This window comes from Podarcis cretensis (assembly GCF_951804945.1).
Source record: "Podarcis cretensis genome assembly, chromosome: 10".
NCBI lineage: Eukaryota > Metazoa > Chordata > Lepidosauria > Squamata > Lacertidae > Podarcis > Podarcis cretensis.
Window position 1 is genome coordinate 29966136 of NC_137179.1, and position 248967 is coordinate 30215102.

At 44.1% G+C, this 248967-nt stretch overlaps 7 protein-coding genes and 1 long non-coding RNA gene across 16 annotated transcripts; 3 read left to right on the top strand and 5 right to left on the bottom strand.

Annotated features, from left to right (window-relative positions):
- Window positions 1-6648: 6648 nt before the first annotated feature.
- On the bottom strand, window positions 6649-31599 carry SOX10 (SRY-box transcription factor 10). Its single transcript, XM_079993345.1, has 4 exons — window positions 31411-31599; window positions 30017-30469; window positions 10087-10352; window positions 6649-9284 (listed from the first exon to the last, which is right to left on the bottom strand). The coding sequence occupies exons 2-4, from the start codon at window positions 30424-30426 to the stop codon at window positions 8575-8577; spliced, it is 1386 nt and encodes a 461-aa protein (XP_079849471.1). The 5' UTR covers window positions 30427-30469; window positions 31411-31599; the 3' UTR covers window positions 6649-8574.
- Window positions 31600-40753: 9154 nt separating this feature from the next.
- On the top strand, window positions 40754-62775 carry LOC307225395. The gene is made up of 2 exons (XR_013842968.1): window positions 40754-41164; window positions 60375-62775. It is a non-coding gene; the product is annotated as an uncharacterized lncRNA (long non-coding RNA).
- A 29696-nt stretch (window positions 62776-92471) lies between these two features.
- Window positions 92472-104267, top strand: PICK1 (protein interacting with PRKCA 1). 3 transcript variants are annotated; one of them, XM_079992887.1, is made up of 13 exons: window positions 92472-92713; window positions 93638-93731; window positions 94280-94391; window positions 95260-95388; window positions 95503-95569; window positions 95781-95870; window positions 96706-96759; window positions 97456-97518; window positions 98353-98486; window positions 99359-99451; window positions 100555-100605; window positions 101072-101216; window positions 102511-104267. In XM_079992887.1, the coding sequence occupies exons 2-13, from the start codon at window positions 93691-93693 to the stop codon at window positions 102762-102764; spliced, it is 1233 nt and encodes a 410-aa protein (XP_079849013.1). In that variant the 5' UTR covers window positions 92472-92713; window positions 93638-93690; the 3' UTR covers window positions 102765-104267. The 3 variants fall into 3 exon arrangements, with proteins under 3 accessions (XP_079849013.1, XP_079849014.1, XP_079849015.1); XM_079992888.1 differs by having other exon boundaries at window positions 93642-93731; XM_079992889.1 differs by having other exon boundaries at window positions 92473-92648.
- Window positions 104268-110077: 5810 nt separating this feature from the next.
- Window positions 110078-119853, bottom strand: SLC16A8 (solute carrier family 16 member 8). The gene is made up of 5 exons (XM_079993514.1): window positions 119352-119853; window positions 115292-115566; window positions 114551-114694; window positions 112948-113817; window positions 110078-111007 (listed from the first exon to the last, which is right to left on the bottom strand). Exons 2-5 carry the CDS (start codon window positions 115518-115520, stop codon window positions 110622-110624), a joined length of 1629 nt encoding a protein of 542 aa, XP_079849640.1. The 5' UTR covers window positions 115521-115566; window positions 119352-119853; the 3' UTR covers window positions 110078-110621.
- Window positions 119854-127389: 7536 nt separating this feature from the next.
- Window positions 127390-147512, bottom strand: BAIAP2L2 (BAR/IMD domain containing adaptor protein 2 like 2). Of its 2 annotated transcripts, none has more exons than XM_079994582.1 (14): window positions 145807-147512; window positions 144440-144515; window positions 143364-143450; window positions 141544-141605; window positions 140212-140283; window positions 139363-139479; window positions 138476-138622; window positions 137297-137446; window positions 136226-136364; window positions 135258-135498; window positions 134756-134827; window positions 134043-134226; window positions 130776-130816; window positions 127390-128445 (listed from the first exon to the last, which is right to left on the bottom strand). In XM_079994582.1, exons 1-14 carry the CDS (start codon window positions 145843-145845, stop codon window positions 128370-128372), a joined length of 1503 nt encoding a protein of 500 aa, XP_079850708.1. In that variant the 5' UTR covers window positions 145846-147512; the 3' UTR covers window positions 127390-128369. The 2 variants fall into 2 exon arrangements, with proteins under 2 accessions (XP_079850708.1, XP_079850709.1); XM_079994583.1 differs by having other exon boundaries at window positions 144409-144515; window positions 145807-145824.
- Window positions 147513-148005: 493 nt separating this feature from the next.
- Window positions 148006-172065, bottom strand: PLA2G6 (phospholipase A2 group VI). 3 transcript variants are annotated; one of them, XM_079994561.1, is made up of 17 exons: window positions 171769-172064; window positions 167249-167494; window positions 165916-166131; window positions 164562-164745; window positions 163349-163536; window positions 162283-162379; window positions 160276-160458; window positions 159410-159518; window positions 158797-158934; window positions 157936-158026; window positions 156992-157155; window positions 155842-155992; window positions 154389-154525; window positions 152983-153137; window positions 152475-152642; window positions 151654-151727; window positions 148006-149536 (listed from the first exon to the last, which is right to left on the bottom strand). In XM_079994561.1, exons 2-17 carry the CDS (start codon window positions 167455-167457, stop codon window positions 149392-149394), a joined length of 2409 nt encoding a protein of 802 aa, XP_079850687.1. In that variant the 5' UTR covers window positions 167458-167494; window positions 171769-172064; the 3' UTR covers window positions 148006-149391. The 3 variants fall into 3 exon arrangements, with proteins under 3 accessions (XP_079850687.1, XP_079850686.1, XP_079850688.1); XM_079994560.1 differs by having other exon boundaries at window positions 171797-172063; XM_079994562.1 differs by lacking the exon at window positions 158797-158934 and having other exon boundaries at window positions 171797-172065.
- A 4668-nt stretch (window positions 172066-176733) lies between these two features.
- Window positions 176734-200937, top strand: MAFF (MAF bZIP transcription factor F). 3 transcript variants are annotated; one of them, XM_079993347.1, is made up of 3 exons: window positions 176734-176985; window positions 194666-194738; window positions 197080-200937. In XM_079993347.1, the coding sequence occupies exons 2-3, from the start codon at window positions 194703-194705 to the stop codon at window positions 197491-197493; spliced, it is 450 nt and encodes a 149-aa protein (XP_079849473.1). In that variant the 5' UTR covers window positions 176734-176985; window positions 194666-194702; the 3' UTR covers window positions 197494-200937. The 3 variants fall into 3 exon arrangements, with proteins under 3 accessions (XP_079849473.1, XP_079849472.1, XP_079849474.1); XM_079993346.1 differs by lacking the exon at window positions 176734-176985 and adding an exon at window positions 177076-177409; XM_079993348.1 differs by lacking the exon at window positions 176734-176985 and adding an exon at window positions 177512-178169.
- Window positions 200938-205751: 4814 nt separating this feature from the next.
- Window positions 205752-238718, bottom strand: TMEM184B (transmembrane protein 184B). Of its 2 annotated transcripts, XM_079993873.1 has the most exons (10): window positions 238392-238718; window positions 226675-226905; window positions 223150-223315; window positions 218873-218963; window positions 217839-217914; window positions 213507-213598; window positions 212690-212859; window positions 211963-212157; window positions 211053-211076; window positions 205752-209987 (listed from the first exon to the last, which is right to left on the bottom strand). In XM_079993873.1, exons 2-10 carry the CDS (start codon window positions 226876-226878, stop codon window positions 209746-209748), a joined length of 1260 nt encoding a protein of 419 aa, XP_079849999.1. In that variant the 5' UTR covers window positions 226879-226905; window positions 238392-238718; the 3' UTR covers window positions 205752-209745. The 2 variants fall into 2 exon arrangements, with proteins under 2 accessions (XP_079849999.1, XP_079850000.1); XM_079993874.1 differs by lacking the exon at window positions 211053-211076 and having other exon boundaries at window positions 238392-238716.
- Between the last annotated feature and the right edge of the window lie 10249 nt (window positions 238719-248967).

Below are 248967 nucleotides of genomic sequence, written 5' to 3' on the forward strand. Positions count from 1 at the left end.
ATTGTTCCCTTCTTCTGCCCCAGCTTCTTATCAATCAACAGGATCCCCTTACAGTGGCAGTTCTGCAGCAGAAAGCACAGTTGCCTCTATGAATCCCAACCCAGTGAGGCTCTGTTTTACATCTTTAGGTATAAACTATGATTTACGGTATGTATCAGTGCACCTCTTTCCCACAGATCCCATTATAGCCTTAATGTAAGTACATCTGGTCCTCCTATTGTAAGGAAGTGAGGTTCTTAAATTTTAGTGAATCAACCACTATTGAGGCAGGGATCTGTTTGAGGCACTCTATTGGTAACAAATGGAAATATTCACTTTTGAAAAAAACAAAATAGAAAAGAGCAGCTATTTGGATGCTTCTGGATGGGTTTCTGTGTTAGTCTGTTCTGGAAAAAAATAACAGTGTCTTTTGGCATCTTAAAGACTGACAAATTAATTGTGTCTCTTCATTGTTTTTGCTGTGTATCTTAGATGATCTAAAGATCTGCATATAGCACTAATTCCAGATTTTAGGTACTGAAAGCAGATTTTAAAGCAACAACCATCCTTTAAAAACCACCCTTTAAAAACAGCACCACCTTTAAATTGCTGCACTGCAAGTTTTAAAAAGCAGTTGGTGGTAACTTGTAAAAGTGTCAGAAACAAAACATCTTAAGCGGATGACAAAGCTACATAGTGGGTGGACAACTGAAGTTCCCTGGGCAAAGAATTCCAGAAGAGAAATGTTAATAATTTGGGGTGGGGGAAAGAACCACCCCTAACTATACTATGCTCTTACAGACTCCACCAAATGTAAGCCGCTCTGTGATCATCAAAGGAAAGGTGGTATATAAATGTAATAAATCAAAATAAATACATGACGAGTTACAGAGCAGAGCTTAATTTGCTGATCTCAATGTGAATGGAAGTACCTACATGAGGCAGCAGGCACTCCCTAAGCCTTTAAAGTGGTTTTAAAGGTCAACGGCAGCACCTTGAATTGGGGCCGAAAAAGAAGTGGGCAGCATCAGAATAATATGATCTGTCCTAGACAAAGCTGCCAGTAGGTGGAAAGCGCATTCTGTATTACCTTTCCAAACAGTCCAGGGCAGCACGTTACAACAGTTTAAACCAGACCTTGCCATCGCAGAGACGATAAGAGCAAAATTCTGGTCTAAAAGAATGTCTTAGATGGTTTGCCAACAAAAGGTGATGGAAAACATTACTGGACACTTTCTCCACCTGAGAATTAATCAGCCATACACAGTCAAGGAGCACTTCCAGACAGCATGAATCAGGAGTGAAGAATCTGTAGGACTCAAGAGGTTAATCCCACCATCCCTGGTTATTGGCCATGCTGTCTGGGCAGATGGTAGTTGTAGCCCAACAGCATCTAAAGAGCCACAGGTTTCCTACCTCTGATCTATAATGGTGAAAGTCACTGAGGTCAAGTAGCACTGTTACACTCTGTCTGCTGAATTCTAATAATCTAGATCTGTGGTAGCCAATGTCCCCTCCAGATGCGAATACAACTTGCATCAGCCCCAGCCAGCATAACTATTAGCCAGAAATAATTGGAGTCCAACAATATTAGGAAAGCACCAAGGTGGCTACTCCAGATCTAGAGTAAGTGTAAACTTTAGTTAAATTCTGCACAAATCTACCATCACTTGTACTCAAGTTGCTACTTCCTTGCAATTTCATTGCCAAGAACTCCAAGTAGAAATCCTTCTTGTTAGCAACATGAGAGATCATGGCAAAATACTTTTTGATTTCAATAATCAACTTGGCTACAAACCAAAACACTAGTGGGAGCAGCTGGCAACATCCCCAGAATGTTTAGAAACCAATTAGATTCATCAGTCCTAAGAAGAAGACATATCTGAATTGATCTCATAGGAGACAACTCCTAGGGGCTGAGGGGTCCTCAGCCCCTCCTCATAAAATATGTGAGGGAGCCAGGCCCCACTCCCAAAATTGATGGGCATTGCCATTCAAATGGTGTGATTGCACCGCATCATGTGATTGATTATTGTGGGGCAGGGCTCACCTGCCCCCCTCCCCCAATATTTTTTTTCACGTTGGCACCCCTGATTGATCTACCAACGCTGTGTAAGTGAAGGACTTTCACGACCTGCGCCCTGACCAGGTTTAAGTTTGCGCATGACAGCTGCAAAACGGAAATGTTGCCTTAAAACCCAGCAGTAGAGCATGTGCTTTGTGTCAGGAGCTGGAGCCCAGTGGAGGTCAGCAATTCAAATAAAGCAAAACAGTGCAGGCCTAGTCACCTCAGTAGGTCTTGCCCCCATGTAGGACTTGCCTAAGTCCCCTCCTCTCCAGGGTTTCCCCCAAGCAATTGGAATTGTGTCTGCATGCAATCTCTATCCTGCTCTTTTCATTTCTCTGTGTGTTCTGGCAGACCAGTGGCGAGGGGAGCTGGTCGCATCAGGATGGGGAGACTTCCTGGATTCTTCAGCAGCCAGCCTCCTCTCTGTCTCCTATTCCCCCTCCTCTACCTCCTCTGAATAAGGACTGCTCTCTGCCCCAGCCTCTTCCTGCTCACTAAACCCTGCTGCCCCTTCAGCTTCTTCCTCCTCCTCCCAGACTGTCCCATCATCGTCGTCATCCCACCACCGATCCCCTAGCTCTGAACCTTCTTTTCTTGGTTCCTGCCACTCTTCTGCATCTAGCCAGTCCATGACACTTTGCATGCAAAACATCCCAGGCTCTGTCCCAGGTATCTGCAGGAAGGGTTATGGAAAATACTCCTGCCTGAAACCTTGCAGAGCCAATGCCAGCCAGTGGGGATGGTATTGAGCTAAATGGATCAGTAGCCTTGATTTCGGTCTAAAGCAGCTTCCTGTTACTCCTCATCCATGTGACCAGTGTAGGGTATATGTGCCTTGCCAGTGACCAACAGTTGCCGTGGGTGCCATGAAATCCTGAGCTACATCTGACAAGGCAGATTTGATATGGCTGTATCCCCCCACTCCAGCCGCAGACCTCAAATACCAACAGCCTTCATCCTCTGTTGTGTGTTGCTTCAGGCAACCCATCAATAATGTCTTCCCATGTGAAAATGGAATGCAGAGATGCGAACGGCGATTTAATCAAGGGAGCGGTTTAAGAGGCAGTTTTGAGAAATGACCGCTTTAAAGGGATATGATAAGCAGCTGTCAGCTGGAGCAGGGCACTGAAGCCACAAGGAATGTGCTGTGTGCTCGCAGCAACCTGGCCAGGAAAAGGTTAATCCGTGGAGTTAAAGCTTACAGGCCTCCTTGTCCTCCCCGCTCCCCCTGGCGTTTAATCACGTTGGCGTGATGAAATTTCAGTAATGAAATGTGCCTTTGTGCGATCATTTTGGCATCTGCAATGGAGCGCGGGAGTAGTTTTCTTGGTCCTCTTTTTTAAAAAAAGCTTCTTTGTTTTAATGCTCCCCCCTTCCCCCAGCCCAAGCCTTGCATCTATATCAGATACAATTAAAGGGATAGCGAGGGACTCTAGGCCAGCTCCCACCAGACTGCGAAAGGGAACGTGCAGCCCCTTTGTGTCCAGTGTGGAAGCTGGTGGGTGCTGGATCCTGCTTTTGCTGGGAAGACAGAAGTGGAATCGTTGGCACTAACTCCTGCCAGTCAGTGACCAAGAGAGCCTGCCACCGCTCTCTTAAGCAGTCTTCTTCATAGGGAAGTCTGGGGACCACTTGAATTAGGCTGGGTGTTTGGTCTCATGTGCATCACTTTTTTGCACGTTCCCCTAATCCAAATCCCAGCTGTGCTTCTACAAAGGCAGGATTTGAACTTGCACTTTATTCTTAGCTATCTTTCTTAACTTTTAAAAATGGCTTTTCTCCATCGCTCTATTTAAAATATTTTCTCTGCCTCAGATTTTCCAAGGGCACGTCTTCATGTGCACTTAACCACAAGGCAATTTGCTCTGCTGTTGCTTTTGCCTTCATATCCAGGGAGCAACTTCTAGAGGGGTAGCCATGATAGTGTGTTGCTGCAAAAACAGTCTTTGGGATCTTAAAAGACTAATATTTATGTTGGCATAAGCTTGGGATGCATCAGATGAAGTGGGCTCTGGCTCACCACAGTTTATGCCACAATATATCTGTTATGAAGGATCAAGTGCCCTCTAGAATTAAGCAGTATCCTAATTTCTGTCTCATTTGCCATCTGAAGGCATCTGAATGTGTAGCCATGTCTGGTACAGACTCTGATTAGATTCCAGTGCCAGCCAGAGGCCACATTTGCCCAGGTGTTTGCTTTGCATTAGCACTTGAGCCGTATTTGATTACAGTGGTACCTCGGGTTAAGTAGTTAATTCGTTCCGGAGGTCCGTTCTTAACCTGAAACTGTTCTTAACCTGAAGCACCACTTTAGCTAATGGGGCCTCCTGCTGCTGCTGCGCCATTGGATCATGATTTCTGTTCTCATCCTGAAGCAAAGTTCTTAACCCGAGGTAATATTTCTGAGTTAGCGAAGTCTGTAACCTGAAGCGTATGTAACCGGAAGCATACGTAACCCGAGGTACCACTGTATTAGATTTTACTGGGTGTTTTAAGTTTGTGAATAATATTATTTTCTTAGTGGTTTATTACACGTGTTGCGTTTTTTTAAATGGTGAAGGAACTCTACCCTGGGCTTGTTTTTACAAAGAGAGATGGGGTAATGCATACATTAAGAGCAGTTCTTCATGTTTCCGCTTGCTGACCTATCCCTTCATAATCCTCTTTCTCCTCTTCACTTTAATCCATGGGTGCAATGGTGGCTACATGGGCACTTAACTGAGGCAGAGAACCTCCCCTCACTTCTGGCACCATGATGGAGGCATGGTCCAAATTGCTTAATTTGGCTGGGCATTTAAAGCATTTGAACTGGAAAGACCCTCTGTAGGCGTGGAGCCAAAGATTCCCATTAAAGCCAGTCGGGATAATGCCAGGCCAAATGCATAACCCACTCGCCTACTGCATTTTTGCATGTGCCCACGCGCAGAAAACGGGCAAAATGTCTGCTCTGTCATTCAAAAACGTGGCATTTCCTAACTCTTTGAAGTGACCTCTGGCTGCGTATCCCCCCCTTCTTACCTTTTGCTATCCTTGGCCTTGCAAAAAAATATTTCAGAGTGAAGAAAGGATGTGTCGTCTGTTCGTCATCTTGAAAGGCTGGCTGTGGAACCATTTTATCTGATGGATTGGAAAAGCCGGGGGAAGCTTCTTTAAATGGTGTTTCTTTCTCCTCCTGACTACTGTGCAGTATGACAGCTCCGAGATCAGAGGGTATCAGTTGCCTTCAAGGGTAGTGCAGAGGCTTGAAACAAAGGAATCATGGTTTGGAGTGGAAATGCCAGTGGTGTGGAGCAAAGGATGGGTTGTTGCTGCCATAAGCAATCTGCTGGAGGTGTGCAGGCAGCGATGGGGTGGAGGAGGCAGAACATCCTCTTTTACTTGACCTTTGGCTTTAACTGAGCTATGCATGATAAAGGCAGGTTCTCTGAGTTCTCTCTCTTTCTGTATGTGTTTCAGTACTACTAGAATGTGATGCTACCCAGTGGAATAGATTAGAAGGAGGCTTACAAAACCAAGTCATACTTAATGCAGTGTGTAACTTACAAATGCATTGAATCAGTTGCAGGTATGGATGGGGGAGATATTCTGCTTAGATCACAATTAAAGATGAGCCTACCTAATTTGTACTTCCCAAAGATATAGTCAAACTGAAACACAGCCTGCCTTTGAAATTTGCATTTATCTGAATTTTGCAATGCCATGTGCACAAAAATGCATATATTCATGGAAGCAACATACAGAAATGCTTTAACTTAGAGGACATTGCTTTGCAAAAAAGTGTGTATTAGGTAAAGCTGTATACAAAAATGTTCTTATTCAGGGACAAATTCACACTAAAATACTGGTGAGGACTTTAAAACGAACAGTTTGGAGGTCTGATGTGGAAATGTGAAGAACTGAACTTAAGTCAGGAAAAATGAGAAACTGAAATGAATAGTTTTGCCCATGCCTAGCTGAGAGGGACCTCAGCGTTTGCTTAGTCCAGTCCCCTGTCACTACATTCCCACAGAAGGTGGGAATGGGTGCTTCTGCCAAAAGATTAGATGCAGACCAGGGCGTGGATCTCATTTGGGATTATCCCTGAAAACTAAATGGGTGGAACTTAGGTCACCCAGCAAAGACAGTTCTTAGTTACCATTTGTGCCCTTTCAACAATGTTTAGGGAAGAAATATGAAACACCATTTTCATATTGCATATGTACTACTTGAGCACTACAGTCGTAACTTGGAAGTCAAACGGAATCCATTCCGGAAGTCCGTTCGACTTTCAAAACGTTCGGAAACCAAAGCACGGCTTCTGATTGGCTGCAGGAAGCTCTTGAAACCAATCGGAAGCCACTGAAGCCTTGTCGGACGTTTGGCTTCCAAAAATAGTTCGCAAACCGGAACAATCACTTCCGTTCAAGAACTAAGCTGTTCGAAAACCAAGGTACGACTGTACTTGGAGGAAAGGCGAGATTCAGATTTAACATATAAATAAGAAGAAAAAAATGTGTGAGCCAGAAGGGTGTGTGTAGGTAGAAATAGTTTCCTTCCATCCCTTTTGGGCGGTGGGGATTGAGATTGAGATAGAGAAAAGAAGAAACAGAAATTGACACGCATAGCTGAAACCTCTTAAGTTTATTATTCCATACATTTGATGCAAAGTTAATGGTGCTAGAGGGTTGTGGTGCTGGGAACAGGGGAGGATGTGCTACTTCCATAAATAAGGGTATAGAGCAGTTAATAGATTGCATGCATACAAGGATTACAGGCATACTACATGTTCTTTTCAAACACCATGGAGAAGAGATAATCATCCATAGCAGAAAAATGGAGTCAAGCATATATAAAGCTCATAACTTTTGGGGAGGTTAGCCTCAGTCATCTCAATCCAAAGGGGTTAGGAACAACAGCAAGTACCACAATGTACATGGTGGCCAGTTGTGGGTCTATCCTCATGCAACTGCACAGTTTTGGATACCGTCTTAAGTCACGGCAGCCATCAAAGTGACATGCTCATTCTTTTTTGAAGCTGTGGAATGGGCATGCATCAGGGCCACAGAGAAGAGGAAAATAAAGGCAAAGTTTGATTTAGCTGAGGAGGCTGCCTCCATTTGAAAAACTCAAAAATGAACATGGGTTCATCTGAATTCTGCACAGCCCTACTTCTTCTTTAAATGCCCATTCCATATCACTTACACCAGCAAGGTCCTCCTTGTTGTGGCAAAGACAGAACTTAGCTGTTAACAATTTTGAACATGTGACAGGGATTGGCCCTGCCAGGAGGCAGGGTGAGGCAGCCTCTGGCACACAGCAGATTTTGGGAAGCGGGAGCAAATGATTGGTGATTTAGTTTATAATGTTTTTGGCAAGCCATGTGCATGCTCTGCCTCGGGCACCAAAACGCCTTGAGCTGTCTCTCGTGGGGGAATGAGGATATGTCTGTTCTAGCATTGTGTTCATGTAGAAGTTCTCCCTGCACATTTGGTCTGTGTTTAAGAAAATAGGAGAACCACACTGACCGTTCCAGGCACTGATATTTTTCTGCTTTCCCTCACCCACTCTGCACACACATGTGCACACACGCATATAGACACACAGTCACTCTTGTAAGCCGGAAGGAAAAGTATTGGCTTTGGTAGGGTATCTTCTGGCATGTTAGAAAGGTAGCTGGGGGAGTTTAGAAGGGAGCCACAAAGTGTTGGAAACAAACTAGGAATACAAAATGTTCATAACAACAAAGTTGGATTCAGTCCCATTTGCTTTTTTTACGGTCCAAGGGACCAGCATGTATGCACATGCTTACATGCTGCGATGCAAAGGCGGCCAGAGCATATAATGCAGTTCCTGAGTCCAAAGTACTGTGTAGTTAAGTCTTAAGAGAGCCAGGCAGCAGAGAGGCGATGGAATGGATGAGGGAAAGTGGGCGCAGGTGCCAAATATCAACAGGAAAAGCAAGCATAGGTTGGTCTTCCAATGGGGAGCAACATTTCATGCACGTGCGACTCTGAAGCAGGAATGTCCTAGAGCATGGTCCATATCGGACGGCTGCACCATTCTACTTCTCCACCTGTAACATTACCCCACCAGGGTGCCCACCTAGCCTTCACCCACAGCGAGTGGCAGAATTGCGTCCATTGTGTTTCTTTCTAAACCATCAGGATGATGGGTCTGGACAACTTCAGGGAGGGGGAGAGAAGGGAAGGGATTATCTCTCAATTTTATTTTGTTTTAAACCCTTGATCTTCTGAACAAAAACAAAAAAACCCGCCATGACTAGTTGCTCCGTGCCTAGAATCGTCCTCATCTAGAAGGCCTATGGGACCTCGGAAGCCAATCAAGGACTGGGATTGTGGGGGGTGGCTGGGAACCTTCCTCCAGCCAGGTGAGCCATCGATAACTGCGGTCAAGATAGACACGCCCGGATATTCTGTGGGTTCTGGCGACTGGATTACACCGAATGACCTCGGGACCCGGAGGCTCGTCTTCTGGGGCTGATTCTCCGGAGCCTTTCCGCTGCTGCTTTGGTCACTGCTCCCCGTTCCCTAGGGTCTCGAGAGGGTCGTATATACAGGCTGCTCCCAGTGTGTGGGGCTATGAGACTGTGGCACTGAAGGTGCCGGGTCAGAGATGGCAGTGTATAGGGGCCGTTGGGAGGGCCCCATATAGGAGAAGGCCGAGTAGAGGCCGGAAGCCTGACTGGAGTGGCCGTAGTAGGGTCCTGAGGGCTGGTGGTCAGGGTAGTCAAACTGAGGCCTGGATATAGAGGGGAAAGCTGAGCCATAGTGGGGCAAACTGAGAGAGGTGTATGCTATCTGTGAAGTGGAGGGCTGGTCAGTGTAATGGGCCCCCGGAGCAGAGCCCTCTGTTTTCACTTGTGCCTTGGAGTCTACCACCGATGATGTGGCAGCAGACAAGGAGACTCCATGCTGCTTGGAGATCCAGGCCGAGTGTCCACTGGCTGCAGCCAGGGCACTCCCAAGGCCATAACCAGCAGCTGTGGCATAGCCTCCGACATGACCTGGGTGAGCAGCATGTCCATTCGGCGGCAGGTACTGGTCAAACTCGTTGACGTCGAAGGGCTCCATGTTGGACATCACTTCGTGGCTGATCTCCCCAATATCCACATTGCCAAAGTCGATGTGTGGCTTTCCTCCTTCCCCAAGGGAACGCCCCTCCCTCTTGGAGTCAGCCTTACCGGACTGCAGTTCTGTCTTTGGAGTGGTCGGCGGTGTGGGAGGTCCATGGCTCTGACCTGTGATATGAAAACCACATAGGAGGAAGCCAAGAGAAGATGTCAGTTACCACCTTGCCACGGATAAAGTAGAGAGAACAACTTCACAGCAGAAGAAGAGAGCAGCTGATCTGTCTCCCTTCGCTGCACAGACCTGCTAGAGCAGCTCCCTATCTTGAAGCCTTACAAATGTTGTTGAGTTGCAGCTCACATCACCTTTAATCATTGGCCGTGCTGGCTGGTGTCAATGGGAGCCAGAGCCCAAAGCATCTGGAAGGCACTAGATCAGCCTTTCTCAACCTGTGGGTCCAGAGCTCAGGGATGATGGGAGTTGTAGTCCAACAACATCTGTAGACCCACAGGTTGAGAACCTTTGCACTAGATGTAGGAAAGCTGTGCTAGCATCGTTCCTCAGAGACGAGGCAAAAATAAATTGGACAGCAGCTAATGAAATACAAAATGACAGCTGGGTTAAATATAGCCCTTAGACTTTGGCAATGATGAACCATGAGGGTTTGTTTTTTAAAAAATAAAAAGTTGCCAAACTCACTTGTGCCTATGCCAGGTCAGAAAAATAGGAACAAAATCAACCACTTGTTTTCACAATGGTACTCTACAGTTAGACAAGGGGTAGCCAAGTGATGCCCCTCAGATGAAGGTGAGACTACAACTCCCATCATCCCTGACCATTGGCCATGCTGGTTGGGGGAAATGGGAGTGGGAGTAAAAAAAAAAAAAATAACACCATGTTGCCTACCCCTGATATTCCCAGCTGCTGATCTTCAGGCTATGTCTGTGGATTAAACTATATTATGGGACTAACCTGAGGGGTGTTCAGGGTGCCCGTCAGACAGGGGAGAGCCTTCCCCAGGGTGCCTGTGGTCCAAATGGGCGTTCTTGTAATGTGCCTGTATTGCAGCTGCTCCACCAGCTTCTCCCTCGGCCTGGCTGTCATTTTCACCCTGGGCGGCCTTGCCATTTTTCCGCCGGCGCGGCTGGTACTTGTAATCAGGGTGGTCCTTCTTGTGCTGCATTCGCAGCCGCTCCGCCTCCTCAATGAAGGGACGCTTGTCACTTTCATTCAACAATCTTAAAGGAAGCAGAGGAAGGGGGGTGTTGGGGGAGGACACGCGGAACGAGTTTGTTAAAAGCGGAACCACAAACCCACCAGAAGCCATAGCATTGCCGTAGAATTGGAGGAAAGAGGGGCAAATATGTTCTGAAAGTGGATTGCTCCATTGTGACCCCTGTCAACCATACACTCCCTTTCAGAGGTTTTGAAGTGGCAGGGTAAGGCTCTTCGGGCCACTTTATGAACAGCCTGCATATGTGATCGGCTCCCCATTTTTGATACATTTCTAGTCTCAACCAATGAGCCATCTGATCCATTTATTAGTAGTAGATTGCAATTCAATCACACCAGCAAAGTTGTTGACCTTAAGCACAGTTTTATTTAGATTTACTAACACGGGCAAAATGTGTTAATTCTCTTTATTTTTTTCTGTGTAGTTTTGAAAGCTGTGCAATTGGGAATGTCCCATTTAATTATCCCAGATATTGTTGCATTAAAAAACCCCACAAAATTCTAGGGTCCTTGTGCTCTGATCTCATTTTCCACTCTCTTTAACAGGCGCTGCTTTATAAGATGCTGTTTTGGGGTGACTAATTAAATACACAGCACAGAGCCTTGAAAACACAGGATGAAAGACACTATAGAACGGTACGGTCACTCCTGTAGCACTTTGAGTTTTCTCCAGTTAGAGCAGAATCTCACTGCTCTTCATCATATTAGTCATGGACTAGACAAAATCCTATACCTCTTTTGCAGGTGCTATCAAGCTTTGACCACAACCTTTTTTCATACTACATCAGGGATGACTAAATGGTGACCCTGGAGTAATTTTTTTCTGGACCCTGGCAACTCTTACCAGATTTTAATCAAGGTGTCGTGTACATGCTTGTTGTCAGTTTCCCTCATAAGAAACAGCATCGAGTGGACCACGTTTCTTATCTTTGTTCCCAAATATGCTTATTTAGCCCATCTAATTTGCTCAAACATAATTTACACAACTTTTGTAGATTCCAGAATTCCAGTTTTGGAGTTGTCTTCTGTTCTGAATATGGTTCCATGGTCATTCTATCTTGCAACACAGATTGACTGTCATTCCCCACCAACCCAAATGCCGTTCTGTGTTCTATAGGAAACTGAAAAGTTCCAGGGTGTGAAAGCTTCTTGGGTGACATTTCCAGTCAAGACAGACCTAGCTGTAATATCTCACATGCAATTTTTTTCATTTATATGCAAGATCTCTAGTTGAAAATTTGAATTAACTTCTGGAGAAAGTATAAACTGAAGAAGCTTCTGAGGGCGTATGCAAATGCAGAACCAAACTTTCTGCAGAGTCTATTGCTAGAAAGTAAATAAACTCAGGACAAAGAAATAAAAAGGGGGAAAGAGCTAATGGCAGGAATAATGAACACAAAGCAGCCCATAGCAAAAGTAGTGGCAGACTTAAGACTGATTTAGTCAGGCCCTAACAACAACAACAACAACAACAACAACAACAACAACAACATTTCTCACCCGCCCTTCACCATCTTATCTCGGGGCTAGTTACAACAATTTAAAAATACAGTATTAAAAACTGTTAAGGCCATTGGGCAGACTGAGGACGCTGTCTCAGGCAGCAGATGCTGAGGGGTGAGGAGTGGCAGCAAGGTGTTGGGGGAACCTGCCCTGCCTCCCTCAAATGCCTCTGCTATCCAATGAAGCCATAGAGGGTGCTGCCTCGTTCACCAAGGTTGAATTATGACCCAACTGCCAGTCCAGTCCGCTTCTGTACACAATGGTAGGGACACCATTTTGCATTTCACTTCAGCAAGCAAAAGGCCTGGGGCAGCCCCGGATTGAGCTTCTCCTTTTCCCTCTTGGGCAGGATGTCCTGCAGTGGTACCTCTAGTGGAGCTGACCTAACTTCACACCAGGCTGAGAGGGTCTCCGCCACATAACTGCATTCCAACCATGGCTTTAATCCAGGAGATTAAAACGATTGAGTCACCCTGAGTTCAACACCAGCTTTCCTGTGTCTCCTTCCCGCCCCTTTTTATCACACACAAATGTCCCCAAGGATCCTAATTCTCTCATCCTGAATTGCTCCCAGCACGGTTATTCAATGAGTCCAAGACTCAATTCCTGATGGTTTCTAAGAAGCAGGAGACTTGGGAATCAAACCCATTTTGAAACCTATTCTGGGTGCTTTAGGTGGATCCACACCATATTTATTTACTTTATTTATTTATTTATTTTAAATTAAATTTCTATACCATACTTCCTCTGAGGATCACAGGGCAGTTTTCAATGTAAAAATACATTAACACATAACATAGTAACAAACAAAACAATACTTCCCCCAAACAGTTTAAAAGGTTATAGATCATTTAATTAGCCAAAGGCCTGAGGGAAGAAGGATGTTTTTGCCTGGCACCTTTATATTTAAAGCACAGCCAATACACAGTGAAAGCACATGACTTCCCCCAAAGAATCTGGGGAACTGTAGTTCATTAAGGGTTCTGCAAATTGTAGCTCTGTGAGTAGGAAACCTACAGTTCCCAGGATTCTTTCAGGGAAGTCATAATTTTTAAATGTACACTGGATGTGCTTTAAATGTATGATTTGGATCTGCCCAAAGCCCTCAAACAGGTTTCCAGATAGTTTTAATTCTTGGGTCTCCTGCTTTTTGGAGACAATGAGGAGCTGGGCTTAGACTCGTTGAATAATCGTGCTTGGAACAATTTAGGATGGCATAATTAGGTTTTTTCTGACACTGGAGGAAGCAAAAACTCATTCCAGCAAAGGATCCAGCCTTTTTTTTAAACCTGGGAGGTACTAAGTACAACATATACTCCAACATTTCTCCAATGAAAATAGGGATGTCCCATTTCATAATGATAATTACCCTACACATCTTGCTAGGTTGCCCCAGACACTCTGGGAAGCTTCCAACCTATATAAAAGCATGATAAAACAATAAACATTTTAAAAAACCTTCCCTATACAGGATTTTCTTCAGACGGCTTGGGGGTCAGATAATTCCATACCCTCCAACATTTCTCCAGTGAAAATAGGGACATCCTAAGGAAAAGTGGGACATTTTGGCATCAAATCAGAAACCTGGACGGCTTCTCTAAATCAGGGACGTCCCTGGAAAATAGGGACACTTGGGGGGTCTGAGTACAAGCCGGTGGGGAACTGGGTTTCTGCAAGCTTTCCAGAGCTTCCAGCCCTTGCTTATGCTAGTGGACATAGGACGTTGCCTTATAGTCAGTCAGAGTATTGGGCTATCTAGTTCAGTACTGTCTACACTGACAGACAGCTGCTCTCTGGGGTTTCAGCTAGAAGGCTTTACCCAGCCTTACCTAGGGATACTGGGAATGGAAACTGGGATCTTCTGCATGATGTTCTACCCTGAGCTACAACCCCCAATGCATGCACAGGGATGGATTTTTCAGTTATGGCACCCACGTGTGCCTAACCATATTGCTTCTTCTGAGTTTAGGATGTCATTTCCTTTTACTGTGAAAAATGTGTCATGTGCAGTATTACAGATACATGTTTGTCAGGAGGAAACAAGCCACAGAAACAGTAAACTCCAGATTTGAACTGCAGTGCTCGATAGCAGCCTTGCTCTTGAGATTCCCTGACTGCATTGTGCAACCAAGTCCTCTTTCCGTTCCTCCCACCCCACCCCATGGCCCAACCCTGCCCTTGTCTTCTCCTGCTATGTCACCTGGCTTCCCTTTGTTCTTCCTGGGGATCAGAACTTCAAATCAGCTTTAGCAAAGGGAAACCGGTATGAGCAGGCAGAGAGGCCAGGAGATTTGCGGGATTTGGATTTCACTCATTTCCTGCCTTGGCGTCCCCCCTACTTCATGACCTTTCGTGCAATGGAATTTTTGCAGGCACCGAGGAAAGAAAGAAAGAAAGATTGGCATGTAAATGCAATTGGTATTAAGGCAGCTTTAACTGGACCTTCTCCTCCTTCCTCCCCATAGGCAGAATACTTTTTGATGCAGCCAGAGTGGCATCTACACTCCAGTTTTGTGATCACGGAGGGGGTCCATTGCCGTGGCTTCTACATTTGTAGTCGTAGCACATGCAGCTAGTCTAAATCACTGAGCCTCTTGGACTTGCCAATCAGAAGGTCGGTGGTTCAATTCCCTGCGACGGGGTGAGCTCCCATTGCTCAGTCCCTGCTCCTGCCAACCTAGCAGTTCAAAAGCACACCAGTGCAAGTAGATAAATAGGTACCGCACCGGCGGGAAGGTAAAGGATGTTTCCATGCGCTCTGGCTTCTGTCACGGAGTTTCCATTGCACCAGAAGCGGTTTAGTCATGCTGGTCACATGACCTGGAAAGCTGTCTGTGGACAAATGCCAGCTCCCTCAGCCTGAAAGCGAGATGAGCGCCACAACCCCAGAGTTGATTTTGACTGGACTTAACCGTCCAGGGATCCTTTACCTACTCCCCCCTCACATCACCACCATATCCTCCCTAACTGCTACTGGCTGGAGTTGATGGGAGCTGGGGCCTGACAACATACGGCATACCCTCCAACATTACTCAGGTGAAAATAGGGACATAGTCTACATCAATGTCATCATTGCTATCCCCCGTGCCTCCTTCTCCTCAGAGGCTAGGGCATGGACTCAGACACAGTGGCCGAACGAACCAAGCTGGAGCCAAGTGACCATAATGGCTGCTCTTCAGCTCCCACAACACCCCTTGCAGCCATGGCAATGGCCTTGCAGAAGGCCCCACCCCCTTCGCTCCCCCACTCTCCACTTTCTTTATGGGAGTCCGACCGACTGAGGGGCGGGGAAACGGTGAAAAACTTTCTTGGGGGCATTCAGGTGACTTGTTTTCATAAAAACAGGAAGTGACGCCATATTGAGCGCATCTAATAAATGTGTTAGAAGGATGCACAGAACTGAACTTCTAGTAACACATTGAAATGCTGTACTGAAGGGAAGGGCCCTTGGGAATTTGGGACTCTGCATGAGGAAGTGAGATGCTGTAATGGTTTAAGGGTTTTCGTGACAATCCTGGCATTGTGGGGGCAGTGGGAGGGTATGCATATGGAGGGCACCACCTTGGCCATCTGTGCCAAAGTATAGTATTTTTCCGTCTATAAGATGCCCCATGTATAAGACACCCCCTATTTTGGGGGACTCTGATTTAAGAAAATGGGGGGAGATCTATTCTATCTGTGTATAAGATGCCCCCAAATTTTGGACATTATTTTTTAGGGGGGAAAACCTAGTCTTATACATGGAAAAATACAGTATGTCTATAGTGTAGTGGCTCTATTAGTGGGTGAGTGCAAAGGATGCAGCTGATATATTTTGCCAAGCCTCTTTACTCATCGGTGTCTGCTACAGCTGAGTCAGTGCTATAAGAAGGGCTCAGTCATTGGTCCCATAGAGAGCAATGAGGAGAATTAAGGCAGGGAATAGAGTGGGGGAAGAGATCAGTTGTATCTATGCATATGTGTGTACAGACCCAATGCAGATGTTGCAAGCACTGCTCCAAGGGACAATTTGCTCAGAGCGGTGTGTGCCGAGAAAGATTCAGCTGTTATCCACATGCTGAGATCCCATCAACTCATCTGTTATATTTGATAGGCCTTTTGCCTCTAGCATGCAGGCATGGAATAAAAAAACCCAAATCTATGGCAGCCAATGGATTCATTTCATGCTGCTCCGACAGAGGATCCTCCATATTTACACACCCCAAAGACTTTTTACATCCTATTTTGCCATGCACCGAATGCAGAAGAGAGAGACCAAAGGAACTTTAAAGAGACTTGAGCATGAATTTGCTAACTTATAAAAACGTTAGTTGCTATCCACTCAGACTTGAATGGAGACAGTGGTTTCCTGTCTCATTATAGGTGTGAATAATTAACTGTGCTTATTTTGAATACGAACATGTAAGTTTTTAAATGCATTTGTGACAATTCAATTAACGCATATGCAAAACAAGCAGAGCAGCAGGCTATAATTTTTAACCATTTGATGCTACTGTTGACAGTTTTTGCTCTCTACATCAGAGGTGGGGAACTATAAGGCTGGATCAGACCTCCCAGACCCCTCCTGTCACTTCATGCTCATTCGCAGAGAGGAAAACAAAATGATCTGCCCCTGCAGGAAGTTCCCTACATGGCCAGCTTGCTGTTTTCTCTCTTTGAGTGCTGAGAAAGGGCTCCTTTTTCCCAGTGCCCAGAGAAAAAACAACACACATGTATATACACACACTTACAGACATATGCACACTTGCATACACTTTCACACACACACACACACACACACACACAGAGAGAGAGAGAGAGAGAGAGAGAGAGAGAGAGAGAGAGAGATTTGTACACCAACATGCTAACTGAGGATCACGAAGGGGCACCCTAACATATAAAAGCATATGCCACAATAAACATGCAAGTCCTAAGGCATGTATTCTGCCTTAAAGGGGAAGCTATCACTTAAGGGAAATATACTTATTCAAAGGCACCTTTAATATTTTTTCACATGTTCACAGTCTAAGGCCTGGCATGCAAGCCGATTCTGGGAATTTAGGAAGCATCAATTTTATTCAAAGCCATTCGCATCTTCTTTTTTTTTAAAAAAATGTTTTTATTAAGACTTTCTTGGGTTACAAAAGTACATACATCGTTTCTGTTTTCTGATCATAAAGTCCTTTTTTCAGGTCATTTATATTCGATATGAGACTTTGATGCTGCATACAGTAGAAGGTTGGGGAAGAAGAGAGGTAGGGAGAGAAAACTGGGGAGAGAAAAAGGGGGTAGTAAACTTTCATTTTTTTACATAGTGTATGTGTGATATTTCTGTGTCAGGTACACATGTGTAGGTTCTCTTTCTATTCAATAATTAGATTTCATTGGCGTTGAGAGTGGTTGGGGACTCAGGGTATGGTTAGTTGCCTTCAGCCGACTGCTGTGAGTTTTCTTTCTATGGGGGGGGGGAGGGTTGTTGGGTCAAGTTAGCCATATCAGTTTGTATGCTGTTGGTGGGTTCTTGCCAGTCACACCTTTTAAAACTTTATTTTAGCTTAGCGAAATTCATTCAAAAAGCTCTGAACTATGTGCGAAAGTAGTTCCCGTAATTGCAAGGTGAACTGAATGTGGAAGATTTCTACAATTATCTGCCATTTGTGGAGCACAGTCTGTGGGCATGAAGCTCAGGCTGTGCTTTTGTTCTTGCGATGTCACAAGTGTGACAACACTCGGCACTATTTATAGCCCTTGTCAATGTAGCACATGGATTGTTATTGCATGAGGGTCATAGGCACCTGTTGGGCCCAGCCGTCTGTGATGTCATTCCTGGCAGAAAACAGCTCCTCCCTCTCTCCCTCACATTCTATTGGTTGCCAGATCCATTTCGGGGTTTGTCTGGGTTTTGGTTTTTTTAATGCTTCATTTTAGGTTTTGGGTTTGAAAGCTGTGTTCTCCCAAATCATGAAGAGAAGCATGTGCACTGTGGCATTCAGAGAGAGAGAGAGAGAGAGAGAGAGAGAGAGAGAGAGAGAGAGGATGCAATAAACAGTAAAAAATATTCCACTTCCACAACACACTTGTTATGTTTACAACTGGGATGCAGAGATGGGATACTGAGGCACTGCTGCTGGTTGCATCACTTGTGCAAGTACTGCAGAACAGGTGAAATGTGGCCAGGGCACACTTTGAGTTATTGTATGGAAAGGCTCAATCTGAGGGCCTATTATTTACAGGCATAGAATGGGTTAACAAGTAACCCCCCCCTTTCCTGTGAACCATAGTCCTATGAGGATCATAGGAAACTCTAGTGATGGGAGAGGGGTTTGCGGAAGAAGCTCAATTCAGTTTGTACTTCAAGGTGAATCTGCCTTATTCACACTTTCTGAAATAGCACACAAACTGAAACACAACAACCCTTCCGAATTCTCACTTCTCTGAATTTTGCAATGCAGTTCTGCATCCAGGCAATGTTTGCATACTAGGATAAAGTGTGCATACGACTGCATATGTTTGTGAAAACAACGTACAAAAATGCATTATATCAGGGGGAAATTGTTTTGCAAAATTGTGTATATTAGGGGGAAATGGCACAAACATGCAGGCGAATTTTCACAAGAGCTTCTTTAATGAAAAGAAAACAGATGTGAAAATGTGGAGAATTGAACTTAATACTGAGAAACCGGATAGACTTGTCCATGCCTATGGATTTCTAACATAATTATCAGAACCTTCACTAAACTACATCTCCCAAGGACTGTCTGGGAAAACCTTTAAACTGCTATAATATGGATATATGTTTCGTGTGTATATATGCCTCCAAAGTTAAGATCTCTTTGTGACCAGATTGCTTACTGAAATTCTTGGGCACGCTCAACTGAAACGAAGGCGCTTCAGGGAGTATTTCTAATGCGCCTTGGTTCATCTCACTTGTTTCATAAATTCATGTACCAAGAAATTAATTTGTGTTTAATGTGCCTCAGCACTCTCCTCCCTCCCTCTTTTCCTCCTTTGTGGCAACAACAGCTACTCCTCTGCGGCTCGTTCCTGTGACCAATTGTTTGTTATTTGACTTCTTGTCCAGTAGAGGGTGCTGCTGTGGTCACCAGTATCTTGGCGTTGCATTTTTCAAGCAGTGAAACAAGTTTGATCTCCTGCTGCATTATGCCAGATACTGATAATTGTTTTGTCTTGCTTCCAAAAGGGCGAGGCTCCTGTTTACAAGCCTTTTGGGAGAATGTCTCCATGCATGTATGTGTGTATGAAAGCCACAACTTCACTTCCCATAGGTCTGACACCATTGAGTATTGGCAATTGTCCCCGTTTCTCCCTCCATCTCACTGTTTGACTGTCTTCGGTCTACCTCTTCAACTTCTCTTTAAGTTCAACTCATCTAAGTGGACTGACTTCTGAATAGTCACGCCTAGGATCTTCCTTTCAGACTTAAGAGTGCTTCTAGTTCTTACCGGAAAGGTAAATCCATATTAAAGTGGGGAATATGGGATAGAGTCATAAAACTGTAGAGTTGGAAGGGACCCTTGCAATGCAGGGATTTTGCCCCTAGTCACCCCTGAGTGGGCTTGAACCACCAACCTTCTGGCCAACAGCCAGACACACTGACCCCTTGCACCACAGAGACCTCTTGATGCCTATGAAGTTGTGAAAGTGCTGCAAAAAATGTAAGCCTAACAATAACCTGCCCCACAATAGATACCCACCTGGAATCATCCTTAAAGAGTATCATTCTAGGATTTGACTAAGTTAGAAGAATTCAGGTTTCCTTATGGCAGGGTATGGAACTATCAGATTTCATTGGACTCCAACTTCCATCAGCCCCAGCCAGCATGGCCAAATGATGGGAGTTGTGGTCCACAGGTTACACACACACACCCTGCCCTAGGGAAGGCCAAGTGAATTTGGCAGCTATCCTGAGTCCAGCAGTTCCCTGGCATTCAGTCTGAGGCACTGGATACCGATTTTTGTTATTTACAGGAAGATGCTGAAAAGCGTCAGCTAACCAACTAGATTCAATTTCAAAACTACTCTAGGTTGATGCATTTTTTTAAAAAAAAGAAAGAAAAGAAATCAGCTCTATATAATTAGCCTCACCAAAGTTGGCAAAATGGCAGGGTGGGGGCAGCAGTTTAGTTTCCACTGCATTTAAGCTCCCAATGAAGCATTATTGTTAGCGGAAATATCCAGTGATAACCTGCATGTTTGAATCGTCTATGACAGATTAACCCCAGCAGCCTAAATTTCCACATTTTCTGAGAAGGATTACAACCCAAAATAATAATACTGTATAATAGAGACAGATGACACATTCAGCTGGGAAACTGGATCATTAGGTGGCAAGCCGGCAAGTGGAAAGAAACACGTATGCATACACACACACACACACACACACACACACCTTGTAACTTCTTTATTTAAGGGTGCTTCCAAACAGCCTGTTTATTGAGCATTCATTTTGATTTGTTTACAAGGAGGTTAGCTGACACCGAGTCAAAGCAAGTATTATAGCACACTTCCCAGTGCATTCTATGATTCTATTTACTCAGCATTTTCCTTTTTGCAAAGAAGTCAGATTTTGCAGGAGGTGGGGAGTGGATTTGTTGTGAAAGACCTCCCCAAGTCCGAGTCAGTGATAACCGCACAACTTGAACTTCCTTGTATGTGATTGAATCCCGCCCTAAAATAGTGATAATCTGGAAGCACGTAACTAGGGTGGAGGTCTCTAATTCCTTTTTCTCCTTGCTGCATCTAGGGGTTCATTTCTAGAAGTTACAACTGAAGCTGACCCTGAAAGCTGTGCCGTAGGACCTTAACATTTCACATTGTGGCTGCTGTTGGTTGCTGTTGTTATCTCACATTTCAAAATATATTTTTTTCCACAGCAGCTTACAAGCGATTACAAGGATTAAAAATACATCAAGACATACACATTTATAATTCCATATATTCCACAGTTGAGGAGCTCTAAAATTTTGTTACAGGGCTGAGTTCTGGTGACCTTGAGCTTAAGTCAAGCTGTAGCATGTGAAGAGTAGTCTGATGATTTAGGCTGCAACCCATACCATGTCTACTCAGAAGTAAGTTCCACTGAATTCAATGTGGCTTACTCCCAGGTAAACAGGGTTTGGATTTCAGCCTCAGTTACCACCGGAAGAGGCAGCAGTAAAATGGAGCATCATGAGAACACAACATGCTTTTTAGTCTGTAAAATAGCTATTCTTAACAAAGGAGATAAATAACTGGGAATTAATTAGACCAATTAATTACAGCATGAAAATGAAGCCATTAGTGTCACAGATGTTGCCACAGAGTCTGATTCCCTTGTAATTGCCCTTCACATTGTCAACAATAATTGTGATGGGAGGTATTCAAAGCTCGTCCTACTCAGAGTAGACCCATCGAAAGTAATGGACACGACTAAGGTAGGTTCACTAATTCCAATGAATCTACTTCGAGTAGGACTCAGCTGAATACGATTAAAACGCAAGGCACACTGTAAGCCTTATAGCATAGGGGGAAGGCACACAACAAACCAGTGGGAGAGTAATCAGCAAACCACTCAAAGGCCTGTTTATGTCTCCCAGAGGTGTGGTTTTATCATGACTTGCTCACGGGATGGATAGCAGTTGAGTGTGCTTCACTCAGATTTATTCTGCCACACTCACAAGCCTGCCGATGCCCGTGCAACTGTTGATTCCGTCAGTGTACAGCGACCCCAATTACTATACTGCCTGACAGCAACATTTCAAAAGACAAACAGGTTCTCTGCAAAATCACGAGCAAAGAGAAAAAGGCACACGAGAAGGCAAGGATTCCAAATATATGTACATTGCCATGCAAAATAGAGACACAGGCTGCACATATTTTTTCTGAAGCAAATTACATGTAACCCACATGTGCGCTGTAACTTGTAATGAATGCAACATGTCTGCTTTGCTACATGTGTGTTCCTCACTTAAGAAAATGGACTCTTGAGGAATGTGCATGTGATTTCCTAAGTAAAATATACATCTGCGAAGGAAATTAATCGTGGATGAAGTAACTGGCCTTTGCTTTTAAGAACCAGCAGGGCCCAGCAGCTGAGAGATCTATTTAGTTAAAGCTCAGCTCAGCTACAGACCCGGTTTATTTATGCAGCAAGGGAGGGGGTATTGGGTAAGTCACTCCCAGCTCCTCATCAGTAAAATGGGGTGGCTAGTTATGGACTACCAAAAAAGAGGATTTGCATGGACAAAAAGAAAAAGAAAAAAAGATCACTTCGCATAACATTCACATAACGAAATTCATATGTATAGACATGGCTCTAGAAATAATTCCTATAATTTAAAAAGAACGACAATACAATGGGACCTCGGATTAAGAACTTAATTGGTTCTGGAGGTCCGTTCTTAACCTGAAACTGTTCTTAACCTGAGGTACCACCTTAGTTAATGGGGACTCCCGCCACCACCGCGCGATTTCTGTTCTCATCCTGAAGCAAAGTTCTTAACCCGAGGTTAATGGAGTCTGTAACCTGAAGCGTCTGTAACCCGAGGTACCACTGTACATCACACCATAGTGGGAAAGACACCAAGTGACTGGTGTGCCTGCTTTTTTACTGACCAGGGGTGGCTAATTGTGATTAGTGGCTTCTAAGCTCCCTTTCTATAGTTACATATATTTAAACCAGACATGGGGCAGATTTGTTTGTTTCTACATTATGTATTTCCGGTGTTTTCAAATTGTAAACTGCCCTGTGATCCTCGGATGAAGGGTGGTATAGAAATACAACAACAACAACAACAACAACAACAACAACAACAACAACAACTCTTCAAATAGAGGGCTGTCTTCTGACTGCCCTTCCAAACAGAGGTATGTAAGGCAAGACACATGGCTACCCTACCATAAAACAAGACATATAGGCTTATTGTGGGAAAGATGACCTAAAGCACATTGCAAATTTAAAGTGCTGCCTATCTTTACAATTCTAAGTGTATTTGGAAGTACTAACTGCAGGTTTTCCTTCCCCCAAGGAACTCCCAGGTCATGTTGATGTGTAGATATTACCACAATGAATAATGCCCTGCCCCTTGATGTCTATCTCTATTGACAGCGGTTCCCATAGTGCAGTGACTGACTTTGGTGTGGATAGAGGAAGAGAAGCGTGGGCACATTTGAGGCAAACTACAACTCCCTGGCTTTCACCTAGGGAAACATCTTTCATGGCCCACTGGAAAATATGCCCACTGGAAGTCCGCAAGCAGGACATGAGTGCAACAGTATTTGCTATGTTTTGCGGGACTGTAATGTTCTTGGGTGTCCCTTAAAGCAACAGAAATCTGGAAATTCAGTCCATAGTTTTGCATTCCTTGAAGGGGGAAAGAAAGGCTACCGTGGAGCCTAATAAATCTTTAAAATAAAATAAAAATTTGTTTGGAACTCCTGTTTTTACTACAGAATGTAGTCACAGAAAGGGAAGGATGTGAAAACTACTAACAGCACAAGCAGAGCAACAACCACACCACAGGTCAAAATAAGAGGAGCAAGTGGTATTTATACTTATGATTCATCATTTGACTTTAACACATCAGCTTTTGGTGGCACCAAGGCCAGTCACCATTTGATCCCAATTCCCAAACCTGGTGCTGTATTTTTTTTCATATCTGCAGCTTAAATACCTTTACATCTCTCTTGCCTGTTTGTTTGTTCCCAATGCAGAATATAATGCAGAGGAGAGGAAGTTGTCATTCTCGCCAAGTGCAAGTTTTCCACTCACATTTTAAACCTCATGTCATGAGTGAAAACAGCCTGAAACAATGGCTCTAGAATGTCATCCATCCACTTTTCCGGACCTATTACCAACCTGTGCAACTTGGGACTTACTTATATACAATGCCACCATTTCTCTCCCCCACCGCCATCGTTCCTTCCTTCCACCATCTTTCTCATTCCTCTAAAACAAGGGGTGGCAAAGCTGTAGTCCTCCATTCTTTGTTGAATTCCAACTTCCACCAGCTCCAGCCAACATGACCAATGGTCAGCGTTAATAGAAACTGGAGTCCAGTAATACCCAGCAAATACATTTTATCCACCCCCTTCTTTAAAACGTAATTGTAGCACTGCTGCTGTAACATACCAAAGCAGCGTCGGGGGGAGACAGATAAGACCCTTTAGTGGCAAACCAGAGCTCTGGAATTCTTATATTCTGCTTGCTATCTCTCACCCTTCCCAACTCAAGTGGAACAACAACAATGGACTCTTTCTGGGAGCGATCCACCAGACATGGTCCCACTTTGCAGCCCCTATTATTTGAAACTGGCCACTTGTGCGAAAAACCACAAACCTACCCGAGCCACAATGAAAGGAGTGGAAATCGCAGAACTATAGTATTTGGTAAATGGCGTGACCTCTCTGATTTATATATGTGTGTGTAGAATCAAAATAATAATGACAGTAATAGATTAGTAGTAGTATACTGCCTTTCCACACAACAGAGCCCAGGAAGACGAACTTCATTCTAAAGGCTTAAACGCTGCCACATCAGAACTGCAAAGTAAAGTTGCATTTCAGTTTTCCTTCTTAGGAAAGTTATTTTTTTTTAAAAAAAGTGTAAGTGTATTTTGGTGTAGTATTTATTTTAAAATATTTCTGCTGATTTTGAAACGTTGGCGGCAGCAGAGTATTTAAAAAATGAGGAAAGCGTGTAGAGCCATGTTAGTGGCGAGAGACACAAGGAAGTCTCTGTTAGCAAAAGCAAACAAGGCTAAACAAGTAAAGGCGTACATTGGTGGTGTTTCCCCCCTCCCTTTTTTTTTCACAAGGCAGCCATGTTGATTTGGCCCATGGGTTGTCCTCGTGGAAGCCACTGGGACATGTTGTGAATACACTCCTAAAACCAGAACTATGCATGCAGGACAAATACCAAGGGACCCAAGGCTAAAAGGGAGCTGAATATTATCCAGACCTCTGCCTTAAACGATGAGCATTCATAAGCACTTTTTGGAACAAAAAGGAGGCATAAGGTAGCATCCAGCTGCCTTCACTGTAGGGAGTGCATGAGCAGACCCATAAAAATACCAGTATCCACAGTACAGATCTATCCTAAACTCTTTTTTTTTTTTTTTGCTACTCTGAAATAAGTTCCATTACATTCAGTGAGCCTCATCCAGGCCACTAATAAGTAAATTTAGAACTGCAACCTAAATGTGTTAAAGATATCAAATAATCATAGAATTGTAGGGGCTACAAGGGTCATCTAGTCCAACCCCTGGCAATGCACAAATCTTTTGCCCAACATGGGACTCAAACCCACAACCCTGAGACGAAGAGTCTCATGCTCTACTAGTGGAGCTAATAAGACATTAATAAGACAAATATAACAATACAAGAACAATGAAAGTAAATGCCGCCATGAGTTAAAGGATATTGAGATCCAAAGATATCATCATTCTGTTTAGTGATTCACATATCAGACTAACTAGAGAGGGGTTTAAAAGGCAGGGACTGCAACTTCATACAATCACTGAGCTTGTAGCTAGTTAGGGAAGTGGACGGCACTCAAAAAATGTTGTTTTGCCTCCCTCCACCATAATTTATATATTTCAGATATTTGTTTTCTAGTTAAAAGTTACACAGGTTAAAAGATTTTATAATTACTGAATCCTTACATTTGTGGAACAGTTAAACATTCGCAATGCTGAAAAATCACATCAAATAAGGGTTGGGGAGAAAAGAATAGTTTCTGACTGGGACTACATAAGAAAGTACATGCAGACAATTATAACTAACCTTTGTTGACACTCAGTCTTCTCCTCTCAGCCAACAGAGACCAAAGCATTACAGTACACAGATGTATGTGCTACTGTTACCAATGCAATAGAGACACAGGTTTCCCTATTGGTTTATACTGCAACGCACTCTTTAAGCGGCAATCCTCTGTCCACTTTCCCTAGAGAAAGCCCTACTGAATTCAATGGGACACACTTCTGAGCAGACATGATAAGGTTTGGGCTGTTATGGTAAGTCCCGCTGAGATGTAAGTCCCATTGAGCTAAATGAGATGTCTGCCCAGGTAGGTTTACTACAAATCTATTCACAGCAAAAATGAGTCAAAGAATCCCTTGAGCCACCATTTGACAAGCAGCAAGAAAATTAATATATGCAGGTATTCCCGCAAATTTAAAAATAAAAGCTACAGAGAAAAAGGAGAACCTTTAACTGAATGGCTAAATGGAATATTTCAAAGGATTCCCTGCCTAGGACTGAACTACAGTCAACTTGTCTGTATGCCACAACAACAGTCAGTTGGGTTAAATCAGTTAGGTATGGCATTATTATGATGATGACTAGTGGATAAAGTAGGAAATGTGTATAGGAAGAGTCAGGTGAATGGCGTACACATCTTTCCAAAATCTTAATCAGGTTCAGCAAAGCATTTAAGTCCACATACCAGTGAAGCATTATGGGAATGATGTCTAAATATTTAGACTGGGAGAAATTTATATGTAGGCAGGACAATTGCTGGGAATCGCACATGGGGTAAATGTCGTGGCACCCGGGTCCTGTTTGCTGGCTTTTCGGAGGAATCTGGATGGCCACGTTGAGTATAAGATGCTAGAATAAATGGGCTTATGGCCTGATCTAGCAAGATTTTTCTTTTCAGGACAAATCAACTGGTGCCAAGCCTTAGGAATCTAATTTACGGTCTGCCACATTTCTCCATTTTAATTCTTTGAGGAAGCCATTTTGTTTGAGTTGTACTGCAGGCAGAAGACTTAGGAAAAGAGAGGAGGTGGTTTGATAGACAGAGGAAAAGGTTCTGATGGGTGCTATTCTCTGTCACCACAGAGGCAAACTAAAAAATGGATATAACCCAAAGGTCCTGTCTTTAAATGTCTGAATTTAATATTACAGCTTCGCGCCCACTAGACGTAGAAAGAGGGTTATCTGTCAGATATAATATGGCGGAAATAATGGAGATCAAAACCCTTTAACTGAAGCTCAGTCTGAATTCTTATGAATTGCCATAAGGGGGGGGGGGGACCTCAGTGACAGAAAGGGGTGTGTCTCTGACCACTCTAACGTGGCAGTGAAAAAGCATTTCTCCATATAGGAAGTTGCTTTATACTGAGTCAGACTGCTGGTTCATTGAGCTCAGTATTGTCTCTACAACAAGATTTCCCAAACCTCTGAGTTCATTGACTCACTGATGAGCTTATAAAGTCGTCATCAACCCCATCCCAAATTCTTTGTAATGTAAATGAAATAAGATGAAAATAGATCAAGATATTATTGATATTTATTAACAGTCGCTCACCTTTAATCATTGGCAAGGGAAGTGCACTCTGTACATGCCCACAGCCTTTATTTCCGAGGCTTGTAATTCCTAATTAATTTTTTTGTACTGTATCTCAGAAACTTCTTTTCCACGATGACCTTTTGACCCATGGGTCTTTATACATTCCCTGAAGAGTCTCATCAACCTTCAGGGGGTCAGTACTGATTACTTTGAGAAACCCTGGTCTACAATGACTGGCAAGGGCTCTCCAGGGTTTCAGACCAGGAGTCTCTCCCCATCCTACCTAGGGATGCCGGGGACTGAACCCATGACCTTCTGCGTGCAAAGCAGATGCCCTACCACTGAGCTACAGCCCTTCCTATAAACAAGAAGCCTGAAAAGAAGTGGAATTCTTGGCCCTGCAGCAATCACATGGATTCTGCATGGCTTTCCACAGACAAATTGCTCAGCAAAGCTAATCACATGAACTAGGTCCCTGCTTATTTAGATGAAGGAATGGCAGTTAGGGTGTGGATGGGAGAAGAATTTGAAAAAAGAGAGAGGAAAAAACCCACAGGGTGGCCGGATCTTAAGATTTCAGCATGTTGCACATATCTAATCTGTTCACTCAAAACCAAGAGTCATGTGATAATTATTATTTTTTAAAGAAAAACCCTGCGTCTTCCATTTTGTTTTGTCTTGAAGGTATTTTCTAATAATCAGATTTTCAGATAAAAGCTGAAATCCTTACCATAACCTCAAGGATTCAACTCAAACAGAAAATAATTTAAGCTTTGCTCAAGCCTAACTCGAGTGGTTTTTTTTTTGTGGGTTTTGAATATTTAAGCTGTCAGAGTACTGCAAGCTGAAGTAGAAGGGATATCCTGCCTTGGTAGAATTCGTTCTTAAAGGTTTACGTGGATGAACAGCCCCACTGCATTTCAAATCTCACAGGAGAGCTTTACAAGTCCCTGTGTCAATGCAATAATGCAGTGCCCATCCCCACAAAATGCACAACCAGCCTTTGTGCCAAGGGAAGTACCAATTAAAAAAAGAAAAAAAAGTCTGATGTATGTTCCGGAGAAGGAACATTTTGCCTGCAAAGTCAGGATTCACTTGGGAATGAAACCAGCTAAAATTAAGCGTTCAGGAGCTTCTTATCAAATCTACCAAAGCAATAAGTCCAGATAAAGCCTCAAGGCAAGGCATGTGGAGACTGGCTGCCATGGGCATAAAACTAACAAGGTTCTTCTCTGCCCCAAGGATTGCTGTTTTCAGCTCCAACTTGCTAGCCCTCTCTTTGCAGGTTAGCATTTGGAGAACGTGAGTTGGAGGCAGAGTTGCGCCTGCCATAATGCATGAGGGCATGGACACTGTCCAATAGGTGCCCATGACATTCTCACAACTGCATGATTCTAGACACTGCTCCAAACAACAACAGTCCTCTTAGGTGCGGTAAATAATCACATTTCCCCACCTGCAACATAGTGTTACTTGAATGCCAGGGAAATGTGATGTCTCTGAAACAGTCTTGCTTCCTTAATGTAAGATGCTTAGATTCCATGTAAATGGCGAGCAAGAGCCGCACAACAAATGCACAATAAACAGATAATCTGGAAAGTATTGAACAGTACAATCCTATGCATGTTTACTTAGAAGTGAGTTCCGGTATGTTCAAATGGGATTACTCCCAAGTAAGTTTGCAAAGGAATGTTGTCTTCAAAGATTTACTATATGAACATATGTGCACCTGAATAAGGAACATAACGTGCCTTCTCGCTACCTGAGTGGACACTGGCTTGTTTCTACTATGGTTGGAGTAACATGTTGTTCCATAAACAGGAACAACCCCAAATTCTCAGAGTCCAATTAGCCAGAAGCAGTGCATTGGCATAGATTGCTCAGTGGTAATATAAGGGAATCTTATATTCTGATTGTATTTCCTTATCTCTTCATCAGCCTTTTATTACAAGCCTTGTTCATCGCTCCATTAGCCTCCCCCCACCCTACGACTCTTCATTGTTCATATATTTCACAGTTGCCAAATTCCAAATCCAAATCACCTTCAGGCAATCACCAATTATTGATATCTGTGACTAAACAACAATGGGATGGACTGTAACAGGGGGCTGAGTTTCTGTCCTTTGCCATACCTGCTCCTTCCTTCCCGCCATGCCAACAGCAGCTCACTCTGTCTTCAAGACAGGTACAAATACATTTAAGGAAGTTTTTAAAAACAAAAAAACACAAATACAAACAAATGCCAGGCTAGAAAACTCAACAGACACAGAATGTTAAATTCCAAACACTCCAAGTTGAACTTTCACAAATCAAAGATTGGCTCAAAATCATGAAATGAAAACCAGCTTGCGTACAGGGGAGCACAATTTTGTCATTTTGCTGCTCAGCCTTTGTTCCATGAAAATCAAGTTTCTTTTCTCTCAGCCATGAAAGCTGTCAACTTTACATTTTCGAATTAATCTTTCCCTTAATTTCACCACCATGACACTGCTTGTTTTGGACTTCAGAACTGTTGGATAAACAGCATGTAGCAGATGAGAGACTCGTGATTTCACGAGGGGATAAAACTGAAGAAGAACCCCAAAAGTGTAGTAGAAAGAAGGAACGCAACAGGTCAAGAGGAGAAGGTGAAGTATGCAGTTTCTGAAAACCCAACTGCTGGGACTGTGGCTTAGCGGCCAGATTAACTGGGCCTTGCAATGGAATAGGATTACAGGTCAAATCAAAACGTGGACCGAGTTTTATACTGGTAGCACATAATCAAGAAAGAAAGTGCCTTCTATTAATCTGTGCCTTATTTCCTGGATCACCCCACCTGCTCTCCCCTTATCACCACATCAAAGCAAAAGTTAAACCCAATCAACCGATGCCTGTCTTTCTCCCAGCCATTCTTACCTCCAGAGCTTCCCAAGCGTCTTACTGAGCTCTGCATTGTGGAGGTGAGGATACTGATCTGCCAGCTTCCTCCGGGCCGCTTGCGCCCACACCATGAAGGCATTCATGGGCCGCTTGACATGGGGCTTGCTCTTGCTGCTTCCATTGACCCGCACAGGCATGGGCACCAGGGTCCAGTCGTAGCCACTCAGCACCTGGCTCACTGCCTCCCTGATGCACACTGGGAACTTGTCGTCGTCCGCTTCTGAGTCCTGCTGTTCCTTCTTCACCTTCCCCATCTCACCGCTGCTGGGGTTGCTAAGGTGAGAGCTAGCATCTGATGCCATGGAAGGTCCTGGAGAGAGGCAGTGGTGGTCTTCAGAACCCACAGGACTCATCTCCACCTCAGAAAGGTCTTGATCGTCTGTCATTGTTTCCTCTTTGTTTTACTCCTCAGGTACCAACGTCTTCCAACTGGAACCACATACACAAAAAAAGGTCTAAATGAACACTAAAGCTAAAAAAGTTCAAAATATCCAAATAATCTGGAAAGGATTTGGTACATACTTAATAAAAATCTGTGGACCCTACCGCATTAACATGTTGCTTTATGGGACCTGCAAAAGCCGTGATCAAATGTGAGTGGAGAACATTCTAATTAGCTGGAAACTTCTGACATGTGCCATAAAGTTTCTCTAACATGAGAATCCGCTTTTTTTTTTGGTGTACATGTTATCTACAAACAAAGATTGGGGAGGTCTTCAAGAGGGTGAAGACCAAAAAACAAGACCTATTTCTTAATTTCTCCTTCCAAATCCCAAATATGCCTGCAGTTTCTTAACTTGCTTTGATATTGGAGTCAAGAATATCAGCAGTTGGGGGGAAATGGGTGGTTATAAGTATTAAAGGATCAAGACAAAACGTCTCATGATTGTGTAAGAATTAGTGTATTCGGAGTGCGTCTCAAACACACTGCGCCATTTGAAGCAGACCAGGTAAAAGGCATCATAGAGTGGGCTGGGAATATTTTGGCTTCATATTCCCTTCCTGGTTCACTTACGCTCCAGATATTATTATTTTTAAAGTTTGTGTGCATTGCATATATCTAATATATGCACGTATGTTAAAAAACTTCTAGAAAATTTGAAGTTTCTCTCACTTTTCAACCCTGTCAGACATTAACCAACCTCAGGAAAGCAATACCTAAAAATAAAGTTGGCACAGGCACCTAGCTGGTTCCCTAACATAAAAGAAATTAGCCCCCACCCCAAATTGGCTGCCTTTTCAATCTGTAATTCTTCACCCAAAACTCAGTGGAAGGAGAAAACTGTCAGATGTGTTTTAAAAAGGAGAGAGAAAGAGGGGGGGGGAGAGAAAGAGACAGTGAGTTACCAAGCTCAGGTAGAGAAACTTACATCGGCCGCTCTGTCGGGCAAATCCTGAGAGAGCTGTAATTTGTATCCCAATAGCCCCTCTGTTCTCCTTTCACAAGCCTGGTGGCTTTTCAGGAGCTGTGTGCTGAGGAAACTCTCAGACAAGTGCCATTCCTAAAGGGAGGCTTGGTTTTTCCTAATACCCTGGATGAATGTCTCTGTGACTGGCTTGCTGCTTTACACAGGGGGAGGGAAAGACAGAGGGTGGAGCTAAGAGCTCTTTATGGCCCAGATGCATTCATTGTATGCAGGCAGGAGATTCTAAGGCACCCCCCCTCCACAACTGCACATTTCACCCCCATCTCAAACTGACACTTATAGAGGCGTGTTGTTATTTGTTGTTGTTGTTGTTTTTTGGGGGGAAGGTGGTGCAGTCAACGTTTATTTAATTTGTTTTTACATTGGATGGTTATCATTGGGCATTTTTAGGCCCATTTGGCGTGAGAGGGGATGGCGTTTAAGGACTGCGTTGAACAAAATTCCTATATGGAATGGAGTGTGTGTGTGTGTTTGTGTGTCAACAACCACACACAGAGATTTTGTTGTGGCAGCTGTATATGCATTGCAGAGCTGCCATCGGGCAAAGTATTGCAGCATATTCTCCCAGAGAAGACCTACGTTTGTGTAGCCACCACAAAGGGGAAATATGAATGTGTAAGCACAGCTATATAGAAGTTCCTTCAGTGTAGAACTTGTATAACATGTGCGATCTGGAGGCCTTTGTGTCTCTCCTCCTAGGCTTTCCTCAGCACATACACTTATTGGAGCCTATGGGGAAGAGAAAGATGGCAACATCTTCACTTGCAGGTCCTTCAGGGTGGTTGTCTTCATCTTGCACACATGGTACAGAATATTCTAGAAATGGTATGGAACATCCTAGGAATAGCTAGAATCTTAAATATCTGCTTCTGCCATCTCCAGGTTGTGGGATGTATTTCTAGAAGATACCAGGATGGGAAGATATAATTTAAAGTTTGAAAAGGCTATTTGAGGCTAGGGATGAGGGAAAATTTCATTTTGCATTTAAAGGTGAACCTACCTAGCTTGCACATTCCAAAATTATATGTCAACCAAAACACCACAATCCTTTGAAATTTGCAATCTTCTGAATTTTGCAATGAAGTTCTCTAGCCAATCTACTTGTCCAAAAATGGATGTACTAAAGTACAGTGTGTCTAAAAATTGCATATATTAATGACAGCAACATGCCCAATGCATTATATTAGGGGAAATTGCTTTGCAAAAATGTGCGCGTTGGCCAAAATTGCATAGGAAAATGTGCAGATTAGAACAAATCCACACTAAAATGCTGGTGTAGAAATGTGGAGAACTGAACTTAAGACTGAAAAAAATGAGAAACCTGGAGAAACAACAATTGCCCATTCCAATATGAGCATTTGTGCGGAAAGATAGAAGAGTTCTCCCCAAATTATGAACAGATTATTTAACACCTCTCCCTCCAATGAAAACTCTCTAAAACAATATTTTTTGTTCCCTTGTCATAAGTGATATCTTAGGCACTGTGCAACTAGTGCTTGTGACAGTTGCACAAACATTAACACATTCACAACAACAGTATTGCTAATGGATTGAGGGTTGGAACCAGATTTTCACAGTAATGAAGGATGTATATAAAATAAAACATCTCTATCCTCTGAAATAAAGACAGGAAATTTATAAAATAAAAATAAATATATTTGGTGTGTGTGTGTGCATGTGCGTGTAAAATTGATGTCTATCTCATCCTTGGAGAACAAGGTTTCAAGCCACATGTCTCAGTTGGAAAAGTATAATGTCAATTCCATGTGTTCTTCTGCAACTGCACCATAAGAATTTGAGAAGGGCAGATTTGGAAGGATTGTTTTGGGAAATGCAAGTTAGGTTGTTTTGCATTAAAATGTGAACTGAACCAAATTTCTCCCCCATCCCTTGCTATGATCTTTGTTTTCTTATGGCTTGGTCACTAATAATGGGTGATTAATTAATTAAGCGGCAATCAGTGCCACTTTCCGAGGACTCTGTAGCTGATCAGGTTGCCGGATGTTAATCCAGAAATCATAGCTGTAGCATTACAGAGTCAAAAGTGGGAAAGAGTGATGTGGCTGGTTTTATCTCCCATCCAGGCCAGGTGCTCCAGGGGTCATTTCACCTGTCTTCCTCTCCTGCTTGCTACTGGAGGGTGGGACTGAGAGTAAACTTCTGCTTGCTACACCAAGTCCACTCTTGGAATAATGGGCGTGGGAGCTGCTTCTTGCATCTTCTACTGCTGTAGGCATGATCTCTGACAATGGTTTAAGGCAGGAGTATCCATATATTGTTGGACTCCAATTCTCTAGGAATCTGCTTTCACATGAGCATCCAATGTTTTATCAAAATGGAACCCTATTGAGAATGTATATCAATTACCACATGTGTCTTAACATGTGCATTCCTGTACATGCCAGCTCAGAAGAAAGTCCCATTGAATTCCATGAGGCTTCACATGAGTATAGGATTGCACCCTAAATTCTTTTAACTAGTAACTACGTTTAATGGGGGATGCGGGTGGCGCTGTGGGTTAAACCACAGAGCCTAGGACTTGCTGATCAGAAGGTCGGCGGTTCGAATCCCCGTGACGGGGTGAGCGCCCGTTGCTCTGTGCCAGCTCCTGCCAACCTAGCAGTTCGAAAGCACGTCAAAGTGCAAGTAGATAAATAGGTACCGCTCCGGCGGGAAGGTAAACGGCGTTTCCGTGTGCTGCTCTGGTTCACCAGAAGTGGCTTAGTCATGCTGGCCACATGACCCGGAAGCTGTACGCCGGCTCCCACGGCCAATAAAGTGAGATGAGCGCCGTAACCCCAGTCAGCCACGACTGGACCTAATGGTCAGGGGTCCCTTTACCTTTACCTATGTTTAGTGGAGCCCATACCTCTATGAATATAATGTCCTGCTACGTTTGGCACAAATAGTTGTGTATTCATTTCCTTCAGAGAATGTAATGAGCCACACAGAGTTGATTGCCATTTAAAAACAGGACCCTTTGGGATCATGCTATGAACCATGCAGCAACCCATCAATTAACAAACAGAGCTTGGTAACTTCTACCCAAGGGAATAATGAATGATCCCCAGTGCATACTTTTGGACGATGGAATTGTATCGCATAAACTCAGCTTGCAAAGTGCCCACTTCCCCCTTGTTAGAGCTCTTTGAGCCAGTGTGAGAGATGGAAAAGCCTCCAGACCAAGGAGCAGCCTCGGGGAGTGGAAAAGGGGGTTGTCTCCTGGTCCCACAGGGATATCACCATGGCTTGGAAACACTGGCCTGATTGTTCCCGTGTCAGGGTAATATTCAGCTTAGGGTGGAGGGAAGAGCAAGCAGCAAACAATGGGAAAGAGGCATGCAGCCCACCCGCCAAACATAAAACCCCAGAGCCCAGGTGCAGAGTTTCTGCTGGCCTCCAGATGAAAAAGAAAGAGTAAGTGAGACACCGACTTGCCGGCAGAAGACCTAGCAGGAAGAGAGGGAAGGAATCCACCTTGTGCTAGGAGAAGCTAATGCAACAGGTTGGTTGAATATGGACAATAGAATTTTTACGGTTAGGAAGGTGACAGGAACATGCACTAAAAAGAGTCGGGTTAACAAGTGACTAACAGGAAGACATATAAACATCCCACAAGCAAGCAGGATGAACACTCATTGCTGTATAACCTCCCCACAAACAAATCACATTGAATGCTCAATAAATACCAGGCACTGTCTAACCCAGGGGTAGGCAAACTAAGGCCCAGGGGCTGGATGTGTCCCAATTGCCTTCTCAATCCGGCCCGTGGACGGTTCGGGAATCAGCATGTTTTGACATGAGTAGAATGTGTCCTTTTATTTAAAATGCATCTCTGGGATATTTGTGGGGCATAGGAATTCCTTCATTTATTCTTCAAAATATAGTCCGGCCCCCCACAAGCTATGAGGGACAGTGGACCAGCTCCCTGCTGAAAAAGTTTGCTGACCCCTGGTCTAACCTCACCGTAAGTTTTGTGCAAGCAAATCAGGATGGATGCTCAGTAAACAGGTCATATGGGGGAGCCCATATTTCTGCAGTCTCGAAGCAGGGGGAAAATATATTGTTTGTACCTTGCCCATCTAACTGGGTTGCTCAAGCCACTCTGGGAAGCCACCTTTGAATGGATTCTTTTTAAAAAGATGGACATTCTCTCTTCAAGCATAGAAGCTGTGGCCCTCCAGTGCTTCATTTGCTGCTATACATGTCTTCCTCAGCTGCAAACTCAAGACCTGAACAAAATTTGTTATGATCTCTGTTTTTAGATTATGGTCTTTACAATTCTTAACAATTCTGCTTTTATATTACTGTCTGTCTTCCTCCATAATGTTGCATGGCCTGGAGAAAATTCCACCAGATGTGGCTTCTTCCATCAGTGTGGCATAGGAATGGCAGGGGGAAATACAATTCAGTTTGGAACAAAGCTCCTTTCCAAATTTCCATTTCTCCAAATTTTGTGATGCAGATTTTCAGTCAAGCAATATGTTCAAAAAGGAAAATACAAGGATAAAGTTTGCATAAAAATATGTATATTAATGAAACTAACATGCAAATGTATATTAGGGGAAATTGCTTCACAGAAAAATGGTACTGTATATGTTGGGAGAAGTTTGCAGTAAAACACGGGTGAATTTTTGTGAGGATTTTTTTAAAAATTGCAAATCAATGTGGAATGTGGTATACTGAACTTAAGGTTGGAAATATGAAAAATTGAGAGAAACTCATAGTGCTATGGCAGTATGGTGGGGAAACCACATCTGCCTGTTTCTCTTTCCAACAGCCAGGGCCATCCTGAGACATTTTGCTGCTTGGGGTGAAAGACAAGGGCCACATTAACACGGTACATTTAAAGTGATGTGCTGACACTTCAAACCGTCAATTCTTCCCTCAGAGAATTCTTGGAGCTGCAGTTTGTTAAGGGCTCTGAGACCCCTATTCCCCTCAGTTTCCTGTGAAGAGGAATTTATTGTTAAACCACCCTGGGAATTGTAGCTCTGTGAGAGGAATACAGCGGTCTCAGAACAACAAGACCAGGCCCTGCCTGCAACTCTTAATAGTTACATGTATCCCTTCAAGTTCTGAATCCAGCAGCCAGAAAACTTTCCATAACCAATGTGTTCTGGAAACCTGGGGGTGCAAACATGGAGTGATTTATTATGCCACAAGACAAGGGATGCATGCAACTTGTTTACTTCATAAACCCTCTTTTGGCTGGCTAATTACCACCCCCAAAGGATAGCATATTCATAAAACTTATAGAAAGTAACGAATGTGATGAATCGTGCAGAGTCACAAATTAATGTGATATTTATTACAGGAAATAAACAGAGGCAAAAAAGTGGGGAGTGAGAATCTTCCTAGTACTAACTCTATACCGTCACAGGAATCTGGATGTTCAGATGGTAAACAAGTAATTCAGTTAAGCATAAAGAGCTCATTTGCGTTTATCTCTGGCCTAGTTCATTCTTTTCATTTGGAAATGCCTTTGTATGAAGGACTCCCCTCACCCCTTTGCTATTTGAATGGGGAGCACTGGTAAGTGTATGGTAAAAAGGTAAAGGTAAAGGGACCCCTGACTGTTAAGTCCAATCATGAACGACTCTGGGGTTGTGGCACTTATCTCGCTTTACTGGCCGAGGGAGCCGGCGTTTGTCCACAGACACTTTTTTTGGGTCATGTGACCAGCATGACTAAGCCGCTTCTGGTGAAACCAGAGCAGCACATGGAAACGCCATTTACCTTCCTGCCGGAGTGGTACCTATTTATTTACTTGCACTTTGACGTGCTTTCAAACTGCTAGGTTGGCAGGAACTGGGACCGAACAATGGGAGCTCACTCCGTCGCGGGGATTCGAACCGCTGACCTTCCAATCGGCAAGCCCTAGGCACAGTGGTTTAGAACACAGCGCCACCCACATCCCAAAGTGTACGGTGCTTCCTCACATAACATGAAACTTGCACCACCACCATCCCGTTTAGGGGATTTGTAGTGGTACTGGCATGGAGAAGATGCTTCATGAAATGATGTTATAATGACCAGGGGCTGGTTCAGTCTTTGGCATCTTACAGCCTGAAACCCTTGAATGTTCTGGGACAGCCACTCCCATCAACCCTAGTCAACATGTCCAATGGACAAGGATGGTGGGAGTTGTAGTCCAGTCCAGAGGCACCATGTTGCGAATCCCTGGTGTAGACAACCCTGAGCAATGGTACATTTTGGCCCAAGGCAGCCTTCTATGTTTCTGTCAAGCAGAGGCACTTCTGAATTGCAGTCGTCCTGTGTAGACTAGCCCTGTAGCACCACAAATAAGTCCTAATGCCTCAGGGTGTGAAGGATCGTCCATGCTATGGCTAAGAGTTGTTCTCTGGGCTGGTGCTAGCATGGAAACTCCTTACACGATGAAAAAGAAAGGCATTATTACTGGCAGGACATGTTTCAGGGATAACAGGGAGATATTATCACATGGCAGCACATTCACGTGATAGGTGCACCATGGAAACCAGTCCTGTCATTTATCTCAGCCCATGTCCGAAACATAAATTTCTACAGGCTGATTTTTATTTTTATTTTTAAAAAGGATAATGAGCTTCCTCTTATGTCTTGGCTGATTTTGATAGTAACTGACATGTAAACAAAATTCAAAGCACAAGTCTCTCTTTGAAGTGGATGTAATAGATGAGCCTTGATAGCGTTTTCTGAATGGGACACACAATCCCAACAGTCATGGCAAATGTACTAATTGGTGAAAAATGAAATGAAATGAAATGAAATGAAATGAAAATGAAATAAAGATTTGGAGTTACAAATGACTGCTTGGAGAGCCAGGGTTCCTGTCTTTTTCAGCAGGAACCTGCCTGCTGGCTGAGACCATCTTCACAGGCCCTGTTATAGATTCCACCATCAAAAGAGAATTGGTAGGCAGAAACACAAGGCAGAACCTTTTCTGTGGCAGCACCGCAGTTGGGAAATTTTCTCCCAGCGGAGGTGAGACTAAATACCTGCTGGCATTTAGGCAGGCTGTGCAAAAGTTCTTCATGTGGCTTTACTGATTTTAAATTGATGATCAAGGTTTTAATTCTTTTAATTGTTTTGGGGTTTTTTATGGTATTGTTTGTTTTTTTGTGTAAACTGTTTTGAGGGTGCTTGCTAGGGCAGAAAAACAGTATAAATGTGCATAAAATAGAATAGGTTGTTAGAGTGTTGTATCAGGAGACCCAAGTTCAAATCTCCACTCAGGCCACAAAGTTCATTGGGTGGCCTTGGACCAGTCACTCAGTCGAACCTACCTCACAGGGTTGTTGCAAGGGGCTGGGCTTGTATGCTCTGTGCTCCCTAAAGGAAGGGCAGGATAAGAATCTAATAATAAAATATAAAAACGGTGGATGAAATGCAGTTGTTCTGGGAGGAGATAAGAAAGCGTGCAGTGGCTTATAGCAAGATCATGGAGAATGTAGCACCAGCAAAGCAGAATGTGGCATGGAGTTACAAAAGACAGTTTGGAAGATTTTAGGATACAAATGGTAGAAGAGACGTTCAGAATCCTGACAAAGATGAACAAGATCACTGGGAGGTGAAGACTACGAAGAGCATTCAATGTGAGCAAGAGAAGTCTCTGCTGGTTACAAAAGGGAAGGCAAGAGAGAGAAAGCACTCTGATAAACTTCTCAGCATTGCTACTTGCTGCTCAGCTATGTTGGCAATCTTTTCCAACCTTGACAAAGGGCGCTTTCTTCCAGGGTGAATGTTGGAGCCATGAGAAACTCAGTACTGCACTATGGTCAGTGTCAGCCTTAGACATTTTTCCATTGGAAGCTCTGGCCTGGAGCTCCTTTTAAAAAAACCTCAGGGAGAGAGAGAGAGAACTGGAGACAGGAGAATGAAGCCTCTTTTGGCAACCATAGCACCGCCCCATGTTTCTCCACACCAAGAAACTGTAGCAGTGCGCAAAGCAGCAGGAGGAAGAGGAAGAGGAGGCTTCCCTTGCTCAGTTTGTGTCTCTTTGGCTCACCTAAGGGGCAATATTTAACTAAGCTGCTAGCCATATTAACTGTGTTGCCTATGACAGGGATGGAGAACCTGTGGTCACCTGCCAGATGTTGGAGACTCAGACTCCCATCAGCCTCAGCCACCACGGCCAAGACTCAGGAATGATGGGACATCCAAAGGACTACACATTCTCCATCCAGGCCTATGAGCTTGCTCTTGTATTTATGCATTGTACCCATAGCAAAGTTAGTCATCCAACCTACCACTTGGCACAAAGTAAACAGCTGGTATATTTATAGTGGTATGTAAGCTCCAGCATAATGGCGGACCATACTTGACTGGACCATACAGTTGCCCTACCCAAAATGTAGCTCATCAGGAAGAAAATGGTTTCACCAAGGCTCCCTCCCTGATGTCTGCTCAGAAGTAAGTCCTACTGAATTCAAGGGGGCGTACTCCTATATAAATGGTGTCACAATTTCAGCCATAGTAGTTTCCTGCTAATGATTAGAGCAGGTATAGGCAAACTCCAGCCCTCCAGATGTTTGGGACTACAATTCCCACCATCTCTGACCACTGGTCCTGTTAGCTAGGGATGATGGGAATTGTAGTTCCAAACATCTGGAGGGCCGGAGTTTGCCTATGCCTGGATTAGAGGTCTAAACCATGTGGAAGACTGGTCCATCACAAGAGAAACTGGTAAGTGGAATCCATATATGAAAAGACAAACCAATCTCAAGGTGTTCCACATCAAACCCCCAAGCCCCCTTAGCCCTTCATTATCTCATCTAAACATTTGAATGAACTTGCATGCACAGGTATGCATGTGCCGTCACTATCTTCACAGCAGTGCCTAAATAAGAAGGTGGCAGCTGTTTTGTTTGTCTCCTGTCTTAGGGGCACAAAATTAGTGTTGTCCCAAAGCAGCCTGAGGAGAAAAATGGAGGGTCTCACACAATTAAATATTTCTATACAGTAGAGCAGAACTGGGCGGGGGAGGGCAGAAGAAGTTTGACACACAACGGCCGAACAATAACACCAGTGTGCTGACGGAATGGGAGACCCATGAATTGGAAGTTTGATAAGGGCTCTCTCTTTCTCTCAACAACCCCTTCAATTTCCCTCTGCACTCTCTCCCCCCTTCCCTTGCCTGCTTTCTTGTTTGGGCTTTTTAACAGTGCACTGTCTTTGTTCAAGATACAGGTGAACAACAATCATGTGATTAATACACACACAACCACACACATGCACAAAGCTTTTTAAAGGCCCGTCCTGCCTTGCCTCAGAGAACCAAGGAGCAGATAGGGCTTCGAGGAGTTGAGAGACGTCAAGAGACGGGCTGCAGGCCACAACAGGGATGCCTTTGGGTCGTTGTCGTTGCTGTGAACTTTTTCCGACAACCAGAGAACCTGCAAGGGCTTGGGATGCCTCGTCCCCAAATGGAATGCTTCTCCATAGATACAGAAGCAGCATCAAATATTTGGAGGCTGTGAGGAGAAGGTTTTCGTTGTTTCTATGAAACCCTATTTGATGCCATTCTTCTTGGTTTTGAGGTCTGCTCTTTCTCAGGCTCCAGTCACCCAGGCCTTGTTGACAAACAGCAGTAAATTGGCATGGATTTTGCTTGTCTGCTTGCCTCTATCTGTCACTGCTGGTGGTGTCAGGAAGTCTCACTGGAACTAAAGCAGGGGGATGGAAAAGAGAGCTGAAGGTTAGTCATCTTTATTTACGCCACTTTTTAAGTCACACAGAAATTGAAGGGGCTGCCTGCAGTGGCAATCGATTAGCCATTCCTCTTCAAGGTCCGAGGAGTCTTTCATATGCCTTGAAGCCTTGCAGAGGCAGATTCCAGCAAAGAAAGGACCCACAGAGATTCTTCTCATTTCCTTCCTCTGCTGTGCCTCACACAAAAACCACTTTCTTTCACACTCGTGCAAGCTTCTAGAGCCTTCCACCACAGAGTCTGCCTGTCTTGGGTTCTCTCTCTCTCTCTCTCTCTCTCTCTCTCTCTCTCTCTCTCTCTCCCCTCTTTTTCTGTGATTTGAAAGGTGATTGTACACCTCCAGAGTCAATGAGAAAGGAATGTGTGAGGCAGAGGTGAGAGATTGTCACTAATCTTTCCATGCTGGGGCTGTTGGGGGGAGGGTACAAATGTGGAGCCTCCCAAAATATTCCAGACAAAGGAAACAGCTTCTAATCTCTTAGTATAATGGTGGCTCATGTCTGAAGATGACACTTGGCAGCTATGATAGCATCATCACAGAGGCAAGGAGGGCATTGAGGATCCTGAAGAGGCAATGATGCATGTGTGTATCTACAGGTATATAAAGAATTCTCATCCTGACACAGCCCTTCCTTCCTTCCTTCCTTCCTTCCTTCCGTAGCTGGCCAGTTCATAACTTTTATTTTTTCTTATATCCCTTCTCTATTATAGATAACAATTTTTGCTGCAGGGACTTTTTATGGTGCAATTCTAGGCATGTCTACTCAGAAGCAAATTCATTGGGGCTTCCTCACAGGTAAACAGGTACAGGATTGCAGCCTTAATGTCCCCTGAAGCTAAAAGTTTGGGGTGGGAGTTCTTCAACTGCAGGAGGCTGGAGTGGGGGCACACACAGATGTTCTGCTGGGGTGACCAGTGGCGTAGCGTGGGTTGTCAGCACCCGGGGCAAGGCAAGTAATTTGCGCCCCCTAACCCATGGATTTGCGCCCCCTAACCCTAACCCTAACCCCCAGATGTTGCGCCCGGTGCGGCCGGCCCCCCTGCACCCCCCACGCTACGCCACTGGGGGTGACACACAGCTAGCTGAATCGTCATTGAGACTGCAAAGGGGAAATGCCAGTAAACTGCCAGACAAATTTACAGAGGGCCTGCAAAATATTCTCTTTGTGTAAGGTTGCCCCTAGCATGACGCTCAGCAAGGGAGGGGAAACGGAATGCCTTCTTTATGATGCTTGTAAAGTCTCCAGCTTTGATTCTGAACATGAATGTAACTTTGCTGACTAGTTCCATGACTCCTTCTATTCACGTCCCAGGTCCTTGCATTTGTGAGGCATTCAGCTCTATTTTAGAAACATCATTTGACCTAAGAGCTCGCCAGTGCCACCTCCAAAGCTTCTCGTGTCTGAAGTCTAGGGAGCCTATCTACACTTGTAGCCTGGTTTTGTAGCATTTTAACCAACATAGCCACCTGCAAAGATCAGGCGAGGTGCTGACAGTTCTCCATTCTTCACTGCGGCTCTGCTCTCTGTGAGGAGATTCCTGGCTCCTCTCACAGAATGCAATTTCCAGAGTTTTCTGGGGAGAGGCAACGACTGCTCAACCCTGTTTAAATCCATAGAGTACTTCTGCCCTAAATGGTGCTCAGTCCATTTAATCGACTGACATAACTTTTCCCTTATTACAGGATGAGAAACAGCAGCATGAGGCCATAATAATCTGTTTAGGCAAGTGGCAAGGCAAAGGTCATAGTCTGATCAGATCTGCTTCATTCTCAATATTTTCTAGTTCTTGACTCAGTTGAACATCCTTCTCCAACCCAAGGACCTAAGAAGATCCTGCTGGATCAGACCAGTCTTGGTCCCACAACATTCTGCCTACTTGCCATTCCCAACAACTTGTATTCAGAGGCATAGTAGATGGAGAACATACGCATCATGGCTAGGAGTCTTGATAGTCTTCTTGAACTTGTGACCTTCTCTAGGCAAGGCATGTGTTCTTTGGGTCAGGAGCAAGACAAATAGGCCATGTTAGTGCTTCTTTTACTGTTTCACCCATAACACGATTTAGCCCAGTATCTTATCACCATATCATCAGCCTTATTGCAAATCCTGTGATCTTCCTGATGATTTATTCTTATCCTTTTCTCCTTGTTGCTAAGCAGAAAACTGGGAAGTCTATACAAATAAGAAAGCAATGAATAAGCACACTTGTGTTAAAAACAAACATCATGGGTTTTAAGACCGTATGGGGAGAAGGGGGGTTCGTTTTGCTTGCCAACATTTTTGCAGCATGTGGGGAAAGGCCACAGCTCAGTGTTAGACCATCTCCTTGGAATGAAGAAGGTCCCAGGTTCAGAACCTCACGTCTTCAAGTAGAGCTTGGAAAAAATCCTGCCTGAAACCATGGAGAGCTACTGCCAGGGAGCCCAGCACACAGTAGGGCAACTGATTTTCATTTGTCAAAGCAGATACACTCATTTTGGGTGTTCTTGAAGAACTGGCCAAACTCCACATTATGTTAAGTGTGTCTTTGCATTTATGTGGGTGTGTTTTAGCAGGTGTCTTCCTTCCCCCAGCACTACCACTACCATCCAAATCATAACTGTGGTGCTGGTAGAGAGGAAGTTAAGCTTCTCCCACAGTCCTAATGAAAATACCTGCTATGAAATGCTGTTCTATGATTGGCACCAACAGCAACTTCCCTTCTGGGGCAAATAGCAGCTTTGAAGCATTATTCTCATCAGGACCGTGATGGGAGGCAAAGGGTTAAAGCCCCTTTCCTCTTAACACCATGGCCCATATATAGGTCTGGAGAAGTAGCAGCTATTTTTTAAGACACACACACAGAGAATTAACATAATGTGCTGCCAAGGCAGGAAGGGGTGGATAGATATTCTTTTAAGTAAGGCTGATCCCAAATCCTAGTCATGATAACTGAGGTCTCTGGGAATTATGGAAGGGTCTTCAAGAACTGGGGAGGTTTTTCACATCTACTGTAGGTTGTAATTTGCTTTCCAAGCCAGTGGAAATGTGAGCATTTGTACCACTGAGATTGTTCTGTGACATCTTTGAAACTACTCAGAAAAGGGGGACCAGTTTAGTACAGTCCAGTGGGTCTTAAAGTGTGGGGCAGGCCCAACTAAAAAGTGATGTCAGGTATGAAAAATAAAATCTACCTGTTCAGGATCACATCTAGTCTGTGTCCTATTTAGATCAGGTCATTTTTATACTGCACCTGCACTATTAAGCACACCTGGAATCCACAACCAGATATGATGCTGGCTGTGTGTTTGATTTATTTTATGCATCTGGTGTCACTCCTAAATTGGACTACCATTTTCAGGAAAAGATTGAATGTTACCCTAGAGCCAGTGCATTTCTGTCTGTCTTGAACTGGTCTAGTAATCAGCTTTGTTTCTGTTTGATTGCTTCCAGGGGGGTGAATGATGCAACACAATGTACTCCCCACCCCCCAGTATCTTTTGCTTTGGTAACTTGATGAAACTCATGAAACAATACTTCTCCCATTTTCTTTTATCTGTTTGCCCAAAGCCAATGGATATGAGGAAGCTGAACGTTTTCTGCGTTTGTTTCCCACTTAGGGAAGATTGGACAGTTCTTGACTAAAGGAGGTTTAACGGTAGAGCACAAGCTTTGCCTATAAGGGCGTGGCACGTTTAGGTGGAATGGTATTGGGAACACCATTGATAAAGCCAGCAAACACCCTCCAAACCTCCTTGCTCGAACTCCAACTCTCCACAAGTCTCAAAGGTCGGTGCAAGGGCTCCTGGGATTGCACTTGCAAATGCTTGTGGGATGGGATTGCTTGACACTGTTTTTGTGCCAGTGTTTGCAGTTTTCACACTCTTTTAGGGCCATTTTTGTCCCTTTTCCTGCCACTTCCAGGTCTGCAGCAATGCGCGTGGTCGTAGGCGAATTGAATGCTGAAATCAACCTGCCCATTACATTCAATCTTCTGCAGGAACCTTCTCCTTCTGTGGTGGATGGCAATGGGGAGAAGGCCATCTCTGAGAGAGCGCTTAAGTCTTTGGAATACTCTTCCAAGAGCAGTCCCTTGATGGGCTTCTGCCAGCAAGTCAAAACACCATGGTTTCGCCAATCTTCCAGGGGTATCGAATGAACTATCCTTCACTAACCTGGTTCCCTCCAGATAAACCTAGTGTCCACCAGACATTGTTAGACACTGTTTCCTATCATCCCTACTCATTGGCCACAATAGTTGGAGTCCAGCATTTCTGGAGGGCATCAGGGTGCAGAAGTCTAGATTAGACTCTCCACAAAGTTTGGAAATTTGGGGAATACTATGCTACTGATTTCTTTTTACAGAAGGTTAACATGGGATTTTAAAGTACAGTGGGGAGGGGCACCATATAGGATTGAATCTTCCTGCTTACCAGCTAATAAGCAGGAGGATCTGATCCTGGGAGTCCTGCTCTTTTGCAAGTGGCTTTGCACAAAGGATCAGCACCTGTTACCACAGAGGATCCGATTCTGTGTGGTGCTGTTTCACAAGCGCGTTTCCTGCAGGAAAGTTGCTTCTAAAGCAACTGCCACACCCACAGTGCCTTTGATCAACAGCTGTTGAGCAAAGGCATTGATCCTGTGTCAGGCTGGCAAGAAGGAGAATCACAGCACTGGACCTACTTTCTCCTAGAAAGATGCCACTGCTTGTTATGTAGGCCTTGCCCTTTTCATGTGGTTTTCCCACCCTGCCTGCCTCTCATTCTTGCCTGATGCCCTGCCCTCTGGGCTCTCCAACCTAACTTGTAGCCATGACTGTCTGTACCTGATTTGTCTCACACCTGAGTCCCTCCAAATATGCCTGCTTTGGCCTTGGCCTCAAGCCTAGGCTGAATTAGGTGCACAGTCCTAATTATTATTATTATTTGCTGCTGCTTTCTATCCTAATGTTTTAAAATGTTGTCCTATTTGTAGTTTATATTTTTACCTGTATTTTATTTATTTGTTTCTGAAACTGTCCTGGGATTCATTTGAACAAAAGGTAGTTTAGAAGTGCAACGCATAAAATTAATAAATAGCAGAACTGTGGAGACAGTCTGATAAACTGAGAGCCTGGTTTTAATCAGAAGTCCAACACATATATCCACTTATTACAAAACTGTTTAACAGACAGAAAGAGATTTACCATGGCAAAGGAATCCTTTTTCCTGCATAACTAGGGCCTCGGGAGATCAAAGAGGAAATTGGGCACAGACTATCTGTTCGCTACCTGCTCTGGCAGGTGGTACCCCACCTTCCGCTCACTTGCTATTTTAACTCCTTCATGTCCTGATGGAGTGTGTGTGTGTGTGTGTGTGTGAGAGAGAGAGAGAGAGAGAGAGAGAGAGATGGGAGGGTACTTGTGTTTTTCTGTGGGTGTACACACATGTAAGTATGCAGAACCACTGTCCAGCATCACATGCAGTCCTTGGGACCCCCAAAAGTTTGCCCACCCTTGGGGTCAGCTTGTTAAGCATTAATGTAATAAAAGGGTGGGGGCAGGCAGAGCTGTAGCTAGGTGATCTTGTGCCCCTGGCGGAACCATCCAGGTTGTGCCCCCTAGCCACAAAAAATAGGGAAAAACAGGGCTCCTGCATATCATATAATGACCCTCTATTTAAAACCTTTTCTTATGAGGCAATAATCAATATTTTTATTTATAAACATATTTATGGACATATTTTTAAGCTGATTTTGAGGGGAGACCCCGCCTGCACCCCTGGCGGGGGCCTTCTTCACCACCCCCTAGCTACGGCCCTGGGGGCAGGATCCTGTCAGAACCTTGGTTCTGAGCATATTTTTCTGGGAAGAAGCGTGGTTCTCTTGGAGGAGGATTGAGTAGAGTCTATAGGGCAAAGTAACTTCCCTGCTTTTGTCTCTCTGGGTTTCTGGAGTGTCCCAGGAAGTCAGGGGAAGGGTTAAGTCAGGAACTTTTCAGTCTGCTGCTTTGGTCCTTGTAATTCCTCCCAGGGAATAAGAATGGGAGAACAAGGAGCTCTTTCTGTTTTCGAGAATTAATAGCAAAGAGTCATCTGGGGTGTCATTCAAGCCGTGATCGGCTCCCAGAGGAATGTGTGTGTGTGTGTGTGTGTGTGTGTGTGTGTAAGTGTGCACATGTGAGAGAGCACAGGCCTAAGGCTGAGATGCCAAAGCAAGGGCAGACACAGTTCTGTTGGTAACCAGAGGTATAAACGGGCATCCAGTTTCTACTTGTGACTCCTCAAACTCCAACAGCCCTTACTCAGAGCCATTTTAATGAGTCTGTTCTGTCACAAAATTAAGGGTAACCAAATCTCTCCACTTTGCTTTCTTTCAATTTCTCATTTTTCCAGCCTTCAGTTCCCCACGTATCTACACAATACGATTAAAAAAAATACCTTTAAAAAAACTTCTCATGAAAAACCACCAGCATTTTAATGCATTTTTCTTCCAATATGCAGATTTTTGTATGCACGTTTGCCTAATGCACACATATTTGCAATGCAATTTCCCCTAATATAATGCATTTTTCACTAATACAGTGGTACCTCTGGTTACATACTTAATTCGTTCTGGAGGTCTGTTCTGAACCTGAAACTGTTCTTAACCTGAAGTACCACTTTAGCTAATGGGGCCTCCCGCTGCTGCCGCGCGATTTCTGTTCTCATCCTGAAGCAAAGTTCTTAACCCGAGGTACTATTTCTGGGTTAGCGGAGTCTGTAACCTGAAGCGTATGTAACCTGAAGCATATGTAACCCGAGGTACCACTGTATATGTGTTTTAATCCATAGTTTTCCCTAATATGTACATTTTTGTACACATTATTTGGCTGGAGAACTGCATCACAAAAATTATATAAATGTGAATCTCAGAGAATGGCTGTGTATCCACTTGAATATGTATATATTTTCCTGAAAGTGCAAATTAGGTAGGTTTGCCTTTAAATGCAAGCTTAATCAAATTTATGCTCCCTCCATTCCTATGCATAACAGGCAGCTGCTCTTTCCTTACCTGCTGCTGTGGCTTCTGCTTTTCCATATCCCAACAAGGCTGTAGGTACCTCAGTTCTATCTGCTCTATGATAGGTACCTTTACCCTCTTGGGTTGGGGTATTTTTAGGTTTTGTTGTTGTTGTTGCTGCTGCTGCCGCCGCTGGGTTCGGGGTTACTGCTGTTATTTTTTATTATTATTATTATTATTTTGTATATTTGTAGATCTTATTATGACACAATGTGAAAATTGCTGATTTTGTTATATACTTTTTGATGTTTGTTGTTTATGGCTACTTTTGTGATACAGTGGACCCTCCGGATACAAACATAATTCATTCCGGGGGTTCGTACGTACCCCGAAAAGTCCGCAACATGAGGCATCGCTCCTGCGCGCGTGCGTGGTGCACTAGAGCACTTCTGCATGTGCATGCGGTGTGCAGAGCGCTTTTGCGCATGCATACACAGTGAAACCCAGAAGTATACAATTCCAGGTTTGCTGCGTTCGCAACCTGAAAGTTACATTACCTGAAGTTACAGTAACCCTGAGGGTCCACTGTATTTGTAATTATGTAATTTTTCATGTTGTAAGCTGCCTTGAGCATGGTTTTAAAGTATGGAATGGTGGCATACAAATCAATATGTATGTATGCAATGATATCATTCTAGAAAAAGAGGTGCCAGAACTCACCTTCTTTTAGGATGGTTATGGCACCCACCTGAGAGGTGCTGGAACTGAGTTCCTTTGAGTTCCCCCTGATAAAAAGCCCTGCATGTATGTTTGACCCACAAGGAACGAAGGTTCTCAGTGGAGCTGATGCTGGCTACATCTATGGCAGAAGGTCTACACCTATCTTTCTCAGCTTGGTACCCTCCAAATGTTGTTGGCTTACAGCTCTTATTGTCCCTGATGATTGGGCAGGCTGGCTGGAGCTGACAGGAGTTGGAGGCCAACAACATCTGAAAGAATACCAAGTTGGAACACACCTGTGTGGGTTGTCTGCATGGGCTGAAACCTTCCCTTATTATAAAGATGAAAGGCAGGATTCCCATTCCTGACTACAGGGTCATTAACAGCATCAAGCAACCCATGGATTATCTCTGGTATCAATAGAGTGTGCCTCTGAATGCTAGTTGCTGGGATCATTGGCGGGAGACAGCTATTGTACTCATATCCTGACCGTGGGCTTCCTATAGGCATCTAGCAGGCCACTGTGGAAAACAAGATGTTGGAGTAGATAGATCCTTGGGCTGATCTAGCAGGGTTCTTTGTATGTGCTTATGCCATGTTCCCCAACATCTCATCTTCCAGAAGGTTTGGACCATCATCGCTGGCCACTGACCATTCTGGCTGTGGCTAAAATGTTGAAAACATCGGGAAGGCACGAGGTCAGGGAAGGATGATTTGATGGATGATTATTTCCATCAAGTATTACTTATGATCTTCCCACAGCATTCAAGTTGGCTGCTGTTGGCTATCCAGCATGGCTTGTGATCGGGCCACAGAATGGTCTCATCCAGCCCTGGTAGTTCAATATCAGGGAAAAATATGTGTCGGGGAAAAATAGGACTTGACTGCTGCCTTCATTGTGGATTCCCCAGCTGTTAGTCACATGAATGCTGGAAAATGTTAATCTATATGGATTATTTAGGCCAGTGGTCCATTAGTCAAAGTACAGGAAAAAACCTGCTCTGCCAATATCTAGATTTGCAATTATGTAAGTCACAAAACGATAGCTAACCTATGTCGTCCTTCCTCCCCCCCCCCAATATAGCATACAAGTTAGAGGGATGGATTTAATTCCTGTTTTATCTACCACAGCTGTCATACAGGAACCCAAAGATTAATATGTAATGTTGTAGATAGCAGATTTCTCTAGAAATGAAATCTGAACTTAATTAACTACAGTGGTACCCTGGGTTAAGTACTTAATTCGTTCCTGAGGTCTGTTCTTAACCTGAAACTGTTCTTAACCTGAAGCACCACTTTAGCTAATGGGGCCTCCCGCTGCCGCCACTCCGCCACTGCACGAGTTCTGTTCTCATCCTGAAGCAAAGCTCTTAACCCAAGGTACTATTTCTGGATTAGCAGAGTCTGTAACCTGAAGCATCTGTAACCTGAAGCGTATGTAACCCAAGGTACTACGGTACTCTTAAAAAATGCATCTGAAAGGTTTTCTGGGAAAAAATTGATTGTTGGATGGCATAGCTTCATTTCTAGGGTTTCTCCTTTGCTTCTCTCCCCCCCCCCCCATGAACAACACCAGCATATCCAGAATTTCAAAGGATTGTATGTACTGGTCAATCAGTGAAATCTATCACAGATGGCATAAAGTCAGTCAATACAGGTAAGCAGGCTACTGAGTTATAATATTACGTACAAATTCAGGAGAGCTAGCAACGTGTTAACCTTCACAAGATCCTAAAACTATTTTCTTGGAAGCAAGACTAGTTTCAGATGTGCTTAGGACTAGTGGAAAAATAAGTAGTGTGCCTATAAAAGATAGGTAGATTTAGAAGTTACACTTTTTGGTCCTGCAAATTACATTTTGAGACTATTATATTTCTAAGAAGTAGATTTAGCAAGTTGCAACATCATGCTTTTGTCATAATCATCCTCCATCTTAACAATGAATTCCAATGAATATCCAAAATGTTACAAGGGAAATGGTTATCTAATTTGCTTATATGTTGTTTTATGGACACAGCAATGATTCCTAAACTTTAATTAACATGATTCACCAACAGAATTTTGCAGGCATTTGTGAAGTACTCATTGGTTCCAAATTCTGAATGACTGAAAGTGGATGTCCTTGCAGACTGATATGTTTGCAGTTTTGCCTTTCTCTTACTTTCAACAGCCATCAATAAGGCACTTATTGGCTTGTGTGTTTCTTCAAACCCACTAATTTACTTAAAGCAATTGGATATCTCAAAGCAGTATAAGCTCAATCCATTTTCTCATAAACACGCCCAGTCTTACTACCCATAGATTTGTTTCATATTGTAAGGTGAATATAGAGAGTGCAGTGGCCACTGATAATTTGTATGTGCTGATACTTGTAAATGTTTGCAAATTTAAAATTGTTAGGCGTTGAGGCTAATGCACCCATGAATGAATGACTGGAATCCAGGTGATCTTAACTAGCCAACACATTTTAAGCATATTTTAAGATTCTTGTGGTGCCAGTTTTAAGTAGGCTCTGTTAACACCTTATTTATACTTTTAAAAATTATTATTACCTTTACTTCTACTGAAAAACTAGCAGTAGTCTGGTATCAAATGAGTCAAGTCAACTGGCCAGTATGTTGACCTTTTGACCTGTTTTATCATCTCTTTGCTTTTGTTTCCTCCCCTTTCATCTGCAATGTCCACTTGTTCTCACTTCTTAATGTACTCTCTTTGGGGCAGAGACAGTTGCTTTGTTCTGTGTTTGCTATTAATCTGCTTCCTCTTCAGTACCACTGGAATCGAGTAAAATGAGCCACCATTTGGTATCAACCATCAATGGGAGCACAACGATGGAAGAATGCCTACAGTTTAATCCCTGTGCTCCTCTTCCTCAAAGGAAAGACTGTATATACAAACCCATCACCCTACAAATAAGGGCCCATTGTAGAGGAAGGGTTAATAAATGATGTAAAGAAGAGACCATTTAAGACATGGCAAACCTTGACCTTTCATAAATCATACTGGCTCGGTTGCGAGTGTGTGGGGGCTATATGCAGCTGCGCGCGACGTTGACATTGTTCCCACCATCTCTAAGTGCAACAAATCCCTCTATTGTCTTCCCAGTTTATCTGGTTCCTCTTGTTTATTAGCAGAGGTTGTTTGGCACTGGTTCCAGCCCTGGGCGGGTGGAAAGAGTGCTGGCACGCACCAAAGAGGGAGGGGGGAGGGGGGATGAGAAGGCTGTATCAATGGCGTTATTGTCCCACCATTTTTGCTTCTGCTGTAATGATATGTTTGAAAAAAAAGGGATTAAAGAGAGAGAGGGAGTGAGAGAGAGAAATCTGTGCAAAGGACTTGGTAAGAATTGTTGTCTGGGCCCCAAGCGGATGCTGCTGCAGCTGGGAGGATGGCCCAGGACAGAGGCGCGACGGGGCTGCAGTGCCCCTTTATTCTGTTCCTTTGGATTCTGATCTGTTGCTCTAGTGATAAGCACTGGATTCCACAGGTGCCCAGGCATTTGTTTTTGCATGTGGAGGTTGTCCCCCAATTTCACCTCCATCTTCCAGAAGTTGCTGTGATATCATGGCGATTTCAAGAAGATTATTATATTAGCATGGTGGTTTCAAAGACATGACTACCATTACCATAAGCAATATTGACCACCCTAGGGGTTTCGTTGTTAACTGCTACAAAAACTGACACGCTACAGTGGTACCTCAGGTTAAGTACTTAATTCATTCCGGAGGTTTGTTCTTAACCTGAAACTGTTCTTAACCTGAAGCACCACTTTAGCTAATGGGGCCTCCTGCTGCTGCCGCACCACCAGAGCATGATTTCTGTTCCCATCCTGAAGCAAAGTTCTTAACCTGAGGTACTATTTCTGGGTTAGCGGAGCCTGTAATCTGAAGCGTCTGCAACCTGAAGCATATGTAACCCGAGGTACCACTGTATTGTCTATACAGCCCCCACTTTGCTTTATCTTGATTGAATGGGCCTGTTCCTATGTTTGTGCAAGGCTGCACAATCCTCACACGGGGACCTTAACCACCCCAAGTTTCACGTGGGAAGGTATTCATCTGCAGGTGTCCCTCTATTTTTTAACTACCAACACAAACATTTTAACATGTCAGAGAGAGGGAATTCCAGATCAAACCTTCTTTCTGATGTGACATATCACTGATGCAGAGGTTATATTTGAACAGGGCATTTTCAAACTTGAGGGGCTACAGCCCCCCTCCAAAAGACTACATATATAGAAGATGTATATGGGAACAAGCTCTTAGCTTTCTTTTGGCAAAAGAAAGTTCAGGCTGCAGTGCACTGATTGAGTTCGCATTGTGTCCCCTATGGTTCTTTCCCTAGTAGTATCTTTCTAGCTCATTGTGTTTCCCCAATCCTATTTCCCATGCATTGTGTTGTATTGATTTCTATAGTGGAACAGTAAATGAAGAATGGAAGATGGACAAAATAAAGGCCTCAGTTCCAGTAGAGAACAAGAAGAACCCAGGAGGTTGCTCTTTATTAAAAGAGTTGTTGTTGTTGTTTAGTCGTGTCCGACTCTTCATGACCCCATGGACCAGAGCACGCCAGGCACCCCTGTCCTCCACTGCCTCCCGCTGCTTGGTCAAACTCAGTGCTGGTAGCCTTGAGAACACTGTCCAACCATCTCATCCTCTGTCGTCCCCTTCTCCTTGTGCCCTCCATCTTTCCCAACATCAGGGTCTTTTCCAGGGAGTCTTCTCTTCTCATGAGGTGGCCAAAGTACTGGAGCCTCAGCTTCAGGATCACACATTATTTGAACCATGTTGTCTGTTTTTCTTTATATGGATGGAGACCAGAATTCTTAAAGAATTATGGGCCCCAAAGGAAACATGAATTAATACATATACTCCCAGAACCACAGAGTAATTGAGTTGTGAGCCCCACTGAAAATATTCTGACTCTTGTGACAATGCCCCACTTGCCCCGCCCTTGCAGAAGCCCTGAGCTGAGGCTTCTGTTTTACTGCCAATTTGCTCATCATCAGCTTGGCTCCAGCAGGGAGGTCAGAAAGTGATCAGGAGGCACTGGAAACTTCATGTCTTTCTGCTGCTTTCAGAATCAGACCCTGTGGAATCTCTCCACCAGCAACAACCCTCCCACCAATCACATGCACATACATTTCAAGGAACCTTTAAAAGAGTTCAAGCCTATGAAAGTTTTGCATGTTTTTAATTGGATCTATCTTGAAGATTGCAAATGGAGAGATGATCGCCTGGCTGAGAGTCTGAAGAAAGAAAATAGATTGTTTCAGATTAAATGAAAGCAATTTGAAAGAGGGACGGCTGCGCATGATCTGTAGTCTTATCCCACTTTTACCTCTAATAAATAGTCATGCCGCCGAAGAATTGATGCTTTTGAATTATGGTGCTGGAGGAGACTCTTGAGAGTCCCATGGACTGCAAGAAGATCAAACCTCTCCATTCTGAAGGAAATCAGCCCTGAGTGCTCACTGGAAGGACAGATTGTGAAGCTGAGGCTCCAGTACTTTGGCCACCTCATGAGAAGAGAAGACTCTCTGGAGAAGACCCTGATGTTGGGAAAGATGGAGGGCACAAGGAGAAGGGGACGACAGAGGACGAGATGGTTGGATAGTGTTTTTGAGGTTACCAGCATGAGTCTGACCAAGCTGCGGGGGGCAGTGGAGGACAGGAGTGCCTGGCGTTCTCTGGTCCATGGGGTCACGAAGAGTCGGACACGACTAAACGACTAAACAACAACAACAACAAATAGTCATGCAGGTTTCTGTACTGTTTCAAGAGCCTACAAAATGTATTTGACCTCATTGGTGACAGTTATACACAGTGGTGTGAAGAGGTGGCATCCATGTCAAGCCATTGTTGACTATCTTCACCAGCCATACAGGGTTATAAATTGGAGTTCCTCAAAAAACAGAGTTAATGGAGACCAATGGACACTCTGTGTTGCAAGCAGTCAATAATGAAATTAGAATACAGATCCTTTGTTTGGATGAAGAGGCAACCCCTCTGTTGCAAAGGAGGAAGAACACATCTCCATATGGATATATGTATAACAGAGAGACTGAACAAATGCGACAACAGTTAAAACCTTTGAATATGTTTGTGTGTTTAGGCCTCAATCAAGGGCTGTTCATGAAAGAAAATATTATTCTGTTTGATGGTGGTTTGAAATTCCTTAGCTATTTTGTGTACAAAAGCTGTGCTGAAAATCCACTCACCCCATCATTTCTACAGGGCTTTTCAGTCCTCACCAAAATTGAGATTTTCATTATCTTTTGTGGTGGCCACAAAATTCTGAAGACCTTTTGCAGTGACTGCATATCTTATCTTAACTGAAAATGAAGTATGGAATGTCAATGGCTTTTGACTTTCTTTCTTTCTTTCTCTTTCTTTCTTTCTTTCTTTCCCTCCTTTTCGTTTTTAACTAGAAAAAGGCTGAGCTTTCCCTTCCTAAACAGTGTGTCCCATGGGAATGACAACACCACATAAGGTAGTACCATCTTTTCCCATGGGCAAAATTGACCTGATACATTTTGCTGCCTGAAGCGAAGGGCAAGATGGTGCCTCCCTCCCATTGTACTTAGAGAAACTGGGCTGGCAGTTGAATCTTACTTCAACACTGGGGATGGAACAGAGTCCTCCACAACACCTGTGGGCAGCAGACTACCTTAGGGAGCATAAGATAAAAACAGCCCTGCTGAATTATGCCAGTGGCCCATCTAATACCAGCATCCTGTTCTCACAGTGGCCTACCAAGAAAAGCCTCCAAGCAGGACCTGAGTGAAACAGCATCCTCTCCTCCTGCAGTTTCCAGGAACTAGTATCCAGAAGCATATTGCCTCCCAACAGTGGAGGTAGAACACAGTCATTGTAGCTAGCGGCCATTTATAGCATTATCCTCCAAGAACTTGCCTGACCCTTTGTTAAAGCTGCTCAAGCTGGTGCCCATCGCAGCCTCCTGTGGCAGCAAATTCCATAATTTAACTGTGTGCTACGTGAAGAAGTACTTTCTTTTGTCTGTCCTGAGTCTTAAGGACATAAGACAAGCCTGCTGGGTCAAGCCAATGACCCATCTAGTACACCCGCCGTCTTCTCACAGTGGCCAACCAGATGCCCATGGGAAACTCTCAAGCAGGAAATGAGCACAACAGCACTCCGCCCACCTCTGTGATTTCCAGCAACTGCTTTTGTTGTGTATGCAGCATGGCCGTGACCTCTCTTAGGAGCAAGCCTGGGCAGTGTGCATGGAAGTCCTGGGCTGCCCAGACAGCAAGACCCCCCCCCCTCAGCCTCACTGAAGTGGTCCAAAGAACAGCAAACAATACATTTGGCACCAGTTTGGCTGCAGGAGTTGCCAGGAGGAGGTGTACAAGTCGCCCTCCAACTGTCTTAGGGAAAATTGCAATTCATGAATCTTTCAGTTTTAATTTCTTTTCTTTCAATCTGAAGTATTTTGGTTTTTTGTTTCTTTCCCATCAGGAGTTCAGTTTACCTCATTTCTGCTTCAGCTTTTGATTATTATTATTTTTTAAAAGAATAAGTCTGCATGAAAATTTGTAAACTTTTCCAAACACATTTCTTTAATGCTAGACATTTTTGAAACGGTTTTGCCTAATATACATTTTTTCGCAAGCAATTTTCCCAAATATAATGCACCAATGTGGTGTAGTGGTTAAGAGCGGTAGTCTCGTAATCTGGGGAACCGGGTCCGCGTCTCCGCTCCTCCACATGCAGCTGCTGGGTGACCTTGGGCCAGTCACACTTCTCTGAAGTCTCTCAGCCCCACTCACCTCACAGAGTGTTTGTTGTGGGGGAGGAAGGGAAAGGAGAATGTTAGCCGCTTTGAGACTCCTTTGGGTAGTGATAAAGCGGGATATCAAATCCAAACTCTTCTTCATTTTTGTATGCTGTTTTCATTAATATATACTGTTTGTGTGTGTGTGTGCACGTGCGCATTTGGGGACATTTGGAGAACTGCATCACAACATTCAGAGAAGGGCAAATTGTAAAGGATGGCAGCATTTTGGTTTGTACATTGGTTCAGGATGTGCGACTTAGGTAAGTTTGCATTAAAACTTAGGTAAGTTTGCAAACTGAATACATTTCTCCCCATCCCTACCAGGGCTCCTTTGAGAGGAAGGGAAAGAAATGTAATAACATATATAAATAAGTAAAAGCAAAATTCTGCAATGTATTCCCACAACCTAGCAGAAGTACTCCTGGTCAGGAGTACAGCCAGCCAGCCATGCCCTGCTCAAGCAAGCCATTCCATTCCATTTCGTCCCCCTGTACCCCTACGCACACTTTCCTTTTCTTGCTAACATCCAGTAGTCTGTAGCTACCGCTGGTTCAGTCTTCATTGGGCTGTTTTTGAGGTCTGAAGAAGCAGGGATTAAGATTTGTATGTGTGCGCGCTGCCTTCCATTAACCTTGAAAGTCCTTATTTTTCAGTGGCCCTGTTTTGCCTCAGTTTTTGTCAGCACTCACCACCTTAATTCACTATTAGAGGAAGTGATGCTGTCGCACCCAGATATTTAACAATAGACCTGAAAGAGGAATGACCCATGAAGATCTTTACTGCACATGAGTGTATTGTGCTCATTGGAAAGGCACCCCCAATATCTCCATAAAGGGCAAAAAATGGTCAGTGTTTTACCATGGATAGGCAGTGTGACCAGGTATCCTCCTTGACAAAGGGTGGCCCCCCCATCTGAAGGGCGGTCAGAAGCTAGGCCTTAATTTTGAGGCATTATCTGAAGGGCTGCCCAGTCCCAGTCTTAATTTAAGTTTTTTTTAAAAAAACAAACAAACCCTGAAGAAGGGAGAGCAGGGGTGCTGAAATTGCCCATCAACAATTAGCAACTGGACAACTGGACTGCGGACTGAGGAGACACGTAAATCAGTAGGGCACAGTCTTTCCTGTGGTGGTGAATTGCACTGTATCCCTATTTAAATTATAGTAAAAATAAATACCAGAGCAAACTTAGTTGGTCTATAAGGTGCTGCTGGATAATTATTATTATTATTATTATTATTATTATTATTATTATTATTATTGTTATTGTTATTATTATTATTATTATTATATCACTGCATCAGATCAACACAGCTACCTACCAGAATCTAAATTATAGTAATTGGTTCTAAATCTCCCTCTCTGTGTTATGGAGATCTTTGTCCTCATATTCCCCATTTTATGGCACATTACCCCACCCCTCCCAGTTATAAGTGGCCACCCAAGGGAGATGCACCCTAGGGATGAGACCCTGGCAGATTAAGACTGCTGGAGTGGTAGCTGCTGCTAATAGACTGGGTTTGTGGTAAACCTTTTTGAAGCATGCTGTACAGGGAGATCATGCAGACTGATCCCCACAGGGAAAATGACAGAAGTCAAAGGAAGGCTAGGGAACAGTGCAGATTCTCCATGCCCTGCCCTGTGACCTCTAGAAGTCCTGCACAATCTCAACAGGCTTGAAGCTTTCATCAGAAGGCAAAGGCCAGCTCCAAGTTCCTGTAGACTTGCAAGCAAGAGACTGGCTGTGTGTCTAGCACAAATGCATTTATTGGGTTGGGTCCAGACTGTGTCATGCTCAAAGCAGAGAGTTTGTCACATGGACGACCAAGTCTGGAGCCACCCAGTGCAAGCAATAGCATACAACTACAAGATGCGGGTGGCGCTGTGGTCTAAACCACATAGCCTAGGGCTTAAGGATCAGAAGGTTGGCGGTTCGAATCCCTGCTATGGGGTGAGCTCCTGTTGTTTGGTCCCTGCTCCTGCCAACCTAGCAGTTCACAAGCACGTCAAAGTCAAGTAGCTAAATAGGTCCCCCAGCGGGAAGGTAAACGCTGTTTACGTGTGCTGCTCTGGTTTGCCAGAAGCGGCTTAGTCATGCTGGCCACATGACCCGGAAGCTGCCCGCAGACAAATGCCGGCTCCCTCGGCCAGTAAAGCGAGATGAGCTCCTCAACCCCACAGTCATCCGCAACTGGTCTTAACAGTCAGGGGTCCCTTTACCTTTTTACAATACAATAAAAGGTGACCAAGAAATAAATTAAACATAATTTAAATCTAAATATAAAAGTATAAGAGGCTGTGGAAATAAAAAGGCCTTCAACTTGCCACCTGGGGGAAAGCGTTCCATAGCTGGGATGCCAATGTGCAAATGTGCTATATTTTGAATCTTTCTTTCTTTCTTTCTTTCTTTCTTTCTTTCTTTCTTTCTTTCTTTCTTTTATATCCAGCCCTTCCTCCAAATGGAGTCCAGAGTGCCACACAAGAAGAGATCATGAAAACATCTTTAAAAGGTCGGCTTAGGTGCCCGCAATGCTTTTTCCAGGTCAGAGTACAGTGGTACCTCGGGTTACAGACACTTCAGGTTACAGACGCTTCAGGTTACAGACTCCGCTAACCCAGAAATAGTACCTCAGGTTAAGAACTTTGCTTCAGGATGAGAACAGAAATCGTGCAGTGGCAGAGCGGCGGCAGCAGGAGGCCCCATTAGCTAAAGTGGTGCTTCAGGTTAAGAACAGTTTCAGGTTAAGAGCGGATCTCCAGAATGAATTAAGTTCTTAATCTGAGGTACCAAGGTAGACAATATGGAACTAGATAGACCAATGGTCTGACTTAGCACAAGGCAGCGTCATACGTTCCTACCTTCCTGTTCAGAATACGCAGCGAGTTAATGCTCCATTTTGTTTGTCCCTGCCTCTAGCTAGTGATTTATAACCTCACCATCTAGAACCTCACTGAGCAATGTGCAGTTTTTGAACTGACACACAAAATGTCTCAATCTTCCACAGAAGCTGCCTTCTATCCTCCCTCCTTGCCCACCAAGCAAAGTCTCTCCCTTCCACCTCGCTGCCACCCCCCAATCACCAAACCAATCTCTCTCTCTCTCTCTCTCTCTCTCTCTCTCTCTCTCTCTTCCTTGCAGCTGCAGAGCTGGCTAGACAATCGGGTGTTTTAGAGAAATACATTTTTGGGCTAATTTGCCATGCATAAGTGTTTCTCCTACCCTTTAAAGGAAGGGAACAAAGAGCGTATTCTCCCAGCACTCTGCCCTGTTGTGAGGCGGCCCTGCAGCTGTACAGAGCTGTGCTACCCTCCGCTCTCCTGCTCCATTCTCTGCTAGCTTTGTAAAGAGATGGGCCTCTGCTTTTACCAGCGCCACGAAAAGACCATGCCGTCTCCAACCCCCTCCAATGTGCTTATTCTTCTTTGGGGAGGCAGATGGAGCAGGTGGGAAGGCCGAGATGCTGCTGCAGCAACATCACCCTACCTATAGCGCCTTTGTTTGTTTGCTTTTAAGGAAAGCTCCTTATTTTAAGAGACAGCTGTTATTTTAAGGGATATCTCTCACTTGGAACGTTATGTCGCATTTCCAACACCAAATTTAAAAATGGGTCAGATGCAGAAGGAATCAGGCGAAAGAAGCGGTCCTCTGCAGGGAATGAAATTTAGCCGATGTATCAGTACACACTTTCAGTGGTTAAACCAGGGTTGGGGGACTTTTTCAGACCAAGCGATGCATTCCACCACGAGAAACACTCCAGGAGCCATTTTCCAGTGGGATCAAAGGGCAAAGTAAGCAACTGATTCTAGCCATGCAGAGGTCAGAGGTATCTACACACCCACAAGTCACCAACAAGCATTATAATGGTCCGAGGACACATCCCAGCCAGGTAAGAAGATGGAGCTGGGCCAATTATTTAAATAGCAGCTGTGGGAGTGGAGCAATCCCCCTATTTACCTCCCCCCCCATACTGAAGCCATGGCAATAATCTTCCCCAAAACTGATATATATATCATAAGGAAAGTTGATGTTGACACGAAGGGCAACTTCAGGAGCGACGATCAGAAAAAGAATCCATGAACTCTGAGAAGATTGGGTGAAGAGATTTCCTACAGGACAAAGTCCAGAAGTATCACTCTACCAAAACTCTGTGGGTGGGGAGAGAACCAGGAGTTTCCTTGGCCACCAGCCATACAGCTTAAGGTGATTTCTCTACCCTTCCCAGACTCAACTCCTGAGCTCTCCATAGAGTTCCCTGCTCCACCGAAGCCAATACCTGCGGAATCAAGCAGTGACTTTCTAAGAACCAATTTCAGATTTCTCACAGGGGGTAGAAGTAGAATCCCTGGTGCGCCTGCAACTTAGTTAAGCTTTTAGTTGACATAAAGCAGTGATGGCCAAACTTGGCCTGCCATCTGTTTTGGGACTACAACTCCCATCATCCCTTGCTAACAGGACCATTGGTCAGGGATGATGGGAATTGTAGTCCCCAAACAGCGGGAGGGCCAAGTTTGGCCACCACTGACCTAAAGCGTCACTGAAGCAGCAACTTAAACTCGTGGATTCGTGGACCTGCCTGACTCAGCTATGCATGGAGCTCTGCGGGGTTCTGTTTCCTTGCTGAAACTTTTGTGTCACCTTCCAAATAATCTTCACAGATTCTGCCTGGAACAGGAGAATAATGCTGAGCCAATGCTGCGTGGTGAAAAGCCTGGCTTTCTGTTGTAATCAGGCAAAGGGCTGTTTCACACATGCAAAGCTGGGTTTGCCCTAACTTTACACTTAACACAAACAAAACGGAACACTCTCAACCATTGCCAGTCAGTTTCCTGGCACACATAACTGTAGCCACATGTTCCATTTTTAATTATGTGCTTAAAATATTTTACACGCTTGTCTTAAAAATGTAGTGCATGAAGTCGCCCCAAGGAGGATAGTGAATACTTATGGTATTGTGTAGTAGGAAAAGGATTTGCAACCCTGGAATTTGCTGGGATATGATTGGCTCCCAGCTGAAAATAGCAACCATTTGGAAGAATCTAGTTGGTTCTTCTGGAAAGGCTGACAGGTCTGCTGAGATTAAATATCAGCTGGTAATTGGGGGGGGGGTCAGAAAGAGAGTGGTGAGCTATCACAGAATTTTTGAGTAACAAATGAAGAAAAAAATAGAGCAGAAGTGAAAATTCCATTTTAAAACAAACAAACAAACAAACAAAAATTCCATTATCACCATTCAAACAAAGGCAAAACCCATATGGGTAACATAGATTTCTTACCTCACCATTTGAAATTTGGGTGTTTTAGATTTGTTGGCATCTCTTGGTTGTTCCAAAATATGAAATGTCATAAGCTTTTAATTCTCAGTACATGACAGTCTACCCATCAAATACTCTGGGAATTAAATATTGCATGCTATCATCATATAATACCAATACTGAATGCCATTTCATTTCCATTATGAAATTTCAAAATACCAGCGGCTGAATATTAAATACTGAAATCTCATATTGGATGTCAAATACAGGTATTAAATATTTGGTAAAATGCCCAAGAAAATAAAAAAGGTATTTGGCATCAATGACACAGAAGCAATTCTGAAGAGAATTTGGAGAGCAAATTTCAGCTGAAAACAATGTACCGCGAAGAAGCTGTGGAATTAATGCCACTGTACTAGTTGGACATCCCAGAACATTCCAGCTGTGTGGTATAAGATGGAATAAGACTCAAAGCCTTGTGAGCCGTCTAATTCTATACAAAATAGATACCATATATAGATGGATTTCCTTTGCAGAAAAATAGTTATGCATACCTATTCTTCATTTTCACTGAAGACTGGAGCTGAAATTAAGGTCGCTTGCAGATGATCCATTTGTTGAACATTCATCTGGATTTGTTTAGACAAAGTTTGCAGAGAGGCTAGATGATGTTGGCTCTTTATTGTACATTCATTCTTATTATTTTTTTCTGCAGGGAAATTAGATGGCATTGGGCCTCCTCAGATGTCCTTTTTTATTGTGCGTTTGTGATCATTAGCGGTCATGGTGGTGTTTTGGGGTGGACATGCTGCTTCATTTCCAATCAGTGCATGTCCCTTAACTCCCTGATGAAACCACGTAGCTTTTATACCACAAGTGTCCCCTTTTTATGTTTTGTCGTGCTTCTGTTGAATGATATAGTACAAGAGTGCCACTCCAAATGGCAATATGGGATTAACACAGAGGAAGCATCACAGGGCAACTGATAAAATTGAGTGATGTGTGGACAGTCCAGTATAAATCCATAACGAATGCACTATTATTGTATCAACGACATGTTGTAGAATATGCTCACACAAAAACACCAGTCTGGGGGAGCCTGTTTTGCCAAACAATTTTTCTCCCACTCTTTCCATAATACTAGAACCCACCAATTCTAGTATTATGAAAGGGGGAAAGACAACGTTTTCTGTATCCACTTCCTCCATGCCATGTATAATTTTATCCACTTCTGCCATGTCACCATTTGCTTGCCTCTTTCCCAATCTAAAAAGCCCCAAATGCTGTAATATTTCCACATAGGATAGTTTCTCCAGCCACATGCAGATGTGATTGCATCTGAATCTAGGGCAATATCAACAAGCATCTAGCGGGGAGGTATATTTTTGGGCACCGTTCTACAGGCATCTCCCTAACGTATGCGCGTCTTGACTTGTGCACAACCGTGTATACGTACAGTAGAAGCAAGGAAATAATTAAATAAACCGATTTAAACTGCAAAAAGGCGCAAAAGGGACCTGAAAAGAGCAAGAAACTGCAAAAATGGCACAAAAAGAATGGGAAAATTGACAGCAATTCCAGGGGGACTTTACAACCGCAGTCCCATGAGCCTTTGCACCAACCTTTGAGGCCTGTGGAGAGTTGGAATTTGAGAAAGGAGGTTTGGAGGGGGCCATTGTGGTGGAGTTTGGCAGATTTTTGTGGATTTTTTCAAGGGTTTCCAGAGGTATAGAGGGTGTTTACAAGCTTTTCAGATGGTGTTCCCCATTATACGTGATTTCACGTATACATGCGGTACCCGCAAACTTAAGCAGAGAGACACCAGTACTCTATACTGAAGAATTGAGTACAATGAAGAGTTTGGGGTTTCACTGTGAATCTTTTAATGACAGCTAAATGCTCATTATATTAATGGCTCAGCATTGCAGGCATTAGTAGAAGAACTGGGTTTCAGCAAGCTTCCAGTTCTTGCTTATGCTGATGAAATTGCCTTGCACCAAGTCAGAGAATGGGGCCAGTGACCTCAATATTGTTCCCACTGACTGACTGCTGCTCTTCTGGGGCTTTCCTCAGCCCTACCTGGAGAACCTGAGGCCTTCTGCTTGCAACGCACACACCCTACCACTACTGAGAACCAGACCTTCCACTACAGGTGAAATCACCTGAGCTCAAGGATAAAGAAGTCAAAATGGCACAGTGATTTGCATGACGCCCTGGAAGTTTTCTGGCGCAACACCCTCTCTCCCTGCTCCCAGACTCTTGAACTAGATCTGCAGGAGCAGAGATTGCCAATGTTTGTGGTTATAGGAACGTGGGGGGGGGGGAGGAGATCAAGAGGGTGACTGTTATGGGGGGGAGGGGTGTCTATGGATTCGTGCTTCCACATGATTTCCTCAGTTGTTTTCAAAGTGCTGCTGAACCACCCACACCCCCATGTGATCCCTCATTTACGAAAGCAAAGGCGTAATCAGTGCGCAGCCAGCATTTGTTTATCATCCCACCCAACCCACATCTACCCCCAGCCCCCACCCTGTGTACATCCATCGGCATTCTTAATATAAAAGGCACTGGAGACTTGGAGACAGCTGACCCTGGAATGTCACGTGGCTCCTTGAGGGGAATCTCTTTTTCTGGTCACTTCCTGCCTCTGTGCTCCTTTAGGGCTGTTAGGCATTGAGGATACTCCCAGGCAGAGCATTGCTCTACTTCAAATGCTGCCCCACCCCACAGGACACCCGCAAAGGGTTCAGTGGGGAGACCATTGCAATTGATTCTGTGAAATCCCTTTGGATTGCAAGGCTTTCCTCACAAGGAAAATGTGGACAAGCCTGAAATTAGCAAGGAGGCCTTGTTGGGTACAAGATTTGTGGGGTGCTAGGTCTGAATAGGGACGTGGGTGGCGCTGTGGTCTAAACCACTGAGCCTAGGACTTGCCAAACGGAAGGTCGGCAGTTCGAATCTCCGCGACGGGGTGAGCTCCCATTGCTCGGTCCCTGCTCCTGCCAACCTAGCTGTTCAAAAGCACGTCAAAGTGCAAGTAGATCAATAGGTACTGCTCCAGGGGGAAGGTAAATGGTGTTTCTGTGTGCTGCTCTGGTTTTGCCAGAAGCGGCTTAGTGATGCTGGCCACATGACCTGGAAAAACTGTCTGCAGACAAACGTCAGCTCCCTCAGCCAGTAAAGTAAGATGAGTGCCACAACCCCAAAGTTGTTCGTGACTGGACTTAACTATCAGGGGTCCTTTACCTTTTTTTTATGTCTGAATTCCACTCTGTTAAAAAAAATCCTGGGTATTATCAAAAGGCCACAGAACGAAAGACAGTTCAGATTAGTTGCACTTCTGTGTGGAATGGAAACCCTATTACATGGCTTCAATATTGGCCATTTCTAATAAACAGAGGGACAGGGTTGGTTAACAACAATAATACTATATATAACAGGTCAGGTGCATTAGCAAGTTAGTATGGGTGGAAGAGGAGTGGGGAACCTCTACCCCAAATTAGGCACACCAAGCCGCCCCATTTGGCCTACAAAGCCATGTGGGCTAAGCCACGCCCAGTTGCCTTACATATATCATATTGATGTCAGCTACTAGACAGGTAAAGCTATGGTTGGATTGAAAGGGAGGTTTCCACCTGTAAAACTGATTGTCTGGGCTTGCAAAGGGCCATGTGCAACCCTTTGCAAGCTTTGGAGATCCCTTGCATAGCATACCCCTCAACTTTCCCAATTTGAGCAGGACATCGCGGAATTACAGAAGCCATGCCAGCTTCTGACTGGATCCCAGGTGTGTCCCATTTTGGCTCCCACAAGAGCACAACCCCAAAAGACGCCCATTTGGGGGGGGCGTGCTCTTGCACAAGTCACCTGGCTCCCACAAAAGAGTGCAGCCTCTCAGCATGGGGCCCACTGGGGTTGGCCATCAATTCCCACCCTCCCTGCTTGCTCTTCTTCCTCATCCACTGTGATGCTACCTGCTCACCTGTTCTCTCCAAGTGATTGACAAGAAGGAGGACGAGGAGGAACACCCGCTTGCCTTGCCCTCTCCTTCTTGGCAGAATGAGCTCATAAGAAGAAGAATGAATGAGGAGTGGTAACACAAGCAAGGGGAGGAGCCTGCTCAGTGTGGGGGACCTGTTAAGGACATCCTGCTCATTGGCCTTCCAAAATCTGGGGCCCCCTCCTCTTTCCCCAGTGCTTCTCTGCTCCCACTGCCTTCCAGATGACTGTAGTCACCTGGGTTAACCCAGCGTAGACAGAATAGATAACACTTCCTTGGCATGAGTAACAGAGCTATTGCTGTGAAATGGGGGAGGAGGAAATACAGAATTCCCTACAGAATTCCCTGTGTGACTGCCTAGAGGTGGTTGGAGGATGGATGGCAGCTAACAGATTGAGGTTAAATCCTGACAAGACAGAAGTGCTGTTTTTGGGGGGCAAGGGGTGGGCGGGTGTGGGGGATTCCCTGGTCCTGAATGGGGTAACTGTGCCCCTGAAGGACCAGGTGCGCAGCCTGGGAGTCATTTTGGACTCACAGCTATCCATGGAGGGGCAGGTTAATTCTGTGTCCAGGGCAGCTGTCTACCAGCTCCACCTGGTACGCAGGCTAAGACCCTACCTGCCCGCGGACTGTCTCACCAGAGTGGTGCATGCTCTGCTTGGACTACTGCAACGCGCTCTACGTGGGGCTACCTTTGAAGGTGACCCGGAAACTGCAATTAATCCAGAATGCGGCAGCTAGACTGGTGACTGGGAGTGGCCGCCAGGACCACATAACACCAGTTCTGTTTTTTTTAAAAAATAATATTTATTAACATTTTAAAGACTGCAAAAGAAAGACAAAGAATTAAACAAAACAATACAATACAATACAAAAACAAAAACACCACACAACACCAACCCCCAAACATTAAATTAACAAAACCAAACAAACACAATTTAAAACACATCTAATAAGTTCAGTATCTTAACTTTCATTTACTTGTTTCAACGACCTCCTCACACCTCCCTTTTTGTATTCCACTTTAATTAACTGTTTCAGCAATTCCTTTCCATCTTCCTCTGTTTTCTGTCCTGTAATTTATCTTAACATATTCTAACCTTATTTTTCCCTTTAATATATAATTGTCTTAACATATTTTAATTTTATCTTCCCTTTAATACTCTAATAATCTATTTGTACTTAATTCCTTATAACATTTCTACTAAAGCCATATAGCTCCTTTCCAACATTTTTCTAACACTCATTAATTTTACAATATTTTTATAAATAGTCTTTAAACTTTTTCCAATCTTCTTCCACCGACTCTTCTCCCTGGTCCCGGATTCTGCCAGTCATATCCGCCAATTCCCTATAGTCCATCAACCTGGTGATCTTCTGTCCGATGCTCTTAACTCTTCCAAGTCCCTTCTGCGAGTCTTCTTCATATTTATACATGAACTTTACTTTGTCTTCCACTGATCTTATTTTCATTTTCCTTCCTTTGAGGCTAAAGAGTAGATCTCGGGGAAACTCCCACCTAAAGATGATTTTATTCCTTCTCGACAGGGCAACCAAATCTCCGTAGTTAAATCTAAGATCCGAAAGGTATTTCAGGACGTCTTTCAAAATTTCCACTCTTGACTGTTGTTCTTCTAAGTTCCTCTGGTATTTCCAACAGTCTCTTATTTTGTTCTTCTCTCCTCTTCCAAGTCCGAGAGCCCTCACAGTTTTAATCTCTTCTTGACCCAAGTCCCGGTCCCAAAAGTCATCAAATTCCTGTGTAAGGAAATCTATCAAACTTTCTTTCTCCAGTTCAGGTAGGGCTCTGATCCTCGAAATCTGATTTTCTTTAAATTCAATCATAGCAGGCATCAACTTTTGGTCATCAAATTGCATCTGTAAGGCTGGGACTCTCTCTCTCTCCAATTGTGTTACTTTAGGTTCAACGGCAATAACTTTCTCCCTAGCCTTCTCTGCAGTTTGCCATGTCAAAGTAGATTCCTGTGTCAGTTTCTGAATAGTTTCTATATTGGTGTTCACTTTTTGCCCCAAATTGTCAATTTTGGTAGTTACCACATCCACCTTTTTGTGGAGCTGTTCCAGTGAGTCACTTATCTTACATAATACAACCACTAAGACCTCTTCTGTCAACATTCTTAACCGATTCAAGGTCCCCAGAATCTCACAGGTTTTTATCTTGCAGCTGGAAATTCCCCCAGCTCAACTCTTGTGACAGTTTCAAAAAGCTTCCTCTAGAGGGAAACAGTTCCTCTGGAGGGAAACAGTTTCTATTTGTATTAGTCCTTTTAAACTCAATTCAAACAATAAAGTTAGTTTCAATTTTCTGTTACTTTTACTCCTTTTTAAACGCAGACGGAGACCATGGAAACAATGTATTCCTCTTATTTAACTAACTGTCAGTGAACGTTCTAATCACGGTCAGTCCTGTTGGCAGCCCATTTCCAGGATCGGAGTGGTGGTATATTAACTCTGTTCGCTCTCTCCTGCAGGTATACTCAGTCCAAAACTTTCCCCCCTCTTCTCCTGCCACCAAGGGGGGTTTAGTATTTTTTACTGATGGAAATTTAGTCCTTTACAATAGGCTTTCCAAGACTTCAGCTTGCATCCTCATTGCTTCAATCTATTTACAAAAGGGGAAGGTGGACTTCCTGTTTTAGACCTCCCCGCTTCGGCACCAAATTAAGATGTTTAAAAATCCAATTCTCCGCTCTACTCACGGGTAGTTGCTTTAAGATCAAATTGTCCACAGGAAAAAGTCAGCGCTCTCCGGCAACAGCTATGCGGCTTCGCTCCATGGAAGAAGCGGTGTGATGGCCTGGGATTCCGATTCAGAGGCTGAACCAGAGGAATCCCAGCCTGCACAGGAGTCCCCGCCTCCAGGGCCGGCTGAACTGGGGCAAGGCCTAGATTCTGAGGAGCCTGCACCTGTGTCAGATCCTCAAGAGCAGGCACCAGGTGAAACCCTTCTGGCCCCAGAGGTGCTTGAGGACTCAGTGGCTACAGGTGAGCCTCCTCCGGGGCCCAGTAACCCTTCGGCCTCTCCTGAACTACAGAGGCTTAGGGCAGAGAGGCGAAGGGAACTGGTTGCTCCCAGGAGGAGTGCTCGCCTTAAGGCCAGAGGAGGCGGGGCTCCTGGGGGCCGGGACCGCCCCTGGCCTTAGAAGAAGATAAAGGTCAGTCAGCCCGGTCCCAGGTTGCGGGAGCAACGTCGTTGTTGGCTTCAGACCTTCCAGTGTTCCTGTTCCCTGCTCGGCCTCCTGTTCCTGACCTTCCAGCGTTCCTGTTCCCTGCTCGGCCTCCTGTTCCTGACCTTCCAGCGTTCCTGTTCCCTGCCCGGCCTCCTGCTTCTGATCTTCCAGCGCTCCTGTTCCCGCCCGGCTCCCAGCTTCTGACCTTCCAGCGTTCCTGTTCCCTGCCCAGCCTTCTGCTTCTGACCTCCCAGCGTTCCTGTTCCCCGCCCGGCTCCCTGTTTCGGACCTCGCCTCTCATCTCGTGAACTCTGACTACGATCACGGTACCTTTCCCCCGGGACCAGCACAAGCAGTCAATTCGAAGCACCGCGCCGCTCGTCCCATGTCGCTCCGGATCCCCGAAACCGGGTTTCCCCGCGAGTAGGGGAGGCACAAAAGGTGCCAGCCGAATCCCGTGTTCACAGGCTTCACCCACCTGTGATTTCTAGTGGGTCTCTGCCTTCGCCGTGGCGGCCAGACCCGGATTCCTACGAAGCAAATTCCTCCCGATCGGAGGAATTCCGCCATTACCAGAGGCGTTAACCCGGAAGTCTAGATCAGTAGTTTCAACACTGACTCCACATAACACCAGTTCTGAGAGATCTGCATTGGCTCCCAGTACATTTCCAAGCACAATTCAAAGTGTTGGTGCTGACCTTTAAAGCCCTAAACGGCCTCGGTCCTGTATACCTGAAGGAGCGTCTACACCCCCATCGTTCAGCCCGGACACTGAAATCCAGCATCGAGGGCCTTCTGGCGGTTCCCTCATTGCGAGGAGTGAGGTTACAGGGAACCAGACAGAGGGCCTTCTCAGTAGTGGCGCCCACCCTGTGGAACACCCTCCCTTCAGATGTCAAGGAAATAAGCAGCTGTCCTATCTTGAAAAGACATCTGAAGGCAGCCCTGTTCAGGGAAGTTTTTAATATTTAACGCTGTACTGTTTTTAACACTTGATTGGGAGCCTCCCAGAGTGGCTGGGGAAACTCAGCCAGATGGGTGGGGTATAAATAAATTATTATTATTATCATCATCATCATCATCATCATCATTACAGAATGAACTTTTTAAAGAGGAGGAAAAGGCTTTACAGCAGGGCTGGGGAGCCCATGCCCCCCCCCCCAGATGCTGTTAGACTTCAGTTCTCATCAGCCCAAGCTGGAATGGTCAACAGCTAGGGACAATGTAGTCCCGCCACATCTGGAGAGCCACAGGTTCCTCATCCCTCCTCTTCAAACAATTCATAGAGCCAGGATAAAGAGGGACGCTTTTCTTATTTTTAGCTGAGATTGCTCATGAAATATATATCATTTATTATTAGTAATGATCTGATACGATTTACCATGAGTAATGAAAGGTCTGTTGCAGGCTCAATTTGTAACTTGTCAGTCACCACTCAATTAAATGTTTGATGTGGGAAGACCAACCGCAACCAGGCCTGCTAATGAAACCCTCAGATAATCTATTGGCTGGGGACATTTGGTGATCTGGGTTTTAAAAACAACAGCAGAAGTGCCTCAATAGCTTCAGAGTTCATGTACATTTAAGACTTTCTCTAACAGGCCATCATCTTCATCCATGTTGAGATCAGTCTTGGCGAGACGCACCAATACCTGCCTCCCCTCATGCGGAAATAAACTGTGTCAATAACAAAAATGAGGAAAAAGTCTAGGATTGCGGCACCTTCCTCCTACGCCTCGTGTTGCTTCCATGAAGGGTTAATTCAGCCAGGCTCTTTTTGCTCTGAGTTGTTTTTTAAGAAACAGAAAGAATAGTTCTCTTGTTACAAACATGGCTTCTGGGCATTTAGTGATGCTTTCTCCCCCCCAACCCACCCCACCCCACTCTACCACAAAGCCATCTTTTGTTCCCTCTTCCCAGTCTCCTTTGCTCCCTCCCCCCTTCCAGCTCCCGCCTCTTCTCCTCGTTGGCTGCCAACTCACTCCAGAATGGCAAAATAAAATGAAATAAATGACCACAGCGCAGTCATGGCAAATATTTCTTTGGTGATTATGTGAGTGGGACTTCGGGGATTTCTGCACTGGGAGCGTCCCATTAGCAGGCTACAGCGATGGTGGAGACAGGTTGATTCATCCCATGGTTTATATATGTGTATCTCATGCAAATTGTATGTCATGCCATGTTGTTTAGGGAAATCAAGTGGACAGCACCCGTCACGAGTAAGGAAGCATAATAATATTGAGTGTTGTGTAGTACAGAGAATATTGTGCTTGTACACGGAAGACCCGGGTTCAGATTCCTCCTAAGCCACAAGGGTCATAGACTTGAGCAGGTCAATCTTTCTCAAAGTCATTTCACTCAATGAAAACAAGCATCAACAAAATCATTCAGCCCGGACACTGAGATCCAACTCCAAGGGTCTTCTGGTGATTGTCTCATTGTGAGAAGTGAGGTTACAGGGAACCAGGCAGAGGGCCTTCTCTGTAGTGGCGCTCACTCTGTGGAACGCCCTCCCATCAGATGTCAAGGAAATAAACAACTATCTGACTTTTAGAAGACATCTGAAGGCAGCCCTGCTTAGGGAAATTTGTTATGTTTGATGCCTTGCTGTATTTTAATTTGTTGGAAGCTGTCCAGAGTGGCTGGGGTAACCCAGTCTGATGGGAGGCATATAATAATAATAGCTGTTGTTGTTTAAAATGCATTCATTCTATAGCATCCTCTTTCATTATATACTGCCTTTCTTCCAAAGAAGAAGAAAGCATGCTTCTCACCCCAAACCCAATTTCATTTTCACAACATTTTCACAACACAACCCTTTGAAATGAGTTAAGTTGAAAAAGACTATGGTAGCTTCACAGCCGAATGGGGATCTGAGCTACTGTTTCTCTGCCATACTCAGTCTAACACCCAGCCTTGAGGTGGCCCCAAATGGCAACCTCCAACCACACCATTGGCATCTGGTAAGTTGTGGATGATTGTTTTGGTTGGTGCTGCTGCTTTGGGGGCTGAAATTTGACCTGGGGCAGACCCTAGAGCCTAGATATGTTCAGGGATGCAGCCCAGTGATGTGGGACAGGTGTGGAGACAAGCAGTTTGAGTTAGGCCCTGATGGAGTCCAGTGCAGAATGTGTTGACCTAAGCAAAAAAATAATGACTGAAGCGAGATAAAAATGGCCTTCCCCCTTGTTTTTTGGACAACTAGACTAGAAACAAAAGGCTGGAATAGATTTCCCTGTCTTCCCCCTGAAGAGCTGGCAACCCTGATATGGCTGAAAAACATCCAGATAGCCTATACATTTTAATGCAAATTTCCTTCCATACACTAAACATATATGAGGTCATGTCCAATGCTAGTTTTACTGAGAGCAGACCCATTGGAATGAATGGACTTAATTTAGTTTTGGCCATTCATTTTAATCAGCCTACTCTGAGTAGTACTAACACTGGAAAGGTATACTCAGTGCCTGGAATTAGCTTGGTGTTAAACTATGTGGGCTACCTTGACTTTTTGCATCCATAGGTTCTTGTTTTGGTTCTGATCACCTTAATATGATGACCACAATGGGGAAATCACCTTTGATCACCCAGTGGGGAGTTGCCATTGCTGGAAGCAACAGAAATAGCTGGGAAGCAGGTGGATGGCCTTGCTATATAGACACTGGAGATGCTACTTACCTGGGCTATATTCTGCATGTTGGCCTGCCTTCAGTAACTGTGGATGTTGAGTCACTTACCATGCAGCTAAGCTCTGTAAAAACAAGTAAGGCCATTTGCCTTCCATGGGATGAAAACGTCCAGGAAGAAGAAAACCTCCCAAGGTTTTGAACTGCAACTCTATCAACCCAAGCCAGCACTGTTTCTCACATGAAATGATATGTTACTTGCAGAAAATCAGTTCTGGCCAATAGTCCGCAATACATTTTAGGTCAGAAAACAGAGAGGCTAGAATTGGATCTCTCCTTCATTATAATTGTCTGTATGTTCTGGACTGCAAGAGACTTGTGAAAGGTTTACACGCTTGGTTGTGGTGGGTTTAAGGCAACTAATTTCTCTAGGCATTTTCTGACATACGTACAGTGATGTATTTATGCAGGCCAGGAAATAAATGCCTAATGGATAGCACAAGTAAGTATAATAATAATAATAATAATAATAATAATAATAATATCCCACCTTAAAGGTAAAGGGACCCCTGACCATTAGGTCCAGTCACAGCTGACACTGGGGTTGTGGCACTCATCTCGCTTTATTGGCCAAGGGAGCCGGCGTACAGCTTCCGGGTCATGTGGCCAGCATGACTAAGCCACTTCTGGCGAACCAGAGCAGCACACGGAAACGCCGTTTACCTTCCCGCCGGAGCGGTACCTATTTATCTACTTGACTTTGACGTGCTTTCGAACTGCTAGGTTGGCAGGAGCAGGGACCAAGCAACGGGAGCTCACCCCATCGCGGGGATTCGAACCACCAACCTTCTGATCGGCAAGTCCTAGGCTCTGTGATTTAATCCACAGTGCACCCGCGTCCCAATATCCCACCTTACTGGGATGTAAAATAATTTCTGCTTTTTATTCCTTTATTGGCTGCATATTTAACTAAAAGTTTTTAAAGGGTTTCCGAAGAGTCATCAATTAATTTTTCAGAGCAACAGGAGGGCAGATTGTGGATTCTTATTTAGATTACTGTACATGAATAATGAAAGGCGGGGCATGGGGGGCTAAATAAAGCCCATGAGATCACATGTTCCGCCTTTTTTATCTGCGTCTCTCGTTCCCCTTTTGGATAACAAGGCCTCCATTGATACTCCACAAGAAAGGGGTAGGGAGGGCAGAGGAAAAGGGGTGTCACTGTCACCCCAATGGCCCCCGGTCACTTCTCCACGCTCCGTAATGCGATGTTCCCACCGACAGAGAAAGGCAGAAAAACACAGTGATCTCATGATTCCAGAACTGACTCATGCAAACAACACCCAGGGATGGATGGAAATGAGATGGCGGGGGCAGGAGGACAGGAAGGGGAACAAGGTGCAGGAGGATTAAAGGAAAGGGGGTGGGAGCAGTAGGGGAGAAACGGGGGGGGGGAGTCAAGGGACAGGTGCACAGGTGGGAGGGGGAGGGAGCAGAAGTGGTGCCAGGTAAATCACAGGGAGCAGAGTGCCAAGAGAGGCCTTGGAAAGGGTGAGATAAGAAGAGAGAGGATTTAGAGGGCTTGTTGCAGACCACCAGGAAAAGCAAAGTTCAGGTACCTTACCAAACAAATGCAGACATCCAAACCTTCCTGTTAGCAGCTGCAGAGATCCATCCAGCAGCAGTATTTGCAAGATCTTGTGTCTACCACACTGTGCCGGAATTACGTATAAGCTAAACAAGCTATAGCTTAGGGCCCTACTCTCTTGGGGGCCCCAAAAAAATTGAAAGGGAAAAAAATGGACGTACATTTCCAAAATATAAGATAAGTTCAACAATTACTTTGATAAAATACATATTCTGTTATGTGCAAATGGCTTTAGATACAGGTGAAACTCAAAAAAATAGAATATTGTGGAAAAGTTCATTTATTTCAGTAATTCAACTTAAAAGGTGAAACTAATATACGAGATAGACTCATGACATGCAAAGCGAGATATGTCAAGCCTTTATTTGTTATAATTGTGATGTTTATGGCGTACAGCTGATGAAAACCCCAAATTAACAATCTCAGAAAATTAGAATATTAAATGAAATCAGCAAAACAAGGACTGCAAATAGAACAATATTGGACCTCTGAGAAGTAGAAGCATGCACACGTACTCATAACTTGGTTTGGGCCCCTTTTGCATCAATTACTGCCTCAATGTGGCATGGCATGGATGCTATCAGCCTGTGCACTGCTGAGGTGTTATGGAAGACTAGGAAGCTTCAGTAGCAGCCTTCAACTCTTCTGCATTGCTCGGTCTCATGTCTCTCATCTTTCTCTTGGCAATGCCCCATAGATTCTCTATGGGGTTCAGGTCAGGCGGGTTTGCTGGCCAATCAAACACAGTAATCCCATGTCCATTGAACCAGGTTTTGGTACTTTTGGCAGTGTGGGCAGGTGACAAAGTCCTACTGGAAAATGATATCAGCATCCCCGTAAAGCTTGTCTGTGGAAAGAAGCATGAAGTGCTCCAAAATCTCCTGGTAGACGGTTACGTTGACCCTGGACTTAATGAAGCACAGTGGACCAACACCAGCTGATGACATGGCTCCCCAAATCTCTTTTCTGATGAGAGCAGCTTTTGCATCTCATTTGGAAACCAAGGACCCAGAGTCTGGAGGAAGAATGGGGAGGCACACAATGCCAGATACTTGAAGTCCAATGTGAAGTTTCCACAGTCTGTGTTGATTTGGGGAGCCATGTCATGAGTCTATCTCATATATTAGTTTCACCTTTTAAGTTGAATTACTGAAATAAATGAACTTTTCCACAATATTCTAATTTTTTGAGTTTCACCTGTACCTATTAGGTCCATACATTACCATATAGCATACATTCAACACAAAAAACAGTGACAATTTGTTGTTGTCAACGGACAGCTGGACATATAAAGGGCCCCATTACCTTCAGTAGCTTAGGACCTCATCAAACCTAAATCCGGCCCTGCTACCACATAATAGGCAAGGACAGTCAAGCTCATGTTTTCTGCTTTGGAAAATAAATTAGAGATGTGCAATGAACCGTGAAAACACACCGGTCTTCGAGTAATCCTTTTTTAAAGGTAAAATAAAATGTAAGCCTAATGGCAAGGGCACATAATAGCTCTAGACCGGGAATGGGGAACATGAGGGTCGGAGGCTGAATAAAGCCCTCCAGGCCTGTCTATCTGGCTCTTGGGCTCTCACCAGGCCACACACCCCTTACCAAAAAATTTAAGCCAAATTTCAATTGCAGCTGTTTGTAAGTGAAAACAATTGATTTTTCCACCATGTGAGGAATATTGTGCTTTTTCTGTTTGTGCATTTAACTGTGTTCCATCCACACCTTCCCAAGGCATGGCATAACTAATGTGTGTGTGTTGCCATCTGAAGCTCAGCACACACTCAGTATAACCTTCGCATTCACTGTGATACCCATTTTTAAAGCTTTTGATCACCATGGTGCTTTTATAACTATTCTTTTAAATGAAAGAGAATATATATAATATATTCTTTTAAATGAAAGAGAAGCATATCACTATAACAGCACAAAGCAGTGTTTATTATGTTGCTGTAGTGCTATATACAGCAATAATACTGGATTTTTTTTAAAAAAAATGTTTCAGCTATATATGGATTTGTATGAGTCTATCTATCTATCTATCCATCTATCCATCTATCCATCTATCTAATCTATCTATCTATATCTATCTATCATCTAGCTAGCTAGCTAGCTAAATCTATCTATCTATCTATCTATCTATCTATCTATCTTGGTATGAGTCTATTTTTAGATTTCATCCTTTCTGTATAATAATAAATAAATAAAGTCCCTGGTCACAGTCATTTTAGCAATATGGTTAATGAAAGATGATTGGAAAACACTTCAATGGTACGACGCTACATTTGCTGGTATGCCATTGAGTCCCATCTGCTTCATAGTGACAGTCTGGAGGGGGACCAAAAAGCCTGCCAGGATTTTTCTTAAATAATATTCACAAACTGGCAAGTGGTCATTAAAGACAGAGCCATCTGAAAACATACAGGTGAAACTCAAAAACTTAGAATATTGTGGAAAAGTTCATTTATTTCAGTAATTCGACTTAAAAGGTGAAACTAATATATGAGATAGACTCATGATATGCAAAGCGAGATATGTCAAGCCTTTATTTGTTATAATTGTGATGTTTATGGCTTACAGCTGATGAAAACCCCAAATTAACAATCTCAGAAAATTAGAATATTAAATGAAATCAGCAAAACAAGGATTGCAAACAGAGCAATATTGGCCCTCTGAGAAGTAGAAGCATGCATATGTACTCAGTACTTGGTTTGGGCCCCTTTTGCATCAATTACTGCCTCAATGTGGCATGGCATGGATGCTATCAGCCTGTGCACTGCTGAGGTGTTATGGAAGACCAGGATGCTTCAATAGCAGCCTTCAGCTCTTCTGCATTGCTCGGTCTCATGTCTCTCATCTTTCTCTTGGCAATGCTCCATAGATTCTCTATGGGGTTCAGGTCAGGCGGGTTTGCTGGCCAATCAAACACAGTAATCCCATGTCCATTGAACCAGGTTTTGGTACTTTTGGCAGTGTGGGCAGGTGACAAAGTCTACTGGAAAATGAAATCAGCATCCCCATAAAGCTCGTCTGCAGAAGGAAGCATGAAGTGCTCCAAAATCTCCTGGTAGACAGCTGAGTTGACCCTGGATTTAATGAAGCACAGTGGACCAACACCAGCTGATGACATGGCTCCCCAAATCAACACAGACTGTGGAAACTTCACATTGGACTTCAAGTATCTGGCATTGTGTGCCTCCCCATTCTTCCTCCAGGCTCTGGGTCCTTGGTTTCCAAATGAGATGCAAAAGCTGCTCTCATCAGAAAAGAGATTTGGGGAGCCATGTCATCAGCTGGTGTTGGTCCACTGTGCTTCATTAAGTCCAGGGTTAAGTCCACACTGCCAAAAGTACCAAAAGAATCTATGGGGCATTGCCAAGAGAAAGATGAGAGACATGAGACCGAGCAATGCAGAAGAGCTGAAGGCTGCTATTGAAGCTTCCTAGTCTTCCATAACACCTCAGCAGTGCCACAGGCTGATAGCATCCATGCCATGCCACACTGAGGCAGTAATTGATGCAAAAGGGGCCCAAACCAAGTTATGAGTACGTGTGCATGCTTCTACTTCTCAGAGGTCCAATATTGCTCTGTTTGCAGTCCTTGTTTTGCTGATTTCATTTAATATTCTAATTTTCTGAGATTGTTAATTTGGGGTTTTCATCAGCTGTATGCCATAAACATCACAATTATAACAAATAAAGGCTTGACATATCTCGTTTTGCATGTCATGAGTCTATCTCGTATATTGTTGTTGTTGTTGTTTAGTCGTTTAGTCGTGTCCGACTCTTCGTGACCCCATGGACCAGAGCACGCCAGGCCCTCCTGTCTTCCACTGCCTCCCGCAGTTTGGTCAGACTCATGTTTGTAGCTTCGAAGACACTATCCAACCATCTCGTCCTCTGTCGTCCCCTTCTCCTTGTGCCCTCCATCTTTCCCAACATATCTCGTATATTAGTTTCACCTTTTAAGTTGAATTACTGAAATAAATGAACTTTTCCACAATATTCTATTTTTTTGAGTTTCACCTGTATGAAGAGCTCTGCTGGATTAGACCCTTGCCCCCTCTGCGCCAGCATCCTCTTCTCGCCAGTGTGGTGTAGTGGTTAAGAGTGGTGAATTCGTAATCTGGTGAACCAGGTTCGATTCTCCGCTCCTCCACATGCAGCTGCTGGGTGACCTTGGGCTAGTCATACTAGTTGAAGTCTCTCAGCCTCACTCACCTCACAGAGTGTTTGTTGTGGGGGAGGAAGGGAAAGGAGATTGTTAGCTGCTTTGAGACTCCTTAGGGTAGTGATAAAGCGGGATATCAAATCCAAACTCCTCCTCTTCTTCTTCTTCTTCTTCTTCTTCTTCTTCTTCTTCTTCTTCTTCTCGCAGTGGCCAACCAGATGCCTGTGGGAAGCCCGCAAACAGAACCTGAGCACAACAGCACTCTGCCTACCTGCGATTCTCAGAAAATGGCATTCAAAGCATAGTGCCTCTTAACTGTGAAGGTGAACACAGTCCTTGTGGCTAGTTGCCGTGCATAGCCCTGCCTTCTGTGAGCTTGTCTCATCCTCCAAACCTCAGAAGTGCAAGGTGTTCAGTAACACAGGAAGAATGCATTTATTTTCTCAGGCAACCTCCGCAGAGGAAGACTTCCCATTTTGATCAGAACATGTGAGCAGGCTGGTCTGGGAGAAGGGAGTCCCTCAAGTATCCTGGCTGCACCCACTTATGGCATTCGAGGCCAGTATCTTAGTGGTTGTGGAAACTGTGCTGTGGTGTGTGCTCTGATCATCCAGGCTTCATGCCCGATTAATCAGTTTGATATAAAAGATGGTAAACGCAGCCTTGTGCTGAGTCAGGGCAGCGGGCCAGCTAGTTCAGTACAGTGGTACCTCAGGTTAAGAACTTAATTCGTTCTGGAGGTCCGTTCTTAACCTGAAATTGTTCTTAACCTGAGGTACCACTTTAGCTAATGGGGCCTCCCGCTGCGCAATTTCTGTTCTCATTCTGAAGCAAAGTTCTTAACCTGAGGTACTATTTCTGGGTTAGCGGAGTCTGTAACCTGAAGCATCTGTAACCTGAAGCGTACAGTATGTAACCTGAGGTACCACTGTATTGTCTACATTGACTGACTGACTGCTCTCCTGGGGATTTCCCCATCACTACCTGGGGACGCTGCGGGTTGAATCTGGGGCCTTCTGCAGGCACATCTACTACTACTGAGCAGTGGACCTTTCAGCACAGGTGGATAGAAATGTAATCTAGTCTTTCAGGTCTGGACTGAATCAGACAAATGCTGGAGATGCAAAGAGGTGGAGGGAACGTTCTTCCATGTGCAGTGGACTTGTAAAAGGGTAAAAGAGTATTGGGAAATGATCCATAATGAATTGGAAGAAAAATGTTTAGAAGTACTTTCCTCCAAAAACCAGAGTCCTTTTTGTTGGGGATAATTCAGACTGAAATTCCCAGGTGTCAAAAAAAGTTATTTATGTATGGCCTGTGTTTTGTTAGCCTCAAAATGGAAAATGAGCGAGGTCCCAACCCAAGAAGAATGGCAACTTAAATTGACAGAATATGTGCAGCTTGCAGACGTAACATATAGAATTAGAGAACAAGAAGAGCATATGTTTAGAGAAGATTGGAAAATGTTTATTGAATATATGGGAAATAATTGTGTACAGCTGAAAACGCCGGCAGCATTAAGATAAATTCAACACTGTAAATAAGTTTTGATTGATGCAGGAATGGACTACTGAATGGTATAGTTTTTGTAAAAGAAGCAGGGATTTATGATATGTAAAATGAACCATCGAAAGAGAAGAAGGGAAGTCATTGATATCTTAAGGATGTAAAAATGAGTATTTGAAATGGTAAAACAGAAAATTTAATAAAAAATATATAAAAAGAAAAAGAAAAAAAGAATTGTTAATCTAGTTTTACTGGGACCCCACCTGCACCATATATTTAAAGCAGTATCCTACCAATTTATAGTTATGGCTTCCCCCTGAAGAACCCTGGGAAGTGTAGTTTAAGTGCACTGAGCGTTGTTAATCCCTTCACAGAGCTACCATTCCCAGATTGGTTGAACAATCAATCCCTCTTTTTCATAGCTGTCAAGTGTCCCTTATTTGAAGGGACAGTCCCTTATTCCAGCGCCATGTCCCGCTGCTGTCCCTTATTGATGGATGTCCCTTAAATGTCCCTTAAATGATGTCCCTTAAAGTTCAAAGGAAGCAGCTCCTCTCCCTCCCTCCCTCCCTGCCAGCCAGGGAGGAGGGAGGCTCCAACTGTGTTGCTTGGCTATGTTGCTCACCCAATAAGAAGTCTAAGAACGACTGGGGGGTGGAGCTTGCATGCCTTGTGTGTGGCTAGTTAATGCAAGCTGAGGGGTTTTTTGAATGCTGGACGCCATTTTGTTGCACGTGCTGCTGCAAACTTTGCAGTGCAAAGTCAGGCCAGGGAGCCATCTTAAGTTGAGGCTGCATAGGCCTTGTGGTGCATGTGATTCAGATTCTATTCAGTTGAACCTCTGGTTACAAAGTTGGCTGGACAGTGTTCTCGAAGCTACCAGCATGAGTTTGACCAGATTGCAGGAGGACAGGAAGACTGGAGTGCCTGGAACAGGTGAGGCTGCAGGTCCCTTATTTTGGCTGCTGGTCCCTTATTTTCAAGGCTGCTGGTCCCTTATTTTCAAATCTGTAAGTTGACAGCTATGCTCTTTTTCCAGAGAACTCTGGGAATTGTAGCTCCATGGGGGGGGGGAGGCATCTACTCTCTGCAACCTTAATAAACTACACTACCCAGGATTCTTTAGGGGGGGCATGGCAATTTAAAGTGGCAGAATGCACAGTGCATATGGAGCCTGGGTCTTATGCGCCATGTGCCGCTACGAGGAACATCTGAGGCAGCTAGGAATTATAACCACATCAAAGGCTGAATCCTCTGAAGTCTCTCCTCCCTAACTGGGCTACGTTCAGGGGATGCATTTCCCCACAGCCCTCTCCCCGAGTGGTGCAGTGATGACTAGGTGACCTCCGGACAATGTGCTCCCATCATTCAGCTCGGAGCACAATACAGCAATTAAGCTCTGACCCTTTGCTCTTTATATCCATATCCTCGGTGCAGTGACACCCCCGCTGCAGGAGGATGTGGGGGCAGGAGACTTGGTTTACACTGTTTCCATTTAATGAAGATGGAGAGCCCTGGAAGAAACAAAGAGCTCTAAGCATAAGAGGAAGTGAAAGGCTTCCAACGGAGAGACTACAGGCCTCCCGCACGACCAGATCCACAAAGCACGCTGCCATGGCCTTGTTCTTTCAGCTACCTGACTTTTGAGGAACCCCCCACTGCAAGTTCTTATTAGTCATGATGCCCTCTGGCAGGCTTTCCCAGGACTCCAGGATGTGATGGTTCAGTCAAAGCTCCTATGTCAGAGTAGCCTTCCATATGCTCCTGGACTACAATTCCCATCATCCTTGAGGATTAACCATGCTGGCTGGGGCTGATGGGAGTAGGAGTCTACAGGTTGCCCATCCCTGATGTATATTTTCCTTAGTTCCGACTCTACAGAATGGACATTAGTTTGTGCTTAGGGATTGGCGGAAGGAATTCTATTCAGTTCACACTGGAAATGAACTTACCTCACTCAGACTTTCCAAAACAATACGTGAACATCTTCACTTCTCTGAATTTTGCAGCACCGTTCTCCAGCCTAGAAGTTTGTGCAAAAAGGAATATACTAGAGTGTGCATATTCAGTGCTTATATTAGTGAAAATAACATATAAAGGTGCATTATATTAAGGGAAATGGCTTTGCACAAATGTGCCCATTAGGCAATAGCGCATATAAAGATTTGTACAGTAGAAGAAATTCACTCAAACATGCTGACAATTTTCATGACATTTTTTTTAATGGCAAACTCATGTGGTAATATGGAGACCTCAACTTAAAATTTGAAAAAAATAAGAAACTGAGAGAAACTGAAATTGACAAATTTGCCCATCTCTGGTTGCCCTCCAACTTCTCAAAAGTTTTCTTCCCTTGCAAAACAGACCCCTGCTTTTATCCCCCATACACCGAACACTTTATTATTTCTTTGTAATTATGGTGGGTGCAGGTTTAAATTTACCAAATATTTGTGTGGTGGCTAAAGAGAGGGTGTGCATTTTCCTCCCCATTACTCAATTCCCCCAGCATTCTGCAGCCTCCCTACCTGCCCTGCTTCTTGATATGAAAAAGCTTATGGGAGGACATCTTCCCTGGGCTTAAATTTAAGGGTGGGAAGTCAAGGAGTGCCTGAGATTGATGTGCTCACTGATCTATTTTTTAATGTTCTTCATTTTACATTAAAAAAAAAAAATCTACACTGGTTTCTTTAAAAGCAAAATGACTTAACTTTTCCCCCCTAAGTGGCAACAAACAGGTGTCAGGCCAGCAGTAAGCAGCCTCCACAACCTCCCATGCTTACAGGAAAGCCAGTTAAGGATGTCATTGAAATTTCATCAAGTATGGGCATCCTGGAAAGCTGCAGGATACAGACCACCAGAGATCTGGTACGTCAAACGCAAGAAAAAACGCTGAGGACCACTCCTTGGTCACATTGAAAACAAGGTAAGCACATTGCACAGACAAATCACACATCACCCATGAGAATTTCATTGGAATTTTCTCTCTCTTTGCTTAATTTAATTGACAGAGAATGGTTAAAAAGAATGGAAGAGTAGCATTCAGTACAGCACTAACAGATAGATACTGTAGATCTGCAGTGGCCCATATCAGACGTAATACTAAGCTATGGTTTAGCATTATATACTGTACACAAGCAGCAGTATATTATATACTCCAGCTGATAACGTCCCCTGCCATTTTCTTCTTTGGCATGGCCGCAACAAGATCAGAAGCATCTGCTTTTGCATTAACCAGAATTCTTCAATAAGTCTGAACTTGAGGAACTGTAGTTAGTTTAACTATGGTTTGTGAACAAGCCCGGGTGATTAAACTGTGGCTTCGTATGGGTTTATTTGAACAAGCCATACTTTAAATTCAAGGTGGCTAACCTGTTGCCCTCCATATGTTTCTGGACTATAGCTCCCATCATCCCTGATTGCTGGCTGGAACTGACGGGAGTTGTAGTCCAGCAACTTTGGGAGGGCAACAGAATCTCCATTCCTGGAACTGAAAATTAGGGAAAATTAGGGTTAAGGAAATGTGGGGTTAATGCTGCCTTCCATCTTTCCTTTGACAGAAGACTACAACCACTGAGGGGGAAGGGAGCTGTCTCCTTGGGAAAGTTCTAGGCCCCTTCCTTGCATTTATCTCTTCTACTGTGGAGATACACAGGGGAAAAGTTGTGCAGGGATTATTTTATTGAATTGATAGTCTGCTCCCACCTTCTCTGTCCTGTCCCATAACCGCAAAGGCACTTTTGACTGGCGAACACCTGAAAAAAAGAGAGTCCAACTTACTATTAACCCCAACTTTCCTTACCCAAACAATCTGAAAATAGCTAATAACAAAATAAAAATAAATTTAAAAGGTCTGGTTAACTACAATAACAATTTCCCCCCCTTTTTTGGCAATGTACATAATATCTTTTTCTGTTTTGTTTTCTGCATGACTACTGTTTCTTGTTTCTTCTTTTTGTGTCTTATCTTACTCTGTGCACTTGTAATTTTGTACTTTTTATTTTTCAATACAGACTATACAAAAATAAAAATAAAACAAATAAAAGCAAAGCAATTTAAAAGAGCAATTATAAAAGCAAATACAGTGGTTTTAAAATAAAAAGCACAACAAGGAAACTCCAACCACGACAATTCAGGTCTTTACATAGAATACAATAAAACAATCTACAGCCCGAAAGTCTTCTTAAGGCAAGTTCTGACTACTTTCAGGAAGGTCATTAACCATCTCCAGCATCATCATGTTTCTATATATGCCACTTTTTCACAATAAAAAGGAGTCAGTATGTGCCTGTAAACCATTAAATTATTTTAAGCCTATTTGGCTATTTGCTTTTAGGTTCTGAGTGGTCTGCACTTATCCTTCTCACGCCTTCCAGAGTGTACCTAGCGTCCTCCACCTTCACCACAAAGGCACAGGTATTCCTAGGCATTTTACCCCTTCGGAACTCACTGAAGAAACAAAGAGAACTTTGCCTGGAGAAGAGCCATAACTCAGTGGTAGAGCAGTTGCTTTGCGCGTAGAAGGTCCCAGGTTCAATCCTCCAACATCTGCAGGTAGGGATGGGAAAGAACCCCATCTGAAATCTTGGAGAGCCAATGCTAGCTTTGTTTGTTCCTAATCTTACGCCACAAAAAGAGGGCAGGGCATTTTCACGGAGAGCTGTAGCTCAGTGGCTTTACATGCAAAAGGTTCCAAGTTCAATCCCCAGTGAAGGCCTGCCTAAAACTCTGGAGAAGGGGGATGTGGATGGCGCTGTGGTCTAAACCACTGAGCCTCTTGGGCTTGCTGATCAGAAGGTCGGTGGTTCGAATCCCCACGACGGGGTGAGCTCCTGTTGCTCTGTCCCAGCACCTGCCAATCTAGCAGTTCAAAAGCACCCCAGTGCAAGTAGATAAATAGGTACCACTGCAACGGGAAGATAACAGCGTTTCCATGCACTCTGGTTTCTGTCATGGTGTTCTGTTGCACCAGAAACGGTTTACCCATGCTGGCCACATGACCCAGAAAGCTGTCTGTGGACAAACTCCCTCGGACTGAAAGCGAGATGAGCGCCGCAACCCCATAGTCGCCTTTGACTGGACATAACTGTCCAGGGGTCCTTGACCTTGACCTTTTTACCTAAAACTCTGGAGAGCTGCTGCCAGTCAGTGATGATCATCGGTAGCCAACATGGTGGTCTCCAGATTTTGTTGGACTCCAGCCACCATCAAGCCCAGCATGGCCAATGATCAAGGATGAAGGCAGCTGGGGTCCAACAGCATCAGGAGAGCAAAGAGTAGCTTATGTGGTGTCTCCAGTGGTGTTGGATTCCAGCTTCCATTGGCCATGCTGGCTGGATGGCACGACTTCAGTAAAAGGCAGGTTCTCATATTTTCTCCTCTCAACTTCTTGGGAGTTAAGTTAGATGGAGGGAAGCCATGTGAGGCATTCTCATTAGGGAGCCTAGAAGGGTGTACAAAATGGCAACCATCTTGAACAGAAAGATGGAGAGGAGTTGGCTTCTGGGCACTTTCTTGTGGGGTTGGCTGGCTCCCACCCTGCACCATACTTTGACAAAGGGTTTTGAAATTACACAGAGAAGAGAGAGTTTCCTTCTAACCAAGGGTAAAAGAAATAAAAAAAGTTGCCTCCTTCCTACGCAGGACCAGTGGGTGTGGGGCCACCGAGGGAAATCTATGATGGGTAGAGCAATGCCTCAAAACAATGGAGCACTGTCCCCAAGCCCTGAGCACCCGAGCTTCTGGAACAAAAGGCTCACACACAAGGGACCTGACTGTGAAGCTTCCATCTGCTTTCATCAGTGACCCCTGGGGGCAGCCAGGTCATGGGGTCATCCCACTTAAACTCAACATTTTCAGCCAGAAATAGAGTTGGGAAGTGGGAAGGGGCTAGCTCAGTGCAGGGGTCTCTACTTCTGGTGGGGAATCTTTGACTAAACCACTTCATTTTTCGTCAGACACATCCCCCCCCCCATTAGTAAGAAAAAAGAGGGTGTCATTGTGAATTACAACTGCTCTTAACAAGAATCTTTTTACATTCCAAAGGTGAAAATGTGATGCATTGATGGAGAGGGTAGGCGAGACCCCCATGAGTAATGAGAGCAAACGATGGCTTTGCTTCTCACCCATCAGCTTTGCCAACCCACAAATCTTGTCAAGGGGCACTTTGACCCACGGCACCCCTGACAAATCCCCTCAGGGCTTCTGGGGGCATAGCCCAGTGCAGATTCCAAGTCTGGTCTCCCATCCTGCTGATGGAAAGTCTGGATAAGCAGAGATACACTTCCAGATTGTATCTATCTTGGGGTGGGATTCAGTCACATACTAGCAAATCCATGTTGTGGAATGATAGCTGATTTGGTGGTCTTGTGCAACAAACCTGTGTCTCCAAGATTGTGGTTGGTTGTGACAGGATGATGCACTGGAAAGTGTTGGCTGAGACTCGCTTTCCTGAAGCAGCATCTCGCCTCTCTGCAAACACATTAGGATGAATGGTCAATGAAGAGCTGTTGTTGTCTAGCCTCCCTGCAAACAAATGCTCAGTAAACAGGTCGTGTGGAAACAGCCAGTGTTATCAGTAGCTCCTGAATAAAAGAGTAGATGATCAAGGGTCTGGAAACCAAGCCTTATGAGGAATGGTTGAGGGAGTTGGGTATGTTTAGCCTGGAAAAGAGGAGACTGAGAGGAGATACAATAGCCGTCTTCAAATATCTGAAGGGCTGACACATGGAAGATGGAGCAACCTTGTTTTCTCCTGCTCTGCAGGGTAGGATCCGAACCAATGGCTTCAGGTTACAAGAAAGGAGATTCCGACTAAACATCAGGAAGAACTTTCTAACAGTAATTGCTGTCCAACAGTGGAACGGATTCCCTCAGGAGGTGGTCAACTCACCTTCCTTGGAAGTTTGTAATCAGAGGTTGTGTGGCACTGCAAGGGGTTGGACTAGATGACCCTCGAGGTGCATTCCAACTCTCCATTTCTATGATTCTGTCTGCCATTAACATTTCATCAATGAAACCAGTGTGTTGGAAAGCCAGACAGAATCACGCACAGAAGAATCATGTTATTTCAAACTAATAATCCTATTATGCACAATATAATGCACTATGAAGTGCGGTTTACATTTCAGATTTTCCGTCTTGTAATAAAATATGCAAATGACACTCAAGCTTAGATACCAACTGGCACACACAGGTGAAGCCACAAGGTGGTGCAATTGTGCTACAAATGAATTTCAAAAAGCACCCAGGGAAAGAACTTGAGGGCCGGTCCTGCTAACTCTGTAGACAAGATTCCTTTGCGGAGAAGGGTTTGGAGGGCAAAAAAAAACATCATCTGCAACTTTGTCTGTCCTCAGGGTTTATTATAATTTCACCTTTCTGGAAGCATTCCAGTATAGGGCCACCATAAAAAGGTAAAGGGACCCCTGACCATTAGGTCCAGTCGTGACCGACTCTGGGTTTGTGGCGCTCATCTCGCTTAACTGGCTGAGGGAGCCAGCATACAGCTTCCAGGTCATGTGGCCAGCATGACTAAGCCACTTCTGGCGAACCAGAGCAGCGCACAGAAACGCCGTTTACCTTCCTGCCTATTTATCTACTTGCACTTTGACATGCTTTTGAACTGCTAGGTTGGCAGGAGCAGGGACCAAGCAACAGGAGCTCACCCTGTCGCGGGGATTCGAACTGCTGACCTTCTGATCGGCAAGTCCTAGGCTCTGTGGTTTAACCCACAGTGCCACCTGCGTCCTTTTAGGGCCACCATACTCACACCTATTGCCAACATCATCCCACCTTTTGTCCAACACAAGGTGCTCTCCACACTTCTCCTTCATCTCCATGTTATCTTCACAACAACTCTGAAAGGTAGGTTAGGCTGAGAGACAGTGACTGGCCCAAAGTCACACCATGGGTCTGTTTTCTCATTTTTCTACCCACGTTTCCTTGCAACATATCTTACAATGAAAACATAAAATAGTGCCCCATGGTAAAGGAGGTGGTGAGGCGGGAAACATTCCCCAATCTACAGCCCTGCCCAAATGCCAGTGTGCAAGTAGGCCTCTTGTGCATGTGACTTGCCCGTTCATCTAACTGGAGGGGGCAGATGCACAGATAGAAAGCAACGGATCCCTAGATCTGCCTCCAAGTCCTCATCAAAATCAAGAGAGCAGCGCTGGCAGGCAGAGGAATGTGAAGCATGCATAAAAGCATTTGCATCTGATAGCATTATAAGAGGGCTTGCTTCTTTTATTTACAGCACTAGATTTTGGGAGCTACAGAAGTCCCTTCCAGTGCAAAACCTTCCTGTGCATGGCAACTCAGAAGTAAGCCTTACTCCCTAGTCAGCATGTTTTAGGATTGCAGCCCCAAGCCATTACAAATATCCCTCAGCACCACAGATTTCAAACGGTGAAATCTGGGGGTTTGTTTGGAAATGTTTCAGGGATTGAGACTGTGACTAACCTTGGGCAAGTTGCCACCCTGTTCAATCTTCCCTTGCAAATGTCAGGAATCTCACTGTGTTCCAGAGCACATGGTAGATTCACATGGGCTGGTGCTGTCTGTCAGTGGCTATGTCCTGCCGCTACTGTTGGAGGCAGCAACCTCTGCGTACCAGTTGCTGGGAATCGCAAGTGGGGAGAATGCTATTGACCCCTGGTCTGCCTTGCAGGCTTCTCATGGGCATCTGGTTGGGCCACTGTGAGAACACGATGCTGGACAAGACGGAGCTTTTGCCTGATCCAGCAGGGCTCTTATGTAGCAGCATGCAACAGAGTCCTCTAAAACACAAAGGGGACCTGTGGCTGATGCAAAGGGATTTCTCAGTGGATGAGTTAATACGGAAAGTATTCTTTGAAAAAAGAAAGCACCCAAACCCCTGCAACTCAATCAAAAAACAATATTATTAATTAGTACATCTTTTCCACAGACCAGGACTCAAGGCAGCTTACACAAAATTAAAACAACACAGATAAAATACGGAAAACTAACACCATATAAAAGATAAGAGTTAAAAAGCAATTAAACTATAATGGAATTAAAATGATACAAAAACAAATCTATTAAAATAATGGATGGTAAGAGCAGCGCAGCATTATTAAAAGCCCTTTCCTTAACAATACAGTCAGTAACCGAGAGCCTGTCAGAATGAAGCGGATAAAAATATGGCATTCAGTTCACCCTGAGAGAGTGGCGGATGCCGCCTTGTTGTGCAGGAACAAGATGTGCAAGTTCCTTGCGCTTCCTGTTCTCCCGCAGCAACATTGTCTGAAACAGAAGCCTTTTGCATCTCCCCTGCTGGCAAGATGTGAAGGTTATACTCTGGATGGGATGTTGTCGTGGAGGAAGAGGGAACATGGGAGACCTGCACACCCTGTTCCTGTGCCGGAAGGCAATGTGCATCTCTCTCAGGGTAAGAATGAACCTTCAAAGCTTGTCTGGGTTAAGAATGGGGCAGAAATTTGATCTGTTGATGGCAAATCAACTTTATTCACACTTTATGAAGTAATATGCAAATTGTGATGCAACCATCCTTCACAATTCACATTTATTCAAATTTTGCCATGCAGTTCTCCAGCCAAGTGATGTGCAAAAAAGAAGCATATACTAAGTAAAGTGTGCATTAAAAAAGCATTGGGGAAATGAAACACCCTAATACATCTGGTCGGCCACTGTGAAAACAGGGTGCTGGACTAGATGTAGACTTGTCTTAGGTTATTGTGTATTGTATTGGGGGAATTGTTTTGCAAAAAAAAAATGTGCAGATTAGGAAAAATTCACACTGAAATGTTGATGACTTTTCGTAAGAGCTTTTAAAAAATGCAAACTGATGTGAAAGTGTGAAGAACTTTAAGGTTGGGAAAATGAGAAACAGAGAGAAACAGAAACTCTGAGAGATTTGCCAGTTCCTAGTAGTCTGAGTGTATAGCAAAAAAAAAAAGTTTATTGTTTCTCTATAACATTCTACTGACGTAAGAACACAGACAGTTGCCTTGCACCAAGTTAAACTATTTGCCCACCTCCTGTGATTGGGAGTAGCTCTCCAGAATCTTGAGCAAAGGTATATCACACCACCTGCTCCTTTAGTACTGGAGATCCCTGGGATTAAATGTGGTTTCTTCTGCATATGCCCTCCCACTGAGCTATGGTTCTTCCCTCATACAGACCGAGCTTGTAACAGACCCTTCACCATAGGCCAGTTTACTTGGAAGAATAAACCACTTGTCTCCCTCTCTCACACACACAGCTTCAGCTCTTAGCTACACACGTCACACTGTCCCTCCGACATGGGTGGTTTCACCTTCAAGATGCTTTGATCTGCGTGTTCATTCATGTCACTTAACTGCACGCACAAAACTTTTATGCACTGAGGGAAAGAGAAGCAATTGTTAACAAAGCCATGATCCACACAGACAAATTTCCAGATAAAAGAGCGACTCTCTTCTTTGTGTCAAAAGTCAGGTCGGAAGAATCTTGGTACTTCAGACATTTAACAGTGGTTGGGGAAAAATGACACATGGAGCAATAGGCTTCCTTCTTGATTTTCTTTTTTAAATTTTAAATCAAAGCCCTCTTTTAGTTCTTGGAATCTTCTGCCGAGGTAAAAACGCTATTAAACATTCTGACTGTCAAGCTTTTGGTTTAGAGAAAAGGCGAGTAAGAGATGACATGATGGAAAAGTGGATAAAATTATACATGGCATGGAGAAAATGGATGGAGGGAAATAAGTTTTTCTCTCTCGCATAATGCTAGAACTTGTAGCCATCCAATGAAAGTGAATGCTGGAAGATCCAGGATACATAAAAGGAAGTACAGTGGTACCGCGGGTTAAGTACTTAATTCGTTCCGGAGGTCCGTTCTTAACCTGAAACTGTTCTTAACCTGAAGCACCACTTTAGCTAATGGGGCCTCCTGCTGCTGCCGAGCCACCGGAGCACGATTTCTGTTCTCATCCTGAAGCAAAGTTCTTAACTATTCCTGGGTTAGCGGAGTCTGTAACCTGAAGCGTATGTAACCTGAAGCGTATGTAACCCAGGGTACCACTGTACTTGTTCAGACAGTGAAATTAAAACTATGGAACTCACTCCCACAGAAGGCAGTGATGGTCACCGACTTGGATAGCTTTAAAAGAGGATTAGACAAATTTGTGGAGGATACAGCTATCAATGGCTACTAGCCACAATGGTTATGTTCTACCTCCGCTATCAGAGGTGGCATGCTCCTGAATATCAGTTGCTGGAAACAGGAGGGGAGACTAATGCTCTTGTGCTCAGGTTCTGCTTGGAGGCCTGGCCACTCTGTGAGAACAGGATGCTGGGGTAGAAGGCAGACTCTCCTCATGTTCTCAAACCAGTGACCCCCAACTTCTGGATAAGTCTTGGATTGAAAGACTAAAGGAAAGCCTGGGTACACGGAGGATGAACGCTAAGTGACAACACTGTGTTAGGCCATATACGGTAACTTACATAACTTACATATAACTTACTTGCTTACATAGCAAGTTAAATTGGGTGAATTTACTATTTCTTATCAGTGCATGAGTAAATCAACTGTTTGTGCCTCAACTCATTCTAGTAAACCACTTGGGTCTTGTTTTTTTTAATCCCACATTCCAAATGAGGTTCACATTTCTTTGCATTTGATTATGATCCGAGGGACCTCGTGGCACTTTTTTTTTTTTTTTAAGGCGCCACAAAATAAATGTCGCAGTTTCAAGGAAGATTGTGACCGACCAATTGATGGCTATTTGCGTGCGCACAGGTGGCGCTGTGGGTTAAAGCCTCAGCGCCTAGGACTTGCCGATCGAAAGGTCGGCGGTTCGAATCCCTGCGGCAGGGTGCGCTCCCGCTGCTCGGTCCCAGCGCCTGCCAACCTAGCAGTTCAAAAGCACCTCCGGGTGCAAGTAGATAAATAGGGACCGCTTACCAGCGGGAAGGTAAACGGCGTTTCCGTGTGCGGCTCTGGCTCTGGCTCTGGCTCTGGCCAGAGCAGCGATGTCACGCTGGCCACGTGACCCGGAAGTGTCTCCGGACAGCGCTGGCCCCTGGCCTCTTAAGTGAGATGGGCGCACAACCCCAGAGTCTGTCAAGACTGGCCCGTACGGGCAGGGGTACCTTTACCTTTTTACCTTACACGCGAACAAATGTAGGCAGCTGCACTGCATTAGAAATAAAAATTCCAGAGCAACACTGTTATAAAAATTTCAGATCCTCATGCATGCCTCAGAATTAAATCGCCTAATAGACCGTAATTCTGCGGTTTTGCAGCGGACCCGTCACACGTCACCGTTCCCGCCCACCTACCACGGGAAGCTGCTAGGCCCCGCCCACATCCCCTTCTCGCTGCGACGTCGACGCGTTCTGCCTCTGTTACCGCGGCAACCAACGGCTTCCCCCCCTCCCATTCTGACGCCAATGCGCGGCTTTCGAAGTGTTGTTATCGCGAGAGACGAGCGGGCTCGGGTTCCTTCTTTCCTCCTAACCTCCTTCGACAGCCTTTGGACCTGGAGGAGAGGGGCGTGGCTATGCGAGCGAAGTGGGCGGAGGCTTCCGGCGAGGTTTGGCACTGACGTGGAGAATCCAGGGGGAGCCTCTGGGGCTTGACAGGTAGAGGAGGCGAGGAGAAAGCCAGCAGGTGGATGCGGATGCTGAGCTCGAGCCAGGCGCTTCCGGTGAGGGGAAAAGGCAAGGCGACCCCCCCTCCCCCACCAATAATATTAATAATAATAATATCCCGCTCTTAAGGGTTGTAAAAGGGAACTCGGACGGTACCTGTGGGAAGGAGAGCCTCGAGGTTCCCCCCCCCCAAGCCTACCCCGTAAGGGCTGTTGTGAAGAAAAAATAGCGATGGCATGTAGCTGCTGCTGGTTGTTGTTGTTGTTGTTGTTGTTAACCACTGTTGGTAGTATTGTGATGTTTGGAAGAATGTGATGTTTAAGTAAAATTCATTTTCTAGGCTTTTCTCTCTCTCACACACACACACACACACACACAAGCAATGCTAGATAAGTAAAAACTAAATTTATCTAGTGAAAGCAGACTTCTCTCTCTGTTAGGTATATGAACCAGGCCAAAAGGTAGAGCAATACAGTCATGCCTGAGCTACAGAAAGTATCCATGCTGGTGCATGAATATAGAATTCTGCGCACTAAAAAAATATGGGAGCCATGAAATGATAAAACAAAGAAAATGGTCTGTTCTGTTATTGTATGGCATCCATTCTGTGCATTTTGGAGGAACTGCCAACCAGTCAGAGCAGAATTAGATGTTGCTTTGAATACCGGGATGGGGAAGCATAGTTTATGCCGTGGCATTGACACGGTACTTACCTGCAGTGAGATTTGTGTGCTCTGGAGCACTTTATTAATTTATTTAATACCGTTTTCAGACTGCCCTACAGCCAAAGTTATCTGGATGGTTTACAGGGATTAAAACCAACAAAAATGAACAAACAACAACATACAACCAGAATAACGTCACAAAGTCACAATTCACTTTAAAACAGCAGCAGCAAATCAGTTTAAAACTGAAGGCAGAGAGCTTTCAGAGGTAGCAAGTCACTTCTTAGGTGATGCGGTTTTTTCTCTCCTTTCCAGGTAGTTTGGAGCAGTCAGAGTCTCCCACAAGAAGCCCTCAATAATTTGGAATCATGTTTTCAGACTTGGACTATGACATTGAAGAGGACAAGCTGTAAGTGTCTTCTTTTTTCTTTTCTTTTTACTCAGTAGGTTTGTATGTATATATGTTTTTTCCTGGAAAAAAGGAGCTGTTCAGATAAGGCATTAGTACTGTCAACTTTTTGGACTGCACCCACAGAATTTGGGTTGGAAAAAAGTGGAATGAGCACCCTAAAAAATAACCCTGAATATCCTTAGAGGGTTGAATTTAGAGCTAATTTGCATATGACTTGGTTTGGGGGCTTAATTCAGTTCATAAGGACATATCTCCTACTTGGGTTGGATACTATGATTTTAATTTTATGAGTGAACAGGAATGAGGGTTTGTATCTGGAAAGGAATACATGTACTAGAAGTTATTGTTATTACTCTTATGTATGTAAACACATAATATGATTTTCCTTTCTCTGATAATATAATTACTGTGTTTCCCGTGTGTTATGTTTCTTATGTGATCGTTGCTTTCCCAATATATTCTACAATATATTCCAAAAGCAGAGATGACACGTTGATGGTGGCACCCACTTTTATGCAAATTTCTGTACCTCTGTTTTATTCTAGGGGAATTCCCACTGTGCCTGGGACAGTGGTCTTGAAAAAGGACTCTCAAAATCTGATTGGTATCAGCATCGGGGGAGGAGCTCAGTACTGTCCCTGCCTCTATATAGTTCAGGTTGGTGTTTTTAGGACAGGAGTGTTTTATCCTAGACAAAAGAAGGACAGTTAGGATTGGACTGAGGGTGAGATTGGACCACACAGTTTTGAGCGTAGTGTAATTCTCAGTTTCATTGGACTTCTGCCAGCAACATCCTTACACATAAATGCAAGAACATTGTCTCCCAATGCCTTTCTGTCTGTCACAGGGCAACTTGAGTGGCAGATTTGGCAAGTTATGGTAACTGTATTGGTCTATTGGTCCGTTGTTATTTGCTCTTTTTCTCTTTAAAATACTTCATAGACTTGTGAAGAATTATATTATTAAGTTTACTGAATTTCATGTGTGTGACCTAAAAAGAAATCCTAAGGGGAAATCTCATGGTCCAGTGAGAGCTGTGAACGTATTCAGCATTTTTCACCTGCAAGGGATGTGTCACAAGTGACACTAAGGACGTTTTCCCAGTATCTAACAAATTTGAATTTTTGACCTACACAAATGTGAAGAACAGCCATTTTAAATTTGAAATTAGGCTGTTTAACTTTGATGATCCAACAAATATGTGAGCAGATGGGATCATGAATATGTTTTTTATTGGTCTCCAATATTAGTTTTTCACCATAGAGAAATGCAGATTCAGAGGTATCACTCCTGTGATAATGGTGTTTCTGTAAGAGGGGGGGGGGGGAACGGACCCATTTGACCATGATAGTGTGTGCAACAACAGCATTCATGAAATTGATATGAGTGAAAACTCTGAGGTTTAAAGACTTTTTATAAATAATATGAGCAAAGGGGCATGAAAACAGACGTGCTGCCATTCTGGTTCCTTACTCCCATCTTTGCCTTTTTCCTGCTTTCACCTTCACTGTCTCTTCCTCTTTAGGTATTCGATAACAGTCCTGCAGCTCAGGATGGAACTTTGGCAGCTGGTGATGAAATCACAGGTGTGAATGGGAAGTCAGTCAAAGGGAAAACCAAAGTAGAAGTGGCCAAAATGATACAGGTGGTGAAGGTGAGAGGTAGGAAGGGGTTTCTGGAATGCAAAGTGTCCATTGTTGCTTTTTAGTGGAAGTCGTCTCCCTTCCTCTCAATTGCAGAACAATAGCTCTGGCTTTTCCTGTTCCAGGGAGAAGTGACAATTCATTACAACAAACTCCAGGCTGATCCGAAGCAGGGAAAGACATTAGATATTGGTATGTTGTGCCAACCTCTTGGTCTCCCTCGTGATGCTGATGTAATAAACAGGACTGGTTTTTCTGTGGCATTTCTTTTATAATTAGCCCAGTTATGATTTCCTCTTCATTGGGCTTCTTCTGTATGACTAGATATAATAGTATAATTGCTGTGCTATCGGCATAGAGAAATGATTCTGCTCACAGAGTGTGTTTCTTTCCTGGAATATAGTGCTGAAGAAGGTGAAGCACCGCCTGGTAGAGAACATGAGCTCAGGGACAGCAGATGCCCTGGGACTGAGCCGAGCCATCCTCTGTAACGGTAAGCAGCATTCAAGGAGGACATTCACACTTGGCCTCTGTGACTGTTCCAAGCGATGCCAAGGACCATGTTCACATTCTCACATACTTACAAAGTGTGTGTTGTCCTGAAAGTGGCCTTCTGCATTGGTTCATAATTTTGTGGCATTGAGAGCTGGGCTAAATAATGAGATATGAACCAGAAAGACCTCAGTTCAAATCTCGCCTTCATCGGCAGCCTACTCTGTCTCAGCCTTAGCCCCTCATCTGCAGTGTAGGAGTAATAATACTTCCCCTTACCTTCAGAACTGTTGTAAGGATTAATGAGATAATATGTGTGAAGTACTTGAACATTTCATTGTGCTATATCACAAGGCTGACAGTGAAAGTTGGCAGAAATTTGACGAACTGGAGAATCCAAATACAGTGTTCTTTCTCCTGAATTTGTGAAAAGATGTGTGATTTCAGGACCCTCTCCTTCAGCTCTAGGCAGTCTTTTCCTGCTCTAAAGTCTGTCTGACAACTTTTCTCTTCCTCTTTCTCACTTGCCTCACCACTGCTCAAACTTTTCGTAGTTTGCTCTCTGGACTCCACTGCTTTGTCATTCTTCATTCTCTTTTCTAGGTGACATGAAGAGGGTTGACTTTCTCTGCACAGCATATACACCCGCACTTCCACATTTGTTTCTATGTGACTTGATGCCTGTTTCATAAATCTGTATCATGAATGCGCGTTTGTGAAAGCTCTGACAATGGGAACCCTAACTAGAGGATTTCAGCTCTTATGGCATCAAACTCTCATTGTAATAATGGATTCCTACCCCTTTCCCTGGTTCTCTCTCTCTCTCTTTTTGGTAGATGGGTTAGTAAAAAGACTGGAAGAGCTGGAGAGGACCGCAGAGCTATACAAAGGTAAATAGACATTTTCCTTCCTTGTTGTGAAACGTAGAAAGGGGTTTGTGTCTTGGGGCTTATGTTGATCATTTATTGAAGGATTGAATGCTTTGAGAAACATATCTCACCCTCACGGCCTATAAGCTTTTAAGGTTTCAGCCCAGGAGGCTACCCCTGATATACGCATAGTAGATAAGAGACAAGATTTATTTTCTTTATTAGATTTATATCCTGTTTTTCCACCACTTAAATCTTTAAGAGGGCTTGCAGAGTTTTTTTTTCAATGGGGACAGGTAACAATATTTCACCCTAGGACAAACCAACAGACAACCTTAACCTATACAAGATGGTCAATAACCTTTATGTTACCACAGTTTTGGTCTTGCTGGTAGAGCAGAGAGTAAATCCTTCCAAGAATCACTTGCATGTGTCCCTGCGTGCGCGCACACACAGAAACCAACCCAGGAGCAGAGCAGTTAATGACATCCAGGTCAGTACTGCTCTTGCCACACAGTCTTTCCTGCAGGAAGTCTCACTGACAAGAACCAGCATAGGTTACATTTTTCTCAGTGGAGATTCCCCCCCAACCACACTTGGTCTTTATTTTATTTTCGCAAATGCCTGCTGTGGTGCTAATGTCCTGAATTTAAAAGTAATAATACCCCACCCCATGTCCATAGTGAATGTTTTGTTTTTTCCTCTAACTCTGTCTAGGCATGACGGAACACACAAAGAGTCTCCTCAGAGCTTTCTTTGAACTTTCTCAAACTCACAGAGGTAAACATGGACCAGAAGACTTTCAGGTTGTGACCAAATCATAGCACATGCTTCTGTGGGCAGGAAATCTCTCATCTTAGATCTTGAAAATGCTATAATTGTCATCCAAGACAATTATGAGAACTACGGGTCTTGGTGCCAGTAGCTTGTAAAGTGTTTTGGGATTTGCTTCTCTCAAGTGTGTGCACTGACAGGTAAAAAAAATCCTTTTGAGCTTCTCTCCTGCTATTGGCCTGCAGAAAAGCAGTTTAAAATGTAACTGTATCAGGTGCTCAAATCAGTAGACGTGCTATTCCAAAAGATGGGTCTTAGGATCTTATTTCAACCGATTTGAATTGTTTGTGTCACCTGTGGACATATGCATTCCACTAGAGGCTCCACCCCTGCTTGTGCTGCTCACCACCCTGTCTATAACCCGCCCCACACCAAAACCTACGCCACCTAGACCTTGACTACCCCCCACAACTCACTAGATCAGGGAGTTTTCATAAACTGCTTGGAGGAAAGCCTTGCCAATTTCTCTGGAGAGCAGGGAACACCATGAAGCAAATGACTGATAATGGTGGGCTTGGAGGATACCTGTTGGGTTGCAGCCAAGTCTAGTCTCAGAGCAGTATGGGCCTCCATTAAGGGTAGGTAGGTGGAGCAGTGTCTTCTGACCTTGCTGGCAGGGCTGTGATGATATTTGAAGTAGTAAAAGCATGGTGTTTATACTACGGTAATGATCATGAACTGAAATGAGGAAATAGTCCAGATTGATAAACAACAAGCCTGAAAATGCACCTGTTATTTTGACTATGGTCCCCATTTGCATGTTTTGCTGTTTTTGCCCAGCATTTGGTGATGTTTTCTCAGTCATTGGTGTACGGGAGCCTCAACCAGCTGCAAGCGAAGCCTTTGTGAAATTTGCAGATGCCCATCGCAGCATTGAGAAGTTTGGAATCCGCCTTCTAAAAACTATCAAACCGGTAAAGAAACATAGAATCTTAGAATTTTGTAGGGTTGGAAGGACCTCAAGGGTCGTCCAGTCCAACCCCCTTCAATGAAGGAATCTTAGCTAAAGCATTTGTGGCAGATGGCCATCCAACCTCTGCTTAAAAACCTCCAATGAAGGGGAGTTCATCGCCTTCCAGGGAATGTCTGGTGTATTTTACAGAGACTAAGGTAACACTGTGAACCACCCAGAGACCCCCAGGTATAGGGCGGTATATAAATTCAATTAAAAATAAGAATAAGAATAAATGGTTTGCAGTCTCCTTTGGAGGGCAAAAGTGAGGTGAGGCAGATAAGGCTCAATAAAAAGGGTAACAGAGTTGGATGACAAAGGCTGGCATTAGGCCAGTTGTAGTACAGCTCTTTACTCACTGTTACGTGGGGCTTTTCATCTAGCTCTGCTTGTCTGCTCTCTCCACATCACCTCTTCCAGCTAGGCAGGGACACATCAAGGTCCCTTAAAACAGAGGAAGCCAGATATGGGGTAGTGGTGGGGGAAGGGGGGCTCATAGACCTGGAATGCCTTGAACTAAGACAGGGGAGTAGGTGGAAGTGGCAGAAGGGTGCTAATTTTACATGGCTTTGGATCGGACCAATAACAGGAGTGGTGAGCAGAGCCTCCTTCAGATTGGCTAACAGATGTGCCACAAATGTTGCATCAGGTCCTCTTAAGTGAGAGGGAGGCTCCATTGTGCATCCAGCATTTTAACTATGCTGAGAGCTGACAGAAGGGTTGATGTTCACAGATCACATCCACTTCTTGAGATTACTAGGCTTGTTGCATGCAGAAGAACCTTTTCTGCTCTGTTTGGTCCTACATTTTTCACCGTTCAGCCTTTCCTTACAGATGCTGACTGACCTGAACACTTACCTGAACAAGGCCATTCCTGACACAAGGCTAACTATCAAGAAGTATCTGGATGTCAAGTTTGAGTATTTGGTAAGCTGTTCTTTTGTTGTTGTTAAGAATGCTCGAGAGAGTGGTCCGTGTAGCCTGAAATACTGACAATAGTGGGTCCCGGGTGTTATGCCAGTAGTGAACAAGGAGGAGGAATTACAGAAGGATCTGTTTGTTCACTCAGGCTTCCTAAAATGGTAAGTCACAGAAACATTTAGAACAAGTAGACATTTCATGCAAGGGACCTACCGATGGCTTTGCCTTGCACTCTCAGGTCAGACATATCAAGCCAAGGGAAACTGGCAGCACCAGAATACAGCTCCTCAATGGAGCAGCTTGTGCGATCGGATCGTAGTAGCATTCACAGCATGCTGTTGGTAGCTAGACAGGGTGCTGTTTCTTTCAGGTCTGCTCATTTTCCTGTTTTAAAATAAAAACAAGAGCTAGAAGGGGATAGGACAAGAATAGAGCCCAAGGGGATAGGACAAGGCCCCAGTGCAAACCAGTAGCGCCATACAAATACGTACCATTCCACAGCTGCAGTGGGTATGTCTTCCTGGCAGCAATTCCATCACAGCATGAATGTTGAGACATAAGAAATAGCTTTGAATAGGACATGTTTTCTCGTATTCAGGCGCAAATCTTACTTCTGTTTAATTTCTTTTCATTCCCTCAGCTTGGGCAATCGGGGAAGAAGAGATGTTGTGAAATACCACCTCCTTTCTTTTTCAGGGTTTACATCTCTCTGATCTTAGTGTGTGATATCTCCTCATTGCCAAGCCTGACCACTGAGGAAGCAGCACACTGTTACTTTTTGACACATGCGTCCATTCACTGTTTTTCTTTTTGTTTATTGACTGCGGTCTCCCTAGAATAAGTTCCTACACTAGCATGTGCCGGTTTCCCCTTTCTATGTCCTGAGAACTGTAGTTCATTAAGGATACTGGGAACTGTAGTTCTGTGTGGGGTAAGATTCGTTGTGTGCTTTCAATGCATGGTGTGTGCACAGCCACCATTGGAAGAAATGTGGAACTTGGAGAAATTAGAAGTGACATTTCTGTCCATCCCCACTTAAAAGCACATCCCAATCTGTCTGTATGGGTGGTAGGAGTTTGTAACATTGCTTATTTCTTATTCTCTTTCAGTCTTACTGTCTCAAAGTGAAGGAGATGGATGATGAGGAATACAGCTGCATTGTAAGTACTGAGCACTAGCATGCACAGTGGTTACATCCCATCATAGTCCCATCTTTGCTTGTAGGCGCTCCTACTGCCTGCTTGCCTGCTTCCACAGACTTAAATGCAGGGGTGAGTGTACTATGCTCATGCTCACCAAAGTGGCATTCTTCTGAATCTTCCATTGATGTGCAGATTGACACTATTTATGACAGTTCCCCCCAACTCTAAATTGTGGCTCAGGGGAAGTCAGTTTATGAACTAAGATTAGAACTTACTTCAAGCGCTGTGGTCATTTGTACCTTGCCAAGCAAGCAGCTAACAGGATGTATAGCTTTTAAAGTTTAGCTGTTGGCCAGCCAGGGTTGTAGCATGATCAAGTGAGAAGCTTAAGTTTGGCCAGGCACATTAGGGAAGCATTTAGCCATACATGAAGCCATTGCATGATTTGTGGTTCGTTGCTACATTGATGTCGTATTTTGGGCAGGCGCTGGGAGAGCCTCTCTACCGAGTCAGTACTGGGAATTACGAATACCGCTTAATCCTGCGTTGCCGCCAGGAGGCACGGACGCGCTTTGCCAAGATGCGGAAGGATGTGCTAGAAAAGATGGAGCTGCTGGACCAGAAACATGGTGAGTGGGGTTGCCTTTTCCAAAGACTACGGTAGTTTGTGGAGACTCTGATGTCTACAACTCCCTTCATCCCTGACCATTGGCCATGCTGGCTAGGGCTGATGGGAGATGGACTCCAACAATGTCTGGAGGGCTGCAGGCTCCCCACCCCTGCCCTGGAGCCAATAATGTTCACCTGCCATCAAGCATGCTACTACTTCTTACCTGAGGCTGGCTGTGTTCTTCCCCGCCCCGTCTTGAAGTACACCAGCTGTTCAGCCAAATGTGCCATTGCTCCAGTGCAGGGATGGGCAACTGGCAAACCAAGATCCAGATGTTTTATGAGCCAGCAGCTGAGCCAAGATGTAAAGAACAATGTTGGTCTTCACAGGAAACACACCCAGATTCTGGACCTTTCTTTCACTCTAGTTGTGACTTTTCCAGATCTCTCTCTGTGTGTGTGACAGATAGAAACTTATTTGCCTGCCTTTGCTGTAGTGGGATAAGAACGTTAATGTTCCTGGAACTAGAAAAGCAGAGGGATATTTCAGAGTGACATTAGGACATCAGACATACAGTGTGGAGGGAGGTTGAATTAGAGAGGTGTCTTTGTTCTGGGGGAGCTCTCTGAGGTGAAGCTGAAAGATCAAGGATAGAACACTGTGATGTGCGATTTTTTTTAAAAAAAAAACTTTTCTTTTTTTGAAAAAGTGACCTTAGTGCTTAAGGAGTGTTGAGCAGCATGAACAACTATGTCCTTGTTTAGGAGGAAGGGTGGGGGGAGATGCATACAGGAGCACTTTTTCAAAATGTTGTATCCAGTGCTTATTTTTCTAGAAAAAGAGGTGGCAGAATGCCTGCCTTGTTATCTTAGATTGCCAATGGTGGCCCCCCGAGAGGTGCCAGAACTTAGTTCCAGCTGGGAAAAAAGCCCTGGTTGTATCCCATAACAACACAATAGGGTCAGGTATAATAAAATAATAAATAGCTGCTTCCTGTTGAGACCCCTGCACCTTGAGATCTCTCCCATGTATGTCAGCTTACCTTCCTGTTGTCTATAAGCAATTGCTGACTCTGCTTGGTTGAATTGATCCATTCTGGATCCCTCACTTTGCAGTGCTGCATATATTATACCAGGAAGTCATATCCACTGAGTTCCAAAAAGTCTTATTTCCAAGGGCTTGCTCTTGGTTCCACAGTCTTTGGCGTTTAGGCCTTTTGCTTTAAACAGTAAGTAGCATTTGAACTAATAAGCCAGGCTGCTAAAAACAAGGGTTGCAGTAACTGTGAGGAATCTATCTGTCCTCTCTTGCAGTGCAAGACATTGTGTTCCAACTCCAGCGCTTTGTCTCGACCCTTTCCAAGTACTATGACGACTGCTACGCGGTGCTGCGGGATGCCGACGTCTTCCCCATCGAAGTGGACCTGGCACGTACCACGTTGAGCTATGGCCAGAAGGATGTCTTCACAGACGGTGCGGAAGATGAGGACGAAGAGGAAGGTTGCGGAAGCCGCGAGTGCAACAGGAAGGAGGAAGAGAATGGCGAGAAGCTCATTGATGATGCCTGAGCTCATGGACGTGATGGAGTGGGAAATCCCTTCAGAGACTGATAAATTCTATTTCTCTAGGCAGCTTGTCCACATTGACTTTTTTTGTCTGTATAAGCCCCGTTGGGGAATCAAGATTCTGTTCTGGATGTGGGCAGGGGGGTGGGCCTTGTGCCGAAAGTGCTTTTGCACAATCCCTCTTTCAGAAAACCCTTTCCTCCTTCCTGGTCTCTCTTTCCCCCAGATCTTACTTCCCATCCCTGAAAGTGGCAGGAAAGAGACAACTACCTGGGAGAACACCCTTGAACCTCATCCCATGGTGGTTCTCTGTGCAGAGGGATTGTGACTGAATGTGCAGGACACACACAAACACACCCTTTCATTAACTAAAATGTCAGAAATGGTTCTTGCAGTCAGCCTGACCTCCTTGTGCATCAGCTAAGTCCAAAAACTTGTCCCCATTCCTACTTTCCAGTGTGTGAGAAGAATGGAAGTGGATAAGTTTGGTCTCCTTCCTTCTTTCTCTTAACTTACCTTGCTGTTAGTAGGCGGGTCTTACAACATGCCCCTTCCCTACTACTAGGCATGGCTCTTATTAGATAAGAAAGGAATCAGGGTGAATGGAAGCTGGGTGAAGCCAGAACGATCAGCCTCTGAGAGACTAATCAATAAAGGGCTTCGGAAGGACATCCAGGAGAATCAGTTTTTGTCTCTATCATTCTTCTCATCAGGATCAAGTCAGTATGGACCAGCAATATGGGATTTGACACTGGGGAGAGATTACCCAGGTTTACATTCCCAATCCCGTCTGGTTTTAAGGATCTCACAGCCTGCCTTTATCTTGCATAGGTGCTTTGCTGCATGAAGTTTTCTAAAACTTAAGCCTTATATAGTATTTAAGAAGGTGTTAGATTTGGAAAAAAGCAAACATATATTGGGGTGGGGGGATGATTATCCGTGGAATGAGGCCCATAGATTGGCTGAGGTTAAAGATCAAACAGCCAGTTTAAGCATTAAAGCTCTCAATTCCTACACTGCACTTTCATTACACCTACACATTTACTTTTATTCCTTTGGAAATGCTGCTTCTGAGGACAGAGAGCCTATTATGCGCCTTGACCAGTGTCCGCACCCCCCTCACTCGCCCACATGAATCTCCCAACACCAAAGGAAGAGGGGCGGGGAGAGAAGACTTGCTTGTTTTCTGAGGAATTATTCCAATCCTGTATCATTCTGATATTTTTTTCGTGCAGTGGAATGGCATTTTGTCCTGATTAGCAAGAGTGATCTTTTGGTAATAAAGGGGTGTTGGTTTCAGCTTAACTCTTACGTACGTAGATTGTGCCAACTGGCAAGGAGAGAAGCTACAGAAGAGCTTAAAATTTATGACATATATGCTTTCCCCTTGGTTTTTTATTTCTGTTGTGTCTTTATGACTGGCCAAGAAAAGACTATGTGGGTCCAGCGTACTCTTCAGAGCGCTTTTACGTGTTGAACTGTGTGACTAATAAAGAAAAATGTGAACTTTGTTGTCTTACCTTTTTCCTCCTGGCTTCTTAACCATTTGGCCTGTCTCTCCTTGATCCTTTTGTTCCTGGTCACAGGAAGAGACATGAAGGGCAGGCACTATTGATCAATTTTGCAGTCAGAAAGTATGGCACGGAGACCAGTGCAGTTGCACTTCTCCATATACGGTGGTACCTCGGTTCTCAAGCGGAATTCCATTCCCGAAGCCTGTTCGGCTTCCAAAACATTCAAAAACTGAGGCACGGCTTCCCATTAGTTGCAAGAGCTTCTTGCACTCAGCGGAAGCCACATCACACGTTCGGGTTCCGAAAAAATGTTCGAAAATGGAAGCATTTACTTCCAGGTTTTCGGTGTTCAAGAACCGAAACGTACGACAATGGAGTCATTCAGGAACCTAGGTTCCACTGTATAGGACTGTCCCTTGGCTTAAAGTTCAGATCATCCCCTTCCAGATCAGGCATTCACCTAAGGATTGCTGTGCAACACTTTGCTTAGTGAACATGCTTTAAAGTTACATATATATTCTTTCAAAGGGAACCAGTTCTTAGCAGTTCATAAATGCGAAGCAAGTAAGAAACAAGCTGCCCTAATGTCTTGCCATGTTGAATATGCAGCTGGCAGCAAAACTACATGTAAGGAATGAGTTGAAATGGCATGTAAGGAGCTTAGTAGAGAGTAAATCTCATTTCTTAGGTAACCCAACACGGGGTGCTGTATATGGTGGGCACCCATACATTTTCTGCACAAGGATCTGATATTGTTTGGCATCTTGAGAATGTGAACGTTTTCAAGCATGTTTGAGGAGAAAATCCTGAGAGAGTATGTGTGTGTGAAGAAAGAGAGGTTGGGAAACGAGACGATGGCTCTAGTAAGGAAAGGCTGGGGCTGTAGTGTTCCACACTGCCTGCACCTCTCTAAGATTTTGGATAGAACTGCTGAGACTTCTGGCCATAACATTGGTCTTTGTGAGCAGTGTGTCTAGCTGTAAACTCTACAGAATATGTGTGTGCATGATGAACTTGCCCACAGAGGCTAATCTGTCCTCAAGCTCATATCTCATATTTGGCACTGTAATATCTGCAGCATTCTCTTGGCACCAGGAAGCGGAGACTGGGAGAAACCAAACATAAAGATTTGTTCGTGGAGGCACTAATGACCATATCATAGCCGTAGATAGTAACGGGCTTGTGCTAGGTTGTTAGAGAAACCAACAAGCTTTTGAAAGTGTCTGACCTGCTTGCATTTATTTTCATTTCTGCATGATTCTTCAGAGGTGTTTTGCCCTGAAGTTGCCCACTAAAATACATTAAATCCCCCCCCCCCCCAGTTCTTAATTGGGCTTTTGATGAATGTGGTGGTGTGCTTCGTCCTGCTCAGAAGGCGGTCGAATCTGATCACAAAACTTGTTCTGGCCACTCAGTCAACACATCCAAGAACCTTCAGCTTGTGCGGGTCCTCGACTCCTCTCAGGGATGTCTGCAAGACCAGTAGATTGGCTACATGCTAGCAGTGTTACAGTAGTTGTCACAGAGGGAAAGGTCTGGGCTTCTTCAAGACGCAACCTACATGTCTGGCTATGTACAAAAGCAAACAAGCAGGAACCATGACAATTGCTGAATGGACATCCCCAGTGTCTTGCTTGGATGTAAGAGAGCATCCTCTTGACCCTTGCAGTTACGGTGGTGAAAAGCCCACCACATGGCCACAACATTGCTGCTGCTCTTAGAAGCTCTTAAACAGGGGTAGGCAAACTAAGGCCCAGGGGCCAGATCCAGCCCAATCACCTTCTCAATCCAGCCCGCGGATGGTCCGGGAATCAGCGTGTTTTTACATGAATAGAATGTGTCCTTTTATTTAAAATGCATCTCTGGGTTATTTGTGGGGCATAGGAATTCGTTCATTTTTATTTATTTTTCAAAATATAGTCCGGCCTCCCACAAGGTCTGAGGGACAGTGGACCGCCCCCCTGCTGAAAACGTTTGCTGACCCCTGCTCTTAAAGGAAAAAGAAACCTTGTAAAGGCACCATGTGATGAAAGCTTCAGTCACCTAGGCTACCATGTGCTATTTAGTTATTGCAGGAATAATTTGATCTGCTGCACTTCATGGCTTGTTAAAAACGAGCTCGTCGCTCTCTTCCTAGCTTCAAAACACTTTTTGTGGTGGGGGGGAGGGAGATTTCATTATGATATTTTTTCTGAGTGCCAACACAGCCCAGTGGCACACTCTCCCTCATACTGAGTCTGCCAACCATTGCATTTAGTGTCTGATCCTTCTGTGGTGTAACAGTTCCTCTAAGGTGCTGCCCTGGGGCACCTGAGGTCAGGTTGCTGAGGCCACCGGAAGGAAGGGATTTGGCAGAGGGTGTCTCTGGGAGACCTGGGAGCAAAGCAGATTAAATGTGATTTAGGCATGCCCAAGGAGGTAGCTTTCCTTTCTTTAATGACCTCAGCAGCCCTTAACCTAATTTGCTTGCTGCTCAAGTGCATGGTTTCATTTCAGCCTCTCGGCTGCTGTTTGCTGGTCACTGCTCACATTGGTTCCTTTATGTAAGGGGGGGCATGGAATTACAGCTTGTGCAACATTTCTTGGAGTGGGTTATCACTCAAGACATGGGGGTGTCTTCCTTGAGACCGCAGATACTTCTGTTAAGGAATTACCTGTGTGGGATGATTACCACAGAGTAACAAACATGCTTTAAATTCAGATGCTAATGTAACAGTCATGTACCAGTAGATGCGTTTCTCAAGCAGCAGCACCCTGAAGGACAAATGTTCCCACTAAATGTAAGAAGGGAAAATAAAAATAAAAATGCAACCCTCATAAACTGAGTTAACCGTGACAAGATGGTTAAGGGACCGCCAGCTAGTTTTGTTCTGGGTCCCCTTTCTAATTTTCTTTCTTCTCTTCACCCTGATTGTTTTCAGCCACTTTGGGAAGGGTACAAAAATACCGGTACAAAATACTTCAAAAATATCAGGCAGACTTCTGTGGCACCTTCCATTCTAGTTTTGTTTGGCACAGTTCATGAGATTTGGTTATTTATATACATTTTAAGGATAATCTAAGAAAGTGAGAGGCAAGCAAGGACTCCACACAAGATTGCTCTGAAGCTATTGGGTCAATAATATTTACAAGATGGCAAATTACCCATGGTCAGTCCACATAATTAAGCAACAGTTCTAACAAAAACTGCTCGTACAAAACTTCCTCAGAAGTTATACGTTACTGCCTGTATCGAAGTATCATCCAGACTGGTTTGTGCAGAAGTCATAAGACACTGCCAGCATTCTGCTGTTATCTTGTACTTTCTGGTGCAATTTCCCATCCCTTTTCTTATCTGCCTTTTTGTGGTTAAAAAAATGACAGAGTAGTTGCACTCGAATGTGTCGGATGGCAACCAATTCTGGAGGAAATAAACAGCCCATCTGGAAATGCTGCCACGTTAAAATAATATTTACACTGGGGGTTGTGGTTTGCAGTCTGCTGCTTTTTGTGCCCTCAGTTTGGCTGAAGAGATCCTGTTGCCAGGAGCTGCAAAATTGCAAGTGATGTCCTTTCAGGAGGGCACAGCTGTAATGCAAGGGGTATAGCATAGTTATGAATCTCACTCAGTGCCCAGTATGCTTATCAAAGCCAAAGCACCGTATTTTTTGCTCCATAAGACACACCCAACCATAAGACGCACCTAGTTGTTAGAGGAGGAAAAGGATAAAAAAAAATATTCTGAATGAAACAGTGGATATATGGTTTTTGTGGTTCATGCTATGGCCACAGACATGATATGTGATTTGACGGTGAGTCTGGGGTAGCCCAATGCAAAAATCCTGAAAATCCATGTGGATCTGTGCTTTGTAACCATGTTTTTGCACCATTGCAGCCCCACGAAACAGTGGATGAGTGGGGTTTTTTGGTGCAGGCGGTAGCCATGGACATGCTGTGATCTGATGGTGAATTTGGGGTGACCCAATGCAAAAATCCTGAGGATCCATGTGCTTTTACCTCCCCTTTCCCAGGTAGCCTCCTTTATCGCTAGAGTCCCTTATCTTCCTCCCAGTCGCTTGCCAATCAGCTGTTCAGTGGCTTTGTTTCAACACCCCCTTCCCTCTTTCTAAAAAAAAAAAAAGAGCATGATCTGCTTTTTGCCCCTGGGCAATTTGGCTCCAGGGCCCACGCATTCGCTCCATAAGACGCACAGACATTTTCCCTTACTTATTAGGAGGAAAAAAGTGTGTCTTATGGAGCGAAAAATACGGTAACTTCAGCTGCATAAAGGACTGGCTGAATTTCCAGGATTGTCTGGAAATGAGTTGGAATCAGGCATGTTTAGGATGTTGTGGTAGCGGCAGAGATTGTGCCACATTATGCTGTTGTTTGGAGATGCAAATTAGTAGCACTGGGCTGTCAAAACTGAAGGACCTGTCTGTGACTGAACCTTTGGTGGAGTACAAGAATTAAGTTAGACAATTGTTTTTTATTGGATCTATGGTGTGCGTGTGCATGTGTGCGTGCATGCATGTGTGCATGTGTGCACACAAGCTTTCAATTTCCAAAGGGCAATTCTTCCAGTAGAATGGAAGGTAAAGCAAATTCTGAATTGGCATACAAAACAGCACAAATATAGGGCATTACTCATGGGTGCTTAGTAGTTCTACCTCTGGCTATAGAAAGGCTACAAGCAGCCCTGCTGGGTAAAGAGCAAAGGATAGATTTATGTATTAAAGGCAGACTCAGAAGATGCATCCACTTTTTCTTAACCCCTGCCCAGACTCCTGTGACCATCTCATACCATGCAATAAAAGGAAAGGCTTTTTTGTTCATAGGTGCTGCTTAGTCTGGCCTCTTTCCAGCCACAAACCTTTCCCACCAAAGGAGGACAGTTGCACAGTGGGGCAGAGGCTTTGAAGTTAAAAGTAGCTAGAGCTACCCTGGCCTGCGGCAATCCCTGGCCAATGGACTAGGCTGGCCATACTGCAAAAAGAATAACAAGGTTTCTTTCCCTTTTGAAAGAGCGCAACAACCAACAGGTACCATTTTTCCTGCTGTAGCAACACTGAAAAACTTTTACCTGCCGTAGAACACCTCAAAGGGACAGAAGCCCTGTTGTGGATAGAACACTGAGGGTGCATTTTTGCCAAAAAAGAAGAAGGCATTTTCCTCTCATTAGGGCTACATTAGAAGGCTGAGCTAATGGCATGACTTACCTCAAATGTTTGCATTGAACATTTACTTGGCATGCCTGAAAGCGTAATCATTCTACCATCTTCCATCCCTGTTTTAGGCCAGAGGGAAAAACCCTCTCTTGTTACACAGTCTGGTCTACATAGCAGCCACCTGACATCCATCTAGGACTGATGGAAGCTTCTTTTTCCAACAGAAATGTGGCCAATAGTTGGCATCTCCTTAGCTACATACCTTCCCTCTTGTTGAAGATTTGGCACACAGCCAGTCTTTCAAAATGGATATATGACTTTCCGATCTATATGGTACTCCTCTCCCCATTCTACATACTGAAACTGTTAAAGGCTCTTCTTGCAGAAGGTCGCAAGCTGACATCTCTAGGTAGAACTGGAAGAGACCTTGGTCTGAAACCCTGGAGAGCGGCTGCCAGTCAGTGCAGACAATACTGACTGCGGTGGACCCAAGAGTTTGACTCAGCATAAGACATATGTTCCTAATATGTTCTACACCTTTGACAAAACTGAGAAAACCATGTCCAAGGGTAAGGATTACAATGTGATGGCCTCCTTTGCTGAGCTCTGGATTAGTAGAGGTAGCTTAGAAAAAGGTATCAAAGATAGACTGATCATTAAAATCTCCTAATTTAAGTGTTTGTCAGTACATGGGGGACAACCTCCAGCTGTGTTGAAAAGCATTACATAATTCTGCAAGCCATTCAGGGGAGCCCTATGGCTTGTATTCCTTCAAATTTCCATTCACAGTATAGTGGAACCTCAGTTTTCGAACTTAATCCATTCCAGAAAGCCATTCGACTTCTGAAACATTTGAAAACCGAAGCATGCATTTCCGGAAGCAATTATGTCCGGAAAACTCAATGCAGAAACCACATGGCATGTTCGGCTTCCTAAAAGCATTCAAAAATAGAAGCATTTACTTCCAGGTTTTCAGCATTCGAAAGCTGAAACGTTCGACTTCTGAGACGCTCAAAAACCAAGGTACCACTGTACCATTGTACCTTTACACATATAAACATCACTACTCTTGAGACTCGGTCTATCTCATCTCAGCATCCAGAAACATCAGTTTTCCATATACGCTCCTCCTTAGGTTGGACCAAACCCCATACAATAGCAACATTGTCTCTTGTTCATCAAAGCTGAGCTCCACATAGCTAAAAACTGTCTCTTTCCACTGTCTGGCCAGCATCGCAGCCCCCCGGTACCAAAGCTACACCCTCCCCTTCCGGCCTGCCGGCTCCATCCACGTTCCTGTTCTCTGCAATGTGGTTCGTTGCATCACCCCCTGCATTGTTAATGTTGCGGGAGAGGTGGTGGTTGTCTCCAGGGTGGTCCTCTGCTTCCGGGACATCTGATTCTGCTTCCTCTGTTTCACTGCCACCTCCGCCTGCAGGAGGGTTCTCTGGCTGAGAGTTCTTCTTTTCCTTCCTGCTCAGGCAGCAGTAAGAAGCCACAGCCAGGAACAGAGACGACAACACAACCTCCGAGCCAGCCAGGTAGAAGATAACCTCGTATTTCTTGAGCGCATCCACCAATCGTCCTGGGATTTTAAAAAAAGACAAAGAGAGAGAGCATAGCATAGCTGTATTATAGCAACCTCCCACAATTTCATGTTGATGCCGTATTAAAGCACTTCCTCAGAAACTGGAACCTGTGCTGCTTGAAAGCTCACAAAATGTAGACATCAAGGCAGAAAATGGTACCCACAGTCAGTATATTTTCCCCTCTCCTTAGTTCCATGCATTCCCCTGCCTGGTCACTGAAGCAGCAGAGATGGTAGGATACAACTATGGAAGGAAGAGGATGAGCAAGTTCTTTCTTTAAGGCAGGGGTAGCTGACTTGTGGCTTCCCAGTGGCACACGATGATGGAAGCTGCCACCCAACAACATCTCGAGAGCCAACTTGGGTTGGAGGTGAATCTGGGCTGGCCTGTACGCACACAGCTCACAACCCTGACTTCTAAGTCTTACTCTCCCAAGTTTCTAGTGCTTAACTCTGTTCTCAGTGCTGCTTCAGGGTTCAGTTAATGGTGATGTTAGGTAGCCCATAGGGCTAGCAGGAAGAGGGACTGTGTGCTTGTGGAAGAAAAGCAACAAAGGGAGAGTGATGCTGAGGGTTGCAAAGGTAGAGATCAGGCTCCTTGGGCCACCCTGGAACAACACACTTGGCAATAAATATGCTTTGCCACCATGTAGTATATTAAATGAACCAATGGGGACTTCATAGTACTTTAAGGCATATGTGTGTAAGAGGTGGAGTGGAGTCAGAATGAAAAAGGATTTAGAGAAAAATAAGATGGCTGGGTCACTTACTCCCAACACTGTCAGTCATCCCTATTTAAGCCAGCCAAGAAACACATAGAAACTGGGAGGGCAGGCAGGCAGGAATGTGTGCTTTCCATAGTAAGTTGCCTGTTCTTCTTCAGAGAGCCCATGTGCATAGTAAAATGTCAAGTGGGATCAACCTGCAAACTGGAGATGTGCTGTCCTGTGAAATAAACCAGTATTCTGGCATGATAGGAAGCCACCATGTTAGGTCAGGTTGGCTGAAGAGGTATTTGCAAGCTATTTCAGCAGGAATATTGGAATTTCCAGGAGAAACACATGGTTAAGGTGTTGCAGCACCTTCACGTGGCCAAATCTTCTAAGAAGTCACACACCCCTGACCTGACAGCCAGTGTGGTGGTTACAGGGTCAGTCTAGGATCAGGGAAACCTGAGTTCAAATCTCTACTCAGCTGTGAAGTCCACTTGGTGGTCTTGGGCCAGCCCTTCTTTCAGCCAAACCTACCTTAAAGGATTGTTATGCAAATAAAATGGGAGACGATCAGGCATGAACTCCCTCAAAGAAGAGTGAGCTAAAAATTTAATAAAAACTCATTTCCAATGTTTTGTCCCTAATTTTGAAAATTTTTATCTAGGTCTTAAATATCTAATTTTAAGCACAATGTTTATTCAAAATTTAGTTTTCTCATAAAATTCACTCATTCTCATAATACTATCAACTAACTTAATGGGCCCTGTTACATATTTTGCATATTTAATAAGAATTGAAATAAGGTGATAAGTTGCTGGCTAAAGCATTATAAATTTGGAACGCAGGAGCGTGAGATGTGAGGAAGTCCAAAGGATGAAGAAAATATGAGTACTGCAAGATGTTAAATTTTATGCTTGTTCTTTCTTATGTTTACTTTCTGTTTATTCTGTCTTTTCTCTATTGTATCAATAAAATTCTTAATAAAAATTATTATTAAAAAAAAAAATTAATAAAAACTAAACCCCCAAACCCTGGCTCCTAACCACAGATATACTGAGACTCATCAGTGGGATGGGATAGCTTTCTGCAAATGTTCAAATGCACCCTGCTCTTTATTATTACTTTTATGAAGTTTTTGTCTTGGGGTTGGGCTCTTTCATGGAAGCCCCGCCTACAATTAAGCTCTGCAGAAATGAGTGCAGGTAACAGGTGCCCAAGACTTACCTGCAGAGGGTGGTCCAATGAGCACTGCAAAGGCCTCAATGAGCAGCACAAGCCCAATGGCGCTGGAGAACTTCTGTGACCCAATGATGGCCATGAGCACTTCAAACTGCAGGGCCCCCACCATCCCGTAGGAGATGCCAAAGAAAATGCAGAAAATGACAAGGGCCGTGTAATCGGTGGCCCTGGCGCTAAAGATATCTGTCAGGCCATTGAAGAGCATAGCGAAGCTGAACAAGTAGGTCACATGGGGCCGCACCCGCTTCAGCCCAGCAAGCACCCCACAGGATGGGCGGGCAAAGATGTCTATGAAACCAATGATGGACAGGAGGAAAGCGGCCTCTTTGTCTGGCACTCCTGAGTCTTTGGCATAGTTGACTAGCAATATGGTGGGCACAAAGAGACCTAAGACCATGATGAACTTGGCAATGGCATAAATGACGAAACCCCGGTTTTTGAAGATAGAAAAATCCAACAGCTTCTTCCCTTTCTTGGGCTTCTTCTTCTTCTTGGCTTTATTTGACTTCTTGGCGCTGTCCATGGTGCTGACAGCCTCTTCGGCCCTTCCTCCCATGGGCAGCATTTCTTTGGCTTCATACTTGTCCTGGGCTTCCTCTCCTTTCTTCTTCCTGTTCAGCTCCAGGGGTCTCATGACGGCTCCGCAGGTGCAGCAGTTAAGCAGGAGTCCCCCCATGATGAGGAATCCCCCTCGCCAGCCAAACTTCTCCAGCAAGACTTGGCCCAGTGGAGAGAGGGCTGAAAGGAAGACGGGACTCCCGGCCGCAGCAAGCCCATTGGCAAGAGGTCTGCGCTTGTCAAAGTAGGACCCTAACATGATCAGAGAAGGCTGAAAGTTCAGAGCCATGCCTAAACCTGTGGGGTATAAAGGGATTTGTGAGTAATAGGTGAGAAAATAGGATTGTGGCTTTAAGAGATGTACAGAGGTACCTTGGGTTAAAGATGCTTCAGGTTACATGATTTCGGGTTACGCACTGCGCCAAACCCAGAAGTACTGGAACAGGTTACTTCCGGGTTTCGGCACTCATGCATGCGAAGAGGCACTAAAGCATGCTTTGCGCATGCGCAGAAGCACTGGGTCTCAACCTGCACATGCGCAGACGTGGCACTGCAGGTTGCGAATGGTGCGGGTTGCGAACGTGCTTCCAGCACGGATCACGTTCGTAACCCAAGGTTCCACTGTATAGGTTTCAAGATCCTGGTTTATCAACTGAGGTCCCCATTGCACAGCCAGTTCCTGAATATAGAATTCATCCATGCAATTTATAACACTTCAGAGTTATTTCAGACTATTATTTGAAGTTATATGTCATGAAGACAGTACCTCTTGATTGGGCACCACTCAATCACAGAATTTGCAAAGCAAACACAGAAGCCTAGCTGATATCACCAATAATGCTCACCAGGAGCCCAAAGGAGCCCAAGAGGTGCATTTAGCATCATGTGTATGAAAATGCTGCGAGCATCATGTTCTTTCCTCCTTTTTGCACTTTCACACCACTCTGACAATTTCTCATGCCACCTATCACTTCCAGATGCATTCCCATGTGACACTGCTTTCCACCCAGCCCCCTTGCCCAACACTAACCTGTCAGCACACCAGCCGTCAGGTACAGCTCAATAATGTTGGTGGTGAAGGAGGCTAGAATCATCCCAGAGGAAGCCAGGAGCCCCCCAACAAGCATCACAGGCCGGCACCCAAACTGGTTCACCAAAATGCTGCTCACCGGCCCTGCAGAGAATCAAAGAAACAAGAAAGGGAGGAAAGGCCTGGGTTAAATAAAAAGGGGAAGAAAAAGTGAAGCGATGTGTGATTTCCTGTTCTCGCTTGGGAGAAGAACTGCCTGAATGTCTGGAAGATGTTCTCTGGCACTCTTATACTTCATAGGCAAACAGAAAAGTAGCCCCGCACCTCAAACTTCTGACTGCTGGCTATTTGTCTGAAAGCCTTCCGTTCTCTGCCCCAGCAATGTGCAAAGCAATGTCAAAGAATGCTTGCCAGCATTCAACCACTGCAACACAAGAAAGTTTACTCAATTAGTTATTTGCTTTCCCACCCCCCAGATCTGGGGGCCAGAAATGCTGTGGACTGCAGGGGTCTGGGGCACCAGGCAGCTGAAGTTATAGGAATCCAGGAGGGGAGCTGGGTGAAAGCTCATTCTGCTCAGAAAAGCGGCAGACTGTCGGTGGGACTGAAGAGAGGTGGTTAAGGAGGCCACTCACAATAAACCAGTGAGATCCTTGGCTAGATCTTTGCTTTCATGGCTGTGTACATTTTATCAGCACAGACAAGGAAGTGTTTCATGGGACAGAGTCGTGGGATCCTTACCTGTTCCATACAACATAGCCAGCATGATAGATGAGATCCAAGCTGTGTCACTATAGCCCACATGGAAGTCATGCATCAGCTCCTTGAAATATATGCTCACTGCCTTTGGAAAGGCATAGGAAAAGCCAGTGATGACAAAGCAACCAAACAGTACTATCCAGCCCCAGCCACCATCTGGAGGCTTTGCTCTTTCTGGCAGGTGGCCGTCCTCAGCATGGCCCTTCCCCATTGTTCAGCCAGGGGCAGGAACCCAAAAGCGAGCGAGATGAGTGGTGCTGCAGGAACAGAAGAGAACAGAGGATGCAGATACAGACAAGCAGCTCCCATTGTCTCCCTTCAGCCTCGTTTCTGTTCATGAGCTTCCCCTCCCTCTTTCAATCTGAAGTAGGGCAATAACTATGTCTGAAGGCAAACTCATGCAAGGGACTAACAGTGCTGCTCAACAAGGCAATAGCTGCAGTAAATAAACACTGCAGCATCAAAATGTAGCGTAAAGCAATAGGAACTAAAGATGATTAATTAAGACTAAAATGCAACTGAAACACAATTTAAAATTCAGTTCAGATGTAAGAGGCCCAGTTTGTGAAACAAGTTGCTTGAAATGCCTGGGAGAGTAAAAGGATACTTCCCCTTTCTCTGAAAATCCATAAAGATGGCACCAGCTGAACCTGTCTGAGAAGGCTATACCATAACTGGGGTAGCACTACTGAAAGGGGCCTCTTCCTGTTCCTTACCCACTTGGCTTCATTTGCAGGATCACTCAGAATAGGGCCTCTGAAGCAGATCTTAATATTCAGTCAGTATATAAGGGGAAAGTCACTCTTTCAGGGAATCTGGTCTCAAGCCACTTAGGTTTAAATCTCAATTCAACATCAATAATACAACCAAAAACCAATGAATTGTTGTATAACATATAGGACCTCTTCGGTTTTTTGAGGGAGCTGGGTATGTTTAGCCTGGGAGAAAAGGCAACTGAGAGGAGATATGATAGCCATCTTCAAATATCTCAAGCCTGTTTTCTCCTCCTCTGGAGGGTAGGGCTTGATCCAGTGGATTAAATTCACAAGAAAGGAGATTCCGACTAAACATCAGAAGGAACTTTCTGGCGGTAAGAGCTGTTCAACAGTGGAATGGATTTCCTCAGAAGGTGGTGGACTCTCCTTCATTAGAGGTTTTTAAGCAGAAGTTAGATGTCCATCTGTCATAGATACTTTAGTTGAGATTCCTGCATTGCAGGGGTAGCACTAGATGGTCCTCAGGGTCCCCTCCAACTCTACAATTCTATGATTCTATAATACTTTCATGGAAACAGCAAGAAGCAAAGAACTGGCATTTCTGGCACAGCTACTTCCTCTGGACAGTCAGGAGACATAGCAACGTATCTCCAGCTTGGAGCCAGAATATCTAGGCTCTGACACTTTCTCTTTTCCCCTTGAGTTTCAGGGTTGTTTATTCCCCTCTGGTCCTTGGATTTCCTCTCCCACTCTTTGTCTAGCTTTAAATGTTAAAGTACCATGATCTGTGGTGTGATTAAAAACCATTAATACCATCTTTTGCTGAAGGCTCTGCATGCTGCTGTAACGCAGAAAACAATGGCCCGTTCTTCTGAAACGCAGACAAATAGGCCAAAAGTTGTGACCAAGAGCACAAATTAAGCAATTATTGTATGAGTGCATGCCAGACAGATTATTTGCCTGTGTGCAATTGCTATGGTTGAGTACAAAAGTGTGGGTGTAAACAGGGGATTGGAAGGGGGCAGTGGAGGTGTCTCAAAGCCTTAAGCTGGTCAAGAATGTCTATGTAAGTTTGCTACCCCCTCCGCAAGTTTTCCAATGCAACAACACATGACCTTTGTGATACTGAGCATGCTGGCAATGGGGAGGTTATTATAGCATTAGCATCAGGAGGCCATGCTGCCAGATCCTATGGCGCTTCAGTGGCTGTGGCAACACCAACAATGTCTCACAGTACCGTAACTACCGTGGTACCTTATCTGTACCCAAGAGGAAGGTGTGTACAGCTTATGCCCATTGCAGGGAAACTCCAGGTCCTTCCTAGACACTGGGCTGCACCAGCACCTGTGGGATCAGCACTGGGCAAGTGCTCTTATGCTGTGTTATCTCTGGGGTTGTATTTATCGCATGCAGCTGTGCTTCCATTCTGTTGCAGTTCGTCTTCCACCTATCACGACGTTATTCACCTCACTGTCCACTACGGTGAAATTACCTAACTCACATAATTTGTGTAATTAATTACATTTTTTGTAATTACATTAGCATTGCGTTATTCCACCCCATTCATTTCAGTGCAAAGGAAACAATGCGAATGGAGGGGCAGGGAAAACTAACATCTGCAGACTAAAAGCACCAGCAGCAGCCAATGCTGACCATATTCCTGGAATTTATTTCCATTCTGGACATGGGACAAATAGTAAGTAAGCATGGGCAATTTCTGCTCTCGTTTCCATTTTTCGCTAGTAATCTCTGGCATCCCTAGTTGTCTCTGGAGGAGAGCCAACACAGCAATACTGATAGAAGCTGCTGCACTGGGACTGGGACTTTCAGTCCCAGTTTTGGCACTAGATGTCAATGTAATGCTCATGGCCAGTCCTACCATGAGGCAGAGTGAGGCAGCCACCTCAGGTGGCAAATGTTGATGAGCAGGAAAGAACTGTGTGTGCCTTGTGGCATGACCTGCACCCTCTAAGCTAGCCTGCTGCCCTCAGGAGGATGCTGTCCCATTTGCCATTGTCAAAGTGACATTCAGCTGCCAGTCTTGTTGGCTTTTGTACATGGAACAGGAACAGGTGCCATCCTGTCTTTTGCTTCAGGCAGCCAAATGTATTGGGCCAGCCCGGAGGACACTTATGCATTTTTGCCTATATGCAAAGGACTCAGCAGGGTTGATCCTTTTGCAATGATGTTTTGTAGACCATATTCATGGCAGTTAATACATTATAGCTGCCACACACAGAATTTTCAATGGCACAATAAAAAGGCACTTGAGCTGCAAAGTTTTCTGCTCCACACAAATAACTCACTGTATTATGAGCCATCATTTAAAATGGCCTTTGCATGGGATCTATAACATGCAAACCAAGGGTGGGGAAACTCTGGCCCTCCAGATGTTCCTGGACTCCAACTCCCATCATCCATCTCCACTGACATGCTGGCTGGGGCTGATGGGAGTTGGAGTCCGACAACATCTGGAGGGCCAAAGGTTCCCCAGACCTGATAGAAACCTGCCTTAGGAGCTTGTTTGCCCCCCTTTCTCTCAGTTCTGCTAGCCTTCATGGATACAGAGACAGGCTTCCACTTTACTTGTAAATTGCCTCAGTCTGAAGGCTCCAGGAATATAAAAATAAGCAACACCTAACACCTGGGCAGCAGACTGAACTGGCACAAAAACCACCAGGTAACAGTCTTCCCCGTTTTGTATTTCTACTTAAATTATGGTAATTATTTCCACATATGCATATATACATATAGATCAGCATATGCAATTTTTCATGCAGATTGGTGTCCTCTTTCGTCATCTTCTTGTTGTTGTTGTTGTTGTTGATGTGTCTCCTTTTTTTTGGCCACTCTGTCTTAGCCAGAGGCCTACATGTACATATCTATACAGAGCATGTACACGCACACAGAGTCTGGCATAAAAATAATCAGACTCCAGGGGAGCAGAGATTTCCCTTCAGGTCCAGTAATCACCATGGCTCATATGCACTCTTTTTAAAACAAGCCAAGACAAGATAACCCAGGACACAAGGTTCCGCAAAATAAGGGACTCAACACAAACTCCAAATTTTGTTGCAAGACCCGGGAGGCCAGTTCCTGGGATCCCCAAACCTAAAACAGCAGAGACTCTCCGCCTGAATGCACAAGCAGCACAAAGGAAAGCATCCAGGGCAAATTAACTTAGTCTTTAAGAGCATCCCTTGCTCAATGTGTTCATCCTGAGTTGAAACTTATTGGGCATCCTCCTTGGGTCACTAATTCCCAACGCATATAACAATGCTAACACCTGACATACAAAATAGCATGCTCCATATTAAAATACAGACCTTGGGTGGGCTGTGCCTTCCCTTTCACTTTTTGACTTCCAAGGAGAAGGATCCAAGGAGCGCTTCCTGGTGCCTAGGGCTAGTTTGAAGAAGGAGGGGACAACCTTTCAGAACTCACTCCATGACAGGCATCCAATGAGAACCCCTGGAAGAAGCCTTCTGATTTCTTGCATCCTTCTTTCCTAGCCAGCAAAAACCTCAGCTCTCAAAGATCCCGATGGGGTCTTCTTATGGTGATCAATAGCTGCTTCCAGGCCCTCCTCCAGAGTCCCCTTGGCTCTGTGAAGCCTGCAGCTCAAGCACCAAAGTGTTTACCGCATGGATGTGGGTCAGCAGCTGCTTATGTTTTAAAGTCGCTAAAGAATCATAGGTTGCTGATCTAGCAGAAAGAAACCACTTCTCCACTTTTAAGAGGCTTTCCCAGCCAATGGGAAGGAGCAGAGAGCAGCATGCCTGGGCCACAATCCCCCTGTAATCCAGCTTCTCCAAAGTGAGAGGTAGCTGGGAGAGGGCAAGAGTCTTTAAGCTTCCTCCCTCTCCGCTCTTGAGGTTTTCCTGCAGGGTTTGAGGAGGGGAAGGCGTTGGTTTTGGCTCCCTAGACCAGGGCAGCCTTATGGGACATAATAAAGCTGCAGGAATGATGCTGGCAGGATGCCATCCTAGGGCATGACACTGACAAGACACAATCTCAGAGCAGGGAACATGCAGAGGTCAAGATGAACATCCCAGGGAGCCTCATGCCTCTACATTGTCCTATGAGAAGTAGTCGTGTTCAGGGTCAGATTCACCATAGCACTAACATCTAGACAACTATCCCATGCATTCCCTAACCATGCCAATGGTAAGTAAAGCAACAGCTCCATCTGCAGACAATTTAAACAACGACTTCACGTTGCATTTCAGTGCACCTTACAGATGCTTAATTAAGTGCTTTTCTGGAAGACTCGTTTATTGAACATTCATGCTGATTTCATTTACAAAAAGCTTATGCCATAGTTGTGGAGCACTTGTGCGTCAGTGGCATTCATCTCCCATTGGAACTGATTTGCCTGTAAGGCGTTTACACACCTTCCTGCAAGTCATTTGTTCATCCCATACTTTTCAATGCGTTTCCAAACCACAAAAAGTCAATAGTGGTTTGTTTTTTTAATGGATTTTAATCAGTTTGGATTAGAATGGATTAAAACCCATTTGGATGAAGTCACAATTAACTGTCAATAACTTGTGAGAAAAACTGATGAATAGTTCCTTACTGCATGTTTCACATTCATAATATCATGGGGGGCGAGGGGACAGCCAAAATAAGGTTCCTTTCATGGTGTGTGTATGAGAGAGAAAACGTCAAGATCGAAAGAAGGTATCTATATTATATAAATATTCAGAAATGGACAGGTATAGTCAGAAAGTCCATGTTTACTATGATGGCTACATTAAAATTCCATGGTGTTTGACTCTCTAAAAATCTCCCTATCGCAAATTACAGGCACTTTATAGGCAAAAATCACTGTGTCTTTTGAAAATGGTCACTGTTCTTTTCCCATCTCCACAGCAAGCCCCATGGTGCTATAGTATTGTAGTATCTTTGAGTGAGAGCCCTCTCTGAAAATACTAGTTGTGTGCATTCATTACAGTTTCCCCATTTTGTGCTTTTCTGTTTGGTGTATTGCAAGGAGTACTTAAGATGTCTTCATATTTATGTATTTGATGCTGCAATCTGCTCAGAAGTAAGTCCCACCAGCTTCAAAATATATTGTGCATGGAATGCGACTGTTAACCTGTTGCGGGAGGGTTGTTGTTGTTGTTTTACAAGACTAAGGGGTGGAAAAATGGCAGCCCTGAAAAGCGCACCATGGGAGGGTAGAGAGATTCTGTTGGCACAATATTTCTGAGGGCAAAAGCAGTGGGGGTGAGGTTAGGCCACCGTAGGGAAAAAAAACCCCAAGCTGGCACTCATGTCACCAATGAGCCCAGGTAGGTTTTAAGACCTACCCTCACAAGTCCCAGAAGTGAAAGGCCTTGGTTTCTAATCCTCGTAAGCTTCTTAACTTCTTTCCCTTCCTCACCCGCTTCCCTATCTATACATTCCTGTCGGGGGGGAAAGAAGTAAGAGCACAGGTAGGGAAGGGAGCGTGTAGGGGCGTTCAGAGCTCACAGACGGGGTTTAATTTCTATTAATAAGGCTAATCGGCTAAAGGAGCCACAGCAGGTCTCCCCCTGCTCCCCCTTCCACTCCCGGCCGCGAGGGCTCAGGCAACAATGGGGGGCTTGTGCAGAGGCCCACGTGAGGCCTTGAGATGCAGGCATCTATGAGGGAAAGAAAACAAGCTCCCTTCTCACCCACTCCTTTTTACAGCAGAGAACCCAGTCCCAGCCACCACCACCGGGGAGATTTTCATTAAACCAGGTTTAAAAGGTGACTGACAGGCGCTACACCTGGCGCCACTGAAGGAGAAACCAAACTCCACACAAGTGGGGAGGGCAGGGCAGGTTTGTGTGGCAAGAGAGAGGGTGTGGTGTGTGCCAACCCAGCATAGTCTCTGTTTACTGTAGGGAAAAGGTAAACGTCACATCTAACAGCAGCCGGTTCACCAGCTGCAGCTGTTCCAAGAAAAGGACAGCCTTGCCGCTCTGACGCATGGCGCATAACCTTCCCAATGGATTACTGCAATGCATTCTTTGTGGGGCTGCTCTTGAAGATGGTTCAGACCCTGCAGCTATGGTCAGCTCCTTATGGATCATACAGCATCAGTCCTGAGAGAATTACACTAGCTGCCAACTTACTACCAAGCCAAATTCAAGGAACTCTGGAGTTCTCTCCTATTATTAGTATTAGTATTAGTATTAGTATTAGTATTAGTATTAGTATTAGTATTAGTATTAGTATTATTAGTATTAGTATTAGTATTAGTCCACCCATACAATGAAAAATATAGCTTGGATACTTTAAAAGCAGATTAGCCAAATTCATGAAGGCTAAGGGTATCATTGGATGACTGCCTTCAGTGCTGCCTGCAAGGGCTGGCAGTCCGAACTTGTTCCTCACCTGGCAATCAGCCAGTTGGCTGCTCAACCTTGGTGTGAAAAAATCAGCCAAAAATCAAGCTTGCCTGTTGAAGCCTAGTTCCTGAAGTTATGCTTGTTGACTTGCTAACTGGATAGCTCAGTTGGTTAGAGTGTGGTGCTGATAAACAAAAGAGGTTTAAAGACTCTCTCAAGGCAAATGTAAAATAATGTAGTATAAACACCAACAACTGGGAAGAACTGGCCTGCGGGCGCTCCAGTTGGAGAACAGCCTTTACCAAAGGTGTCATGGGATCTGAAGATGCTTGAACTCAAGATGAAAGGAGAAACGTGCTAAGAGGAAGGCACGCTTGGCAAATCCACACCGTGATCAACTCCCACCCGGAAACCAATGTCCCCACTGTGGAAGGACGTGTGGATCCAGAACTGGCCTCCACAGTCACTTACGGACTCACTGTTAAAACAGTGTTCATGGAAGACAATCTTACTCGGCTACGAGTGATTGCCAAAGGAGGAGGAGGAGGTGCTGATATCTCCAAGGTTGCAGGTTTTCCTGCATTGCAGGGGTTGCACTAGCCAGCCATGTGCACCATGCACCTTCTCCTGGGAAGAAGGTACCATTTGTTGTTCCACCTCAAGTAGCAAAATATCATGGGCTGGCCTTGTAGACATTTCTTAGCAAAGGACCAGCTACAGGAACTGAGAGAGAAATGGGAAAGGACTGCTAGATTCTGCTGCCACCTGGTGGCGGTTAGACTGAACAACCAAAGGCATGTCAAAGGCACCAGGCTGCTTGTTTAGGTAACATAGGAAACTGCTTTATACAGTGATACCTCAGGTTAAGTACTTAATTCGTTCCGGAGGTCCGTACTTAACCTGAAACTGTTCTTAACCTGAAGCACCATTTTAGTTAATGGGGGCCTCCCGCTGCTGCCGCGCCGCCGAAGCATGATTTCTGTTTTCATCCTGAAGCAAAGTTCTTAACCTGAGGTAATATTTTTGGGTTAGTGGAGTCTGTAACCTGAAGCATATGTAACCTGAGATACCACTGTACTGAGTCTTACCACTGGTCCATCTAGCTCAGCATTGTCCAACTCCACAACATCCTTTGCTTATTTCAATGGGATAAATTTAGGATATATATGGAAATAGAGACAAGGGGAAAATTAAAATGTTGATCAGAAACACATATGTACTTATAGAAATCACAGTAGGCATGAGATAACGCTTACTACGTAAAAAGTTTTATTAAGGAATAGACACAGCAGATAGATAAACAAGATAATAATTTCCGAAATCGAGATAAAGGGAAGTCGATCAATGTCATCAAAGTTGTATGTATTTCATGTTTTGTTTGTTTGTTTTTTCTCTTTTTCTGTTTTTTCTTTTTCATTTTGTCTTTTGTATGTTTGTGAAATATATTTATGTCAAAATTTAATACAAAATTAAAAAAACAACAACAACATCCTTTGCTTATTTAGCAGATTGGGAAGACAGAGAAATACAGTGTCTCTTTCTGCAAGAATATGTTATCATTTCAACATGCAGACATCAGAAACATTATTTCCGTGTGATCCAGTTTTTCATCTTGGTGACATTTTGTCCTGAGATCAGTTTCATCTGTGCCACCATCTGGTGAGCTTTTCCGCTCAGGCCTTCCATGGCAACAGAGTCTCTCTGCTGGGCCTTGAAGCTGCTCTGTGAGGGAAAGGGGGATGGTACCTGAACCAGGTAAAAGCAGAAGGGAGCTGTATCAGTCCAAGGAAGTGGAGCGGGTGGAGGAAAATATTGCTGTGAGCTTCAGCTGGTTTTTGTTCAAGGTAAACCTGCTGGGCAGGTCTGACGGGCTCATCCCTTTGTTATGTAAACAACGGGAAATAAATATTGCTGGAACATCTCACTGCTCAGAGAAGTGAGGTGCCACATAACAATATCCAGGCATATTTCTTGTTTATTTTGTCAAGACAGAATTTGATCTTAATATTACAAAATACAAAAAAATAATAATTAAAATGTATTTTACATGTTAAGAGAGTCATCAGGGCAACATGTTTGAATAAGGTGGTTTGCTGTCCTAGAAAAGCAGATTTGTATCAGAAGATAGATTCTGAAGCAACAGGCAATGAAATGCATAATACAGTCCCCAAGGTCGCAGCTGCACCACACATTTAAAGGACATGGCTTTCCTCAATGAATCCTGGGAACTGTGGTTTGTTAAGAGTGGTGGGAATTGTAGCTCTTTGAGGGGGTAAACTACGGTTCCCAGGATTCTTTGGAGGGAAAGCAGTGTGATTTAAATGTATGGTGTGAACATGACCCCAAACCCAACAACAATGCAAAACAATTGCCTTTCGCAGAAAATTTGTATATTTTCCTCTTGTGATAAAAGCAATAAACACATAACAACATGAGTTGTTTAGCTTTTTTTAGTTTTGCCCAAAGTTGTTGAGCAAGTTTGCAAAAAAAAAAGGAAGTTTTTGAGCTATTTTTAAGGAAAATTGTCCAAAATGACATTGCCGGCATAGGTTGCCATATGTCTGGATTTTCCCAGACATTTTTAGCGGTTTCCACCTGGAGACTGCTTCTAACTGCAGTATTCTGGCTATGTCCGGGAAATTCCAGGCATATGGCAACCCTAGCAAAAATGCAAAAGTCTAGCTCAGAGGCTCCAGGGTCACTTCCAGAGCTTATTTGTTTACTGCTCATTCATCCTGATTTATTCATACAGTCTTTGGGGAGGTTAGAAGACGTCTACTGTTTATTGAGCATCCATTCTGATTTGTTTGCAGGGAGGTTACATGACTTTGCGTAAAGAGATTGTGGTTCCACTTTTTCCAATAATTTCCTCGTCACTTTCCTTACTGCAAAAAGTCTGGGGATTTTTAGAAGTGGGTTTGATGCACTGCACAGGATCAACAAATCCACTTTAATTCAGTAACCTGTATTTGTCATATTGTGACTGAATCTCACCCACAAAATACCAACAGTCTGGCAGTAGCCTCGGTGGATTTCTTGGTGTCTTAATTTATCTGTTAGGTAAAAGGTAAAGGTACCCCTGCCCGTACGGGCCAGTCTTGACAGACTCTGGGGTTGTGCGCCCATCTCACTTAAGAGGCCAGGGGCCAGCGCTGTCCGGAGACACTTCCGGGTCACGTGGCCAGCGTGACATCGCTGCTCTGGCGAGCCAGAGCCGCACACGGAAACGCCGTTTACCTTCCCGCTGGTAAGCGGTCCCTATTTATCTACTTGCACCCGGAGGTGCTTTCGAACTGCTAGGTTGGCAGGCGCTGGGACTGAGCAGCGGGAGCGCACCCCGCCGCAGGGATTCGAACCGCCGACCTTTCGATCGGCAAGTCCTAGGCGTTGAGGCTTTAACCCACAGCGCCACCTGCGTCCCCTAATTTATCTGTTAGAATGGTTCAAACACTGAGAATCTTCTCTGTGCGACATGCCCTGAATGTTTCGAACACTGCATTTTACATGGAGAGACATGTGCCTAGGGGGTGGGCCAATCAACCAATTTCACTTTCTCTCAGTTTCTCATCTTAAGTTCAGTTCTCCACATCATGTTGCAATTTTAATCTATTCTTTAAAAAGTCCACATGAAAATTCATCGACATTTCAGTGTGAATTTCTCCTCCTATACAAATTTCTGTATGCAATTTCCCCTAACATAACGCATTGTTGTATGTTTTCTTCAGTAACATGTGCATCTTTATACACACATTATTTGGCTGCGGACATGAACTTTTGGAATTGGGGAAACATGAATTCCAAAGAATGCTTGAGTTTCGGTTTGCATATTGTTTTGGAAAATGCGAATTAGGAAGGTTTGCCTTTGAATGAGAACCGAATCAAATTTCTTCTCCATCCATGACCCAGAATGGGGATGGTTATTCCCCAAAGCCCAGTGGCTAAAGAATATCTCACTGCAATCATGGAAATCACCACTGGAAAGCCCCTGCAGTACCCATGGGTCATGCTTCCAGACAGGAAGCCATGTCACATTAGCATGTTGCAAAAAACAAAACGACAGAGTCTTGCAGCACCACTTAAGATTATTATGGCTTAAGCTTTTTTGGAGTAGAGTCTGTTCTTTGTGCAAAGACTATAAGGTGCTGTTTGCAGGGTTAACCTTGCACCTTGTTTGGAAACTGCAGCTTGCGCAAAATGCAGCTGCCTGGGTGTTTAGTGGGACACCCAGCTTAACACATATTCAAATAACTGTTGAAAGATCTGCACTTGACTGCCTATAAGCTACAGAGCCATGTTCAAGGTTTTGTTCTTGACATCTAAAGCTCTAAAGAACTTGGGGCCCAGTTACCTAGGGGATGACCTTCCTTGGTAGAACAAGTTGATCTTTTAGATCTTCTGAGATTTACCCTGATGATGCTTCCACGACCAGCAGATTGTCTCTTGGTGACAACACAAAAGCAGGCCTCTTTGGTGAAAGCACACCCACCCTCTCAGTGGCCTCCCTCAGGTAATTTGTGAGTCAGTGGCAGTGACGACCTTCAAATTGCCCATTAAAACTTACATGTTTTCCCCAAGCTTTCCTGAACTCTGACTCTTAATTTGAGCTATTTCAACCACACAAGTTTGAAATTGTGCAAGTTAATTTCATGCAAGATATGACTGTACTGTACTGTGGATTGGCAGGGTGTCTGAGGGTCTGAGTGAAGTGTGAGATGGAGGAAGCAGCTTGGCACGCAGGAAATCTGGCTGCACGTTTCACCCTCTTCAAAATCACCATCCCATTGCATCTTATTTAGGAGACAAGAGGCAAGGGAAATAAATAACTGGCAAATCAACTTACATGGGAGGAAGGTGACAATCCTGCATTTCCTCCTAACCTCTTAGTTCTGTGAACATTGATCCATTTACCTTGAGATAATACCACTTTGCAAAGTGAAGTAGCAAAGGTGAAAAGGAAAGATCTCCAACAACCGCAACTTGCTCTTCCCTTTTGTTTTCCGTGAAGTGTGTCTGAAATATGAACTTCACAACCCAAAGGAGATGTTTATTTATTTCTTACTTTATTCTTTCTTTCTTTTCTTTCTCCCCCCCCCAAACCCCCCCCCCCCATTTCTGTTAGTGCTACTTACAGAAACATATTGGGTGTGTGTGAAATAATGCAGTGCAGCTAGCTCTCCTCAGCAATTTTAGAACTATTCCCAGTTGTGCTTATCAAAACTGGTAGCACAGTGGTCTGTGATGAATGGGTGTAGGAGAGGAAATCCAGGCATCTTTAAACAAGGATGCCTTTTAAATCTACTAGCGGTGAGGAGCAGACAATTCTGCAAGTTACCTGAGCAAGGAAGTTTACATGACAGTCTCTCAAGACCGACTTCCACATAGATTTACTGACTGACCATTGAACATTAATACAAGATGTTTTGTACGGCAGTCATGACTGGCTTGGATTATATCATGTTGACCAGTATCTCCTGAGCTGTCCGTGTGGGCATGAAATCAACCAAGTATACAACAGAAGATTTCTGAAGGCTTTTCCACAGACTCGTTCTGAGGGCTCTTCCTAGAGTGCCCTACTTATGTCCTACACCAGATGACTGCTCTCTGCTGTAATGTCTCTCAATCTTCAGTCTGAAGCAGTTGTTTCTCTGCCCAGTTCAAAGTCACTTCCAGACAGCCTGTTTACGGTCATCCTCCCCCGTTTGCACAAAGTTTGCAGGGAAATTGTAGCACAGAGCACAATCTGGCAAAATGCACGCTACAAATGGGAAAGAAACGCACCTTTTGCACAGATGGGGGGGGGAGCCTTAAAAGAACAAAACAAAATGACCTCGGGACCTATTGACCACTACAACATGAGCAGACATGGAAAAGGAGGCTAAAGAATTGCCCTCCACTCAGGCTGGCCACTTGGGGAGAAACAGCTTCCCCAAGATAATGACAGCCTGAGCTCAGGGATGAGAAGGGTTGTCCAGGACAACTTTCTGTGCAAGCCACCCACCCTCCCCAAACCATAGCTGGCTTTCACCGGATGACGGGTGCCGATCGGTCGTTGGTCACCGTTGGGCGCAATTTGACTGTAGCGAAAGGATTGGTACCTCTAGGAAGAAGAAAAAGAAAGGTAGATATTAAATTTTTGGAAACGCATTCAAGCCAGCCACATAACTCCATTACAACATAAAGGCTACCAACACACTAGATACAATCTGTGGTCCTCAGAAAAGTGCCTGGTGTCAGATGAATTACTAGGTTAATAGATATGGTCAGATATTACCAGATATGGTCATAGCTGTCAACTGTCCCTTATTTGGCGGGAAACTCCCTTATGCCAGCGCCGTGTCCCGCTGCTGTCCCTTATTGATGATGTCCCTTAAATTTCCCCGGTTTCAAAGGAAGCAGCTCCTCTCCCTCCCTCCCTGCCGGCCAGGGAGGAGGGAGGCTCCAACTGTGTTGCTTGGCTGCGTTGCTCACCCAATAAGGAGTCTAAGAACGACTGGGGGGTGGAGCTTGCATGCCTTGTGCCGATCAAATCGGCCGCGTTGCCTGGGGACTCGCCTTTGCTCAGCGCTTCCCAGCGGAGAGGTGACGGTGGTTTTCCTTGCTGCATCCCCTTTGCCGGGTTGCTGCGCTGTGGGAACCACCGCTTGAGGCTTCGTTTGGCTGCTGGCTGGGCTTTCTGCCTTTGGCTCAGAGGGGTTCAGAAGTCAAACATACCTGTGCCCGGAAAATCCCTTATTTTGGCTGCTGATCCCTTATTTTCGAGGCTGCTGGTCCCTTATTTTCAAATCTGTAAGTTGACAGCTATGGATATGGTCTTTCACAGAGTGTCCTAGTTTCGATGGACACTCAGGACCACAATATCTCAAGGACCGCCTCTCTCCATATGAACCTACCCAGACCCTGAAATCATCGTCTGAGGGTCCTCCACGAGAGGTCCATATGGTGGCAACATGAGAACAGGCCTTTTCTGCTGTGGCCTTTTCTGGTGCCCTTTTAAATGTGTTATGGGAGGAGAATTATTGGGTTATCTTTATTCTTATTTTTATTATGTGTTTTATGTTTCTAATATTGTAATTCTATATTGTGAGCAGGCCTGATATCTACGGATGAAGGGTGGTATACAAATTTAATAAGTCATCATCATCATATTCTGGGCTTAATAAGTTAGATGTGAACAAGCCCCTTTACACAAGCCATGTGTGAGCCAGGAAGTCTCTCATTAACCTTAGCTTCCGTTTTAGCCAAACAGTGAAACTATTGTTACTAGACAGTTTTGGAACAATTCAGGGTATCAAACCACTGTGCTTTAATATCCTGGCTTGTTCCAAAGCTAGTTTTCTAGTTCAGATGAAATGGGGAAACATGGTGAACTAGATCATTCCTGTTTTGATCAGGGTTTGCTTGAAGGCTCTGCTGCCTGGGCAGCCAAAAGGCTCCTTCATCTCAGACTATTAATCTATGAATATCTGAATGAGGTCCATCTTTTTGTGATATACATTATAAATCATCAAACATCACCATTGAATTAGGTCAACTGGACTGTCCATTGAATTAGGTCAACTGGACATCTCCTGCATTGGGAAGTGTTGGGTATTGTAACTCCAGACTCTCCAAGTGTCCCTATTTTCCAGGGACGTCCCTCATTTACAGAAGCCATTCCAGTTCCCAATCTGATCCTGCAGTGTTCCACTTTTCCTTGGGATGTCCCTATTTTCATTGGAGAAATGTTGGAGGATATTGGAGTTATCCAACCCTTGAGCTGTCTGAAGGCAATCCTGTATAGGGAAGGGGTTTTTTATGTTAAATGTTTTTATATATGTTAGAAGGTGCCCAGAGTGGCTGGAGCAACCCAGTAAGATGTGTGGGGTATAAATAGTAAAATTATCATTATGGAATGGGACGTCCCTAATTTCATTGGAGAAATGTTGGAGGGTATGTAGCTCTAAGAGGACAAAATAATACTCTTTGAATGTGTGTAATAGGGGTGGGGAACCTCAGGCCCAAGGACTGAATGTGGCCCTCTAGTTCTTTCCATTTGGCCCTTGAGACTCCCCAGCCCATATCCCTTCCCAAACTGCACCTCTTCTCCCCAGACCACAGCCCTTGCCTACCTTCCTTGGCTGTGGTTTGCATGACTGGGATGTGTTCTTGAGCTCTGATAATGCCACTCACTTGCCTGGAAGGAGGCTAGGCTAGAGGTGTGTGCTTGGGTGTGTTGTTTGTGTAGAAACTAGTCTACTGGCCACACCCACCATTAACATGTGGCCCCCAGAAAGCCATGTGGCCCTCAAGCTGAAAACGACTGAGTGTGTGAGATGTGGCATCATCACATAGTCCGAATAAATATAGTTAAAAGCATCTCTTAAAAGAAATGGCCTTAACATATGCAGGGAGTATATTGTTCAGGAGAAAAAGGACACAAACATTTACCTGGGAAACAGTTCTGGATGATGTTCCCTCCCTGCTGGCTTCTGCAGTGAAGAAGAAAAGAAAAGAAAAAAAGGTGAAGGCTGAGAGAAACAATACCTTATGAATTTTCAACAGAGACAAAATGAGAAAGGAAGGGACATGCGAAACACACAGACATGTATAGGTTCAAGTGGTGTCTGCACTAATGGTTGGCAGCAGGTCAGAAGCGCATCCAATACACATCCAACCCAATTTTTTTTAAAAAAAGCAACCTCCAATTTACATTCGCTGATCCATTCCACTCAATATCAAACCAGGTTGTTCAGAGTTTATAGTTTTGCTTTAAAAAAAAAAAATACTGTTCAGTTGTTGCAATGAAATTTACTGAGGGTGTGTGTTTGCTTGCTCAGTTTGCATATATTCCTATATTGGAGGTTACATCTCCCAGGGGAAGAGGAAGAAGCCTGTAGAACAGAAGTGGCTAACCTTTGGACCTCCAGATATTGTTAGACTCCAGCTCCCATCGCCCTGGCCATTGGCCATGCAGTCTGGGAATGATGGGATATACAGTTCAGCAATGTCAGTCACAAGTTAGCTACTCCTGCTCAAGAAAGACTTGCCTACTGAAACACGGATGACAAGACTCATTCATCACAGAATGGCCTCCTCCAATCTGAGCAAAAGGGACCTCTGCTGCAAGTCCAGTGTTGCTTATTATTGCTGCTTTGTTCTCCAGGGTTTCTTACTTGCACGGACGGCAGCCCTAACAGAAAACTTGCCTGAAAAGGGAAGTCATGTCAAAATCCCTCCTACACATGGTAAGCTTACGAAATCCAGATCTTCCACACATGGGAGATTGTGACCTGGGAATGCTTTCTCGTCTGTTCAAGCTCTCTAGATGTCTAAACACTTCAGCAACACACCCAAGGCTGTGTTCACACGAACAGAAAGAAACAGCATTAGGCCCTCCAGGCATGGTTATTCCAGAGGTTGGGCTGGTTTCCATTGGTATATGTTCCTCTGTTACGCATATTTTGTTTACTTATTTGTAATACCTATTGCCTGTCACATATATATATATATAAAGGTAAGAAGCCTTGTGCATTCATGATCAGGACAGTTATACATGACTCCACTTTCAATACTGATTATGCCTGCAGAAATTTCCAGGCAAACATGCTGTTTTCTTTCCAATCAGTGCATTTCCTGCTGAAATTCTGTAACTTTTTACATTCCAAGGTTTGAATTTTTGCCCTGCTTTTGTCGTGCTGTAGTGTCCCCCCTCCAGATGGCGATAATACAATAACACTGGGGAAGAATCACAGAGCAACTGCAACGTTGTGTGGATGGTCCAGTATAATGCCACAACCAATGCATTATTATTGACTCAATGACAAGTTGGCCCACAAATGCCAAACTGGGTGGAGACTTGTCGCCATAGCCCAACATAAGTGTATTCTACCTGGCAACAGCTCTCCAAGACAGAGGTGCTTCCGAGACCTGCTGCATAAGGTGTCCAGCATTTGTGGACTTCCTCTTCCTCTTCCTCCATTGCATGCACCCTCCCAAATTTCCTCAACTCTCTGGAGTAGATTTTCAGGGTGCAGAAAGGCAGCAATGGATACACCCCTATGCATTCAAACTTCACTGAGCTTTAGCTCCGTAATCAATCATTATTATGTTTTCTGGTCATTCTCAATTTTTTTTAAAAATGGTCCCAGTTCCATCTGGGCACTTCCTGTCATAGCAGCATTAAATAAATAAATATTGCTGAGAGCTACTTTGGCAGCCAAGGAGAGGAAGATCAGGTCTTTGTCTTATAACAGTGCAGGGTAAGTTATTAATCTTCTTTAACCAGGGAGTTGTTAATAATAATAATCATCACAATCATAATCATAATCATAATCATAATCATAATCATAATCATAATCATAATCATAATCATAATAATTTATTATTTATACCCCACCCATCTGGGTTTCCCCAGCCACTCTGGGCAGCTCCCAACAGAATTTTAAAAACACAATAAAAGATCAAACATTAAAAACTTCCCTAAACAGGGCTATCTTCAGATATCTGCACCAACACTTTGAATTGTGCTCAGAAACATGGTGGGAGCCAATGTACTTTCCTCATGTCAGCAGCACCAGTGGAGTCCAACTTTTGTAACATTATGAACATGGGAGTGTAAAGGACATCTTTTATTTCATAAAGTGCATTTGTTAAATTGAAGTAGCTATTCGTGTGAACATGGCCAAACTCTCAATCCACAGCAAGCAGCAACACTCCCCCCAACCCCCTTGTGCTTTCCATTCCTAGAAGCCAAGAATCCGCCAGACCACAACACTAGTTTCCTTTTGCTTCCAAGACAGCCCCTTTGGAAGAGACACTCCATAATGCTCAGCAGAGGAAGAGAGAAAAGGAAGGCTTCTCCATCAGTTGGCCAAGTGGCCCCACCCAAGCCCATGTCCAACACTCAGCGTCCTACTGTTAGCAGAAAGAGCTGCTGCCCCGGAGCCACCAGAAATCAGGCTGAGATGTCATGGAGAAGAGGAGTGAACTGAAGGGACCCTGGGGAGCGAAAGAGAAGGGACTGAGATGCTCCCGCTGTCTGGGTAGCAAAGCAAGGGGCCAAGGTGGCTATGGATGAGGGTGGCATGGGATGCTATCCTTTGAGGTTGTGGGTGGCTACTGTAAACTGAAAGAGAAGAACATCTCAGAGAGGGACTGTCCTGAGTGGGGACAATAAGCAGATGTAAAGGGAGGAATTGCAGAAGTACTGAGATGTCTGTCTAGGACCTCTAACAGAGAATTGCAGGGGATTTCTAAATGCCATGTTAATTCCACAAATGAAATCATGACCTGTTTGCATTGGTCCAACAGATGCTTCCTGTCTGAAGCAAATAGCAGCTTCAGGGGAGATGATTTTCATTAGGAACAGGAGAAGGAATAAACTCTCCCTCCACACCCTTTGTGGTTGCTGTTAGGGCCACTAGTTACCTTTTTAAAACCATGCACATCCATTCACTTATGTTACGCTGCAGGCAAATCCAAACTATACATTTAAAGCACATCTATTGCACATGGCCTCCCCAAAGAATCCTGGAAACTGGTTGGTTAAGGATTCACTGAAAAAAATCTGGTAACCTTAGACTGGAGTGGGAGCCCAACAACCTCTAGAGGGCCACAAGTTCCTCAACCCTGTTGTGCATTGTTAATTCATCCAAATCTATTGCTTTGTTCCTTTCTCCCACCCCACAAACACCCCAAAATGGCATAAGCACTTACCTTGGAGTCTGAGGTGGCTGCGGCGCTGGCTGAGCTGCTCCGGCGGCTGCCTGCCCCCAGCAGAGCAGGAGAAGGACCTGGAGACTGAGGTCTGCTGGGGTTGTGCCAGTAATTGCTGGCTGATGGGGTGCTGGGCCGATCCAGGAGCTCATCTACGCTGCGACTGCTCCGCAGAGGAAACATTCTGAGAAGGAAGGGGAAAGAAAGGCTGGCAAAAGCTGTTGGGGTGCAGGGGGCACATTTATTTATTTCTTTGGCCTTGACTGGTTGGAGCCAGAGTACCTGAAGGACCGCCTGTCTCCACATATACCAGCATTTACGTTGAAATTCCCACCAGAGGCTAATGAACATACGAAGGATTTTTTCCAAGAATTCCACAGGAATTCTCCAAATAAATAAATGACATGCCTAACTAGCACTAGGGAGGCAGCCTTTTCAGCCACCTTGCAATGTTCTTCCTGGAAAGGCTTGCTGGGCAACCACTGACGTCTTTCCAGAGCTGAGCAAAAACTTGTATTTCCCATTTCCCCAGTCTTTTCAACTTTGGCTGACCTGTTTTGCTTTTGATGCCAGCTGTATAAATTTGCTCCTTTTTAAACTTATTTTAATCCATGAGTTAATTTTTTGGGGGGGCGCATTCAACAAGGCTTTGCCCAAGAGCAAAGAACAGCATGTATGAATATCACCATGGAGGCAACTCAAGTTCACAGCACCTGGGGGTGGTCTCCTCGGGGTCTCTCGCCTCCTGCAGTGGCTTCACGAAAGCTTCAGGAAACCAGCCACTCCTGAAACCAAAAGCACATGACAACAGTCACCTTTTATGTCCATTATTGCCACACCTTTTATTCTGGAATGTTAGCTCCTCAGGTTCCCTATAATATAAAGGATACAGAAGATACAGCTATTAATTACAGGTCTAGGAGCCCTGCTCTCATTCTGCATTTAATGAGACTGAACTGATGAGATGCTGTGACAATCAAAAAACCTGAATCTCTTGCACTAAGTTTAGATGTTTTGTTTTGTTTTTAAGACTCAGAAACTGAACTGATCTGAACTGATCCCCTAGATAAGCTCCAAGTCAAAGAAAAACATGTGTGGTGTGCATAAATTCAGAAGCATGGTACAAATTTCAATACGTGGTCCGAAGCCCTCAAAGCCAAGAACCTCCTCAACCTATTATTATACTCTCACAGATCCATGTCTGAGCAGACTTACGTGGATGTACCTTCCAGCTTGCCATACAGCCAGCCATTTTGTGCTTCTGGTATCAGCACGGTGACTATATCTCCAATGCTGAACTGCAAAAGGGTCCGGTTGGAACCAGCAGAGTGGGGGGCTATGGCTTGGACTCTCAGCACGCTGTTGCTGCTCCCCTCTTTGCCCCCAGCTTCTGCTCTTCCTGCTGCCTGCTCCCCAAAGGAGCTGGAACGAGAACGCTGGCCAGTGGAAACAGAGCCTGCAAGAAATTATGAGAGGCAAAATCTCTTGGGGGATCCCAGCTTTGCTAGAAAAGTGGGCTATATAGTTCACATGAATTTATCCACAAATAGGTGAAATGACACCTGTAAAAGAAACCAAAACAACCCTGGACTTTGTCTTTGGCAGGGGTGGAGAACCTGTGGCCTTCCAGATGTTTTTGGACAACAGCTGCAGTTATCCGTAGCCATTGGCCATGATGGTTGGGGCTGAAAGGGGCTGGAGTCCAACAACATCTAGAGGACCCCAAGTTCCTCATCCCTGGTCTATGGGTTAGATAAATTGCCATATTTGTCTCTCATATATGTAATGCCACATTTTCTCCATAGAGATCATTGTGGCATACATGATTCTCTCCTCCTCCAACCACTGTATTCTCACAACCACACTGGTTGTTAGTTGGTAGGTTAGTTTGAGAGATAAGGACTGGCCCAAGGTCACCTTAATGGGGGCTGACTGGGAACATGGGTTTTGCCAGTCTTAGTCCAACACTCTTAATTTTGACACTACAGTGGTTCTTAAGCGTCCAGTCCTATGCTTCACCACTGTCTCCAATGAACCTAAACACATCATGCCTACCCATATATCAGGAATTCCAAGGCATCTTGGGAAAATGTTTCTCAATGGAGAGTCTTCATCCACTATCAGATGGGACACCCTGACTCCTTTTGAACCCAGGATTTTCCTTCTCCCCTGAAATATCTTACCGATAGAGGGAGTTCTTTGCAGGGTTCTCCTCCTTGTTTCTGGCTGAGAGGCAGGCAACATTTCTGCCGTCTCCTGTGGGAAGGGACTGGCGCTTCGCCCTGCTATCACTGAACTGAAATCACCCAGAGGCCTCTGGGGCTGCAACAAGGAAATGAGAGGAAGAGCAGGCACTTTATGAAAGCAATCCCAGGGGAGAAGATCCTTGGAAGCAATCCTTAAGGCATATTGTCATCTCCTGTGACACACTCTGGGCCAGACACCCAGTTCACAACCACTAGAAACCCTGAAATGCCAATCAACTTACCGGTAACTGGGTGGCTGACAGGGAATTCATGTTTTATGAAAGGGGAAAATAAAAACTGCCAATTTTCTCCACACCATGCCTAATGTTATTAACTTTGTATTATGTTCCCTTTTAGGCTGCATATGCATCATACCTTTAAAACACTCTCTGCACCAAAATAAAGGAAAAAAAGGGCCCTGGGAACTGTACCTCACACAGTTACAATCCCGCTTAACAGTTCCTAGGATTCTTTGAGAATGGGAAATGTACTTTAAAGGTTTGGTGTAGGCATGGGCCTAAGTCATCTTTAAAAACAAAAACAAAAACCCCAATGGATGGGGAATGTTTTTTAGTCTGAAGTGACATTATCTTGAGTCAGATGCCAGCAGTGGATGGGACAGAGGCCAAAGTTGATGGAGCAATGAGTGTACATTTTACCTTTATACAGTTTCTACATGCACCCACACGCCTCCCTCTTCATCCTCCTTCTAGGGAAAGCAAGACGCAGTCATAGAGTTCAAGGAAACATTCCAGCCAGGCAAAAACACTCAAGGTGGATGTGAAACAAGGCCAGTGAAGGGTATGGCTAGGGAGGGTGTGTGGCTTGGGAATAATTTCCAGGGCCAGATGGAGAGGCCCAGAGGGCCACATTTGGCCCACAGGCCTGAGGTTCCCCAATCCAGCCAGAACTGCACACAGTATCCCAACGGCTAACTTTGGTAATTATACCCCAGGTGTGCCTCGTTTCACAAACCCTTCCTGCCCAAGGTTCCTTCCATCTTCTTACCATCTCGAGATGGGAAGGAGCAGGAGCCAGAGAGCCAGATGCATGACCCGGGCTGAGCGTTGTGCTGCTGAGCGAGGCTGGGGCAGGATTTCGGGTGGCTTCCAGCTGTTCCTTCCACAATGGTGCCTTGCTCTGAATGATGGCACAGGCCTTCGCAGGAGGAAAGAAGACAATAACAGAGTTTGGGAAGTATAATGACAAAGGGGGAAGCGGGAGGTGCGACCCACATCTTATTCAAAACAGCAGTCCCAAAGATTGCAGCAAGGAGAAATCACCACTACCACCAATTTTGTCTAAGAGGTCCCACAAATTTCTGCCTGCCAAGTAAAGTTGTAAAAATGGCCACTTGACGCTATATTTAAGAGATTCAGGCACAAAACCAAACAATGCATTTGGAATATATACAGTTATGCAAACTGGGCACTTGTTTGTTCAATATTCAGTGCCTGGTTATGTTATTTGTAGGCAATTTTATTTGACTTTGCAGAATTCCTTCTCCTCCTTCCTCCCAGCTCTTTTTACAGGAACCAAAATAAGCCCCGAGACAAGGAAGGTCAGCACTCATAAAATGTTGGTGAGAAACAAGCCTGTAAATCAGGGAAACTAGTACTGAAGAGAAACCGGGAGCTGTGCTGAGTACTAACGTTTCATCATCTGGCAATGGATTCCCTACCTCCCCCAGTTTCTGAGCTTTCAGCAAGAAAATAATGTTAGCCATATATTTCCCATGTCTTAGCTGCTTCCATAAGGGCTAGAAACTTGATATCTTTGAAATCCAGAAATCAGGGTTCTCAGAGTTCCTCCAGCACTGTCACATTCTAATATTCTATGATTAACTGGGTGATTTGTGGCTATTCACGGTAAACACTGGGGTCTCTTGCGATAGTGAAAGCCTCTTGGTTCCCTCCAAGAGAAGGCTTCTCACCAGACTCCCTTTAATACAACAAATGAGGAACCTGCGGCCTTCTGGGTGTTGTTCCACTGCAATTCCCATCAGCCCCAGCCAGAATGGCCAATGATCAAGGATGATGGGAACTGTAGTCCAACAACGCCTGGGGAGGGTCACGAGTTCCTTGTTTCTCCTTTAATGCCAAATTAAACCATCCCCTCCACCACCAAATCTGGGTACGCTGAGGCGCCCTTTCCCTACATACCTCCCTCATATTACATATGTCTTACCCTGGTGTAGAACTGCAGGAAGTTATTGGAGAGTAGCTGGTGCTTCTCAGCTAGGAAGCGGTAGCGGCGTTTCTCCTCCAGCTCAGCAGCCTTCTGGCTCTCAGTGACAAATTCTTGCATCTCGGTGTGCAAGCGCATCATGTTCTCCTGGAGTGAGGGGAGAAAGGATCTAGGTCAGCCTTCCTCAGAGTGAGCCCTCTGGGGCCCAGGCGTGCGCTCACACCTGCTGCTTCACTGCAGCCCTTGGAAATTCTCTTTAATTTTTTTGTTGAACGACTAGTAATTTTACATTTTTACGGCAGTAACAGCACAGCACTCTCTCAGGACACCTCACCCAGAAATCCTTATTCTGAAGAGGTACCCCCTTCCTCAGAGTGAGGTATAGGAGTAGTGGGAAAGTGCCACAGGAGCTGGGTGAGCAGGTGGCAGCTGCTGGGTAGGTGAACTGGCAAGCCAGGGTCCCAGGGGCACTAACTCATCATCTCCTTGCCCCACACCCAGAGGCAATTTGCTCCATAATAATAATAATAATAATTTATTATTTATACCTCGCCCATCTGGCTGGGTTTCCCTAGGCACTCTGGGTAGCTTCCAACAGAACACTAAAATACAATAACCTATTCAACATTAAAAGCTTCCCTAAACAGGGCTGCCTTCAGATGTCTTCTAAAAGTTTGGTAGTTATTTTTCTCTTTGACATCTGGTGGGAGGGTGTTCCACAGGGCGGGTGCCACTACAGAGAAGGCCCTCTGCCTGGTTCCCTGTAACTTGGCTTCTCGTAGCGAGGGAACTGCCAGAAGGCCCTCAGCGCTGGACCTCAGTGTCCGGGCAGAATGATGGGGGTGGATACGCTCCTTCAGGTATACTTCAGGTATACTGGACCACACCTTCATCTCCCAAACATTCTTGTCTCGCGTTCTCTCCATTCTCCACAGATCCGAAATGCACTTATCTATGTTGGCAGTTCTGCGTCTGTGTTCCTTCTCATATCGCTGCCGGCTATCCTATGAGCAGGCACATTGAAAAGATTTTTAAAATATATACATTTAAAGACAAAAGCCTGAATTCCTGGCTAAGAAAAAGGAAGTGGGAACCAAGACCCAATCCCTGCACAATAGTTTGCTGAAATAAATTTGAATACAATCAAACCTCGGTTGTCAAACGTAATCCGTTCTGGAAGCTCATTTGGCTTCCAAAATGTTCGACAACTGAGACACGGCTTCCAATTGGTTGCAGGAGCTTCCTGCTCTCAAGCGGAAGCTGCGTTGGATGTTCGGCTTCCAAAAAAACGTTCGGAAACCGGAGCGTTTACTTCCGGGTTTTCAGTGTTCAGGAGCCAAAACGTTACAAAATGGAGGCATTTGGGATGCAAGGTTTGACTGTACGTTAACAACAACAAAGTATGTTTTCATTGCTCCTGAGCCATACCATACTTTTAATGTGCTATGATACCACTTAAAACAGTCATGGTTTCCCCCAAAGAATCCTGGGGACTGTTATCTATTAAAGGTGCTGAGAGCTGTTCCCTGCACAGAGCTACAGTTCTCAGAGTTATCTCTGAAGAGGAATTTATTGTTAAACCACTATGGAAATCATAGCTCTCTGATAGGGATCTCCTGGCAGCTCTCAGCACATTATTCTGCTATTCTGTGTTACAGTGCTGTGCGCAAGGCCAAGGCTTTCAGGAGCCAAAGGGATGGCTCAAAGCGGAAGACAAGGGCGAGACAGGCACTCACATTGATGAACTGCACGTCCAGCTTAGTGTTCTTCTCCATGTGCTGCAGCAAATCTGCATGGAAGGTCTGCGCCTGCTCAGAGAAGAGGAAGTTGTTAGGAACCAATTCAGCACATCACTCACCTGGCTCAAAAAACTGGGCATTAAGTGGGAAAGCAGTTGTAACCCAAGTGGTAGAGAGAACATGCTTTGCATGCAGATGATCACCAGCATCTCCAGTTTCAAAGTAACAAGTGATGGGGAAGACCCTCCTCTGCCTGAGACCCTGGAGAAATGTTGCCAGTCAGAGTAGACAACACTGGACTAAATGGACAAATAGTCTGAACATGAGCAGATCCCTATGTTCCTAATTATTAGCAGAGCTCAGAAGACAGAGTATGGTTCAGGTAGGTATGGGGAAGAAATGTGATTCAGTTGAAAGATAAAGGCAATTCTGCCTAATTCTCACTTTCTGAAACAACCCAAAAACCAAAACACAGCCATCCTTCAAAATTCACACTTCTCTAAATTTTGCAGTGCAGAACTCCAGTCAAGTAATGTGTACAAAAATGCATATACTGGGGTTAAGCATGCATTAAAAAATGCATATCTTAGCAAAAACAACACAGAGAAATGCATTATATTAGGGGGAAATGCTTTGCAAAAATATGGACATGAGAAGATATTGCATACAGATGTGGATATTAGGGAAGAAAATGCACTAAAATGCTGGTGAATTTTCATGGTTACTTTTTAAAAATCTCAAACGGATGTGGAAATGTGAAGAACTGAAAGAAAGATTAGAGGCAGGGTTGGAAAACTGAGAGAAGCTGAAATTGACAGATCCATTCATCCCTGAACCCTGGAGAACTGTGACTGCAGACTAGCCTCTAATATAGAGCTAGATTAGGATGGCCACAACCACGTGCCCCACTTTACAGAGGCCATCCCTGCCTATTGATGTTAGGTTGACAGCCACCCAATATCGTTTTAGACACCAGCCAAAAGCTTTATTTCAGCAAGTCCATAGATATGTATTCTAGATACCTATATTTTTACTTGTTCTACAATGCTTAGAGAGTTTTATGACTGAGCATATATGCAAATCTTTCTAAGCATAAGTATATAAATAAAAACAGTGGCAAGCAGCTGCAAACATGTACTGTGCAGACTCACACATAATGTTATTCCTTGTGCATGAACAAAATAGGCAAGCAAAGCAAAAGGAAAATAAATTCTCCTTTCTATTACACACATGAAACCCAACCACCATGTTAGACTCACAAGCATGAGACTCAGCTATTTCCCTATACAACCTCCCATTATTGCACAAATGTCCCTCCCAGATACTCACGACTGCTTCCAGCTTGCGGTTCAAGTTAATTTGGGTGTCAGACATCTGTATCAAGATTTCACCTTCAAGGAAGAAAGAAAAAGAGAATTCTTTGTGAAATTCTTGAACAAAAGACAAGCCCTGCTGGATCAGGCCAAAGTCCCACTTAGTCCAGCATCCTGTTCTGACAGGGTGACATGAGGAAGAATGAATTTAAGGGTGGATGAAGACTGATGAGGAACTTTGCCCTCTAAAAGTCAGAAATTATCAAACACACTATATACTGAAAACAATAAATGGCCTATTATCCAAGTGCCAGTGATTTATGACCTTATGCAAAGTGTTATCTTAGAACAAAAGTTCAGTTATTATAATTACTTTGATAACCTGTATGAAAAGTCTGTGAGAAGCGATTCAGAATGCAATCTAGGGAAAGTCCTGTTTGACTCCTGTTGAGGCTTACTTATGAGTCAATGTGTGTAAGATGGCACTGTTTGAAGTTAAACCAAAGGTCTGGAGGGTGGAGCTAATTTTCTTTTTAGCTGTCTTAAAAAGTGAGTTTCTAGTTGAAAACCAGGTTAAAAATTTCTGAACTACATGAGTGGATGAAGAGGAAATGCAGTGGAATGTGAAACACTCTGTTGGTCTGTAGGATATTTCCACACAAGACTCTAAAAAAGCATCTTACATTTCTCACATATCATTTGAATATAAGTCCATGCATTATTATTTCACATGTTTGGTTTAAATATGAACCTTGTATTCCACTATGGAATATATTTTGCACTATGAATTCTTTTTTAAGCTTTCTATGAACATTTATATTTATATTATTTATATTTATATCGCAATGTTATTTTTCTTGTTCTTATTACTGTTTTGATAATTACTTTTAGATTGATGTTTCATTTGTTTTTTGTTTACTATAAAACAAAAAAGAACAGAAGTCCAGCATTCACTCAAAGAATGCATTTATTATGAACAGTTCTCTTCCGATTTCTGCCTCAAGCAAAAGTGAAAAATGAACTATGGTTTCACATGAACATGGAGCTTCGTGGTGAACGCTGCCAAAACGTTTTCTCTCCTCTCCTGGTCTGCTACCGGGAAACAAGCCAGAGTCTGGCTTGCTGCGATGTCCAGACCCAGGCTTGTGGTTTGTTTCTCTGTAAACAAATCACAAGTGATAACCAAGGTTCAGGTGACACAACAAACTAGGCTCTGGCTGGATTCCCAGCAGCATGAAAGTAGCAGGAACAGAGCGAGAATTTTTCAGTGCACACTGCACACTCCTGTTAAACCATCGTTTCTTTTAAACTATGTTTTAATGTGACATGCAAACCCAAACTCTGCCTCTAATGCCTCCACTGTGGGAGGCAGTAAGCCTTTGAATATGAGTTGCTGGAAATCCCATTGTGGGGGGGCGGGCACTGTGGCCCTTGAGTCCTGCTTGATCTGGTTGGCCACCATAAGAACAGGGATGATGGACTAGATGGGCAATTGGGCCTGATCCAGCAGGGCTCTTCTTGCATTCAGTCTTATAAAATTATAGGAAAACAACAGGCCAGTTTCATCTCTAGACTCGATAACATTCTGCAGCTCTTATTTTTTATTGATTGATTGAATTTATATACCGCCCTAAACCCGGAGGTCTCAGGGTGGTTCACAGAATATAAAACCACAATATATATCATCACAATAAAAACGACAACCCAGTAACACTCCCTCCCCTCTTAACAAACACAGGAATGCTGCCAGGAAAATATGTGGGGGCAACTCCTGCTCCCACCACTTAAGGGAACTTGGACCTTCAGAAGAGAAGAGTGCAGCAGCAGGAATCTTACCCAATATTTGCGAAGTAGAGCTCTGCAGGGCTTGCTCCCCGATCTTTTGGATTGCTGTAAAATAGACATCGGCAGCCTCGGATAACGCTGCAGAAATTTCAAAGAGGAGAATTAGGAGGCTTCCTCTCCCTGCCTGCAACTCCTCAACTTTTTTGCTCCTCCTTCACAGTTCCTCCCCTTTGCTCTCCATTTCTGCTCTCTTCCATTTGCTGCCACCCTCCCTGACCCACCCCTCCTCACTTCCTTCCACCATCTTCAGAAGACTTGACAGCAGCACCCAGAACCCCCTGTGAAAGCCTTGCCAGACTGGGTGTCCTCCAGTTGCTGTTGGGACAGCTGGCATAGGAGGATGGGCTTCTGATTAGACTTGCTGACTCCTCCCTCAAGGACACCATAGGTCAAGCACTGGAGATTACTGTATATACAATGGCATCAGTTGTGTGCTTGGTATGTTACATGTGTACTACATATGTAATTCATGTCTACTGTGTACCTGAAGGAATATACCCAGTATACCTGAAGGAGCATCTCCACCCCCATCGTTCAGCCCGGACACTGAGGTCCAGCGCCGAGGGCCTTCTGGCGGTTCCCTCATTGCGAGAAGCAAAGCTACAGGGAACCAGGCAGAGGGCCTACTGGTGCCCGCCCTGTGGAACGCCCTCCCATCAGATGTCAAAGAGATAAACAATTACCTGACATTTAGAAGACATCTGAAGACATCAAGGAAGTTTTTTTATGTGTGACTTCTTTGTTGGAAGTCGCCCAAAGTGGCTGGGGAAATCCAGCCAGGTGGGCGGGGTACAAATAAATTATTTATTATTATTATTATTATTATTATTATTATTATTACTATTAGTAGTAGTAGTAGTAGTACTGTACACAAGTATCATTGTGCAGGTGTTCTTCTGTACATGTGGTCCTTGGGCATGCTGAGGAGGCAAAGTCAACAGCCACAATCTTAGTTTCGCCATAGCCCCAGGTGTACGTCAAACACCTCCACAGGGCTGATGGGCCAACACGGTGGACACAGATATTCACTTCTCACCTGCAGACAGTCAGTTAACATCACCACTCACCATGGAAAGCCTGCACATACTTGTTACCCAGGTATACCAGATTCTCCAGAGCTGGGTTAAACTGTTCCAGGATGCTCTGTGAACCATCCATGTGAAGGAAGGATGTAAAAAATAAACACATACAACAGCATATTAGCATGGCTCTGAAATCACCTGAGGAAACCTCTTTGGTGGAAACACTCCCTATGGCAGGGGTAGCCAGTGTGGTGCCTGCCAGTTGTTGCTGGACTCCAGCTCCCATCTTCCATGATCCTTGGCCATGCTGGCTGGGCTGATGCGAGCTGGAGTCCAGTAAAAACAGAAAGGCACCTCATTGGCTTCCCTAACCTTGGCAGCAAATTGGAAACACCCACTTTTGGGAACAGGCTATTGTAGAGTTATGAAAAATTCAGAGGAAGACAACCAAAATGATCAGCACTGGAGGCTTTTCCATGTAGAGGAAAGGCAAGTAAGATAGAACGTAAAACAACAGATTCTCGCCTGCAACTAACTGTTTCAGCTCAGCTGGGCCAAATAGTGTAGAAATAGCAAATGCCTCCCAGGATTATTGAAATGCAAAGAATAGAAGTGTTATGTCCATTGCCACCTCGTTGAACAACTAGATAGCAACTTTCTTCTTTTCAAATATTGTCCACCCTGGCATCTCCTCTGCTGCTGCCTCTCTCATGTGCTACATCTTTAAGCCTGAAGTCCAAGTCTGTCTTGAATTGGATCTAATTCCCTTATGGAAGGAGTCCCATGTGAGCCTTGTGCTAAACAGTAAAAAGCAGGACATCAGCTTCTGCTTCTTCCACCTTAAAGAGAGCCACTTTACCTATTATGCAGCAATTGTGACTGTCATGACTACACCAGAGTGAATGGCAGTGGCATGTTCTGAAACATACTGTGTACCCCTCTTGGGACCTGTGGCTTGAGAGCTCTCTAGGACACAGCCAGGAGTATTTAGGAAGCGCACCCACCTCCAGTCACTCCATGCTTGCTTGGAAACTCTAGTATAATGGCCGTGAATATTAATGCTACATAAAGGGTGAAGCAGCTATCAATTTGTCTGCAAACCTGATCAGGTTAAGAGCCTCTTTCAGTGCAAGTGCCACGTGGTTTGTGCTGCCACAGATTGTAACGACTGCCTGTTCCAGGTTCAAAATCCATATCCCTTGAATGTGTGCCATCTGAGATCTGGATCAGAGATGTTAAGAATCAAGGAAATTTCCCTAATTATTTTTCCCCAGTGCCAGATCTTTGGTTCCTTTTTATCGCTCTCTTGTGCAACCCCTCATTAAGGAAAGTCTTTCTAATTCACATTTCCTTCAGCCAATCCATAGTAGTTCTTATGTTCCAGAACACACACGCAAGGAACCAAGCCTCACCTTGTAGATAGAGATGGTAGATCTGTAGGACTGCTCCATACCCTCGAGTGTTTAACAACGACTCGAGAGTTCCTCCCAAGGATCGGAAATGTTGAGAAGGTCTGCAGTCCTCAGGAACATGTATTAATCCAGTTCCACACACCCTTAGCCTCCTCTCCAACACCACAGAAGAGACAACACACTTACTTTGAAAAGAAAAACGCTGCTAGTGGGGGTTTAATAATTCACCAGCCAGGATGTTAGAACTTGATCCTTAAGTGTAACCAGATACCAGGTAGGGAGGAATCCTGCTATAGCCATGAAGGTCATGTGACTTCACCCTCAATTATTTATTGCCCGTTTCAATATACAGCTCCCTGCATAGCTCTTTATGATCGAGTTGGCTGTCGTCTTGGGCGAAACAACTTCATAAGGCTGTCACCCACCCACAACATGCCTGTCTCTTGAAATATATAATGCATAGGGATCAGCTATACTGTAAATGTCCTACTTTGTCATCCACTGTTGTCCACAGATGTTCCAATCTCTTTGATGTGGTTCTAGAACCAATGTTACAGACATGGGTATCCATAGGAATATTTAGGAGGGAGTGTCCATGAGGAAGGAGTAAAATACTGAAAGTGGGGAGCAGGCTAATTCCCCATTAAAAATGAAAAGATTTGTATATGTACATTTTTTCTCATACTTCAGGGTCTACAGATGCTAGAAACTTAACCTTAAAAAAGGAAGCAAGCTGAGAATCTGGGGGTTATGGTTCATGCAGGGAGGAACCCCAACATGGATACCCACGATGTCAGTGCTGCAACTTGTTAAAGTGCTAACTTCAAAAGTGGTGAGATTTTGTTGCCTTGCAACATTTCTCCACTTTTTTATGGAGTTCTAATGCCAGAACTCAATTTTAACATACACAAGTTAGCCAAGCTATGAACAGGTATGTCTGCTAGCAATTCCTATGATAGCAGCCCCTGGTGAAGGTGCTGCCACAATATCCATGATGGCCAAATTTACACATGACATTTGTCATCACAAGGCACGTAACACAAGGGGGGAGAGCCAAGGGTGCTAGCATGGAAGAAAAACACCAAAGCAAAGTCAAATATGAGCCAACGAGCTTAAGTGCATACAAGTTTGTGTTGGACCTCGGCCTTATTATATCCCAGCCCTTGGTCACTGCGCTGTAAAGGAGGGATGGGGGAAATCTGTAGCCCACTGTCATTGGATTCCTATCAGCCTTGGCCAGTGGGCAGGAATGATGGGCATTGTAGTCCAGCAACATCTGAAATGTTTCTAGTTCTCCACTCCTGCTCTAAAGCAAGTGGTGGTGGTGGTTTGTATAAACAGATTTGCTTAAGGATCATGTATGCATATACTGGATCTTGTATTTAATCCAAGGGGTCAAACACTGGAAGTGATTCTGAGTGTCAACAGCAAATGGCAGAATCACATTGCTGAAATCTCCATATGAAAATATGACTCCAGTTTGGAAAAAGTTGACCTAGATGAGATTCAAGATCAGATTTTGCTTTCATCTCAGTCCTCCATTCCAAGTCATTTAGAAGCACCTCCCACCGGCAGCTCCATCACCTTAGCCCATTTCCTCCTGAATACTCGCATGCCGTTCACCCAAACAGTCTACAGGCGGTCGCTATAAACTGGCGAGCTGCAGGCTTGCTATTGGACAGTTACATGTAAAGTGATCTTCTGTACAAGGACCATAATTCTATTTTGCATTAAGAAGAGAGAGAGAGAGAGAGAGAGAGAGAGAGAGAGAGAGAGAGAGAGAGCGCTGTGGGTGCTGCCAGCTACTGAGAGCACAGAGGGGGCAAATGTCTCAATTACGGTTTTGGGTGCGGACTTCAGTTGGAGCACGGGACTGAACCGGCAATGCCGTTCTCGTGATCTTTCATAAAGGAGCTTGCACCGTTCATGACAACTGCTTGCTCCTTTGCAGAGAAGAGAGTCTCACACTTGGAACATAGAAACAGAGGAAGCTGCATTATACAAGTCAGACCATTGGCCCATCTAGCTCAGTTCTGTCTACACTGTCTGGCAGCAGCTCTCTGGGATTTCAGGCAAGAGGTCTCTCCCAGTCGCACCTAGAGAGGCTGGGGATCAAACCTGGAACTTCTGCATCCAAAGCAAACCCTCTGCCACCAAGCTACAGCCCTTCAAGCTGTATTAAGTTCAAGCGCAAGTCAGTTTTCACATCACACATTTCCTTTTATTTAACACTGTGTCAGTTTCATGAAGACATCAGGGTCTATTAACATCACTACAGTTCAGAGTTATATTTATACAAACGAAGAGTGATTTACAAAAAAATGGGGCAGAGGGGCGGGAGAAACACCAATTAGATTTCACATTCTCCGGGACATTTTTTCTGTAGTTCTAGTACAGTCTGTTAAACTAGTCAAAATGCAAGAATAATGGCAGTGTTTGCACATTATGGGAAACCATATGTAACAGCTTATCCCTACAGCGCAGAAGGTTCCTTGCACTTTGTTCTTCCCCTCTAGCCAGTGGGAGCAGCAAACCACGATCCCTGGGCTCAGGGACTGTGGTTCATTTCACTCCAAACAGAGTAGGATGTCAAGCCAAGCTTTGCTCTGCATTTACCAACCACAAATTGCTTGAGCGACACAAACAAATCATTCCAGGTTTGGATGTACTGCTAAGCCAAGGATTGTGGTTTGCTGCTCCCAGTGGCTAGAAGGGAAGAACAAAGTGGAAGGCAGACCATTAACCATGGTTTATTGTGACATGCAAACTGAGCCAATAGGTTATTGTTAGCAGCACTTTTTTGGGGGGGAGGCAGCAGCACTGATGGGGGGGATGAATCTAGTAAGGAAACAAATCTATAGGAGAACAGGAAAAAACAGACACTGGAATGTGTGCCTGGCCATTGGATCTGACAACCAAAGGTCTCCTCGCTAACTCGGTTTAATTTTTGACCCCCTCTACGCTGTTTATTCTGGTTAAGGAAGTTCTTCATAAGCGGGGAGAAGAAGCCTTCCACACCTCTGCTGGTGGGCAAATACTGTCTGAAATAATTTGTCAAACCCAGCCCATCCTTCCTGCTCTCATCTGTCGGCCACTCAGATCAAGCGAGGAGGAACCAGGAAGAAGGAAGCAAAAAAACAACCAGGAAAGGGCATGGGGGAGAGAAACAAGCAATTCAATTTGTTTTAACTGCTCATGTGTAATTTTGGACAGAAAGGCACGTTAGTCAAACCCAGCATGTCAGACAATGCATCTGGTCCAATATGCCCAGATGTAGCAGAGATAGTTCAACTCTGGTCAGTTAGATCCCATGTTACCACACACAAGCCAAGCGAAACGTAGTGAGCCCCTTCCAGTTATAACGGCAGCTGGTGTACTGGAATCAGGTATGCCGGAAAGAGCAGCCACAGCAAGTACTTGAACTGGGCAAGCTGAAAGATGTTTCGGTGGGTGCAGCCCTCCAATTCTTCCAGTCGGTTTCTTGCCATGAATAGAAGGGGCAAGCCACAGGCCAGTGGAATCTACCACTCCTTGCTGAGAATCCATGGTCGCTGCGGCAGGGATGCATGGCAGAGCTGCAAAGCATCATGGAACCAGGAGCATATCTACCAGCTGTTGAAATTCTGCCCAGTTTTTGAAAATGTACATCTGAGTTTCCCAGAGAAGGTTCACCAGGATCACGTCGCTCACCTCATCCAGCATCACATCCAGCTCCAAAGGAGGGTTGAACCTGCAGGTGCCAAGAATGAGTTAGGGTGTTGCAAGATGGGAATGAGAGCAAGAGTTTGGCCTATGCCTGGCAACTGGAGACGAAAAGGCAAGTCTCCGAGATAGAAGGCAGAGGCAATGGAAAACAAGACAGAAAACCCAATACAGTGGTACCTCAGGTTACATACGCTTCAGGTTACAGACGATTCAGGTTACAGACTCCGCTAACCCAGAAATAGTACCTCGGGTTAAGAACTTTGCTTCAGGATGAGAACAGAAATCGTGCTCCGGCGGCTCGGTGGCAGCAGGAGGCCCCATTAGCTAAAGTGGTGCTTCAGGTTAAGAACAGTTTCAGGTTGAGAACAGACCTCCAGAATGAATTAAGTACTTAACCCGAGGTACCACTGTACTCAAGAGAGTGCTATGGTGCAGTAGAGATTCAGTTAGAGATCCCCAAAGTGCAACGGGTGCAAGGCACCGACAATCTCAAATCAGGGGCTCTGGCAGGCAAACTCTTTGGACATCTTTAACTCCATGGCATTTTGCCAGATGCAGTCACATCGGTGCTTTCAGTTTCCTTTCTTTTGCTCTCAGGTGCAACTGATACAGCTGCCAGGAAGAGGTAGCGCAGCCTCCTACTTGACATGCCCAGGCTGACTTAGTAGCTTCATCAGGTGATGGAAGGGGCCAGTGGGGTTTTAGCTTTCCCCGTAAATGCGTCAAGCCTGCCCCAGTTCTTCAGCCTGAGCCATTCCCCACAGTTAAGGACTAAGCTCTTGACTCACCCAAACCCTCCCCCTTCTCTCCAGACTTATCTTCTCAGTTAACACCAACCACCTGTCTCTGGCATGGCTAGGTAATTTTAAACTCTGGCCTTAATGGTTTTACACTCCTTCTCCTTCCTGTTATTCAGATGGCAATGCACATTACTTCAAAAGCATGGCTGCACTCGTGAGGCCCTCACTCTGCTTCTGCCCCAAAGTCTTTCTGCCTGCTTCCAAGTTCACTCCTTGACGGCACCTCCACATAATGCAACCCAGAGCACTTTCACTCGGCCTAAACCTGCCTCACAAAAGGGCTGTGAGGAAAGGACTCACCTGTGTTGCACAGCTGTCCCAACTGCACAAACCCCCTACATATAAGCAGGGGCTTCTGTGTTAAGAATTTCGCTGCAGAGAACAGTGTGCAACGTGTGGCTGTTATAGGAAAGAGACCAGATACTGGGAGGGGGGCTGAAAGTGCAGCCCTGTTTCACTGTCAACACAGTTATACCCTACATAAGAATACAGTGGTACCTCATGTTAAGTACTCAATTCATTCTGGAGGTCCGTACTTAACCTGAAACTGTTCTTAACCTGAAGCACCACTTTAGCTAATGGGGCCTCCTGCTGCTGCTGTGCCGCTGGAGCAGGATTTCTGTTCTCATCCTGAAGCAAAGTTTTTAACCTGAAGCACTATTTCTGGGTTAGCGGAGTCTGTAACCTGTAGCGTATGTAACCTGAGTTACCACTGTATTACATGAACTGGGCAACTGCTCTCAGAGGGCTATCAAGGCAGGGACAGATTATCCTTGCCAGAGGTCTGACTGCTTGCTTGCTTGCAGGGACTGCATAAAATCAGTCCCTCAGCTGACTGCTGCTCTGGAAAGGCAAAATGTAACCCACAACTGAAGTAAAGCAGAGACGGTTCTAGGATAGGGTGACTAGTGCGGTTGCACTGCAGGGGGCACCAAAACAATGCTGTAGAACAAAGTGTGAGAGGCGGGGAGGGAGGTTAACATGCCACAGGGTGCTGCTGAAATTTGAGGGTCCAAAGTCCGCCACTGAATAAGGTTCTGCTGTTAGCTTACATAATTAGCAGAGGCACAATCCTAACCATCTCCTGGTTTAGCATAACAGAGGATGCTGCTTCACATTGAGTCAAATCTTTGATCCACCTAGCTAAATGTGGTCTACAATGACCAGCAGTGGCTCTACAGGGTTTGGGAAGGGGGGGGGTCTCTCTCAGCCCTTAACTGGAGACACCAGGGATCGAACCTGGGACCCACCCCATGCAGAGTCTCTGAGAACCGGAGAATCAAGGGTTCCAGCCGTGCTCTTTCCAACCTGCACAGAACATCAAGGTAGACAAGTCCTATACCTGACATAATGGGCATCTATCATCTCACACCAGGCTCTTGCACGGTTCACACATGGCCCATCTGGATCAGTGCACTGCAAAGAGACATCAACGCAATTAGGAAGTGATCCATCCTACGACTCAAATACCCAGGACTACAAGGTAAAAGAAGGCTAAGACAAAACAAGCCGGCATTGCACAAATATGGCTTGGAGGGGGAAGTTTCTCCTAAACACAATGCTTCTAGCTTAGCCGCAGAATACAAAAAAATGCACTGTTTTCCCTAAGTAGAAACAGAATTGGCTTTTTTTTCCCCCAGAGCCTTCATAATATTCATAATATTATAACGTCTGTATTGTGGCAGCAACTTGCAGATCAGGTGATGAGGGGAAACCTTGGAGTCCATTCACTTCAGCCAAATTTGTCCTTGTGAGTCTACAGTGGTTGTGCTTGCATGTCACATTAAAGCAGGGGTAGCCAGCATGATACCCGCCAGATGTTGCTTTGACACTTCCCCAGAAAATTTTGTTGAAAATATTGGGGTGGGGAGGGCTCCTCCAAATCAATGAATTGACTTTCCTTAGCAATGAGACCCTTATAATAGGATCTGGAGAAGGGCCAGAGATCAGTGGTAGGATGTCTGATTTGCAGTCCAGTCCCCATCATCTCTAAGCAGGGTTGTGAATGCCTCCATCTGAAACCCTACAAGGCAATTCCTTCACATGTATTGGGAGTCTGAGCTGGTAAATATATTGCTACCTTCCCATCCCCACCAAATGGAGACGTTCTCTGCTAACATCTGGTTGTTCCATTCCACTAATCCATCCACATCTAATACTCACGCAGTCCACCACCAGCTTGCCCAGTTCTTTAGCCCCATAGACAGTCTTGGCCAGTTCCCAAGGGTTTGAGGGGCGGAAGACATCCACTGAGCTCACAGGGACCTGTGGTGCCTTCCCAGTCCCGAGAGAGACCACCACTCCCAGCTTTTTCACCTTGTGACCCTCACCCTGGAAGAATGGGAGGAAAAGAACATTGGTTAGCAAAGCTGAACCTATTCTAAAGCTGTATTTTGTCACCTTTTTAAAGAGTTAACACCTAGTTTTACTGCTGCCAATTTTAGTGTGCAATGTATTTTACACTTGGTGCTGTTGTAGGGTTTTTGTTTGTTTACTGCATTGTGTTACTTGCTGCTAAAAACTGATTGCCCCACCTGTACTTTGTATTGGCTATGATTATGTTGCATGCTGCTCTGGGTGCTTTTAGAAAAAGGAGAAAATGCTTCTTCTGTAAGAGTGGGCCGCAACCCCCAGAATTTTAAGCGCAATGAGGAGTGCCACTTAAGCTTACATTCTGGATTAAGATTTTGTTGCACTCGTTGATCTCAGCCATGGCATCCATGGTGGGGTTGTTGGCCAGCAGACCTCCATCCAGAAAGCGTCCAAAGGGCCGAAAATATGTTGGGGCAGCTCCGCTGGAACGAGCAGCCTGCCACATCAGCTGATCTGGGGGGGACAAAGAAAGATGTGTCTTTCCCTCCACAGACTAAACTATGTGCATCCAGCTGATTTGCTGGGACAAGATCTGCTGCTACTAAGAATGCACACAGTACTGCAGGGCAGGGCAGGGAGTCTGTGCCCCTCTAGATGCTGCAAGACTACAGGTCCCATCATCCCTGACCACTGGCCGTGATTGCTGAGCCTGATGTGAGTCCAACAGTATCTAGAGGCTCACAGGTTCCCCATGCCTGCTTTAGAGGTTCAAAAAGCGTAATGTGCATACATTCTCTCAATAATCCACATAACAAGGACAATCTCTAAAACATGTCTGCATTATTATCCCCATATGAAAGATGGGAGAGCTGAACCGAAAGACCCCTATTAGCTGTGGATTCTCCAATGCCCAAGTGACAAACAGTGGATCACATCCAAATGACTAAGCAAACACCAAGAGTTCAGAGAACTTTCACACTGACAACCTAGGAAACCTTTTAAAGGTGGCAACAGCAAATAAGGACCAGGAAACAACCAGAATCAGGAAACAGACTGGCCAGAAGTGGAGTAAGAGACCAACTCTGATGCTATAACACAGCTGGCAAAAGCTCATGGACAGAGTGGAGAAAAGGATGAACGACTGTGATTGCACACATTTACAACATGAAAAGTAGGAGTGGACTGACTGTGCCAGCCAACATCACAAATACCTTTCCTGCACAAAGTGAAATGAAGGCAGGGACTATGTTGGTTGGAACATGCACAACTGGATTCCAAAAATACAAGATAAATCCATCGGTAGATTTTTAGCCCAGACAAATGAGGGAACACAATCCCATTTCTGAGACTGCACCTAAACCGTTGGAGAAAGAATAGCAGAGGATGGGTCACTTATCCCGCACTGCATGGTATGATTCTACTGTGGTATCAAGTACTGCTGGCCACTATTGCCTGCTCCATAAGTTATTTTTTCGGAACAGAAATAACCTCTGAGAAGAGAGGAATATGTACACTGTTGCCTTCACAATTGCACTGGGTTTATTTTGGTGCAAGTAGACAAGCTAGGGAGACTGATCTGTTCCAACTTTACCCAAGACGTGGTCAATGCTATATGGAGATCATCATAACATGTATGACCAGTATTGCTTGGAGACGCACACACTAAAAACGGGGAAGGGGGAGGAAGTATCCTTGAGTAGGGGCTTGCTTTTCTTCAACAAGCAACTTGACTCCACAAGAGTGTTGTGCAAGCGAGTCTTTTACCTTCTGGCCTGGTCAACGCTTGAAACAAACCCGACGACTTGTAACGGGATTTGCCTCTTGCTTCTGGAGGGTTGTAATTCCGGAACAGGTGGAGCTCAGCAGGCTGCCGGTCACATAGCGTCGCTGTCAACATGAGTCTGTAAGGGATTTTGAGGAATGAAGACAAGATTTCAGCTTGGTTGTAAGGGGAAGAGGCTACAGAAAGTACCAGGTTCAATTCCTGGCATCTCCAGTAAAAGGATCTCAGGATATCTGTTGCTCCAAAGAACAGAACTAGAACCAGTGGGTGGAAATGGCAGGGAAGCAAATGTCCAGCTGAACGCAAGGAAGAGATTTCCAATGGTAAGAGTTGTTTGACATGGAACCATCTCCTTGGGAGGTAGTGAAGGCTCCACTGGAGATAGCTGGCCATCTGTGTCAGCGATGCTGTAGGGGTAGCCTGAACAGGAGATTGGGCTCAATAACCTCCAAGGCCCTTCCATCTTTATGATTCTTGTGACTTTGGGCCTAACTACCAACCACAGTAGACTAGCCAATACAGTGGTATCTCGGGTTACAGACGCTTCAGGTTACAGACGCTTCAGGTTACAGACTCTGCTAACCCAGAAATAGTACCTTGGGTTAAAAACTTTACCTCAGGATGAGAACAGAAATCGCACACCAGCGGCGCGGCAGCAGTGGGAGGCCCCACTAGCTAAAGTGGTACCTCAGGTTAAGAACAATTTCCAGTTAATAACAGACCTCCGGAATGAATTAAGTTCTTAACCTAAGGTACCACTGTGCTGGGATAGACAGACTCAGCACATGGTAACTTCACATATTATTTTTATATCCCACCTCTCTTCCATGGGATTTTAAGGCAGCACCCCCAGGCAATCCTCTCACCTTGGCACTGAGGTGACCCAAACCTGGTTAGATTCAGCAGAGTAATTACAACTTTATTATTTGTACCCCGTCCATCTGACTGGGTTGCCCCAGCAACTCTAAGCGGCTTCCAACATATATAAAAACATAATAAAATTTTAAATATTAAAAACCATGTTATGTGCTTTCTGGTCCTGCCTCAGACAGGTGGTCATAGATATGATCTCCCTCCTCCAAGGACAGGAGATCAGGAAGCCATCATGATAAAGGGCAAAGCCAGCATCCCTCTGGTTTTGGCTCAGTGGAAATCTAGTCCATTAGGGCTAATGGGGTACTGTCTGCCTAACCTCAGTCTGGCCTCAGTCAGCCCCCACCTGCCTGCCTTCTGACTTAAAACTCACCCTGGATGTTGGATTCCTTCTTAGTTTCACCCTTGTAGAGGGGGGGGGGGTCGGGGACAATACTAGAATTAGTCAGCGTGGCCTGTCATTGGTTTGGAACGGCCTATCAATGGGTCCAGTTCTGCCCACAGTCATCCCCCACCCCCGTACTAGACGCAAAGGGCACCAGTCACCGCTGTTTTACTTACTTGGGTTGCTTGACATCCGTCATTTTGGTATGCTCTCCAAACTCCTTCTTCAGGAATTCCTCAAGGGGTTCTGACTCATAGGGCCGCGACCCTCGAAACACCTCATCCTTCATGCGGAAGTACAAGCAGCGCATGTATTCCATCGGCTTCCCTGAGAGGCAGAAGGGCATTAGTGTTACCCCAAGGCCTGTGTGTGTGCATGTGTGCAAACACACACACACACACAGGTGCTGTTCAGGGCTGTTTTAAGCATATGCGGCACTGGGGTGCAAAGATCCGCCCAGCACCCCCCCCCCAGGTTGCCTAGTCCCAGGCACACAGGAGGGCAGAGCTGGCCGGCCGCCTCAGCGTCTCGCTGGCTCAGTCACCCCCGAACTCGCAGCACAGAGCCGCCCACAGCAGAAGAGCCTGCCACAGCTCTCTTCCCCGGACTCAACTCTCGGGCCCCGGACTCTCGGCCTGGTGCCCCTGAAAGCCTGGTGCCCAGGTGCCCCGCACCCCTTGCGCCTATGGGTAAGATGGCCCTGGTGCTGTTTCCTCCTCCATAATGTTTGAAGGGCATTTGGAGTGCTTGGAAACCCAGAAAATAACTTTTTGTGGAAACACGAAGACCCATGTTTTGCAGCAATATACAAAAGCAGCAATAAGGGTGATAGAAAAAGTGGAATAAAGGTTAGTGGAGAAGACATGGTTTATGTGCCTCCCCTATTTGCAAGCATTGTAAAACCAGACTAAAGCAAGCATTTGGGTAGATTAGGATCAGAGTACACACAGTCAGCTTTGCCATGTGGCAGCTTGGACAGAAATGCGAAACCCACTTCCAACCATTTCTTGTGAAAAGCAAACTCCTTGCTTCTTGAATTATCCATCAGGTCCTTTCCAACCTGGTGCCCTCCAGATGTTGCCTGACTCATAATTCTTAGCATTTGGCCATGCAGGGGCTGATGGGAGTTGGGAGTCCAATAGCATCTCCCAGCCTGGGGAAGCCGCAGTAAGTCAGGGCCACTTCTCTCACAGATGGCAGAACAGTCTTTTAGGCCAGGAAGACATCCAACCCTCATCCTTTCTCTTTCACTCCAGAACTCTTCCCACACCAGGTAGGGAGATTTCCTCCTCCACCTGTGGCCCCACACGAGCGCTCTTTCCTTACCTAGTATAACAGACACTGCCAGGATTCCCCCCGTGCTCGTCCCTGCAACCCAGTCAAACAGATCCCGGATGGGACGCCCGGCAGCTCTTTCTATAGCGATGAGGAACTGGATGAGCACCAGGCCCCGGACACCCCCACCATCCAGACTCAAAAGGCGGTCTTGACTAGAGAAGGGGAGAGGGGAGGGGAGAGAGAAGAGAGAAGAGAAGGAGTTTAATGTTCCCAAGGTCATATTCACTCCTAAGGTTCAGATGCCTCATGGGGCAACATACTAACCATCAAAGTATCTTCCCTACTCTAGGTGAGGAAGAACTGTAGTTCTTGAAAGGTATGCTGAGGATCAGGTGCGGGGAACCTCTGGCTCTCCAGATGTTGCTGAACTACAAGGCCCATCATCCCTGACAACTGGTCGTGCTTGCTAGGGCTGATGGGAGTTGGTAGTTCAGCAATGTTTGGAGGGCCAGAAAGCTTCCTCTCCCTGCATAAGATGCAAGCAGGTAGGGAAAAAATAGGGTAGGGATCCCTCCTCTCTGGGCATGCAGTGACCTCATTCACACATTATAGTTTGCATGAACGCACCAAATTGGGGCAACTTCTTCCTTCTGGCATGTGGGAGAAACAACCCTGGCTGAACCTAAGATTGTGGTTTTTTCTGCTCCAATTCAACCATGGTCTGTAGCCAAGGTTTGCTCTTGGGTTACAGACCAATGATTTGTTTGGAGCAGAAGAAACCCTGGTCCTTGGATAAAGATATGACACTAAGCCAGGTATCCTGGTTTGTTTCTCCTGGATCAGCACACTAAAAGTACACCATTAACTGTGGTTTACTGTGATGGTATGCATACAGGGCTGAGGTCTCCTATCTCTGAGTCTTATCTGTTTTCACAACAGGACAGAGCATTGCAGACTAGATGAAGTCCAACTTACTAACGACACCCACTTACCTTTTTTTCCTCTCGGTGGCAAGATCGACCACATCTGGTTTTTTCAGCAAGGTACCAAGTGCTGTAGAGACATGGATGACGTCCTGGAATTCTAGGGAGGCAAGGAAAAGAAAGACAAATATTCTGTTCAGCAGGATGTTTAGAAGCAGGTGCAGCTGACTAGGAACCTGAGAGTCTAGGAACTGAGTTCTCCCTCACCCCAATGGCCCTATGCAATAGAAGACAAGGCTCTCATACCTTTAATTGCTGTATCCAAGGAAGATACGTAGAAAGCACACAGTCCATTGCCATGACCATTATATCATTAAAAACATCCCTATCAAAAGGTGCAGGAGTCCTGTCTTCTATTGAACATGGCAATCCTTCCTGCTTCCCTTAAACACTTACCAGGAGCTACATCATCATTTGGTCATTTCTGGAATATTAGCATATAAACATCGCAAAGCAGAAAAAGAAGAGGAAGGAGAAAGAGAGGGAAATGACTGATACTGTCAGGACATTTGTGGTCACAGAACAGGGATGGCAAAGCTAACTCCCATCATCCCTTGGCTATGCTAACAAGAGCTGATGGGGAGCTGGAAGCCAACACTATCTGAAAAGCCACAACTTCTCTGTCCCTGCAATAGAGCTTCAGGAAGAATCCCAGCTCTGTGCCATTAGCAACTGGCCATGGTTTCCCCAGCACATTTGCACTGCAACAGGAAACCTTGGTTTAACCCTCAAATGAGACGATCATGTGCTCAAGTTTCATGTTTATTCCGACATGTAAATGCCTTCCCAGATTGGAAGAAAAAGTGGTCCTAAAACAGTGATAGTGAAGCAGAGACACAGAGAGAAGCACAGGGCTAGCTAGCCTGTTACCTAGGTTTTGGTTAGTGCTCCTTGGGGGCAGTAGTCCTTCCTGGGAAGTGGAAGTAGTTGGTACTGATATGCCAGGTGGGTGGAAGCGGTCAATCCCTACAATTTTCAGCAGGTCTAAGAGCACCTTCCGATTGGCACCTTTGATATGGTGAGAGCGTCACATGCATTAGAGAGGAAAATCCATTAATATAAAGGAAATGGTCACCGCTGCCTGCTGTGAGTCAGACTAATCCCATGTACCTGGTTTGAAAAAAACACAGGGCTGGAGGTGGTTGCCTCAAGGGGGGATGGGGTGTGTGGTTTAAGCAACCCGCTGAGATTGTGGCCTGGTCCTCAGAATCCTTCGCCACAGCTGGGGCCTTGTCTGTGCTCCTTAGGCCTGAGATTCTCACCATCCCTCCACTGGCCAGAACAAATCTGTGCAAGAGGCCACAAGGTCACAAATGGGATTCTCCAAATCTAGAATTATGGGGTACGTTGCCAGCCATATCCTGATGACACACAGCTCTACTTCTCCTTTACATCTGTAGCTGTGGCAGCGGAAGTGCTGGACCATTGTCTTCCACCCAGCTCCCATACTTCCCTTTCCCTCCCCACAGGTCCCCCCTCTCACCTTTGCTCATCCTGGCTGCCAACAACCCGGGTGTCTCCCCCAAGTCATTGGGGACATCCACATCTGCTCCAAACACAATGAGGGCCTTGATCATTTCTAGATGGTCTTGCTGCGGGGAGGAAAAGAGCTTGTAAAGGGAAACGTGTTGCCAAGAGCTCCCTCCAGCCTCAGCTTCCTGAGCTGGAATGCCCACCTGGCGGCCATCTTGGCAAACACACTATGAGCTGCCAATATATACTCATCCTACCCAAATAGCTAGGTTTCTGTGAGTCTCTTCATGCAGAAGGATCCCTTTAACTAGACGGGTTGCGTGCAGAGAGACAAACAAAAATATTCAGGAAAGGAAGATTGAGGCGCTAGGATTGAGGGATGAGAAAACTTTGGCTCATGGGCCTCAATAGGAATAGGCACACAAGGGTTCTAATTTGGCCTGGGATGTCATTTCCACCAAACTACATGCTGCATGTGACGCCTAGTGGGAGGCAGGGAAAGGTATGGCCTTCACTCTGAAGTGCATTTGCAAGCAGCTTCCGCTGAAACCACCTGGAAACATCCTTCAGATGCGCCGCTGTCACCTGATGTCATATTGATGCCATGTGACAGACTGCTGGGCTGCCGTGCCCCACCCACCAAACTTGGTCCATGGGGCTTTTGGAGATTAGGATCTGGCCCACCTGGCTTAAAAGATGGGCCACCCCTGGGCTATGTCTATATATTGAACCAGAACAGAGATTGTTACAACAAAAGAATAAAAAAGGGGGGGGGTGTTCTCTGCAGATGTTATGCACTTCTCTCCCTTCTCCTCTCAGCCCCTGCCCCGCCCTTCAGTTCTGGAAAAGCAAGCATCCAGCAGATGAGAAGCCTACCTTCATGGCCAGGTGCAGTGGGGTGTTTCCATCTGCCCCCTTCACATTTGCCACGGCTCCATGCGTCAGCAGCACCATGGTGCAATCAAAGCGCCCCCGCCGGGCAGCGATGTGCAGGGCCGACTCCCCTGTCTTGCTGAGGGCGTTCACTTCGCAGCCATAGTCAATGAGGAGCCGGGTCATCTAGGAGACAAGGGGGAAAGGCACAAAGCCACACTTTGGATCACAAGAGCTTCTTCACTGGGACAGGTGAGGTCGGATTTATTTCAACGATAAAACGAACATGGTACCTGGGGCATATGGGAAGATACTTTTATGCAAATGAGAAATCGTTGCATGTATTTGAATAGGGTTGTGCCTTTTTTGATTATGTTCTTCCTTATAGTGGGGTCTGGGAAGATTATGTATAATTTAATGTATCCAGTATTTTAATGTTGCAGGTCCTAACTTCTGTCTATGTCAGGAAAGCCTGTATTATGTGGGAGGGGGGTTGCAGCCATGGGCTTGTCTTAGAAATCTATTTTGAACAACTTTGAGGCTGTTTATGTTTGCAAACTCCCACAGTACAGCCCTGTAGAGAACTCAGTATTTTGGATACCCTAAGCTACACAAGGCTAAAGAAATCAGATGACTTCTCTCTGTGCTGATAAAAGCACTACGGTGCTTGTATGGAGATAAATATTTTAGATTTCAGGCACACCAAAATATTTACTCTAACTGTTACGTTTATTTGAGGAAAAAATTAAGTTAAATCCATTTCAGTCCTACAGCCTGTGATACAGTGGTACCTCAGGTTACATACGCTTCAGGTTACAGACTCCGCTAACCTAGAAATAGTGCTTCAGGTTAAGAATTTGCTTCAGGATAAGAACAGAAATCGTGCTCCAGCGGCGTGGCGGCGGCAGGACGCCCCATTAGCTAAACTGGTGCTTCAGGTTAAGAACAGTTTCAGGTTAAGTACGGACCTCCGGAACGAATTAAGTACTTAACCCAAGGTACCACTGTATCCACTTTGAGCATCCTTGCTCCCTTGCTTCTCTTCTTCTGTCCCATAAAACAATGAAAGTATTTTTTTTCCTGCTGGCATTGGACTCTGGGGAAGCTGGTTCTGTGTTATATTTGTGATTCTTGCATGTTTTATTTTAAGGTTGCTGTTCTCAAGCCAATCTATGACCTTTTAAACTAGGGGGTTACTGCTTTTTTGTTTGTTATTATGTTGCGTATTTTTGTGTTTTTATATTGTAAACCGCCCTCTGATCCTCAGATAAAGGGCAATATAGAATTTTAATGAATACATAAATAAAACTGTAAATCACCTGAGACTGGGAGTCAGATGGAGAGTGTCATACAATTGAGCAAAAATCAGTTTACAAATGGAACTCTAAAAACCAACTCAAACAAGGCCCTCAAAATAATGACAATACTGGCAGCGAGAGCAACCAGTTAATAAAAATGCCACCCAGGTCCCCTAACTACCTCTAAATGCCCTGCTGATTAATATTTTTATTGTCCTTCTAAAAATGAAAAAGGGTTAGACTCCCTTGGGAGGCAATTCCACAGAATGTCTGCTGCAATAGAACCCTTATTACTCTCCACAGTCGCCATTGCAGGAGGACTCCAGCTAGAGAGGTCAGGAAGAGGATAAACAGGTCCATATGGAATGGATGCTCTCCAGATTATTTGGACTACCACTCCCATCAACCCATGCTGGCAGGGGCTGATGGAAGTTCTAGCCCAACAAGGTCAAGATTGGGAAGGCTGCTTTTAGCATCAGGAAGAAGTCAGCAGGTACAAGCTCATTCCATTTCTGACATACGCCACGCCACCATCCCCTCCCAAGCATCTTAGTGCCATGCAGGTATTAATGACCCAGGAGCCAGCAAGCCTACACACAGATCAAAAGGTCAGAGATGGGGGATGGAAAGGAGCTCTTTGTGGAAGCATGACCAGGAGAGCAAGACTCTTTAAAGCAAAGATGTCTGGCCGGCTAGCAGACTACCCGCTTACATCAGCATTTCTGGCCCAGTGGAGTGGCGTCGCTCCATAGCGTGGGTCTAGCAGCTGAATCTGGCTGATCTCCTTATCAAGAAGGGCCTGAGCACATCTGGAGCAGAAGAACAAGAAGGAAAAGAATGAAGGGATACGACAAACACCTGCCCGCTAACTGCGTGGATTCAGTAGGTAGGGAACATTTCCAAGGCTCCATTAAGCAGCCTGCAGGTGTGCACATGGGAAAGAGGAGGGAAGCATGGTGCCTTGGGCCTTGGCAGTGGCAGGTGAGGCAGCAATGGCTCCAAGGAAAACCGGTCCAGGTTTAAGCCCACTCCATGGTTCAATCAGGGTGGCGCTGTGGGTTAAACTACAGAGCCTAGGACTTGCCGATCAGAAGGTCGGCGGTTCAAATCCCCGCGACGGGGTGAGCTCCCGTTGCTTGGTCCCAGCTCCTGCCAACCTAGCAGTTCGAAAGCACGTCAAAGTGCAAGTAGATAAATAGGTACCGCTCCAGCGGGAAAGTAAACGGCGTTTCCGTGCGCTGCTCTGGTTCGCCAGAAGCAGCTTAGTCATGCTGGCCACATGACCCGGAAGCTGTATGCCGGCTCCCTCGGCCAATAAAGCGAGATGAGCGCCGCAACCCCAGAGTCAGCCACGACTGGACCTAATGGTCAGGGGTCCCTTTACCTTTATGGTTCAATCATGTATCCTTTTAATATTGTACTGTTAAATCAGGGGTGGGGCAGCTGTCTCCTAACAACTCCCAGCACCCTTCACAAACTACAGCTCCCAGAATTCTTTGGGGGAAGCCGTGACTGTTTAAAGTGGCCCCACAGTGCTTTAAATGTGTGGTGTGAACACTGCCATTTCTTCAGGCAACTCCGAAACATATTCGTTGTGAGAAAAGGTGGTTTCTATTTAAATCTGTTTCAGATTTTGGCCTTGTTTCCTTACTCGCCACCTTGGGCTCCTTTGGGAGGAAGTGGGGTGGGGGAAATAAAAATACAGTTAATGCAAAAATATAGTTATTAGCAAAAATTATTTTCTAGTGCTCTTATCCAAATGAAAAAAGCAAACACACCTTTTCTGGGAGTGTTTCATAGCAATGTGGATGGGGTAGCCGAGTGCTCCCATGTTGCTGCACTTAGCATTGACCTTCAAAAGAGCATGAACAGCATCTTCTTTGCCCAGTTGGCAGGCCAGGTGCAAAGGGCTCTTTCCTTCATCATTCACATGGTCCAAAGCGGCAGTTGACCTCTTGCCCATGAGCTGCAACAATTGAACAATGTCACTCAAGTTTGGAGACTCTGAAGGATGGATAAGATGACTCAGCAGGAATACCAGACCAGAAATTGCGTATAGAAGAAAACTGGTGAATGAGCAAGGGCCACTGTCTAACCCTTCCCTCAAGCGCATCTACACACAAACACAGACACCAGAACTATGGGGCAAGCAAGAGATTGGGAATCTCAAGCATAGTTTTGCCCTTAGCCATGGAAGCAACATTCTTTTCATTTCATTTATTTTTCACAGTGGTTCCCAATTAGCTAAGTACTACGGACCCCACTTTTCAACACCCAAGCTATAGATCCCCTACTTTGAAAAAGTTGATATCTTGCCGGTAGTTTTTTTGTTATGGGAATGGTGCCGCCATACCCTCCAGAGCAAAACCAGGCAGGACGTCTTCCGGGCCACGATCCTGCACAAGTCATGTGACCCACGAGAGAGCACAGCACCCAAAAGTGTGTGCTTTGGGTACCGTGCTCTCACACAATTTTGGATGCAGTGCTCTCCCATGAGAGCACAGCGCCCCAAAACAGGAAGTTCCAGACAGTTGATGGATATGTTCCATGGAACCCCGGGTGGCTTACATGGACCCCTGGGTCCACAGACCACCAACTAGGTGGTCATTAGGTGGTTACATACTGCATTTATATCCCACCTTTTTCCCCCTAAGGAGCTCAAGGTGACATATATGGCTTTACCTTTTCTCCTTTAACCCTCCCCACAACCCTGTGAGGTAGGTTAGGCTGAGAGGGAGTGACTGGTCCAAGGTCACGCAGTGAGCTTCATGGCCAAGTGGGGATTCAAACCCCAGCCTCTCAGGTCCTAGTCTAACACTCTAACCACTGCACAACACTGGTTCTGCAAGAACAGTCTCATAAACTCATGGGGAACCGTCTCTCTCCAGCTTCTCCAGACATGGTAAGTTCCTGTTTCCTCTGCTTCTGCACCTTTCCCTTCATTTTCTTCTTTCTACCAGGAAACCTACCTTTCTCTGTTAACATCCTCACCTCTATGATCTCAGGGTTGTTCCCTCGGACAGAGTAGTGGAAGACGGTATCTCCATTTTTGTCCGTGACATCGAGACGGGCATGGCACTGCTCCACCAGCTCCCGCAGGCACTCCATGTCTCCCTTTTGGCAGGCCAAGTGCACCGGAGTGCATTCATTATCACCGCTATTGCTGTTTATGCAGCTGCAATGCAAGATGGAGGCATTCTGGGCACACCGCCAGGCCCAAGCGCAAAACCAGCCAGAATCGCATACACCCACCCAAAACGGTTTGCTTCAAAAAGCTCATTAACGTTACTTTGTGGAACAGCAAACCAAATTCTACCGCTGCTGCGCTTCCAATATAGCAGGTATTCAGTGCTCTAGGAAAGATTACCATCTAGGATATAGGGTAAGATCAGTGACTGGAAGAACTGCCACCCCTGTCCTGTTCAATTCCAATAGGACAATCCAGAGCCACTGAAATCAATCATTAGAGCAGGGACTTTTCGGGATCCACAGGCGTGATCCTTACCAGGTTCTGCCTCAAGGGCCAAGTTTAACAAATGGGCAGGGACACCCACCTGTCCACTTTGCAAGTCTATCCCAGCTCCCCTTTTAAGTACTCAATCTCAGAAAGTTAAAAGAGGAGCAGGAGAAGAGCTACAGAGCTTGTTGTTGTTGTTGTTGTTTAAATTTGTATACCGCCCTATATCCATAGGTCTCAGGGTGGTTGACAACACAAAGGTACCACATATGAAGCATAAAATATACAATAAGTTTAATCTAAACACAAAGCACATAATAAAATAAACAATTAACAATACTAATGTATACACAGTAATAAACAGTACACTCCCCAACAAAAGCCCCTAAACCAGTGGTTCCCAACCTTTTTTTGGCCTTGCCCCACCTAAGCATCTCTAAAATCCTGATGCCCTTTCCCCCTGCAACATATAATTCTTATTTATTCACGTGGAGGAAGACTAAAAGGCCATTAACTGTTAATAACTCATTCTCAAATTGCCACTCTTAAAAATATAATTGCCCCCCTGTGGGGTGTGCACCCCACGTTGGGAAACAATACTCCAGCCAAAAAATACAAATTGACGTTTAAAAACAATTTAAAACAACCCCACCCTCCAAACAAAACAGGACCCACCCAAGTTAAAACCCCATCCCTGTTAGAACAATAGTCAGTTTTCCAAGTTTCCCCGTGGTTCCCTTTTAAGCCTCTGAGTTTGGGGGCTTCAAAGGAGAGGAGGGGAGATTTGCAAAAGGCTTTAAGATGGCCCCCAGACTCCCATTTGAAATGCCCTAAACTAAGTTTGCAATATAAGTCATTCCCCGTTAGAAGGAGCCCAAGCTCTCATACCTCAGGATGTGATTGTGACGGAAGCTCTCCAGGAGCCCAACCTCTACCGCTACATGAGCCAGTGACCAGCTAGGGTGGCTGCGAAAACAGTCTGTCAGTTGCTGCAAAACCTCCAGCTGCAAAGGATTGTGGGAACTCTCATAGAAGGGGCGCAACTTCTTTGCATACAGCTCGTAGTGCTCAAGGGCAAATCCTTCGTGGTCTACCTGGAAGAGCCTACAAAAGGAATTTACTTAGAAAGATTAGAGCCTGCTTCTCCGGCTTGCGGTGGGGCTCGCAACAAAGATTAAAACAATTAAGAATATGCAAGACCATAAACACCCACAACCCCAGTCAATCAGCAAGAACTATTAATGTTTTGCTGCTGCTGCAAAATATTTGACTTCACTCAAACTTAGCAGTCAAAAGTCCTAATGGAACAGGACAATTTTATACCCTCTCCAGAAGGTTTAAAGAGAAGAACCAAAACACACCTGAGGGATAGTTCAGTCGGTAGAGAAGAAGCCTGTTAATCTCAGGGTTGTGGGTTCAAGCCCCACATTGGGTGAAAGATTCCTGCATTGCAGGAGGTTGGAGTAGATGAGCCTCGTGGTCCCTTCCAATTCAGCCAGCCTGCTTGCCTTCCTACTTACAACAACTCCAGGGGGTGGGTCTCTCTGCCAGCTTTCTACTCCCTAGTCTTGGTGTTGCCCTTGCAGAACTCAGCAGGAAGGATGATGGAGACCAAACTGAAATTACTTGCTTCTGCCTGTCGTTGGCTCTGGTCTCCCTGCCTTCCACCCTACCAGCCCCAATAGTCACCAGCCACCACTGTCCTCCACCCCACCTGCCTAACCTATAACCCTTCAAGAAGAAGAAGAAGAAGAAGAAGAAGAAGAGGAAGAAGAGAAGTTTGGATTTGATATCCCACTTTATCACTACCCGAAGGAGTCTCAAAGCAGCTAACATTCTCCTTTCCCTTCCTCCCCCACAACAAACACTCTGTGAGCTGAGTGAGGCTGAGAGACTTGAAGAAGTATGACTAGCCCAAGGTCACCCAGCAGCTGCATGTGGAGGAGCGGAGACGCAAACCCGGTTCACCAGATTATGAGTCTACTACTCTTAACCACTACTCCACACTGGCTCTCTCAAGTGCCTGGTGGACAGTAACCATGAAAACCTATGCTATTATAGCAATGTTCCCTCATTCCTGAATAGTCCCCTTGATCCCCTTTCTTCCCAATCCACCCTCAATTTCACCCTCTCCTACTAGGAAGAGGTTTTATATCAGAGTTTCTTAAGGTCTAAGGAACAGATTGAAGCTAAAATTAAACAAGGTCTCCCTGCCACTCACCGGAAAGCAACTTTTTCATTATTGGGGTTAAGAAGAAGGCACTCCCAAGAGTGAGATGAACTTTTTTCATACAGCACTATCCTATCTTCAGACTTCACACGTTTCAGAGATGAATAGTCCACCAGAGATACCTCCTTGATCCGGAAAGGGTTTGAAAACAAGCCGGTGACATTGTTTAAAGTGTTCATAAGCCGACCAAAGAACTGCATGTCTTTAAAAAGTAGTGCAAGCTATCTTCGTTCAAGGCTGTGGAAAGATCAAAGTTCAAATTCAGATAATGCCATCATCATCCACTGAATGAATCTTCTCCTCAGCATAATCATTTTCCTGGTTTTTAAAAAACGTTTTTAATATTGAGTAGACTTCTACGCTACCTTTTAAAATAAAGATATCTACAGATCTATAGATAGCCAAGTATGATAAAATGTTTTTATTCTTTAAAAAAAGCAAAAATACGTGATTAAAATAATAAATTTGAAAGAGCTGCAAATCTATTCCATTGCCTGATAACATTCCCATCCCTAAATTCAAAAATGTAACTCATCCCATTAAATTAGATTAGGAGCACCTCTGTCAGGAGAGAGACAGGAAAAATGTTTCCTTGTTATGTCTCCTTAATCTCTCAGTGGCTTTTGATACCATTGACCAGCTGTCTGAGTTAGGGGTGAGTGGACCTGCTTTGTGGTGGTTCTGGTCCTACTTGGATAGTCGTTTGGGGAGTGCTCTTCAGCACTGTGGAGCCTTCAATGTGGGGTTCCTCAGGGTTCGATTTTATCCCCCATGCTGTTTAACATCTACATGAAACCGCTGAGTGGGGGTCATCCAGAGCTTTCGATTACACTGTCAGCAATATGTTGATGACACTGCCGTGTGGCAGTGAATGTGCTGGACCACTGTCTTGCCTCGGTAATAAACTGGATGAGAGCCAAGAAACTGAAGCTCAATCCATATAAGTCTGAAGCACTGTTAGTGGGTGGTTCCCTAGACTGGATAGATAGGAGGCTGCTCACTCTTGATGGGGTTACTCATAGAAAACCAAGGAGAAGACCCCAAAACAGCTTCAACAGGACCCAGTAGATCCCTTCTCAAAATAGTGGAGTAAGAGGACAATGTCTGAGTCACAGACAAGTTTTATTCTAAATTTAGACAATAGAGAAGAGCTGCTTTGTTAGTTCTGAGGGGATTTCTTGACTTATTCTGAAACTGTTTTTACATCGTTCCTGGTATGGAAGTGATTATTGCCCAGTGAAAAAAAATCCAGAGTTTTAGCACAGCTGTGACTAAGCAGAAGCAAAGGCAAGGAGTTTGTGCCCTTTCTAACTCAGGTTCAGTTTCATGCATTTAAAATTCTTGTTTCTTCTGTATATAAACATTTCCAAAAAAATGCAAATAAAATCCATAATTAGTATTTTCATATTGCCAGTGGGTGGACGGGCGTCTCTGTGTGACTGAGAAAGCATCAATTATATTGGGCCTACAAAGTATCCCAGTGTTGCTGTACTAATACTGAGGGGCTGAGAGAAAGTAGCATACAACAACGTTGCTATGGCATGTAGTCCATTGTTGTTACACAGTTTCTTGGTGTGTTTTTGTTTTGTTTTTAGAGAAATACAGGAGGGACTGTTAAGCTAATGTAGCAGCAATGTGATGGAGGGGGTGATTAATTGCTTTCCCATGAAGGAAAATAGGTGCATTCTTGGGCTGTTGCTGTGAACACTTAAATGGGTATATTTGTGTGAAAGATACAAACCCTAAAAATTAAGAAAGAATGGCTGTCTGTTTGACCTAGGCTAATAACACTGCTCTAATTATTAAGAGGTATAATTTTAAAAAACCAAAAAAAAATGCTGTTTAAAAACACTGGTTGCTTTTTAACTGAATCTTGAATGAAAGACCTACTGTAACATAAAAGTTTACATCTCATGAAACTAGAATTATTTGCACGGTTTAGGGTTGGCATTAAGCAGGGTGCTCTTGTCTTTCAACAACTGCGTGGCAAGCAGAAATTCAGCAGGTTAAACCTGCTGACATTCAGCTGGTCAAATATCTTATTACTTGGTGTGGAGCCACAGATTTATTTTTGAGTCCTCCACCCGATCAACAAAACAGGATATAAATTTGAATACGACACAAAGCATATACAAAGTTTATGCAAATTGGTGCCTACTTTTGTGAGCAGGGTGGAGAACCCAAGACATGTAGAGTAGTGGGCAAGAAAATACTAGAGGCACCCCATACGGCCAGTGGTTGGGACGATGGGAGCCCAATAACATCTTAAGGGCCACAAGTACTCCGTTCCTGATTTAGTACAAAAGTACTTGGCTTGCAATTTGGAAATCCTAGCTACAAGTCTAGAATCATTATAGCTCAATTAGTAGTCCACCAAGAAGAAATCCTCCAGCTAGTTCCTATACCTCGCTTATAAAACTAGTTTGTGCACAGTGTATTTATCCTGGTTATTGTGCTAAGCACAATTGAAATTCTGTGTAGTTCAGCAGCTGGCATTTGCTCTCATCACATGACAGAGGAATATCATATTCCCTACTGCCAGGATGCAGAACCTGTGGCCCTCCTGATACTGTTGAACTACAACTCCAATCACCTCTGACCATTGGCACTGCTGGCTGGGGCTCATGGGATTTAGAGTTCAACTATATCTAGAGGGCTACATGTTTCATAAATTCCTGATGTAAGGGAAAGGCAATACATTCATGATATATCTTCAACATATTGGAGGCTACTTTATTAACACTCCACCTAGGATGATCTGTAAGGAGACACATTTATATTCTTTCCACTAACAACTGAAGATTTTATTTATTTAAGGCATTTATATATTGCTTAATTATTAAGTCTAAGCAGTGTTCCAGTTGTTCATTTTTGTATGCTTGGTTTGTACTTTCTCCAATTCACTTTTGAGTGTATAAAGGAAAATGGCAAGTAAGTTTATGCTCATTAAGATTTTGTCCCACACCATTGCATGTTAGAGTGACCAAGAAAAAGAACTGAAGATGAAGGGTTAGAGCTATTGAGATATGAAGTCTTTATTTAAAATAATAGCTAGGGTTCACCCAAAGTAGATAGTATGTTTAAACTGACATGTACACAAACAGCTGTTGTATTCCTACAAAGTAGGGAAGATGGCAAAACTTGCCCCTTAACATTGACCGAGAGGTGGGCTGACAAACAAATAACGAGAATAAGCAATCTAACATTTTTGCATTCAGTCTTTCCTTTTTCATGGTTTCACCTCCAGGATATAGAAAAGGCAAGCAAGAGAAGCAATATAATGTATTTATATTCACAATATAAATACCGTACATATAGAAGGAGGAAAGGAACAGAAAGCCAATTCAATATTAAAAACCAACAAAGAAATTTTTTTTGGCAAACTTTGGAATTTTAAAGTAACTTCCGTTTTGTTACTTCCTTCCACCAACTTTCAGAAAAGGTGCCGTTTTAATGTCTCTGACATTTCCATTTGCCCGACTCTTACACTTTTCTTTACAGTACTGAACCATGTTCATGTTTTCACTATGGCAATTCAGAGCCCCTGAAATCACATTTTCCTGTGGACCTTACACTGTGCTCAAAGTCTGGAGATCTTAACATAGTTTCCAACTCTTGCATATGTGAATCTGTCTTCCACTGTGCAACAAACCAATTTTCCAGCAGAAGCAGAACATAACCTTTTGAAACCCATCAGAGCTGTACTATCACACATTTCCTGTACTTAACTTTTTAAAGAAACTGTACATGACATCTCTTGCATGATATTCCAAGATGAAATGCAGCATTGCATAGGTTCTGCCTGATGAAGAAAGTGTGCATATTTCTAAAGTGAATGTGAAGTTCAACTAACAGATATAAAAAGGTTGGTTACAAGTTCAAGCTTTTTGGTCACATCAAGTAGCTATCTGATCACAACTCTTAACACTTTAAAAATATGGTAGGCTTTAAGCCTTACATCTTCCACTCAATTACGCACAGCACATGGGGGGATATCACCTTATTTTTCTGGCAGGGTTCCTTTGCCTTTAGCAGCTGCTGGGCATGCAGACTTCTACTAAGATACAACTGTTTATGAAGGCCAGGAAAACCTCACCTGTTGAATGGCTGCTCGATTGTTTAACAGCAGCAACGACTTTTTCTACCTAAACTGAAATGATGAGAGTTATAATCATGAGTGGGCTTTTGTGTGAAACGATTGTGAGCTCAGTTCAGTTCTGGCACTGGAAGCAAATGCCCGGACTCAGAATGTGGTCAGAGGCGAATTGTAAAACTTATGTCTTTTGCACCTAGTTCCTGGGGTTCTGGTTTAAAGGTGGAATATGGAAAAGAAGTGCAATGGGCGATCGAAGCAGAAAATAAAGCAGAAAGGGGAGCTTCCCCGCCCCCCCTTGCTCATCTTAGACCCAAGAGCCTTCATTAAGCCACTGAGACCCACACTTTAAGGACTACGAAACACGCAGAAGAGAGATCTACCCTTCCCCTGTCCTCCAAGGCTTGGACTCACTCACCTCTTCAATTATCCACTACTGTACTCACCCCAACTACTACTTCCGCGAACAAATTCCGACAGTCTCACGTGATCAACGCTCTGCCAACCACAACCCGTCGGAACGACTTCTCCCCGCCGCTTAGTCGATCACCTCATTGCTTGGCTAGCCAAAGGATCCGAAGGCGGCGCAGTTGCGTGCGTGCGGCCATTGCGTCTCGACGTTAAGGAGGCGGAGCGGCCATCTTTGCCTCGGGCATCTGATGGCGCGGTTGGGACGCCGCCGCCATCTTTGTGAAGGGGCAAAGAGTGGCGCACGCTCTCGCTGTTGCCCTTTGCCCGCCTTTAAAGTGACAGTTTTAACTGTCAAGTGTTCACTTATTAGAAAATAAAAAAGGGAGGAGAAGGCTTCTTAAACAAGAGCCGGAGGGCGGGGAGAATCATATACTGGTCTTCAAAGTGTGAAGACGGCATAAGAACCTGTTGCATAATGTGAAACACACACAGAAAATTCCAGCATCAGCCCCTTCCCTTAATACTAACAGGACCATTTTAGCCCAGTCTACTCAGAATCAAGTCCTACTGGTTTCACTGGGGCTTACTCCCAGGTAGCAGGGGTTAGCATTTCAGCCTAAATAATGAGGTGCAAGGAGGGTGCCTTGCAGTGAAGGAACCACGCCTTGTTTCTCCTACAGTGGTACCTTGGTTTGCTACTGTTTTGGATTACAACCACGTCAAACCTGGGAGTGTGTGACCCTTTTTTTTATTACAACCCCCTTTTGGGGGGATTACAACCCCCCTTTTTTTGGAGGCCCCACACCTTGGATTACAACCTGTTCTGGTTTACAACCGGACCTCCAGAACGGATTATAGTTGTAAACCAAGGTACCAATGTATTAAACTCTGCCAACCAACGGACAAAAATTGTGAGACAAGATCCTCCATTAGGTGTGGAGGACTTGGAGTCCAAAAAAATCAAGGAGGATGCAGTTTCGCCTCCCTAAATTCACACGACTCTGGCTAAGGTGCACCTGTTCACTCTTACGGCTGGGCGTGGGGCCTCGAAATCCATTTAACCCCCAAAACTCACCACACATTGAAATAAACAAACTAAATGGAACCTCCATCATCAAAGGCAGTGTACTGCTGAAGACTAGATCCCCGAGATGAAATAAGATGGGAGGGTTGTTGCCTTCATGCCTTGCTTATAAACTTCCCAGAGCCATTTGTGTAGCATCTGTTGTAAACAGAATCTGCTGGATTTCTTATCAAATACTTGGACTGTAAGCTAATAGTTAATGGTGTCTTATACATACATACATATATACATACATACATACTTCCAATTGCTGAGCTATGCAGAGACCAGGTGAATTTATGTCTGCAATTTTTCTCCTACCGTGAAAATCAGAAGATTGCAAACTGTCCTGTGATGTTCAGAAGAAGGGTGATATAGACATTTAAATAATAATAAAAATAAACCTTTTAAAATAAAGATGTTTACATTTAAGCACCGTTTGCTCTTTCTGCTAACCTGAGGTAATTTGAAAGCTGCATACTTAACAGCAAAGTCTTTCAGCAGTATAAAATAATAATAAACAAGGTGGGTTTTTTAAAAATGCTGAAGTCCTTTTTACTCAGTATTTTATCCACTGAAAACCTGGAAGTTTCATTAACCTATACTAGGATGGTGCACACCAGCTTACAATGAACAAGCTGTGCACTTAGTTGTGGTCCATGGGGTGGTTGGGGGTCATAGTTCCAGAAGTCACTGCCTCTCAGCAAAGCACTCACTCGGGGGGGGGGGCTCCCCAGAGCAATACATTTTGAACAAGTGCAAACTGTTCTTGGCAGCGAGCCCAGGAAAGAAGGAGAAGGCATTTGCAGGCACTAGTGAGAGACTGGGGGAAAGGGAATGAGACCTATCTGCTCTCCCACCTTCCACTAGTTGACTTTACCGGGAGACTTTTCACTTCTGCAGCAGAGACCAGAAAAGGACCAAGAGGCAGGTGGCAGTAGAGTGTATTTGGCTCTAATCTGTGTTATGTAGTAACTATATAACTGATTAAACAATCTATGGCCTTTTAAAAGTGCTGTGAGAGGGGGTTATTGGTGGTGGTGGTTGCAATGGTATATATTTTGTGTTTTCATTTTGTATTTTTATGTTGTAAACCGCCCTGTGATCTTTGGATGAAGTTTTGTATAGAAGTTTGATTAATAAGAATAGAAATAATCGGGTTGGTTAAAGTGTTATAAAAGGGGTAAGACTTTTTAATGCATATTTGGCACTTGATTAAATGTGGCATGTCATTCTAATTCACTTTAGTTATTAGTGTCAAGTCACTAAGATTACTTGCCCTCCAGTTTTTTGATATATGCTGCCCACCCAGGAAATATTTATTGATAGACAATTATACATTTAAATAATTATGTTAAGTATTATTAATAACAATAACTAATTAGTGCACATGCCTCCGGCTGCAGCTGGTCTGTCAAGTTGCAGCCAAGATTTGCAGCTGAGATCTCCCCTATCTACTAAATATGCCAATGCTCACTTGCATATGCATTCATATCTCAAAATGAATGTTCCTGTTGTGTAAGAGTGATGCTTTAAAAAAACAAATTACCTGGCTTGCTATCAGTCAACAGAACTGGTTGGGCTGGTTTCAAATCAGGCATTTTTTAAAGGGCTGTCCATAGGTGAGGCAGACCCGGGTGCAAGCAGGTTTAGGAGACCAGATGTCCGCCCAGATAGCCACTGCTCCATTCCTGCTTCCAAATCCTGGGTTGTCATTTGGTGAGGGTGTGAGAGACTAGCAGAATGAACTCTTACTTTAATCCTCTTCCTCCCCCAAGAGAACACTGATGAAAGCAGTGATCTGAAGTCTTATTATCATCAGAAACTGAAATATTTAGGAAGTTAAAGGGGTTCTGAGACAATGTCAGGGCATGACTCGTATAAATCTTTTAGTCATAAATACTGGAAACCCTTTAAAAAATAAACTACTGCACAGTGCTAGGGCTTGCCAATCAGAAGGTCGGCAGTTCAAATCCCCGTGACGGGGTGAGCTCCCGTTGTTCGGTCCCTGCTCCTGCCAACCTAGCAGTTCAAAAGCACAAAGTGCAAGTAGATAAATAGGTACCGCTCTGGAGGGAAGGTAAACAGTGTTTCCGTGTGCTGCTCTGGTTCACCAGAAGCAGCTTAGTCATGCTGGCCACATGTACGCCGGCTCCCTTGGCCAGCAAAGCAAGCTGAGCACCGCAACCTCAGAGTCGTCCGCGACTGGACCTAATGGTCAGGGGTCCCTTTACCTTTACCTTTACCTTTACTTTGTGGAACAAGCTATCAAAGGTGCAGTAGCCCTGTCCTCTTTTGCATCTGGTCACTCTAATGGCATTGAGGGAATTTCTGTAGTTCTGTGGGAGAGCACATGTGTGGTTTACAGAAGTCCTTGGTATTTCCAGGTAGGGCTGGAAACAACCCTTTTGCAAAACCCAGGAGAGCTCTCTCACCCCCCCCCCAAAAAAAACCTCCAAACTCTACAATGGCACTCTTAAAAGTGGCTTAAACATATCCACTGTAGATTTACCTTCCCATAATTATCCAACTTGCCGCTGCTGCTTTTTAAAATAAACAGTTGGTCTATAAGCTGGATGACTGTATTAAATTCAGTTGTATGATTTAACATACTGTTGTCAGTTTGGAGAGTCTGGTCATTCTGGCAGGGGTCTCACCCACCCTATACATTAACGGATGTGGTTTTCCCCAGAGAATCCAGAGTACTGAAGTTTACCCAGCACAGAGCTACAATTCTGAGCATGCTTAACAAACTATAGTTTCTGGGATACAGTGATGGGGGCGGGCGTGTCATGTGGTTTAAATATATGGTGTGGATGTGGTCAAAGCAGCTAGGACAAAATAATGGTAAAGGTGATTTCTGGCATGGGCAATTCACCTGTAAGAGGCTAGGGGGTCTAAGATCAGCTCTCTCCATTTTTACAGTCTGAATTTAGAGAACAGAGCCAAGCGTTTGGATGGGAAGCAGCTTTGGAGCTGGCTGCTGCAGCTGCTCTCTCTAGGAATCTGATGCAGAGGTCAGCAGATTTGCTGCCTGCTGTCGGACAGCTGTATTTCTTTCTTCCAATAGGTTCTACTTGTATATTTGTAAATAAAGTGGACATCAAGTACGTCTCCAGTGTGCTCTCATCTAAAGGAAACTTTGGCACTGCTCCTTGAGCTCCTCATAGCTTGGGGAAGTGTGGTGAGTGAATAACAAGACACTACAGTATTTCTCTCTCTCTTCTTTTCCTGCTCTATCTCACTTGAAGAGGTGTGTTCTTTCTCACCTGGCGAACTGAAAGCTGTAGCAAAATTTAACAGGAAGGGAGCAGGACCAAGCAGACCATCGCTATGAAGGATTTACAAGAGAAACAGCGGTGGTCTTGGAATGTGTTTGCAGGCCTGTGGAGCAGGCAGAAATTAATGCAATGAAGTTTTCCCATCATGTGCGCTACCTGATGATTTCCGGCCCATCGCAAGTTGTTAAAGCAGGAATGTGATACACCATGGGCTATGCTGGCTGAGGCTCGTGGCAGCTTGAGTCCAACAAGGTCAGGAGGCGGCAGATTCCCCACCCTTGGGTTAAAGGTGAATTTAGGAAGTTGTGAGTTATAGTGCTCAGAAACAAGGAACTTTTTCAAAATAAGGTGTACAAAAATAGTTGTATAGCTGAAGCTGGCATTTTTGCCTCCTGACTTTCAGTGGCTCCCTCTTTCCTCAGAAACAATCCATTTGTTTGTATCGGGGTGCAGATGGCGACTGAACGGCTAATTCTGGAAAAGGAGCACTCGCACCAGTAAAAGATTTAGGCGCGGGTCCCTTTAAGACGAAATGCCCAGCACCAAGATGGCAGCTTCCTTTCACCTCTCTCCTGCCTGTGCCCTTCACTAAGATGGGGAGGGAGGGGAAAGAATGATGTCATCGCATGACTGTGTTTTTATGAATGAAAAGAATCCTGTGAGTGAGTAATTCCAGGAAACTCATATTACAACTCAGCAGATCGCAGCGCAGAGCCCAGCTCAGCCCTTCTCCTCGGAAAACAACAACTTCGTTTACAGAAATAAACAAGGAGATTTGGAGAGCCGAATCGGCGAGAAAAACGCGGGGGCTCCCCAAGGAAGGCGAGAAGGGAAGGAGAAGGGCAGCGAACAAAAGGCGGACTCGGGGCGTTCGGGCGAAGTAAGTGGACGGCGCGTTTGCAACTCTGTAGTAGGGAAACTTAGAGACGTCAGAGGACGAAGGGGGGCTCTTTCTGCTTCTGGGCGCCCGGGCGCCTTCCTCGCCGGGGCTCCGGGGCGTCTTGCGCACACCGCGGGCGCACCGAGGCTGACGGCTGGGCGGAAAACCGCGTTTCGTGGCTTTATTTTCGGTGGCGAGGAGTGGCTGCTGGTGTCGATTTCCTCCAGGACACGAGAGCGAGAGCCATTATCCACTCGCGAGGCTCTTTTAGGCAGCGTTTTCTGCCCACGAGCGTAGTTTTCGTCTGTGGGGGGTACGGATAGGAGCCCGATCCAAGAAGGATGTGGGTTCACCCTCCCCCCGTTTTCTGGGTCTCCGTCTTCGATCCACGCAGTTGCGAGGGAGCCGAGACAGCTGCAAAAAGGCAGGAAATCGCTTAATAACATTGGAGTTACTCATAGTTCATATTAACCATGTGTATGCACGTGCTGCGGCCTTGGTCACATGTAAAGATGTCTGTCTGGCACGGACGTGATCTGGGATCTGATGGTGGGTTTCGGGGTGGCAGGGCGGTCTCCGCCAGAAAATCCTCTGGTTATGTGTAGGTCCGACTTCTGTTTTAGGGTTGTTTACTCTTCCCCCCCCCCCACGCCCCCACGCCATACCGCGTAGTTAAAAAAAGCCAGTTATTATTTTCAGAGAACGGCGTACTGGCTTTGGCGGGCCGGGGGAGACGCGTAGAGGAGGAGGGATTCCCCAAGAAGCTTCCCTGACCCTCCGGAAGGGGGCTGGGAGTCTGGTGACAAGAGGTCAAGGAATAGGAACACGGAGGGGGGCTTTGGGAAACTTCCACAAGAGAGTTTCCAGGTCAGCATTTTTTAAGGACAAAAATAAAACGGGAGTACTCCGGTCTGGAGCAGTGCTGTGTGAATGTTCTCTCTAGAATAAGGCTGGGTGGTTGTGAGTATCCTTTATGCCTGGGGAGTCCTGACTAACTATTTGGGATCAGGAAGGAATCCCGCCCCCCTCAAAAACTGCCAATATGTATATATATAGAGAGAGAGAGATCACGAAGGAGAAACCTGTGGCCTTCCAGATTTTAAAGGACTCTTAACTCCAGTTCCTATCCACACCAACGGTTAGGGATGATCAAGGTTTTTCCAACAACTGCTGAAGGGCTGCAGGTATGTAAAATATGATATAAAACATTGCCAGTTGTTTGAAAGCAACAAAATGAGCATCTGTTACAAAGCTCAAACAATGTGGGGAGGGGGAGAGAGAGAGAGCAGAAGCAAAACAGCCACCTCAATTTAAAGAATAATTTTGGAACCCAAGAGGCTGCAAGAGAATAATGTGGTTTTCGCCCAGTGCCTCAAAAATGCCAGAGTAGGTGGCAGGTGGGCACCAGGAAACCTGTCTTGCAAGCTACACCTACTGATATTCCGTCTTCTATGCAACTGTGAAAGAAGCAAGAGTCACTGGCCCCTGTTGAATCTGGCCACCCTACTAGCATCTAGCGTGAGCTTGAGAGTAACCAGTTCTCTATTATTTAACACTACCCACTTTATATTATTTGACTAGTAATTTGATTCTCTTTGGGCATTTTCTTAAAAATATTATTTTTATATTGTATCCCGTTGTGTAGTCTTGCCACACGCTGCAGAAAAGACCTACCTGAGCCTGTCCAGCCGAGATGGCTACAATTTTTCCAGTGAGTTGGGTGGTGGCTGTACGTGTAGGTGACAGATAAAATGCTTCAGAGAAAGAAAAGAGAATAGAAGGTAAAAGGGGGGCAGTTGAAAGAAGAGGAAAAAACTGTAGGTTGAAAGGCAAAGGTTACCCAATAGATATCATAGTTAGGAAAATTTACTAAATCCAGGGGGTGAGAAAACAGGCAAAGATCTTCAAAGATACAATCACATGTGAGAAAACTGTAAAAACAAGTGAGTCCTGCATTGAAGAGGGTTGGGCTAGATTACTCGTGGGGTCTCTTCCAACTCTACAATTCCTTGATTCTTTGTAATGTGTTGTTTCAGTTTTCTTAAGCGATGATACAGTAAACAACAAAACAGACCACCTCCCTCCAGGCAGGCAACAAAAATAACGATAATTCCCTGGCTGCTAATTTTTATTTTGATTCATTTAGTATAAAAACAGGAAAACAACATCATTCAAGGCATATAGTCAGTTGTCAATTGTTTGGCACATTCAAGTTCAGGGACTCACAGGTCAGAATTTCTAAGTCTGTAAGGTGCTTTTAAATAATAATGTTATTTATACCCCACCCACCAGGGTATAAAAAGTTACCCCCTATAAACATAGTGCACATATTTAACATATAAGTGGAAAACTGTATTTTCTGCTTTTTATAAAGAGGGCCTAATGTTTGTATATGAATGCCTGCATAGTATAATTTTTAAAAAATCAATATCCAGGAGTAAGTAAGAATAACAATATTTTGGGAGCCCAATGAGCTGTTGCGGTTTTCACAGAAACTTTTGCCACAGACAAGTACTCTGTGGTTCCATCTCTGGCCTGCTATAAACTCTTTGATGCATGTTTATGGCTTCTGAGGAATGTAATTCTCCAACTAATGGCTTGGTCCACAGGCTAGTTATTACTCTGCTTAGGAAATTCTTTCATTAGGCCTACATTTACTAATGCTTTCTGTGCACAGAAAATCTGGTGCTTGCTGTTTCTGAAGATAACGTGCGCTGCACCAGGACTTTGCTAACCTTTTTCTCAGCCACTTTCAAGGTTGGCCAACCCTCTGAAAGCCCCCCAAGCCAATGCTGGTCACGCCAAAAGTAACTGTGACCTCTGAGCGTGTCCTCCGGCATGCATACACAGATCACATGCAGCTACACTGCAGCAGGTTTTTCTCAAATTCAGGTGGGAAGAGTCCAGGCGAGCTAGAAAGAGGAAAGCATTGGTCAAAGTTGGCTGATATTATCTTTAGCACCATCAAGATATGCGGCACTTCAAAGAGAAACAGAAAGATGGGTATCTTTCCCTAGAGAAGCATTTGACAGGGAGGAAGAGGCGAAATAGATTCAGGAGGGTGGTGCGTAACTTGTTTTTAGACTCTGTGGGGCAGGTGTGGGGAACCTTTGCCTCCCCCCCCCCCATGTTGCTATAAGACACCTCCCATCATCTCTGGCCTTTGGCTGTGCTCGCTCAGGCTGATGGGGGTTGTCACTGAGTAAAATCTGGAAGGCCAAAAGTTTGCCACCTCCACTATTCCAATCCAAACTATTGGTTGGTCTAAACCAGTGTTGTCTACACACACACGCACACACACACACACACACACACACACACTGACTGGCAGCAGCTGTCATTGTTACCTGCAGGTTTTTATTTGGAGATGTTGGGAAATGTACCTCTTGGCCTATGAAACATGTGCTCTGGCCCCACCCCTCTCTCTGCTGAGGGAACTTTCGTGTGCTGTGGTATATATCTGAATGTCTGGGCTTGTTCAGCTGTCACACATTGTTTATTTGCATAACTGCAAATCCTGATGATGATACTTTAACTGTACATGGGCTCCCGTGCATTCATGTGATGCTATACCTGTGGTTCCCCCTCCCCAAGCCAAAGTATTGTTTAGGTTCCCATAACATAAATGAGAAAGGGAAGATGTTGCTGGAATAGGGGACAATTCAAAGGACTTGTGCTTATCTTCTAAACCTTAGGAGCAGTGCATAATGTTGCTTCGTTTTTTTTAAAAGCTGCTGCTCTTTATCACATGAGATTTGTATTTTATTGTGTTATTGTAAATTGCCTTGGAGGCTTTGCTGAAAGGTGGTATAGAAAACTGGCACATTGATCCTAAGTGCATTTCCTAGATAGGGTAGCCAGATGAAGGAAAAAAAGCTGATGTGCTGAATCCTGCACCTTTAATAGTTGTGTAGAAGAAGGGATTTTGGCAGGTGTGATTTGCCATGCGTTGCCATCCCATTCTGATCTACTGGGAAGTAAATGCCATTGAACTTGATGGAGCAGGTTCTGAGTAAACGTGAGTAAATGGGTTGCAGTTTCACCTGCAATCAATGAGGCTCTGTTCCAAGGAAAACTAGGCTGTTAGCATTAGTAGGTTTTTGTTTGGGATGACTGTGACTCATGACATGTGAAAGATATCAAGTCAAAGGACCAGTTTAGAAGCAGCCTCTCTATCTTGAGTTCAAACTTGAGCTGTCAGATATAAAGGACAGGACTAGACAGGAATACACGACTATTAAAGGTGCAGGAACCCACTACTATCCTCCTCCTCCTCCTCATTATTATTATTATTATTTAGATTCATATACCACCCTTCATCACAAGATCTCAGAGCTGTCAGTGACCTGATTCAGCTGTCCAGAGTCAGGCTTTCTGGGTGGGTTTGCAAGCTGGTTATTGCTGTCTTGTCTGAAGTTATAGGAGGCAGCTATTTGACTGAAGCCAAGTCGGTCCGGATCTGATCAGTGCCTGGTTGAGTGACTTCCTGTGAATCACTTGTGTGCTGCCTTAGACTCCATGATATAAGAAAAGTGGAGTGTAAATATAAGAAAGTAAAAAATAAATGAGTGGCTAGTACCCTATGATGGCTGCAAAAATCTGCATAGACAAAGGTAAAAAACTATAAATTCATGTGTCCAAATAATAAAAAGGTGAACAGGTCACCTAAAGCAAGACGGATAGCTGAGCCAGCATTTAAATTGCTGGTCTGCAAATTTGAGTTGTGAAGCCAGGGTGTAGCCGGGCTCCCTCTGAGCCTGAGGGCCTTGCTGCGATCTTCATTCACCCTAGTGAGTCTTTATCATTTTCATTTTACTCTGTCCTGTCTCACATTAATTTTAAATTGACATTGAATTAAGCGGACTAAATTGTGTTTCATATGAAAAGGGGAGAAGCGTAGAAGGGTGGGAAAACTAATCTTTAAATACCACTCGGGTTCAGAGTTTCCTTTCTCTTCTCTTCTCTTCTGCCTGCCACAGATAATACGCTAGTATGTGTCAGCCCTTCTCTAATATGTAGACGGGAAACCTGTGTGGTCTTTCAGATGTTTTTGGACATCCCTGCCCATCATCCCCTGCAAGCATGGCCAATGGCCAGGCATTATGGATGAAGAAGTCTAAAAAATATGAAGGACTACAGGTTAGCCACCCCTATAGGCATGAGACTGTTGCAACACTGGATTCCATCCTAATGGAAAGCGAAAGTTCAGATCGACATAGAGACAGAGATCTTAGTTGCTATCGTTAAAGCTGAGCTGGCTTCTTTCAGAGAATAGAAATCAAGCAAATAATTAACTCTTTCTTATAGATTTTTTCATACCACATCACAATATCCTCAAATCGCTATGTCCATTTTTTGATTTAGATATAAATTTGGTTCATGGACCATAAAATGTATGGTCTTTTGATCCATAGGTCATAAATTTATATAGCAGCCCCTGTTGACTTGGGGCAATCTTGCAATAGTACCCAGGGAGACCTAGTAACCCTCATCTCCTAAATTCAGAATTATCAGAATCCTATCAGATACCTGGTTCTCTCTGACCTAAAATCAGCTTTAGGTCGTATTGAACTAAGGTTATGTTGGCAACAAGTCAACAGTGGAATCATAGAATTGTAGAGCTGGGAGGCACCACAAGTGTAATCTAGTGCAGGAATCTCTTTGCCCAATGTGAGACTTGAACCCATAACCCTGAAATGAAAAGTCTCATGCTGTAATGACTGAGCCAACCCTCAGACTATTTTTATTTACAGTGGTACCTCGGGTTACATACGCTTCAGGTTACATACACTTCAGGTTACAGATTCCGCTCATCCAGAAATAGTGCTTCAGGTTAAGAACTTTGCTTCAGGATGAGAACAGAAATTGTGCTCCGGCCGCACGGTAGCAGCAGGAGACCCCATTAGCTAAAGTGGTGCTTCAGGTTAAGAACAGTTTCAGGTTAAGAACGGACCTCCGGAACGAATTAAGTACTTAACCCGAGGTACCACTGTACTTTGATTTCTCACCTACCCTTTATCAGAAGGTCCCAAGGCAGGTTGCAGAAATAAAACATACAATTACAAAACGAAACAGTTGCAAGCAGAAAAGTTTAAAAACAGTTCCATACATCAAACCATTACACGTAAAAAGACAGTTAAATATAGTTCCAATACAGATGCAGACTAGGATAAAAAAGCCACTTGAAAGGCTTGTTTAAAGTTGAAGGTGTTCCGTAGGCACCAGAAAGACAGAGATGGTGCCTGGCTAATGCCCTTTGGAATTATGTTCCATTACATATCATATTCTATAATATAGGTTGATTCCAAACAGATCCACATTAGCACTTGATCACATTAATCCATTTGCATCCTCCCTTTTCTCCCACCTCCTTTGTCAACATTTAGATTGGAAGCAGGATCCTGTCTCATTGCACACACTACTTATGAAAGAGCCATGTACACTGAGTCTGCTCACAAATAACAGATAATTGACATGGGTCCCTTTTCTACCACACTGATTTCATGCAGTGTTGATCTGAGTGAATCCAAGCTTTGGAAAACAGTTTGCAATGTTTGGGCCTCCCTTTGGCATAGTTTCTGACATGGGTAGTTCTTGAAAGTTGATGGACGTTGATTTGGAGAACACAGTGGGAAAGCCATTCTGGGTATATAAGGCAGCACTGGCAAATCCACCTCCCTGCAGATGTTGTTGTACCCCCAATTCCCATCAGCCCCCGCCAGCACAGCCAGTGGTCAGGGATTATGGGAGTTGTAGTCTAGCAACATCGGTTATGAAGGGGTTTCAATAAGTTGCTGCTTGGTGGGGAAAGTGGTAATGTAAACCTTCTGTTTCTTGTTGGCTTAGAAAGCACAACTTGGTGTCCTACGAGGAACTATCTTGAGCATTTGATACTATTATGCCGGAGTTCAACTGTCTGCAGATGCAATTTATGCATATGCAATTATAAGCCGCCTCTGCTTTCAAAATAGCATACACAGCATTGAGAAGTATCGGCTAGTTTTGAAGTAGCAACTCTCTAGTGAGGTGAGTAAGCTTCATTAGAAGTTGGATGCCAGGACTACGACAGCGCACATCTTGGAATGCTTCACTTAACTTATTGCCATAATAATGATTTGTGCCAGCAGGCAAAATATAAGGACTATCTCCTGCCTTAACTCCTCTAGGTGATGAGTTGGCAACTCCCAAGTTTGAAAGGCTTTGAAGCTTACGCTGCAGAGTTTACATAGAGACGGTGGTGGGCTCAGTGAAGCTGATGCAAAATGGGATGAGAGTTTTTATTTTGATCTCTGCCGCCACCCACTGAGTTGTCTGGAGCCCCTATGCCAGTTATTGAAGGTGTTTGAGTTGTGGTTTGAGGAGGATTGGTTGCTTATCAGTATTGTGGCTGGTTGGTATTGCACACTAGGGGGCCAAGTGGAAAAAGAGGACTGGGGAGAGCCAAAGCTCTGTGGTAGATCAACTGCTTTGCATACAAAAGGTCCCAGGTCATCCACGGTGACGCCAGGTATGGCTGGGGAATACTCCATTTCTGAAAACGTGGCGAGCTGCTGTCAATCATTGTGTGGGCGCTAGAAGGGCCAGTCATCTGATTCAGCATAAGGCAGCTTCCTTTGTTCCTAACAGGGCTCTGTCCTCTTTTGCATCTGGCCACCATGCTGCGTCCATTTCTACTGTCTTGACTTCTAACCCATGTTCCTGCTGAATCATATTATGCATTTGTGCTGCTATTCCTTAGTCACCCGGAGATGATGTCATTTCTGTGAGTCCCCGTGCAGTTCGATCCTGTGCACGATTCCTCAATTGCATGGTGCTCAGTAGGGCTTATTCCCCAATAAATGGGTTTAGGATTGTAGCCTTGGGATTCTAGGCTGTGCACACACCATACATTTAGAGCACATTAAGGAATGTGCTTTAAATGTTTGCTGTGTACACAGCCCATCTCAAAGTAGACCCATTATGATCGGTGACGCTAAGTTAATAATGTCCATTATTTTTAATGGGTCTACTCAAATGTCAAATGCAGCACTTTGGGTTGTGCTGTTCTTCTCCACCTTGTCTGCATCTCGCTTTTGCTTTCAAGTTCAATTAACATGCTCTTCAGGGACAGAGAAAAGTACACAGAAATATGCAAATGCCCTGTTGCGAACCATCTCTCAAGCTGCGTTGAGGCCAGCAGTCCCAATGAATTCTATGGAGCTAACTTGGGTTTCAGTCACAGTGCTTCATTGCACAGAGGGTTGCTGATGCAGTATACTAAATTGGCGTTAAGGTAAACAGATGTTTATCTTTCAGAGTAATCCCTTTTCTCTCTTAGCTGTTTGCAGCCTCCTTCCTCAAACATAAGAAGAGTGGAAAGAAGCTGCCCTCCAAAAGAGGGCAGGAGAATGATCACAAGCCCATAGACCTATTTAAATATCCTAACACAGGGTTGCCATATTTCAAGAGGTAAAAATCTGGACACAAAACGTTGAGTTTTTTTAGGGCAACAAACCGTTCAGGCAGTTGTGCGCTTCTAAGCCTTTCCAATAAATGGCTTTATTAATTGTTATTCTGTTTACTAGTTAGTTGTATGCAGTCTACCCATCTGTTCTTTATGTCCCAGCGAGGTGAGGAGAGCAGTACTTCCCCCTAGTACTCCTCCGCCTTCCACCTACTTTGCTTGCTTCATGGAATGTGGTTACACAAGTGTCATGGAGACTTGTTGGACATTCCCTATGATGCAATTAGTGATGTCTGGCACAAATCACTGCCCCCCTCTCCGTCACACACACAGTGGCCTGCAGCACTCTGTGAACTTCCTTAAAGATAAATTCTCTCAAGTTCATGAAAGGGTGAGACAGTATATATGGGGTGGGGATAGCTGCACTTCTGTTAAATGAGAGGGAAAATGCAGGTTTAAACAGCTGCAAAGGTTTGAGTAAAGCAGGCAGTGTTAGAAATGCAGATCTATAAGCTTGGTGCCAAATAGCTCCTTAAACCAAGGTATCAGTTGCCAAAACGGAATAGCTGTTTGCCATTTTTGGGCAAGATGGCTCTAAAGTCTTATTTTTCAAATGATGGACTGACTGTGATTGATTCTTAGTTAAACATCTGGCTAGTTCAGATGACAACCTTGAGCTAGGTTAAGAGCTTTGAGAAGTTTAGGAAAAGTTGTTCGATCCAAGGACAGTCCCATATATATTGGCCTATTATGACCTCCTCTTAATGGTGATTGTTCCTGCTCTAATCAGGCTGCAGAGAAAAAGCAATTTGGTTCCAGAAATTCATTCCAATTGTGTGGATAAAATTTAATTGATAGCATTCTACAGTCCAGATCCAATGATTCCCAGGCATGCACCTCCAGATGACTGCAAAACAGAGTGATGATCAGTTGAGAATGTAAGGGGTAGACAGTCTTTTAGGTATCCTAGTTCCCAGCTTCAAGCTGAATAGGGCTTTGTATATCAGTGCCAGCACCTTGCACCTACTTTGGTGGCTAATTGAGAGCTAGTGCAATTCTTTCAGCAGTGATGTAACATGATGTTGATATTCCACCCCAGTGAGCTGTTAAGCCACCATACTTTGTACTAGCTGCAACTTTAAGCAACATTATAATCCGCACATTGAACTACATTATAAAGATATCTGAGCATGGTGTTTCCTTTTCCACCCTTCCCTCTCTTTTGTGCTGGAGCACACATTTATTTACACTTTAAAATTGGGGTGGGAAGGTTGCAGTGAGGGTATCCCAGCCCCTCCAAGAAGCTTCCTCTGCTGCAAGGCTTCTTCTCATCCTTACCCACTTGGATGCAATGTGGTGCTACTATAATACAGGAGTATTTCACAGAGGTTGAAATGTGGTTGTGGTCGGCATTCCCTAGTTGTACAGAAAGGCCCTGACTCTTTCTAGTATTATAGAACTATTTTTTAAAAAAATTAAAAACCTTAGCATCTGTGTAGCGCTTCAGTGTATGGAACATGCACTAATTTTCACGAAAACTCTAGGGTAGATCAGTGTCGTCATCCCCATACTGCAGATTGAGGTGGGGAACATGCTGACAGCGCAAATTTTACAAATGTACATGGAAGCAAATTCCACTGTGTCCACGTGCATTGAGAATTTCAGCTTGAAAGATATTGCCTTACCTATGGCCACCTAGAGAGTTCAGGGGAGAGGATCAAGCAAAGGCTGGTGTCAGGGTCCGCACTGATGGGGGGCTCCCAAGATCCACTCCCCACCCCATTGTGTGTTGTCTTTCCCTCCCCCTCAGCAACCACTCTTTTTCTGACAAGTGAGCAGATTGTGACAGTGGCAGGGGAGAACAGGTGGTCCCACTGGTGGATAAAGGCCCATGGAGGATGTTTTGCCCAAGCTGCCCAAAATCTGGACACAGCACTGATTGTGAACAGAGGACTTCCTCATTCAGAGTTTGATTTCAACACTTCACTAGCCAGCCACCCCTTGCTTCAGCTCTCGTTTCCAGTCTCCTTTCTTCCTTCTTTTCTTCCCAGTGTGTGGGGTGGGGAGGATGAACACATGATTCATTTTGTGTCCTCTGTTCCCTGTTGATTCTGGAAGTATACCTTGGCTGCACCTGACGTGCGCTGGAGCACCTGGCTTTCCTGTGCCCAAGGCGTCTCCAATGTGATACCTTCCAAATATTGCTGGATTCCCAACTCCCATATTTCCTGGCCATTGGCTGTGCTGATGGGCATCAACGTCCAAAACATCATGGGTGGAGGCGGCACACGCCAGATTGGGAAAGGTTGGTTTCCGTGCCATTTCCTCTGGCACTTACAGTGCTCCCATACCTCTTGAGTATAAGCCCAGAATAAAAGCCAGGGACGCTCTCTCTGTATTGCAGTCCTTTGAGTGTTTTGTGCTGCTTCCACTTCCAGAACATCTTGACTCCTCTGCTGTCATTGGCTGGGGAATCTCATCCGTCTCCCATCTGCGCAAACCCTGACACACCACATCTTCTCCTGTTTTCCTTTACCTGTCCTGGTTTACCTTGTGGCTTGTCCGTCAGCCCTGCTTTGTGAAGGGGGGGGGAGGCAGGGGGGTGGCTTGCATGCCTAGCTACTTTGCAGCAGTCTGCTTCAACCTTCGGTACTGGTGGACTGCACAGTGGAGAGGGCAACACGGATGGCCTTAGCAACCTGTTTCTGCTGATTCACAGTGAGCCGGCTTTTCTCCCTCCCACGTTCCTGCTGTCTCTGACCTATCTGTCCTCCTCAAATGACTCTCCCTCCCTCTCTCCCTCTCTCTCTCTCTTATTTATTTAGATGGATAGCCAAGCCCATCGGAAGGGCTTGGGGCAGATAATGATTAAAAAAAAGAATCAGGTTGGCTAAAGAAGAAGAAAATACCATTCCTCTTCTGTCTTAATTAACTGTGCAAGTTGAGCCCAAAGAGGACTTTTAACGCTTCTGCAAGATTCTTCATCTAGAGGGGTTGTAGGAGTTAAGGTCCTGTGGCATAGCCACCAAAAAACCTCCTCTCTGTGTGCAAAGATGGTATTGTTGTTAAAAGTGTGTCCTTAGTTTCAGATGGGATGGGATGTTGGGGAGGAGATTGACTGTATGCTTCTTTGGGGCTTGTTCATAATTCTAAGGCTACATTCACAGACAAATGTTGGTTTGTTTCCTTTTAAAACCACTGTGTTAGCAGTACCCAAGTGGGGTGCAATCCTGGGCAGTCTGTGTGGAGGTCCTAAATGGTGGGTTTATGTATTTATTCGCTTACACCCCATTTATGCACCAGCCAAGATGAGGTTTAAAATTGAATTCGCCCACAAATGGGTAATAGAAATATTAGAAGTAACTTTACATGCAGATGGGCGTTCTCAAACTTTGTCGTAGTGACATTCCCTGTTTCAGGGTAAGAAAGGTCCTGGATGAGGCAAATAGAAGGCTGAGCTTTCATTATTAACTCTTGCTGAGCTTTCAGTTTACCCCTTGCCTTTACCAAAGCAGCAAGATGTTCAGAGGGGATACATTACATGCATTTAAGTAGCGGAGGGGGAAAGCTTTGCAAAAATGGGATGGTTCATCCCCAGCATTGACAATCAACACAGTGATTGACACACATTTCCATGTGTTCATTGAAATGGGTGGAGGCAAATTTAGGAATAAGTGGTGTAATTTAAATAGAAATTTTAAAAAATGCACTAGTGGGGAAGACTGTTACTGAGACGACCTGTGTGCCTTCTCAGTCTACAGTCCAGGTGCTGCCAACTGTTGAGGGGCAACTTTCAAGGTCCTTGCTCTGTTTCTCTCCTTTTCATAGCTTCATAGAGCTGGAAGGGACCACAGGGGTCATCTAGTCCAACCCCCTGCAAGAATGAATCTTTTGCCCCATGGGGCTTGAGCCTATGGCCCTGAGATTAAGAGTCTCGCGCTCTACTGATGGAGCTATCTAGTGTTCTTTATCGTTTAAACTGCACTTGGGCCAGGCAGCCTTTGAAAGAAAGCACTGTCCTCTCTAAAGTAGGGCACATGGCCACCCTGATCACTTTTTTTTGTGGGAGGGAAACCCTGGGGTGCCTTGCTAACTATTTCTGTGGCCTGCTTGCCAGTTAATATTGCTCAGTCCGGAGCAGTGAATCCAGAGAATTAAAGAAAATGCACCTAAGCTATAGATTGCCTCCTGAGAGAGGTCCACTTAGCTTAGTGGCACTTGGCCTTCTGTGGAGTGGCAAAAAGTTGATTTATTTTGGCAGGGCTGTGCTTAAAGTGGGAGTGGGGTTTTCCTGTCTGTCCTTTCTTGTTCATTTTATAGAGCGAGGCCCCGATGGGTCCAGGAAAGGAAGAATCCAAACAAACTGCCAAATATAAAGGCCTGCTACATTGGTGTAGCCAAGGGGGGGCAACTGCCCCCTAAATAAAAATAGGTACCAAACTGACGTTCGGCCCGCCCCCCAACAAAATTCCTGGCTACACTCATGGCTGCTGGGCTGTTGTTAGTGGGGTGGGTTTCATTCAATTTTTTTCAGGTTCCCCTCCTCCACTTCAGTTTTCTTCCTCCCAGGGAAAATAAATATCCCAGCTCCATAGCTGACATACATTTCAGCCCCCATTTCAGGGTGTGTTGGTGGAATGAGAGGGCTTTGGATGCAGCAGAACTCCTTCTCCATTGGTGGAGAGGAAAACCTGGTTTTCCTTTTAGCCTGTGGGACACTCTTCTCAGAACAACAGGATTGCGTCCTGATTTTCTGTTGTTGGTACAGTGGTACCTCAGGTTACAGATGCTTCAGGTTACAGACTCCACTAACCCAGAAAGTGTACCTCGGGTTAAGAACTTTGCTTCAAGATGAGAACAAAAATTGCGCGGCGGCAGCAGGAGGCCCCATTAGCTAAAGTGTTGCCTTAGGTTAAGAACAGTTTCAGGTTAAGAACGGACCTCCAGAACAAATTAAGTTCTTAACTCGAGGTACCACTGTACTCTTTTATTTTTGCTGTGAACAGCTTTGAGAGACCCTGGGCTGGAAGGCATGGTAAAGATGCCTTTTGATTTCTCTTACAGCTGTACTCCCAGTGGAACTACTTCAACACAAAGATATAATCATAGATAAATGGAATTGTAGAGTTGAAAGGGACTCTAGTCCAGGGTTTCCCAAACTTGGGTCTCCTGTTGTTGGACTACAACTCTCATCATCCCTAGCCAGCAGGACCAGTGCTCAGGGATGATGGGAATTGTAGTCCAAAAACACCCGGAAACCCTGATCTAGTCCAGCCTCTTACAGTACCGGAATCTCAGCTATAGCATCCATGACAGAAAGCCACCCAACCTCTCCTTAAAGACCTCCAATGAAGGAGAGTCCACCACCTTCTGAGGGAATCCGTTCCAGGGTTGAACAGCTCTTACCATCAGAAAGTTCTTTCTGATGTTTACTTGGAATCTCCTTCCTTGTAACTTGAATTCATTGGTTTGGGTCCTACACTCTGGAGCAGGAGAAAACAAGCTTGCTGCATCTTAGTGTGATGTTTTGCCTCTACAGGTTTCTACTGAGTGGTGCAGATCCATAGTCTTGTTTTTGTTTTCTTTTAAGGTGTGTTGTGGCCTGGTTTGCATGTAGTGTTAAGCCACAAGTTTCCCCACAAACAAACAAACCAGCCTCCTTTGTAGTTTGGCAAGTGTCTGGGGTGAGATGGTGAAACGAACCCTAGTTAGGGAAGGGTGCTGGTTTCACACCTAACCCCATCCCATAGTTAAAACAAACCAAGATTCGTAATGTATGTGGGGTGTATGTATATGTACTGGAGAGGATAGCTGTATTAAACAAAGGAAATTAAGTAAGAGGCTTTCAGAATGCCTGGGACTCATAGGAAGGAAGAATATTCTTCAGTGTGCATGCAGCTGACTGGCACAAGAAGGGGAATGTCCAGCCCCTAAAGTGTTAAAGATGAAAAATATTTAAAGTATGACATTAGCAAGGGAATTGTGTCACGGGGCACAAGCACCTTCCAGAAAAGGGGGAAGGTGCCTGGGACTCCAGCAACAAATGAGTTACAATGTGCAATGGTTAGATGAACTGATTGCCCAAGAAGGTCTTTATAGAGTCACTTCTTTTTCTATATGCTTTTTTGAACCAGTAGCATAATCGGGCCTATTTAGTTATACCTGGATAGCTTCGTGCCTGCTGCGTGCTGGGGATACAGGCAGGAAATGTATTAGCTCATGGTTCCCCTCTGCCTCCCATCTTGAATGTCATTTGACTGTACAGACAGGTACTGTTTGTCCTCCCATGGAAACACGGCTGCCCTGAGGGTTGAAAATGGTGACTGACTAAGCTGCGGCAACAGAAGCCAAACAAAATGAGTGTATTTTCTGCTCACTGAGCTGAAGCTGCTGAGTGCATGTGTGGCTAGGTTTCTATTCCTAGAAGAAACTCTGGCCTGGTTCTGGAGGGGCAGGTTAGCAATGCCCCAATCCAAGCTGGCATTGTGGGCCACTTCTGCCATCCTCAAACAGGCAGTCCTGTTTGTTCTCCAAGACTTGGGAACCTGTTGTTTCTCTAGCTGCTGGGCCTGTGCCCATCGCCGTTGCATCTGTCCCCAGTCTCCTGTCTAGGCATGTCTCAGTATGAGCAAAACAAACAGACTTGAGTAACTTTTTCCCTCCTCTACCTCCTCCTCTCATTCTAAGGGGAATATACATCTGGCCGTTTCTCTGGCCAAGGATCTTCCACAAATACCTTGTGTGTGTGTGTGTCTGTTTTGTGTGGTGAACATGACTCTTAGGAAAATTACTGTGGATTTGAAAGAACGCCACGCCTGAACTTCTGCCTCAGGTCTCATTCCTGGGGCTTTGATGCTTCTGTGAGGGAATGTGTATAAAAATCCTGCAAAAATAAATTGCTGACCTCAGGTGCTGAAGCTGACATGACTAAATTTGACCTGACTGAATTTGCCCTTTCTTTGGGATCAAGGAAGTAGAGCTCCCATCAAGTTTTAGAAACAGAGGCAAGGCGGATCTTACTCTGTGCTTTTCTCTTTCCACACAAGCACCCAAATTATGCGCTTAGAATAAATCCAGGCTTCATTGGTCTGTTTCTGGAGTCCCCTTCCCTTTAGAAGGGAATCAACAGTACTCAGCCAGCATGTTGGAAATTGCTTGATTTTCATAGGCTTCTGGAGCAGTAGTATAAATGGGAATTTTTTTGTGGTGCCTGTTTGGATCTAATTGTCCCTATCCCCAAAGGCTCAAAATGCATGACAGTTAAAAAAGAAAATAGCCTGCTCTTAAATGAAGTCCTTGCTGATCTCTAGCACCTTTTTAAAAATGCTTTTATTCTCTCCTCTTCAAAAAAAAGTTCAGGGTCATGGGCATGGTTTCCCTCCATTTACCTTCACAACAACCCTGTGAGGTAGGCTAGGCTAAAATAGTAACTGGCCCTAGGTGAGCGACGGCTAAGCAAAGATTATGAACTCTGGCTTCCCCAGTCCAGCATTTGTACATAGCAAGGTTTGGGCTCACATGCCTGATGGGGATAGCTTTCCAGTCTTCTGCATTGAGAATGGGAAACCTGTAGCCCCACAGATGCTTTGAACTGACACCTTGTACCTACAGATAGCTGCTGGTGCTGTGGTACCTCGGGGCAGTGCTGAAACGTATGATCTGGCCATGCCCTATAGTGGCGCTGATTTGGATGAAAGTTGTTGTCAGTATAAACTTGGACCTGGGAAAATCCCTAAAATTCTCAGTTGCCCATGCTACACTCAGTTATATTCCAACATTGTGCGCCTTGACAGAAGGGCAGTGTAGTTGGACTTTGCACGTCCTGTCGGTGGCCAAAAGGCTAGTGTTGCAATGCTGGGAGGGAATTGCGTTTCCTCCCCTGATTGCCCAGTGGTTGGAAGACTTATCTGCTCTTGCAGCATATGCGAAAGCCACGCTCAGCAAGTGGTGCAAAGAGGAATAAACACTCCAGCATTTGGGGTCTGTACCACTGCAGCCTGTTCCTCACCCACCAAACTCCCTTTTAGTTTTGATCTGGTGGCATTAACTTTTAATTGTATGATACTGCAGTACAAATTGCTATTATGCTTTTATTGTTTCTCTTGGTTGATTGTCTTGTTAAGGGGAAACAAGAACCAATAAAATATTAACAGGTGTTTTTGTTTTGCTTTTAAGAGTGGATAGATCCAGCCAATGGGCACTGCTGAGGGAGCTGGGTCAGAAAATAATAATAATAATAATAATAGGGTCCAGGACAGACAGCAGCAGCGGGGCCTTGCCAGGGTTGTCATGGTAGCTGGTGAAGGGTGCCAACTGCCCTTTTTGCTGCAGAATCTTTTAACAAGAAATTCTTCAGGCTACCGGTGTCAACGCAAAGGCTTCTGCCAGTGGATATAACTGAGATAGTCCTTTTGCCTAGTGAAACAGCTGGTCCCAAAAATGCACAGACACCTGACTGCAGGCAGAACTGCTTAATGCCTGATCCCCTAAGGAGAGCAGATCTGTATGCATCTGCACTTGGGGGATGTGGGGATTCTTGCTTATTAGGCACTGGCCGCCAAGCGGCCTGAATACCTCTGCTGTGCACGTAAAAAGATATTGTGTCGATTCTCTCTCCCTGGTGGCTTTCTAGGCACTGTGGCATGTCAGAGACACACCCGCCAGCTGGCTCCCCACCGTTCCGTTTCCTCCCTCTCAGGAAATGTTTGCCCTTGTGCAGTTTCCGGTAGCTGCAGGACATGCCCAGTGTAGAGACGCTATTGCTCTGTGTGTGTGTGTGTGTGTGTGTGTGTGTCTAGCTTTTTGGGTAGGTAGGTGGGCTAGTGTGTGACAACATCAGAAAATCAGGACAGATTTTTTAAACGTATACACTCACACACACATACACACACACCCCAACACCAACAAGCATGACTCATTCTGGCACTGGGTCAGCAACCTGGTATCTCTCCTTTGCTCTACTGGACCAAAGAATTGTGGAACATTAGAAGAATCCTTCCACCCACCCACAAGGAAGGTTTTCTTAGGGAAGAATCCAAGTGTCTGTTCTGTGCCTGTCCATTTGGCACGACGGCTAGTGGAGGATGGGGTTGGGAGACCCAAGCAGGGCAAAAAGGAAGGGGTACGTTTGTGTGGGAGATGTTGCCTCTCTCCACCCACCAGAGAGCACAAAATGCAGAGGTGGATAGAGATCACAGGCTTATTTTTATTTTATTTTTCTGTTCTGCTCAATTACAGACTCTTTTCCCGGGGATCGGTGGGAGCGCAACGTAAAATGTCATCTGACAGCTTGTCGAGCAAAGCCCTAAAGGTAAGAGTCACTCTGCGCCGAAGAACAAACTTCTCCCAGCCCTTGTTTTCATAGATCTCTAGATCAGGACAAAGTCAGGCCTGGATGGGAGGGTGAGAGAGGGTGATCCATCCCATAACTGTGGGCCAGTGTGGGAGACTGGTCATTATGCAGGTGAGCAACTGTCCATATGTTTAAATGGAAAACCTGGCCCCATTTGGAACAATTCAGAAATATGCAAAAGCACCTTTGCCCAGCATTTCTGCTGTGTATTTTCTGTAGCTTTCCCCCACCTCCTCCTTTACTCTCCCCTGCCTTCCACTTTCCCTCTTTTCTCTGGGCCCCCCTTTTCTTATTTCACAACTCTGCTTCCTCCGTCTATTATTGCCCACTTTTTCCTGTCCTACTCCCCGAATGTTCGGAGCCAGTAAATATACATGCAGAAGTTAGTGTGTGGAATTAGACTTTCTCCCCTCCCACCAGCAAACAGGCACAGGAGGATCCTGAGAATCTGGACTTCCTTAAGCTTTTTGAGAAACGCGAGTTTCTAATCCTCATGGTGGGCAAAAATATGTTTTGGAAAGTGGCAGCAGACAGTGTCTGCAAAAGATTCCAGTCTGGGTGGAGCTGAAAGGGGAAGGATATTCTGTGCTCTTCCTCTGGTACTTTTCCTCTGAGGGTGTGATCGCACTACATTTTGTTTTGTTCAACACGATCTGCCTTTTACTACCAGTTTGTGCTGCATGTGCTCACCTTGCCTGTTGTATCGGAGTCCCTCCGTATTTTCTTTCTTGATAACATCGGTCTGATGTGACACCTTGGCCCCATGTTCCTTAAACCATGCCAGGGCCTTCCCCACCCCAGCCCCATATATAGAGTTAAAGGGCTTCCCCTTGCACACAACTTGACCCAAGTTGTACAAGAAGTTAGCTTAGGAACAGGAAGGAAAAGGAATGTCTTAACTGGAAATTATAACACTTGTTTTCCCACTTGCTGGGACTATAATGGAAGGGGAAGCTGTGCAAGCCGGTTTCCTGAGAGATTTCTCACGAAACAGCCTGTAGGGGTGTGTGGTAGGTGAGCACACCCGTGATGTTTGAGGAAACGAAACAATAATAATAAAGCAGTGTTGAGCAATTGGTGTTATTTGTCAAGAGGCCTTGAGGCTGAGCAGGTATTGAAAATAGAGACACCTGATTCCTTATCTTGTCCAGGTGTCCCTTCCTAATGCTAGCCATCAGTGGCCTGAGTTTTACTGCTTCTTGTTTTGGTACACCACTTCTCTATTCAAAACAACACTATTAGAAATCTTTTTTTGGTTCACTGTAATTGCCTTGAGGTTTCGTGTGGTTTCAAGGAGTGCGGAACTGAAGCTTGTAGGTTAAGGCAGCCAGGCAGTGGGGGGCACTCTACAAGGTGACGTTCCTGTTTTAATTGTCTCACACCTCAAAGTGTGCTGGATATCAGATTATAGAAAGCCTATGCTACATCCGTTGCACCAGTTACTGATTTGTTATGCTAATCATTTCAAAGTCACTGAGTTGAATCCAGACTAAGTTAGTCACACTTTCAATCTCATTGACTAGTCCCACTGAAAGCAATGGGGTAAATTAGTCACAAGTCACTTGTAAGTCCTATGGACTTTGATGGAACTAAAGCATAGATGTGCAGGGTCAGATCCAGACCAAGTTCAGTACTTTTAATTTATTATAAAAACACACCCATATTTTAGAGATAATTTGTGAGCACTCTTGAATATCTGTTGGAAGTACAGTGATACCTCGGGTTACAGACGCATCAGATGACAGATGCTTCAGGTTACAGACACTGCTAACCCAGAAATAGTACCTCGGGTTAAGAACTTTGCTTCAGGATGACAATAGAAATTGTGTGGCAGCAGCGGGAGACCCCATTAGCTAAAGTGGTACCTCAGGTTAAGAACAGTTTCAGATAAGAACGGACCTCCAGAATGAATTAAGTTCTTAACCTGAGGTACCACTGTATGTGTAATTACCACAGAGCTGTGGAACCTGTGGTCCTGTCGAGGTCTGGTAGTTAAAAATGACACCTCCCATCATCCCTGACCATTGGCCATTCTGCCTGGTGCTGATGGGAGCTGTAGTCCAACAACATCTGGAGGGCCACAGGTTTGACATCCCCAAATAAACATAATATATGCATTTTATAATGTGCATGACGACTGTCAGAGCACTTGGGTTTCCTTGGTGCAGAATGTTACCAGACCTGCTCAGCTTCCTCCTTGGCTTCTTGCCTTTCTGAGCTGCTCTCCCTCACCTCACGTCCCCTTTTCCTGAGCTTTTCTGATGCTCGATACTCACCTGCTCCTTCTGCTCATTGACAGATCAAACGGGAAATGGGCGAGAACACGCCACACCTTTCCGACGAAGAACTAATGGGTTTGTCGGTGCGAGAACTGAACCACCACCTGCGGGGCCTGTCCAAGGAGGAGGTAGCGCGGCTGAAGCAGCGCCGGCGCACACTGAAGAACCGTGGCTATGCGGCCAGCTGCCGGGTCAAGCGGGTGTGTCAGAAGGAGGAGCTGCAGAAGCAGAAGACGGAGCTGGAGAGGGAGGTGGATAAGCTAGCGAGGGAGAACGCCGCCATGCGCCTTGAGCTCGACGCCTTGCGCGGCAAATACGAGGCGCTGCAGGGCTTCGCCCGCACGGTCACCGCACACGGCACTACTGGCAAGGTGGCCACTGCCAGCGTCATCACCATCGTCAAATCTGGCTCCAACCAGGCCACATACTCCTAGTGTCTGTAAGCCCGTGTCGCGAACTGAGTCCTGTTGCCATGCCTCTGCCCAGCTCTCACCTAGAATGGCTGTAGCTGCACTGGCCCCTCCCCCTTCTTCCACTTTTCTTCTGCCATCCAAAGGAGACAGAATCAACTTGAAGACGAAATTGCTGAATGTTGAACTTCCTCCTCTGTCCCTTAACCTTCATGAGGAGAGGGTGGGAAGGTGGTGCCCGACTTGCGTAATTAACTGTTGATGTTTATCCGTGGATTGAAATGCAGTGGCCAGTTATCCCCTTTTTCCTCTCTCCCCCTCCCCCGTTTTATGTTTGCCAGGTTTCTCTCCTCTTGCTTTTCTGCGTACCCTTGCCCCCAGCTGATGCAATGGGGTGGGCCTAGAGAGGGCTTCCCTGCTACAAGCTGGGAACACAGGCTCGGAGAACCTTTCGGCCGCAAGGGTTACAAAAGGGAAATAACCTTCCTGTGAGAGGGCAAACTAGGTAGAAGCCGCCATGTTGTCGGTGAGAGCTGCCGCTGCAGGAACCATCCAGGATGAAACAAGGTTCTGGAACCCTTGTCAACTCACCTTTCTCATCCTGGCCCTGTGTTTGTCTGTGTTGTCACTCTGCCTTTCCTCTTCATTGTATCTCACAGCCATGCACCCTTTGGCTCAGATCTCTTCAATTTGTGGGTGTGGTTTGAACCGGCTGTAGCAAGAGCAGCCCTAATTAGACCTGGGCCTTTGGTAAGTGGGCAGGCTCAATGACAATAAAGAGGGAACTAATTGCAGCAAGGGACAAGGAAGGAAATTATTGCTGTACGGTCGTACAAACGATCTGAGGAAGGGGTCACTGAGGTACATGCTGAGAAGACTAGGTCAGTTGCTGGTATCCCACTCTAGCATAGCATGCTAGAATACAGCGCACCACAGCGATTTGAAAAGGCATCCACTGTCTCCAGCTGTGGAGGTGTGCGTGACGCTAGTTCATGGGACACTACGTTGTAACGGTGTTCTTGGGCTGAGATTGCAAGATCTCTGACGTAGAGTGGAAGCAACGTCCTAAGGAGAGGGAGAGCAAGCTAAGAGAAAGTGAGGAGGGGAGTGATGGGGCAAGGCAGGAGAATGAAGGGTAAAGCACGTGAAATAGTTGAGATGGGGAAGGGGAAACAGGATTATAACTGAAATCCTGGGAAAGCCATTTGGTTCTAGTGTGAATAGTTTGCAGAGGCATCACTGTGGTGGCCTGTTACCCAATTTTGCAGTATTCCTACTGAGTGACGGGTATGATAATTTGGGGACAAAGAGGAGGCAGTCAGAAAGAAACCCCAGCACGATCTGCAAAGTGTGTCTAAATCAACCTGTTTGAAAATAAATGGCAGATGAGGTATTGCGAGGAGAGAAACTTCCATATTTACACTCCATCTTCCCTGTGTAGTGGAAAAAACTAGGCTCAGAGCATCAGGAAATAATTAAACATCATCATTACAAAAATTGAAAAGCATCTACTTTCAGGAGAATTTAAGTATGCAGAGGACTGGCCCAGCCCCCAAGTCAGGAGGATTCTGCAGATTCTGCAGCAGGGATGGGGAACCTGTGGGCCTTCATCTCTTGTTGGGTTGCAACTCCCATTATCCTTGCCCTTTGCTGATGTTGGCTGAAGTTGGTGGGAGAAGCAGCCGAACAACAGCCAGAGAGGCGTCAGTTCCACTTCCCTAACCTAGGCTAAAAGAAAACCCTATGAACCCCTTTGTGCTCTCTGTAAACAAGTGGGGGGGTGTCCATTCACTCTGGTGGAGGAAGGAGAATAAACTGCACGTAGGAACACTCATCAAACAGGAATGAGTGTTCTCTGGCCTGCATCCCCCTTCTCTTTGCTCCATTCAGTTGTATGGAAGAGGGGAGGGGGCACTGCAACTGGTGCGGGGAGGGGAGGGCGCAGAAGAAACACAATTTCCTCAGCCCTGCGCAAGCCAGAAAATGTATATTGAAAGATTAATTTGCACACAGGGCAGTTTAAAATAGCTTAAAGCAATCCTGGCTACACAAACGAAAACTGAGAGCTCCTCGCCAAAAGCAATTTCTGCCCTAATGATAAAAGTTGGTTGGAGAAACTGAGGTGAAGGGGAAGCTGAGCTTTGCTCAGAGGAATTAAGAGCTCACAATATTTATCCCAGCATCCTTTTAAGGGTGCAATCCTGGGGGTTGATGGGAGTTTGATTCCAAGGTTTATTTGGAGGGCATGACATTGGTTAGCCGGATACTAGATGTCCAATTCACCTGGGAATAAGCCCCACCAAAATCGGCAGGACTTCCTTCTGAATGGACACACATAAGTAAATAACACTGATTAGCGAAAGTTATGCATTGCTGACCAGTCAGCATTTGAGTGAGTTTTTCCTCCTCTGAAGTTTAAATTCCCTCTAGATTACTGCTCTTCCACTGGGAATGAGCAGTGGTGCCGTAAGAAGCCCAGCAGAGGCTCAGTTTAAATGTGATGCTAAGTGGGTTTAAACATATATATATGCCAGGCTTCAATAAAGCTGCTGTTCCCTTTAAACCAGGTTTGGGATGGAATCCATGGGCCAGATGTGGCACAGAGATGTGCTAATGGTGCATGCAGGAACCAGCACCCGATTAAAGCATAATACTCACCTCTAATCCACTGGGGGAAATCGGTTTTGGTCCATCACCACCAACTTTATAATCGGGCTAGAATTTTGGCCCAAGCTGGGAGCATAAGAGGAAAAAAAGGAAACGTACACCACCTACAATCTCATCAGCCCTGGAATGCTAGGTTCACCACCTCGTTGATAATGTTAAGATGTTGGCAAGGAAACAAGTCAGGGTTGGCTTGAGTTCAGGTAGCCATGAAAGGGCATGGAGGGTTAGATTAGATGAGTCTTGAAGGTACCTTTGACCCTTAAATATATGTGCTAATATAGGAACCAGTGAGTATTTGTGGGCAGTCACTTCCAGGCATGTACCACAGTGACTTATTTATATGGCAAACAATTGACCCTTTGATTTCTTTAGACATATGGTTGGGTTCACCCATCCTGCAGCTTACAGTGACATCACATCCCCCTCCATGATGGAATCAGCTTCCAAACCAGTGTTGTCTGTCTATCCGTCCGTCCATCCTCCCCCTCCACCCTGTGATGATGCTTATGGGGGTTCCCTATTTAGCATTTCCCCTACCCCTGTTTCCCTTTGTTCCTACCTGTGATTTATTTATTGCACGAATATAAGTTATTTTTCACGTCCTTTATGCCATTCCGCCTTGTGGCACGGCCAGGATGTTGGTACAGAGCCGTACTTTATATTTTATATATGCAAATCACATTTTATCTTCTATAGAGCAAGAAAAGTACTTATTTATTTTCTGACTTACAGTAAGTGTCCTGCCAGACTCCTCTGTATTTTGTAGACTTTACAAATAAAGCCAGATTTTTTTTTTCAAAACGGAGAAGCTAAAAACAAGAGGTTTGTATTTTTCTCAAAAAACTCTTCACAGCAGGCAGAGGTGACAGGCTGTAGCTATAGGAGGCAGTTTTCGGGATCTTCTGCACTACTGAAAAATATAAACTCCAAAGTAATTTCAATCTTTGAGTGACAGTAACACACACCCTTGAAAGACAATAATGTGGATGCATTTCACACCAGTTTAAAGGGAAATTGTATACATGAGAACACACAGGTGACCTCATACAGCTAAAAAGAATTAAAAGTGAGGTCAGTGATAGGGAACCTATAATTGCTAGACTCCATCATTCATCAACCCCAGCCAGCATAGAAGGAATGATTCAAGTCCAACAGCTGGAAGACCTCAGGTTCCCCATCTTCCAGCTCACTGATGTTCTGAACATTCCTGCACTAGAGAGGTAGAGTAGAAGGAAAGTGCTCCCCCTCTATACCACGATGGGGATTGGGTAAGAGGAGCACAAAATGAAGTGGGGATGGGAGCTGGGACTGGTGCCACTCATTGCTACTCACATCACGGGCAAATAACCCATTTGGTGTCAGTGGCACCCTTACAACCACTTTCTTCATGTCAATGGTAACAGCGGATATGTTGCCTGGAGTTCCCATGTGCAAGATGCAGGTCAGCTGCTACTGGGGAAGCACGAGTCACTGCAACAGATTTACAACTGCAAATGGGGGGGGGGGGGGAGATCAAGCTAGCAATGCTTCAACAAAACCAAGACACATTAGCCTGCTGAAAAGTATGGACTGAAGGCTGCTTTAGCCAGAATTTGGCAATGTCAAGGATGCAAAGGAACTGCAAATGTAAGCGTAAGTTGTTAGACGACTTTGGGTCTGGCTGAACTGTGCTGAAGACCCTTCAATTGCACTGGGAATTATTTACGCTCATGCTTAACTCTTCTACAGCGGAGCACTAAACAACTGGCTTAGCACTCCCTTGGTACTCCAACTTTTATAGATTATAGGTTGCTGCAAGAAGCATACACATCATGATGAATTTAAAACACACTCAGGTTTCAATTGGTCTGCTCAGAGTATGAGTTAGTGTGATATCACCCTAAGCTTGATTCACAGTTTCTTATGTGTCTTATTACTGCATATTCTTTATTAGCCTTCCATTGTTCATTGTTGCAAGAATTGGGAGAGTGGGGTGGGTCAGAGGAAGGGTATATGCTTTGCATGTTCCATCTCAGGCAGGGCTGGAAAAAACTTGCATCCAAAGCCGTGGAGAGCCACCAGCAATCACAGTGTTGTAGATAAGAGTTAGCTAGATGGACAAATGGTCTGACTCTGTAGAAAGCACTTCTTAAATCGATTTGTGCAATGAAGCAATTATACAACTGCTTCATCAGGTGGCACAACATGCACCAAGCCAACTTTGGGAAGCCTTGCAGTCACCTGATTAAAAACAAGAGCTCTGAGCTGAATTGGTGGGGAAGCAGGCACATGACCCCTTTAGCACATACTTTAAATTATTGCATATTGCACCTGTATGGATCAGGCTATAACACTTTAAAAATCTCACAAGTCACTTCAGCTAGAGCATTTCCACTTATCAGCGCCTCTCTCCTGTGTGTATGTTTTCTGAACATGAAGACTTTGGAATCCTTTCCTGGTGTACAAATCTAGTTTCACTGACACAGAGTGCAGGTTGTTTTAACAGAGAGTAGACTGCGTGTATACACCAACCGAAGTTCTTTAACCCTGGAGGGGGGGAAATACAATAGCAGCTTCTCCCATCATCCCCAACACACCCTTTAGGGTCATACAAGCAATGCTAATGACAACTGCCATTTCCACACACATGAGGAATCCTACAATCACAACAGGGACATTTGCCTGTAAAAGGCCAGAGAAAAACTCTTTTAAAATGAGAGTAAAATACCAAGCAGGGCAGCTGAAGCAAGCATGTGAAAGAATCCCTGGAATGCTACCCGGAGGTCAGAGAGTTTGGCAAGTAGCCTCACCCATTCCACATTCCAGAGCATTGCCATCACTGTAACGCCAGGATTCTCTTCACACTAGAAAACAAGCAGCCATGTCAGTTACTAGGAGACTAGAGGAAAGGGGAAATTAGGTAGCAGTTGAGGATCACTAGGTCTGAAGGCAGTGCTCCATGAAAACTGATACCATAATACATTTGTTGGTCCCAAGTCACTTTGTTGTTTATCCACTAAGACTAACACAGTCTACCTGACCACCAGCCCACTGCAAAAAGGTTTCCAAGTTAACTGAGCTTGTCCCATTTAGTTGCAACATGCCTACACTGGGGACAGGCTGCTGCCTTGAATTGGGAGCATCTTCTATCAGGGATGGGGAAACTTGTGGCTCTCCAGATGTTGTTGGGCTCCAATTCCCATTACTCCTAACAGCATACCCAATAGCCAGGGGTGATGGGAGCTGAAGTACAGCAACACCTGGAGAGCCACAGGTTCACCAGCACTTGCCTAGAAAAATCTACTGTTTTGTTTTCTCTCTAAAAGCATTAGGTTTTAGCTGCATTGTTGCCACTTCCTCCAACACTGGTCTGACAACATGGTTATCTTTTGCTCATGTGGTTAGGGCAAATTGCCTGGGAATATACCAAAGAAACAAAAACACAAACATACAAATCAAATTATGAGATCAAAGCCTAACTCTGCCCAAGTTTCAGCAGAGTATGCTAGATCTTGATATTTCAAACACGTGAGCTAAACCACACAACAAAGGCAAAAGAAACATATTCAAAAATGCAGTGCCAAAATCTAAGCAATGTTATATCTAAATGTCATGCTGTTTGCTGCCAATTTTGGGAAAACCCAGAATGCACAATCTACACACAAGGTTTAAATGTAATCCTCCTCTGACATCCAGCAGCCGAGCACAAGTTAACTGCTGACACCAGGCTTTCAGGGAAGTGAAAGTGTAGTCTCACCATGAGCTGGCAGTCTCCAGAAATAGCTGTCAACCTTCTAGGACATGGGGAAGTTTATACAAAATCACTCCATTAATGTTATTGCACAGCAGGGAGGGGTACTGACTCTACCACTCTGAGGTTATGAGACATAGGAACCGGGTCTGTGCCAAGGGAGGGCAGTAAAGGAGACAAGGGTACAAGTTGAGGGGTGAGCCATGGAGGCAGCAGGTGGCCCTATCTTCCTGGCAGCCAAGCCTCAAACGGAGGAGCCCAAGGCTACAGACACTGCGTCCTAAAAGGCTACCTGAGCCAGGAGCAAAGACCGGTAACAAGGGCAGCTATGTTATGGCCCTCCAAGATGTTGTTGGACTCCAGTTTTCATCCATCTTAAGCCAACATGGCCAATGATCGGGGGGGGGGGGCTGACAGGAGTTGAGAGTCCTCTGACATATGGAGGGGCCACCAGTTTACCACTCTGGACTATAGCAGGTCAGTATAAAGACTTTGTATAAGCAAAAGGCTTGCTGAGCATGCAAAAGTAAAGACTGAACAGGAAAGAGCTGCAGCTTGGAGTGCTGCCTTTAAGAGTCAGGGGAGGGTAAGGAAGGCTGGCTCTCCTGAGATTCCCTCAAACTCAAAGGAAGCACTCGTGGCTGACTAGATGAGACGTCATAATATGCAACTAGCAATCACATGAAGGGCTCTTTGAAGTAAATTTCAGCCACATCCAGACAGGGACTGTGACATTATTAGCAGGGCGCCCCACCTGCAGAGCCAACAGCCTCCTTTCCTTCCTCTTGCCCCTAAGCAATTGGTACAATCAGGAAGGAGTCCAAGAGTCCCATGGGGCAAGGTGTGCTGAAGCTCAACAACTCTCCCTTACACATGCACTTATCAACTCTTTTCATGCAGGCCATGGCTGGTATACACAAGTATTTACAGCAGCCTTCCCCAACATGGTGGCCTCCAGATGTTTTGTACTACAACTCCCATTAGCCCCAGTCTACATGGCCAATGATCAGGGGTGATGTAAGTTGTAGTCCAACAACATGCAGAGGACACCAGGTTGGAAAAGGCTGATCTATATCATTTTCTGGAAAAAAATATCCCACTACTTCCAACAAGAAAACTACTTCAGACATTAGACATATCAAAGTACACAATGGGCAGTAGTTCAATCCTACAAAATGGATACATGCCAAGTTACAATTCTACTCTCCAAGACAATTGTGCTAAACCAGTCTCTCTCTCGCTAATGCTCATTTGAGCCAGTGTTATTTGCCACTGATATTACATAGCCACAGCAACCTCCTAAGCAATTATTTCCACCGCTAGAAATAATGATAAGATCAGCCTCTGTCTCAGGCCCAAGAGAAATGTGGGAGTGTGTGGAATGGAGAAATACAATTTCCTAGAATAGGAAAGGAGATAAAGATTGTTACCTATGTTCCTTGTGACTTGGATGTTGAAAGATGACACCCACAAGAGAATAGACAAAGGGTGAGCAGAGTGTTATGCCAGAGAGAGAGATGTCAATTTGAGTTTGCACTGAAAAGTTTCCATGTCCTGGTTCCATGGTAGTAATTTAGGCTTCAATGCTCCACACTATGTGGGCATTTTCATACTTACCTCTAACAAATGAGAACATTGTAGCGGGAATCGCTGTGTGAGATGGAAATTGAATTCATGGCTATGGGCACCTACCCATTCTATGGTTCCCCCGTTTTTGCTCTCTATGCTCCATGGAATTCTTACTCCACCATCAAAATATATAACTGGAACATGTGCAAAATACAGAATTATACATTAACTGCATTTTATTTTTTAGCAGAGAATTCTAGACCTTGAGAAGTGTAGTGGAGAATATCCATAAATCAGTAACCAGAGACACATTAAGTACAATCTAGATTATCTCTATATTTTTATTTGTCGTATTTGCTTTTTTCCGCAGAGCAGTATAACATCACAAAGATCAAAATAGAGACAATATCTTGTCTCTGAGCTCACATCAGTTATTACACAATAGGTACAAAACTAGGTAATTCTGTCTTATCATACAGCGTATATTTCCCCAGTCATTTATATACAAATAACTAAGCTACATGGAAAAATAGTAAAAACAAAATTCCAGAGGGTATGTTACCTGGTAAAAAAACAAGGTTGGGGGAGGAAATAGAAGGCAAGGAAGGGAGCAGCGCTTAAGAGTATTCTGGTGGGGTTGATGTATATGAATGCATATTAAATGACTAGCCTCTAAGAATCCCTAATCAAGGGCCTACCCAACACAGAAGCTTCCAGGAGCAGTAGTTGGTGTTGTAGGGCTGCCAGCTTTTGAGTAGCTGCAGTTTATTGGGAGGCAGCAGGAGGGATAAGGCAGCAACAAGATCAGCATGGTGCAAATGCACCGGCAGAAGCACCAGATTGTCTCCACTGGTGTGTTTGCACAGTGCTGACCTCACTGTTGCCTCGTCCTTCCCCCTCCCAGTAAATAGGAGGTCAGGTAAGTAGCACAGCCTCACTCTGCCAACTGCTACTGTCCCCCCAAAAGATGTTGCTGGACTCTCAATCATCCTTGACTATTGGCCATGCTGACTGGAGCTGTAGTCCAGCAACAACTGGAGGGGGTGATGTTGGCTACCCCTGCCCTGATGGGAATGCAGGATCACTGCTGCACTGAGGGTCAAGTTCTTTGGGCCTATCACTTTCCAGTCTTGTGGGAGAGCAAAAACACCTTCCCTCTATTAACAGCTTAGCACTGATGCCTTTCCATGTCTCCACTTTGAAAAAAGCCACATAGCCTGAGACCTTTTGCTATTACTGGACCTTGAACATAGCTACTTGAAACTGCTACTCATAAGAAGCTCCAAGAATAACCAACTTCTATGCACAATATGTATTTATATATAGCTTATGTTAAAAATTATTTTTTAAAAATATAGAATTTTTCCCAACAAGGAAATACCGGCAAGTCAGCAGCACAGACTTCAGCCACATCCTTCACCCAACCCATACAAAAAGGGAACTGGCCGTGAAGATTCGTTACAAATATGTGTAAATGTGTGTTGGAAGTGGTTGGAGAGTTGGGAAGTAAATGAGTCCCATAAAAACAGGCAAGAGTAAACTATTATCTCCTTCTCCAAAATTAGAAGTAAAAAACAGCAAAACAAAATAGGGTAAAAGGTCATTTCAAAGGGCTCTTTAAAATCCATTCTGTTTCATGAGGAGGTATGTCATACTTCTGGACGAAGAAGTCCTACTGCAGGCACAAAGGGACAACTATTTTCTGGTGCAGGGACCTGACGCCAAAGCCACAGCTGGTACAAGAGCAGCCCATTAGTCTCTTTTGCAATAAGAGCTGCATCACTGTGAAAGTGTGGTTGTGCTGCACTGGAAAGGGGAGAAACCAGAGCCCTCTCCTGTACCAGTTCTGCAAAGGCGGTGCACAGCAGCTCAACAACTGGCTACATCTAGCTCAAAAGAGGGTCAGAACGAGGGCTTACGAGCATGCTTCAGCTACGGTGGCACAACTCACTGCTACGGCTTAGTAATTGGAGTGTCAGTTACAAAGAACAGCTATGTGGGTCTGAGGGTTCCTTTTAAAGCAGCAACAGGATTTTAAAAGCCAACCCACAATAATATATTGCACACGTCTAACTCAAAGAGAGGGGTGGTTTTTTTATTTACAGAAACACATTGCTTTTTAAATATCTTCTCTTCTACTTCCTTCATCAGTCCCTCAGGCTATTTCAAGCAGGGGATATGAATGGAGCTGTTGTGCTTCAGCATCCCACCTCCTGTCCGGTTTCTTCTGGAACATACAGTGTGAGAGTGCAAACCGCAGCAGCACAACCATCCCTCTTCCTCCAAGAAGAGTAACCACAAGTTTTAGAAAACCTGCCTAGCCCCACACAAACACTCTTGTCTAACCAAGCACAGCTTGGATGAAGGATGCTGCTGCTGTCCTTGAGCTCTGCATTAACTACGATGTGATGCATGGGTGAGAGAGAATATTAAGGCACAGAGAAAAGGAACAAAAGAGTCTAACCCCAGAGATCCTCATTTCAAGACTCTTCACAGGAGGGGTTAAAATCACCGTAAAAGAGCAGGTGTCCATTAACCACAGCAAGCTGTGGGAGAGACACATATAGCAGCGTAGACCAGAACAAGCCTTACTGGTAGTGAATGGGGAAGAGGAATCGAGAGAGGTGTCAGGAAAGGAAGAAGTCTAATGTTATTCCCCTTTTTTTGCGGGCAGTATTAATGCAGGCACAATTAACCACAACGGCAGCAGAGAAGTACAACACACTGCAATTAATTCTATTGCCCTTTCCAGCTTTAAATCATCAAGCAAACCAAGGTATCTGGTAAATTCAGTGACCGATAGGCTTTTCAGCTTGTAAAAGGGGCCTTGTGATTCTCGCTTAGTGAACTTGTGCAAGTACAGGCCAGGCCTAGAGAGGTTAATGGAAAACCAATGCATTTTTTAAATCACTTGGACTGAAGGGAATGTAATGGCAAGGTAACAAATGCGCATCACCGATATGTTTACATCTGCTGGCGAAACTGCAGCCAGTCCGGTACAAAAGCAAGGGAAGAGAAGGTGGAATGCTCACCATCCCAGGCAAGCTCTATCCCACTGGCACTTAAAATTAACTATTAACAAAAGTAAAATATTGATGACAGCAAGAAGAACTGGTAATTTACAACACATGTTCTGGAATTTTAAAACACACCAGGATGTAAATGCCTAAGGAGGAGGATAGATGTGATAAAGACATTTTAGTATTAGGAGTTGCAGAACTACTCCTCCACAAGAGAAGTTACATAAGAGAATGAAAAGAATGATGTGTTCTGCCTCTTCGAGTGCAACTAGACATCACCCAACAGGTAGTTCCCAAGTGCCCACTCGAGAATCAGCCAGTGTGGTCCCCCACCCACAATGGATGAGGATGTGCAGCTTGACTCAACAACCTGACTGGAATGTACATCCTTATCCTATGTCCTGAACAATTGTGTGTGACTCTCTGAACGGTGGAAATTAGCTTCTGGAAAAAATGTTTCCAAACATGGAGCAAATCCTATTTTCAGAAAATGCACTGTATTCTCTTCAAGTGTTGGGCAAGGAACCCATCAGAAAACCTACCTTCCACCTCAACAAGCATATTTCACTTAGGCTCACTGTTCCAATCCAGAAGGTGGTTTTTCTTCTTTTCCCTCTATCATACTTCTCCTACTCTAAAGCAGAAAACCAATCCCTTCTGAAGCACCCAATGCTGATCATTAGCAGAGGCAGAACATTAATGTGACTGTATTACTATGGAATATACTGTGTCTAAGAGAATTCTGGTCACAAGCCAAAAGTTGGTCAAAAGTTAATACTGGGGCAACAGTTAGAGACAGGGTTCAATCTATATACCAAATTAGGTCTAACAGGTATCTAGAAGTGCATTTTAGTAGTGCAGTTGGGGGAGGGGTTGTTTCTGCTACTTTCAGCCAGCCATATTTGAGACAACTTAGGTAAATGGGTAAAGATACAGCCTCATTTTTTCAAGTTTCCCTTGTCTGACCCTTCTTCCATCTGCCTTCCCCATTAACAACAGCAGAAACCCAGCATACAGAAAGTGTGGTCCCAGATCTTTGTTGTATTCTATGCCAGGTGAATTTAGTGTTCCTTATTAAGTGAAATCTGCTCCAAGTTAAGCCTTTCAAAAAGAAACTAGGAAAAGACAGTCCAAACCACCTGCATTAGTCACAATGGTCCATGCTTACAATTGGCAACAGGAAGTGCCCATTCCTGACTTGAGCACCATATTAAAAAAGGGATATGACCTGTGTTTCTGGTTCAATAAATAAAGGGAAAGTTCCAGGCTGGGCCATGCTTCATCATCTGCTTAGAACTCATCATCTGAGCTCAGGAGTAGGGTCTTCTCATTGTCACGAGCACCAGAGCTGCTGTGGGAGTGTGAGATCGTGTGACTGCCATTACGCCAAGGTGGTCCATGTTCTAGGGTTGACTGCTGAGTGTACTGCTGGTAGGCAGGGGAGAAATTGTGGATGGCATCCTGCACAATGTCATGGGGGTTCATGGTCTCCTTAAGGCTGCTAGAGATGCTCTTCATAGGGGCACAGCGGCCTAAAGAGAGAGAGAGAAATTAAGAATGACTGAGGATAGAAGTCTTCCTCTCCCCACCCCCAAATATCCCATTAATGTGAGCAAAAGCTGCTTGTGGTGCAACTTTTGGCAGTTAACGGACTGGTTACACCAGCCTGGAGGCATGCTAAAGCAAAATGAGTGACATACAACATGGTGGCAACTCTGGGGAGGCAGCAGGAGCAAGAGATCATCACCTAGGCTGCAATGGGCTGCTTTCAAGGATCAGGAAAGGTTACACAACAGAAAGGTGTAACTAGAGGGACAGAAAATCCGCTCAGGAGGAAAGGTAACTTATACTAAGTGGCTTGAGCAGCTCGTGGTCTGAAACAAGGGTAGGAGAAAGATAGCAAGAGAAAGGGAAAGAGGGACTTATGTCCAAAGTAGATCTTCAGTTTCTGCTGGCAATAGGAAGCAAAGATGGAAGTCAGATCAAAGTGGAAGTCACACTTTAGGGTAGGGAATGGAGAAGATCAGCCATTGCATACACCACATACCAGTGCAGAAACTGCTTCCAGATGTTCCTAACTCTGTCCCAGGAAGTAATCTGATTGTAACTGGTACCTACTTACTCCAATACTTTTACTTTTAAATTACTACAAAACATACAGTTTGGACAACGTATTGTGGATAACTTTTCTTTTAGCAGGGTGGGGGTGGATGGGGGACAAAACACAAGTATACTAATGGCCTAGTCAACATATTGAAGACAATGAGTCAAATAACACCCCCCCCCCACACACACACCTGAGACCCTGGAGGCTTCTTTAAAGTTTCTATCACAGCAATTTCCTTCTGCTGAAGAGGCAAGTCCCTCCCGCTTTAAAAACAACTTGGCTCTTTAGTAACCAGAGCAGCTGAGACAAAAACTTCAAAGCCACCTCCCCTTTCATTCATGCTTCTCCTGAAGTACACATACGTGCATTTGTTATACCTAATGGTATGCACACAGGACAGATAATGCAGGGAGCTGAAAAGAGTCACAGTAGCAAATAGCGTCTCAACAAAGAGACAGAGAAACAAATGAAGAGAGAGCATGTCACCTACCATATGGCCCATATGATGGAACAGCTGCGCCAGACACCAGAGCCCAAAGCAAGGGAAAGAGGAAAGAGGGGGGGAAACAAGAGAGGAAGATATGGGAAACAACAGTCTGAAAAGGCATGTTATTCTCAGGCTCTCCACCAGGAAATTACCACAATATTCATCTCTACAGCAAACCAAGTACAATTACTATTAAATACAAAATTTCAGAGGAGACTGTCTGTAAAACTCTACTTGGTTCTCCCCTGCCAAATATCTACAAGTGGGTTTCCTAGTCTATTCCATCTCAACTATGCTCTGGACCTAGTCCCCTTCCCCTAGTCCAGACAGAACTGATACAGTAAACTTTGTTTACCATATCTAAGAAATGGCTCACCATCCCAAATTTTAGCATTAAGAGGAGGAGAAATGTATAGGAACATAATCACAGACTTTGTGTGCAGAAGGTCCCAGATTCAATCCCTCTAGATAGGGCTGGGAAAGACCACAAACTCAAACTCTGGAGAGCTGCTGCCAGTCAGTGTAGACAGCACTGAGCTAGGTAGAAGAACAATCTGACTTGGCATAAGCCAGCCTCCTGTGTTCTAAAACCATTCCTTCCAAAGGGAAAACTTTTTATGCGGAAATTATTTCTATTCTTGCATGCAGGGAAGCTCATAATAAATGCAGGGGAGTTCCTGTATAGCCATCGGAAGGACTCTCAAGAGAGTGTCTCCCATAATTCAATAGAAGATCGTCTTTCAGCCTGTGCAGCTAGGGAAAACCAAATCAGAAGACGACCAGTGTGCAAATGTGGCCAATGGGAAAACGGTGTTCAGTTGCCCAGCTGAGGAATTTATACTGTGAACAAGCTCAGCTGGGAAATCTCCCTTCTTTCACCACAGGCCCAGTAGTAAGTACCCTGCCTCCATACCTTGCGCATCAAGACGCTTGTCTGCATAGACCTTGTATGTGAACGCATGGCGCAGAGCAATGGCTGCAAAGAACATTTCCACGCAGATGATGAAATCCTGGTAGCCAGCAGCCACGGTCCCTTTACCAACAGATACATTGGCTGAGTTGATCTTTGGGATTGCACCACACCTCTCCAGAATGGCCAACAGCATCCCTGAGCAAAACAGAATCAAAATGTAAGACTTAAGGGAATCTCAGAACACTCTACAGAACAACGTACTGTAGGCCCAGAGATCAGTGTAGACAAGAAGCTCTCTGTTGCCACCTCCTTGTTTTAATCTTTCTTTGTTGCAACATTTTATCATTTTAATCAGATTTTGTTTGTATTTTTCTTTCTTACAGTAACCTGTTTGGAGAATATTTGTTGAAAAGCAGGTTACAAATTGCCCATCCAAATGATAATAATAAGTCTACACAGAGGACACTTGCCTAACTAACAGTGTAATACTTTAAGACAAAAGCAGAATGGCTAAGTATGGGTATTTCAGAATACACAATATAAATAATTTTCATTTCTCGTACAAGGCAGAATCTGCATTTCACCTACAGCGAAAAGGCAACACTGATGAAAAGAATCCTAAACCAAATAGAAGAAAAATGTGTCATGTGTCATTAGGTTTTAATTGTCTCTCAGACATTCCCAGTTACATCTACTTCTGGATTAAAGGCATGTGTGCTTGTCTCACCTTGCCAGAATGACAGGAAAATGACAGACTTGACCATGAAGAATTTCAGGACAGGGCTGTAGGGACTGAGAAGTTCACGTGTGGCAAAGTAAAAGAGGAAGAGGGCATAGAGGGCCAGGCTGACAGAAATATTGTAAATTATCGTCACATAAAGATACCCATTGGTGACACTGTAAGGGAAGAAAATATGAATGCTCAGTTTCTCACATACAGTGTTTCTTAGCTCATGCAGTGCTATAAAGACTTTCCCTGCTCCCAGCTCCATCACTAAACAATGACCCAATGCCAACAGGGAGATTATACTACCATTACAACCAATTACAGCAACCTCCATTTCATACAACATACAGAGCATTTCTACATTGAGAAAACATGGTAGTTAACAGGGAAAATGTATGCAAGCCGGCACATTTGTGGGAATCAACATGCACATGCTTTACCAAAGCTTTTCCTGTGACTGCAGAGGTCAGGGGGCCATGTTAATAGGCTCTTATTTGTATTTTGTTTCCAACTTCCTCCTCCAGTGTTTTGTGGCAGCATACCATATATTTTGAATTTATACTCACAGCAATTCTGTGAAGGTGGCCCAAAGCAACTAGCTCAAGGTTTACCCTGGGAACTTTATAGACTCTGATTTCAAGGTTCTGAAGCCAAATCAATCCACCTTTTAGCAGCCATGACATTACTGCATTCTCCCAGTTCTTATGATAGGTAAGTCCTTCCTTTTCAGTTAGACTCCTAGTCCCTCATAGGACTGTCAGATAAGTGTTTCGTGACAAAGAAAACTCTATAATTTAGAAATAAACTATTTACTTACTCGAAGTCCCCATCCTGGTACTTGCCAAATGCCTGGAGGATGACTGTAATAATTGCCATGAGGGGTTTTACCACACAGAACTGCAGAGTGGCCTGGAAGAGAGTAAAAGAAGGAGGAAGGCAAGATGGGTATTGAGAAGAACAAATGACCACAACCTGCAGGCTTTGATCTCTAACCAGTCAGTCCCATTCATCTAACTGACCAAAAAAAAGCAGCACTTTCAACTTGGAATTATGACTGCCATTCTGCTTCTTGAACAGAGATGTTAATCTGCTCATTAATTAGCCATGTTCAGAGTAAAAATATGTTTAAACACAGACACCTTCTGTGTCTAAAAGCTGTCTAAGAGGCCACCCAACCAAAGGCTGGGTGAATGGACATCTGTATGCAGACTGGACACAACTCTTATTTCTCCTTTTCGTATAATACTAAGGAAGCTGTTGGGGTTCTGAACTGATGCCTGAAAGTGGTAATAAACTGTAGGACACCCAAGCATATTGAAGCACAATCCAGACAAGACATATGTGCTCCTGGTTGGGAGTGAGAGGGACTCAGGGTGAAGCCATGGATAATGGTAACAAGAGTGGGGGTCACCTCAGTGGCTGCAGCAATATTGTGGCATACAGCCCAAGAATTGTGATGACCCTATCTCTGGTGGGTCAGTAAAGGCATTTTTAATTCCAAGACACTTTTCCCTAAGTATCTGCTGGAGGGAGGGAGGGAGGGGGAGGGGGAGAGGGAGAGGGAGAGGGAGAGGGAGAGAGAGAGAGAGAGAGTATTCTGCAGTCTGTGCCTTTGTTACATTTTTATTGTAGCATTTTAATGTATTTTTACTGGGTTGTGCCCAATTAAGTCCTACTCAGAGTAGATCCATTGAAATCAGTGTACTTAAGTTAGTAAAGTCCACTGATTTCAATGGGTCTACTCTGAGTATGTCAGATACAACCTACTGTATTTTAAGCATATTTTCATTGTTTTGCATGATTGTGATTTTATACTTTTGTAAGCCACCCTGAACAGTATATAGGCACTAAAAATATGGGATATAAATCTCTAAATAAATCTCTAAATAAATAAATAAATAAATGTATAATTGAAGCTCCCTCTTGGCAAAGGAAATGGCACATTTGCTTTCATAGGCAGATTGTGAGCTAGGCATCATGTTCAGAGGAGGAAAAGCTAGTGGAAGATTCTGGGATTTCAGCAGGAATCTCCTGCTTTGTAGAAAGCACTCAAGCAGGAAGAACCAGCCTTGCAGTCATATGAAAGAGAAAGCCAAAAGAGGGGGAAAGATTGCTTGTGATAAGATGCTCTTGGGTGGTGACCATAAAACTTCAATGAGATTAAAAAATCCCAGCACAATCCAGTTGATGAGTCACTGCTATGATGTGAACTGGAAAAGGTCAAGCTAATTGTTAAACTTGCTTCTAAGCTTCCTCTTCTCCATTCTGGGGGTTGTTTAATCATTTTCCTGCAGCCCAATCCCACAAACTTTTATTTTTAGACACTTCCTGGTGAAGAAAGTGTTAAGACATTACAGGGACAGCATGTGGGTGATGTGACCCAGACAGTTACTCTGTCACTGGGCAGAAGTCTAGGGGAGGACAAACAAATCATCAAAATGTGGTATGGCACTAGCCCTCTTCTGAATCATATCTCAAACACATTTAAGCTCCTGTCCAGTGGCCTGAGAATGTCACATTTGCCCCAGGCAAACGGAATGCTAGGAGTAGGAAATGTAGCTCCTTCTTCACTGGAGTGGAACATTGGGGAGAAGGGGAGAAAGTGTTCTCTGATCCAGTCAAACCTGTTGTTTCAACTGCAATTTTCAGAAAAACATTATGATGTGCAGATGATGATGATGAATGAATTTATATACTGCCCTATACCCCGAAGTCTCAGGGCAGCTCACAGAAAATATTAGCAATCCCGATACACTTCTTTATTATCACCTCCACAGAATTCAGAAGAGACAGCCTCCTGGGTTGTAGATATGGACAAAAGAATTCCAAAACACTTGCTCTTGGATCTCTCAAGGACATACTGCTGTACATACACAAGCACTCTAACATCGACAGTGAAATTGCTCATGCTAAATGAAGTTCCAAAGTTAACATATTTTCACCATACACTCCCAATCCCAGGCCTGTAGCCAGAAATATGATGGCGCCGGACAGAGACACCATTTACAAATCCTTCAAAATCTAAAATGCAGGCAGTCAACAACCATGTATCTAGACTGTGCTCTGTTTAATATATTTTGTACTGCTTCCATTTAAAACATTATTTGATCCATAATATAATTTTAATATAAATAGGAATTCACACTAAAAATAAAATGAAATTGAAAATAGCAAATATCCAAGAGGTTGTCAGGTAGCACAATGCATTAGCATTCACTGGCCACGCTTCTGGAAGGGAGGAGAAGCTTTACTTCTTACTAAGCAATAGAGAATACACTGCCTGCACATTTTCCCCTTGCATCTCCATGGGTAAACAAGACTAGATTATACATTCATTCATTCATTCATTCATTCAGCAAGCTGAAAATTCAAGGAAGAGGCCCTGGACTATCCTTGTGGGAATGAACTATTCTTTGGTAATGGACATTCATTCTGATGCCAAATTTCCATGCGGAGTAGATGGACCCGAGAAACAACAGTGTCTTGAGAGAAGACCTGTCTTCTGTGAGTCCTACTGCACTACTACTATTGAGGGAAGGGGACAGGAAAGAGAAACTTTATCAATAGGATTGTGTAGTAAAAATGTATCAAGAACCATTTTCACTTCCTCCTGACAGTTTACAAAGAGCTGGCTGCAGCATATCAGTTAATTTATTCTCTACAATTAAACTGGGAGAGGTTCCCTTGGTGAAGAGTTGTGGCTCACCCTTAACTGCTTCCTCTGCAAGACCCAAGTAGGAGGACTCATATGAGGAGCATGTGACATTTAATCACATATAAGAACCTGTTGCAACTAATGATCATCATGAGATATAAACAAATTATCAGGACAACTGAGTCAGATATTTACACATCTTGATGCAAACAAAAAAAAGTTGCTCGTTGCCTAACACCATACACAGACTAAAAATAACTCAAGTAGTATCAGAGTCACACCCCCACTTCCAAAAGCATTAGATCACACAATGTTCCCTCATACGAGCCAAATTTGAACCCTTGGCCACATCGCCTCTTTTTCTAGACTCAACTATTTCTAGACTCTGCGTGAACTGAAGGAACATTCACCAGCTTTTTCTAATCTGACCCTAAGGTTATATTCTCCCTATGCCTTTTACTGAATTTTCTTCTATAGCTTGCCATTTGTGTCACAATGACACAATTGTACACCAGTCTTCACTCACAATCTCCTTTGCCATTTTTAAAAAAAGAGGTTATCAATATTTGTACAGATGAGTTTTTTCCATTGCATCTGGGTGACAATGTGCTTTAGGTGTTAACAATGCCTTTGCTCTCAAATGAAGTTTTATAAAAATGGGATAAATCTGTCGGGGGGGAGTAGTGGGAGAAGACAATCAGCGCATAGCTCACAATGTGCTGGTGCCTATTTACAGGGACATGAGGCAGAAAGGGCTTCAGTTACACCAAAAGTGATGGGTACATACCTGAGGTATATAAAACCATATAAAGAACGAGACACTACAGATCACAAGGTCAGATAAACAGGTATATCCATGACAGAGCAATGCAACGTGGTTGAAATAGCCCAAATTAATAATGTAGTAAAAGTTACGAAATGTGAACAAACCATGCATACTTTCTACACTCCCAATAAGCTGACATTGCAGCAGAGTCAATAATGTAGCTAGCTACTGATACTTTATTTGATGCTAGCATTCTTGTTGTTACTGAAACAATTCTCTCTAAATATTTTTAAACTCATACAGGTTCTTTTACTGCAGAGCTGGGCCTTGGCTGAAAAGTGAAGTGGCAAGTTACGTAAGAAGGGCAAGTGAGATTTCAGTTCAATGTTTCCTGTTCCATAGCTCACGCAAAACTTCCCCTAGGCTACAAGGCTAAGTGGAACTAAATTCTTTCTTCTTTACTTCTGTCTCCAGTTTTCAAAAGGTTGGCAGAACTGACAGACCTAGAAGCGATTTGTGTGTTCTGTATAGATAAATTAAAGAGAACAAGCCAAGGGTGGGGGGTAGCAGGGGGCACATACTCATATTAACTGACATCCTCACACTTTCAGCAGTGTCCTAAAACTAGTTTAAGGGAGTCCCTGCAGATTCTACTTCTGAATAATCCTATGGAGAGAAGCATCATGTGGCAGCATCTAACTCTCCAATCAAGTTCTGTCCTTCCATACCTGCTTACAAAATCTCAGAAATCCAATGGAATACGTCTTTCCCCATAAGCAACAGGTTCCATACATACAGCTGGACCTAAAAGCAAGATAGCAAGACAGCTGATCAGAAAATAATTAGATTTCATCTTTAACTTTATTATTGTTATTATTGTTATTGTTATTAGGTTTTACAAACAGGAATAATGTTATACAAATAAGTATACCAAGTTTTCTCATGTCTTTGTATATCACAAAAATAGCATAATAAATGTGGAAAAATATATACAACATATGTTTCATTATTAGTGGTCAATGTATAAATAGATTTCATATAAGATTATTTTATAAATAAGGTGTATAAGTATTTATGATGTTTGACAGCAGTTTAACTGTTTTCTCATGCTGATGTCTAGAATGGATATATAATATTAAACACTTTTTAAAAGAAGAGGATCAGACAGAGCACCTTAGGGTATGACAATAATATCTCTTTTAGTCTTCAGAGAAAGTGGAGTTAAACAACCCACTGACAAACAAGCAAGGAAGCAAGCAAACAAACAAACAAGCAGGCACACAATTCATTCCCCACATTTTCTTCCCAAATTGCTTTCTCCACGCATCTATGTTAAATTACAGCTGCAAGATTCAACCCACCTCCCACTGATGTTAATAGGTGCTGTTGCTTCCCAAGTACTGCAGATTTCACAATGTCTTGTTGTGTGAAGAACAATTGTGGTTAATTTGAAATTAGGACAGACATGCCTTAGGGCAACAACAAAACTATTGCCAGTATGACTAAAAGGAGCTTGGAGGAGAACAAGGAAAATAAGGCTGGAAGTGCAATTCACGTGTGAAATTGGTAAACTAGATGAAGGGGCCTTATTCAACGTTAAGGCATACTCATCTCACTGAAGAGTTTCCAGTAGCAGAGGCAGAACAAGTGCTATGATAGATGCCAGCCTGCACTCTAGAGATAAAGAAGATAGATGATAGATAGATAGATAGATAGATAGATAGATAGATAGATAGATAGATAGGACACACAGCATACTCACTCAATGGACTTCCCTCTAATCTCAGACATGATGGAGCTCTCTCCGCCAAGGTACTCATAGCAGAGGCTAAGGAAGTTATAGATTACAAAAGCTGCAAAAAGAGATGAAACCATCAAAAATCACTAAATATACTCCAAGGGTTTCAAAGGATGTTGTTTAAAAGGAACCACGGGAGGTGGGGGTGGTTCTAGCTCAGCAATTCAAAAAGAATCCCACAATGCACTACCAGATCTGTCATTTGATTAAAGGCATTTTTATTGATCGACTTTTTGAGTTTATTTGAATCAATTAAAATCTGCATATGAATAAAACAGCAAAAAAGGGGGGACCTCACTGCTTTTAGAATGTACACAAATATGTCACAGTCAAAACTACCTCAGAAGAGGTCTTTTGTCCTATACGAGAGGAAGAATGCTGCTTCTAAGATATTCTCTGCTATCCACAATTTTTGTAAGTATCTTATCTTGAAGTACTTATTTTTGTAAGTACTTAATCTTATTTATTTTATTTAAAAAGTCTGCTCCAATTCACTGGGGATAATTTATTTATTTATCAAAAGGTTCTCAGTTGAGAGAGGAATGATGGGCTGTGCCAGGATGCAGGCAAGATAATTTGCTTCATATACATAACAGGAATATTATGCAATAAATTACTTATAGTGCAATCCACTTGCAATGCTTCCACTCCAGACCACAAATATTCTTTTTACCATTCCACCTGCAAGCCATTCCGCCATGCTTATCTATGGAAGTTGTTCAGAGCATTTTATATGTCATTTCTAGACTCACAGTGCTCCCTAGTGTTATTCTGGGACATTGATGGTGTACTAGATGGGGAAGTTCCCATGACAATTCAGTCGTGCAACTTGCTTGTGCTATTTCTGTTTACTTCGAAGGTCTCACATGCAAATACTGACCAGGTGCCAAACTGCTAAGCTTGACCAAGGCGATGACAAACACACACTCCCTAGTATAAACCAATGGGTTTCCAGCTCTGTAATCACATTTTTTAAAACTGAATGATAAGCTTGGTACTCAAAAGCTCTGTTTATGTGAGGATCATTACCAGATTCTTCTTGCCTACAATATCACGAACTGTGGCTGAACCTCACCCATGAGAATACACTAGGACAGCTGTGAGCGGAGTTCTTCCTGGTTCAAAATCTCAATGCAGCTGTGAATTTTAACAGCACTTGTGGAAATGAGATGACTTCATTAGGGCTACAGCAGGAATCCTTTTTACTTTGAAGGTCTCCAATTCAAATACTGCCCAGGCATTAAGATCACCTAGTCCAGTTGAAAATTAAAGCCTGTGCTATTAATTTTGTTTTTTAAAAAACCCAGCATGGTTACTAAATACACATTTAGTGTCACATCTACTTTGTTACTACGAGTTACAAAGGTTCTGTTTTGGTGAGAGTAAGAGTCTTGCCCTTTGTGAACTGCTCTTCTGTTGTCCTGTGATGGTATTCAAGATCCAAGTCAAGTGTATTCCTCCCCCCCCCCCCTTCTGCACCGCTTTTTGACTTTGATAAAAGTCAAAGATCATAATTCTAACCTAATTTTTTGTCTAGAATTCCATTTGGGTATTTTTTACTCCCATGTTCAATGGCACAGAAGCACGCAGCAAGGCCATACAGAGTACTCCCACTCCCCAACATCCCACGCTCTTCTTTTGACATCCACATATGCAGGGAAAACACTTTCACACATACAGTTGTACATACAAAGACTTCACTAGAATTTGGAATCCAAATTGTTCCAGATCCCAAGGATGGCTTCATGCATACAATTACATCTGTAAGGAGGTGGTCCTTACAGATGTCTATGCAGTGTATGTGGACTCCAGGGAAGAGTATGGCCTGCTTCTTGCTCTCATGTTGTTGAACAAAAAAGTTAATAAAATCTAAACAGGGTATATCATGTTCCAAAATATGGTTACTGGCATACCATTCCACTCCAGGTCACCAAAATGAAACTTGGTATGGCATAATGGTTAAAGAAGAAGCACTAACTAAGCTCACTGGGTGATCTCCAGCCAGTCACTATCTCTCAGCCTATCCTCAACCCAAACTCAGTGCCACAATCATAAGGGTTTATTTGGATAAAAGGTTCCAGAAAATATTAATTCAGTAAAAACTACCAGACAGCTTCTTGTACCCAATTCCGTTCACAGAATTCTATAGGAACCAATCACTTATATAATGCACGTCTTATTACACAGAGTGAAGTCTTGCTCCAGTCAACAATCTTCCTGCATCTCCAGATGTCTACAAAACAAGTTCAGTGCTTTTGTGGGAGGAATAACCAAACGCACATTGCTGTTCAAGAGGTTTCCGCCCTGCCCTCTGATACAGGAAAGGCTCATTATAGCAGGAGCTGCCTATTCTGGGACCTTGTTTAGGAGAAGATGAAATTAGGTGGAAGAGAACAAAAGCGTTTCCAACATTCCTCAAGCTCCTCATAGAAGTACCATACATTTAGGTTGCACACGCACACCTATGCAAATTTATCTTGGAATAAATCCCATTTAGCATGCAATAGCACTTTCTTCAAAGGAGACATGCATAAGATTGTGCTGAAGTCTCTGGCTAGTGCTCGACTGCCAACATTTCCAGTTGAAGATGTTATTTAAATTCTCAAAGACTACTAACTTAAAAAACAACAACACTAAATGCCACAGATTCCAGCTGGGTATTTTCTTTAACGTTTTCCAAGGGCAGACTTTCCCAAGGGAAAAATCTCTTTTGAAATGAAAGGAGATTCCCACCCGCTCCTGCTTTCTGATTTTCCTAGACATAGTTTCAACTACAGAAAGTACGAAAGCAGGGAGGGGGACCCAAAACCCATTTGCATACAGGCCATCAAGCTGGCAAACTTTAGAATGTGGGCTGACCCTCTGAGCAGATGTTGTCATGTTTGCAAACTCCCTAGGCGAGGCAAAGGGGATAATAGCTGTTGCTAGGAGATGAATTTCACAGAGCAGCAGGCTTCCTGCTACGCAGCTACGCCTTTATATACACACTCAGCAAAGGCAGAGGAAAGCGAAAGCCAGGCCAAACAAAGATGGCCTCTGGATTGTGTGTGTGTGCATCTGCCATCTGTTAACACATCCCAATGTATTGTAAGAGGTGTGAGAAGCCCAGTGATCCCCTAACCACAGTTGTTCATGAGCAAATATTGCACTAGTGTCATATAAAGCATATTTTCATATGGCTATGAAACTCAGCAGGAGACTCTCTTAGTATGGCTTGCTCAAAAAAAATAAAAAATCTCACAAGATCCACAGACTAAAACATTTTAAAGTACAGCAAGTGCTGCAGGGTAATTTTTTTGTTTCATCCAAATCAGTGTGCTCTACCTAAGTAACCAGAAAAAGAATATTTTCAACTTATTTAAATAGGAATTTTGTTGAAGGTTGTTTTTCAGTTAAAGATAAAGAAACTCTGCAATGAATGCACCATGATCAGTTTAAATTTGTCACATGCTCTCTAGCATTGGAGCAGGAAATCTAGTCATAAGATCATTCACATATTTGTCCTTCTGGACAATTTCAGGAGATTGTATTAAATAAGCCATAACTGCCCTAATTTAAAAACAAAACAAAACAAAACAAAACTGTATTTACATGTTTTTATGAAAACCAGAGGAATGTAAAAGTCTTTTTTCACATGCTTCCTAGAAAGCATCTTTCAGGTATCTGGGATCAGTAGCCGGACAGCTGCAGAATTCTACCAGTAGTCCAAAACTTTTGGTGGTCCTAAGGTTGGCAAAGGCTATCCTAGAGCAACTGCTCAGGTTGATTTAGTAGTAATCTGCTGAGAGAACTCACTCATACATTCTCTTTTCTTCTTTGATGGAAAATTACTGGCATAATCTACTGAGTGAATCACCAGAACCAAAGGAGTCATACCTATTTGGATGGTTTCTTGAGTTCTTGTATCTGGGCTTCTGAATTCTGTGCTAATATTATTTTTCATCATCTGAACCTTCTTATATCATGGGGAGAATGTCCACAGATTCTAACAACATACTGCATTTATTCCATCCCTATGTATTAGTTCATATACAGATCCCTTTTCTGCTGTAGTGAGCAATATCTATAGCCAGCAGCTTGGCCTATCATTCCATCATTGCCATAGACTTCCTGCCACGTCTCCATATTTAGAACACAACCCCATATTTAACTAAGACCCTTGTGTACAGGTACTTCCTTCAGACTCACATACAAAGCACCACCTTCTCTCTAGCCTGTTTCCATGCCTTCCAGCACCTTACCTTCATAGCAATCCCGCACTGTGCCGAAGTAAACATAGTACTGGTCATTGGTGAAGAAAAGGAGGCTGAGCCATGAGTCAACAGCATAAATGGGCACAATGAAGAGGATCCGGACAATATAGCGTTGCTCATTGGGGCAACTGTAGCAACGAAGGTGCATATAGATCTGGATGAAAAAGATGGTGAAGAGGATAATGTCAAATTAGAACAAAAGTAAGCTAAGAGGAAGAGGAGTGATAATGGGAATTTAAGAATGCAATGCCATACACAACATATAAGCACTTTTTTGCTCTCATAAGGCTTTCTTACTGAGTTTATAGCTTAGTAGGATATATTTACTTGGTTTTTGCACTGTAAGGTCTATGTTTACCCTACATCTGCTCTTTATCCTTAAACAAGAACAAGGGATAAAATTCATTTACAAAGTAAGGTAGCTTATGAATATATAAATTGCTATAAAACGTAATGAAATGAACATTCTGTACTATATTTACTGTAAGATAAAAAGCAACTGTCCCACAGTATTTTTTCTATCCAAAAGATAATAATAATTTTAGTTTTTTAAAAAAGTACTAGGCATCTGAATGATATACTTTTCACTTGAGATTTACTTATTTTAATTACAAACTGATTTGGTTTCTAAATGTAATGTGCTGAAGCCGTGAAATGGCTACAATACTGAAGCTATCCTATGCTATCGTTCACATTCATTATCTACATTTCACAGCTTCAATATATTACTTTTAGAAACCAGATTTAAGCACATACACATGACATATATGGCTCATATGTTTTCAGTGCAATACAGTAGCAGAGCCTTCTGTAATGTCATGATCCCACACAAAAATAAAGTTTTTGGATCTATAAATATAAGACAACCAAAGTGAGGACCAGCCAAAAACACAACTTTAATCTGCAAAGACATATAAGACGTCTCTCAAATACAAACTGTATCGTGCTTTCTAATAACAGAAGAGTACACCAATAACTTTTGCAAATGAATCAAATCTCATCTTTAAAATGTTTTGTTTTATATGGTAGCCTGCCTATCCTACAAGTTAAAATCTTTACTGACTAGAAACAGACTGGATGGAGAGTGTATTAGAATGTTGGTTATGAACAGTAATTTAACATTTATATAACAGTAATTTAAAATTTGGCTTTGTAATTTGGAATTAATGTGATTTGATTTGATTGGTCTGTTAATAAAAAATATTTTTAAAAAATGAACAGTAATTTTGAAATAGTGCTTTTCTTGGCCCACAGGGTGTTTCCAGATAGCAGTACCAGGAGTGCAAACACAGGAAATTCTTCAAAAAAGGAGGCATTTCCTAGGGTTTTTTTCTTTTGCAGAGGGAAAAGTTTTGTATGATTATGACTAGATGGCTTCAATAGAACACCCTAGCTGCTCTTTGTCTTATAATCTAGTTTTACACAGCCATCATATATAATTCAGTGTAAAGATATTGAGCATTTTTAGTCAGCTTCGTAACAGAGCTCAATTGATCTTTGCAAGCCATTCTGGAGGCCTTTTTCAGTTGAAGAGATACATAAAAATTCTTCAGATACATAAATAAGCATGCAAGCAATCTACGGAGTCAACCTTACAGCTGTAATGCATGAAACAGTTATACTACTAAGAGAAAGGGTCCTCCTACATCAGACCAAAGGTTCATCTAATTCCCAAAAGCCAGTCAGCATGATGCCTTGGGGAAACTCATAAGCAGAACATGAAGGCATCAGCCCTCTTATTTGTCCCTAACATCTGATATGTTGCCAATTATTGCAGAGGATTCACTTAGCTATCAATTCTAACAGCATTTTGATAGATTCATCCTCCATGGATTTCTCTCCTTTAAATCCATCTACACTAGTGCTCATGACTACGTTCTGTGTCCATGAATTCCATAACAACACAGATTGTAAGACTAGAACTCTCCCTTTGTACACTCTGGGGGCCAACTGTTTACACACCAAGATCAGATGGCGCTATTCCAACAGACATGCAGCAGATGACCAATTAATGTTCTAAAGAAGAAGAACTAATAAGATTCATTGTTGCTGCCCAAGTAAATGTCAGGTAAGCTGCTATTCTGATTCATAAAGTAGCTAATCCCCTTTTGAATCTCACACAGCCAGTTTCAATAATGCTCTGTAGCTCTCCAATGGATAGTCACTTATCTATTCATTAACCCACAGGTGTTAAACACAGGTTGATGAAATTGTAGGGTTTGCATGTGTTACTCATCATACAAGGACACTATTAGACAGCATTACAAAGAGGATGCTAAATTTGGTTTGTACCGTCACCCACCAACCTGATGAAATACAGCAGCCAAGTCTTACAGCAGAAAAGCTGGCGGCAGGAGGAGAGGAAAATGCCTCTGCCGCCTCCTCCTCACCGTGCAACCAGGTTCGCTGAAATCATTTGTACAGCGTGTTCATCATCATGACAGACATTTTGGGCAGAAATTTAAAATGATAAATGGCTGTTTATTCCTTGTGCTAAGAACAAGCAGAGCTATGAAATTGGAAGATAACGCCAAAGGGTTATTAAACCCCATGAATCATGGCACATCATCATTACATAGCCTTCTCCCACCCCCACCCCAATGAAACACAATTAAATGTAAATCTTTCCTAAGCCAATCAACTGCATTGCTATGAGGGAAGTGTGTTGTCTGCATACCTCTGAAGTTGACGGACTAATTACTACTTAGGATTCTGGAATAAAGGCCCCAGGGCCTATCACAGCAATCCACCCCATAGTATTAGCAGTCTGACAGGAAAGATGCTTGATCTTTTATAGCTTTGACATTGTCCCGCTTTTCCCTACAAGTTACTGCCTAGATCTATTGTTAGGCAAGACATGGGCACCATGAACTTAATGGCGAGCAGAAGAGACTAATTTGTAGACAGCTTCCTGGCAGCTGCAGCCTTATGTACATGCTGGCACTGTCTGAACAGCTCTGAGGTTTGCTTGTCTCACACACAATGGGATGGGACAGCAAAGTCCTGCATTCCCCCCACCCTCCATACTCTAGTTGTTTTAGCCACATCATTTCCACTCTTACTACTCTATGAGAACAGACTCATCGCACCACAGCAAATACCTGACAAACATATATTCTACCTGATAAACATCCGTATCACAACTAAAGTAAAGACGCACTCTCCTCTCCTTCAAGTTACATGGGAGCTTGTTCAATGGTGTTAATCCATAGGTGCACTTGTATACACTGTGCAAATGGAGTTGGAGATTACTCATGTATGCTACAGGCCATAATATTGCATAAAGTGTAGCTTAAAACAGAAGTAGCAGTAACCACTTTGGGCAACAAGCTCCATCCACTCTACATGATCTAATGATTGCAGAGAGTAGAACAGGTAAGGCTTCAGCAAGCTTAACTGTAGTCAGCACAGTAAATTTAACAGCTCTCTCTCTCTCTCTCTCTCTGGCTGCAGTAGAAAAGGTGCCTTTACAAAGTACCATTCAAAATGCTAGAAGTATTTTATTTTGCTTACCTGATGGCAAGTAATAAGCAAAGCAGTCCACACGAAGAAACCTGAGATGGCCTGGGCAGCTGTAGTCATTAGGAATATTGGTTGCTCCATAGCAGTGGGAGTGCCAACCTCAGACATCCAGGATAAGTTGGGGGCTGCAGCAGGAGTGCTGGCTGGGGAGCCTAGCTCAGGCACAGACATGACTCCAGTCACTACGATCATCATGTCCTCAGAGTTGTGGGTCCTTCAGATCTAAAGAGGAATTATATATAGAGAGAGAGACAGAAAAGTTTCAAAATAGCAGAAACAACCTATCATAGCCAGAACACCTCACAGGTATCCCAGAGTTTTGCTAAACATTTCTGTCAAGTGTAAAGGCCTTCAGTCGCAAAGGTAAACAGGAATAATTTGGGAGAAATCGCTCATATTCTTATGGTATCAAACACAGCTACTATTTTGTCACTGAACAGTCAGAAAGAGGGTCAGACATGTGAAAAGCAGTTCTAAATTTAAATTGCAGAGAATTCTGGAACATTGCCTAAAATAATCGTGCATTTTTGATACTCTATTAACACATTCAATTTTATTCCTTTCTTAAGTGCTTATACAAAGAGCTGCAATAAGTTTTTTCAAAAACATGGGGCACAACATTTTAAGGTGACTGTTTTGAGACCGCAGGAAGAAGCTGGCTGTTTGTCCATCTAGTGATCTCTTCTCTCAAGTCACCCCATGAAGCAAAAACTTCATACAGAACAGAAGGTAGTAAAAAGCACCAATACTTGATAGTAATGTATTGGCTTTACATGGTATATGTGTGCCCAACCAATATATAGATGTGCCAGCCTGGTACTGACTTAAAACCTCCCGTCTGACTCTGATTGTTCTGACAGAATCAGAAGTACAACTGAGCAGAAAAAATCCAAACATTTATGGATTAAATGTTCATTATCATTAGCTACGCTCACTATACAAATTCAAAAACTGACAAAGTGTCAGCAGTGAAGAAGATCAAGTAGTCTGGAAATGAGATTATAAGCAAGTACTCTTGTCTCTAAGAAGTGGGGGGATGAACTGAAAAGCCAATAGGTAAATTATCTAAGTTGTTAAACTGAAATTATGAAGCATAACTATGCATGAATTACAAAAGTGATACACACAGCAGGAAAATTTTTGGAGAACCAAGTATTTCTATATGAAGTTTTTTCATTTATCACAACCAGACCAGTAGACTATAAAAAGAATCAACATGTGATTTTGTTTTCCTCTGGCCTTACAAGAAAAGAGCAAATAAGGTAAGCACGTGGAGAGTCCCCTTTCAACATAGATCTTTTGATTGTTCTAGCTGGGCCAGCCGGCATTCTAGTTACATAACCATTCCTACTTCAGTTTGTTTTAATACATCTTTCTCATTGCTGAAATATCCACCCAGTCTGAATATATGATAAAAATACCCAATGGTAAAAATACTTTACATTCTGCAGGGAACACAAAGCTATTTTGAAAACAATGCGAGACTGACAAACCCCCATAGTGCACAAAGAACAAGGAGATAGTATATAGACCAGTGGTTCCCAAATAGGGGTCTGCGGAACACACCCAGGGGGTCTGCAGCCCCAATCCTTGCCTCCTCCCCCCCCCTAAATTTTTGTCATTTTTGCACGGGTAATATCACAAATCTTATGGTCTGTTTTAGCACCGTGTGATTTTTCAATATATTGGCCAAAATCAGTTTTGAAATTCCACTGTGATAACGATTTTGACCTGGCAATATGCAGCAATATGTTGCTTCTTGTGCAAGGGAGAGCAGGGCAGCTGATTTCAAGGCACCGCCAATATGCTGCTGATCTGAGCTGCCTTCCCTCACGATGAAAACAGGGCAGCAGATTGCAAGGTGCTGCCTTCCCCTCACACTGATGGAGAACAGGGCAGCTGATGGCCCTCACTTCAGGGCACTGTAGCACTACCTTCCCCTGGCACTGAGGCGAAGCAGCTTTTCTCAGTCAGCAGGAAAGCAACAGCAGCCACAGTGGATGTGCATCTTTGCTGGTTCGATGGCTTGATGCATACCCCCATTTCCATCCCCTCCCACTCAAACCATGCAGTGGAGGTGATTCTGCTTCCTCTCCTCCCTGCACCCATCCAATCTCCGTGGCTGCTTCTTCCTTCATCTGCAGGCACCCTACCCACCGGACCTCTGTTGCTGCTCCTTCCCTCATCCCCACGCCTGATCTCCAATTTCAGACGTTGTGATATATCAGACTATCGTGATGTTTAGCTGCTGATAAATCACGATGTTGAAAACCAGATATTGCTCAGCCCTAGTGTGTTTTTTAATATACCTAAAATCCTTTGCTTATTAGGGGCTACCCCATATTTTATTCAAAAAATTGCTCTGCAGAGGTAACTACCATAGAATTATCAAAATTTTCAAAAAGTAGATGGTCTCTGGCTTGGCTTTTGAAAAACAGGGGGCCCTCAGTAATTAGCTAATTGGGAACCACTGGTATAGACCACTGTTACCAGACTTGGTGCCCTCAAGATGTTGTTGGACTCCCAACTCCCATAAACCTCAGCCACATGGCCAATGGTCAGGGATTATTGCAGTTGTAAGCAAACTCAAAAGGTCTGCATTTGCATGAGAAGTGGGGTTTGAGGGGAGATCTGTGGAAATGCTAAATATAATATAAAGACTGCACTTGGAAAGAGAAAAAACCCAGATGTTCTTGAAGCAGAGGAAGGAAGGAAGGAAGGAAGGAAGGAAGGAAGGAAGGAAGGAAAGTTCTATAGAAAAAGATGACACTCAGGAAACTGAAAACAGGGTGGAGTTTGAGACACCTTTACTGCTGAGTCTGGAGAAAATTGGTTTCCGTCTGACAACATTCTACACACCACAGGGCACAAGTAAGAGGTTTTTGCTAAGCTTATGAAATACACATGTAGGAAGGATTTACCACAGATGTATGCCTAGCCAATTAAGCTTGAATGAAAAGGTGAAAGAAATTATCAGGTATCTGTGAGGCTGAGGAGAGAAGGCTATCCAATCCTATTACAATGTAAAAAGATCTACTGTAAATCACAGCAATGCCTACAATAAACGAGGGTAGTTTAAAAAAACAACAACACACCAACCCTAGTCTACACAAACACTCCCCTTTATGATCAATTCACATGACTGCTAGATATAAATACCAAAGCAGGGGATTCGTCTGCAATTTATAACAGACGCTTTATTAAAAACCTTCTTATAATAGAGCCTTTCTATCAAGAAGCCCAAAAGAATGAACTGGACTTTCCATTCTTAGTGCTAAAGTGGTAGTTTAAAGATGCAATCCTATGCCTACTTAGTAAAGGTAAAGGGACCCCTGACTATTAGGTCCAGTCGTGGACGACTCTGGGGTTGCGGCGCTCATCTCGCTTTACTGGCCATGGGAGCCAGCATACAGCTTTCGGTTCATGTGGCCAACATGACTAAGCCGCTTCTGGCGAACCAGAGCAGCGCACGGAAACGCCCTTTACCTTCCCACCAGAGCGGTATCTATTTATCTACTTGCACTTCGTGCTTTTGAACTGCTAGGTTGGTAGGAGCAGGGACCGAGCAATAGAAGCTCACCCCGTCACGGGATTCAAACCGCCAACCTTCTGATAGGCAAGCCCTAGGCTCTGTGGTTTAACCCACAGCGCCACCTGCGTTCCATGCCTACTAACTTGGCAGTCCTGATTTTTTCAAATAGGATTACTTACTTGGCAGTAACCTTATTTGAAAAAATCAAGACTTTTGAAACATGGTTAGGAAACAGCTGAAGAGACACAGCTCTGAAGTCAAACCTTTCTTCTGAAAAGTTCTGGAGGACTCAAAAGCATGTACTGTACACTATTTTATGCTGCTTAGGTTGTCCTAATAAAATCCTTGCCTTAATGTGATTTTGAAACTTAGCTTGATTATTAGGCAAACCACTATCTTTCAAGTTTCAACTCTGTTTGCAATATGGATATGATAACATTTGCAAGGATTGTGGCAAAGATTACTGAGAGAGAGAGTTCTCAGTGCTTCAGATACAGTAATGTGTTATTATTATTTAAACAGATTACAGAACCTATAAATCTACATACCCTATTCTAAGTGCAAGCCAAGATTTTAGAAGAAAGCAAAACAAACCCAACGGTGCCATCAGAAAATAATATTCAGGCAATGGTCCAGGGCCCAACTCAAGAGAATGAGCGGGAACACCTCCAAACATAGCATGGCTGGCTTAACACATTTTTAAATAAACAAAAGATTACACATGAAAACCAGAGTGTAAAATTACCTAACTGCACCAGTGGACAAATCACTCCCCCTCACCCCCGCCAGGCCCAGCTCCGGCCCCACCAAAAAAAACCCTAAGAAATGTAAGGGAAAATGCATTTTCAAATGGCAGGTGTCTAGATAGGCATTCAAAATGCAAAGAAACAACACATGAAACATACACTGCCCCCTAGTGCATGCAACCAGTGAAGAATGCATCTGACTAATAAAGCAGTCAAGCATATCATTCATCCCCAAAAATTTTAGAATGTGTGGTATGTTTTCAAATAATATTCCCCCCCCCCTTGCTTTGAATTATTTTTTTAAAAAGCACACACTTTCATTCCACCAGAGATATACCAACAATCTCTACATAGCAACAGGTCAATTTTTATGTAAACTGCTTTGAGTTTTGTGTGTGTGTTTACAATCAAGCAGTGTATACATTTTATGAAATAAATAAACAGGTCACCATATATTTCAGGTTTGTGACCTATCCGAGGATGAGGGTCTACCTCTTCAAGGAATTGTCGCTCTCCTAACATAAGAGTGGGGAACTGTTTCCAGCCAGCAGGTGACAGTGATGTCAGGTGTTTCATTTTTGCCTGCATGGTTTGAAATTAAACTGTGTGGGCAACAGAATGTGTGTGCAGCAATCAGCTGATTGTAGATACTTGGGAAGTACTGAGCAAAAGCCAGTGTTTAGGAAACACTGTGCAAGGGGCTTTCCAAGCACCTCCATCCAGAATTTGTCAAAGCTCTGCCTTTACCTGCACTTCAACTGACACCATATATGGCATCAGGTTTTGGGCAGGTGGGTGAGGCTTGGCCAAAATGGGCCTCACAGTCCAAATGGGAAGGTCTGGTGGGCCTAATTAGCCTCACAAACTAGAGGTCTAAAGGTTGTTGTTGTGGCTAGGGATGCCTTTTTTATTCAATACACAGCTATTACTCACGATTCTGAAACTGTTGACACCATTAATTCATGCATATCTAAACGGACTGGAGTAACTTAATATTCTTTGCAAGTATTGAAAACTGGCGCAGGGGGCATTCTGGTGCAGGGGGAATTCTGGAGGCAATTCAATGTGCTGGTTCTCACTTTCTGAGCAGTGCTCTCTGTAGACAGAGAGGGGGACTAAGCAAATCACTTTTGAAGACCAAGGTCAGAATGAAAAAGAATCATGGCACAGGTTCCATGTTTGATTGACACCCATAGCTTCAAGAGATTCGAAGTTGTAGACTTTCTTTTGGTTTGTATTAAATGTGAATTTCATTTAAAGCCAAATTACAATTTTAAAAGAGTCTTAATATAACTGTGTTAATAATAATAATAATAATAATAATAATAATAATAATAATAGCAGCTTTATATCCATCTGCCAGTCCATACCAGGGTCATTACAGGGTCATTTACCGTTTTAAAAAAGAAGAAGAAGAAGAAGAAGAAGAAGAAGAAGAAGAAGAAGAAGAAGAAGAAGAAGAAGAAGAAGACAACACAAAAAGCAGTAGTTGCACAAGCCCCCTGCTGCTAGTGTCACCTCTTCCTCAACTTTGGTACAGTGCCAAAATGCTAAAATGCCTTGCTGAAGTGCCTTAGGCGAAGCTCTCCTTTAGTACAGTGCTGAAGCTATGATTCTATGATTCCAGGTTGCTTTCTATAATTCTGTGTCGATCATGTCCTGACTTAAGATGGGTCTGAAAAGCAACATCATCACTGCATCTTTCTTTATTCTGAGAAGCGGGGGAGAAGGAAAGTCAAACATATAAAGTAATATACAGGAGCTTCATGTTTAAGTTGGGACTAATGATAGGTCCTGCATCTGACACAATGTTGTAGAATGATATACTGCCTCAAGGGCTGTTGTGTCATATGTCATGACATCATGGCACATGGAACAGAAGTCCAATAACCAAGCAGATGGCAAGGCTGTACTTACTTTGGTTTCGGAGCAAAAGAATGCTCAGTATAATGAGCTGCTGTGTCAATGTGAAGGGAATCCAACTTTACCTTAAAATTCTGTTAATTTACTGTATACCTTAAGTTTTGCGTTCATTGGTGGTTAATGTGTTACTGCCTCTTTAGATAAAAACAAAGTGAAGTCTTGGGAAAGAGAGAGGAGTAAGGTCCCTGAACTAGAACATCAGCAGGTACTCTTTACCTGCCTCATATATTTTGGGATCTCATTCCATGCCAGTTTACTTTTGCTTCTGGTACGCATATAAGTATTTTGTTCACCCACACTGAAGAAGGCTGCTTATTAGTGATATAATTAAGCTATCAGTACAACAAAGCATCATCCAAACACAGCTTTTGTAGTCGTACTGTGGGGGACTGAATAGCCCAAATCCTCATGAGATTTTTGCCTATTCATCATTTTTTATCCAAACAGCTGGCTGTATGCTCAGTGAAACAAAAGACAGAAAACGCCACTCAAGCTGTCTTTCTTTTTATCAAAACAAAAAGTTCTCCACTGTAAATGGTAAAAACAAATGACTATGAATAACTGTTTTTAGTAAATGATAAGTTCTAAACAGTTACAACATTTTAATTAAATATATATTGAACAGTTCTGTAAAATTTTGATCGGAGACATTTATTTCCAGATTTTAAGTTTCTCGGTTTATTCTAGAATGGGAAAGTGCAACTGTCCTTACCTTACTTTCACAGAAAACAGCCCCTTCTTCTCATCCCTGTAGCTGCACCTTTAGTCTATTCCTTCCTTTGCCTTGTTCTTAAATATTGTCCTATACCAGGTCAACCAATTCACTTGCAAACACCCATCATCCACCCTAAATCAGATGTGCAGATCAACAATGAAACCCTTTTACTATGAACAACTATCTTTCTCCAAGAGAGTTTTTCTGCTCTATTAATTTCTTCAGTTTCCTTCTCCATCTTTTGTGTGTGTGTATGCGTGTGTGTGGACTGACCCACATTATAATAGGTCAGCATACCACAGCGAGACTCTTTTTTTGGAATGAGACAGGAAACAAGAGGAAAGGGAGGAGGCTGTTTCCAGCATACCACTCGTCCTTTGAAAAATAGGATCAAACACTGCAGTTCTAGGATGGGTCACCTTCCCAGAATTGGTACCAGAATTAGTCTATGCACACTATGTGCCTCATACCCATGATCTCACTGCTGCTTGCCATGCAGCTCTTCAGGGAAAGGGAGGCACATATCGCCCTGAAGTAGCATTTCTTGAACGTTGAAGTTTTGAAAAGACAGAGGTGAGAGCTGAGTTTAAAAGGGATTTATTTGAAATAACAATAGAAAGTTGCAAGTGAAAAATTATTTTCATACACTAATGTACTAGGAAAGTAGATAAAGCTTCACTTGTATCCTATTCATTCAGAGTATTGCCCATTTTGTTTCTGAGACAACCCACCAAAAGCCATCTAATGCATCTGTGACTGAGCTGAGATTTGAACCAGTGACTTCACCAGCTTTCAACTACATAGGTGCACAGGGATTGCTCTGTTAGCTGTGGCAGCCAACACGGACTCCTTTAACATATTAATGGGAGGTGGGGAATCACACATCAATGACATGCCATTCAATCACATTTTTAGTTATGAACACGCATCTCAGTGTTTAACTGGCGCACAGAGGCAGGAGAGTGGCTCTCTAGTTCTCCAACAGGTAGAGATACATTAATTCTTTCCTACCTCTCTGCAAAGATACACCCCCCCTCCGAAAGTACTTGCAACTGAAAGAGCAACATTTTTTTTTTTTACTCCTTCCTCTGTTGTCAAGCTTTTGTCTATTTTTAGACCTTAAGCCCTTTGAGACCAGGATCTATCCTTTCTATTATGCATATGTAGATGGTCTAGTATAAATAGTATGCAAAAAACAACAACAATCTGAATAGTGCTTGTCTCACTAGGGCTATCACTCCTTTTAGGTATATGAGGACTTATGTATGTGTGTTCCTGAGGTTCAGTTTAAGAATGAACAATCCAATGATCTTTAAGTTTCTACAACTTCAGTATACCAATAAACAGTTCACAAGCATAGATATCTCTAAGAACCTTACAATAAATATTTAATATAAAGTTACCACACACAAAAAGGCTACACAAAATAAGGGAGTTGATCAGCATTGGTCAGTTAGAGATAAAGCATGTCTGTAATAAAACATTAAATGTCTGTCTCAAAGGGATCACACAATGGCTTACATTGTCTTTTAAAAGCCTGTAGGCTTATGCTCTAGTGTGGATGGGTGGTAACAACATTAGTCCTAGTTTGACCAATGAGCAGTGTTGATAGATAAGGCAGATGCAGCAAAAACTGGAGAAGCCATGGAAACAACTCACTTGCAAAAGAGAGAACATATGGAACTGCTGCATGATACAGCAGCTTAGGGCATTCCACATACACCTTATGGTGCAAAAGCATAAGCCATTTCCGCATCTCATGTGCAGTAGCTTTCACTAATATGACAACCATTCCTGAACAGTTTGCTATACTGTACCACAAGGCTAAAGGGGTGCTCATTCCAATTACAGTTGTTACATTTTAAAGAGCGTACTGTGCAGCAGGTGAAATGTGTTCACCAATTCTCCCCTCCCCTCTTTGCTTCCTGTAAATTGCATCCCTCTGGGGTTGTTAAAATGATCACCACGCTGCACTACAGACTCAAGTGTTCATGTGCTACTCCCTGGACACAAGGTGATCTGTGCCTTCCCAGTCACGGTTTGCACTGAAAAACAAAGCCAACGCTCTATGAACACTCTGCAGTGAACGCTCATGCAAAAAAAAAAAAAAAAAAAATAGTAAATGGAGGAGAGGAGCACATCCTCTGAGTTGAGCCAGATCACAAGTACTAGCAGTCAAGAATCACACATTAAAACAGACTACTCTTGACAAAGTGACTTCCTGTCGCTGGAAGGATCCCTCTCCCTCTCCAATTTGTAACTCAAACTGGAAATGCTTTCCTAGATATTATTTTCAATATCATATTTTAAGAGCTGTTGTAGCTAAAAGCTTTATGTATTCCATTTTACTACCGCGACTGCTTATAGATCAGTTTCTTTAAAGACACCCAAGGGGTTTTGGCAGGATTAATTAACTTGGCAGGAATCTACTCTTCTATTACCAAGCTACAGCTCAAGGAGTGCTGAAAAGATGATGTGGTCCTATAGCGACAACATATGTAAGCATGGATGGGTCAGGGAAAATCAAGCCCCTGCCTTCACATCTTAGGCTCTATATAATAACTCATTATTGTCCTTCAAACCTTTTCCTCAACATCCTATGTGATAGTAGGCAGCAATTTCAAGGAGTTACTGCAACTGACAACTAAGGTTTGCTCCTAGGATTTAGGTATCAGACGATTTATAACTAAATAATACATAGCAATTCACTCCTTTGAATGGATTAATTTCCATTCCATTCCATTCAAATTACTCTTCAAATAACTGAAGATGCTCAACTACATTAAGCATGAAAATGTAACACACTGCATGTAAAAATTATAGAACAATATAAGTTTAGTACACCCTATTCAGTCTACAGGGAGGCTACAAATATTACAGTCTTCCTTCGTGCGTTTTGTATACTAGAGAACTCCACAGTAACGATGCCATGTTTTTAATACTGCAGAACTACAAAACATCCCATAGCATTTCAAGATGGAATTGCCAACTCCATCATTTGAAGATACAAAATAATTATTTCTGCACTCTCATAAAAAAACAAGCTATGAACCTTGTGCAAAATACATACTGTACTACCAATCCACACAACTTTTAGAATTTGGTCATAATTACACATGGAATCATTATCTATAAATGGTGCATACTTTATTTAAGGAGGCAGATTCTTACACATAGCAAAGAAGGAATCCTTTCCTGGATGCCAAGAATTACAGGAAAATATAGTCATGCATATGTGTTTGTACGATTCACAACTGATAACACCAGATGTATGTTTCGCCAAAGTAGCAAATTTCAAAAGTGAAGTGTTACCTGGCTCGGAGTTAATTTCTCATTGGAAAAAAATAATGCATAACAGTCTTTTAGAGGGTGATGTAAATTACAATTAAACATAGATGACTGTTTCAAATTGCCCCCTACTACTATCTGCACATAAATTTCAGCAATAAGAAATGCTGAAAGAGAAGCAAAAAGGAAAGTGATTTAATAGTGAACACAAGTTGATGGAACATAAGGTGAACATACTTATCTAATAAGTATCTAATAATTTGTATTATACAAAGACGTCCAACCACACAAATAGCTTAGGGCCTCAAACCTGCTTTGTAAACTCATAAAACCTTTGGCCAATATCATCTAGTTTTAAAGCTTATTGTAAATGCTAGATTTTAACTGATATGCTACTCATCAGACACACTTTAGCACTACACTCCTCCTCCTAAAGCTACTAAGCTCACACCATATTACAGCACTGTACCTAGTGCCACATTCAGCGTCAAAGCACCGTAAGGCCACTCTAGATGACATGCACCACACGCAAACTAAGCTCAAACTATGCTATGTGTTTCTGCTATTCAGCAAAGCATTACTGTGTTCTTCCCATTTTCAGTGCCAGATGTGGCAGGACGAGTTGGGTTTCTACAGCACTCTTGCCACGTTCAACATCTTAGCACCATCACTAGGACACTGACCAGCATTAAATGTGCCACATCTCCCACAACTGCATGCACTTACCCATTTCTGCACAACGCTCAACGCCCACATTCATCCTCACCCAACAAGGCTGTGTTATTTAAGCACCGTGTGGCACGACGGCGGCACCTAGGACTACCGCTATGTTATGCGCTCAAGTCACCTTGCCTACGTCCAAGTAGAAAAAAGATGGTCCGTAAACTTATGTATAGTGATACCTCGGGTTACATACACTTCAGGTTACATATGCTTCAGGTTACAAACTCCGCTACCCATAAATATTACCTCGGGTTAAGACTTTGCTTCAGGATGAGAACAGAAATCTTGCGGTGGCGGAAGCGCAAGGCCCCATTAGCTAAAGTGGTGCTTCAGGTTAAGAACAGTTTCAGGTTAAGAACAGACCTCCAGAACGAATTAAGTACTTAACCCGAGGTACCACTGTAAATTACAGTAACAAAACACCCCCACCATCACACTCTGCACCCCACCCACTGGCTAAGGCCCAAGGACCTGATGTCATATATGGTGGCAGACAGGACGGCGTGGCAGATGCCACCCCTTGGAAGCCACATCCCAGGGGGCCACCATCTCTAGGCCATGCCACCAGGACCCAAGAGACGCTGCGAGACACTGAGCTGCCACCTGGCCTGCGGGAAGGGGCGAGGGCCGTTCCCCTTAACGCACCACACGCCTTCACGCCCCTTTCTCGCTTCGAGGGCCACCCCTGCCAGGCGTCACCCCGAGTGCCCCGTGGCTCCCTTGGCCGCGCCACTTGTGCCCTAAGGCGCCGTTCCCGGCAGTAGCCGCCCTCTCCTCTCACCGACTGGCGCTGGCGGGGTTGTCGTGCTCCCGGTTCCGTTTTTCCTCCTCCTCCGGCGGCAGGGGCAGTCCCGTCACTCGGGGGACCGGGCTGGACGAGAGGCCCTCAGGAGCACCATGGCCAGGCCGGGGGTTCCGTGGCCGCGCAGCCGCTCCGTCGCGAACACCTGGCGTGGCGGGGCCGCTTCTCAGCCCCGGACTCGGGCTTATTGCTGCTGCGGCCCCAAACAGAGGGAGGCGGGGGGGGCAGAGAGCAGCTGAAGGGAGAGATTGGGCAGACGAAGAGTTCCGCGCAGGCGCGAAGCTCGCGGGCTAGCTGGCTGCCCCTCTCTCTCCAGCGCGCGCTCCTGCCAGAGAGGCAGGAGGAGGAGGAGCCGCGAGGCGGTGACGTAACCAGTGGCCTCAGGGACAGTGACGTCCCCGTCCCCCCGCCTTCCACAGACAGATTCTAAGCTCCGCCCGAACAGCAGCGACGGCGGCCGCTTAAAGAGACAGAATCGCTCTTCTTTCCTTCCGCCGTTCCAGCGCCGCACTTTGTTTCTAGCTCCGGACTTGCGGGTTCTGACCATTTGCACAATAGCAGCTGGTCTTTTTCTATATTAGGGGCCCTCCCTGATGATGCTGGCAAGTACCATCAGCTCCCGGGGGGGGGGTTAGCTGGCATCGACAAGCATTACACGTGTGCGTGTGAATGGGCGGAATGATTTGGATTTAGGAATTCTGAGCCATAGGCGGTTAACTGGGTGACTTTTAGCCCTGCAGATGTCGCTGGACTACAACTTCCATCACCCCTGCATTGGCCACGTTGGCTGGGGCTGACGGGAGTCGAAGAGCATCTGGAAGGCCAAAAGTTCCCCATCCATAAAATTATATTTTATGGTTATTTTGTTATGGATGTTTTCCTCTGCTTTTTTTTTTAAAAAAAAAAGAAAAATGTATTCTCTTTCCCCTTTTTTCTACTCTTTTTTCTTTCTTATTTATTTTAATTCACTATAATCTCAATTTTATTTTAAAAAAATATCCTTATATTTCAAAACATAATCCCTTTCTCAACTTTGGACATTTATTTGTTCAGTGAACAAAAAACTTCGGCAGCAAAAATAGACCATCAGTAGACAGGAAATGCTTGCTCTTGAAATGTTTGTCTAATAATATTTGGGGGAGGTTTTCTGCCTTAAAGGAGTTAGGAATTTACTGACTGCTGGAGTAATAAAGGTAGTATTGCTTGCTGTCTCTCTTTCAACAAAACGCTAGGGGGCACCGTTTGTTACTTGAATCCAAATACAACACAATGTATCAAAAGCAGGAATGTGCTTAAGATTGCCTGCTGCAGAGGCGGATGGGATTTCTCCATCACACTCACACACACCCCTTTCAACATCCTGTTGCTATGTTTACTATTATGTTTCTCCAGTTATTGTCTTCTCACTATTCATTTATTTTACATTCCACATGCTATGAGACTGCTCTGGCGCTGCATACACATAAGCAGTCAGTTGTTCCAAGAGATGGCTTACCCTTCTGTGTAAATCCAATTAAGTCTTTTTAAATTGATTTTTTTAATGGCAAATTAGAAAAATTAAAAAGGTGTACAGAGTGGAGCAAAACAACAACCTAACAGCTCACATTAACAACATAATACAGGGATGCGGGTGGCACTGTGGGTTAAACCACAGAGCCTAGGGCTTGCTGATCAGAAGGTTGGTGTTTCGAATCCCTGCGACGGGGTGAGCTCCCATTGCTCGATCCCTGCTCCTGCCAACCTAGCAGTTCGAAAGCACGTCAAAGTGCAAGTAGATAAATAGGTACCGCTCCAGCGGGAAGGTAAATGGCGTATCCGTGCGCTGCTCTGGTTCACCAGAAGCGGCTTAATCATGCTGGCCACATGACCCGGAAGCTGTACGCCGGCTCCCTCGGCCAATAAAGCGAGATGAGCGCCGCAACCCCAGAGTCAGTCACGACTGGACCTAATGGTCAGGGGTCCCTTTACCTTTACCTAACCATCCATACATCCATCTTTGTTTACACATATAATTTGATAAATGCCCTCCAAATGTCCAAATAGGTATCCAGATAAAGTTGGTGTTTGTAAAAAAAAAGTGTGTTCAGATGTAGCAAGAGTGTTTAGGTCTTGTGTAAGAGATGCTGTGTGTTTATCCTTTTATGCTCAGAGTAGAAGTCTTTTGGCGACCACAAAGTCTCACAAAACATCTCCATACTACAGGAATGTAATTTAAGAGCACATGGACATACACAAATATAAATGATTTTGCCAATACAAAATTGATACAATGGCTTCTGACCAGAAAGAAAATACCAGTGGACATGCCCATATCACATGCCTCGGTGAGGCAGTTCCAGCATTACACTTCCAGCATCTATATCTATATTAGACTATGCCTTCCTATAAATATGTTGCAGAGTGCAATATACAGTACAATATACAGGGTGGTGCTGTGGTCTATAAACGACTGAGCCTCTTGGGCTTGCCAATCAGAAGGTCGACAGCTCGAATCCCCACAACAGGATCAGCTCCCATTGCTCTGTCCCAGCTCCTGCCAACCTAGCAGTTTGAAAGCACACCAGTGAAAGTAGATAAATAGGTACCACTGTGGCAGGAAGGTAAACAGCGTTTCCGTGTGCTCTGGTTTCCGTCACGGTGTCCCATTGCACCAAAAGTGGTTTAATCATGCTGGCCACACGACCTGGAAAGCTGTTTGTGGACAAACACCAGCTCCCTCAGCCTAAAAGCGAGATGAGTGCCGCACCCCATAGTCACCTTTGACTGGACTTAACTGTCCAGGGCCCTTTACCTTTTAACCTTTTATAGTACCTAAAACAGGCTTCCTCAACCTCGGCCCTCCAGATGTTTTTGGCCTACAACTCCCATGATCCCTAGCTAGCAGGACCAGTGGATTATGGGAAATGTAGTCTCAAAACATCTGGAGGGCAGAGGTTGAGGAAACCTGACCTAAAACATTTATTTTAGCTGAACACACAATTACCGCAAATCTTGCTGTGTAAATTCTACGGGAATAATCTGTTCTTCCCCTTTTACACATAATTTATATTAACATGCATTTTTAAAATTAGTATGTTCTCTCCGTTTTCATCAGAACAGTTGTCCACCCAAACACCTTACACGTTCAGATTACCTAAACAGCCACTTAAAAGTGGCTGTTTATCAGATTATCCACACACCCACTTGACTGTCTGCATTCAGATGTCACCTCCTGCTGACTTTCAAAGGTTCCTTTAACTTCAATAGAAGCTGCTGTCTAGAATCAGTCAGCATTTATTTTGTGGCACCTCTGGAGCATGTTCCATTTTAAAAAGTCATTGCATATGTGAGTTGCCCTACTATACAATGACAGGTAGTGACAGAACTGGCTAGCATATTGCAATCTTTTGCATTTTCAGCCAAATCCTCCATGCAGAGACATTACAGCGGATGGTCAATTTGCATAATGGTGTTCAGTATTTAGTAATCAAAATCACACACCCATCCAGATACTTTTCAGTGGGGGGCGGGCGGTGAGGATTCAGGAATTAGTTCACAAATTCAGCTGACTACCAGTGTAGCATATTGATTGGAGTGTTGGACTGCAACCTGGGAGACCATGATACTCCTTGTGTGAGTTCATAGAATCATAGAGCTGGAAGAGACCACAAGGGCCATCGAGTCCAACCCCCTGCCAAGCAGGAAACACCATCAGAGCACTCCTGACATATGGTTGTCAAGCCTCTGCTTAAAGACCTCCAAAGAAGGAGACTCCACCACACTCCTTGGCAGCAAATTCCACTGTCAAACAGCTCTTACTGTCAGGAAGTTCTTCCTAATGTTTAGGTGGAATCTTCTTTCTTGTAGTTTGGAACCATTGCTCCGTGTCCGCTTCTCTGGAGCAGCAGAAAACAACCTTTCTCCCTCCTCTATGTGACATCCTTTTATATATTTGAACATGGCTATCATATCACCCCTTAACCTCCTCTTCTCCAGGCTAAACATGCCCAGCTCCCTTAGCCGTTCCTCATAAGGCATCGTTTCCAGGCCTTTGACCATTTTGGTTGCCCTCCTCTGGACACGTTCCAGTTTGTCAGTGTCCTTCTTGAACTGTGGTGCCCAGAACTGGACACAGTACTCCAGGTGAGGTCTGACCAGAGCAGAATACAGTGGCACTATTACTTCCCTTGATCTAGATGCTATACTCCTATTGATGCAGCCCAGAATTGCATTGGCTTTTTTAGCTGCCGCGTCACACTGTTGGCTCATGTTTGGGTCAGTCACTATCTCTCAGCCAACCCACCTCAAAAGGTTGCCAGGATAAAAAGGGAAGTGCAGAGCTATGTATGCCACCTTGAATTCTTGGAGGAAAGTAAATGTAAATAATCATCAATGTAGTAATGTAAATGTAATAATCATCAAAAATCAATGAGAAGAAAAATACACACACAAACTGACATGTATTTTATTGTAATGTAGTACTGCCCTGGCTAGATTAGCTTAGTTCTTCCTATTCCTACTACAAGGGTTGTTATCTACATGTAGGTGCTCTTCCTGACAACACCCTTAGCCAGGCCCTTATCTAAGTGTACACAACTAAAATGAATTTTAAACCAATGCAGACATAGTGGCTTCTAGATACCAAATCTGTTTTTTCTTACTTTGGTCAAATCCAGCCTGATGAACGATTTGGTGGACTCAAAAAGACACATCCATTCTTTTTGAAATGGTTAGATTTAAAATATGAACTGTCAAAAAAAATTTAAATGAAAATTGGCAGTGCATGTTTATAGAACTTCTATCATGCTCTGCTTAAGTTATTTGGTAGGCTTCTGACAAAAACATTTGTGTGCAGAGGATTGGCAAAAAGCGCCCCAGGAGATACCATTGTGTTTGCTGTGAAATAATGGTGCTCCCCCACCTTTTCCTATCCCTGCTCCATCACACTATGACACTTGCAGCAGTTTGTGTTGTAATTGTGGCAACCTACCCTAGGAGTCGGGACGCGGGTGGCGCTGTGGTCTAAACCACTGAGCCTAGGGCTTGCTGATCAGAAGGTTGGCGGTTCGAATCCCCGTGACGGAGTGAGCTCCCGTTGTTCGGTCCCAGCTTCTGCCCACCTAGCAGTTCAAAAGCATGTCAAAGTGAAAGTAGATAAATAGGTACCACTCTGGTGGGAAGGTAAATGGCGTTTCCGTGCACTGTTCTGGTTTCACCAGAATCAGCTTAGTCATGCTGGCCACATGACCCGGAAGCTGTCTGCAGACAAATGCCAGCTCCCTTGGCCTACAGAGCGAGATGAGCGCTGCAACCCCAGAGTTGTCCGCGACTGGACCTAACAGTCAGGGGTACCTTTACTTTTACCCTAGGAGTAATGATGAAAGGCTGGTAAATGGTAACAGCAACCTTCATCACTACCAACAGCAGCTGGTATTTGGCAGCTTGACAGGTTCAGCCCTAGTCGCCTCTCCTCTCCACCCCCACGTGCCCAACCAGTGACTTAATGCCAAAAGAAAGGGTCACACAGCACATAACCCTTCTGGGCTTTTAGTAATGCTCAGGCTCTTTCTTTTCAAAGTCTGGGAATTTGACCAAATCCAGCTGATCTTGATACATTCTCTATTCCTTTGAAGTGCTATTTACCTTAAATCAGTTCCTTGTTCTTTAGCTAGGCAAATATGCATGCTTCATCTGCATTATAGAAGCTGTTAAGGCAGATCTGTGAGTGTTCACACTAATCCCTTTACACGGGATTGCTTTGGATAATGACTCCTTGAAGCTCTCTCCACTGTTTGGGACCCAATTTTTAAACTTTGACTTCTGAAACAATTAGAACAGCTTTTTGCCAAGCCATATGTGTGTGTGTAATATGCTTAATATATTAATACTGCATTATTATTATTATTATTATTATTATTATTATTATTATTTCATATTTTTCACCTATCCTTCCTCCCAAAGGAAGGCAAACAAAACAATATTCACATACATATATGCATTTAAAAAATCAAAATGCAAATCAAATATCCTCAGAAATTATAAGTTCAAAGTTGCTAGTTCAATATGCAACAAACCTGGCAGTTGTTGAAACCACTGTGATACAAAAGCATCATATAAACAATCAAGTGCTCCGCCTGTTACTCAAGGGTCAACAGCATATAAAGACCTGCACTGGTACCCCCAGGCTGGGCTCCCAGACTCTTGAGCTTTCTTGAATACAAAAAACACATATCAAGCCCTCGTGGAAAGTTATGAAGCAAAAAGTGCAGGCACCCTGCTAAGCTATTTCTGTGAAATGAGCCAATTTGGAAGACCTTTTCTATTAAGAAACATGTGAGCTTTTATTGAAACTTTAAAAACAAAACAAAATCAGAACTATTACCCTTCCCAAACTTATGAAGAGACAAGACAGAAACAAAATTATTATTTAAAGCATCTGGTAGTTATTACAGTAAGATCTCCTCCATTGCCCAGGGCTTGGTATCTCTTAAGAGCCATCCTATAAAAGTGAGATGAAGAGAATAACATCCTGGTAAGAAAAACTGATCACCAGATTGTACCATAGAAGTCACCCTCATAATTGCGGTCTTGGCAGATCTCACAACTGATGCCACACTTAGTCACGCAGCCAGCTAACTCTTGCTGGAATGTGGGGCCTTGCTGAATCAGTTGTTCCAGCAACATCTTGCAAGAGCAAGCTCTGCATTACAGGTTTAATGGGAAACATAGAATTGAGATGATGTGTAACAGTAAGCTGAGCACGAGGGTGTAGGCATAATACCATATCAGTTTCATGATCATTGACATTGGAAAGGACTCTGTAGGAAACATAGCTCAAATTGTCTACCTTGCACAGTATGTGTGATTTTAGGGGGTGAAACTTAATTTTTGCAAATTTCTTCAGTGAGGGGGAGGGTCTTAAAAATATGTTTTGGGGTGTGAGGAACTCAAACCTGCTATTCTTTTTGTGACTGGACATCATTTAGCTTTGTTAAGTCTACATTTGATGAAGCAGCACCATAAACTGTTTTCATGGAACCAAAAGAATTTTACCTTCTGAAAATGTCAGGTAATGTGCTAAATTATAATAATAAATAAAATAATATTAATATATAACTGCAAGTATTTGGTAATCATTTTTAATGATTTGTATTCAATTTTAGTCATTTTGTTTACCAAGCACAACAAAATTATATCAATTTAGCCTTTTGAATTCCCAAGTCATGTTACAACTTTTTAGCACCCCTCATTTTTTTGAATTTGAAAGTTGAAAAATTCAACATGCCCTACTTGCACACCTACCATATACCAAAAACATCCTCAATGGCCTCTCTCAAATTAAGAATTTGATATCTATAGAGAACCATTCCATGGTCTCTCTTAGAAAGCCATCTGCTTCACCGAGCTGCACTTGTATGCACCAGGAATTCTTGCTTGATATTTTAACAATGATAAAAGCACATTTCCTTTTCATCCATTTTTAAAAATGTCTCCTCTGCCTTACACCAGAGCAGATTCCAGGTTAATGTATATATAACACAGATAAATCAACACTACAACCACCACATTTAAGATTTAGTAAGCACTAGGAAATCCCCAGTCCAAATGGCACCTAAATTTAAATCATTCCCTAACTCTAACTCCAAAGTTCAGAGGTCCTAATTTGGGGGAATCCCCAGAAACAGCCCAATGGAGGAATGAATGCACTCAATGGTCAAGAATGCTGTTTGTGGGGGAGAAAATAGGACGGGTTATCGGGTGGGGGGGGGACATGGCTGACCGGAAGAGTGAGCAGGAACACTCCACCAGCGTTTTGGGGCCAATCCCACTTGCTATATATATATGTGTGACCATATTCCTGACCCTCCCAATCCCTTTTTTCTCTAGGTTTTTAAGTATAGCATGCCCAGCATCAGAGGTCTGATCTGTTTGGCTGAAATGTCATGCCATTTTAAAATGATGCTTTTTTCTATTTTAAGGGTGATTTTTATGTTGCTAATTGACTCTCCTGGTTGTACATTGCCTTCATAGCCTTGCCAACCAAGTAGTCCAAATATATTTTTAAAATAAATAAATTTTATATGACTAAACAAAACTGTTTTCTACTGAGTTAGATTAGTCTGTTTAATCTGGTGCTGCTTGCTCTGACTGGCAAAGCTGGTCAGAGTTTCAGGCAGGGGTCTTTCCCAGCCCCTCACCTTGTATTACCTTTTCAACTGGTGCTGCCTAGAACTGATATGATACCAAGTATATGCCATACTCTCAACATATGCCCTTCTCCCAAATTTCATAATAGGAACATTTTTTAAAGGATCAAGTAGTACAAGACACCCAAGCTTCTTGTGTAAAGGAGTTTGATCCTTTCCCAATGGCCATTTGGATATTTTTCAGAGAAGACAAGCCATATTACACAGCTATAAAGACATAGCCTGCCTTCACAATTGAATATCCATTCCCAATTACAAAAGGTCTTTTTTCTTCTTCTTCTATGGAACACAAGGAAACATTAAAGGGGCTTTCACTCAGTCTTCCACACAAGCACTAACAACACAGAGAGACCTGCTTCGCTTCAGCCAGGTTAGTACAGGAGCGAACAGACTTGTATCTACTTTTGTTTTCTCCAAGAACCCAAGATCCACCAGCACGGCCAGAGCCCTTTCCCTGAAGTCCTGAAAGGAAGCAGCAAGTGTTCTCTACTTTGAAGAACTTTTTTTTGTTTAGTATTTGTTTTATGACCTTACAAGAGAGCGACTGCTAGCCTCTTTCTATAATAATTATGTTTTTCCTTTTGTTTTGCATTTGAGGAAAATGGTGTCTGGATGTGACTCCACGTCATTCCCCAAACCTAGAATATATTCCCCCACATCTCAGATAGAAGAGGTTGTGATGAACTCTGCAAATGAGCAGAAATGAACAGTTCACATATTCAGAATTGAGCCATGCATTGCAAATATGTTTTGCTGTGCTCAGAGATGCCCTGGTTCATATGAACTCATCATTTTTGTCTATTGGTTGGAATATTTTGTTCTTTTATAATTTGGAAGAAAAAAGTGTTTTGGGTAAATAATAGTTAAAACTGATTTTTTTTTTTTTTTGTGGGGAAGAAAATGTCATGCAACCAGAGGCAGGTTTTCCTCACTTTAAAAAAGCTGTGTGTGTTTAGATTTTTGGCAATGAAATATGTAGGTGAAAATACATGAATTAAAAAACTTATGTAGTATGGTGTCAATCTTAACTGGAAATCATACTTGGGCACTCTTATGTGGAAACTTTTTTCCCTGTCCATAGATGTGCAGAAAATAATTGAGTGGTTTTTTAAAAAGAGGAAAACAATGGCACTCTGCACATATGTAATGGCACACTTTCCTGAATAGGTTCTGTACGAAGTCCTATTGTGATGGAAACAGCAAGGTTAAAAATTGCAGCCCTACAAAGCCAAAATGCTCCCACAGCTGCCACTGGTACAAGCTACTGCAGTAATGGGAGCCCTCTCCCATACTAAACACAGCATCCTAGGATTAGCATCTCTCCAAGTACGGTAGATTACAAACCAGGAAGGAAAGAAAGCCTCATAGCTCTTTGCACTAATATGCTTTGGATAAGTTAATGCCTCTTTTCAATAAAGTAAACATTAGACACCTTTAATTCTGATGCACAGTCCCACATCTGAATACAGATTTGCTAACCACAGTACATGTTCAAAGAGAATCCAGCCCAAAAGACTGTATCCAATCACTTTCACACAAAATGTCTCAACCCAAACGTTGCATGCCACCCGATTTCTTCTCTAGCCAGGAGATATATTTTTAGCATGGGCACTGGAGCTAAGCAAGGTGCGCAACTGAAGCCTGGTTATTTCTGTACTGCTTTTCAGCAAAAACTTTTCAGATTCTTGTTCTATCATTTTCACAACTGCAGAAAGGACTGGGACTTTGCAGGGATGAGATTTTGGTTCAGTCTCTGGCACCTCCACATAAAAGTGACCTTGCCCTGAGACACTGGAAAGCTGGTGTCAGTCAAGAGGCAATTCGTGGTTAGATAAACCAATAGTCACGACTTGGTATAAATGCAGCTTCTTATGTTCCAAACTATGAATGGTGGCTCTCAGTGCTACCCCATCAAATTTAATGACTAAGAAAGAATTCAAAACTCCCTATTTCCACATACACACAAAAACAGCATATTAGCAAGCATGCCCCATTCTTATAAATTAACAGAAAATTATTTCTTTAGGATATCATAAGGTGTAAAGAAATAATTAAACTTACTAATCTTTTTTTTTTTAAAAAAAATGTTGCTTACAATAATTGAATTTGTATGAAGTTAACCCAAGCTGAAAGCAAAAGGTTGTCGAAAATGCATCAACAAGAGATGATTCAATCTCAATACAAATGACATATTCTCAATAAATCTGCAATTGCCTGGCTAGTTTTGGTTTAAAAATGTGCATCCAGATTCAGCTTTAGAGTCTAGCAGCATTAGCTTAAAAATCACACGCTTTCTATGGCTGAACCGAAATTACTAGTGCTCAATGACATTTTTGCTCTTTAACTTGTGACAATTACGCTATTTAAAT

Bases quoted from the DNA above. Each gene is read 5' to 3' on its own strand.
- SOX10 (XM_079993345.1), bottom strand. From the start codon at position 30,426: ATGACAGACGATCAAGACCTTTCTGAGGTGGAGATGAGTCCTGTGGGT. The intron at 10,353-30,016 runs GTAAGAATGGCT...GCTTCCTTTAAG, and splicing joins ACGCTTGGGAAGCTCTGGAG to ATTGTTGAATGAAAGTGACA. The intron at 9,285-10,086 runs GTTAGTCCCATA...TTCATATCACAG, and splicing joins GCACCCTGAACACCCCTCAG to GTCAGAGCCATGGACCTCCC.
- SLC16A8 (XM_079993514.1), bottom strand. From the start codon at position 115,520: ATGGGGAAGGGCCATGCTGAGGACGGCCACCTGCCAGAAAGAGCAAAG. The intron at 114,695-115,291 runs GTAAGGATCCCA...GATTCTCTGCAG, and splicing joins GGCTATGTTGTATGGAACAG to GGCCGGTGAGCAGCATTTTG. The intron at 111,008-112,947 runs GTAAGTCTTGGG...TTAAAATCCCAG, and splicing joins CATTGGACCACCCTCTGCAG to GACGATTGGTGGATGCGCTC.
- BAIAP2L2 (XM_079994582.1), bottom strand. From the start codon at position 145,845: ATGGAGCAGTCCTACAGATCTACCATCTCTATCTACAAG. The intron at 144,516-145,806 runs GTGAGGCTTGGT...GATGGTTCACAG, and splicing joins CTACCATCTCTATCTACAAG to AGCATCCTGGAACAGTTTAA. The intron at 137,447-138,475 runs GTAAGACATATG...CCTCCTGCGAAG, and splicing joins TCCTGCAGTTCTACACCAGG to GCCTGTGCCATCATTCAGAG.
- PICK1 (XM_079992887.1), top strand. From the start codon at position 93,691: ATGTTTTCAGACTTGGACTATGACATTGAAGAGGACAAGCT. The intron at 98,487-99,358 runs GTAAAGAAACAT...CTTTCCTTACAG, and splicing joins TTCTAAAAACTATCAAACCG to ATGCTGACTGACCTGAACAC. The intron at 99,452-100,554 runs GTAAGCTGTTCT...ATTCTCTTTCAG, and splicing joins ATGTCAAGTTTGAGTATTTG to TCTTACTGTCTCAAAGTGAA.
- PLA2G6 (XM_079994561.1), bottom strand. From the start codon at position 167,457: ATGCAGTTCTTTGGTCGGCTTATGAACACTTTAAACAATGTCACCGGC. The intron at 160,459-162,282 runs GTAAGCGGGTAG...CTTGTCTCCTAG, and splicing joins ACTGGGCCAGAAATGCTGAT to ATGACCCGGCTCCTCATTGA. The intron at 151,728-152,474 runs GTGAGTATTAGA...GTCTCTTTGCAG, and splicing joins GCAAGCTGGTGGTGGACTGC to TGCACTGATCCAGATGGGCC.
- MAFF (XM_079993346.1), top strand. From the start codon at position 177,327: ATGTGGGTTCACCCTCCCCCCGTTTTCTGGGTCTCCGTCTTCGATCCA. The intron at 177,410-194,665 runs GCAGGAAATCGC...GCTCAATTACAG, and splicing joins GCCGAGACAGCTGCAAAAAG to ACTCTTTTCCCGGGGATCGG. The intron at 194,739-197,079 runs GTAAGAGTCACT...GCTCATTGACAG, and splicing joins TGTCGAGCAAAGCCCTAAAG to ATCAAACGGGAAATGGGCGA.
- TMEM184B (XM_079993873.1), bottom strand. From the start codon at position 226,878: ATGATGATCGTAGTGACTGGAGTCATGTCTGTGCCTGAGCTAGGCTCC. The intron at 212,860-213,506 runs GTAAGTAAATAG...CTTCCCTTACAG, and splicing joins TACCAGGATGGGGACTTCGA to TGTCACCAATGGGTATCTTT. The intron at 209,988-211,052 runs GTAGGTGACATG...CTCTCTCTTTAG, and splicing joins TCCATCATATGGGCCATATG to GCCGCTGTGCCCCTATGAAG.